Source organism: Bactrocera dorsalis, chromosome 5 (genome assembly GCF_023373825.1).
Source record: "Bactrocera dorsalis isolate Fly_Bdor chromosome 5, ASM2337382v1, whole genome shotgun sequence".
Taxonomy (NCBI): Eukaryota; Metazoa; Arthropoda; class Insecta; order Diptera; family Tephritidae; genus Bactrocera; species Bactrocera dorsalis.
This window is the reverse complement of record NC_064307.1, coordinates 54,426,517-54,714,874: the sequence shown is the minus strand read 5'-3', so window position 1 is coordinate 54,714,874 and position 288,358 is coordinate 54,426,517. Positions and strand designations below refer to the sequence as shown.

The 288,358-nt window shown below is 36.5% G+C and overlaps 2 protein-coding genes across 18 annotated transcripts; both read left to right on the top strand.

Annotated features, from left to right (window-relative positions):
• The first annotated feature begins 63,998 nt into the window (after positions 1 to 63,998).
• On the top strand, positions 63,999 to 94,497 carry LOC105229662 (paired box protein Pax-6). Of its 5 annotated transcripts, none has more exons than XM_011210090.4 (6): positions 64,005 to 64,966; positions 76,758 to 76,976; positions 88,503 to 88,643; positions 91,554 to 91,904; positions 91,971 to 92,155; positions 93,455 to 94,497. In XM_011210090.4, exons 1-6 carry the CDS (start codon positions 64,648 to 64,650, stop codon positions 93,920 to 93,922), a joined length of 1,683 nt encoding a protein of 560 aa, XP_011208392.3. In that variant the 5' UTR covers positions 64,005 to 64,647; the 3' UTR covers positions 93,923 to 94,497. The 5 variants fall into 5 exon arrangements, with proteins under 5 accessions (XP_049313532.1, XP_049313534.1, XP_049313533.1 ...); XM_011210082.4 differs by having other exon boundaries at positions 64,009 to 64,966; positions 93,438 to 94,497; XM_049457575.1 differs by having other exon boundaries at positions 63,999 to 64,966; positions 91,554 to 92,155; positions 93,438 to 94,497.
• A 36,343-nt stretch (positions 94,498 to 130,840) lies between these two features.
• LOC105233242 (IQ motif and SEC7 domain-containing protein 1) lies at positions 130,841 to 270,695 on the top strand. 13 transcript variants are annotated; one of them, XM_049457982.1, is made up of 8 exons: positions 176,400 to 176,427; positions 203,589 to 203,649; positions 259,731 to 260,026; positions 261,051 to 261,306; positions 265,496 to 266,055; positions 266,194 to 267,458; positions 267,520 to 268,345; positions 268,423 to 270,695. In XM_049457982.1, exons 1-8 carry the CDS (start codon positions 176,415 to 176,417, stop codon positions 268,911 to 268,913), a joined length of 3,768 nt encoding a protein of 1,255 aa, XP_049313939.1. In that variant the 5' UTR covers positions 176,400 to 176,414; the 3' UTR covers positions 268,914 to 270,695. The 13 variants fall into 13 exon arrangements, with proteins under 13 accessions (XP_049313930.1, XP_049313941.1, XP_049313939.1 ...); XM_049457978.1 differs by lacking the exons at positions 176,400 to 176,427; positions 203,589 to 203,649 and adding exons at positions 214,250 to 214,385; positions 246,920 to 247,494; XM_049457974.1 differs by lacking the exons at positions 176,400 to 176,427; positions 203,589 to 203,649 and adding exons at positions 214,250 to 214,399; positions 246,920 to 247,494.
• The last annotated feature ends 17,663 nt before the right edge of the window (positions 270,696 to 288,358 follow it).

Sequence of the window (288,358 nt, the reverse complement as noted above, 5' to 3'; positions counted from 1 at the left end):
ACCAGTTATCCACCATGCGCCACCATTATCAGACAAGGCGACTTTTATCGTGCGACTTTTTCAATCTGCTATTGGAGAAAATAACTCGAGCTGCCGTACTTAATCGAGCAGGTACAATCTTCTTTAAGAGTGTACAGCTGCTGACGTACGCCGATGATAGGATATCATTGGCCTCAACAACCGCGACATTAGTTCTACTTTCCCCAGACTGGATAAGGAAGCAAAGAAAATGGGTCTGATGGTGAACAAGGACAAGAAGAAATATCTCCTGTCATTAAACAAACAGTCGTCGCACTCTCTACTTGGCTCTCACGTCACTGTTGACAGTCATAACTTCGAAGTTGTACATAATTTCGTCTGTCTTGGAACCAGCACACAGAATAACTCTTGCCAAGAAGTGCTACTTCGGACTGAGTAGGCAATTGAAAAGTAAAGTCCTCTCGACGAACAAAAACCAAACTCTATAAGTCATTCATTATTCCCGTCAGTCTATATGGTGCAGAGACATGGACGATGATAACATCTGATGAGTTGGCGTTACGAGTTTTCGAGAGAAAGGTTCTGCGAAAGATTTATGGTCCTTTGCGCGTTGGCTACGGGGAGTATCGCATTCGTTGGAACGATGAGCTGTATGAGATATACGACGACGTTGACATAGTTCAGCGAAATAAAAGACAGTGGCTACGCGCTGTTGTTAACTCGGCAATAGTCGCGTAAGCGTATCTACACCAATAAAGCAAAAAATGAATAAAATATTTTCTGTTGCTACAACAACAACGAATAAGAATCCTTGTATGTCGAACAGTAATAAAATTTGAAAGCTTTTTGTATCGGTCCAAGGCTTGGGTCGCCCAGGTTATCGTGATACTTCCTCAGACTTTTATATTATATGGATTGAACATGATGTTACCCCAACCAGTTCGATACTATTTAACACACTTTCCTGCAGGGTCACACCAATTGTGCAAGTGACCGAAGACACAGTGGAGTCAACAAACTGCTTACAGGTAGGAGGACGCAAAGATTACCTGCGCGAAGTGGCGAAATGAGACTGAAAGGCACTGACCATTTGTTTTGTGGCTTGAAACACTTGTACGCCGAACTAAGGCGAATCGCTGAACAATAGAAGGCGCAAAAGAAGATAGAAATGTTGCGCCACTAAAAAAAATAATGTAAGGAATCAAAAATCTTTCACCAAAAATAAAAACCAAAATGCTGTGTGACAACGCGCAAGAACAATCAAATAAATAACATTGACAAATCGCAAGCGTTTTATCAAAATCGCATTAAAAAGACGAGAATCGATAAAACGTGAAATGCCGCTGAAGGTGCAACAATGCCACTAAGTTGATGTGTGTGTGACTGATGCCCATTGCGATGACACTGATTATGCTGGCTGCAAGTGATAAGTAGTATTGGTGGTAGTAGGAGCGCGTTGGACCCATGAGCACGTTTCACTTGTATGTAAGCGATGCTGTGTGGAGATAAAAGCGATTAAGCGGCCGAGAGCTTGTATTTGCTCTGCTACCTACAAACGCGCAGTGGCGACGCGCAATTTTGAACAACACTTTCTTTTCCATACCTCCCAACAATATCCGCGCGTCTATACATATCTCAACTAAAAATATCCAGCAAGCGCATTTGTGTGCATGTGTGTTAGAAAAGGCTATTAGACATACATACATACATAATCCACACGAGCGATCTCCTAACACACATACATTGAAATTTTTTTGTTATTTTTGGTTTTAAGCATCTTCCTTTTCACTACTCCTCAATGCTTTATTTTCATACACGTCTATACGCAGCCAGTTTGACGCGATGCTGCGTTATGCATTATGCAAACATTGGTTGACTTACCTGCCGCGCTGCTGAGCATATTAGGCGCGCGAGATAAATTGCGGTAATTTTTTACCACATCGCAGATATGCATTACGTGCTCCATTACTGAGCTATTAAACATATGAGAAGCATCGTTCCACATACACCCAGGTATGTATAAATAGGTGTATCTTTTTAAATCCTTCAGCATCACTTTTGGCCGTCAGTTTGTCTAGCAATGAATTTACCTGAAAATTTTGAAGATGAAACTAATTAGAAACATCAACTTAAATAAAGGTAACCAATAAATAATCATGCTCCTTAAATAATGTTACAGGTGCTAGGGAACTGTGTATTTTCTATAAACATCTGAATTTTTAAAAAATAAATAAATGTACATATGTTATAAATATATGTATGTATTTTTTTAAATTTGCTGAGAAATTTTGTTGTATCAGCAAATGCTTATATATTTCTTAATAGCATTATTTATAATTTTGTACTATAATAAATTATAACGCAATGTATATAAAATAATCTCTTCGTCAAGAGGTGATCTAGAGACTGATGCCCAGAGCATAGTGAAATTTCTTTAGCCTGCTAAATGGCAGGGATGATGACGATGGAGCAGACGTTTCGTTGCCCGACCATGAAGAAGTTCGAATAACAAAGTGGCGGGGGCCAATGGATTTTCGGCTACTCAAATACGGCAGCGAAACACTGATATGAAGCATGTATCAGCTCCTTTGTAGAATATTGTCGGACGAAAGCATGCTCGACGATTGGAATTTAAGTGGGCTCTGTCCAATTAACAAAAAGGGAGAACCACAATCTGCGCTAACTACGTGGGATAAGAATCCTTAACATCGCATATAAGGTTATGTCGAGCGTATTGTGTGAAATATTAAACTCCAACGTCAACAAACTGATTAGACCTTACCTGTGTGGCTTTAAGTTTGGAAAATCAACAACCGACTAGATATTTATCATGCGCCTAATCTTGGAAAAGACCTGTGAAAAGAGGATCGACACGCAATGTTTCTTAATGTTTCTTTTCGAGAATTGGGAAAATTGTTGACATAACTCGTATCCCTCGATGGCAAAAGCTGTGATTTTTTCTATTTTACCCCAACATAGACGACTCTGATGCGTATAATTCTGCAGGGTGTACGTAACAGCATTCGCTGACCGTACACAGACATTTTTACAGTATTATTTGCTGTACCTAATCTTACCTTTCCCTTCAAACTGGTTAATCGTCATTTGCAGTGAAAATGTGGTTACTCTGCTTACCTATAAAGGGGTAAATGCAACGTATAAGCAAAAACGAGTATTTTACAACACTAATATTATAGTAGCACAAAAGCCGGAAGCGATCACAGTGCTTACAAAGCAAAACAGGCTCACGAAATGCATTTTAATAAGCCACAGTTATGCGCACAGTTTCTAATATACGCATACTCAGAACGCGGTCCAACATTGTTGTCGAAGTATTGTGTAGAGCGCGTACATGTGCTTTCCATTCATACATTCGGTGGAAGCAGCTTCAATATGCATTGATTGCTGCGGCGTTAAATAATGTTTGTTGTTGTTATAACTGCAATGCTCCAGTAATTCGCTATAAAATTTATTTCATACACATGACGCGCATAAATTCACCACTTGGTAGAGCAACGCAACCAACAACCGCACTGCGAATGGAGTGCGCCTGGGCAGAGGCGTTGCAAGCGTAACCGCGGAAAATGCGCACCAAATGGTGATGCGTTTATGGAATGTGCGCATACTCGCCGAGACTGCCATGCTGTGGCGTTGATGGTAATGGCGTTGGCAATGGCTATCGATATGGTAGTAGATGCAACAGCCAACGGCAAACCTGGACTCGGAGAAGATAGATAGTTATTGTAGGCCATCCGCGCCGCCCATGTGCAATTTGTGAACAAAATTAACCGATAAATTAATTCGCACTCGCATTCGCACTTACACAGCAAGCATCTGGAGCGCAACAAGACCGGCTATGAGTGTGTACATACATTTGCTTGAAGTGACAGTCAGCGCGTACAGTTGGCAACAACTTGGCGAACGAGCGCTTGCATCGCATCTCCTAATAGAGACATCAACCTTCATACTCGCCGGCAGCGCTGACGGTTTGTCGGCCATCCATCCCTGCGTTTGTCCATCAACGCGTTCTCTGTGAGTGTTTGCAGCTTTTTTTGAGTGTCGCAAATATATGAATGGACACGCGTCCTTTCGAGAATTACACGCGCAAACGTGGTTGTACCGCGAACGTTGCGCGTCGTCCAATGTAAACGTGTCCGCCCGTTCAATCGCCCATTTTTGGGCATATACGTATATACATTGATACATACTCAAATGTGCCTCTTGCGCTTCCGCGCTGGTGTATGCGCTTCCCTAGTCAGTTTCCGTTTGGGCTTTTTGTCGCTATCCGGTACAGCGCCGCTTAGGCTCCTGCCGCCTGTGGTTGCCGTACTCGAAATCTTTCATTTGTTCGGTTATTGGCTTCATTCTCGTTCAATATCGCCGCAGCAGTCGCTAAAAGCCTGTGCGCGCTATATTTGTGTTTGCTTTTGCTCTTACTACTTTTTATTTTTCTGGTAGTCCGCTCTGCTTCCAGCCTGTCCTCGTCGACGTTCGAGTTAAATTAAGTCATAAATTCTGTATTTATCTGCTGGTTGTAGTTTGTTGACCGTCATCACTTCTCTCATACTTGCTGCCTTTTTTGCAAGTGCGCGCCGCCTTCTTCCTTTGTGTTTGCGTGTATGACAACTTTGTGTGCCTCGCACAGCCTCACTGCTGTCACGCACACTAATAGCACTGCGCATGCGTAAACTTAATGTCGTCAGCTTGAGAATGTAATGAGCTTCAATCGATTTTCTCGCTTAAGTGTAAAAATAATTTACACTACAAATATTGATAGTAATCTTATATGTTTCGTTACCATTGTCCCATAGCAAACGAGGTCTGCGTTATGCGAGAACGGAAATGTGTGAAGAAATAAATATGGCAATGTTGCAAACGAGTTAATTAAGTGGCGAATTGAATGGCATGGTGGGTATAAAAAGGAAAGTTAATCTTCCGCCAGTAAGAAATCAAGGTAACGTTACCACGGATGTTCCAGAAATTAAAGATATTCTGTGGGAAAATTAGAGCTGAAGTTTCATACACATGTGAACTAAAAGCCGAATTAAAGGTCTGGTCTTGAGATCTTTGTTTGTTGTTGTTACAACCTACCCGCCAACCAGTGTCTTGTAATTTTTAAAGATACCAGATACCTTTAGAAAGCTGAAAATAATTATACCTATGTAGTGTATGGGGTTGGGGGTAGTATCGACCCGATTTTATCTATTTTTGCCAACTATTAATATACAACATACCAATAAACTGTTACCTGAGATTCATTAAGGTACCTCACATGCCATCATGTGGAGTAAAGTCATCCGGATATTATATGTTTCTTATAAGAGTGGTTATGATCATTAAAATGCGTTATCTCCTTTTCATTGAGATAACTCACATGTTGGCCGATATATGCTGTAAGAAGTCACACGGAAGTTCGAAAATCGCGAAATTTTAGCTATTTGGAAGCTAAGGGAAGTATTGACACGATTCAACCCATTTTTGACACACCGACATACCAAGTTAAACAGTTCAACTATTGGTACTGGGATCCAAATATTCGGTACCGAGAGGCTTGAACAGTTTATTATTCGTGAAAAGTTTTTTCCTGTTATATTCAGATGGAATTTAAAATTTTGTTATGTGGGAAGTGGAAGCGGTTGTAGTGCGATTTCGCATATTTTCAGTGGCAAATAAGAATGTTTGAAGAATGCTACGTACAGAACTATGTTGAAATCTGCTGAGCAGGTGAGATATGCCATTTTACCTAAAAGAGGGTGGTTCGACGTCCAATTTTTACACTGGCTCGTATAAAGCCTTCTAATATCATCTTGGGCGTAAAATTTAATGTCTCTGACGTTTTTAGTTATTGATTTATTGCTCGTTTAGTAGTTTTTAACAGTACCGTTATATGGGAATATTTTCACACTGTCGGAAGTAGTCCTAATGAATTTGGCTTTGCAGCTTCGGCGGTCTAGAAGATAAGTACATTAAAGCTATTAGAGAGCGCGCCACGGACAGACAGACAGTCACCCGGATTTTAACCTCTCGCCATCCTAATTATTTATATATATGTATACGAGTATAACCTTATGTCTATCTCGATTAGCTTTATGTGATAAATACAACCGTTAGGTGAACAAAATGTTATACTCTGTGGCAACATGTTGCAAGCGTATAAAAATATCAGTCGTGAAGAACACCTCATTTCGGGCAGAGGAATTGACTTACAGTAAGTTTTAGCTCTGCCTCAATATTTCGGAGACCAAACGAACAGAAAATGATCAAGACAACATTAAACGTTGTACTCAATCTAAAATGCTTGACAGAAAGTATATATTTTTAATAATTCCGTATTAATATTTTACATCTGCATAGACAATAAACTAAGTACTCACCTCTCTTTCTTCATTAACAGTTTCTGATCCTCTCATATCCGAACAAGCCTGCAGTAACTGTATGGCTTATGTTTAGCTTAAAGGCTGAGGCTTTCTCAGTATTTTAATTAGATCTTTTGGACAATTCTACTGAACTGAAGCTAGCTGTAGAACCTAATTGGATATTCTAAGGAGCCATGCTTCTATTTGCTGAAGAATAGTTTCTGCATACTCTCAAATAGAATAAGATCTATTGACCACACCGATTTTTGTTGGCTCAGACTTAGGCAGTTGCTTTCACTGGAAAGTACAGATTTCTCTAAAGAGATTAAAGGCCAAGCAATCGAAGGACCCCGCTTAACATGAGCGCAATACGATTAGATCCATCCAACTCAAAGTAGTTTATAAAACCATAAGAAAAATTTATAAAAACGTAAGACAGTATGGACTACGTAACCGGAATGAACCCGAAATTTTATCCGACTAAGGAATAGCAACTCGGCAGAATTCCTTAGTTTCTTGGGGAATATTTTTGGTTTCGCTAAAATACTTCATTAATTATAACTGCCTCAGAATTCCTACGACGGACATCAAAATCATTCAAACCACACACATTTTCATGCCAATAAGGCTTAAAATGCTGGCGATTTCAATTTATTTCCGCTTTCTCAAACATATTAACATATATTAATTCTCCCGACTTACTAGTTTCTTGCCACTAACTGGAATCGCGGCAAGAGCCAGTCGGAGCTACGATTAAGTGCGTGTATGTCTGTGTAGTGGTGAGCGTACGTGTGATTAAAAATCGCTTGCGTTACGTTGGCCATTATCGCTTTGACCGTTAATAGCGCCAAATTGGAAATTTCAAAATCGCACACATGTCATGTATGGGCAGATCGCTGTTCATGTAGGAAGACATTAATAATGCGGCACGCCTCTCTGATCGCTGGCCGCCTATGCGTGCTAATTATGCGTAGCAATAGCTTTCATCTCCCGCTCGGCGGCTAGTCGGTTGTTGTTGGACTTCGTTAGCAACCGCGTTCCTAGTTTCACATTTTTTTAGAGGGATTGTTTGTGTTTGCTAATGTTGTTTTTTGTTTTTTACTATTGATGTTGTTGTTATTTTCTATTGATGTGTTGTTGTTATTGTTATTATGTTTTTTGCCGCTGATGATTTTCTGTAGTTGGATCACTTGTTGTTGTTATTAGTTTTTTCTTCTTTTCAGTGACAACTCACATGCAAGTATGTGGCGCTTTTGAAGCAGTTGGTCGAGGAAATCTCAAGCTGCCATTTGATGTTCGTATTTATGTGTGTGTGTTTATTTATGCTTATATGTGTGCGCTGGTGCGCACCAACTGCCAGATCAATCAAACGGGTGAGCGCACTCACGAGATACGCATATAGACACACAAGTGATATGCATATGAAATTCGTGCGTGTGTGTGAGAAATACATACATATGTAGGTGTGTGTGCGATTGTTTTTGTTTGTCGCTTTTGTTTTGTGGCTAATTTCATTTAGTTTCGGCTTTTTGTCCCAAAAATTAAATCGAACCACAGCCGCAATTATATTATATTTTTACTCATTTAATAATTAATAATTTGTTCGGGTCACGAAATGACACACAAGCATAAGGATGTGTGTGTGCAGGGTCTAACGTTGAATATGTTATACATACTATACATATGTTTGTATATACGTAGAAATGTGAGATGTGTTTTTAATGTTTTTTGTTCCGTTTTGTACAACAGTTTTCACTTGACGAAAAAGAAAATTTCATAAAAAAAGTTAATACTACACTTGAAGCCAACGAAAAAGACACTCTCCAAGCCTGAGTGAAGCTGATAATTGCTGTCACAAATTTGACTTACCGCAGAACAGAGAAATGCTGATGTACAGCTGAGAAGTTGTGGCTTTCGTGCAGCCAACAACTGTGTAAGCGGTGACAGTTCTAAAACATTTTTTCTGCGTTCCCTCTTTCTACAATTACAATGTTAAAGGTTTTTTATTTTTTGTTATAAGAATTGTTTTCCTTGTATTTTATACTCTCGCAACATGTTGCTACAGAGTATAAAAGTTTTGTACATCTAGCGGTTGTTTGTAACGCCTAAAACTAGTGAAGATGGAGATTAAGTGTTATATACATATGTACATACTTGTATAGTATATTATATCAAAAGGATTACGATGACGAAATTATTTGTGTAAATATTTTTAAAAAGTGGACGGTGTCGATCTTCCTAAAAGTTGAAAGCTATATATGTAAACTATACTCGCTTAAAAAATTTTCTTTTCATTTTAATATACAGTATAAAAATGGGCGTAATCGAAAGTCAACCACGCCTCCTTCGTATATAACCTAATTCTACGGTAAAGTCTTTACGGCAAATATCAGTAAATATGTATGTAAGATATCTTCAAAATTAATTAAATATATAATCTTGGAGATAATACTCATATAGTTTGGTGGCGAAAATTGTTCTTGAATTCCACAATTTATACATATACTATACATATACACCTATGCGGCTATACGGTAGATTAGTTCCAAAAAAAACCATGTAAAAAAGACATTGATCGTATGCAAAAATTGGTGCTTGGTACCTTATCTTTGAAGCCTATTACATAAACATAAGCATTTTCCTGGCTTTAATTCTTGCAAGTTGCAAGAGTATAAAATGTTCGGTTATACCCGAACTTATCCCTTCCTATCTTCTTTGTTTTTTATTTTTTATACAATATTTCTTTAAAATTTTGGAAGAGTCGCTCACCCGCGCACTGACGCAGAAATGTGAACAATTAGCAGTTACTTTTCACATACCGCTGAGACAAAAGTGCTGATAGAAAGCAGAAAAGGTAAAACGGTAACAAAAAAAGAAAGCAGCGTTAGCAGCTATTCCACTTGGGGTTGCTCGTCCACACAAAACGCAAATATCTTCCTCCAGCACAGCGTATAAAGCAAATGGCAAATTTGATTAGACACATGTTGCATGATGCAACTGTCGGTCGACTCACTGCCGAGTTGCCATGCTGGCTAGCCAACTCACTGGCAGGTTGAAAACGCGCCGATTGACAGCAGGCACACATACACACATAAAAAATGTGTGTTCGTTTCTATTTTGCGGCCACAGCCGTTTGAGGCGGAACTCAAGGGGATTGTCAGTTGTGCGGTTAAATGCAGGCTTTTGATTTGATGCCCTGCCAGCTGTAAGTCGCTACTGTGATTTCGTTAGCAGACACCAACATAAACATATACTCGAGTGTGACAGTCGCTTATACTTGGCACGAAACAAACTACCACGATGCATAACTTCGGAGAGACGGCAGCGTAATCTATTTATTAGATGTGCAATTATGTGCAGAAGAATGAGAGTCATTTGACAGGAAGTTTCTTAAATTTAACTTACACTTCTGAATTTGCTACTGATATATAGGTGAGACATACGATACATATGTATATGTAATGATCCTTAGATTATTACATGAACATTGCACCGCGGCCTTGGGTCTATTATGGTCTTTATACTATATACTTAGTATAATAATAATATCTGACAAAATATGTTGGACTAGTTAAATGATTTCAGAGAAAGCAAGGAAAAATAGACACTAGAATACCCATCACAAATAAAAGAAGCAACAGAACCAAAAAGGCATCAATTTATGGATTGAAAAAGGAATTAGCCTGATGGGCTTAACTTGAGTTATACATACATATATGGACCATTTAGGAGGGATCCACTAAGCCCTCAACTTAAAAATGTTATCTTACCTGAATCCATAGGAAAGTAATAAAAGGTGAACCAGTAATTAAGAATCCAACTAATAGCAATTACAACTATGTTGCCAGCTATTCATGATTTTTAAAAATATCTAAAATCACACCTATAGATAGGAATAACATCATATTCGTTCAAATTCAAAAAAGTAAAATTCCCTTTCTAAAGCCCAAAAGTCCATGAAGCCACCAACTGACTCCAACTTGCCTATACGAGACTTGGGTGGAAATTGGGTTCGAAGTGATGAGGAAAAGGCTAATTGTTTTGCAAATCACATAGAAAAGGTATTTCAACCTATTTTGTAAAAGAACAGCTTTAAGCTGTCAATCTTACCCAACACAGCCAAAGAGTCGCTCGAGTCTTTTAAGACTTCACCTTCTGAAATTATTGGAATCATAAAAGAACTTAATCCAAAAAAGTCGCCGGGACATAATAATATTACGCCAAAAAAGGTAATTGAGTTACCAATTATTGTTATAGAGGTGCTCTCTTTGCTCTTCACTGCAATTCTTAGTTTCGAATACTATCCAATTTCATTGAAAAATTCGCAGATTATCTTGACAGATAAAGAGAAAGACTTAACACAGCCGTCAGTCCAATACAGACCAATCAGTCTTCTACTCTGACTTTTTAAAATATTTGAAAAAGTATTACTATCAAAGGTATCTCCTTTCCTCCACGTAAATAATACAAGACCAACGCATCAATTCGCAAATTTAAATTGGTTTTTAAATAAAAACTCTGAACTTAGCCTAGACAATAAAGTGCTTTTGATAATGCGACCATAAAGCTGATTTGGATGTATGGCATTCAACTGTGGCGTACGACCTGGGCAACTAACATTGATATAATACAAAGATTCCAATCGAAAATGCTTAGGACAATCACGTGTTCACCATGGTATATGCGCAATGAAAATATCCATAAAGACCTTGGTATTCTTATGGTAAAGAAAGAAGTAGAAGATAGTAGAATTAAATGTACTTGTAAATCTAAACTCTAAGATCACCCAAACCCTTTGGCTAATGCTTTGGTACATTCCTGCGATCAAACACGCCTTAAAAGAAGATATATGCCTGCATGCTAAAAAGCAACTCAATAACTTTATTGCGTCTGTCTAGTTTAAAAAAAAAATTTAAAATTTTATGACTTTTTGTTCGGCTTTACACAAAAGCAGATCCAATAAATAAAATAATATAAAAAATGTAGCCATGGAAACACTATTATCTGCGAAGTATTCTGTCTTGCATCCAACGGAAACTTAAGATTTTTCAATATTCAGATATATCACATATTTTAATAAAGTCTGCTCTTCAGTACTCAGTAATATAAATAGTTTTATGAGTATGACACTCACCTGTAAAGCAAAGTGGAAGTTTACTGACTATAAGTATAAAAAAATTTAACCTCGCTTACATCTCATGCTCTACCTTCTTTGCGCTTTCTTCTTAAGCTTAATCTGCTCCATGTCAATCTATCACAGTTTTTAGACAGAAAAAGTAGTCATGGTCATCTGGTACCGCTCGCCAATTTAAGTTTCGCCAAAGTTCTTTATATCGAACGAAAGTGTTCAACCAAAGTTAGTGTTAATCATGTTGTGTCATAATCCTATTTTTAGATAATTAATACTGCTGACCGACGTTCATTTACCGTATACAGTGAGTTGGTTGCGTTACTCTTCTAATCCTTTGAATATACCATTATTCGTCAATGCCGAGATCAATGGTTATAGCATACTACTATTAGCCTACTCAGCAGGAATTAAAGGAAGGTAAGCGAATAAGTTTAGCATATGTACATCTATACGAGTTTTGATATGTCATACCCCAATTACAAAGGTCTGCAACAAAAATCCTGGTTGGCTGTTTTCAACTAATTTTCATGTAGTTAATTGTTTAAAAAAATAAATACATTATTCAAAAACTGCAGAACCCCAGGTTATTTTGCAAAACGCAAAATTTTAAAATAAGGATGTGATGAACAACTTCATAATTTCCTATTTTGTGGCGTAAAGAACCTTAGTGATGATTGTTACTTTTATTCGTATAATGTGAAAGGATATAATTCAAAATTCATAATTCATATACTTTTACACCTAAAGCTGCAGTCTGCTACATATTCGTCTCATTACTCGAAATTGTTTTCCCAAAGCGCGCTAAACTATTTGGTGAGTGACTTGAATCTTCCCTATAACGTAACTGAGTTGCTTGGATAAAGAATCAAAAGCACGAACTTACTTTTGCCGGGAGTTTCTTCCTCCTAACATTAATATCTTAAAAAGCAGTTTATTTCATATTTTGTCCAAGAGCACAAATTGGTTTATTGTGACAATAGTGAACGTTTGATGGATACATTTAACAGGTTATAAACAGTTAGAATTTTCAGAGAGTACAAGTATTATAGTTCTGTTCACCTAACGGTTGTACGTAGCACATAAACCTAAGCGAGATAGATATAGGAGATATACATACATATATATAGATATATACATAAATTATCAGGGTGACGAGAAAAGTTGAAATCCGGTTGACTGTCTGTCTGTCCGTCCGTCGGTCCGTGCAAGCTGTAACTTGAGTAAAAATTGAGATATCTCGATGAAACTTGGTATGTAGATTCTTTAGGCCATTAATCGAAAACATATAAAGTGCCATAACTGAGCACTAAATTAAGACATATGTAAGACTGCACTTTGGTACAGAGAAACGCAGTATCAAGTGTCACCTGTGGACCACTTTTTTTGGAAAAATGGGCATAGCCCCGCCCTATTAGAAGTTTAATGTACATATCTGCTAAACCACTTAAGCTACAACACCCAAATTTGCTGAGTACAAATCTTATACGAACTTCTACCGACAGTGCCACGAAATCGGAGGATAACCCCGCTAACTCCTCATATAACCGTAATGTTAACAACTACTAAAAGCGCGATAAATCGATAACTAAACATGTCAGCGACATACAATTTTACCGCCTAGATGGTATAAGAAAGCTTATGGGAGCCGCTGTTTAAATTGGTGTGCCACTGCCAACTTTTTGATGAAATCCCATATCTCGGGACTCGACCAAGCGATTTCGACAAAATTTAGTACGTGGCCTTCTTCTTAAACTTGTCACTTGATGCGTTCAGTTTCCAGTAGACAAATCAAGAAGCAATTAATATAAAGGGATAAAACTTTTCACGAATAAGTGTGCGGCACCTTATGATAAAAAATGTTTTATATCCAATAAAAACTGTTCAAGCCTCTCGGTATGAATCGGAGCAATACTTCCCTTAGTCCCCATTTACTTAATATAAAAAAATTTCGAACTTCCGAGTATTTTGTGCGGCATATATCCGCCAATACGTGAGTTATCTCAATGAAAATAAAACATCGTGTTTTACTCATAACAGTGTATCCTTGTGTCTAAAATAGATAAATTTGAGCCAAAACTCGTCCTAGCCCCTATATAACTCATACCAGGATTTTCGAACATCCAGCTGACTTTACTCTATATGATTCGTTTTACACCTTAGAGTATTTCCCTTCGATTCGAGCAAGTTGCGAGAGTATAAAATGTCCGTTCGCACCCAAACTTATCACTTGCTTACTTTATGTTTCAAGCTTTAGGTTTCCGAATGTGTCTAAAGCTACATTTTCGTCATTCGACCTCGATTATTTTTCAGAAAATTAAGGAGATGTGAGTGAAAAGAAAGGTGAGCAATATCACTAAGATATTAAAGAGAGTGAAGGGAGAAGGTTAAAGAAGATAAAATGAAAATTTTAAATTATTCTTAATTATAAATAAACAAATTTCTTGTAGTATTTTGCCTTTTATTTTAAGATGATAACTGGATACCTCCATTGTCAGAAACCGTCACGTTAGGTTATTAAGATGGCAAATATTATAAAATAGAGCGTAACTATCAATAATGAAAAGATGAATGCTGGGGACTTACGAATACTTAGAATTTCTACCAATTAGATCAGCTTTCTGAAAACTTGTCACGGTCTTCGGAGTATAGCCTTAAATTTCTTCATCGAATTATTTCCAGTTTTGAAACAGGTCGAAATAGTCGGAGAACCACATCTGATAGAAATGTTCGCTTAGATAGGATTTTGAGGATGTTGTTATAATTCTGATTTATTTGTTATTTCCAAAAATCTACATTATTTTTAATTCAGACTCTCCTGTTGCCGTAAAGGAACCCTGAACCATACCACTTTTTGTTGGAATCACATTTATCGAAAGTTTTGCCATTTTCGTCAAATTTGCTGGTTAGCTACCAGTAGCCAAGTTCTCGTATTGCAACATAAAGGAACTGAATTTAACAAGCTTCTCATTTTTAATTCCAATCTGTATTAAACACCGAACCCGAAAAGTTGTTTCGATTAACTAATTTTTTATTGAAAAAAAAAATCATTTGAAAAGAGATCTGCAACGTAAATTTGTTCTAAACAACCACCAACTCCAGATCTGTTTTTGATCATTCATCAAGCCAGCATATGAAGTAATCGAAAGCAATAATTAAGTTTCACGCTCATTGAAATTAGTGTGGAATCTTACACTTCGGGTACCAATATCTCAAAGCTCTTTTTAGCGCATGCGAACACTACGACAACATTGTAAGCGCATGCGCAAGTTAATTTGCATAAATATGTGTGAATATGGGCACAGTTATTCAATTTGTTTTTGTACGCTTAAAAGGTGCCTTTAGGTGCCCATTTTTTGAGCACGTTATCAGCGTTTGCCGCGAGGTAGACGGTTGCACGTATTGATACCACTGAACACCAAACAAGTGAATACATTTAAATAAAAATGTTGCCCCAGCAAGAGCGCCGCACATATACAGAAGTTAACAAGCCGAAAGGCACAAAGTCATCATCATCGTCGACGAACTCGGTGGAGCGACAAAGTTACGCGCAACGAAAGTAACTCAAGTGGACTAAGCGTGAACCAGTGAGCGCGCGGCTGAAATAGTGGAATTACAGTGTGTCCCGTTGTTGGTGTAGCCACTTTAGCCGCAGCAATGGTCAGATAATTTTGATTTATGTGGGGAAATCATAAAAGAGGCTCGAGATTTCATTCCAAGATTTACGACAGATCAACCGGAGATTTATTACTTTCTGATACGATACGCAAATGGAACTACAAAAGGAGCAGGAAAACCGTGCCGCATATGCAGTCCACTTGTAGTGTAGCCCGCAGAAGTGAAAAGGTTGCAGCGGTAAGTAAACAGAGCCATACTATGTGTGAACTAGTCGGAGGCAAGAAATTGGAGGTTAGTCGGTAAGTGAGTAAGCAGGCAGCAGGTAAATTAAAGAAATAAAAGCAGTTATGCGTGTGCGTTGAGGACAAAAGCCGACTCGACGCGGTTTTATCAGACGAAAATCACGCGCACATGTCGCCGCTGTCTAACTAAAGATGGGTGCGAAATTTGTCACAAAAATTCAACACCAAATCAAATGCGAGAAAATTGCGCGGAATATGGCACAAAAAGGATAATTAGTTCAAAATGATCTTAAGCGCTTTTATAACTGGTTGTCACTTTAACAACATAAATGATTTTACCTTGAACTCATTAGCGCGGGTAATTTCTTTGTTTAGCAGTTTGGATTCTACTTGGATCATCACCTGAACTTCTTTCAAATTTGTCTATTGTGTACGCAAAGTATGCAGAACCGTAATCGACTCCGATGCAATCTTGGAACTCGTCGGGAAGAGAGAAGGCTCTTAACTTGTTCAGAGTATGTTAAGTTTAAGCCTCAAAAAATTCAAACAGTCCATCCCACCCACTGAGAGATGGCCATTCGAAAAGTTGTTTTGCAGCAGGAAGTAATTTAAAGAATATGTTCAATAGATTTAATTTTTATCATGTTTTCCTTTACATTTGTATACCCTGAACACCCAAAAGGAAACTACGCAGACTCAATAAAGTAAACATTATATGTACTAGTATGCATAAATGACCAGCGTTATGAGCCAATTATTGATTGATGGATTAATAAACGAGGAATGCTCCTCGACCTTAAGTCTATTGTCCCCTACCTTAAATCACAAAGACTTACCTAACCCCAGCATATTGATAAAGTCCAGTATTCTGCTGGGTGCCAGCGAAGCGATGTGATCCCTATTTGGAAACATGGATCCAAGGGCCATAAAGCTGCGTCTGAGGACTGCTGTGCAGTCAATTAGCAGGTGTTCTAATATTTCAGGCTCCCTGTCGCAGAACCGGCCATTTACGCAAGAAGCTAAGCGCATGTTGTATAAAAGCTTCTTCAGCTTGCAGAGGCCTGTGTAAAATGCGACCAGTAGTCTGAGTTTATCTCTAGGGAGGTTTATTGCATATTTAAACCTGCTGAGGCTGAGAATTCTTCGTTAAGACAACCCTTTTAGTAACGCAGATCATGATCTATGTTCTTTTTCATACTTTTTGGTAAGAATGAAGCTAGACTAATTGGCATGAAGGATTTTCCTTTCTACTTTATGTATAAAGATCACTTTCACGGTCCTCCATGTTTCAGGAATGTACGCCAGTACAAGGCTATCCCTCATCAGCCGAACAAGATGTGGCGGTAGAACTTGCTCTCCCTGTTGTAAGACTGCTGAAAAGACTCCGTTCACTCCCGGAGACTTGAATTTATCAAACGAAGCCATAGCCCCCTTGACCGAGTTGGACTTAATCTCCTTGTTATATGAGGTTAGGTTGCTTTCATATTCTTTCCAGACCCCCGTATGTTTCGCCTTATTAAACAGCCTCCGTACCTTTTTCCTAAAATCTGAAAGTCTGTTGCGCCTGTTAGTGGTCGTCATTAGGGAACAGTTGCAGTGGTATGCGTCTATGATGGACTGGTCTAGCGCAGGCAGCCTGCTCTCCAGTCCTGGACCACATTTCTACTTAGCGTATGCCGGTAGGTATCCCATTTTACGTTCCCTGGATTGCGTCTGGGAGGGAATTGCTTGACTACTATTTTTAGCGCTCATCTTTTGATACTATGATCCGGCTAGGAGGGCTCCGTTGACACTCTCCATTGTGAGACCATTACATTCACAGGCTCGTTACTCAAGGTGTTATCAAGCACCTCTCTCCAACTTATTGTGACGAAGGTGGGTTTACAACTCACATTTTCTATGAGCGATGAGCCTTTCATGTCGGATCACTCCTGGATACACTACATCATTCACAAAAAATTCAGTATTCCTCTCAAATATCGAAACCCTAGAAAAACAGCATGGGAAAAATTTACTAAAATAGCAACCAAATGCCTTGGAAAAGGCGGCAATAAGAGTATCAGTAATCCTCTAAAACTCGATTCAGAAGTTAGAAAAAGTTTTAACAAAAACTTTCAATAAATTCACTGTGCTAACAGTTCTGAAAACGAGAAAGCCTCCTCCTTGGTGGAACAGTCAAGAAAGCTAAAAGTGACGCATGGCGATCTTTCTGCACATCGATAGAAAGTTGCAGAGAATCCGCTAGGCTGAGAAAAATGTTATCCAAAGAACACATGAATACTGCCTATATAATGGTGGAAGAAAATCCTCTGCGGGAGAATCTCTTATTAAAACGCATTTCTCTGGGAGTCAGCTAACAGTGACAACGGTGGTCAACCAGAACCACTGGCAAACGCAGCTGACTACCTACGCCTGTCAGAAGACAAAAAGAAAATTAAATACGCCTTGTAGCGCTGAACGAAATACTACTCCAACTAATCGGTGGAAGGGTGAAAGCAGTAGCATATGCAGACGATGTAGTGTGGTTGCTATCAGGCATGTTCATTTCACAGTCAACAAGATTATGAAAAGAGCACTACGCAGGTTAAACCTATGGGCTAAGAACAATGGATTATGTGTTAACCCTAATAAAACAAAAATGATGCTATTCACAAGCTGAACCAAAATCCTCCAGTTTCAACTTGCCGTACTAAACGGTACAACACTCTCTCTATCCCCCTCAGCTAAATACTTGGGGGTGGATATTGCCACCAAACTGTCCTGGAAAATAAATATAGAAAACAGAATAAATAAAGCATATATAGCCTACTACACTTGCAGGAGAATCGTCAGCAAGAGTTGGGACATGGGTGTATACGGCTGTTATAAGACCTAAGCTTGCATCTGGAGCTCTGGTATGGTGGCCAAAAAAACAATATAACATTAGGAAATTAAATGGAATACAAAGAGCAGCATGTGTAGGTGTTACTGGTGCAATCAAGTTATGTCCGACTGACACGCTTAATGTGGTCCTGCATCTTTATTTAGCAGCATATTCAGAAATAAGAATAAAATAACTAAGAAGTTAGAACTAACAGAACTATAGACATACAAGTAGTGATATCCTAAACCAACTCAACGTTAATAAATTAGTCTACATTCTCCCAATGCTGGATTTCAATAGATACTTCCAGGTGAGGATACCCTCTAGACGGGAAAGAGAAAAGGCATAATAGGGGAGAAAGATACCATCTCAGTCCATACCGACGGGTCCAACATGGACTGCGGAGTAGGCACGGGAGTATTTTCCGATGATCTGGACATTTCTCCGCTAGAATAGAGAAGGCCTGCGAAGCTCTTTGGAAAGCTACGAGAGGATACATTAAGTAGTAATATACACAGATAGCCAGGTGGCGCTCCTGGCCTTATCCTCGCCCACGACAAATTGGCAAAGGCAGGAGTTTTCATTAAGGAATCCGAGGCAGAGTTACTACCAAGTCGGCTAGGATCGATCAAAAGAGACATCAATATACAATTTCAACAAGTTACAAGGAAAAACATAACAAAATGCAATATAACTAAACTTATGACTAACATATGACAAGAAAATAACTAAAGATTTTTTAAAAAGGTCCCAGGAAAGTATTTACAGAGTAACTGCTAACATAATAGCGCACTGGCCATTTGGAAAACATGTATCCAAAATGGGTATGCCCTACAACAACATCTGCCAAGGCTGCGAAATAGTAGGGAACAAGGAAACAATTTTCCACTTTCTCTGTGAATGCTCAGCCCTATCACAGATCCGACACAGAACACTTGGAAACCATCAAGAACCAAACCATGAATGGATGTCTACAAAAAGCATATCGGACATTACTCGCTTCATCAAAACCTCAAAATGGCACAGCCAATTGAACCCGAAAGACTACAGGGCTACACTCCTACCTACCTATCTCCGACTACTACAGAATATAGCTGCCATATAAACCGATCGATTACAAAATTTTTCATAGGTTATTGCATGAAGCTAAGGTCCAATCTCCGAAGAAATTATTCACATCGAGCCACTATGACATAAGTATAAGTAGTATCTCACTCAATGGTTTACACTATTTTTACCAAGTATTTGGGTTCTTTTGACAAAAATTCCACTTTCACTTTTAGTTTTTCTTTATTTTATCATTTGGCTTTTGTAAAAAGAAATTCACTATTTTTGCTCCATATTTAATGTTTTATTAGCCAAATTAAAATGATTCGATTTAAGTCAAACATATCTCATTTTGTTCGAAAACTTGTTTTAACTTTGAAGATTGTTAAAAAATCCCATTATCATAGAAACCCTTGTTTCTATTGACAAAACAACGTATTCCCTGTGCTCTTGGCCATAGCTGGCGGCTTCGGCTGCTTCTTTCAAACATTGTTTACAGTTACTCACCGTCAACCCTGGTATCGTCTCCGTTTGCGTCGAAATGTCGTAAGTTACCCATTTACTTCATGTTAACAATATTTCTTAACGTAAGGCGATAAATATTTCATCCTTGATGTCAGTGCTATATTTTTGGAAGCTTAAAAGGCATATTCTAAAAGCTTTGTGTAGGTAACTGCCTAGACCCGGGTCTTTATCTAATGGCAACTTGGCAACACTTGAGTTCTCTCTCCTAAACGAAGTCTCAACAATTTCGAATTCCTGGTGCGCTACAACCTTAAGTGCAGGCATGTGATTTCAGTTCGGCCATTTTCCACAATTTTCTACAAACATTTTCCTAATGAAATTGTATTTGTACATACATTATACATGCATGTATGTGTATTCATTAGTATCATTTTCTATTTTTCAAATTCACTTATAAATCCATCAAAATGCTAACTGCCGGTAGCCAGTCACGATAAAGATCGCCTCAATTGTTCGCCGTTTCGTACAGCAGCGATTTCTCAAAAGCCGCAATTATATGAGCGTGTGCATATGTGCATGCGTACATAAGTACATGCTTTGCAAACAAACGCCACCTCTTAACGCCTTGCAACTCCCTTTTCTCACAACCAACTTGGATGCTCCGACATACTCTGATTTGCGGAAACTATCATGATTTGCATTCGCTGGCGTTGCACCAAGGCAATTATAACGGACCGCAATGTAATTTAGCGAAAATTTGCATACATTCATAATGACAGCGTGCGGGTGGCAGCGGTGACGGTACTGGTGGCGCTAGTAGATCATGGTAGAGCGTCTGGTTTGCGTTAATAATGGCGCAACCAAGGTGCAGTAATACCAACAGCAACAACTATTGCTACTGCAACAGTAACAACAATTGCCAACGAAACAACAATGGGAACCATTTAAAACGGACTCCACATACATATGTTATAAATAATGGAAACCTTAGGGTGTATGCAGAGTGGACGCTCAAAGCCACGAAAGCGAGAAGTCAGCCTCAAATGTGTGCGTACATTTTTATGCGAAACTATTTTAAAACCAGTTTTTCGGCGCCGAATCGTGTTATGCATAGCTCATTATAATGTTGGTCTCAAAATTTGTTCACAAGGAATTACCTTGAATGTGATACAACAATATATAGAATACCTGTCGTTTCAAAGGACAACTTCTGACGGAAATTCCCTAGTCCATGCTTCTTCTTCTTTACTGGCGTAGACACCGCTTACGCGATTATAGCCGAGTCAACAACAGCGCGCCAGTCGTTTCTTCTCTTTGCTACGTGGCGCCAATTGGATATTCCAAACGAAGCCAGGTCCTTCCAACGGAGTGGGGGTCTTCCTCTTCCTCTTCTTCTCTCGACGGGTACCGCGTCGAATACTTTCAGAGCTCGAGTGTTTTCATCCATCCGTACAACATGACCTAGCCAGCGTAACCGCTGTCTTTTAATTCGCTGAACTATGTCAATGTCGTCGTATATCTCGTACAGCTCATCGTTCCATCGAATGCGATTTTCGCCGTGGCCAACGCGCAAAGGACCATAAATCTTTCGCAGAACTTTTCTCTCGAAAACTCGCAACGTCGACTCATCCGTTGTTGACATCGTCCAAGCCTCTGCACCATATAGCAGGACGGGAATTATGAGCGACTTATAGAGTTTTGCTTTTGTTCGTCGAGAGAGGACTTTACTTTTCAATTGCCTACTCAGTCTGAAGTAGCACCGGTTGGCAAGAGTAATCCTGCGTTGGATTTCCAGGCTGACATTGTTGGTGGTGTTAATGCTAGTTCCTAAATAGGCGAAATTATCTACAACTTCAAAGTTATGACTGCCAACAGTGACGTGAGAGCCAAGTCGCGAGTGCGACGACTGTTTGTGTGATGACAGGAGATATTTCGTCTTGCCCTCGTTCATTGCCAGACCCATTTGCGTTGCATCCTTATTCATTCTGGAGAAAGCAGAACTAACGGCGCGGGTGTTGATATTGATATCATCGGCATACGCCAGCAGCTGTACACTCTTATAAAAGATTGTACCTGCTCGATTAAGTTCTGCAGCTCGATTATTTTTCTCATCCGAGGCTGTGTTTGCTTTTTCATTGGGGGTGGTTTTTTTACTTGGCGGGTCCCAAACCCAGCGCACAACCCTAAGTAGGGGATATTTCGCCTTTTCACTTTAGCTCGCCTTCAAACGGATGTTCTTAGGCTACCCAGAGGATACTTGGTCAAAGACCGGAAGTCGTGAGCTGCTTGAGCCATGGAAAAGAATCATTTCTGGCCACTCCCAAGTGAATGGCGATCAGAGAACTTTCCTCACTTGCGTGAACTTCTACACATGACTCCATCCTCCCTTCCCTAATTCATTAGAATTTAGTAAATACCCGCAATTCATATATTCACAGCTAAATTTATGTCGACGCTTTCCTCATCTATCGGGAAGTAAATGAAATGAGATTCGAACTAAATCCTTTGATGTTAAAAGAAGCTGTTACGAAACAAAAAATAAAACAGAACAGATCAGTATAACTTCCACTCTGCAGTAGCTACAATCGATCAGCGCTGATCAAAATCGGCTTTCTGCTCGGCTTGGCTTTCCACTCTGCAGGCACCCTTACACAAGTGCGCGTCTATTAATATATAACTATAGATGAATATAAACATAGATGAATATAAGCATACAATTCCACAATTGCTTTACACTCACACTCACTTTTACGCATAATTACACACATACAAATGCAAATGAAGCATTTTCGCCACTTATAGCCCATAGCTATTATTAATATTATTATTATTGTTGTCGTTTTTGTGTGTAGTTGCAGTTCAACAGCAATACAAAGAATTCAAGTTATACTATACACATTAACTTGGAGACACAGTGGTTGCAATCTCTGTTCGTGTTACCGAATAATCTTAATATTATTAATAATAAGGCGGACAAAGTAGGTTTAAGCTGACACAGGCGGCCAATGAGCATTCTGATGTCTGTATTACATCAAAGGACACCGCAATATTGTCGTTAAAAGTACGCACCAATAATACTAAGGATCTAGGTTTGATATTTTCTGTCAATTACACAAAAAAGATTGCATTCACCTAAAAGCAATCAGCTCTCGGCAACCAATGGCGAGTTGTTGATCTATTTTAAATTAAACCTCACATCATAAATGCAGAGAGAACTCAGCTGAGCTGTATAGTAATTTAAACAGTAAAAGCTTTCGGAATCAGCTAATAAGATTTCTTATATAATTTACAATATCTAAAGTTTATATACATAAATATACATACACCATGTATATTTGCCTTTTGGTTCACGAAATTAAGGGATGTTAGTATTCAGGATCCACGATCCATCGATTCATAATGGCGTGCTCAGCCTGGTTAACTCATAAGATGGTCATTAAAGTGTCGAAGAGACTTATTAAAAATTATTAATCTAAATGAAATTTAGTGTCAAAACTTTGCTCGCGACAATATAATCTTTCGTACTCCACTAAAATTCTGTAGGACCTTATCTTGTCGCCTTTTAGTTAAAAACGCTACTTATGAAAAACATCGGCCGACGAAAAATTTTCTAGCTATATACGATAGTAAAGTATTGTAGCAACATAACTTGGGTGCGGGTCGGATATCAGCTTGACTTTCGTACCACGCCTTTATTATAAGTTCTGGAGATTTGCTATAAAATGATTAACATTTTGAAGTATTCTTTTTTACAAAATAAACTGAAATTTGTTATACATTTGTAATTAACTTTGATATTTTTAGGGTTTTTACGTAATTATATATCTTAAAATTACTAAAAAGAGGCTTACAGAAGGTTTTAAGTTCGGAATCTTTCTTTGCTGAAACAATTTGAACTTTTTAGCAGTACTTTACTTGGTAAAGAAGAGGATTAGAGACTTGAAAATTCGTTCGTGAGTTTGGAATACATTTTTTTAAACCATGTTTTTCCAAAAGTTAAAATTTATAAAAAAAGGAAACCAATTCTTTGAATCCATAAAGCAAATTAAAGCTACAATTTTTCTTGTTACTTTTTATGTCCAGAAATATGTTCGAATGAAGGTGAAGAACGTCTTACAGCTTTTGGGGTAAGGTAGTACTTCAAAAAATATTTCGTAGAACTATTTTAAAAAATAAAAGAAACCATAGTTTAAAAACAGTTTTCAAACATGAAGCATTATTTTCCCCTGTTCTGAACCTATAATACCCTCCAAATATACTACCTACTATTACAACTTGTTGCTACAAAGCTAATATTTCAGTTGTTTGTATGACTTAAAACACATCAACATAGATATACTCGTATAGCTACATCACCCAAATTTGTACAGGACACATTTTTTTCAACCCTTCTGCTGAATATTCCCCTAGATGTCAGAGACATTAAATTTTACATCCATGATGTCACAAGGAGGCTTTATAGGAGCCGGTATCAAAACTAGACCATGGGCGTGGTACCACCCTCTTTTAGGCGAAATCACATTTCTCAGGACCTGCTTAACCGATTTCAACCGAAAAGAGGGAAATCGAATTACAACCACGCCTTCTTCCCATATAGGACAATTTTAACTTCCATTTCACTTTCCAAAATGCAACAATAGATATATTCGGATAAAATTTACGCAAATAGTTTCATCTCAAGTGTTAAAATCTCCAAAATCGGACCATAACTGTTCCAACCACCACTTCCCGAATATGTGGACTACAGTGCGTATGGCTGACTTCTTGCCGAAAATATCGAGTTATCGGTGAGATACATACGATATATCATTGTGATACGGAAAATATGTTTCTTTGATAATTGTATACCCTTGTGACAAAAAGGTATTTCCATAGCTTTGATTCTGACAATATAAAATGTTCGGTTACACCCGAACTTAACCCTTTTTTACTCGCTTATAGCACAAGAAGGTTTAAAAAGATGTTTATTCTGATATCGATCGTCCGGTTTGTATGGCAGCTATATGCTACTTCTATATGGTACATAGTTATCCGATCTGAACAACCTTGTAGCGATGACATTGATAATTATTTAAGAAAGATTTTTGCTCCTTTGCGCATTGGCCACAGTGAATATCGCATTCAATGGAACGATGAGCTGTACGTGATATACGACGACATTGACATAGTTCAGCGAATTAAAAGACAGCGGCTTGTCCGAATGAACGAAAACACTCCAGCTCTGAAAGTATTCGACACGGTACCCGCCGGGGGAAGAAGAGGAAGACCTCCACTCCGTTGAAAGGACCAAGTTGAGAAGGACCTGGCTTCGCTTGGAATACCCAATTGGCGCCACGTAGCGAAAAGAAGAAACGACTAGCGCACTGTTGTTAACTTGGCTATAATCACGTAAGCGGTGTCTACGCCCGTAAAGAAGAAGAAGACTTGAGTTTGATCGGTCAGTTGTATGGCAGCTATAAGCTATATTGTTTGGATCTGAATAATTTCTTCAGAAATTGTAGAGATGTGATAAGAATCTATGACAAATCTCTTGAAGATACCTCGTCAAACGAAAATTTTTTTCTTACATGTACATATATTCCGATCGTTCAGTTTGTATTGGTGAAATTCGCTGTAGCTGTACAATATCGGCGGTTCCGATATATGCATGCACACTTTTTTAGTAGAATAAAACTATGTAAAATTTCAAACCGATACACAGTCGACGAAATGACCAATGTGGTACGGAATCATTAATCACTTCAGAACGAATAGAATAATATCAGTTCTTTTTTTTCTTTTAATTGTTTAAAAATATGTTAACTTCGAAAAAAGTAAGTATATTAAAAAAATATATTTTTTTTATGAAACTTTTTCGTTTTTAATAATAAATTACACTCACGACATTAAATAAAAGAAACTTTATCGGAGCCAGAAGTATTGGAAGGACAGTTGTATCATTTTCAGCTGAAAGTAACAATTTCATATCTTCGTCTAATTTAATATTTGTTTTTGCTAATTTTAATGTTGTGGACTTCAATAATAATTAAGCGGGTCTGAAGAAACCAACAATCAGTACAAAAGATCTTCCATTGTAGTCAATCTAGAAATGTGATGCTGCGCGTGCCTCGAGCACCGTCTCTGATATTAATAATCCCCAATTGCAAGTAGAGGATTTTCTATTATATTTGCTCCATGAATCAAAATATTTTAAACCTTCGAAGGAATACAGATGGACAGACGGTCAGACGGACACGGCTAAATAGACTCAGCTCATCTCGCTGATCATATGCACATATGTATATGTATATTTAAGACGGTCTCCAACGTTTCTTTTTCGGTGTTATAAACATCGTGGCAAACTTAATATTCATTCTAATTTCACACAACCCACTGTAATTAACACAGACCGTTACTGTTGCGGTAGCTACATGCTAATTGCAAAAACACAAACTAACAATATATCAAGTATGCAGTTTGTCAGTCAAGCAGTCAACCTACCAACTACCAACTAACTCAAATACCGAACACCGAAACATTCACAAAAAAATCACAAAAGAAAATTTTTTTAACTACTCGCAAAGACTTCACATTAATATAAAGTACAACAAAGTCGCCAACACACACACTTACACACGCTTACACATGTGTAATTACCCGGCCATATAATAGGATAGCAAAAACTATAAATGAGAGCAGCAATGTTAATCGCATATCGCGTTCCTCATGGTTTGCTCAAAAAGATTCGGGTGACTAAAGAAGTCTACACGGACATTTTTATGCAAATGACGCGGCACTTAGCGCCATTTTTGATACTTTTGGTGGAGCCACAAACACACTTACCATACAATGTACGCCTGTCGCACTCCTCTGTTGCCGTCCAATGGCAACACTATTAAAAGGTAAGCAATTTCGTTGCGGACCATGAGCTGCGCAACGCTGCACTGCGCGCTGACTAGTCGGCGCACCGACACTTTGACGGCGCGGCGCTACTCCGCTCAACTGTCAGTTGACCTGCATGAGCTCATGAAACCAACTTGGAAATTTTACTACCATCTACATACACACACAAAAAATCACATTAAATGGAGTCGGGGAAAATCAGGGAAAAACATAAAACGCAAGAGGCTATTTCACCGCTGTCGCAGGCGTCGCGTTGCCGTTACGATGTCATTTTGCGCCGCGTCGGCATCGCCATCATCAACGCCCTGCAACATTTCCTGCGCGTTCATTGGAGTTTACAGTCTTCGGCTATAGGTTTGGCGAAAAGCCAACTCCCACCTGCTGCTACCCACACGACGCGCACAAACAGACATACGCACACTCATAAAAGAAACATTCTCCCCGCTCCCCCCGCTGCTGCGCCCGCCTTGTTTCACTCCTTGACTTGCTCCGGTTTGTAATGAGTAATTTCAACGGCTGCTTTTTGTTGTTGCACTGGCTGTTAGTTCATGCTTGCGCTGCCACTTGCCACTTGCCGTTTGGTGCATTTAATTAACCTTATAACGGTTCGCTAAGTTTTCACGGGTTGGCAATTCTTTAGCATTCGCTATTATCAGGGTTAACGATTGCAGTTGTACGAGAGAAGAGCCTTCGTAAATTATATGTCGCGGTCAGCGCACAATATCATGCATAGCGGTAAATAGTTGAAATCTTCAAATTTACGTTGCAGAAATTGCTGGCTTTTTAGGAAAGCACAAAGTGCGCACTTTTTATTAATGTAACCGTTGTGAATCAAAGTTAACTCCAATTCCAAAATCCCACATAAAGCTCGGGAGTCGCTTTTAGTTTATTGGCATCTCTCGAATTTAAAATTTTATAATAACAATATTTCTTTTGAAGATACCAAAACTCATATCAACGAGCGTTACCCTTGACGTCTGTTCACCAAAAAAGGTTCGGACGAACTTGATGGGAATCTTGGTATTCTAACTTTTCATCATAGATTTGGACGACATAGCAGGAGTCTTATTATTACTTTCGGTCCTCAAGAGACATTTTGATTTTGAGGTGAAAAGGAAGAAAAAGTCGAAATAACTACTACTTTTTCTAGACACTTTTATTAATTCGTTATTTTAGCCCAATCGCTCTGGGTGATATCCGGTGAACTGTGTACTTCTGTACCAGTTGTAAGTATTGGTCTGGAAAGCGGAAAATGCATTTGTAATACTCTGAAACAAATTTCAGAACTTCATGTTGGCTTTCTTTGGATTATTTTTGTAGTAGTTCTCCACTCTTTAGAATCCAGAATCAAAAACCAAAAAGTATAATAGTGACCAACAAAAAGAATTACACTTAATTACTTATATATTTCCTTGATCGATCCACAAATACCTCTTTAGATGTTATTGTTCTGTGTCACAACGAGTACTTACAAACTCATATAAACATGCATCTACTCGTATATATATGTATATATGTATTTGCACCTTGCAACTTTGCCTTTACGCTGTCTAACTGCATTTAAGCCGCTGCAACGCTACAATTTGCTTTCCACCGCTTGCGTGTTGGAGTCACACAAAACGAAGAAGAGTTGAGGTAGCACAAAAAACTATTTAACGATTGCATGTTGCTAATAATTTAAAAATCAGAATTCGTTCAGATTGACGTAAAATGCATTTCTAAACAATTTCATGTTTCCGTAGATTTCGAAATTCGAACGAAGGAGTGGACGGACATGCGAAGAAGACCGCAGGAGCTGACACAATACAGCAGCTACATCCCTACAGACACACATATATGTAATCACTGCCATGCACAATGGTGAATGTGTGAAGGGATATATATATATATTTTTTTTATACATGTATATATTTCCTACAGTTTTTTTTTATATAAATGTGTGTGTCGGTGCTCACGTATAAGGCCAATTGGTGCGCAATTACACAGAATACCTATGGGCACGCAACTTTTCGACGGTTTTGCGGTAGCTGGATAGCTGTCTAGTTGCAACTTGTAACAACAACACCTCATAACAACAGCAACAGAAGAACTAAGACAGCTGAGGAAGCGCACAGGCGGCAAGTATTGCAATTGCTGCGAGCGACAGATTTGCAAGCATCAAATGGAATGGAAAGACAACAACATCAAAAACAAGTGAGGAAGGGCTAAGTTCAGGTGCAACCGAACATTTTATACTCTTGCAACTTGCAACAAAGAATCAAAGCCAGATGCAAAATGCCACCCAGAGAATCGGAATGCAACCAATTATACCATATACATATGTGTGGTATATGATTTTCGTTTTTCAATATTAAATATATATTTAATATATATATGTATAAATATATATATTTAAAGTTCGTATATATGTATATATACACAACACATACACCGATACTGATATTTGACCTAAGGTTTATTAGAAAAACGAAAATTAATATACCATATACATACATACTACTGTGATCAAATTGAAAGGTGAATTTTGTCCATTTCATTTCCTTCAAAATAATCCCCTCCCGCAACGAATTGTACAGTCATTACCATTTGGAAAAATCCTCAAAGCCCTCTTCGATTCAGTTTTTATATCCTCAATTGAGTCAAAACGGTGTCCTCGGAGTGATCATGTGAATTTGCTGAAAGGAATAGTTACAAGAAGGTAAATCAGATAAATGCTGTGGTTGTGGCACGATATTAGTTGAAAATGGGGCGAAATGATCACGAATAACCAATGCAGTATGAGATGGTGCATTCGCGCACTTCTTTCTTCAATAAATTCAGACATAGTAAAAATCGAAGAATTCACCCTTAGAGCCTCACAAAGCGACGCGTATCTCAAATACTAATGAATATTTTGACGTGAAATTCAGCATAGTGTCACTAACAGTACTACCAACTTACCGAAAAAATTTACTGATTCGAAAAGCACGCGAAGCTACAAATATACGACACCTATAGTCTTGAAGAGGTTTTGTTGAATTTTAAAAATTTTAAGTCATTAGGTGGCATACTCTAAAGGCATTATTTGTGCAAAGAATTATTCTGTTATATTGATTGCTTCTTGATTCGAACAAAAGGAATTTACAATTACAATACGATATTTGCACTGCATCATATAAATGTTAAAATAATGCCATGAACAGCATTCTATGTCCTTTGTCCAATTTTGACCACGGCTCTATAAAGTTGTCTAAATCTCGATGGTGAAATTAATTGTCCCTGGAGTTTTGGAGGATGGTAGAACTTCACGTAAGTGAGGAAAGTTCTCTGATCGCCATTCACTTGGGAGCGGCCAGAAACGGTTCTTTTACCAAGTATCCTTTTGGTAGCCTAAGAACATCCGTTTGAAGGTGAGCTAAATTGAGAAGACGAAACATCCCTCCGCAGGGTTGTGCGCTGGGACCCGCCACCCAAAAAACGCACCCAATGAAAAGAAAAAAGAATCCTCGGATGTGTCACCCCCATTTTGATTACGACCATGGAAAACGATTTAAGGACTATGATTTGAGGGCATGCACCTGGAATGCCCGGTCCCTTAATTGGGAAGGTGCTGGTTGATGTCCCCGTTAGAGTGAAAGCTGACATCACCGCTGTCCAAGAAATGAGATGGACGGGGCAAGGACTGAAACGAATAGGTCATTGTGGCATTTTCTACAGTGGTCATATAAAGGAGCGCAAATTTGGAGTGGGATTCATGGTGGGAGAGAGACTCCGTCGCCGAGTCTGTCATTCACCCCGGTGGATGAACGTCTAGCAACAATCCTCTTGAAAGCGAAGTTCTTCAACATATCGCTGATCTGCGCCCACGCCTCGACGGAAGAGAAGGACGATGTGTCCAAAGATGCCTTCTATGAGCTCTTGGAGCGCACCTATCAGATCTGCCCCCGCCACGATATCAAAATCGTGCTTGGCGACTATAACGCCAGGGTGGGCAAAGAAGGTATCTTTCGCACTACGGTCGGTAAATTCAGCCTCCACGATGAAACATTCCAAAATGGGTTGAGGCATAAAAAAATTCATCAAGCCACCTGACTGTCTCCGGATCGAAAAACCACCAACCAATTCGATCATGTTGTGATAGACGGAAGACACGTTTTCAGTGTTTTAGAAGTGCGTGCGCTCCGAGGTCCTAACATCGACTTGGACCACTATATTATTGCAGCCAAGATTCGCACATGACTCTGTGCAGCAAAAAACGTAAGCCAGCAAAAACAAGGAAAATTTTCGGAAAATGCAAAAGAACAGCTGGTACGACGAGGAGTGCCGTGTTGCAGCGGAGAGAAAACAGGCTGCCTACCACGTAACGTTACGATCGACCTCAACACGATGCCCAGAGCGCCAAATTTTGGAAAAGACCCGTGAAAGGAAAATCGACACCAACCACCTCCTCGCCGATTTCAAAGCTGCTTTCGATAGCACGAAAAAGAGCTGCTTTTTTTACAGCGATGTCTGAATTTGTTATCCCAGCAAAACTAATACGGCAGAGTAAACTGACGTTGAGCAACACCAAAAGCTCCGTCAGGTTATAAGTGTGTACAGCTGCTGGCGTATGCCGGTGATATTGATATCATCGGCCTCAAACAAACAGTCATCGCACTCGCGACTTGGCTCTCACGTCACTGTTGACAGACATAACGTTGATGTCGTAGATAATTTCGTCCATCTTAGAACCAGCGTAAGCATCACCAACAATGTCAGCCTCGAATTGAAAGGCAAAATAATTCTTGCAAACAGATGCTACTTCGGACTGAGTATGCAACTGAGAAGTAAAGACCTCTCTCGACGAATAAAAGCCAAACTCTATAAGAAGCTCATAATACCCGTCCTGCTAAATGGTGCAGAAGCTTGGACGATGACAACATCTGATGAGTCGACGTTACGAGTTTTCGAGTGAAAAGTTCTGCGGAAGATTTATGGTCCTTTACGCGTTGGCCACGGTGAATATCGCATTCGATGGAACGATGAGCTGTTTGAGATTCATACTTATGTGACGACATTGACATAGTTCAGCGAATTAAAAGACAGCGGCTACGCTGGCTAGGTCATGTTGTCCGAATGGACGAAAACACTCCAGCTCTGAAAGTATTCGACGCAGTACCCGCCGGGGGAAGCAGAGAAAGAGGAAGATCTCCACTCCGTTGAAAGGACCAAGTGGAGAAGGACCTGGCTTCGCTTGGAATATCCAAATGGCGAGACGTAGCGAAAAGAATAAAGGACTGGCGCGCTGTTGTTAACTCGGCTATAATCACGTAAGCGGTGTCTACGCCAATAAAAAAGATGAGTTTTAAGTTAATGATTTATCGCGGTTATAGTAGTTTTGAACAGTACCGTTATATGGGAGTGAGCGAGATTATGATCCGATTTCATTCGTTTTCACACTGTCGGCAGTATTTATTTCTGACGAATTTCATTATTTTGACTTGAACGGTTTAAGAAATATGTACATTAAACTTATTATAGGAGGCGGCAACGCCACTTTTTGTACCGAATTACAGCTCTATAGCTTAAGTTAGTGCATAGTTATGGTCCTTTTTACATAGGTGTTAACCATTTATATACATATTTATTACGTTTTACATACAACCGTCAGGTTAACGAAACTATTATACTCTGTAACAACGTGTTACAAGGATATAATTTCTATAACAACCAATATACAAACAATAAAAACACACTACACTGAAAACGTGCAACTCTGCTGTTGGTTTTATGTATAACGCCGCATCTCCACAGGCAATGTACATTGCTAACCATCTGTCAAATACATAGCCACTGATGTTGGCAATGTTTCTATGCGGGTAATTGCTATCATATAGATAGTATGATATAACCAATCTCAAAATGGCGCTTGGTACGTATATATGTTCGAGCTGATATAGCGCATGTTTGAGGTCTTGAACCGTTTAAAAATTTATGAGGATGTCAAAAATGTATGTGGAGAATGAAAAAAAAATACTATTTTTGACAAATATTCTATTTTTTGTTAAAATAAAATTTTATATTTTAAGACAAATAATTTTGCATAATATTTATTTACCAATTATCTTTTATATATCAACCTTGAATTTACATACATATGTTATAATTTTCTATATACATATTTTTGTTAAAATTTTTGTTTTGAATATTACTTTGCTAAATTGCCGTTTACTCAACAAAACATAAAGCATTGAGCACTCGCATGTCACATTTGCTGCGCCTGTTTTGAAATTCTGCCAAAAATTTTCTTTCCATTTGTCACTGCAAAATATAAAATTTTTTTACATCAAGGAAATTTTTTTCGCCCCAACTCAACACAAGAAAAAATATTACAGTTTGGCACACAACCATTAACAAAGTGCAGCATCCATCGGCAATATTGCTGGCAATGCAGTTTTTAGAAATCTTACATTGCTTGTCGAGATGCCCCGTAAAGTCACTTGTTGTCGCATATCCCAGCAATGTGGCAAGTGTGCTGCCGTGCTGCTTTGAGCTAAAATCAATGTTGACGCAAATGCGAATATGCGAAGATATGTCGAATGAGATCGCTTTACTGACAGTAAGCAACAATACTTGACGCTACCGACCGCATCAAATTGGTTTGCCAACAGCGAAAACAATTCCAACAACTACAAAACCAAATAAGTAAGGAAGGGCTAAGTTCGGGTGCAACCGAACATTTTGTACTCTTGCAACTTGCAGGAATCGAAGCAAGGGAAATACCTTAATATGTAAAACGTCAACCTGAGGATCGAAATCCAAGCAATTTTATGCATATATACATACATTTGTAGTATATGGAAGTTGGGGTAGTATCCACCAAATTTTATCTATTTTTCCTAATACATGCTCTCTCATTTTCATTGAGATAACTCACATATTGGCCGTTGTATGCGGTACAAAGTCACCCGGCAGTTCGATTATCATTATATTAAATAACATACATATATGGGGACTAAGGAAAGTATTGACCCGATTCAACCCATTTTTAACATACATACATCCCATTGTCAGAGAAGTACAGGTATCCCTCGAATAGCACGGTTAAAAATTGCGACAACCCTCGAATAACACGGGGTTCGAATTACACGAAGCCGCGAAAATTCCTTTTAAAAATTGAAATTTAAGGATCCTCTACCTCTTCAAGGAAAAACAAATCAATCTTTGGAGAGTGACAGTGGTTGAACATATGTAATTTAAAAATTATTGCGTTTATAAAGTTTTACCTTTTAAATTTCAAATAACACGATTTCGAATAACACGAAACCAATTAACCGTGTTATTCGAGGGATACCTGTACTATCCCTGAATTTCAATTATATATCACAGACATTGACCGATATTTTCTAACAAAAGTCATCTACAGGTGCCGGTGTCTAAATATTCGGTACCCAGCGTCGTGAACAGTTTTGGTTGGATTTCAAAAGTTTTTGGTCATAAAGTGGAATATAAAGGGTGATTTTTTAAGAGCTTGATAACTTTTTTTTAAAAAAAAAACGCATAAAATTTGCAAAATCTCATCGGTTTTTTATTTGAAACGTTAGATTGGTTCATGACATTTACTTTTTGAAGATAATTTCATTTAAATGTTGACCGCGGCTGCGTCTTAGGTGGTCCATTCGGAAAGTCCAATTTTGGGCAACTTTTTCGAGCATTTCGGCCGGAATAGCCCGAATTTCTTCGGAAATGTTGTCTTCCAAAGCTGGAATAGTTGCTGGCTTATTTCTGTAGACTTTAGACTTGACGTAGCCCCACAAAAAATAGTCTAAAGGCGTTAAATCGCATGATCTTGGTGGCCAACTTACGGGTCCATTTCTTGAGATGAATTGTTGTCCGAAGTTTTCCCTCAAAATGGCCATAGAATCGCGAGCTGTGTGGCATGTAGCGCCATCTTGTTGAAACCACATGTCAACCAAGTTCAGTTCTTCCATTTTTGGCAACAAAAAGTTTGTTAGCATCGAACGATAGCGATCGCCATTCACCGTAACGTTGCGTCCAACAGCATCTTTGAAAAAATACGGTCCAATGATTCCACCAGCGTACAAACCACACCAAACAGTGCATTTTTCGGGATGCATGGGCAGTTCTTGAACGGCTTCTGGTTGCTCTTCACCCCAAATGCGGCAATTTTGCTTATTTACGTAGCCATTCAACCAGAAATGAGCCTCATCGCTGTAGACCATAAATCGGACGTAAAGCGCGAAACACATTTCGAACCGAACACTGATTTTGGTAATAAAATTCAATGATTTGCAAGCGTTGCTCGTTAGTAAGTCTATTCATGATGAAATGTCAAAGCATACTGAGCATCTTTCTCTTTGACACCATGTCTGAAATCCCACGTGATCTGTCAAATACTAATGCATGAAAATCCTAACCTCAAAAAAATCACCCGTTACTAAGGACATTATTTCTGCAAAGTTTAATTTCACTATATTAATTACTTTTTGATTTGTGTACTCGAAAGTGAAAGAATCAAGTGGAATTTAAAAATGAGCTATATGGGAAGAAGGCGTGGTTACTGTCCGATTTCGCCCATTTTCACCATAAATCGGGTCTCGAGATAGAGGATTTCATCAAATAGTAGGCGGTGCCGATCGTAAAATTTTTACACCGGCTCTCATAAAGCTTTCTCATACCATCTCGGCGGTAAATTTTTACGTTTCTGATATATTTAGTTATTGTTTTATTGCGCTTTTAGTAGTTTTGAACAGTACGGTTTCATCTAATTTCATCATTTTCACATGGTAGGAACTCCTGGAACGTTGAGAGAATTTGGTTGTTGTACCTTTAGTGGCTTAGGAGATATATATCAAACTTATTAGAAGGCAGGCCAGGCCACTTTTTCAAAAAATGTTTCCCTCAGGGCACCTTGCTAATGCCATCCTCTGGTCCGAATAACAGCTTTATATCTTAATTTAGTGCATTGTAATGGCATTTTATATGTTTTCGGTTAGTGGCGATTTGTGGGCGTGGCAGTAGTCTGATAACGCACATCTACGAACTCGATTCTTTTTTTTGTATTGTATGGAATCTATGTACCAAGTTTCATCACTATATCTCAACTTTTACTCAATATAACCCTATATCTATCCCGATTAGTTTTAGATGATACGTACAACCGTTAGCTGAACAAAACTATAATACTCTGTAGCAACTGGTTGCAAGAGTATAAAAAGAACAACAAAAAGTTAACTCAGATCAACTATTTGCGCACAGACGCAGCCCATTTGTCCTACACTTTCCTTGTTTGTGCAGCAAGTTAAAAGAGAGAAGCAAAAAAGAAAAGTAATAAAAAAGTTAAAAAAAATGCAACATTTCAACAAACACGCAATGCCAAATTGTTTTCGAAACGAACTCACTTAATTTCCCTCAATGCGACTATGGCGACTTCACGAGCTTCACACTGTTACAGCGAACACTCAACACTGATCGCCACATGTTTGTTGGTGTGTGGTACTTGTGTTGTAATTATGACTGCAGGTTGCCAGGAGTGTCAGCTACCGACATACACAGACAATCAAACATTTCTTCCCCGGTATCGTTGCACACCATCCCTCTTAATTTGGCCACTTTCGCAACGATTGCAACTGCATTTGTGGCCAATTTCAATATTAATATTGCCGCTGATTTTCCACGAACTTGGCATTTTTTATTTAATCAACGCACTTTTTTACTTCGATTGTTGTACTTATTGTTTTTGTTAAGTTAACTTGCTGATATGCTGTCGTGTTATCGATTAAAATGAGTCCACAGATATTTATACACAAGTTAAATTGGCATTCCATTGGACGTTTTATCAGCTGAATCGGTTCGCTAAAGTACACCGATTGCTATGTAAATACTTTAGGGTGATCCTTAAAAAATCAAATGTACGATTTTTGTCAGACTCATCTCTTTCTATTGATAATTATATGTCTTATTACACAATATCTAAAATGCATGCTGATTGGAGACGATTAAAGTGTCGCATGAATTCGTAAATAGTTTAAAACTTATAAATGTCTTTCTACTAAGTTACAGTTTCACATTCGATATAATAAAGTCGTTTAAATATAACAACCTATTACTGCTGTAATAAAATGTTTGGCTGTACTATAGCAGTCGTCGAACTGAATGCCAGTTTAGCATCCTTAAAAAAAATGCATGGCTAAAACAGCCAATACATATTTGTAAATACATACTTGATATACATTACCACAGGAGACCATACGGATTAATTCGTTACCGTTGAAATGAAATTAATATTCCGAAAAGAAGGGTAACTTAATACTGATTTTAGTCGCATTCATATAAAATATTTTAATTAATATTTTTTTTATTAACAAATTTTCTGGTCGCACTCTATAACCAAACAAAGATGTAGCGTATTTTCTTAGCTGCTACGATTATCTCCCGCTAAGTACATGGCGGCTGACTGCTTGTGACTTCACGTATTTAGCACTTCACAACTTTGGCTTCTGAATGTCAACACTCACAGACATATACATATATAGTATGTATGTGTATTCCTCCACAAAGTTGCTGCTTAGTCCTAGCAGACCTTCGCACTGCGAAATAAAGTGCAGTGAGAACGCAAAATGCCTTAAATTAATCGGGTCACAGCGGGAGAATCACAGTTTGTGCTCCCGTCACTCAATATCGCACCGTAGAAACAGTAGCTCATAAAATGCGAAAGAGAAATAAAAGAAACAAAAATTCTCCGTGCAGAAAAAATACTTATTTGCTGAACCCAGATTTTCATTGGGTTCCATACATTTTTGTTGTTTATGTTATTATTATTGTTATTGCTGATGTTCCGAAATCGGCAAACTTTGTTTCTCATTGATTTTTTGCTACGTTTTGTTTCATGTGCGTGTTGCATAGCTTGTGAAGTTTCGTTGCAAATTGATTTTCGAGCACTTCTGATTTTTGGTGCGTTGAAAATTGTTTGTTTTCTGTAGTATATTTTAGTTTTTTAAGAAATAAGCATGATTTTTATAAAATTTTACTCTCCACTTTTCTGGATGGTACCAATTGATGTACACCCAGTTATTAAAAAATTTACAAGAAAATTAAATAGGGTATCTTAGGCAGAATAAAGACATTGATAGCACGTATTTATCTCACTAAAAATTATTTTAAGATTCAATTTGAAATATGTAGTATGACGTCACGAACCAATACAATTTTTTGTCAAACGCTCTGAGAACAAAGTGATGAAACGGTTTTAATTTCTCTCTATTTTTATCACTTTTGTTAATGTGAGTGCAGGAACTGTCATACCCAGTCCATAACTATACGTAGCTTATTTCATTGCCGATGTCCAGTTAAGGGAGGGATAAAGATTTCAAGGTAAAAAAATACTTATTTTGCGAATATTATTTTTTTCATTGAAGTGGTAAGTGGAAAGACAATTAATAAAATTTATAAAGTATTAGAAACATTCTTGCAGGGGTGGGGCACCCACCATTTTACCTCTTGGCCCGGTTATTCTCTCGGCGGCCCTGATTATACTTGTACTTCATTTAATTTCAAGCATCTTCCGATGACATTCTTTCTCTCATTTCGCGTAACCGGATTTTATTGAGAACGAAAAAGATTTACGATTTATCTCAAATCAGCAGGATTTTACTACTGTCCAAATGCTCAAGATTGACCAGAGCTATCCAAACTGATGACTAATCCATCCAGCCAGTGGTAAAACTCAAAAGGACAGGAGAGTTCTGGTGTAACTATGCGGTATCTCGTTGAAATTGATCGAAAGTGATGCTGGAAGCTGCTCTCAGAAATGCGTAAAACAGCTCACTTCCTACCCATAACTTCTTCACAGGTATCAGCGCTGAGATTATACCACTGGATAGAGCTCGACGATGCGGTAACCCAACTCATCTTTCAGCCTCCGGAAAACCTTTAGAGCTACAATTAAGTGCAAAGCTGTATTTATGCAGTCTTAAGAGTATACATATGCTTACGAGTATATGCCATCGCATAAAAAATTCAAAATGGCGTTGTGGTTAGCATTTCCGTAGGGTTGTTTGAACTCTATAGGCCTATAAATTATTTTAAAGCTATCCGCATCAAGTCCATAAGCTCGCAGCGTTTAATTAGATAATTGACTTTTTAGAATACTCTTTCTTACGAACTGCTACATATGTAAGTACTATTAGCTGAACTGGGGACGCGTACTCATATTGCTAAGCCTTCAATATATATGAGGCATATGTAAAAATGTCAAGCGATAAGAATCTACGGTCGATCTTAATTCATGCGCGACCGAAATTATGCCTTACAAGCTAAGTAGTTCGCTATAATTTCATAAGCTTGCGAATGGAATGAATTAAAAGCAGTGAGCTAGGTTTTTAATAGCTCAGCGCCATATTTGCAACAGTAATTAATGTTATACCGATTAACTATTCCACTGTTTTGTGCAATAAAATTGATTTAAACAACAGCGGCTTAGAAACAATTTCACTCGAAAAATATGCAGCACGCGTACAATTGCCATAAAATGGCGTCCAACAAAGGCAAACGCCGACGGCAAAGCCAAATCACAGCACAATTACAAGCCATATACGCAAAACTGTGGGGAATAGGCCACAAGGCGTGCACGCCAGGACAACCAATACGCTGGAGAGCACAAATGTGTTGTATGATTGAACACAAATTCTAAGAGTGACCTTATTAAGAGAAGCATAGTTGGGTGCACATGCGGACGGTGGAGACGGGCCAGCAACAGCCTGCTACTGGAGACCAGCGGCTAACAGGCAAGCAGCTCACATGATAGTCGCATGGCTAAACGCTTGAATGCAACAAGCGAGGAATAGTAAATTCTGCTGACCGTCTTACTGTCACGGCGAGTGTGGCACGAACGTACTTGCTATACACTTTCACACGAACATACATGTAGTATAATTGCGTACAACGCCACAAGATGTTTGATCTTTGCCAAGCGAACGCACTGGCTAATGCAACTACGAGACTGCAAACAGCTACCGCATTAGCTACCGGCATTACAATTTACTTCGTCATACGATGAGGCATAAGCACGGCAGCTACTGCTGTGCGCTGCCAACAGAGCAAAGATAAAGTTTCAGGTGCGCGTATGGAGTCGCGTGTTTGAGCCAAACATGGCGCTCGCCGCCTTAGCGTATAGCCATATTTACACACATGCACACACAGTGTGTCTTCCAAGTCCCATGACACCGCACAAGCGTTGGGTCGAACGGGCGCGCACACCATGTTGCTTGATTGTTCAGTTGCAAGGCTTGTTCGTTTTTTTTTTGCCTGACTTAAGGTAGCGCAGTGCGATTTAGTGGTGTGTGCACGAGGCATGCGAAGCATCAGGCGGCAGAGCTTGCAACACGTACACACGCGCGCGTATCTTAAATACACTTAATATTCACCAACAAGTCAACAAGAACAAACACTAAAGAGCAGGAACAACAACGAGTGTGCTAAAAAATCCCAGCAATGGCGGCGGGCGCAATGGGCTTTACTTAACTGTAGACGTATACACTTCCCTTCCGCTTGCCGCAATTTTGCTTTACAGCTTTGCGCTCAAATTCAGCAGGCGTTGTGTTGTTGTTTTTCTCGTTTTTTTTTGTTCTTGTTTACATGTTGTGCTTGTAACAGTAGCAATTGCCTGTTGCATTTGACTTTGTTGTTGTTATTTTACTCATTATTGCCTAACTTGTAGCAAATCACACACATATGCATGCATGCAAACGTTGTTGGACTTGTCAACGCGTTGCTTGGCAAGCAATGGCGGCGTCCAGCCCAACAACTTTTAATTGCTCTGCTTTGCTCGCTCACTCGCTCGCTGGCAATGGTATTGTGTCGTCAACCGATTACTCAGCTACCGAACCGCTCATCACTATATATGACGCGTTGTTTGAGCTGGTGTTGTTTTTTTGTTTGCGATTGCTGTTGCTCCGACTACATCAGATTTGCGCAGACAAGTATTGTTTTATTTTGCTTACCTCTTGGCTCTCTTTGGCTCTAACAGATTGACAGCTGGATTTGCTGAAGTCATTACAAACAAATCTATACATTTTCCATATTCCATACGTACAAACATACAATATAAATAGTGTAATGACATATTGTAGTGTGAATTATTGGTGTCCTCTTTATTTTGCGATTTTAAACTGTGAAAATTAACTATTTTTATGAAGAGAATGTTACTTTAAATATCGAATTTGAATCTAGGGTATTTACGGCTCTTTCGGGAAACATCTAAGCTGTTACCTTTAGAATTGTAATTGTTTGAACTACAAATGTCGAAAGATCATCTACCTTATTTATATAAAATATTATTAATTTCGTATAGTTTTTAGATGTATGGTTCTACAGGGTTTTAAACGGCTTCCAGACTTCCAATAAACCAGAAATTCAGAAGCCGTTGAAGATTTTACTACGGCTCAGGTTTCAACCCAAAATCATTTCAGTTTCATTTTCATTTTTATGAAACGAATTGTCAATAGAACACAAATAGTGCTGCATAACTTTTTTCTATAACGATTCGATTTCATTAAAAACTTGCCGTTATATATACTTTTTTCTAATATATAGTGGTATACCTTTCCTAATTTAAACTTCTTTTGAAATAATTTTTTAACTACTTGAAGCTATTTTAGGGCTTTAAACTCGTACTAGAGTTTCCATACATTTTGAGAGAGTTTTTAGCTTTGGAACCCCGGATGTCGACTTGCATTTTGTGTATCCCTAAAACTACTCTTTCAGACGTTTAATTTGAGCATTAAAAAAATTTTATTAACATGTAAATTTAATTTATAAATAGTTTATATGGTCGATTTTTTCTAGAAAAAATTTAATATTTTTCGAGTAAAAAATAAAAAATAAATATTCGCCTAGAAGATATTCTCGATTTAATACATAAATTCAATCGTTTGGGCTTCAGATGTAGTGGTGTTACATCGTACTACAAAATTTCGATCATAGAGATAGAACTTAAACAGTTCGTGAGTGTTTTGCGGGAGTAGCGTTTTTATTTTGTACATAAGACCATCTAACCATACTCAATCAAAAGCCTGTGCGACATCAAGAAATATTGCAGAGCAATATTCCCGCTTTTCAAAAGCTGTTCGAATTTCAGATGTGGTCCTATGTACTTGCTCGAGCGTTCCATGCTTTTCCCTGAACCCAAATTGGTGAGATGGTATTATGTTGTGGGTTTGAAGATGTGGCTTAATTCGGAGCATAAGAAGTCTTTCAAATAATTTCGACATGCAGGGTAACAAGCTGATGGGTCTATAGGAGGATGGCTGCGTTTTGTCCTTTCCAGGTTTAGGTATCATCACTATAGTTGACTTTTTCCATTGTTGAGGAAAGTGAGCTTGTTTTGTGCTTGCATTGAAAAACATACAGATGCAGATTATAGCACAATTTGGTAGCTCAATAATCACTTTTGGAGTTATTAAGTCGTGACCAGGAGCTTTTCTTGCTTTCAATTTCTCCATAATTATTTTTGATATCTCTTCAGATACAAATTTCACTGGCTCAGATTCTATCAAATAGGGTACGGTTGGAAGTGTAAAGTCATTAGTGGCTGGGTTTGGCTGGAAGACATTTTTTAGATGAGCAGCGAAGGTTGCTGACTTTTCTGCATCACTCCGAGCCCATTTGCCATTATTGTCACGTATTGGCATTTCACACTCTATTGGCGCACTTAAAGTTTGATGTGCTTTCCACAACGGGTGCTTTGTACTAGTTGGTGACACCTTTTGAATATAATGGTACTGCACACTCTGTTCCTCGCTTCTGAGGGCTCTCGTCAGTGCATGTGTGGCCGCTTTCAACAGTTGTTTTGAGGCTGGTGATCTATGAGCCTGCCACTCCCTTCGTAGGCGTCGTTTTTGTGATACTAGTATTTCAATTTCCCTATTAGTTAAGCTGTGCTTTTTGTTTTCCATATAACCTTTTTGAGGAGTTGAAATTTTGGCGGCTGTTATAATGGTTGATTCGAATGCTGCGATGGTGTTTTCAATATCCACCGGTGTATCTAAATTTGGTTCAAGTTCTATGTGCGTGCTGATGTATTTTTTGTATTTTAACCAGTTTGTAGCTTTTGACGTGAGCATATGGGGTAATGTGACTGATGCCGCAAAGTGAAGAGAACTGGTGAGTGGTCCGATGAGAGATCTGCTCTTGTTTCCGCAGTAATAAGGCTGTGAGGAATTTTCCTAGTTACTGCGAAGTCAATTAAATCTGGCAGCTTTTTCGGGTCTGCGGGTCAATATGTAGGCTTTCCAGGAAACAAATAGTCCAGTCTGTTTCTTTTACATATAAGGGCGTTATATAATTGCTTGCCTTTAGGATTACATAACCGGGAACCCCAGTGAGGGTGTTTCGCATTATAATCACCCGCAGCAAGAAAGCACTCTCCCAGCGAACTGAAGAAATCTTTGAATTGCTTTTCTGTAATCGTGAAACGTGGGGGACAATAAACGGCGGACAGAGTAATGTCGCCTTGCTTTGTCTGCACGCATATTGATGTTGCTTGCAGATAACTCTCAGCAGTTCCAATTAAACAATGGTGTTTAATGCGACTCCTGATTATGATACCAGTTCCACCATGCGCCTTTCTATCTGGATGATTCGTACAATAGAAGATATATCCCGGTATATTAAAGTTGTATTTGTTGGTTAGGTGAGTTTCTGCAAGGAGCATTATATCAATTTTCTTGTCGTTGAGAAATTTTGACAGCTCTAGTTTATGGCGAAGTATACCATTTGCATTCCATAAAACAATTTTAAGCGAGCTCATTATTTTGAAGTTTGGTTAGCAAGCAGTTGCAGCAGTGTGTTTTGATTTCGCATGAGTTCTTGCATTGTGTTCTACATGAATGTTATGAAATTCATCATGCTATGTTGCATTGACGCTATCATTGCTTCGATATTCGATTGACTACCGGATTGAACGTTGGGCTGCTGTCCTTGCGGCTCAATAAGACTCGCAGTTACTGTGGTTGTGGGTTTTCCTAGGCCAGATTTTATGACGTTTGCAAACGATACCCCTTTGACGGTTTTTGATGGAGCCATCAGCGGATTAATATTGGAGGATACAACGTTAGGTACATTATTATTGCGTTCGGAAACCACACGTTGGTTGATCCGATTTTTTAGCTCCTTATAGGCTGGACATCCTCTGTAGTTTGCTGTGTGGTTTCCACCGCAGTTTCCACACTTTTTGGCATTTGGGTCTTTTTTGTTTGACGTGCAAGTGGCAGAATCATGCAACTCTCCACAAGCTACACACACTGCGCGAAGTGTGCAGTAGGGCCTGGTGTGACCATACTCTTGGCAATTGGTGCATTGTACAGGGCCGTTTCTTTTATGCGGTTCCTCCACAGTTATCCTACGATGTAGCAAATATTGAAGTTTGTAAATGGGGTGCACACAATTTTTTTTAAGTTGTTTGTTTTCTGGTTCTAGCCAACTTTGAACATAGGCTGTGGGATTTTGTGTTTATTAAAAATATTTGCAACATTTTTGGGGTTAAAACCGTGATCTTTAAGTGCTTCGTGGATTTCCATGGGTTCAACACTTGGCTCAATACCTTTGATAACAACTTGCAGACCCCTCGCCCTTTTAAGTGTAAAATTTAATCTTTTTCTCATTTAAATATTTAGACAATGTACGAAAGTTCTGTTCGGAGTATATTTGCACTTTGCTTTCTCGAATGTTTCCCTTCGACAGCGGAACTATGTGAAAGTTATTATTGCCGATAAGTTGAGTAAATATTTTCACTAGAGCACCAGAGTTTTCCTCTCTTACGTATATTGGCGGTGGTTTAGGGTTAGTGACTTTTGTAAGACTCTCAGGAGTTTTGTTGCTCTCACTGTCAACGTTGTCACTTAAAAGCGCAAATCGATAAGTGCTTAATGGCTCAGATGCATTTCCTCGGTTTATTTTTATCTAAGCGTTTGCTGGGTTTTGCGGTCTAAGCTTACGCTTTATGGTAATGTACCGATCCATTCCGGTCTGTATAGCCACTTTTTTAGGTGTTTGGGTTATCTTATCTTGCGCTTTGCTTTTGTTGCCAGAGTCAGAGCATGCACCGACCTCAACTTGTACTTGTACAACATCAGCCATCACGAGCTCTGCCGTTGGAATCGTTGACATTAAACAAGGTCGGACTTTTAAATTTGGAGGAGGTTGAAGAGTGGACGATGAGTTTGACCTAACGCTTTCACTGTCACTCTGAGACCTGATCGAAAAGTACGCATTGTTGCGCTGGATGGAGAGTCGGCGTGCATCTTGTTCGCGTTGTCTCTGGGCGCGGATATCGCTTTGGCTCATAATTTTATCATTTACTATTTATTTATTTTTTTTTTGTTTTTTTTTTTTGTTTTTAAGAAACACTTACGTGCAGTGTTTCTTTACGTTTAGCGTTCACGTTAAGCTATCTGAACTGCCTTATCAACTGCTTCACCGACTGTGAGTGTAGATAATGAAATGATCCTGACCACTTACAACCCGGCGTAGACAGATGATTTGTCGTGTGAAAGAAACAGCTGATAACCACTTCAGATATGCGAAGGAGAATTTTTCCGCGAAAATTAATTGAGTTTTTTTTTATTAAATTTGTTTTATTTTATAATTCTATGTTTTTATAATCAAATATTTATGGATTTTAAACACCAATTTGTGGTAAATTGTTGTACGCGAGGTGTCAACGATGCTGAGGATCTCCAGCTAATCTGCCTGCGAGCATCCACAGCCTGGAATTCACGTAAGTTAACACCAATTAAGGAGCACACTTGAAACTGCTGACCATACACTTTGACCGATATATCACGAAAAAAAGTATGTATTTCTAACTAAATTTCGTGTGCGGAATCATTGCGAATGTTGGAAAAGGCTTGCGTTGATTCAGTTTTATCAAAAGCACACGCCTACAAGTGGTACAATATTAAAAACATGAAAGAGTACTATAAACAGGTCTCTTTGGACATGCTTGATCGTGCGAATTCCAATCCCACGGCCAATGAGTCATAGGTTTGTGAGTTTGACATGGAAATAAGTCAAGAATCATCGGAATGGAGGAAAAAAATTAGCCGAAACCAAAAAGCCACGCCAAAGCCGCTCAAAAATTGAAATGATGCTTATTGTTTTATTCGATATTTGTGGTTTGTTGCATCATAGATTTGTTCTGAAGGGACAAACGGTCGATAAGCAATTCTATTGAGGCGTTTTCGTGAGAACATCAGTCGGAAACAGCTGGAATCGTGGAAGAAAGAAAAAGAAGAGTTACCAAATTAAAAGTCAAGTCACGAAATTTGGCTACGTTTTCAGTCGATCGAAGAGATAAAACAAACATCGCTGAAGAGCTGTAGAGAGAAAATCGTTGGTATAAGTGTATTACATCTAGTGGGGATTACTTTGATGGCGACATAATAAATATTTTTATTTGTTTGTCTCAATGTGTATTAAAGATCACATCAAGATTATGTGAATGATGACCTGAGTCGTTTGCATCTTTGCAATCCAGTTCCTCTTTTCTAGTGCTCTGAAAGAATTATGCAACTATTTTTGGAGTTGTACGCATGAAAGAAATGCATAACTATTAACGATTTATTTATACAATTTTGGAAATACAATATGTGGGAATCATTTCTTATATTTTATCTTTCAAATTATATAAAGAAATAGTCTTGGCTGCAAAAATTTATATCAAACTAGGGCCTCAATTAGATCCGGCAAAGTTTTCTCAGCTTTGAAGTGAGACTTTCCTCGAGAACCTATCGGTTTTATTCCAGATTTCGCTATGAAATCTAGTAATATAATAACACCTTAGCTGCGATACAGTTAAATTCAGAGCTGCAATCGATAATAAAACGATTTTTTAATCCGAACATTTAGCTTTTGAGCATATCAAGAGTAGGTTTTTGTCTCTATAATATTCGTGCTGTTAGAAGAGATCTTATATAGTACATTATCAGCTTGCAAGTGGAAATACCAAAAACAAAGAATACTTTTATAACTTTTCTTGTATTATTATATATTTGTTAAAATTTCGCTTAGACTTTTTTCTATGTGTTTGGATAAATTATTTATAGATTAAGCTTTTAAATGAAATTTTCTGGTATATTAATATTCGTAGTTTTTCTGCTATGCATCAAAAATCGGTTCAATCGTGTCAGAGTTTTCAATAACTCAAACCACTTTTTTAATTTTCTTTATAAAAAAGTTGTTTCGGAATTTTCAAACAGTCCATTGTGTAATACAAATACATAGTATTCTCTAACAAACCACAATTTTACTAAAATCTGTATTCCAGCAAAAGAAAACAAAGAAAAATATAGTAAACATTTGTCTACTATAATAAATTGATTTGTTAATTAAGTGATTGACTTAAAAACTCTCATAAATATTCCATCAAGAAGCCGAAGATTAATGACAAGCATCGAGCGCTTTTAATGAGCGATAATCACTTGGAATTCTTGTTTAACTTCGCGATCCTCTCTCACAAAATAAAAAAACCACAAGTGTCGATGTGTTGAATTCCTAATGAGATGTCTCATAATTGGTGACAGTTATCAAAAACGCACCGACTAACTAATTGATGGGGCTTCTTGAAAAACTGAATACCCTTATTCATTTTAAATTTTTTTTTTTTTTCAAATAAATCTAATTTGTAAGAATATGTTAATTTGTCGAAAATAAAATGCGATTTAGCTGAGCTTTTGGCTACTTAAAAACTGGAATTGTGTTGTTTGGAATGAAATTAAATTATTAATCTAGTTTGCGAATAGTTCATCAACTTTATAATGTTATTTATTATTCGTAAACTAGTTGGATCCAAAAAGGAGTTCAGGTTATTTTAATCTCTTTTACAAATTTTTTATCATATATGTACTTTCTAATTTAATGCCAAAAATTAAATTTATAAGTCACTTATAAATCACTGCTGAGCAGGCTTTTAATAAAGTTTTTGATGTTAGAAATACACTCTCCGGTTTCACATCACCTTCCAAATTACCACTAGTGCTAAAAGAAATTTGAAGAAAAATAGACTAGTAGTACTCACTGCAACGACATTGTTAGCGCAATATATTTCCGTGAGACCTTTAGTGTATAATATTTTTAGAACATTTCATAGTGTAGGCCGATTATTAGGTAAAAGATAAATTTATCGGTTGCCATCAGAAAAATATTTAAATGCTTTCTTATTTTATCTGTTAAGAAGATATGTATTTATAAGGGAAATGTTACCACTTAATTTAAAAATGGATATCAATAAAACTGTAAAATTAATAATCTCGTCCGAGGTTAAGTTGATGGGACTGATTTTCGTATTACCGATTATCGTTGAAAACTTTATTCAGGAAATGTTGTTTGAGATCAATGAATGTATATATGACTATGGTCTTCGTTGAAATTAATTGCCTGATAATCAGCAATCCGTAGACGAACCTAAATCTTTCATGAACACCGAAACCATTCAAGCCAAGTATAACTTATAAAAGGCTAAATTTCAAATATTGGAGTCCTCAGCATAAGCCAACAGTACTTAATTGAGAAGCTATTATGCGTAAATTACTTTAATTGTTGCGTATAATAACGTAATTTTGCTTTACTGAAATTTCCTAATCAGTCATTTTTTTTCATAAGATGCCATTTAAACGAATACTATATAGCGATTTTAGCATTTTTAGCAGATGAAAGGTAGAAAACTGCTCCTTTGATGATGTCTTTTTATCAAGACAATGTTCCATTTCAGCAGTCAATGATGGTGAAACGATGATGCTTCAGTATTTGCCGAGTTATTGCGATCTATTCTGCACGATGATTAACTCAAGAGAATTCTCTTTAGAAGTGAATATGATGAAAACATAAAATTGTTTTTATTTAAGAAAAAGCATAAGCACTTTTTAGTTTGCCTGGTCTATGGGAGAATTTAAGGAACTTATTTCAATAACCAATACATTTTTATTTCTTTTTTACAACATGAAAACGTTACTCTTTGTAGGAAAATATGTATAATATTATGTACCGCTGGAGAAAGCGATTCCCTTATTTCCAAACTTTACAACCGAACAACCGAAATATTAATTATTCCAACGAAACAATTGGAATGCGCAAACTAATGAGGGCGTAAGCATGTGCTCGCCGATTTCCTCTCACCACATGTTGAAAAATACTAAACTTTTTGTATTACCACGCATATACTTACTTGTATGTACGCGGATGTTGTCACATTTTTACAAACACATACATGTTGTAAGAAACATTTTGGTAAAAAATATGGAAAATATACACGCGAAATTTTAATTCGTGGGTGAAATGTGCTGCAAAGGAAAACAAAGGAAACTTTTTGTCTGCTATTGTTGGTATTTCCATTTAAAACATTGTTTATATGTTATTATTATAACTTTTTTGTTATATCGTAAGTAATTCGTTACGAGCCACTGACCCAAGTAGCCATTGTTAATGCCAGCCGAAAGAAAAAAAGGAAAAAACGTTTTTAATACCTAACAGTGAACACCAAGCCACATCCACATACATATGCATGCATGTGCTCACACTAGATGGGCAGCTCGGTGTAGATACGGGTGAGCAGCGTTAGAACCACCACTGACTCGCCAACCGGCCGGAACGCCACTGCAACTAACGCCATCACTAAACGCAAAAGCCGCAAGAGCCAAAGAACAACCACTAAAAGCGGACATTAGCCTAGGGAGCGAATGATGTCTGTGGCCGGATAAATGGTAAATAAATAAATAGTCGTTGCAACAGTCAGGCGAATTAATGAAACGCTCGGAGGCATTCGGGCTTGAGGCGCGTTCATTGAGTCGTGGGTGCTCATGGCATTCATTGTTTTGCAGGGTAGAAAGCCAAAGCTTCTGATTATATAGGGTGTGCATAAGTACATATGGGCTATTGATTACACATAGATTACTTCTATTTATAATATGGGTGGTATATAGTACATAAATAAAGTGTATAATTAAAACAAAAAATATTTTCTTAAGACTAATTTTTATCTATAATTGAGGTATAAATATGTATGTTCTACTATGAGGTTGCCAAAAATAGTGTTTGAAACCTTAAGGACTTGCAGCTTTGGCTTATTTTCAAATTTTATGAGTTTTTTTATATTTACCCACATGACACGGATATACTCAGTGCACACCTGGCGAGAAATTAAAAAAAATCATATTTCGACAGCTTTAAAAGACGTGTTTCACAAAACTACATATGTATTTCAAATTTGTTTGCGCGATTTTTCGGAGACAAATAATCCGATTCCTTCTCTACATAGTTCTTTCTCCATAAAAGAACCTACAAGTTGTTTGAATGATCAAATTTTTATACGCCGTCGTTTCGTCAATTTTTTTCGACCTTAGGTCATTGTACCGACAACATCTTTTAGCAAAAAGGGCCGGATCAGTCGTTTTTAAACTTGGAAACAAGTTTATGAATCACGGATCACGCTTCACCATGACATGTAGTCGAACTACTAATTACCTAATCTAGGGATTTCAAGCTTCCATTGGGTTTTACATCGTGTAAGTCTATTTGCATGAAATTGGTCTAGACCTTGAGCGAAACCTCATATCCTGATAAGAGTGATCTTATGGTTGATGATTTTCTCATATATACAAAACTATATTCAATTTAGTATCTTTAGTTAAATTCATTTCTTATTTATCATTTCAGTTCATTCAGTTGATTTTAATACAAAGATCTCGAACGCGAAGTAAATTTATAATATAACAAATATGATAGTAATCCTTTCAGGATGACGAAATGAATTAAAATCCGGGTGACTAAGCACGTAATGAAGATAAGTAACCGTAAATCGGTGCAGGGTATCGCACAGTAAAATTTAGGTGCCACGGGAGCATTATGGACATTTTTGACAAAATCAACCATTTTATAAATAATTGCTTGGTTGATCTGCCATTTTTAGGTTAAAAAATAAAATATCAATCCTATTTCAAAGGCCAATAAGGATCCCACTTGGGCAATTGAGAGCACCGGTACATTGTGTAAGCGCTTTAAGCCTGTCATATTATTTTGCGCCTATTATCGCTTTTAAATTTTTCAGGTTCACCAAAGATATTTTAATATCGGTTTTGCAAAAACTGAACAATGGGGGAAAAATGCCTGCATGTTTACACTTCACCTTGCACCGGTTGCGACAATATAAACATATCTAAGATCTGGTAGGTCAGTGAGTCTCCTGCATTCTATTCTAGGTTAGAAGCATCTCGCAGTCGAAGTTCAGCACTAGAACGTTAGAAGACAATTGATACCCTACCCCACAGAAACTTCTTCAACCCATTCACTGATAAGCTCATTGCGCCTCTTCTCCAATGTCTTCATTTGTTACTTATTCAAAAAAGTTAGCAGTAAATAACTCATGAATTGATTAAACAAGTTTATTTAATCCAATTTTACATATATTTTAAACGATTTACTATTTTGAAGTTTTAATTTTTTTTTATTTTATGATACCAACTTATTTTTATACATCTCATCGGTGCTCGCTCCTCTATTATAATTTACCAAAGTTTATTTTAAACAATCATAAACTATAAACCTTTTTAATACGGTACCATTTTATTTACAATAGCAAGAGCATCGTAACTCACCCCGGTATTTCTCTAAACATAATTTGGAGTGTCGATTAAAATTCGTAAAATTAACTTTCGACATAAAAATATATACATATGTATGTGCTTGCAATTGGTGTGTTAATAAAGACCACTAAATAAGACTTATGAACTGTCTAAAAGCCAAATCAGATGGGCGTTCCAAACAAAATAGCAAAGAGAATCCGAATAACAAAATCAAAAAAAAGGCAGATTTTAAGCAGAATAAAACGATTTTCAATGATAATGATTAAAACATACACATATACATACATCACACAGCTTAAGAGAGTATGTTTTTCGAATAAAATTTGAATTAGCTTAGATTTGAAAAATTATTGAGAATTCTCACCCACTTTACCACAGTTTTAATAACGAACTGTCCGTATACTAGCTATATTTTCATTATTTTACTTAACTTTGAAAGAAGAGTCTTGTAAATTCGGCATAAGTCTCAAATTTGCAATTTTTCCAAAAGTTTTCACTAGTGAAAATGAACGATCTTGCTTTTTTTCAAAATTTTACTGCATAACATAGCAACTTCGAAGTTTAGGACTTTTGTTTGGTTTTCCATGCAAGTTTATTAGGAAATATTTTTTTTGTGGAATATCTTTTATTAACAAGTAAACCTTTCGTGGTAATTTTAAACAGAATACTAATGATAAATTTAGCAATTTGTATGGCATATGGCTTTCAGCCTCTTGCACAAAACGATTGCTTTAATCTTAAAAAAATATTTAGGAATCAATTACAATTTCATAAATTTGAGCAACACTTTTATAAAATATTAAAGAATTATTGTCTCGTATAACATGAAATTTAAAAAAGCAATTACTAACTCTCTCTGACAAGAAATACGTTTTAACATAAACATTTTTATGGAGCTTGGTCAGGTGATGCTAGCAAATTTGGAAAGTCCTTTGGAGACTGCTCTCGATTATCATGTGAAAGAAAGATACTATGACATTACGTCAAAAAAAGTTCTTACTTGAAGAGAAGACACTGATAGCTATTTAATATTAGTATTATTTACAAATGTCGAAATGTTTTGCAAGGAGTCTAAACCTATGTATGTCAAATCACAAAAAATATTAACATAAAAATTCGTCAGCCATTCTGCTAAAGTTTTAAAACCGTGAAATTCGGTATTTGTGTATTAACTACGTGATGACTCTCATAATTAAAAGAAAAGCTTCTCCAATACACTCATATATACCAAACCTGAAACCAATAGAAAATTTATGAATTGATATAAAGTTCAAAATAGCAAGCAAAAAATTCAAACATTTTGATAATTTATGGGCTGGAATTGAGGAGCCTTGGTATTCAATCCCAAAGGAACGATATCAGGAACTGGTGGACAGCATGCAGAAGAGATGTGAGCGGATGCTTAAAAATGATGGATATAGTATAAAATACTAACGAAATGAACAATCTTTTGCAATTTTTTAATAATTTTTATACATTTTTTTACCTTTTTTTTAACCACTTTTCAGATTGTGCTATTTATGTGTCCAAGCTGTCATATAGGATATTGATGTTTTCGTCTTTTTTTGGCGATAATAAAATATTTATTGTTTCAGTGTTATAGTTATATTAAAGTGAATAATTTTTAAAATAAAACGCATTCCTCTTTAAATCCGTAAGTGATAAACCTAAGGAATAAATAAATGTTTTCTTATTTGATGACCAAGTGTGCTATTTATGTGTCCATGGCTGTATATGTAAATTTGTATATATTGGTGTGTATACATACATATATTATATTAAATAAAATGCTTGTAATTTTTGATCAATTAAAAATAATTGTGGTTACTTGTTCCTTCACATGAAAATTAAGAGACTTTTGAATTGAAAACCCATTTAACGCATACATACATATATACCACAAATATATAAAATATACATACATTTTCTCACTACTAAACACCAAATATTACACTAAACATCGGAAATTACCAAGTCACTCCATTTTCATAGTGAGTATATAATACTGATATATGTACATATGTAAATATGCTTGCATGTGTTAAAAAGCCTCAACCATGCATAACCTTAATATGGAGGCGCTATCTATTCAACACGCGTAGCAAAGGAAGTCAAGGAGGTGGAAGCTCACCGAACAATGGTTCTTCACACAAGCAGCCTACCTTCTGCGCGTTTCACTCTAGTTTCGAGCGCCTTCAATTGAAATATACATATACACACATATGTATGTGTATATAAAGATGAGTATGTGTCTGTATTTTAATTTCTTTTCCTTTATTCTTTTTTCAATAGCGGCAGCGAACATGTTGAAATAACATTTTCCTGTTAAAGTACTTGCAGGTAATAATAACAACAACAAAATTATAACAATAACAATAAGTACAATAAGGATAGTGCGCAGCAGCTAACGCGAAGCCAACGGTTAACTTCACAACTGAAACCATCATTTTTTATTGTGTTTGCTGTTATTTTTGCTGCTATTGTTTTAGTCGATAATTAATAGCTACATGAAAAAGAAAATAAACGAAAACTTCAATTTAAATAATTAAATAAACGGCAGTTGGAGAGGGAGAACGATGAGAAGAGAAAGGAAAAGAAGCCTCAACAACAGCTACGCTGACGATTGACTTCAGAAGACGCGCTCAAAGAGTTGTTTGTATGTCACGCAGCCGTGTAAAATATTGGAAGTGTGTATTAACCAACATAAAAGCAAAAACAAAAACTTTTCTTAATATATATACGTTCATCAAAATTGTGAAGTAAAATTTACAGCGCCGCATTGCGCCAAACCAACACGCAAGAATGCTTGTGCGCTTGCTGCTTCCGGCTGCCTGCCTCTCTACATACCGTTTTTTACTTTTTTTCCTTTTTATTACAACGATTATTTATTGTGGCGATAATAGGCCGGGTTGCGCCGTTACCGCTGTCATTGTCAATCATCCATCATAAGCGCACACACACACCAACGCGCGCTTACATATATATAATATAGACAACCGCATACACAAAAAACACCACCAAATAAATTTAGTTTGGCAAAGAAATTTAATTAATCAGTAATAAGCTTAATCATTGGTCGAGCTGCTATGGCAATTGGCAAGTGACGATTAGGCGCTCGCGTACGCGGTTTGGCAGCTCGCGTTTATAGCGCGCTTGCACGCAGCCAGCAACACTGCTGGAAGTTGTACGCTGGAAGCTCGTCTACATCCGCCACAGCAGACAACACAACTTTGCCGAGGAAGGCTTTAATGCACTGATGGATTGGTGAATATACGCCGCTGCTGGAATGAGTGAGCTGGCGTTATTAGTTCGAAATAGGCGTGAGCGGCGCACATAGTCGTATGCGATCTAGCCACGCCCACAATTAGTTATCATCAGATACCTTGCTCCGCAAACCGGTTTATATGCGCTCGAACAGGTAAGCAATATGCAAGAGTGAGTAATTGAGTGAGCGCTTGTGTTATGCTCATGTGTTTGAGTGAATTTTTACAAATGTAGTTGAGTTATTTTTCGTTTTTTGAGAATTTTCGAAACTCATAATTGGACTGCATTTCTGAGTGATTTTCATATTATTTTCAAAGCGCCTTTTTATCTCTTTTTTATATGGTACGCTCAACTTTTTTGAGTTTTTTCAGTAAGCGTATTGTTGTTTTTTTATTAGTTGCTCTTCTTCCTTTATTACATTACGCTCGTCGACATTTTGTTTTGCTACGGAAAAAGATAATTATGCTGCGTTTTTAAGCGACTAAAGCAATTAGCTGGGCGCTATGCGCCACACTATTCGACAGCCCCTTTATTGTAAATAATTAGAAGTATTGTTGTAGCTGTAATATATTGGTTTTAAAAAATTGTTACTTTGACAATATGCCAACAATAATTTTTAAACGCGAAGAAGACTTCAGAGCTTTTTGTGCTAAATGAGATGAATTGGTTCCAAAATATGTCAAGGTTGGAGAAATATTACATTATAAAGAATTATATTTTTCTTAAAAACATAACAAAACAAGTAAGGAAGCACTAAGTTCGAGTGCAGCCGAACATATTATACTCTTACAACTTACAAGAATCAAAGCCAGGGAAATACTTTCAGGTGTAAAACCAATCAAACAGAGTGAAGTCAGCTGAATGTTCGAAAATCCTGACATTAGTTATATAGCACAAGATACACTGTTATGAATAAACACGTTCTCTTATTTTCATTGGAATAACTTACATATAGGCCCATATATATGGGGTACAAAGTCATCCGGAAGTTTGAAAACCTTTATATTAAGTATATTGGGGCTAATGAATGAATGAAAGTTGAGGAATGCACTGCGACCTTTGGTCTATTGTGCCCTCTCCTGACTCACTCAGCCCCAGCGCATGAATAAAATCCAACAGCTTGCCGGGTGCTAGTGAGGCAATGTGATCCCTATCCGGAAATATCGATCCAAGGGCCTTCGCCCTGCGTCTCCAGACTGCTGTGCAGTCGATCAGCAGGTGCTCCGGGGTTTCAGGCTCCCTATCGCAGAACCGGCAACTTGCACCAGAGGATAGGCCCATGCTATGCATGTGCCTATTCAGTTTGCAGTGGCCAGTGTACCATGCGACCAGTAACCTGAGTTTGTTCCTTGGGAGGTTTATTACCGTTTTAAACCTTTTCAGGTTGTAACCCCCCATTAGCAGGTTGGCATGTCTCATACCGTGAGTTCTTCTTCCTTACGGAGCAGCTCTCTCTTCGTATGGGGACCCACCCCCATGAAGGGTTCGGGTCCTAACATCTTGGTGGAGGCTGCGGAGCGGGCGAGCTCGTCGTTGGGTATGGAGAGCTTAGTGCGTGGGCCCCAATCCCTGCGCCGATTCCCTCTGACATTTTCGAGCCATCGGTGTACCACCTTAGCGTGCTATTCCTTAGCATCAGTTCGAGGTTGGAATCATCCCATTCGTCTTTACTGCCAAGGGTGACCTTAAATCTTTTCCTTAAGTTAACCTTTTTTGTAGTGTTGTCCATCGGGAGGAGGGCCAATGGTAAGCGGCCACTTATCTTCTCCATCCTCCGGGACGAGACTACCTTGCCAATTCCACACCCCTCCGCAGTTATTTGCAGAAGTGCGTGCTCGGCTACCTGACCGATAACCAAATGAAGCGGTGTCAGTTCAACCAAAGCCTCCAGTGCCGCCGTTGGACAGGTTCGCATTTCACCCGTCATGAAGACACAGGCTAGAAGCTGTAGCTTCAATAGTTTTGTCTTAACCGAGGTTTGAGACGCTACTGAGGCCCATGCCACCGCCCCATATGTGATAATCGGTCGCACGATCATGGTGTACAACCACCCAACGATCCTTGGCTTATAGCCCCCGGACTTTCCCGCCAGTCGATTGCACACCATTAAAGCTTTTTTCGCTTTGACCATGCTCAGGTTTACATGCTGTTTCCATCGCAGAGTGGAGTCCAGCATCAAACCCAGGAATTTGACACTGTTGATCATCTCTATCTCACTTCCCCCAAGTGAGAGATTCCTAAGACCGGGTTGGGGCTAAGGGAAGTATATGTCCGATTCAACACATTTTCGACATACATACACATTATAAGAGATAATATTAAGAGATATAATTATCCCTTAATTTCAGTCATATATTTCACATAATGACCAATATTTTCGAGCAAAAGTCAAATATAGGTCCTGGGGTCCAAATATTCGGTACCTATTGGCTTGAAGAGTTATTTTGGCAGGGCATTATCCCGTTTTATTGATCGTGCTAATTTTCAAAAGGCTTTCACAAGGTGTTGAAATCAGTTAGTCGGGATCCAAGATATGCACTTTCACCAAAAAGTGGGCGGTGCTACGCCCATTGTCCAATTTTAATACCAGCTCTCACAAAGCTTCGTCATTGTGATGTCCCTTGCTACTGGCATCATCTGTACCAAATTACAGTTTTATATCCAAATTTAGTGATTAGTTATGGCCTTTTATACGTTTCCGGTTAATGGCGAGTTGTGGGCGTGGCAGTGGTCCGATTACGCCCATCTACGAACTCGAATTTTTTTTGTTCCTAAGAACCCACATTTCAAGATCGTGATATCTCAATTGTCACTCATGTTACAGCTAGCATGGACGAACAGACAGACAGTCAATCGGATTTCAACTTTTCTCGTCATCCTGATCATTTATATATACATACATATGTATATAACTTTCTCTCGAAAACTCGCAACGTCGACTCATCAGTTGTTGTCAGCGTCCAAGCCTCTGCACCATATATAGCAGGACGGGAGTAATGAGTGACTTATAGAGGTTGTACACCTTCGAAGTTATGACTGTCAACAATGACGTGGGAGTCTAGTCGCGAATGCGACGACTGTTTGATTGATGAAAGGAGATATTTTGTCTTATCCAGTTTGGAGAAATCAGAACTAACGGCGCGGGTGTTGAGGCCAATGATATAAACATCACCGGCATACGCCAGCAGCTGTACACTATTATAGAAGATGGTACCTGCTCGATTAAGTTCTGCAGATGAAATTATGTTCTCCAAGAGCAGATTGAAGAAGTTGCACGAAAGAGAGTCGGAGCTTTTGGCATTGCTCAACGTCTGTTTATACAGCCGTATTAGTATTGCGGGGATACCAAATTCAAACATCGCGGCATAAATGCTGGCAAAAGCAGCTTTGAAATCGACGAAATGTGGCGTGTGTCGATTCTCTTCTTACGGATGTTTTTAAAGCTTTGGCGCTGGTCGGTTGTTGATTTTCCAGGTCTAAAGCAACCTGAATAAGGTCCAATCAGTTTAATTTTTCACACAATACGCTCAATAGAACCTTATATGCGATATTTAGGAGACTTATCTCAGAAGGTGAAGCATGCTCCTTATCAGTTCTTCGCCTCCGTGTTTAAATAGCTCGGCCGGCAATACATCGGCCCCCGCCACTTTGTTGTTCTTCAAACGGGCAATTGCTATTAGAACTTCTTCATGGTCCGGCAATGGGACATCTGCTCCATCGTCATCGATTGGGGAATCGGGTTCACCTTCTCCAGGCGTTATGCTTACACTGCCATTCAGCATGCTGGAGAAGCGTTCCCTAAATAATTTTAGTATGCTCTGAGCATCGGTGTATAAAGAACAAGTAAGGAAGGGCTAAGTTCGGGTGACACCGAACATTTTATACTCTCGCACAATAAAGTGATAATCGAGATTTCATTATCCGTCATTTACATATTTTTTTATTTTGCTGTAAAATTATTTAGAATTAAATTCTGAGAGATTTACCGATATTTTCGGTGAAAAATTAGGTTAGGTTAGGTTAGGCACTGAGTTTTTCGTGTTCGATATAAGGGACCTTGAAAAGTTATAGTCCGATCTAGACAATTTTTCCACAAGGGATACCTCAGCTCAAATACCGTATTTGTGTAAAGTTTTATTCCGCTATCATCATTGGTTCATTGGTTGGTAAATTATACAGAGAAGGCATCAGATGGAATTCAAAATAGCGTTATATGGGAAGAAGGCGTGGTTGTGAACCGATTTCACCCATATTTCGTACATGTCATCAGGGTGTTAAGAAAATATTATATACCGAATTTCATTGAAATCGGTCGAGCGGTTCCTGAGATATGCTTTTTGGTCCATAAGTGGGCGACGCCACGCCCATTTTCAATTTTTAAAAAAAGTCTGGGTGCAGCTTCCTTCTGCCATTTTTTTCGTAAAATTTTGTGTTTCTGACGTTTTTTGTTAGTCGGTTAACGCACTTTTAGTGATTTTCAACATAACCTTTGTATGGGAGGTGGGCGTGGTTATTATCCGATTTCTTCCATTTTTAAACTGTATATGGAAATGCCTAAAGGAAACGACCCTATAGAGTTTGGTTGACATAGCTGTAGTAGTTTCCGAGATATGTACAAAAACTTAGTAGGGGGCGGGGCCACGCCCACTTTTCCAAAAAAACTACGTCCAAATATGCCCCTCCCTAATGCGATCCTATGTGCCAAATTTCACTTTAATATCTTTATCTATGGCTTAGTTATGACACTTTATAGGTTTTCGGTTTCCGCCATTTTGTGGGCGTGGCAGTGGGCCGATTTTGTCCATCTTCGAACTTAACCTTCTTATGGAGCCAAGGAATACGTGTACCAAGTTTCATCATGATATCTCAATTTTTACTCAAGTTACAGCTTGCACGGACGGACGGACGGACGGACGGACAGACAGACATCCGGATTTCAACTCTACTCGTCACCCTGATCACTTTGGTAGATATAACCCTATATCTGACTCTTTTAGTTTTAGGACTTACAAACAACCGTTATGTGAACAAAACTATAATACTCTCTTTAGCAACTTTGTTGCGAGAGTATAAAAATACAATAACTAAACATTTCCGATTTCATATAATTTAATTACGCTATTTTTCTTTCTTTAAATTCTAAAATCAAAGTCCAAAATATGTTTGAATTATGTACACTCGCAACTACTAGATACATACATACCTACACAGGGATCATCAATATGTTAATGATCATATTGTGCCCACACAGGTCCAGCTATCTTAAAATTTATGCCAAACTAGGCTTTTGCAGCTACTAAACTGACATTAAGCTTTGTTTTTGCTTGAGTACTGCTTAACTTAAACTCACTTCACACTGCCAGTTAATATTGTAACTATTTCTTTCATTAATATTGTAACTAATTTTAGTAGGTATAAATATATAGTATTGTATATATATATTTATATACATATATGTATATGTATGTATATATATAATACAGTGAAATTCTCCATTACAATTACCGAAGAAATTTCATCAATGTTTACAAACAAAAACAATTCCTATAACTGAACGTAAATTCGTTCCTATGACCGGACACGGACATTATTTAGATAATATTTCGTTCAAATTGTCTCTGATAAATGACCTACACTACCTCATCAAAAGTAAAAAAACAAAAAAAAAGATGTGTACAATTTTTGGTTCCAGTTTTTTTAAATTCTTATTAATTTCTGGAGTTGTAAGAAATTTTTTTTAAGGAAAATATCCAAAATGATCACTGCAAACGAATTGACTTGCGCTGGCGCCACTTAGTACGCGATGGCTCAGCGGACACTATTGGGATAATTGTCATTTATTCACTCTTAGCTGACATTCTCTAGCATTTATTAGTTTAATAGAAATTTACTTTTGAGCTAAATCTTTTGACTCTAACAGTAAATTTTAAACACATGTTTTTACAACGCTCTATATGTTGAACACTTCCATAGCCGGACAAAAACACTATTTCGTTAGTTGTCGACGGTGGTCCTACATTTTATGTTCTTTCAGCTTTTTCTAAATGTTTTTTTATTTTTCTCTATCGTAAGCTTTGTAGGTTACTCTTCATTGCTTAAATACTTTCCCGCAATAATTGATTTTGGATAAATGTGCTTGTTCACATTAGCAATTTTCATCAATAATCCAGCGAAGCAATAGTCGGTGAATTAAGAGGATGTACGGATACATAGAAACAACAACAACTGCAAATGCATTGTCGTTCCTATGTCAGTTAGACAATGAGTGAATCTATTGCCCAAATGTTTAACTAACTTCCATTTTCAGCTGCTATGGATTGAATCACTTATTTAACTTATTAATAGAGGGATGAATTTATTCGGTCGTGTGACTGAAATAAAATCGATTTGATACAAATTTCAAAAAATTATTATAATTACCGCAGAAGACCTTGATAGGTTCATAACATATAACATAACATATCAAGTTAAACCACAACTTCTTTGAATTATCGCAGGCCAAGCATGTTCCAGGAATTAAAAGTGAGAAACTGAGACAGAATCGAGTCACACGCTGTAAGAGATTGGTTATCTAGCCCAAAACATCTCAGAAGAAAGAGCTCTCAGAAACGTTAGGATTATCAGAAGTAATCACATATTTTTAAAATTATTCCAAATTCTTTACCTGATATTATTAAAACCAAGTTGTAATAGTAAGTAATAGTCGCTGCAAAAGTAAGACAGCGTTAGTGTTTACTTATGTATGTTTAGAACTTTTAAATCTCTGAGGTGTGTATCTCTATGAACTCCATGAAGTAGCATAAAATGAGAACTATTTTTCTAATTGGATTTTAAAATGGATTACAAAGCCGTAACGGCTAGAACAATAAAATTAGACATCAAATTATACCCGATATAAAATGAAAAAATAAATCTTAGAATATTGCAGTACATATGTATGTATATCTATTTTAATACATATGTAATTCCCCGTTTACAAGGTCCGCTCCAATCGTAGGGTCAACTTAATTGGAGCGGACTCCGATTTAAATCTAGTCAAATACTGTCAACTCAATAGCATTCACAAATCGCGATCGTATTTTTTCAGCATTTCTTTACACCAATCCACACGAGCCTTTTTTTGAGCGATTGTCAAATTGGCCGGGATTCAACGAGAACAAACCTTTTTTACGGCCAGGTGTTCATGCAATATCGAATGTTTGCTGGTGGGAGAAATGCATAGGCATGCCTCTATCTAAAGATATGTTACATGACGGTCTTGCATTATCAGTACACGTACGGCATCGATGTTTTCTGGCACAACGGCTGTTTTTGGACGACCTTCACGGAATTCCTCTTTGAGCGAGCGTCGGCCACGATTGAATTCGTTGTAACAGTTTTTTAGAGTGCTATGGGATGGTGCTTCATAGCCATACAAAGATTTTAGTTCAACGATGCACTCTTGTCGTGGATTATCCACGTCGAAAGTTGTGAAAAATGATCGCACGAAAATGTTCACGAGTTAATTCCATTTTTTGGCCGAGATGAATTTTTTAATTCCCTGTAAATAAAACAATTCACGATTAAATGACAAAACGTTCTGAGTGATGTTATGCTAAAGAATGTCAAACTTTCCAACGGAAATGTCAGATTGCACCTGGCAACACTTAGTGGTGCCCAGTCCAGGAATATATATAGCAGCCTATGTATCTGCTAAGTCAAAACAACGAATAGAATTCAAATTGCTCTTTTCTGGGAAGAAAACGATATCGCTGTGTAATGTTTACTACTTTGCACAATGCTTGGAAAGCATCACTAAAATTCTTTTTACTAGATTCGCTTCAACTTAAACAAACGGGCTTGAAATACTTGTAGTTCAGTTTCTGAGCTTACCTGTTTGTTTGTGTGTACATTTGGTTCAAATATATACTTTTTACGGTTATCCTTAAGATTATTCTATTATTGGATTGATAATTATCGGTTTATCGTAATTTTTAAAGAATAGTGTTACTTGGTAACAGTTTAAATGGTTAGGACAATTGAGATTAAAAAAATAAGTTCTAGATAAAATATATTTTAGGGTCCTTAGCCCATTATTCAAATTGTTTGCTCTCTAAATAAGTATATTGTTAAAATAATTTTTTTATTTTTTTTAGCGCCTCACTGACCTCACCTCGAAGGAAAAGTCAAAATTTTCATCTTTAACAAAATGGCGGCATCGCAAAATGAATCGTTTTTGTGGAAAAATTTAATCTTTATACTTTTTTAAAAATAGAAGTTAATATAAAAAATCGTATTCATTTAATTATTATCTGTCAAATATATCTACGAAGGTTGTGTCAAAATTTCAATGCGACCAGTCCAGCCATTTTGGAGAAATTTTCTTCACCGGTTCTGAAATTAACATTTGATAACCTATTACACTAAGTTGAAAAGTCTTACAAACGTGCTCATATCTCCCAAGCTATTTGCTTTATAAATTTAAAAATTTTGGATAATATTTTCAAGTACATATATGTATATTCGATACATAAGTAAAAAATTCGATTTTTATAAATTTACAAGTAGATGTAACCCTTTAAATCATGCAGAGACTTCTTCTGAAATAATTTTGTGCAAGACTCAGCTCTGACAATAGCAATGGTCTGATTACGTACATATATCGTATATAATGTCAATTTATACCTACGACAAATCTCTTTTATTTTTTTATTTCGGGCCATTTGAGCAATTAAATTTTTAGTCAATAATTTCGAGTGTCGAACGGCGGGCCTATAGGACTGACTGATCTATATATATTAGATATATAAATTCTGTATATGTACTATTGCGATCAAATTAAAAGGTGAATTCTGTCCATTTAAATTCCTTCAAAGTAATGCCATCCCCCTGCAATACACTTATGCCAACGAATTTTCCAGTCATCAGAGCGGTTGGAAAAATCTTCCGTCGTGATGGCCATCACGCCTTCTTCGATTCAGCTTTTATATTCTCAATTGAGTCAAAACCAATCAGGTGTGAATCAGATGGCACGATATTGTTGAAAATATTGTGTAATTATCCAATGCAGTATGAGATGGCGCATTATCGCACTTTTTTATTCAATAAATTCTGACATAGTAAAAATCGAAGAATTCACTTTTAGAGCCTCACAAAACGACGAGTATCTCAAATACTAATGAATATTTTTACGTAAAATTTAGCATAGATGTCACTAACAGTACTACCAACTTACAGAAAAAAATTAACGATTCGAAAACACCCGCGAAGTATAAATTAAATTTTATAATTTTTAAATTTTTACTGTAACTACTTTCCCTTATTTAAGCCACTGAAACAGCCACACAAAGTCGCAGTAGGGTGTGCGTAAAAGAGGTCCAAGTAACTATGTTAATACGAGTATGTGCTCGCATATATTTACCCAATGGATTACAACAAGTCACCTTGTTCGGTGGTATTAAGCCCCAAACACAACAAAAACACAACAGTACGGTAAACACAAAACACACATATATACAGAAAAGTAGCAAGCACATGATTTTCCTAATTTACATTTTAAACATTTACAAGTGGCTGCCACCACCAAGAACATACACACCAACACAAGCGCTGACTTTCTTTCAACTGCTGTGCCGCTAATTAGGTTCCACTCAAGCAAACTTCGCTTGCATACATTTGCACTCCACTCAGCGCATTGAGTGAGTTGTGGCGCTTGGTTGAGCGACGGTCAGCGGCGTCGGAGGAAGCTGTCCCTGCGTGATTAGTATTCGTTACGGACGCGCCGCGAGTTAACACCTTGGCGTAACAACTCGGATAGCTGCCGAGCCAAAGTAAAATCGAGTGTAAATAAGAAAAATTAACGAAGAACGAGAAAACTGCCGACGGCGCCAACAAAACGCAAGTAAACGCGGATAATAGAGTGCAATTTTGTTCGGGTTTGTCGCTAAAGCGCGTAAAAGTGCCCAGGAAGCGGAAGTGATAAAAGTAAAGATTCGATAGCGATATTTTGCTAGCGTGTGTGAGCGTTGGAAGTTGAAAGCGCGACGAGCACACTGTTAGCGCTTTTGAAATCAAAAACTTAAAGACCGCTTTTGAAACCCCGCAAAAGAAGGATAATTATCGTCGCCGCTTGCGCTCGTAATCGCCTGTATGAGCACGTGGGTGTGAAAGTGTGTGTGTTGGCTTCCGCGCGTTCGCCTGATGACATCCACAAATGTGTTCGTCCAATGCTGCATCCAGTGCGCATGAAAATAATTTGTTGAATAGTGTTAGAGTGGGCATGGAATCGCCGCCGTCACATCTTTTGCATCAACAACAACAACAAAATTTACAACCCCAACAACATACGTTATCTGTGATGCCAGTGATGGCGGGCGGGGCATTGCCACCGACAGCCGGTGGCGTTACAACGCTTCCGCTCCCCATGCAAGCACATGTTCCTATACCCGGTTTAACGGCACACGGCATTGGTCAGCCGCCGTCGGTAGCGCTGCCACCACATGTGGCGCCCACAGTGCCGTTGTCACCAACAGGTGAGTACTCAAACCAATGTTGCAGTTATTTTAGACTTTAATTATTTTGTATAATTTGGAAGCTTCACATTTATATGTATATATATCCCCTAGAGCCTAGTAGTAACATAGGACCTGGATTTGGAATTAGTACTGGTTTTTATCCTCTTTGAAAAGAAACATACCGTGTCATTCTTCGACTATAAGGTGTCTGTAATTTCTATGATAAATGTACGGACATCTTCTAGCTTTTGCGCCTCTTGACATTGAGTCTCTGGTCCCATGTTATTTTTGGATTGGAAAGGTCTTATTCTATTCCTGAATTTATCCTTATCCACGGTTGTTTAGTGGAGCACCAATTTTACTTAAATGTTCTTTTGCTTGCTCATATAGTGAGTTTTACACTATTTGTCTTATTCATTTTTTAAGTTTTTCTATGACTTTAATTACGTCACATTTCAGTATGAAGCATTGAGACCAATAGGTATAACAGTTGTCAGCATTATTTCGTTTTAATTTTTGTTTATACATAGTATTTCAATTCGAGTATTCCCTATACGAAGATATACATACATACATATGCATATGTATTGTATTATTATATGGGTGTGAGGCCGCCCTGATTTAGGAGAAATCACATACCTCCTACTTGACCGATTCCAACAAATCCGGTAGGTCCCTCGGCGGGTACTGTGTCGAATACCCTTGGGGCTGCAGTGTTATTATCCATTTGGACGACAGCTGTCTCTTAATTCGCTGAACTATGTCAATGTCGTCGTACATCCCCTACAGTTCATCTTTCCATCGACTGCGGATGATGAGTGACTTGTAAAACTTGGTCTTTGTTCGTCGAGAGAGAACTTTACTTCTCAATTGCCTATTCAGTGCGAAGTAGCACCTGTTTGCAAGAATTATTCTGCCTTGCATTTCGAGGCTGACTATGTTGTTTTGATTAACGCAAATTATCTACGTTTTCCAAGTTATAACTCTCAACAGTGACATGGGAGCTTAGTCGCGGATGCGACGACTATTTGTTTGATGACTACCAGACACATTTGTTTCGTTTCTTTATCCAACCTGAAGAAAGCAGAACTAGCGGCGCGGATGTTGAAGCCAATGAAATGTAAAAGATTGTACCTTCTCCATTCAGCTCTGCGGCTCGAATGATAATGTCTAATCACTTTGTTGTAGATGGGCTTTAAGATTTCACACAGTGCGTTCCATAGAACCTTATATGCGATGTTGATTAGGCTAATCCCTCGGTAGTTGGCTCAGGTTATGGAGTCTCCCTTTTTGTGGATTGGGTAAAGCACATTTAAATTCTAATTGTCAGGCTTGTTTTCGTCCGACCATATTCTACAAAGAAACTGAAGCCCTCGGTCCCTGCCGCTTTGTTGTTCTTCAGGCGAGTAATTGGTGTTCGAACTTCTTCATGGTCGAGCAATGGAACGTACGTTTCATCGTCATCGACTGGGGTATCGGGTTCATCTTCTATGCTTTCACTGGCATTCTGAATTGTTCGCTCCGAAATTTCAGTATACTCTGAGCATCAGTCACTCGATCACCTCTGGGACTATGCTAAGGTCTTGAAACTTTCTGCTAGTCGCTGCATCTTTTCGTAGAATTTTTGAGCATTACCCTTGTCGACTAGCTTGTCAAACTCTTGCGTACTCACGCATTTCGGGCTATCTTTTTTTGTCTTCCAATGCGTCTCGCTTCCCTCTTCAACTCTCATTATTTAGTGTATTTATCTCATGGTCGATTGTAACGTTGCGATGTAAGCAGTGGCTTTTCTCTCCAATGCGATGCGGCACTTCTCATCGTACCAACTGTTCTTTTGCCTTTTACGAAAACCAATGGCTTCGTTTGCACCTGCACGTAAAGAGCTTGAAATGCTGTCGTTGTTCGCTTCTACCAAGTTGCTAATGAATGATTTGAGAAAGCAAGAGTGAAAGTCGAGTAGAAAATCGTTCGGCTGTCTCTTGTGATTGCAGTTTCTCGACGTCGGACCTTCCTAGTGTTTGATGTCGTGCGGTTTTTGCTGCAAAAAGCGGATGCGTATCTTCGTTGCAACAAGATAGTGGACCGAGTCTTTGCTAGGGTCTCGGAGCGTACACACAAAAATAATGAAACTTTATTACGTTAAATAGTATTCCTTGTTGACAATTTGGCCAGTTGGAAAGAATTCGGAGACCACCACACCTCGAAAATTGAAGAAAACTGTCAAACTTAACCTTGATTTTTACCTGTTTGCTCTTTGCCACAATATTCGGCCGATTAATCGTCTGTTTCTGGGTCGTAGAATAGATCCAAGACAAATCGTTAGTAATAATACGCTTCATATCATCCTGGTAGTCGGAAAGCCTTATTTCACAGACGTTAACGTGACTCTATTTTTCGAAAAAATGTAGTGATTTTGGACCAATAGTGCTTTCATTTTTCCTAGACCCAAATGATCATTCAAAATGAAATCTTTCACTGATCCTTCCGACATTCCAACGATGCCAGTAAGATCACTGACTGTTAATCATCGATTCTGAAGCAAAGATTCCTTTATTTTATTCACGTGTTGATCATCAGTCGATGTTGATGGCTGTCCTGGACGTGGTTCGTCGTCAACGCGTTCTCGTCCCTCTTTGAACAACTTGTACCAATCAAAAACATTTGCTTGCGACAAACAATTATCACCGAAGCCCCTTTCCAACATTTTGAACGTTTCGGCACTAATTTGATTCTACACACAAAATTTAATGGAACTTCTTTGTTGAACAATTTTACTCATCGTAAAAGTCGCCAAAGGCACCATATGTACTTCAGAAGGACAAGCGTATACTAAACACTAATTATTATTTTGCTGTGACATTTGGCAGAGATGTCACTGATAGTCATACCAACCTTGAAAAATGTATTATGACGAATGGGGTCTTACTATTTTTTCCTCACAGTAGTATAACACATATATGTATATGTGTATTCTTTCCTGATAATATTATGTCTGTGTGTTAAAAATTAATTAAAACCGGTCAATGTTTCAATTAGCTTCCTGGTGACTTTATTCCGCATATATCGGCCAATATGTAAGTTATCTTACTGAAACTGAGAGAGCGTGGTTTTCTAATAACGGTGCTTCTTTTGATGATTCTTCAATTCTTGGCGAGCCAGCCTATCGTATTGTTCCAATTTCTTTTAATGGTCAAACGCTTATCCCACTACTTAACTGTGAAATCCCACAGAAATTAGCAATGATCGGCATCTTGCCATATGTTAACTTCGATTTTAACCATTATTGTTCTGAGCGAGTGTCAATTATCATGATTTCATTCTAATATGCATTTTATTACAAAATATTTTTGTTATGCAATAAAGTCGCCCAAAAACGTAGCAAAGGTAAAAACAAAGCCCAACAAGTCAACTCTGTTGACCACATTGACAATAACGACGGATCACCAAGAAGCACGAGAACGCAAAGCAACAGCAAAAACGGTTTGAGTGTCCACAGTTCTTTTCACTTTCCTAGAATATGGCAAATGGTAACTCTAAACCCGTGTGTGTAACAACTACAAGCAATGTTTGCGCGTACTTGTTCGCATTAAAACGCACACAAACTCACAATCGCATGTATATATGTATGTATGCTTATGTGTTTGGTGTAGTCTACATTGCATTCGCCCTTTAAGCTTAAGTTTTATAATTTATTTATTTATTGTGCAACTTCCAACACCTTTCAAAGTCAGTAAACTGAATCTGCCATCATGCTGTGACATTTTACCGGCTTACCTCAGCGCGTGCCCCCCTTGCAGCCCTCGGCGCTGACATGTGAGCGATCCCAGTAGGTTGGTCAGACGAGCGCGGCGGGCGCGGCAACCAACGAGTGAGCCGACTAAGAGACCGATAGGCTAGCAAGCTCCACTGACTGCTGCTGTTGTTGTTGCTGTGCTTGTTGTTGTAGCTGAATTGGCGACGAGGTGCGCTTGAGCGGCAGCATTGCCAAGAGCGTTGCAAAGTGGGTCGCGCGGCAGCTTAGTAGGAAGAATGCTGCGAATAAAAGTGGTGTGTGGTGTGCAGAACTGTTGCAGTGCAGTTGCTGTTGGTGTTGGTGTTGCCATTATTTGACTGTGGCGGCGGTGGGAAGACGACCGAACGCCGATGTGGAATTAATTTTATTTGACAGCACGTACTTGTGCAAAACAAATTGCCACTGATGTGCGAATGGCACAAACACACACTGTGTCATCTTTAAGTTTCCATATCGATGCGCTTTATAATTTGGCAACATTCCACCATGTTTTTTGTTGTTGATTTTTACTTTTATTTTCCAGAACTAAATTCTTTTCGAAGAACCTCTTGTTAGGTTATGCTCTAATTTGTCGGTAAACGGAATCCTTCAGAATTGAAATGTTATGAAAGAATTTCATCTACTTGCTCTAAGCAAGGATTATTTTGCCACAAATCTAGAAGTTTTAACTGGACACCATTCAATGATACGTATTAACCCAGTGGGGTTAAGAGTATTGACGATAAAAGTTATATGGTCGATGGCGAAAGGAAACATATACGAGTATACAGTTTCTTCTCCACTGTCGGACTTCGCACGACTAAAGTTCAAATATCTGGGTGGTCATACATTCGGTGAACTAGGCAAATTGACCAGAATTGATAATAGCTGCCTCAATAAATTTGTGATAGGTTCAAAAGTCTCTGCTGATACATTTGGGGCAAACTTAAGTGTTCTTGTAATCACAAAAAAAAGCTTTATTGAATATACCCCGTAATACCAGTTGAGACATGGCTTATTATATATCTCAGATAACTAAAAAATCTCAGAGCAAACAGTCAACAGCTACATTTCCATAGAGCCATAGGGAATGTTTTGCTAAAAAATTTTGTTAGTTGTGTTTCTGTGGAACAAAATAGAATAACATATTTCCTTCCATCTTCAAAACATTTTCCTTGGACATGTTGAAAGTTCAAATCTTCCTGGTGAAAGCGCAATACAGGCGACCGAAAATTACTCGAAAAGATCAATTATAGAAAATATAGATGCAATAATGGAAGTCGTCTAATCTGACCAACATGTAAGCACTGTTTCCATTGACGAGGATCTCCAGAACTTCCCGATAGTGGTTCGTCAGATGCTTCGGGAGCTCTTTTCGGAAATTATAGTCCCGTCTTGGCTCCAAGAGATGACTAATTGTTCCTATCTATGGCGGCTGATGGTGCTTGTGAAAATGCAAATAGTACAATACTTCAACTGAATTGGTTCAAACTAATAATGCTAAAATAAACCTTTCACTCAAAAATAAAAAATTATAATGTACTAGAGGACCCGCCTATGTTTTACTGTGGCTGATACATAGGTAGTACTACTAATACCATCTATATGATTTCTATTAGTTAGATTATAAGTATTAGTTAAGGAATAATCGCATTTTTGATGAAGTAACAAAGATGAATCAAAAAGCATTTCGTGCGTTAAGAAAGAATTGGTTTTTGGGGTAAAAATACTATTGAATTTGGGCTGTGCATCAGTGAAATCAATCGAGTCCAATCGATTGTCAGCCTGGTGGACTGCATATTAAGAAACGGTTCTCAAGCGTGGAAAGACAAAAAAATCGGCTGGCAAGGTTATGGCATCAGTCTTTTGGGATGCCCGTGGTATATTATTCATCGAATGATAAATGAGCCAGTTTTAATTCATTGCATTGTGTATTTGATTGCAGTTCTATTCTACCATTCCCAATATTTAGCAATTTTATTTTTCAGGAAGGATCAGTTTGAAATTGTACGCATATATGTATTAATCGTTCCCGTTTCAATATTGTATTGCTCTGTGCAATGCTTCGAAAAGATTTCTGTATATCTCAAATTTTTTATCAACTCTTCAGTTATGCCGCTATTTTTTTATGCCAGACCTTTTGCAATTTTAAATTGCCTGTCAAGATACCCCCTCCAATAGTTAAACTCCAATATAAAAACTTGATCCACAGATGTCGCCTTTTACTTTGACATCGTTTTGTTTAATGCACGTTTGCGCCAATATAAGGTTTGAATATTGGATACTGCGATGGTAGCGCCATCTATCGGTCAAACATTCCAAAATTAACAATTGATTAAAAATGAAAAAATAATTTAAGAAACATTTTCCAGTGGACCAAATTGTAAATCTAAACCATTCTCGAATCTCCTTGAACATACGCACAAAATTTCATCAAAATCGGTCCATCCGTTTAGGAGCAGTTCAAATGCAAACACACGGTCAGAAGATTTATATATAAAGGGTGATTTTTTAAGAGCTTGATAACTTTTTAAAAAAAAAAACGCATAAAATTTGCAAAATCTCATCGGTTCTTTATTTGAAACGTTAGATTGGTTCATGACATTTACTTTTTGAAGATAATTTCATTTAAATGTTGACCGCGGCTGCGTCTTAGGTGGTCCATTCGGAAAGTCCAATTTTGGGCAACTTTTTCGAGCATTTCGGCCGGAATAGCCCGAATTTCTTCGGAAATGTTGTCTTCCAAAGCTGGAATAGTTGCTGGCTTATTTCTGTAGACTTTAGACTTGACGTAGCCCCACAAAAAATAGTCTAAAGGCGTTAAATCGCATGATCTTGGTGGCCAACTTACGGGTCCATTTCTTGAGATGAATTGTTGTCCGAAGTTTTCCCTCAAAATGGCCATAGAATCGCGAGCTGTGTGGCATGTAGCGCCATCTTGTTGAAACCACATGTCAACCAAGTTCAGTTCTTCCATTTTTGGCAACAAAAAGTTTGTTAGCATCGAACGATAGCGATCGCCATTCACCGTAACGTTGCGTCCAACAGCATCTTTGAAAAAATACGGTCCAATGATTCCACCAGCGTACAAACCACACCAAACAGTGCATTTTTCGGGATGCATGGGTAGTTCTTGAACGGCTTCTGGTTGCTCTTCACCCCAAATGCGGCAATTTTGCTTATTTACGTAGCCATTCAACCAGAAATGAGCCTCATCGCTGAACAAAATTTGTCATTTTTTGTCAAATTTTTCGAACCGAACACTGATTTTGGTAATAAAATTCAATGATTTGCAAGCGTTGCTCGTTAGTAAGTCTATTCATGATGAAATGTCAAAGCATACTGAGCATCTTTCTCTTTGACACCATGTCTGAAATCCCACGTGATCTGTCAAATACTAATGCATGAAAATCCTAACCTCAAAAAAATCACCCGTTATAAAGATTTATTTGTACTAGACCTTATATAATATTAGGTCCGGCCACGCCTTGCTGCGGTATACATTTTATACTATTATTCATACAATACACTATTCAATGCAGTGAAAATTTTATTTACGAATAAAGGAGAAAATGCTTTTATTGATATAAGAATCTAAGGGATTGTACTTGAGGTTTAATTTTGAATATGTTCATACATCACTGAAAAAAATAACGAATTAATAGAGTTGTCCGCTTGATAGGTTGTAGTTATCAACATCAACAATGTGCATGGTTAATAGGGTGTCCATTTAATAGAGCTTTCACTGTATTCTTTATTTATGAATTGTTTTAACTATCCTATATTCTAAGTTGGTTCGAACTGGACCCAGTGTTCTTAATTTTACTAAAATCAGTTCAGAAGTTTAGGAGTCCTTCGCAGATAAACAACGTGACACGTACTTTTTATATATAAAGATTAGAATAAGAAATATTTAAATAGTGAGACCATTGACCTTCAAAATACAAAACAGTATTTGTTGGAAGTAATAAAATTGATCTAATCTTCAGGTGTTAGAAAGTTCTTATTAAATCTAATCTCTATCGAAGTCAAATTGCAAAGTTAGTTTGTTAGATCCAGGAAAAATTTATAATTTTTTCAAAACCTTCATTACATGAAATAGCAGCGCAAACTCTCGACACCGATGACGACCACTGTAACAGTAGCAAAGACAAACCATCAAAGATAAACCATCAAGCTTGCCATAGAGATGGTCACATTAGCACCAGCGCCATACACAGAGCGAACGGTCGGAGAAGAAGATGGAGAACATAAATTGGAAAACTATGAAGTAGTAGAGCAATGTGGCATAAACACCAGAAGCGCAAAAACTCAAAACGCATGAACGAGATCACCGCTAAACGATCGTGGCGTTGCTGATGTTGCACACGCTCGTTGCATTTGTAACTGCAAACGTTGGACGGTGACGACGTGCGTCTGCGTTGAGGTTTCATACGGGAAGTCACTCACATACATGAACTGCAATGATAATACACACGGTTTTCGAAGCGCTGAGTGTGCGCGAAGCTGACGAGCCAAAAAAATTACCGGTAGCAATAAATCAAACTATCAATTGAATTCCGGTGTGATCATCGCTTGTACGCAGCGCAGCAAACGACTTTGCAATGCGAATGCGACGTCTGGAAGTTGGCGGCTTCTGGATGCGTGTAACCTTGTCAGTGGCGAAACGATTACAATAACCGTAGCTGATCGCGAGTGGCTGCCGTTGTTTCCCCATCATTGCCACTACCGCTGAGACAACTTTTTCCTTGGTGTGGCAATCGCAACAGCTGGGTTGTTGTTGCCGCTTAAGCCGATTTAACGATTCAGTGATGAGCATTCCACGAATCGAGTGAAGAGGGGTAAGAGTGCACGCGTGCGGTAAACTTCGGTTTTCATTTTCTTTTCACAAGCAGGCGTGCGCGCTTGCGCATGAACGCGCGGATAAATCATCCACCAACCGCTTGAACTTGGCATTCATGCCATAAGCGTGTAGATGCGGTGCTCCATGTGCGTACTGCGACCACGCAATGTGAAACCGGCAGTACTCCGTTCTACTCTACGGTTAGTCGCTTAGTCAGTTGGCCGACTGGTGGGTCAGTTAGAATCAGCCCATGGTAACTAAGATGCTCGTGCGCGGCATAAATCAAGGAATACATCTGAACAACAATTGACCAAACATGTGGAGGGAACAAATTGGCTGGGCAAACAAGAAAAACTGAAAGAAATAAGTAAAAGAACACGCGTTTTAAGCACGTATTAATGGCGCGCGAACGCCTACTTAACGCTTACTTACATATTTACAACGACAGCAGCTCGCGCCTGCAACATTTGTGGCAAGTGTGAAATATGCTTTGCATTGCCACACATTAGAGCTAAAAGCAGTATGCGTTTCGCAACGGTAGCGGCAACGGCAGCAACAATGCTGTCCAATTGACCAGTGAGCAGCTGATTAATATTAGAGTGTTGAGTTTTCGTTTAGACAATAAATCAAACGACCTGCGGCCATAAATAAATCGCTAATATCATTCAAGGTGCCGCTTAATCAAATCTTTACACATACATATATTTATTACTAAATGGAAATTCTTTAACGAAAGAGAGTAATATACTACGCAATAGCTTTAAGTGAGATGTCGATTTTAATGTAGTAGGTAATTTCAGAAATTAGTAATATATGGCAAACTCTTTTGGAATACCAAATTTTCCAAGATCCACCTAGTGTTAGTCAAGCATAGGATTAACTCGATAACCTTAATCATAAATTGAATATTCACACTATTGCAATTTACAAAGCTTCTAAGCCTTGAAAGATTCTAAATATTTTAAGAATCAATAAGACATCTAAAGAAGACCCAAAAGTCTAATACAGTTTAATTAAGTGAATTGATAACGAAGCAACTGATTCGCAATATTATTTAAAAAAGCAAAACTTTGTCATAATTATACTTGCAGTTGCTGAATGAATGGAAACGGAATCATGATATTTAAAAATTATTTATTCTTCCAAATTTAAAACAAAGATGTGGTGCTTTAAAAAATATATATATTCACTACAATTTTAAATTTTTCCTTGAAATATACGATTGGTTTCCATATTTTCTTATACCCTATATATATATCTATAACCCTTATATACAATATATGTACATATGTATGTATATATAATAAAAAGTATTAAAAAAAATGTCCTGAGCTATAAAGACTCTATAGAAGTTTCCCCTCACTCACCGCAATATAAAACTATGGAACTCTTTTATAGACGAAAGGCTACAGCAACAAAGAACTGAATTCAAGTGAAGCCTGGTCAAATTCACAATTGCTCGAAAGTTAAAACGGATTTGGTATATTATTCGACCAAAGACTGCCAATTCGGCTGCGTTCTCTAAAATATACAAAGATTGTTCTCTTTCCGTTACAATAACAGCAACACTTTTAAGGACGTCAATGTCTCTTTAGTATCAAAGTCTTCAAAGTAGATATTGAGAGCTCTTTTGAAGACTCTTTTATTACTAAGCCGATACCCTACTACAAGCCGATACCGAACTTCAAGTATTAACTTACTACCACAACACTGGTTTTAGAAATCACAAAACCAGGCTTAAAAAATCTGTCTTTTAATGCTTATGCAATCCGAAATCAAAACATTTCTTATACAAAAAGGTACATAAAATCTCAAGCATTGCACATTTATCTGCCTTAACCGAATTGAAGTGAACTGCACGACTACGACGCTTCAAGCCAAGGAATTTGCAACGTACGCATTTCGCAGGTCATTCATGCGACAAATGCGGCAATCCAGCAATGCAACGGCGAGCCAATAACCAGCAGCCAGCAGCCAACAGTCAAACAACTAAACAACCAAACGTCAGCCGTCAGACTTGTTGTTGCTACTTGGAATTAGCAAAAAAGTGTTAAAATGTGAGCAGTTCTTGCGATCAGATAAAATGTCAAATTGTACATAAAAGCTTCTACATCCCAGGAATTACTAAATTACTCGCATCTGAGCAACGAACGAACTGTTGCCAATATGGATTGCCCTACGTCGGGCGATTTAGATGGACGCGCGTTGGTTCGTTGGCGGTTTTTTATTTAGCAAGTTGCGCGCCACGGCGCGTTGCTGTGTATGTGTGCCGACCCCGGCCAACTGCCATACAATGACAATGAATTGATCGACGAAGTCCGTCGGTATTTGGAACTTGTCAAGAATTCCTCAAATTCCGAGCAAGTGATGAAATTAGCACCGAAAACATGACTACGCGACCTGTGGTGGTGGACCACACAATGCGCGCAACTCGTTGATAACACCGCTGTTGGTTAGTGGCTGCAGATCGCGCGCTGCCATATAATGAGTAGAATGGCAAGTGTTATGGATGCGTCGCGTTATCGCCCGCCACTTGGGGGACTCGTGCGCACATTGGGAGATGATTATGACGACGTTCAAGATGCCATGCTGTTGTGGCGCGGCATTCGAAAGCGCGATGACGACTTCTTGATAGCCAGCACTCTATTATGCCCATATATGACATGTTAGTGGCTCGTCAAGCCATGATCACGTATCGATTATTTTGTGCGATGCGTCCGATTTTTAGTTTTATACCATTTTTAGTTTTTTCCTAGCCGCATATGCTGTCTCAAGTATTTTGCGGACTCTTACTACTATCTCCGTCTGCGCTCTGATGGTATGTGTTAGTGTTACGGGCGGTTTTTCTTTTACCCTTTCTGCTTGTGTTCCTTACGAGTGTTGCAACTTTAACTTCAAAGACAATTGTGTTGACAGTGCAATGGAACAAATTTGTAGTGATTTGGTGTTGGCGCGCAATGTGCGGAATTTCTGTGATGCCTCGTTTAAATTCCGCGTAAAAGCAAATTAAACTTTTGAAAAAAAGTGAAGTAACAGGAGGGCTTGTGGTGGCCTATGAGGTTTCACACTTTAGCAAATTGCAAGCGCACTGACACATTTTTTGTCAAATCTTCTTCATAATTACAGTTTCACCGTTTATTTCTTTTTTTCAATTATTTGTCTCACCATTTCCTTTCATTCTATCTTCCTTGTAGTGGGACTACCAGCCGCTCCACCTGCCTCTATACCGCCGGGCATTGCGAATGCTCCAAGTTTGGGTAGCATCTTTGGAAATGCGCATTCAGCCCCACATTCAACGCTCAATGCCCTAATGTCACAACATCGCCTCTTGGAACTCTCTCGTTTCGGTTTGCGTGGCTACGATTTGGCCCAACACATGCTGACACAACAAGGCGCTGTCTCCAAGTTGTTGGGTAGGTACAATACAGAAACCTACTATAAAATTCTAGATAAATTCCATGATATCTAACTCCTTAAACAACATCTTTCAAGATATTTGTAAACAAATAACACAGCTAGAGTATAAACGAAATTTATTGCCCTGGATATCTTAGCAAAATTGGATATTTTCGAGTTTCCAGGTTAGGAATTTATTAATGAAAGCATTGGATGTGCTTTTGCTTTTAAGATTATTGCATATCTAATGTTTTGTTCAACTAACGCCTCATTAGCAATACCATTTATTTTTCCATCATTGATTAGGGTTTCGATCACCTTTTCCATGCATGCAAACACGCAACTTTTACTTTCAGGCTCCTTATTGTAAATAAACGAAAAAATCTGCGGAATGTTTTAGTAAAAATCAAACATGGAAATATCAGTCTACAAAATGTACTGTTTTACTAAATGAAAATGTCCCTTCCGGTTTAAAAACTTTTTGGCATGTCTTCGGGCACATGTCGCTAAATTCCCAGTAACCGGAACAGTGTACTAGTGAAAGTGAATAAATAAAAAGGGTGAAACGTCAACGCCACAGTTCTTTTTCTTCTTCATTAGCATAGACACCGCTTACGCGATTATAGCCGAGTTAAGAAGAGCGCGCCAGTCGTTTCTTCTTTTCACTACGTGGCGCCAATTGGATATTTCGAGCGAAGCCAGGTCCTTTTCCACCTTCCAAAGGAGTCAAGGTCTTCCTCTTCCTCTTCTTCCTCCGGCGGGTACAGCGTCGAATACTTTCAGAGCTGGAGTGTTTTCGACCATTCGAATGACATGACCTCGCCAGCGTAGCCACTGTCTTTTAATTCGATGAACTATGTCAATGTCGTCGTATATCTCGTACAGCTCATCGTTCCATCGAATACGATATTCGCTGTGGCCAATACGCAAAGGATCATAGATTTTTCGCAGAACCTTTCTCTTGAAAATTCGCAACTTCGACTCATGAGTTCTTGTATTCGTCGAGAGAGGACTTTACTTCTCAATTGCCTACATTGTCCGAAGTAGCACCTGTCGCCAAGAGTTATATCAATATCATCGGCATACGCCAGCAGCTGTAAACTCTTATAAAAGATTGTACCTGCTCGATTAAGTTCTACAGCTCGAAATATTTTCTCCAGCAGCAGATTGAAGAAGTCGCACGATAGAGTGTCGCCTTGTGTGAAAGCTCGTTTGGTATCGAACGGCTCGAAGAGGTCCTTCCCGATCCTGACGGAGCTTTGGGTCTTGCTCAACTACAGTTTACACAGTCGTATTAGTTTTGCGGGGATACCAAATTTAGACATCGCGGCATAAAGGCAGCTCCTTTTCATGCTGTCGAAAGTAGCTTTGAAATCGACGAAGAGGTGGTGTGTGTCGATTCTCCTTTCGCGGGTCCTTTCCAAGATTTGGCGCATGCTGAATGTCTGGTCAGTTGCTGATTTTCCAGGTCTAAAGCCACAGTTTGTTGACGGTGGGCTTTAATCTTTCACACAATACGCTCGATAGACCCTTATACGCGATGATGAGGAGGTTTCCCACGGTAATTGGCGCAGATTTTTATGGATTGTGCAGAACACACTTAAATTCCAATCGTTGGTCATGCTTTCGACCGACCATATTTTACAAAGAAGCTGATTTTCTTATGCTAAAATGTAGGACTACAGATAACCATATTTCGGCCCCCGGCGAAATCGATCAGCCTCAACCCATTCGGGGATGTTTCCTCGTGGAGGCTGAATTTACCGACTGCTGTGCCAAAAATACCTTCTTTGCCTACCCTGTCGTTAAAGTCGCCAAGCACGATTTTGATATCGTGACAGGGGCAGTTCTCATAGGTGCGCTCCAAGCGCTCATAGAAGGAGTCTTTGTTCACATCGTCCTTCTCTTCCATCGGGGCGTGGGCGCAAATCAACGATATGTTGAAGAACCTCGCTTTGATACGGATTGTGGCTAGACGTTCATCCATCGATGTGAATGACAGTACTCGGCGACGGAGTCTCTCTCCCACCACGAATACCACGCCAAAATTGCGCTCCTTTATATGGCCACTGTAGTAAATGCCACAAGGACCTACTCGTCTCAGTCCATGTCCCGTCCATCGCATTTCTTGGACGGCGGTGATGTCAGCTTTCACTCTAACGAGGACATCAACCAGCTGAACAGCGGCACCTTCCCAATTAAGGGACCGGACATTCCAGGTGCATGCCCTCAAATCGTATCCCTTATTTCGTTTGCCATGGTCGTCATCAAAAAGGGGGTCTCTCATCCGAGGCTGTTTACGCTTTTTCATTGGTACTGTTTTTTACGTGGCGGGTTCCAAACCCAGCGCACAACCCTGTGGAGCGGATGTTTCTTCTTCCAACGGATGTTCTTAGGGTACCCAGAGGATACTTGGTCAAAGACCGGAAGTCGTGAGCTGCTTGAGCCATATGTAAATGAATCGTTTCTGGCCACTCACTCTGAACTTCTACACATGATTCCATCCTCCATATGTAAAAGAATTCCATTCTCCAAGATTATCTCTTTCAAATGTTGGCCGCGGGTACGTCTCAGATGGTCCCCTCATTGAGGCCAATTTTCGATAACCCGTTCGAGCTTTTCGACTGGTAACTGGTTAATGACAAACGTGATATTTTGCTCCAAGACCTGAATCGAAGCGGGACTGTCCGTATAGACTTAAGACTTAACATATCCCCACAGGAAAAGGTCTAACGGTGTGATATCACATAGTCTTGATGGCTAATTGACATTCCCAAAAAGATAAATTATCTGCTCACCGAAGTGTCCTCTCAACAAATGGCAAGTGGCGCCGTCTGTTTGAAGCCAAACGTCACCGAAGTCAAGAGTTGCAATTTCAGGCATGACGGAGTTGGTTATCATGGCGCGATAACGGTCGCAGTTTTTAACTAATATCGCAGAATACTGGGCATACTCCATGCCTACTCTTCCATTCACAGATGTTGGAGTCCTTTTATCCTAAGGTTTCCGGAAAATTATTTTTGATTAACCTAAGCATTTCTCCAAACCTTCGGCTTGACTTTTCTAGAAAGACAAGTTATTTTTCATATCAGGGCCATATCTTCTATTTAATTTCTTTTAGATACTTAGCTCCGAGAAAATCAGTATTGTCTATGGTAAGCCTCAGTTTCATCAAGACATGTTTTTATTTATTTATTATTACTTTTACGACATAAGCCTAGGTTACAATTTAAAATCCAATTAATTTTACAATATTCATAAAGACGTGTTTTAAAAACAGAAAAATCAACACAATTTTGTATTTCATTCGGTAATTCGTTGAAATCTTTAAAGCCTTTATAAAATAGATTTTGCTTATCTTTTTCAGTCCTAAATAATGGTAACTTTAAATTATTTTTGTTTCTTGTTATAATGTCTTGCGTTTCGTTTATGCACCCTACCTAATTTATTAGATATTTCGATGCATTACCACATCTTATGTTAAATATTATTATATTATGATGGTGTGATAACATATTATTTATTTTATACTTAACATATTGAATTTTGAAAGCATTTCATTCATTTAAAATGAATTTAATGCATCTATGTATTTTGTAATTTCTAAAGTTTTTCTATTTTTGAGTTTGGCACTTTGAACAAACTCGATGGACAATAAATAAAGTGCGATTCAATCAGTGTTTTGCAGACTATTTTCTTGAACCCTCTATGTAAGTAGATACATATTTACAGGATCTTTTCACAAACCCAATTAGTTTTGCTATCTTTTGTACAGTAAACTCCATATGCTTATCGAATTTAAGTTTGCTTTCAATTATAATGCCGAGATATTTTTTGAATTTTACAGGTTCTATTATTTCATTGTCAACTTTTAGGTCAATAGTATCACACTTGTTTGTATTTGTATTTAATTTTGCAGTATTTTACTGTATCAATAATATCATGTATGTACATATATATATAAGAAATAATATTTGTACCAAAACAGATCATTGTGGCAATAGTAAAGGAGGAAGCACTTCTCTTGACTTGAAAGAATCTATCACTGTATTTTTACCTCTCCCAATTCAGTAATTTAGCAGCTTTCTTTACTTTCTTTATATTTATGTAAGTGACAGGATCTCAGTTTTTTATACTCGAGCAACCTGTTACTATAGAGTATTATAGTTTTGTTCACTTAACGGTTGTACATATCACCTAAAACTAATCGAGATAGATATGGGGTTATGTCCGTCCGTTCGTGCAAGCTTTAACTTGAGGAAAAACTTGAGTCACAAGTAAGGAAGGGCTAAGTTCGGATGTCACCGAACATTTTATACTCTCGCATGATAAAGCGATAATCGGGATTTCATTACCCGTCATTTACATATTTTTTTATTTTGCTGTAAAATTAATTAGAATTAAATTCTGAGAGATTTACCGATGTTTTCGGTGAAATATTAGGTTAGGTTAGATTAGGCACTGAGTTCTTCGTGTTCGATATCAGGGACCTTGAAAAGTTATAGTCCGATCACGACAATTTTTCCACAAGGAATCCCTCAGCTCAAATACCGCATTTGTGTAAAGATTTATTCCGCTATCATCATTGGTTCCTAATGTATATATTATACACAGAAGACATCAGATGGAATTCAAAATAGCGTTATATTGGAAGAAGGCGTGGTTGTGAACCGATTCCATATTTCGTACATGTCATCAGGGTGTTAAAAAAATATTATATACCGAATTTCATTGAAATCGGTAGATTAGTTCCTGATATATGATTTTTGGTCCATAAGTGGGCGACGCCACGCCCATTTTCAATTTTTAAAGAAAGCCTGGGTGCAGCTTCCTTCTGCCATTTCTTCCGTAAAATTTAGTGTTTCTGACGTTTTTTGTTAGTCGATTAACGCACTTTTAGTGATTTTTAACATAACCTTTGTATGGGAGGTGGGCGTGGTTATTATCCGATTTCTTCCATTTTTGAACTGTATATGGAAATGCCTGAAGGAAACGACTCTATAGAGTTTGGTTGACATAGCTATAGTAGTTTCCGAGATATATACAAAAAACTTAGTAGGGGGCGGGGCCACGCCCACTTTTCCAAAAAAATTACGTCTAAATATGCCCCTCCCTAATGCGATCCTTTGTGCCAAATTTCACTTTAATATCTTTATTTATGGCTTAGTTATGACACTTTATAGGTTTTCGGTTTCCGCCATTTTGTGGGCGTGGCAGTGGGCCGATTTTGCCCATCTTCGAACTTAACCTTCTTATGGAGCCAAGAAATGCGTGTACCAAGTTTCATCATGATATCTCAATTTTTACTCAAGTTACAGCTTGCACGGACGGACGGACAGACAGACATCCGGATTTCAACTCTACTCGTCACCCTGATCACTTTGGTATATATAACCCTATATCTGACTCTTTTAGTTTTAGGATTTACAAACAACCGTTCTGTGAACAATACTATAATACTCTCCTTAGCAACTTTGTTGCGAGAGTATAAAAATTGATATATTTTAATTAAACTTAATACGGGGGTTTCTTAGTACAAATAAAATTACGAGTTCGTAGATGGGCGTAATCGGGCCACTGCCATGTCTACAAATCTACAAATCGCCATTAATCGAAAACCACTTTAAAGCCATAACTAAGGACTAAATTAAAATATAAAACCTTAATTTGGTACAAGGGATCGTTGTAGCAAGAGGCATCCATGGGCAAAAAAGTTGAAAAAGTGGACGTGACCTCGCCCTCTAATAAGTTTAATGCACACTCAACTCCTAAACCAATACAGCTAAATAACTAAATTTGATAAGCTCAAATATTATAAGAAGACCATTTTTTCAATATTTATTTATTTATTTTGTTTTTTAAGGCTAACAAGAAGTTATAAAATCTTAAATCTATTTAAAAACTAGACAAGCTTAAGCAAGTGATGGAGCTGATTTTACTGTTAGACCCATTTACTATCCTACATAAGTTGTGTCATACATTGGGTAAGGTTGAAAATCATAGTTTCAACGCTTCCATTTGATTCGAGGCAGTTACATTTGTGCGGTGCTGCCTCTCACCACATTGCATAGAGCCCTTGAGTTGCAATATTTTTAATATTACCTGGCTTTGAAACTTGGACGGGCCTTTAATATTTTCGCTAGGAGGAATATTTATCATTCGACTACGACGTGCTTGAATTCCGACAAACAATTTCGTTTTTAAGTCTTTATATAAGTTAGCCTTAGTTAAGGCAACAACTAACATAAGAGGAATTGGTCAGCTAACATAACATAAATTGCTTTGAATGCTACGCACGATCATGCTGGGCTCTTCATGCTGGAATGCTTACGTTCATTTGCATATCAATTCTCTTATCATTATTATCACCAATAAGAGCGCACAGCAACAGCATAACTTTTTGATGGGTGACATTCGAAAGATGATGCGTAAAATACTGAAGTGTTACGGTACCTTTAGAAGTTGTAATTGCAATGATAAAGCTGCTCACAGCAAGATCACCTGAAAAGTAAGATCGCATAGAAACAACGACATTTTACCTTTGGTAAAGGGAGCCACAAGTAAGTTGTTGCTGCACAGCGAAGTATATGCTTGGACAATAGCTTAGTTAAGGGAGATTTAATGTAAACGTGAAACTATTAACAATACAAATATAGTTTCTAAATAAAATAATCACGTTTTTAACTTATACATTTTGATGTAAATCACCACACAACACACAGACACTGTGTAGGGTGCAATATATTTTCGTGTGCCCATACTCTTGGCAGTTTATGCATGGTACTGATATTCTGCGATGGAGCAGATATTTTAGATTGTAAATCGGATGTGTTTTGTTTTTCTTTGGTTGATTAGAATTTTACATCAATTCTATTTTACATATTGGTTGTGGGACCTTCATTCTGTTAAAAATATTTACTACTGATTTAACACTAAACTCACCTTCTTCCACTGCTTTTTTAACATCGTTAGAGTGTACCGAAGACTCTATATATTTTATGACAACTACTAGGTCTTTGAACTCTTCAGTAGTAATTCTTGTTATTATTTGACAAGTATTTTACAACATCCATGAAACATTTTTCAGTGTATTTTTGAATTTTTGTTTCATCTATGATACCTTTTTTCAAGGATTTCGAACTTCCAGGTAACTTTATACTGGATATATCGGCCAATATGTGAGCCATCACAATGAAAATAAGAGAGCGTGTTTTACTCCTAACAGTGTATCTTTGTGTCTAAAATAGATAAATTTGAACGAAAACTTTCCTTTTAGGATTTCCGAACATCCGACTGACTCTCTATGATTGGTGATTGTATGTGAAATCTGTGGCATGACAGAAGTTAATGGATAAAATCGGGTCGATACTACCCCAACTCCCATATACTACGTAGTATAATGATTTTGGTTTTTCTAACAAATCTTACACAGAATTTGTCGGTCTGTGTATGAGTTATATACGAGGTGTGTTCAAAAAGTATGGCGAATTTTGTGTTTTTTTCAAAAATTATTTATTTATTCATGGATATCTATTTTGTCCGATTCAAAGTAATCCCCATGAGATATTATACACTTGTGCCAACGGTTTTTCCATTCTTCGAAGCACTTCAAAAAATCATTTTTTTTATCTTCTTCAGCTCCTCCTTCGATGCCGTCTTTATCTCGTCAAGAGAAGTGTAACGTCGTCCTTTCATGGGCCTCTTCAGTTTAGGGAACAAGAAAAAGTCACAGGGGGCCAGATCTGGGGAATACGGTGGCTGCGACATCATTAGTGTGTTGTTTTTGGCCAAAAAGTCGCGCACAAGCAACGATGTGTGAGCAGGGGCGTTATCGTGGTGCAAAAGCCAATTTTTGTTCTTCCACAAATCCGGGCGTTTCTGGCGGATTGCTTCGCGCAAATTGCGCATAACTTGCAGGTAATATTCCTTATTGACCGTTCTTCCCTGTGGCAAGAACTCATGATGCACCACACCCCTGCAATCGAAGAAAACTGTCAGTTACGATTCGCGATACTTTTTGAACACACCTCGTATAGTATATATGTATGTACGCATATAAAATTGCTGACATTCTGATCCTCTGGTTCACGTTTTACATGTGAAGGTATCTCCCCCGCGTTGATTCTTGCATGTTGCAAGAGTATAAAATGTTCGGTTGCACACGAACTTAGGCCTTCCTTACTTCTTAAGAATTTACCACCAAGAGTAAATTAGTTTTGGAGTAGTGCTGTCGAATTTACAGTCTTTGTTCGAATAAAAAACCATGCTCATTCCGCTTATTTAGGTCCGACTGTAATGGGAACGACTCTCGGCACACGCCCGATACCTACCAGATCTGCTTAAAAGATACTGCCAGAGAAAAAAAGTCGTGAAGAGACGGAAATAGTTGTTCAGACACTACTTTCCAATTTGGAAAGGTTTTATAGAATGAGATTATGTCCACACTTTTTTGTGGTATAAAATGCTTTACCCCTACAAACAGTTATAAATTCACTAACTCTAATTGAATAAAAACACTTCAAAACCGAAGATAATACCTATGCAATTTGGTGTTCTCAAAGTGCTTGCAAATTATGCACAATCAGCCAGTGAATATTTTCAGCATAAAGCATTTCCAATTCCATTTTCTCAGCGTGAATTCGCAATGGCATATATTTCACATAATTTTAATCGTTTAATCTGATTTCTAATTGTTGACTTTAATTACCACTTGCTACCTATCTACCACACAATAACAACAACAAACAATCGGCACAAAACTCGTAAGGGTAATTCGCTTGAGCGGCGATTGGACGAGTGAACGCGCGGAAGCTCGGCTTGATGAATGAATGTGAATGTGAGCGTATGTGACGCGACTGAATGAGAATGCCCGTAGTCATTCACGTAATTATTTTTTCACCAGATGTTTTGCTGATTAAAGTCATAAGCAGATATGCGGCATTTATCTGTGTGAGTGTATGTATGTATGTATGCATGCTTGCATGTAGGCGCTACAGTACGCTTATTGTCTCGATAATAGCACAAATACTTATATTTAGTGCGAAACAGAACTTCCGGCGGCGGCGATTTGTCTGTTGCTGCCAAGTTTCTTCCACTGTTGTTTTTGTAAGCATTAGCATATTGCAATTACGCGGCGGCATCAATTACGACTGTTGCAATGACAATGTTTGCACTTTTAACAAACATTTTGTAGTTATCGTTGTTGTTATTGTTGGTGTAGTTGTTATTGCTTTTTGTTCTCGAAACTAATTTGAAGTACAAATAATCGGCTGTCAACAGCTTCCGATGAGTTATCATTTACTTTGCGGAAGATAGGGCGCGGGTGCCGAAGAGCGTGGAGATGAACGGTTGGTCGGATGAGCGGAGGGTCGCATAAGCAGGTAAACAAAGCTCGCAAGTATCATGCATGCGAATATGCATGCAAATATACGAGCGCGGTCCGATTTGTCTTATCGTAGAAAATAGAAAATTTCAATTTCGGAAAAATTGGATTTATTTCTCTAAGTAAGAACACTGAGGTCTTAGTCTTTCATAGCGGTATTTTAACCATTTTGCACAACTTTCTGAAAATGATTGATTTTTTCTGGTTTGGAGGCAAAAAGAATTTGCACAGGGCCAAATCTGAAGAATACGGTGGATGGGGCAGCAGTTCGTAGCCTAATTAAATCAATTTATTTGTGGTGATGGTGGCGGTGGTCATGTTGAAGGCACACTTTTTTAACCAAATTGGACCTCTGCGACCGTTTTACCTTTCTCCAATTATTCGCTGCTGATCACACCTTAGAAACCCCGGTCAGTTTGTCTAATTGCGGAACGCCCTTGCTCGAGCAAATATGTACCTATACTCGTACTTGTATGTACTATGTATACATATACTTAAAGGGGGTACACATGAGCTCACTGGAACGCTGTGTCGGTCGTTTTGTAGAGCTTATGATCCGATGAATAGCTTTAGATAGCTTTTATGACTTTATACTATTTCAATTGTTGTTGTTGCGTTTTTTTAACATTTACACAGTTTGCTTTTTCCTACGCGTAGTGGCGTTCACCTGTGTGTGCCTGTGGCGCTTTGTCTCATTGTTGCTTTGGCGGCATCGGTGGTGGCGAGTCACCTTTTGTAAACAAATTGTTAATATCTATTCAAATGTGTCATTGAGTTGTTGCAATGTGCAACCAAATTGGTTACCAACGCGTTGTTTGTGCAAATTACCGGGCAAGCCGAACGCGCACGTACATATGTATGTAAAAGCAGTATGTAAAACCCCAACCAATCTATATTGGTTCATAGGTAATTGGATTCCCACTTATAACATTGCATATATGCGATTAAACAACAAAAACATTTAAAATATATGCACAAATTAGCATTCACGTATTTATTGTTCTGGTGGGCCGCAGGCGATTAGCATTACAAAAACCATAAAAAAATCACCAAAATGTTCGAAAGGTCGAACATCAAGGTCAAAGCGGTGCCAATAAATACAAGTGGTGAAGGTCTCATATATAAAGGTAAATAAAAATTGTCACAGCTCAAAAATCCACAGATATATTATAAACCGACCCGCTTATTTTTATTGTTTTGGTTGCATAGATAAAAAAAAATTGTTTAGCATCAAACAATATCGCCAAAAAATTTTGAGGAATGCTACCGAGTTCTTGTGCGAATATAAATCCGGTTCCGGTTATGTAGGACTAACTATCAAACTATCAAGAAAGCAGTGCATATTTCCTCGTTATTACTTATACCTATATTTTAGGTGTCATAAAACGTATATTTTTTTGGTAGTCATTCTTTATTTCACATTGCCACTCCTATATAGGTGTGCGCTGACTAACGTAAAACTCCCTGTTTGCCTCTTTAGGAAAACCTGTTGCATAACTGAAAATTTGAAGAGAACGCCTGGCGAAATAGGAATTGCATGGGCTTCAAGGAGCATCCTACAATAGTTAACTAAGAATAAATAAAATAAAATTTTTGATCAAGCGTCCTCTCTTTACTTCCTTCGTAACTTACTTTGGTCATTATACAATGCTTGATTGAACTCTTGTAACTAAAATTCTGCTAGTAGAGTCAGCTAAGGACTTAGAGAGATAGCTGAATCTTAAACTGATTTCTTCCACTGCCTTAAAATGGTAAAGAATACTTCTGGTGGTAAAAGTTCTCTAACAAACCTATATATAGTTCCTGATTTACGTCACTCCTAAGCTCTTACCCAAAAAAAGCAATGAAATCCGTTTTTACGACTCGAAAGCCTTTGTATCATTTCTAAGTTCAATCTGTGTGTATGCTTATGAAAATTCGTTTTGTAGTTCATGCCAACAAAACTTCGATACATATCTGTCTGCGTAACTAAAATAAATATTATTCGAAAATTTTACGAATGAGCGCTTTAAACTAAATGAACCGAATTCGAATGATTTTATCAACAGCACGCGTAATGTTGTTGTAAAAGCCAAATTCACTGTCTTAACCCTTCCAGCCATCGATCAGTTATCGTGCGTGATTATTCATGTTCATATCTGTTTAATTTCTATAATTGCAGGTACATTGAGGCCACCTGGTTTAATCGGCGGATCAAAGCCAAAAGTTGCTACGCCCGCTGTAGTCTCGAAAATCGAGCAATACAAACGCGATAATCCGACAATATTTGCGTGGGAAATACGCGAACGGCTGATATCGGAAGGTGAGTTAAAAAACAACACAAGCGCACACATGTACGAACCGCAACAACAGACTTAAAAGACACAAATCTTGTCCGTGGGTGCTCACTGGAAGCCAGTGACTGAATGACTGCCTACCCGCCTAGCCACCGTGCTGCCTATCTCGCGCGCTTGCACAATTGACCATGCTAACGGCATGACTGACGCGACTTGGCTTTAGCTCAGCTTACGTAGTGGTCGCTTGATGTTTTGCCTCATTAAGTGACGCCGTCAACCCCCCAGAAGAAGAGTTGCGACCAAAATGATTGGCCAAACAAATTACCAATGAATTGCGATTGCTGAAGCACCGCACACACACGAACACTCCCGTGCGCTGTAATGCATACCTTTTGATAAAGAGTTACGCACTGGTCGGCTTCTTGTGCCCCATGGTGGGACGGTGGTCGGTCATACCTCCTGATGTATTTATGGTCTGCTCAATAACTGCGACCAAATAAATGCCTTCCTTCCAATTTCCCTCGACTTAACTGACTTCGGCTCACACACAAAATGTAATGTATTGTTGCACTCGCCAGATTTATCGATAGTCTAATTTATTAGCATCCGGACGCCATAGCGCCGTAATCAGACGCGTATGCGTATACAACCCCTTATAGCATCTTCTAAATGTTGCTCGCGGAAGCGAAGAAGACACGCGTTCGCATGCGGAAAGATTGATATGTAAATGCGGCTGAACGGCACTCAGCGTGTTCATCACTGCGCTGCAGGATTTTTGCATTTGCTTCTTTCTGCGCAGCTGTCACAGCAGAGTCGCTTAGTCAACGTGCCACAACAACAGTAGACACACCGTGAAAGCTTCGCTGCGGCCTCACTCCATATATTTATGTCCGCTGCGCTCACTTAGCTTTCCATACTATGTAGGTAGTTCATTTGCGAATGCGTATAGGCTTCGGTCTTCGTACTTGACATTTAGTCAGTCACCGCATTCAAATTGGTTTTGATATCGATCGTTCACATCAAATTGCTGTCTCGTCGTGAACTCTACGCGCCGATCACACTAAACAGCTTAGTAGTTGCTTCGCACAACCTGCACATATCCCTTTTCCTTTTGAGCGCTGCTTTTCTTCTTCTTCTTTTCATTGTTTGTAATTAAGAAGGCAATTGGAGGCTGTAGATATGGCAGAACACATGCAAAACGCCAATTTCAATTAAACTTAACAACAACAGTTACCACGATTCTGGCTTCCTGTAAATAAATTTATTTTATTCTTCAACTGTTACTGTTTCAATGCTCCAAACCTTCTTCTTCAAGATTACTCCGTTTTTTATGTCTTTTGTCCATACTAGATGAAAGTCCGCGATGCCCGCTGATGAGTTATAAACAAATATAAAGCTGAAACCCACTCTTCAAGGTCTAACTGAAATAAAACTTATTTATCTAAAATCATACTTATATGAAGGGTGTTTGACTAAATTGTATGATGTATATATGATCCGAGGCTGTGTTTGCTTTTTCATTGGGGGTGTTTTTTACGTGGCGGGTCCCAAACCCAGCGCACAACCCTATTCAGGGGATGTTTCGCCTTCTCACTTTAGCTCGCATTCAAACGGATGTTCTTAGGCCACCAAGAGGATACTTGGTCAAAGACCGAAAGTCGCTGCTTGAGCCATATGTATAAGAATCGTTTCTGGCCACTCCCAAGTGAATGGCAATCAGAGAACTTTCCTCACATGCGTGTACTTCTACACATGATTCCATCCGCCTGGAAATCCAACGCAGGATTACTCCAGCCAACAGGTGCTACTTAGGACTGAGTAGGCAATTGAGAAGTAAAGTCCTCTCTCAACGAACAGAAACCAAACTCTATAAGTCGCTCATAATTCCCGTCCTGCTATATGGTGCAGAGGCTTGGACGATGACATCAACTGATGAGTCGACATTGAGAGTTTTCGAGAGAAAAGTTCTGCGAAAGATTTATGCTCATTTGCGCATTGCCCACGGCGAATGTCGCATTCGATGGAACGATGAGCTGTACGAGATGTACGACGACATTGACATAGTTCAACGAATTGAAAGACAGCGGATACGTTGGCTAGATCATGTTGTCCGAATGGAGGAAAACACTCCACTCTGAAAGTATTCGAAGAAGTACCCGCCGCGGAAAGCAGAGGAAGAGGAAGACCTCTACTCCGGTGGAAGGACCAAGTGAAGAAGGACCTGGCCTCGCTTGGAATATCCAATTGGCGCCACGTAGCGAAAAGAAGAAACGACTGGCGCACTGTTGTTAACTCGCTATAATCGCGTAAGCGGTGTCTACGCCAGTAAAGAAGAAGAAGATATATGATAATAGAGAAATAAATTTTAAACAAAGTTCTGTCTTCAACTCTCATATCAAACTCGAGCTTAACATCTTGGTTTCATAAATGAAAAAATTCAAAGAGTAGATGTGGTGACTATAAGTCACCAGGTAAAGTGGTTATACTAAGACTATCATTGAAATTCCGATGAAATTCACCGAAATTTTTACCAGACACCGAATTCTGTTTGAATTTATATTTTCAGGACGCTTTGACAAAGATTTTTCTTCTATTAGCGAGAGATGTAGTTGTTCGTTCTGAGTTTACGTACAAAATCTTTTTTTGATACCTTAAAAAATGAGGACACATTTTTATAAGACCAATTTTAGACCAATAGCCTCTTAGCAAAGTTGTTGATTCGTTAAACATTTCCGGCATACACGATTTTGTAGAAAAAAATCGACCTGTTCTAATATAACATACAAATGTACCGAACAGAGGTACTATGCAGTTTATCATGGATTTCTTTAAAATTAAATAAAATGCTAGAGGGGAACTTCTATTATAGATTTAGAGTCTGGTTATTGTCATTCCTAAATCGATCAAATAATACTTCCAAATCTAAACATTTTCAGGTGTTTGCACGAATGCTACGGCGCCCTCCGTATCCTCCATCAATCGTATATTACGTAATCGCGCGGCAGAACGTGCTGCTGCTGAATTCGCACGCGCTACCAGTTATGTTTATATGCATCCCACACATCCCGGCTTTCCGACATGGCCGTCAACCTTACCACCACCACCGCCTCATCTATGGGCGCCTGGTGCAGCAGCAGCTGGCGCTGGTGGTGTTGGTGGCGGTTTCCCAAACAGTTTGCCCCAAGGTAGTCTTACACCGGCAAATTCCAATATTTCCATACCACCAATATCACCCGGGTCGGGTAGTCACGAGACATTGGGATCACCGGATGCCAGTCGTTTGATTGGTAGGATTCTAGTTGATTTCACGCTAGTTTCTTTAATTATTGATAAAACGAATATGATATTTACAGATATTGAAGGCGAGGACTCTGACACAGATGACAGCGATCAGCCTAAATTCCGTCGAAATCGAACTACATTCAATTCCGAGCAGTTGGATGAGCTGGAGAAGGAGTTCGAAAAGTCACATTACCCTTGTGTGAGCACGAGAGAGAAATTAGCAGCGCGCACTGCACTGAGTGAAGCGAGAGTTCAGGTAGGTGCAATTGTGTTATATAATAAGTTTAAAAATCAAAAAAGGTAATCTAGTAGACAGTCAAATATTGAACAAAAAATAAAATTATTCAAGTAAATCTGCCTGTGACTAATGTCAGCGTACCATAGAAGGAGTTTATGCAATAAAGTATTAGATTTAATACTTAATACAGGAAACATAACATCATAAATTTTACGTTTGCTCACAGTTAAGTTAATAAAAGTTTTTGAACTCTAAAACTATCTCCTTAGAGCCTTTGAAATTGTAGCGGCAGAAACCATACCTCAAATAATTGGAAAGAAAGTAACCGCAATAAAAATCTGGGCTTGTTCCGGTTACTTAGATCTGCGTGGAAAGATTCAGTCGTCTTGTATTTCGACTTGTACCCAGGTTGTATTCAATTTACTGCTATTTTGTAGGAACTATGGGCATATCAGCTGGTATTTCCAGAATTAGTGATGCCACATGCTTGGAACATAGTCCCACAGTTGTTACACGGAAAAACCTCCACACTCTGAAATCGACAAGACGTTTGGACAGTGTTCCATAATTGTAGCTATAAGTTTTAGTACACTTCTGCTTGACCTAGTCAGGCCGACTTTGTTTCATTTTTCCTAACGTTTCAGGCAGATTCTATAGGATTCCATTTATTTTTGTTATTTTAGTCATTCACTTTAGTTAGTCATCGCATTTAATATTGTCTTTTTCTGTCTCGCACCCCGATATACTTTAATTAATTCCTTCAACCTGAGTTCCGAAGCGATTTTCAGTTAATACAACTAATATCATTGGGTAACCAATTTATGGTCATACAAATTCCTTTAGTCTTCATGGACTTTGAGTTATTTATTCAGTAGCGAAGCTGGAATAACGTAAAAGCTTAGCATCTGAAGAATGTTAATATCAGATCCAAGACTTAAATCTTTAAAACTAATGGTGGTTTTATAGACTCCCTTACATGGGCGTTATGAGAGTTAGATCCTCACACGTAAGACTAGTAATCAAAGCTATTTAAGTTTACTCTAAGTAATTGTCATCTTTAATTATTCAGAATCTTACCTCCAAGTATTAGACCAGTTTTCCGTAAAGACCTCCACTATTTCGGGTTATATATACACACACATATTTATCTAAGTATACTCGTATGTGCATGCCATAATACTTTCAACAAAGCTTCCTCTAACTCCTCTTCCTACGCAAACACCTGTCGAAACGTGTTTAATTACTCCTACAACCATTTTACCAACTAACAAATTGTATTTTTCGTATTGATCAACATTAGGTTTGGTTTTCCAACAGACGAGCGAAATGGCGCCGACACCAGCGGGTCAGCCAGCTGAAACAGCAGGGTTCCAACTCACCTCAGACACACTGCGCGATGCAACGCAACCATTCACCAGTCAACCCACAACGACCTCACCATATATTGGATGTGGAGAATTACAACAACAGCAGCAAAGCGAATGCAACAAACACTTACTACGGACTGCAAACGGGTACAACAGGCCATACGTTGGACTATACACACAAGCTTGTGAACGCTTTTATCCCTACAGCAAAGCAAGACGGACAACAGTTCCACACGAACATGAATACAGTGAATCTGCAGCAACACCAACAACAAAACCACGAAGCGCTCCATCACAGCAGCGACTCAACGAAATCAAAAGCGTTACCTTCGCAGCCACACGGCACTCCACCACCACCACCACCTGCGTTGGTCTTTCCATCGCACACAGCATCAGTTCCATTATTAATGGGCGGTGAGCATAGTGCTTTCCGCTCAATGGTGGTGAATCCCGTATTGTCCGAGGCAATGCTCGCGTTAAACTTCACCCGCCAAGTTGTCTCCGCCGCACAACAGTCGAAACTGCTGGCGAGCGGGGGCGAAAACGGCGAAGATGACTCACCACTTTCTCACTCTATCACACCCTCACCGACGAACACGACACACTCAAAGGTATCAGAGGAGGAGATAAATGTGGTGCAAGATGTGGAAAGTAGTGGGCAGTGCAATGAGGATATGACAAATTATGAAAAATAAGCAGATCTGAGCCTGAGAGCTAAGCCCAATACAACGCAGGATTCCCAAGTCTGATTAAAGCAATTCTAACGGAGTAAAGTTGTGTGTAATATGTGTATTTAGAGCGAAATGATTAGTCTTAAAGCTATATTATAAGAGAGAGTTATACATTTGTATATATGTATATAGCAAACTGAATTCCAAGCGCTCTCTTTATGTATTTTATAATAAATTTATTCTCTCAAATCAAATTTAAGTAACTTAGTGCAATTAATTGTAAATTAAAATGAAAGTAATTAAACTCTGGAATATAACTAAAAATTAAATTAAAATTAAAATCATTTAATCTCTTTTTATCAAGTGAACAAAAATGTCATATATAATGGTAAATACGATAAAGTAAGTATGTTATTCAAAAAATTATAATAATACGAGGTTTTATTTTAATATCGGCCAAAGCACACTATGGTTGGCTCTGACTGATATAAGAATATTGCAAAATATAGGAGAGCCATTTTAGCTGCAAAAACTGGAGAAAACTGTACTATGTTTAGCGACCTAACCTGATACAGGCTACCCGAGGTTATGCAATTCCACACAGCACTCTATTTCTCTCTATATATCTCTTTTCATACTTCTCTCGAGAACGATAGCGCTCTCTTTACGATCTTCTACCTATCCCTTTTTCCTCTTTATTGAAATTATGCTCTTTCAATGGTATCGCGGAGTATATAGTACAAGCGTTGAAGATATTCTGATTCCTTCTTCCTACTATTGCTTTAATCTCATGTAACTTTCACAGACAAAATTATCAGTTCGGCACCAATTTAGTGACTGATTGTATTCCTGCCTATTACTATGGTTCTTTCGAACTCCTTTCTAAATTCAACATACATATGTACTATGTATATAGAAATATGAGTTAATCTTCTGAGAATTCCGTACCGGATTGCCTCCTTTCACTCTATAGGGCAACTCGTATTCACTTAAATTACTATTTATGGCACCTACGAAGACAAATATTAATTTCTTACGTAATTTCAACTTAATTAACTTTATAGGACTGCAACAGATATATACATAAGTACATATAAGGAAATAATATAAAAAGTAAGTAATTAATATTTGTCTTTGTGAGTTTCATAAATAGTCCCTTAAGGGGTTTGGTGGGTCTGAAAATTTCAAAAAAATTGATTTTTTGTCTTATTAAATAGTGTGTTTAAAATATTCTTTCAAAATTTTAAAATACATATATCCGAATGAAATTCTAAGTGATACACCCTTGGAAAATTCCACCTATGAGGCCACGTCTTTGTAGCGCACCACAATTTAAATGCGTTTTTCTCAAAATTTCGAAGTCGGTGGACACGATTTCTCGAAAAGTTATGGACCGATTTAATTCGAATTGTGTACATCTTTCAAATAATCTAACATTATTTAGTTATTGGACGAAGAATTTTGTTTTTGTCATTACAACTTATTTTTTTAAGCCAATAAATAACGAAAATGTGCCGAAGAAATTAGACTTTTTGTTCAAAGTCTGGGAAAAAAATTAAAATTTTAATTCCATCGTCCATCCGTGCAAGCTGTTGCTTGAGTTAAAATTGAGATATCTTGATGAAACTTGGTATGCGCGACCCTTAGTAAAAACTGTAAGAGTGAATAGATGGGCCTAATCGGACCGAATCGCCATTGACCTAAATTAAGATACATACTATATATGTAAAACTCTAATTTGGCACAGAGGATCGCAGGGGCACCTGTAGGCAAATAAAAAAATTGAAAAAGTGAGGCTGGCCCTGCCCTCTAATAAACTTAACTATCACTTAAATCATTTAAGCTCCAAAAATCAAACAGTGCGAAAATGGATGAAATTGGATTAAAACATACTAACAGTGCAATAAATTAATAATGGTATGAAAGGGTTTTAATGGAGCGTGGCAGTGCCAACTTTTGTGAAAACACATATCTCGAGACCCCTCGATTTGAAATTTGGTATATGGCATTCCTCTCACATGTTCATGCTACAGTATGAAAATGGGCGAAATCGGACTGCAGCCACTCCTACTTCCCATACAATACTATTTTAAATTCCGTATCCCTCTTTCTTTTCGAGTGTACACATCAAGAAGCAATCAATATAACGGGATAAAACTTTGTTCGAATAATGCCTTTATGGCCAAAAATTTTCCAAACCCAACAAAAACTGTTCAAACCGCTATATACCCAATATTTGAACCCCAGTGCTATATTTGACTATTTATCGAAAATATTGGTAAATGTGGCAGATTTGTGATTGAAAATTAAAGAGAGTCCTCTCCTGATAGTATTATATCCGTGCGCTATAAATCGGTTGAGTCAGGTTAATACTTCCCTTAGCCCCATAAACCTAATAAAAATATTTTCGAACTTCCGGGTGACTTTATACAGCATATATCGGCCAATATGTGAGTTATTTAAATAAAATGTAAAGGGCGTGGTTTCCTTAAAACGGTGAATATTTCTGCCTAGAATAAAAAAAATCGGGTGAAAACTCGCCCTAGATTCATATCTGAAGGTTCTTCCCTGACTTTAATGCTTGCAAGTTGCAAGAGTAAAAAATCTTCGATTATTTCCGAACTTAGCGCTTCCTTACTTGTTTGGTATATGCATGTCAAACAAGCCAAGAAGACTGTCTGAAGTTGTATGCCGGTGGTTATGCCTTGGTTCTAGTCAATGTCGAGACTAGAGGTATCGAATTTCGGATGAGAGACAGGTACTATCCACGAATACAAAAACTGCCTCGGAGGTAGAGACTAAAAGTATGATCAAAAACGGGTTGATGGAGGTTATGCGCTAAAATTCATTTCATTAATGTAGTGATTTTATTTAAAGTATCGTAGGCCCGAGTGTCGTAGAAAATAGAGAAAGAGGAGAGAGCGGTGAGACGACGAAGAACAAAAACGACATGAGTATCGGATTCCATTAGATAGATTTAACGAGATTCCAATCATTAAGCAAAAGTTAATACTATTGTAAAGAATATTCGACGGTAGTATTCAGAATTTTTGTATACTTTTCCCACAGCAGAGGCTTTAATGATTTTGGATTATACACGTACAGCAAACCTTTTTATCAGCGAGTCCTTCCCGAAGTGTCAAATCAGGAAAACTTGATATGAATAATCTATACATTCACTAACTTCATGTACTGTTCTTCAACTATCGTGTTTGTCTCTCGCTAATACTTTCACGTTCTAAGAAGCATAAAATAAACCTACATGACTCTTGATTTTCATAATTATGGAAAAAATTTGTTTACATGTTAAAGATTAGTTTCAACAATCTTTAAAAACATAAACACAAGAATAGAATCAGAAACAAGACAAGCAAGAATACATTGGGTTTAGGCACAGAAAATGGATATTCTGTGAGAGGTAAGCTTTTCGACATCAACAAAAGGCTAGTTCAGCAGTTAATTGAAAATACATAATAAAAATCAAATTATAACAGCTACCATAGTGCTGGTCATGGTGGGATCATTAATTTCTGTTATGTAGCATCAACGAATTTCGAAAAGTTGACTAAAGAATTTTCATATTTCTTGATTTTTGACGTTCTTCTATCAATAAAAGGTGAATAATAGACAAGTTTATGTTAGTGTTACACTTTGCTGCAGGATAATAATTATTTAGTTACACGTGTTATTCTAGAAATATAGAATTTACGAGGGTGATCTGATAACACAACGGCTGTGCGAAATAAAGAATTGTTGACGCGAGCATAAAGTTTTATTTCAGTGTGGTTTTGACTCGTTTTGTTTCGTAAACTTATTAGGTTTTTTTTTAATATTCACTTTCTCAAAATTCAGCCAATACCTTCTCATTTTCAAGACAGCCTTTTGGTTACGTTTAAACTCGCTAAATTTTGTTTTTTTTTCTTCCTTAGGTTTGACAACGTATCACAGCACAGCAATAATCTCGGCGTAAAATATTTTTTCTTCAACATATATATTAGCAATTAGTTATTGTCATCTATATCCCTTAAATGTTTCGAAGAACTCAGTTTTTGCACTTGCTTTCCTTCTCTAAGAATATCAGAACTACCGGAAATTCGACTTTCATCAATCCCGATCGCGAAATTTCGATATATTAGGACATATTAAATCCTAAACGATCTTTAAGTAAGCTTATGTGATTTTACTAAAAGTACGCAAGTCTTAAATCGAGCCCCTCGGCACAACTCAGCGCTTCTGTTTCAAATTTCTGAAATTGACGGACTTATCAGACAACTCATCCATAAGTACACATACGCACATACAACTCACGTGTAAACTTCTGTACTTCTTCGAAAAAATCCATTGATTTGCTCGTTGTTCGGCAGCGATAAAGCGAACTTCTTTTAATTGCAGTCTTTCTTCTGTCAGTCTTCTAACTCTTTTGTAACAACTACTGCACTTTAAGAAGCGTTAGCTAACAATAACAACAACATAAGAGCAGCGCTAAAAGAAAAGTTTAAAGTCCATCAGTCAATCTTTTGCTGCCAAGCCAGACTTAATGTCCGCCTGCCTACTTAAATGACGCTCAAAAATCATAATTTGAATTTTTGAATGAAAACTATCGACACACACTCGCTGAGAGTATTTACTTACTCACCACATTACAGCATTATGACATGTAATTGGACAAGCCATGCACTTGGTTGAAGTTCGCAGCGCGAATGGATTATTCAAGTAGACAAATTGACAAGCGTTAAATTAAAACTTTCAATGAGGGGCCTATCAAGACGAATTTAATTATAGTGCCTTAACAAAAAACCCAAATCAAGTATTAAAAAGTTAAAAAAACAACAACAAATCTTAAACATGCAAAAATGACGTTTTGAACCTAACACACGCGCGAAGAAAGAATCCCGATAATCGAAAAAGTCACAAATGGACATAAATCGATAGCCGAACGTGGAGTGTTTACCGTTGAACAGCTGCTTTTTTATAAATAACAAGCGCTAGACTACTACTATTTTTTTATACTGTTGCAACATGTTGCTACAGAGTTAAAGTTTAGTTCACCTAAAACTATTCGAGATATAGAGAATTATATATATACAAATGATCAGGATGACGAGAGGAGTTGAAATCCGCATGTCTGTCTTTCCTTCCATCCGTCCGTCTGTCTGTGCAAGCTCTAACTTGAGCAAAATGGCGATATCGTAAGAAACTTGGTGCAAACGGAGGACGAGTTCGAAGATGACCGTTATGGGATTACTGTCACGCCCACAAAAGATATAGATTCTCCTAGATCAAATATTATAAGAACTCCTACCAATACTGTAAAAATGGATGGAATTGAAAGATAACCCCGTCCACCTCTCATATCAAACGTTAAAAACTACTGAAAGTGCCATAAATCAATAACTAAATACGCCTGAAACATTAAATTTAACACCCAAAATGGTATGAGAATCGCCCACTTTTAAGACAACCTGTTTCACCGATTTTGGCCAACTTCGGTTCATAAAACGATTCTCATAATAATTCTTACTTGTGTGGTAACTTAATGAAATCCACGGAACATGTTATTAGTATGTGACGAGTTCAATACAGTGGAAATTTCATTGACGAATAAAGGCAAAAACGTTTTTGTTGGTATAAGAATCCAAGGGATTGTACTTGAGATTTAATTTTGAATATGTTCATTCAAATAAATTTCATCGGAAAAAATAACGAATTTAAGGCTGCTTTCTCAATGACTGGTTACCATTCTTTCTGTCCAGTTAATAGAGTTGCCCGCTTAATATATTGTAATAAATGTTCTGTTGCACCCGAACTTAGCTCTTCCTTACTTGTTTTCATTTAGCCTTGTCATTACACATCGTTTATCATACCATATATACATAAATACAATATGTATGCGTGTGAAGCTTTTGAAAAATTGGTAGCTATAGCTTGTCAACGTAGTACAAATTCAAGTATGTAATTTTGGTGGAGTAATTGTCACCACTTGACAAAACTAATCATTGCTGTCGAATTAATTTCCGAAATACATACAGACAGTAAGTAATTATAATGTAATTATAGTACGGAAATATTAAACGAAGTAAACTTTCTTCTGAAATTAAGTAGTTTTCTTTATTAAAACAGTTTCCTGCTTAACGGTATTAATAACAAAGGCTTTCGATTCGTTAGTTTCCTCATCAACCATAGCTATGGTTGGGCTCTGCTCGCTTGTTAAAAATCAATATCAGAAGCTAATAACAATGCTAACTTATTAAAAATAATATTAGAAAGTTTGTGGATCATCAATGGGATATGGCATCTTGCCATTCTATATCCATTTGTAGCGCGAGCCTATTCCTACATATTAGTTACTTGTTCGATTAATCACTCTGCTATGTTTGTAATCCGCAGAAGGAAACCTCGGAGACCCTATAAAATATAAATATAACTAAATGACCAGTAAGACGAGTTTAGTCGATTTTGCCATGTCCGTCTCTGGGTTTGTCTGTATGTACGGCAACTAAGTAACTAACTAGTTTTTGAGATATCAATCTGAAATTTTGCACACATTATTTTCCCCCTAAGAAGCTGCTCATTACTCAAAATCGATATCGGACCACTATAATATATACTTACAAACTGAATAAGCGGAATGAAGTTCATGTATGTATGTTTAACTTCTTCATTTCACGAGATATATTCACGAAATTTAACATGAGTTATTGTTCAACAATAATGCAATATCCGAAGAAATTGTTCAGATCAGATTCCTATAGCACACAGCAGCATAGCACCCAATATTTTAGTTATCTCACTGAATATTGCAGAACACATCTTTGTATCTAAAATAAATAAAATTGGGTGAAAAGTCACGCGGTTATAGCAGAGTTAACAACAACGCACCTGTCGTTTCCTTTTTTGCTACGCAGCGCCAATTGGATATTCCAAGCGGAGCAATGTCCTTCTCCATCTGGTCCTTCCAACGGAATGGAGGTCTTCCTCTTCTTCTGCTTCCCCGTTTTTGTTCGTCGAGATTGGCCACTAAGTCGAAAGTAGCACCTGTTGGCAAGAGATATTCTGCGTTGGATTTCGAGCCTGACGTTGTTGTTGGTGTTCATGTGTTTTCAAGATAGACCAAATTATCTACGATTTCAAAGTTATGACAGACAAAGTAACGTGGGAGCCTAGTCGCGAATGCAACAACTGTTTGTTGGATGACAGGAGATATTTCGTCTTACCCTCGTCCACCACTAGACCTATTTGCTTCGCTGCCTTATCCATTCTGGAGAAAGCAGAACTAACGGCGCGGATGTCGAGGCCAATTATCGGCGTCCACCAGCAGCTGTACATTTTTATAGAAGGTGCTACCTTCTTTATTTAGTTCTGCAGCTCGAAATATTTTCTCCTGCAGTAGATTAAAAAAGTCGAATAATAATGAGTCACCTTGTCTGAAACCTTGTTTGGCATCGTTTGTTGGCGATGGGCTTTAGTCTTTCACACAATATGCTCGATAGAACCTTATACGCGATGTTAAGGAGGCTTACCCCACGGTAGTTGGCGCAGATTGTGGGGTCTCCCGTTTTGTGGATTGGGCAGAGCACGCTTAAATTCCAATCGTTGGGCATGCTTTCGTCCGAACATATTTTACAAAGAAGCTGATGCATGCTCCTTATCAATTCTTTGCCGCCGTGTTTGAATAGCTCGGCCGGCAATCCATCGGCCCCGCTGCTTTGTTGTTCTTCAGACGGGTAATTGCTATTCGAACTTCTTCATGGTCGGGCAATGGAACGTTTGCTCCATCGTCATCGATTGAGGAATCAGGTTCGCCTTCTCTTCACGTTGCACTTTCACTGGAGAGACCCCCCTTTTGATGACGACCATGACAAACGAATTAAGGATTATGGTTTGAGAGCATGGATCTGGAATGGCCGGTCCCTTAATTGAGAAGGTGCCGCTGCCCAGTTGGTCGATGTCCTCGTTAGAGTGAAAGCTGACATCACCGCCGTCCAAGAAATGCGATCGACGGTACAAGGACTGAGACGAGTAGGTCCTTGTGGCGTTTACTACAGTGGCCATATAAAGGAGCGCACATTCGGACGGAAGAGAAGGATGATGTAACCAAAGCCGCCTTCTATGAGCGCTGGGAGTGCACCTATGAGAGTTGGCCCCGCCACGATGTCAAAATCATGCTTCAGTTTCCACGAGGTAAAATTCAAAAATGGACCGCTAGCTCATTGCAGCCAAGATTCGCACCTTCTTCTGTGGAGCAAAAAAGCTCACGTCAACAAACACTAGGAAATATTTTCTAATCGACTTGCTCTCCCGCTTTCCGAGAGAACTCGTCAACAACTCGGAGCGAGGAGGGAACAGAGGGCCGGCATTTCAAGCTCCTTACGTACAGCTGTAACCGAAACCATTGGTTTTCGGTTTTAGAAAAATCATGATGTTATAAATTCCGAGAGAGTAAAATGGGAATACCAAAAACGACATAGTAATCAACCAACGCAATGCTATAACGGTCAAATGTTTGGCCACGGATCCAGTCGCTGTGCAGTAAATGCGTATTGTTCATTATGTGCGGGAAACCACAAAACTGCGGACTATAAAGACTAGTCAGCTATTAAATGTGGAAATTGTAACGAGCCCCAAAAGTCTAACTTCTACGAATGCCCGAGCAGATTAAGTTATATTAATTTAAGATCTCAAAAACAGCAGAATCATTCTAGACTTAAGACAAACAATATAATTAATGCTCTTAGTATAAATGACAGGAACTTGTAGCCAAACAATCCCACCGGCAAACCCTACTTGGGTAACTTCGCAACAACTAAATTCACCAAACATCAATGAAGAACTCTTCAGTATTGAAGAGATTAAGTCACTCACTTTCGATTTAATTAGAAATCTAAGAAATTGTAAATCAAAATCTGATCAGTTTGAAGTTATAACCTCACTACCTGGCAAGTTTCTTAAATAGTGTTGAACCACTTATTAATTGTCACTTGGAATGCCAGAGGTGTTCGAAGTAAAATAGATGAGATTTCATCACCAATAGAAACATGATATTTGTTTACGTGGCTTAATGAAAAAATTTCTATAAAAACAATTCATATTATATATACACAAATGATTGAACATAATTATTAAAAAATCTATTCGCCATATCCTTTTGCCTCTCCTTAACACCAAAGCTATAGAATGCATTGGCATTAATGTACTTTGCCCCACAGGGAATTCTGTTTCAATCCACTGCTGCTATTATATTTTCCTGGAGGCCAATCAAGCCTCGAACTTAAACGTAACTTTGAAAATGACTTAAAGATTTTAATTGTCGCCATAACTCTTGGGCCTGCTACCGTGCAAATACTTGGGGTTACATTCTGCATGATCATTCGTCATTAATAGGTATCAGTGAGTTATACTCAACAGTACATTCAAACGTGCCTGCTAATAGTCGCAGCAGAACTTCTAATTTAGATCTGTTTTTAACAAACCACCCCCAAGTGTTTTCTAACACCAAGGCAATAAACGATTTAGGATCTGATCACCTACCTGTGAAAACTCTTTTTCACACAAATTTTAGCTCAGTAAAAATATTTAGATACGTATTTAATAAAGGTTAATCTGCACCTAAATTGCATTGATCAAGCTGCTGTCAGAAATACAGGCGACATTGATAGGTTAATAAACAACTTCAACGAGGCAATTTTTTGTGCCAAAGCAAGTAGTATTCCAAAAAAGGGTGTCTACTGTCACTCAAATCCACATCCCCAAAATATCATTGCACTTATAAAACATAGAAATCGACACCGGCGGAATTGGTTGAGATACAGAAATACGGCCGATCTCGTCCTAGTTAGATGGCTTAGTCATTTTATTGTGAATAAGATTTTTGCTCTCAGAAATGAAAATTGGAACAATCTTTTAGCAACGTTAGAAGATAATTCTTCCCCATTTTGGAAACTATCTAAAGTGATCAAGAAGAAACGTTCTAGCATACCAACATTAAGACAAAATGCTTACTGTTTTTCCACACCAGCACAAAAGGCGGATATTTTAGCCGATGCATTTGAAATGAATCAATGTCACTCTAACAACCTTAGCGATCAGGCAACCATATCAGAAGTCAACAACTTTGTGTGCGATTTAGACTCTCAAATAATAACCTCCGAACAGACATTTTCAACAAATATCTCTGAGATCTCCTCAATTATCACAAATATCTTTACAAGATGTTTGAAGATCTAATTCGCCAGGATTAGATAATATACAAAATCTATGCCTGAAGGCCCTGCCTCGAAGTGGATTAAAGTATTTCACAAGAATTATAAACGAATGTCTTCAATTATGCTATTTTTCGTCTCGGTGGAAGCTTTCAAAGGTTATACCAATATTAAAGCCCAACAAACCTGTAGGATGCCCAACGTCACATCGCCCAATAAGTTTGTTGTCATCAGTATGTAAAATTTTTGAAAAAGTTGTAAAAGAAAGGCTGTCGACCTTCATGGAAGACAATGAAGTGCTCCCGCCAGTGCAATTTGTTTCCAGACGTGAACATAACACCTTACATCCATTGCTTATTCTAAGAATAATAAACACAAATTTTACAAAGTCCAAATCCACTGGTATGATATCAAAGCTCCATTCGACTCTGTTTGGCACAACGGGCTCTTGTACAAAATGATGGTCTTCAAATTTCCCTTAGTTTATATTAAAATTATACAAAGTTTTTTGACCAACCAATCATTTACAAACCACCTTACAATATTAAAAATAAATTTCAACCTACCGTGGCATTTTGCTACCTCAGAGTTACATGACAGAGCTAATGTTGAATTAGTCGCAAACAGATTGTCCCGACTAAAAAGAAGGTTTAACGATCGCTATGAGCACTCCACGTACACTCATCTTAGTGAATTAATTAATTAACTGATGTAAAATATATTCTTAGTTATAAAGTAAAAATAAGTAAATAGTAATAGTAACATATCATAGCTCATTCTCAAATAATTTTGAAGTAGAAAAGGCAAAACCGCCTGTTCTCTTAACTTACATACATTAGCCACTGTAAATACGTATAATATATTACAAGAAGAAGTGAAATAAATTTGAATTTGAAAATTATTTCAATAAATTTACAATAATTTGCGTATACTTTTACCCGTTTCAAATAACATTCCACCAGTTCTACATGTCACGATCATTTTCAGTTCCCGAGTAAGTATGTATCGTATGAAGATTTTGAAACTTATTGTTTCCATAAACAATTCCCTCAAAAAAGAAGGCGGCGCCACACACTTTGAAGATACGTTACATACCCGCTGTGTCCAAATCATTTGTTTAGCCTGATTTGGATGATCCTCGCCGATCATCAGTTGATCAATCACAGTTAGGTCAGTGGCTCTAATAGCTGGTCTAATGTCCGAACACATACAATAGCTATAAAATAAGAACAAGAGCGTAAAAAATAAAAAAAATCGCTTCATAAAATGTTAAACTTCATGAATTTTCCCATTGTCGATCGCGCTAAAGATCACTAACAACAGTAAAGAGTGTGATAAATTTCTGTTTTAATTAACTTTCAACATGATTTGGCAAAAATTATGTTAAAATACTAATACGACGCCCGAGAATACTAGAAAAAAAAACAACAAAAAGGTTTACAGACAATCTCTTAACGTATATGATCGGGTTGTGAATGGTTGTCGGAAATCAGTTTTGCATGATTTAGCCGAATTTCCGAAATAATGTTTGCTCATCATTGACTACCAGTCGACTACCATTTCGGCAATTTCTCTTTGCGTTCGGTGGCCTTTGGTAGCGTTAGCACCATGTGGCGAATCGCACGCAGGCATTCGACGTTGGTCGGTGCGGAAATTAGTTCAAATCAGATCGATCATGTTCATTACAAATTCAATTTTTCACTTATTATCTTTTATTTTATATGGCGGCGTATTTTATGTTTTCATGTTTGTAGTAATAACATTCGGGTTACATAGTAACAGGATAGATATTGAGAGAATAAATGTGGAAGAAAAGGAAGAACGCTAGCATTTTGAATCTCTTAATTATACAACATTCCTCGACGGTTTTTGTATAAAACAAATTTTTTATTTTAATTTTAATTCTTGAGTTTGATTAATATCGTCGAAACTTCGACTTTTTAACGTTTTCAGTTTTGAGAGCACATAAACCAAGAGGTTTCAAGATTTTTTCGAAAAATCTGATCAGTTCTCTTGACAGATGTTCCATAACTGAAAATGGAATTTATGGTATTTGTGCTAAGGGAAGTTAAATGCGATTATGCAGATATTTCCGTCCAATTTGTAGAACTGTTATTAGAATTACTGACGCCCCTGTTTGAGACATCAACTAGTGCTACAGGAGATTTATAAACGAGATTAATCTTATATATCAACATTGTACACCTACTATGTATCACAGGAAACCTTGTCGCATCTATTGCGATCTGATTTAAAATTTTCAGAGACTTACGAAGAAAAGTACCTCTAAGAATCGTCGTAACCGACTATCTTTCATTGTGCGGATAAAACTCAGAACGAAATCTTTGTCTCGTGCGAATAATGGATTATCTTAAATAAGATAATTATATCCCCAAAGGCTCTTAATAGGCCAAATGTTTAAAGAACGGATCTTACACGCCCTAATCTTCGATAGCTAGATTGTAAAACCAACTTAGTTATTTTCGATGTCGAACCAAGAGCTAACATAAGGCTTGGAAGACCTTGTACCTGCTAGACACACACAATATGAATCGCATAAGTGCATTACTTCCCCAAGTGGCCGCTGACCGGCCGCTTGCTACACGCATTTGTACAAAATAATTATTCACACCTCTCAAGTATGCGAAGAAGATTCTAAATTAAATTCATTTGCGTCATTAAAATGTTAAATGAATTGCCGCCGACCATTCTCTTACACTGCTCATTTCTTCTTGTTTTTCTGCCTATATTTTGTAATACATACACACGTAGCTGTTGTTGTTATTGGTTTTCCGATTGTAGCCTTTCATGTTGAACGCGAGTTTTCGGTCGTCGGCTTTGCCGCAGACCACTTGATGACACACGCACCGCGGCCAATTTCGTGCACAAGCATGGGCGTGTGTGTAGTGGTATCCTGATTTTTTCTTAGCTCGCATGTGACAATCCTGTTAATGTGCTGAAATTCACATAAGTTGCACGTGTTGTTGTTGTTGGCAATACAATTTCATTACCGCTTTGCTTCGGCTGACACCACAAAGCACATGCGATTTGACTTTATGCCATTATATGCGGCTATTCGTCGTTGATGCTGTTATTATTGCTATTGTTGTTGTTGACTTAATTTCATTTTGTTTGCAGGCAAGTTGGCTAAGTCAAGTCAAAGCCTTGCGAAACTAACTGATCGATGCGATCGATTCGACTGCATCATGCAACCGCGCACAGCAGCAACAACAACAACAGCAACAGCAACACATTCTCCGAAACATCTTTACTGCACTGAAGAATACGTGTATCTAAGAACTTTTTTCAATGTCCGAAGCCGCTTACAAGTGGGACCAAGTAAGTACGAAATAAAAATAGCACAAATGGCGATTTATCTCTCAACATACTAGACTTCTTTTTATTTCCGTTCTCTTAATCCAGTGCTGATCCCACTTACCTAATCCGTTTGAAAAATACGTTCCAAACTTGGAAACAAAAAGAAGTCCCGAGACCCAAATCTGGAAAATAGGGTGTTTGCGACAGCAGTTTGTAGCCCAATTAGGTCAATTAGACGTTTTTACTTCCGATTAGGCGCCGATAGAATAAGATCGCCGGATTAGGTCTATTAGATATATGGTATGTAGTATATTAGCTATGAACTTTTGTCACTTTACGAGTTCGATTTTGCGAAATTTTAGGTTTTGTACTTATCGGACCACCCTAGTATTAGTCGGTTTGTTTGTGTGTCGTGCAGCGCTGCCACTCCGTCTACGGCTGACCCTTCAATGTAAACTGTTCGTGTGTTTGTAAGGCAAATCGTGCCAAATCGTGTAACATCTCGGCCGGCATGAGGATTTGCTGGCCATTCGCTTAATCGGTGTACCAACCATTGTGGCGGAAGCTTTACAGTCTACAGCTGAGCCTCCTGCAGCGGAGCCTACAACAACTGGGACTTCAACTTCCCCTGTGACTTCGATATCGTCTTCGCCCGAGTCTCAGCCTGTGACCGCGACTATGGTCCAGTCGGCGATTGTGACTCTGTGATAATCATTGGCATTGGCGGGCGAGTCACACGCACTACTGCATCCCGAACCAGCTTTTTTATCCAGCAGCAATGGAAAATTAAGAGATGTTTATAAAAATGCACGAAAACCACTTAAACCAAACGCCTTTGACAATTAACTGAAAATAATTCGTTCAATAAAAAATTCCACATTCCACATTTGTTTGTTGTAGCGTCACCGATGGCAGCTAGCTAGCTACCAGCATCGAGGACCTCAATAACGTTGCTAATGTGCATGCATTTGTTTGCTTTCTGCTTTGTAGGTGTAAAACACGACATCTTCGGTGTTATTGTACCGCTTTCTTACTTATTTTCACTTTAAATTTCTGCTCACCGTGTTCGGTTACTTTGTCAGAACGACCTCATTTCACTGGCTTCCTAGCAAATACGTGCTGTATAAGAGCTAGTGCAGCACTTAAGTAATTGTAAAGCCAGCACTTGGTTCAAAAACTCCGTTGTAAGGATGATTGAATACTTATAACAAACTTTTGAAAGACTGTAAAAAAGAAATATTATTGGAATAACAATTAAATTTTCAGTACTTTGAACGTTCAAGGAACCCTACTTGATACTAAACAGTCAGATCATTTAGGAGGATCATCAACTTTGTATTGCCCCGTTGTCACTGTAATTATCAGCGAAAACTATGTGGAAGTATGTATTTGTAACTTCTTAAGTCGATCCCCAAACCCTTAGCTAAAACAAATGAAGTGCTAATCGAAAGACAGACTATTTATCTTGGCCATAGTCCACGAGTTGTGACTAATGCCAAAACCGGAATTCGAATTCGCTCGTAAATGAATAGGAATGAATTGAACTCGACTACGTTGGTAACCATACACCATATTGTAATATCTGCATACATTTTACGAGATTAGTCGGTTTATTATTTATTGCTTCTGTACTTTCATCAGACCATACGACCATTGGACATACTCAGTAGAAGGTCTATGTTATGAAGATGACAAGAATCAAGTAGAGAAGGGCTAAGATCGCATGTGTTCGAACATTTTGTACTCTTGCAATTTGCAACGATCAGAGCAAGGAAAAAGCCTACAGGAGTGACAAAAATTAATATTATACAAGTAACTTAGCTCGTCCAAGTTCGATGATTTTATACTCTTATAACTTGTAAGAGTCAGAGCCGAAGATATTCCTTCAGGTTGTGGCAAAACTTTATATTAAGGGGTTATATACACTTATTTTCTAAAAAAAAAATCGATTTATTTTAGATTTGTTTGCAAAGACGGATTTTTTTTTAAATAATTGAACATTCTTGAGAAACCTTGCACACCGCTTAATTTGGAATAATGGCGAACGATTACTCTGGGGCACATGGGAGAAGTGCGCTGTTGACAGCTGTAACTTTGGATTTAGTGCTCAGATCTCTATGAAATTTTGAAAAAATAATCTTATAATATATGTATAACCTTTGGAGTCATGTGTAGAAGTTCACGTAAGTGAGGAAAGTTCTCTGATCGCCATTCACTTGGGAGTGGCCAGAAACGATTCTTTTACATATGACTCAAGCAGCTCACGACTTCCGGTCTTTGATCAAGTATCCTCTGGGTAGCCTAAGAACATCCGTTTGAAGACGAGCTAAAGTGAGAAGGCGAAATATCCCCTACAAAGGGTTGTGCGCTGGGTTTGGGGCCCGCCACGTAAAAAAACACCCCCAATGAAAATTAACAACCAGCCTCGGATGAGAGACTCCCCTTTTGATGACGACCATGGAAATCGAAATAAGGACTACGCATTGAGGATATGCACCTATAAGGTCCGGTCCCTTAATGGGGAAGGTGCCGCTGTTCAGCTGGTTGATGTCCTCGTGAAAATAAAGGCTGACATCACCTCCATCCAAGAAATGCGATGGACGGACAAGGACTGAGACGAGTAGGTCCTTGTGACATTTACTACAGTGGCCATATAAAGGAGCGCAAGTTTGGTGTTGGATTCGTGGAGGGAGAGAGACTCCGTCGCCGAGTACTATCATTCACTCCAATGAATTAACGTCTAGCCACATTCCGTATCAATGCGAGGATCTTCAACATATCGCCGATTTGCGCCCACGCCCCGACGGAAGAGAAGGACGATTTGACCAAAGATGCCTTTTATGAGCGCTTGGAGCGCACTTATGAGAGCTGCCCCCGCCACGATCTCAAAATCGTGCTTGGCGACTTTAACGTCAGAGTGGGCAAAGAAGGTATCTTTGGCACTACGGGTCGGTAAATACGAAAAAATGCGGAGACTAACAGAAGATTTTAAGACCGGAGCATACTCTTTTAGAACCTCCAAAGGTGATCTAGTCACCGATGTCCAGAGCATACTTAAATTATGGAGGGAACACTTCTCCCGCCCGCTGAATGGTAGTGAACGCACAACACCAGGAGAAGGCGAACCCGATTCCCCAATCGATAACGATGCCCGACCATGAAGAAGTTCCGCCTGAAGAACAACAAAGCGGCTATTCAAACGCGGCGGCGAAGAACTGATGAGGAGCATGTCTTCCTTTGTAAATTATTGTCGGAGGAAAGCATGCCCAACGATTGGAATTTAAGTGAGCTATGCTCAATCCATAAAAAGGGAGACCCCACAATCTGCGCCAACTACCGTGGGATAAGCCTCCTCAACGTCGCGTATAAGATTCTATCGAGCGCATTGTGTGAAATATTAAAGCCCACCGTCAACAAACTGATTGGACCTTATCAACAACTGAGCAGATATTCACCATGCGCCAAATCTTGGAATAGACCCGTGAAAATAAAATCGACACACGCCATCTCTTCGTCGATTTCAAAGCCGCTTTCGACAACACGAAAAGGAGCCTTTATGCCGCGATGTCTGAATTTGTTATCCCCGCAAAACTAATACGGCTGTGTAAACTGACGTTGAGCAGCACCAAAAGCTCCGTCAGGATCGGGAAGGACCTCTCCGAGCCGTTCGATACCAAACGAGGTTTGAGACAAGGCGACTTCCTATCGTGCGACTTCTTTAATCTGCTCATGGAGAAAATAATTCGAGCTGCGGAACTTAATCGAGCAGGTACAATATTTTATAAGAGTGTACAGCTGCTGGCGTATGCCGATGATATTGATATCTTTCTACTTTCTCCATGACTGTCGTCGGACTCGCGACTTGGCTCTTACGTCACTGTTGACAGTCATAACTTTGAAGTCGTAGATAATTTCGTCTATCTGGGAACCAGCGTAAACTCTTGCCAACAGGTGCTACTTCGGACGGAGTAGACGATGGAATCGACTCAGCTCCACATACTGATCATTTATATATATAATTTATAGAGTCTCCGACGCTTCCTTCTGGGTGTTACAAACTTCGTGACAAACTGAACAGGGTATATGTTCAGGGTATAAAAAGTCACCAGGATATGACAATATTACCCCAAAAATGCTGATTTAGTTACCAAATATTGCTGTAGAAGTGCTCTCTTTGCTCTTCAATGCAATTTCATGGAAAAAGTCGCAGATTATCTTGATTGATAAGGCTGGGAAAGACTTCTTTCTTGTCTTTCTAAAATATTTGAAAAAGTGTTACTATCAAAGATGTCTCCTTTCCTCCACGAAAATAATATAATACCAACGCACCAATTCCGGTTTCGTGAAAAACATAGCACGATAGAGCAAGTAAATAAAATTACTAACGAGATAAGAAAAGCATTTGAGCACAGAGAGTCTAGACGTGCCTAAGGCAATTGATAAGGTGTGGCATGAAAGCCTTTTATATAAGACTAAAAATATTTTACCTTTAGAATTGTATAAAACATTGCAGTCTTATTTAAAAAATAGACAATTTATGGTAAAAGTGGGAGATTTCATATTTGATGAGCGACATATAAGGCCTGGTGTACCCCAGGGCACTGTTTTAGGACCAACTCTATACATAATATACGAGTATACAGCAGATCTTCGAACAGCTAATAATATTATATATTGACTTCAACTTTTGTAGATGACACAGCTTTAGTGAGCCTTAACAAATGCCACATTATAGCATCAAAAATATTAGCAGAGCACTTATGTTCTGTCCAAAAATGGCTAGCCAACTGGCGTAAAAATGTGAATGAACAAAAGTGTAAGCGTGTTACATTCTCGCTTAGACGAAAAATATGCCCGGCAATCAAAAGGAACAATATTTTAGGAGAAAACATATAGCAAGTAAAATAACTTGCATAAAGATAAGAGCTGCAAACTTAAATTGGCTTTTAAATAAAAACTCCAAACTTAGCCTAGACAACAAAGTACTTTTATACAATGCGGTCCTAAAACCGCATAAAAACCAAAGGTTCCAATCAAAATTGCTTAAAACAATCACGTGTTTACCATGGTACATGCGTAATGGAAATATCTAACTATAAAGATCTTGGTATCCTCATGGTAAAAAAAAAGTAGAGGACAGTAGAATTAAATACACATACGAGTATATCTAAACTCCGAGATCACCCAAACCCTTTGGCTAATGCTTTGTTACTCGTACATTCCTTCGATCAAACATGCCTTAAGAGAAGAGATATGCCTGCGTACTAAAGAGCAACGTATCACCAACGCAGCTCAGTTTCTTGCTTGAGTTTGTCTAGTTATACCCTAAACAGGATATATTAATTTTGCCACGAAGTTTGTAACACCCAGAAGGAAGCGTCGGAGACCCTATAAAGTATATTATAAATGATCAGTATGTTGAGCAGAGTCGATTAAGCCATGTCCATCCGTCTGTCTGCTTGCCCGAACTAGTCCCTCAGTTTTCCTGTATACGAACTATCCCTCAGTTTTTATACTCTCGCAACAAAGTTGCTAAAGAGAGTATTATATTTAGTTTTGTTCACATAACGGTTGTTTGTAAGTCCTAAAACTAAAAGAGTCAGATATAGGGTTATATATACCAAAGTGATCAGGGTGACGAGTAGAGTTGAAATCCGGATGTCTGTCTGTCCGTCCGTCCGTCCGTCCGTGCAAGCTGTAACTTGAGTAAAAATTGAGCTATCATGATGAAACTTGGTACATGTATTTCTTGGCTCCATAAGAAGGTTAAGTTCGAAGATGGGCAAAATCGGCCCACTGCCACGCCCACAAAATGGCGGAAACCGAAAACCTATAAAGTGTCATAACTAAGCCATAAATAAAGATATTAAAGTGAAATTTGGCACAAAGGATCGCATTAGGGAGGGGCATATTTGGTCGTAATTTTTTTGGAAAAGTGGGCGTGGCCCCGCCCCCTACTAAGTTTTTTGTACATATCTCGGAAGCTACTATAGCTATGTCAACGAAACTCTACAGAATCGTTTTCTTCAGGAATTTCTACATACAGTTCAAAAATGGAAGAAATCGGATAATAACCACGCCCACCTCCCATACAAAGGTTATGTTGAAAATCACTAAAAGTGCGTTAACCGACTAACAAAAAACGTCAGAAACACAAAATTTTACGGAAGAAATGGCAGAAGGAAGCTGCACCCAGCCTATTTTTAAAAATTGAAAATGGGCGTGGCGTCGCCCACTTATGGACCAAAAACCATATCTCAGGAACTACTCGACCGATTTCAATGAAATTCAGTATATAATATTTCCTTAACACCCTGATGACATATACTAAATATGGGCGAAATCGGTTCTCAACCACGCCTTCTTCCAATATAACGCTATTTTGAATTCCATCTGATGCCTTCTCTGTATAATATATACATTAGAAACCAATGATCATAGCGGAATAAAACTTTACTCAAATACGGTATGTGAGCTGAGGTATCCCTTGTGGAAAAACTTATACTTTTCAAGGTCCCTGATATCAAACACGAAGAACTCAGTGCCCAACCTAACCTAACCTAATTTTTCACCGAAAATATCGGTAAATCGCTCAGAGACAACAATGTAATCGGATTACTATAGCATATAGCTTTCATACAAACTTAACACATAGTTACTAAAAGAAGTGCATCTGTGAAGGATATATTAAATTCGGTGCAGCCGAAGTTAACGTTTTTTCTTGTTTTTAAATATATTTAATATATATTAAAATTTTATTACTTATTGTTAGGCTTTTAAAACAAAAACAGATTCGATAAATAAAGAAATATTACAAAAAAGTCAAGTTTTCGCTGGATTTTATCCATTTTAGGGACAAGGATACACTGTTATGAGTAAAATAATCTCTTCCATTTTCATTGAAATAATTCACTTATTAGTCGATGTATTCGGTAAAAAGACACCCGAAAGTTCGAAAATCTTTGCATATCAACCCGAATGAACAAATTTTCCCAACTGCAATAACAATCGATTTGACAGTTAGTATGCTATAAATTTTTGCCTGTCGAGTTGACCCATTATGGTGCCGGATGACCTATCAGCTTGAACGGCGACCATGTGACATTTTTCAAATAACTTTGATATATCTTTCAAATGGTATGTCCAAATTGAATAATTTAAAAAGTTATATAATGGTATTGAAGCATATTTAAATAGGGAGTTATTAGTTTTAATAAGGATTAATTCCAAAGTATAAATAAAAAAGCTTTTATAGCGGTGGCATTTATATACGAGTATATTTTTTAAAAGGATAAAAACACTTATTGTAACAAAACTATAATAGTTAGACATATATAGATGTCGCGACATTTTTTATAAATAATTATATGGTATGAAATATGTAATGCATTATTTTGTTCTATTAGCAATAATTTTTGCAGCCCACGCATTTTTTCACACCTTGGATTACATTATTGGCGTTTTAGTATGGATCCCTGAGTTATTTGAAATTTAATATAGCCCATTTTCACCACAGACAGTGTAGCTTCCCAACAGTAAATGAATATTTCAAATCGGTCAAATAGTTAGGGGAGTTTAGGGCAAGTTTTCACTCGATTTTATCACCTGGTCTTTTCAAAGGAGTGGAGGTCTTCCTCTTTCTATGCTTATCCCGAAGGGTACTACGTATCCGTTGTCTTCGCTGAATTATGTAAAAATTTCGCACAGTTCATCATTCCATCGATTGCGGCATTCGCCGTTGCCCCAGGCGCTGAGGTCCTCATATTCGGAACGGGGGTCCGATTTTGACAATTCTTTGACCTGAGAGAGCATATATTAAAAGCACTATTATCCCGATGAAGAAAGTGTAAGAATCATATGGAGTTTAAAATTTTTCTGTACGAGAAGTAGGAGTGGTTCTAGTCCGATTTCACCAATTTTCGCTCTGGAACAAATGAATGTCCGTATAGTTAGTTACTTAACGGATCAACCACGTCTGTCATATGTTCGCTCTTCGCTATGAGATTTTATTAGAATTAATTGATGGGGAAATTTGCAATAGTTTGTCCGTAAACTTAATTCTTCTTTACTGGCGTAGACACCGCTTACACGGTTATAGTTAGCATCCATCGGCCCCCTATGCTTTGTTGTTCTTCAGGCGGGTAATTGCTATTCGAACTTCTTCATGGTCGGACAAAGGAACGTCTGCTCGGCCTCTATCTTTTTTTGTCTGCAAATGCGGTATTTATCCCATCCCGAACGTGTTGTGGTTAGAAGCGTCCTTTAAGAAAAAATTCGATAGTTTTAAGTGTACCATAGAAAAAAACTTCATCGATATCCGGAAGGATGTCGCAAAACTAATTAACCAGAAGAAACGCATGGACGATAAATATACCGAACTAAAAAATAGACTAACATCAGTTGAAAATAGTTTCAAGACGCTCACTAGTGTCTCAGCCCCAACAGAAGAAATAATTTCGGGGGGATCAAATGTTGTTGTGTTGATTGTTAAAGAATCCAAGAAAGCAAATGGTAAAGACCGTCATGTAGACTGTTGTGCCTCCAGATTTATCTGCTAATATACACAGTTTTAAACTTTGTCGACTGGGTCATCCTTCCGCTGGCCGCACATGCCCGCTACTGATTGAAAATCCTTCTCTATCTTTTGCTCGAGCAATTTTAAAGTATAAGCCACCGGAGCCGGCCGATGGATATCATAAGTGATATTTAAATCGGAACTTATTCCAGCTCAGCCTGGCTCCTGGTAGAGAATGGTGACGTTTCCTAAACAATTATATATACATATTAACGGTTTACCGATATAAGTTTCCAAAAATTTTCAAAAAAAATGTGGAACCCAGGCCATGTAAATTCTTTACTAGAATGTGAGAGTAATATGCACCAAGCTCAACTGTTCTCTTTTCTCTCGATGAAGATATCAATCAAACCTACATTAAAATCAAGTGTAATAACTTCTATATTATCGTGGAATGCGTTTAATTTCCCCCTAGATCATCACTTGATACTAGTGGGACACCTAACAGACACTCCTCGACACACACCACCATGGACTTGTACCATACTACCCTTGATACCACTATTGAGCTCCAACCTAGCGTAAGCCAAGTTGCCAGTTTTCTACTTCAATAACGCTCAATAAGGTAGCCTAAATGCCTATTATCTTAACGTCGATTGGTCTAATCTGTACTCATAACCTTCCCTAGACAGCAAAATCAGAATATTTTATGGTACAGGAAGGTCTCTTAACAGATGTAGTAATTCGTACACAGTAATTTTCCTTACTCGTTTAAGAACGAATTAAAACATAAAACATTACTCGAAAAGGAAGCTCACTCCGCCAATAAGAAAAACGACCCAAACTGAATTATGACGAGAATTTAAAAATCTCCATATTCTATGTTACAAGAATTATATAGACAAAGTCAATCATGAAGTGATATTCCGCGCAACATGTCCTGAGAAAATCGCACCGCAGACTTGGGAATCGAGATTAACAATATGTTTGCATCCTTCTTCAGAGGGTATACTATCAAGAATCTCGTCAGTGCTCCGCATTAATAGAAAATGAGCTTGGGCGGTTGCTACCATTAATAAGTTAGAGATTAGCATTAACGACGTTAATACGAGGAAGGGCGCTGGTCCAGATGGCTAGCCAAATATCTTTCTCAAAAATTGTGCCATCAGCTTCAGTAAACACATTACACACAAATTCAGTTTCTCACTCCAAAATGGTACATTCCCAAATGCTTGAAAATCTTTCTATGTCTGCGTTATTGACAAGAATGGCCCAAGGTCTGATGTCTCCAACTATAGATCAATTTGTATACAATCCACTCTTGCTAAACTCTTTGAAAATATAGTTTTTACTCAACTCACCATATTAACCATAAGAGTATTATCACCTGTAAACAGCACGGTTACGTCCACAGCATTCAAGTTGTTCATTTATGTAAATTACGTACTAGAAGCTCTAAATAACGGTCAGGCTGTTTATACACGGACTTCAGCAAAGCATTTAGTATCCTTCTAAATATACAAGGCAATTTCAAGCTAAAGTTGATGAACATTCAAATAGCAAGAATGATGTGACCTCAAGACTACCCCAAGAAACACACCTATGCCCGACTGTTTTTGATAGTTTTATAAATGGTATTCGTGATAGTTTTCAGTCTGAATATCTGCTTTATGCATTTGATTTGAAGATCTTCAGTGCGATAACTAGGGAACAAGACACACATATTTTATCGAGCTGGTGCCACAAAAAGAAACTAGATTTGAACTTCAAAAAGTGTGTAGCCGTATCATACTCATGATCACACTCTCGAATTCCAGCTAGCTATTATTTAAACAATAACGCAATAAGCGAAATCGTGCACGTAGAGTACTAGGGTATCATCATATGCAACAAACAGACTTTCAACAAGCATATTGATAAGATCATTCTCCAGGTTTTCAAAGTTTTACGTTTTGTAATCAGAACTAGCATTTCACGAAACCCAGTTCATTACTACGCCTTTTTATATCGCTGATTTTTCCAGTTTTGAAATACGGCACCGTCATTTGATCTCTTTCACCGACGCCGAAATAAAAAGTATCGAAAAAATACAAATAAAACTCTGTAAGAGCTTAGGCTATCTTTATGACCTTTCTGGAGGACATTGGTCAATAAATGATATCTACGACCATTTCAATGTCAACAACCTGCAAGCACGACGTCAGGTAGCTTACTTAATATCTTTCTTTAAAATAGTAAATGGTAAGATTGCTTTATGATTGACATCAAGAGTTGTTTCGAATTCGCGCTTGAGGGTCTATTAAGACGCAATCATCTCCTAAAAACTACAAAAACCCCCAAGAACATGTATTCAACGAACCTAACAAACGCATCGCTAAGCTTGTCAACTCTCTTCACAACAAAGTGGCGCGCTCTGTGCATTTATTCCAGAAATCTACTTCTTTGCTATTTCCGCCTAACTTTGTGACAGTTACTCACTTTATACTGGCTTACGACGACAGTTGTACTTTTTCTGTATTAGAGCAGCATCGCAAGTTGTGCTAAGAGTATCAATTAACAATTTGACTGTTTATTTACGTCATTTAAGTTGCATATTTCTGCGTCCAACACAAACGTAAATACGTATTTAGTCATGGTTTTCTTTTCACCCTCTGGTTTGTACATACTTTTTTCACACGCATGCTTCTTCTTTAGCGTTGTATTTATTGCCAACATCCATAATTATGAGTTGGTTTTTGCTATGTGTATATACATATGTATGTCGTAGAATGGTAAATTAGCCCACTGTTTATGTTTGGCATAGAATGGTAAATTAGCCCACTGTATATGTGTGGCATAGAAGGGTTGGTTGGACCGTTGTGCATGCATGTACAGTTTTGAATGGCGACACGATGTCGCTAACGGTTCTCAGAACGCACAGCAGTTCAGGGAAAGAAACATATTCTGCTGCTGAGTAAGATCTGTTCGTAGGGGCAGAAGAGTAGTTTGAGTTAGCTCAGAATGTGCGTGACGAGTTTAGTTTTTGTGGTGCCTCAGAGACGAACAGAACTTACTGCGTGAAAATGGAAAATCAATCATCTCCGACATCAGAAGTGGGATCTGCTTTGCCTACTGATCCACATTTGTTAGCGTTGGAACTGCAAAATCGCAACCTGATGGAAATAATTAAAAACATGCAGAATCCAAAGGCGCCGCAATCCGATGGTAAGGCGTCACACATTACCCTACCAAAATTTAACCCTGACGTTGCTGGAGCGGAGCCCTCATCTTGGTGTAGCACTGTGGACCTCATATTTGCTGACAACGTTCTCCAAGGTAGCAATCTGGTGATAGCACTAAGTAAGGCATTAGAAGGCACCGCATCACAGTGGCTTTCACAAATATGCTTTGCCGGAATCACTTGGGCGCAGTTCAGGGAACTGTTTCTTCAGCGTTTTGTTGGAATTGAAACCTCTGCTGGCATGGTTCTCAATGTATTAAATGGTCGACCGAAACCAGAAGAAGGATTTGCTGAATACGGCAGCCGGATTGTCACGATGCTTATGTCTAAATGGAAAGCCAAGGAGTTGGAAGAAATAGCTGTGTCTGTAACTTTGGCTCACATGGCGCAAGTTGACAGCAAGTTGGCGCGCTGGATTTTTACCACCAATGTAAAAACTCGCAATGAACTACAACAACAGCTGCAGGCACACTCCTTCAGGAAGCGCAACATAGAAGACGATGCAGCTGGCTCGGATCGTAAAAAGTTCAAATCTCCATCCCTGGTGAAATGCCATTACTGTGGAAAGATTGGGCATAGATATGCCGAGTGTCGGGCACGTTTGCAGAAGGGCCAGAGTAAAGGCAAAACCTACAACAGCACAAATACGACGGGTGTGAAGGATCGATCTGGTGTCAAATGCTTCAAATGTGACGAAATTGGGCACTTTGCAACGGCATGTCCAAAAGGCCGATCAGGTGGAAATGAAAGAATCTCTGAAAAGCGTGTGGATATCTGCGCAGTAGCTCCACCCTCTGGAACAATAAAGGCATCCGGTGAGTCTATTCCATTTTGTTTTGATTCTGGTGCAGAATGCTCGCTAGTTAAGGAAAGTGTAGTCCATAAGTTTAAAGGCAAAAGAGTTAATAATGTTGTAAAACTCAATGGCATAAGTAACGATGCAATTTATAGTACTCAACAAGTTTTATGTAATATAAATATTGAACAGTATTGCTTTGAGATTTTGTTACACGTAATTTTAGACAAGTAAAGGGTGATTTTTTAAGAGCTTGATAACTTTTTAAAAAAAAAAACGCATAAAATTTGCAAAATCTCATCGGTTCTTTATTTGAAACGTTAGATTGGTTCATGACATTTACTTTTTAAAGATAATTTCATTTAAATGTTGACCGCGGCTGCGTCTTAGGTGGTCCATTCGGAAAGTCCAATTTTGGGCAACTTTTTCGAGCATTTCGGCCGGAATAGCCCGAATTTCTTCGGAAATGTTGTCTTCCAAAGCTGGAATAGTTGCTGGCTTATTTCTGTAGACTTTAGACTTGACGTAGCCCCACAAAAAATAGTCTAAAGGCGTTAAATCGCATGATCTTGGTGGCCAACTTACGGGTCCATTTCTTGAGATGAATTGTTGTCCGAAGTTTTCCCTCAAAATGGCCATAGAATCGCGAGCTGTGTGGCATGTAGCGCCATCTTGTTGAAACCACATGTCAACCAAGTTCAGTTCTTCCATTTTTGGCAACAAAAAGTTTGTTAGCATCGAACGATAGCGATCGCCATTCACCGTAACGTTGCGTCCAACAGCATCTTTGAAAAAATACGGTCCAATGATTCCACCAGCGTACAAACCACACCAAACAGTGCATTTTTCGGGATGCATGGGCAGTTCTTGAACGGCTTCTGGTTGCTCTTCACCCCAAATGCGGCAATTTTGCTTATTTACGTAGCCATTCAACCAGAAATGAGCCTCATCGCTGAACAAAATTTGTCGATAAAAAATTTTCGAACCGAACACTGATTTTGGTAATAAAATTCAATGATTTGCAAGCGTTGCTCGTTAGTAAGTCTATTCATGATGAAATGTCAAAGCATACTGAGCATCTTTCTCTTTGACACCATGTCTGAAATCCCACGTGATCTGTCAAATACTAATGCATGAAAATTCTAACCTCAAAAAAATCACCCGTTATCTGAAATACGAAGTGTTAGTTGGTCGAGAGATTCTTAGCCAGGGCTTTGGCGTAATGATAGACGCTGATAAATTTCAGATTTATAAAACGAAAATGATAGATATGGTGACTTTAACTGATTATGAGGATATTATAAGTTCTGATACAGATTTAGTTGATTCCGATAAAATTGTCTTAACAAATATCTTAAAATGCTACTCTGACTGGTTTATTAGCGGAATACCAAAAACTCGAGTATCGACAGGGCTGTTGGAAATTAAGTTAATAGATCCACAAAAAACAGTGCAACGACGTCCCTATAGGCTAGGCGAGGAAGAAAAAAACCTGGTGCGTTGTAAAATCGATGAGTTGTTAAAAGCAAATATTATCCGTCCAAGTTGCTCACCTTTCGCCAGTCCAATGATGTTAGTAAAGAAGAAAAATGGCACTGATCGTCTTTGTGTTGACTATAGGATGTTAAATGATAATACCATTGCTGATAAGTATCCTTTGCCTCTTATCGCAGACCAGATTGCCCGACTTCGCGGTGCAAAATATTTCTCGTGCTTAGATATGGCTAGTGGTTTCTACCAAATTCCAATACACGAAAATTCAATTGAACGAACCGCGTTTGTGACACCAGAGGGTCAGTACGAGTTTTTGACCATGCCTTTTGGCTTGAAAAATGCACCTTCTGTTTTCCAGAGGGCCATAGTAAGAGCATTGGGATCACTGGCACATTCATGCGCTGTCGTTTATATTGATGACGTGTTGGTTATAGCCGAAACTAAAGAAGAAGCTTTAGAACGGTTGCGTATCGTATTAGAAACATTGAGTAAGGCGGGATTTTCATTTAATATAACTAAGTGCTCATTTCTTAAAACTCGCATAGAGTACCTAGGTTTTGAGATAAGTAACGGAGAAATTAGGCCAAACGCACGTAAAATAAAAGCATTGTTAGATTTACCACCTCCACAATCTGTGTCGCAATTACGACAATTTATAGGATTGGCTTCGTATTTTAGACAGTTCGTTCCAAAATTCTCGGAAACGCTTAAGCCTTTGTATCAACTCACGTCAAAGAAAAATGTTGATTTTTCTTGGCAACAGCAACATGAGCAAATAAGGACCAAAATTATAACAGTATTGACGCAGGCACCTGTGTTGACTATATTCGACCCGAAACATGCAATCGAATTGCACACCGATGCAAGTTCGATTGGCTATGGTGCTATATTGTTGCATAAAATTAATGGCAAACTCCATGTGGTGGAATATTATAGTAAATGCACATCCCCTGCTGAGTCAAAATATCATTCGTACGAATTAGAAACGCTAGCAGTAGTCAATGGTATCAGACACTTCCGCCATTACTTGCAGGGACGTAAATTTGTCGTATATACGGATTGTAATTCCTTAAAGGCTAGTCGCACAAAGCTAGACTTAACGCCGAGGGTACATAGGTGGTGGGCATTTTTACAATCGTTTGACTTTGACATAGAATATAGGAAGGGTGATCGTATGGCGCATGTAGATTGTTTATCTCGGAATCCAGTGTCCGATAAAAATATTGATCAGAATAAAATTCTGGAAAAACGCATTGCTTTGACCGAGGTAACTGACAACTGGTTGATTTCTGAACAACAACGTGATCCTGAGATAGTAGACATATTAGCTAAGTTCAAAAATAACGAATTGCCAGAACATTTATTAAAAACCTATGAATTAAGGAAAGGAGTTTTATATAGGAAGATACAACGAAATGGTAAGACTAAATGTTTGCCTGTAATCCCTAGGGCATTTAGATGGGCAGTTATTAATCACGTTCATGAATCTATTATGCACCTAGGTTGGGAGAAAACATTGGATAAAGTCTATGGATTTTATTGGTTTGAAAATATGGCAAAGTACGTCCGTAGATTTGTTGAAAATTGCATTACTTGCAAATTAGCTAAGCCACCAGTTGGAAAAATTCAATCTGAATTACATTCGATTCCTAAGGTAGACATCCCGTGGCACACAGTGCATATAGACATAACAGGAAAGATGAGTGGAAAGAATGACCTAAAGGAATACGTAATTGTCTTGGTAGATGCGTTCACGAAATTTGTTTATTTTCATCATACCTTAAACATAGACACTGAAAGTTCTATCAAAGCCGTTAAAGCCGTGGTGTGGTTGTTTGGTGTGCCTAGCCGAATTATAGCGGATCAGGGCCGTAATTTTGCAAGCTCAGGATTTCGTGAATTTTGTTCTTCCCAAAAAATTGAGCTACACTTAATTGCTACAGGTGCGAGTAGGGCGAATGGTCAGGTAGAGCGTATAATGAGCACACTTAAGAGTATGTTGACAGCAGTCGAAACCAGTCAGAGGTCGTGGCAAGATGCTTTAGCTGAAGTACAATTGGCAATTAATTGCACCGCCAATCGAGTCACAAAATTCAGTCCTTTAGAATTACTAATTGGTAGAGAATCTAGACCTCTTTGTTTGTTACCAATAGGTGAAGAAGAGGATAATGTAATTGATAGAGAGTCTATAAGAAAACAAGCCAAAGAAAATATGGAGGCTAATGCTCGTTATGACAAACTTAGATATGATAAGAATAAAGCAAAGATAATAAAATATAATGTAGGAGACCATGTGTTACTAAAAAACGAAGAGCGTCACCAAACTAAGCTTGATCCGAAATTTAAAGGTCCGTTCGAAATAATCGAACAACTAGATGGCGATAGGTATGTCTTAAAGTCTTTAATAAGCAAAAGAACTTATAAGTATGCACATGAGTTTTTGAGGGCATTGCCCAATAGAGAATTAAGTAAAGAAATTGATGAAGATTTTGATGACTCCAGAGGAGATGCATCTGACTCTCAAATGAGAAATAGAGATAAAGAAGGCACAGCAGTTGCCTCAGAATCCCAAGAGGGGATATAGAGACCGCACCATAACAGATGGAATTGTTATGGCGGGGGTCAATGATGATCGCACCATAACAGAAGGATTTGTTGTGGCGGGGATCGGTAAGAATAACTACACATCAAAATTGGAATTATAGAAAAGAAGAATTGTTAAGTTTGATTTGAAAGAAAATGTTATGAAAAAGTTTATGTGATGGTATTGTGAAAACAATTTGATTGTTTTGTATAAAAATGTAAACTTTATATAAATAAAAGTTAATGAAGTAAATGGTTAATGGAATTTGACTGAGAAAATCTTGTCCTAGATTTAACACACGAGGACGTGTGATTTGTCAGGAAGGCCGTGTCGTAGAATGGTAAATTAGCCCACTGTTTATGTTTGGCATAGAATGGTAAATTAGCCCACTGTATATGTGTGGCATAGAAGGGTTGGTTGGACCGTTGTGCATGCATGTACAGTTTTGAATGGCGACACGATGTCGCTAACGGTTCTCAGAACGCACAGCAGTTCAGGGAAAGAAACATATTCTGCTGCTGAGTAAGATCTGTTCGTAGGGGCAGAAGAGTAGTTTGAGTTAGCTCAGAATGTGCGTGACGAGTTAGTTTGTGTGGTGCCTCAGAGACGAACAGAACTTACTGCGTGAAAATGGAAAATCAATCATCTCCGACATGTACATATACTACTACTGTACTAAGGAACCTTTCTGTGTATCCTGCAACAGTGCAAGAATTGCTAAAACAAACGGTGTATGAAAAAAAATAGAGGTCCTTATAACCTCATAGATTATAAAGACCTCTATTCTTGCGCTATTACAGGATATACAGAAAGGTTCCTTATCGCTGCAAGCGATGATATATATTCGCAGGTAGTTGGGCATTGCTTCTTATTAGATTTTGCAAATTCGAACATTTTTCTAAGTATTTCACAGGACATTCGGTAGGAATAGAATGCACATTTTTTAAATACTCAACAAACAGTTCTTCCTCTTTCTTTGTGATTATTTGTTAGGTCGTATATTTGGACTGGAAAATTGTTTCATTGTCACTGCTGCCCTCATTTCAAGACTCAGAAATAGCTTGGACTATATCGTCTTTTTTTGTGACGTCATTGAAGTAACAAATTTCAAGCACTTTCTTTAAGCGCACTTTAATGTCTGCCTTATTGGCAAGTACTTTGCATATTTCTTCCTTATATTCTCTTTTCTTTACTCTTATTAGCTCTAACAGAATTTCTATGTTGGCTGTCTTTCTGATTCGTGACACATTCTTGGCCAAATACTGTAAAGTGTCACTGTAAGACAGGGAATCCGGTTTTGCGATTAACCGAGCATCCGCTTTCTCAAGGTCCTGTGGCTAGTTGACTCCTTTTTTTGTTGTCCCTAGCTCTGCCATGGATTCCCTACCAGACTGCACTGTTTCCACAGGAGGCATACTTCCTTGTTGTAACAGGGCGGGTGCGATCTTGCAAGTGCAGACCTTCCTATAAAACGTTCCTTTTTTGCATCCACGTTTAAAGTGATCTATTGGTGCGCTTCCTATAATGTGTGCTATCACCGTATCATTGTAATCGCTGGATATCATCACCCAGACTTCGTGGGGCAGATATAGCATTTTACGATTTCACCCATTCTCGCAAGGTCGTCAGAAGATTTGAAAAGATTGTCCTGTACAATATAGCTTGAATAGTTTAGGAGACATTAAACCTGCCACTTTTTCAATATTTTAAAACCCTAGTTAATGCGATTCGTTGTAACAAAATAGAGTTTTATATCTTTATTTGCGGTTTAAAATTAAATTCATCTACAATACCAGAGGAATTTCTTTATTATTTTCACTCATTTTTTGAAAGGAGAAGCCCATAATTCGTCCACAATGAAAGTATCATAGAACTAATATCACTTTGAGTACTCACTTCCTAAATTTAGGCTGCTCTCTATTGCATACTTTATCAAAATTTACCAGCCCAATTAGACAGCAGCGGAGACGCTTCATTTCCTACTCGTTTATCAAAAGAGCGTGTGATCGCTTCACTACATACCGTTGCTCAAAAATTATAGATAAACCAAATCGAAGACATTAATAAATGCATAGCCAGTGATTTGCCATAAAAACTGCTGAGCTTCGGGGCAGTGTTTCATAATTGATGTGCAGTTCCATCTTAAAAGTATCAATTAAATGCTCAATGATTGGGAAGATGCAGACTTAGCACTTAATGTAGAGTTTATGCTCCTAAAAATATAATTATGTAGGGCGTTGCATAAAAATATTGCAAAAGGGGTAAGAATATGCTTTTTGACTACAATTGGCGAACATAAGGTTACACAGTAAGCCTCTAAATATGCGAAGGAGCTAATGTCTCATTTCATCTAGCTCACTTACAGATAATTGGTATATCCAGCGCTCTCTCATTTTATATACTGCAAAATCACAGATTTCAAGCTATTACGTCTGGGTACTAGTAACTTTAATTTAGAGTTTTTTTGTCAACTAACCTCAATGCACCCTCCGCGCTACTTCGAGACTCAAACGAAAACTCAATAGTTTACTAATCCACACAAGTAGCCTTATCAGCAGCCGCTTAAGCCCATTCATGCCCAGGGGAAGTGATCAACACTACACACCTCTGCATTCGCAGCAGACACACAGCATACAAGACCTCCAAGCACCACGAGTCAACATTGAGCGAGTTGCGGCCACTGACCACCAGCGACTAACAGCTAGCGGCTGGCAGCTGAGTTGTATTGGGAGGAGTTCGACACCACCTACCGAATTCGGAATCCGCATGCGAAACTCAACTTGTCGATTTGTTAGTGGTGTTAGTCACCACCCCAATATTCAAGTGCTTATTTTCATATACATAGCTGTTGCTGGTTGTGTGTTTCACTGCTTGGGTTTGGTGGCAGTAACGATGAGCTCTCAACGCTTTTCTCCAACTACTGCAAACTCAAATGTTTATTGTTCTTATTGTTATTATGAAAGCACATTGAATTGCGCCGACCACATCGGTGGTCTTATCAGAAGCTACGATTTCGTATGAACCTGTCCAAAATGGCATTGGAAGCCATTTATTATGAGCATTTGTACTCCCAAACAAACACTTGTGAGCTGTGGCTTTTTTTTTTGGGTTAAACTGGCTTGCTGGTCTATTTGTTCCACGTGTGTGTGGTTTGGGATGCCAGTGGCGATTTTGCACTTCCTCCTCTTTTATCGTTTTCAAATAAATGAATTATTAAGTGGATGTACATAATTATGGTTTACTTTGCTCTCTGACTAGTGCAATGCTCATTTTGTTAAATGCTCACACAATCGAATGTGGCACTGAAAATTGATGTAAATTGCACCGCCCACTTAGACAACGTACTACGAGTATATAGTATGCTTTGGTTTGATGAGAAGAGAGTGAAAAGGAACTCGGGTTACCAGTATTTCTATTATTCGTTGAACTATTGTCACTAACGTAGGAACACTTTATGATGTCTAGACCAAGCTTCAGCGCTGGTCAAGAGTCACCACTTCCACGGCTACGAGATCAATCTAATTCTAAGTTAACTGCAAGATGTTCATTGAACAACTATGTATACTTGCTTTAAGCAGTAACAAATGGTCGTGCAAGTGGACTGACTACAAATCTTCAAGAACGCAAATTTTCGACACTTTCCCCTCGACTTTCCAGTTTTCGGCAAGCCAATGGTTTCGTCTTTCAAATATGATTATTCCCATACAATTTTATCTGCAGGCTTCACAGTAGCCTATTCTGTTAAGGTGTATTTCAAACCTTGCTACAGATTTCTAGTAATTTCACTTAAAACTTGAGGTTGCTTCAACAACATCGGTCTATCCATTAGGTGATTCACAGAAGTTTACGCCAAAAGGTCTAATGGGTCGTCATTTTACTGCCACAAAATATCCTCCAGATAACTATTCTCCATTTAAAATTAAAAGCTCACCTTTGAGTATCATTTGTATGACATTCAGATAAAAAAAATAAAACAAAGCCGTAATCACTCTCTCTCAGCTCTCATCTTATTGTTACCTTTAGGGCATTCTTCTCGATAATGTTTCTTTGTACCAGGATGTTTAATAAATTTTGTCGTTCGATAAGAGATGGCGTTGCTACTAGCTCAATTTTTTTTTTTTTTTTTTTTTTGTCAAAATACAGGATATGGTTTTGGAAGATCGTCGATTGTCTGAGAGAGATTTAGTACCGGCTCTACACATCTCATAAAATTTTGGGTTTTAGAAAGCTATGTGCACAATGGATGCCGCATTCGCTATTAATGGAACAAAAACACATTCGAATGCCACTTTCTCAGCGCAACTTTGGAGCGTTTTAAAAAGGATAAAATGGATGTTGTGCATCGATTCATCACTATGGATGAGACTTGGATCTATCACTATGATCCTGTATCAAAACAAGAGGCTAAAGAGTGGTGTGAACATGGCTGCTCGGCTTCGAAACGAGTTCGTGTCCGGAAATCAGCCAAGAAGGTTATGAAATCAGTTTTTTTTTGGGAGGAATTTTGTTTGTGAATTACTTGGAAACTGGTAAAATAATTAATTCTGAGCATTATTGCTACCTTTTGGACCAGTTGTTCAGGGAGATTAGGGGCCATCCATAAATTACGTCACACGAATTTAAGGACTTTTTAACCCCTCCCCCCGTCCTTGTCACATTTTGAACTCCCCCCCTGTCGTGACGTCACACATTTTCCAATTTTATGGATTTATCAAAAAATAAAAAAAAACAGGTTATTCTATTTATTCTTATATTTAATAAATAATCTTTAATAAAAGCAACATTTAGTTAAATATTAAAGTACAGAGGCAACGAATGACTAGTCAAGAAAAAATTGATACTTAATTACGCTAATTAAAAATACAAAACTTAATCATCTTGTGTCCATGGACTTTTGACCCACTCCTTTATATCATTTTTTACTGGTAAATCAGGCACTTCATTTCCGTTCTGAATTTGGATGTCAGGAACATCTTTCGTATCAACATCGTCTTCTTCCATCCATAAAGCATCGTCATCATTTATTAAACAGAGAGATTCTCTGGTTCTCTGGTCTTGGGCACGTCTAGCCGCAATTCTTTGAGGACAAATTTTCGCGATAGATAACAGCTCTTGTTTTTTATGTGATTGATTGCTATACGATCCTTTAAATAAGTATGACTCGACACTAGGGCAATAACTATCATGTGGAACTTGTTTCAGATGGGATGACGCTTGGAGATTTAATAATATCTGTAGTAATAATGGAGCAAACTTACCGTCGTTGTCTTTTGAAATGTGATGTCACAAAGCTGCCCCTTGTCACACAATGTCACTTCGGCATGATACCCTCCCCCCCTTCAAGGTGTGACGTAATTTATGGATGGCCCCTTATACTGAATAATAAAATGTATTTTGAATCATAAAATTGTGTTTTTCTTATCAAACGACAAAACTTATTGAATTATTGCTCAGAACCAGTTTAATCAGAACCCATCTTATAACAAGACTTTAATCATGAGCTTACGCAAATTAAAAGGAAAATATTTAAAACGAAACGGCTTTTATGACAAAATACGACATTACATTGTTTTCTGCATGTGAATGCTTTATGTCAAAAACAGCTGTTTCATAAATCTTTCACTGTTAAATGTAATCTATTGGTCGGAACATAATGTTAACCGCTCCTTAAATAAAATCACACAATTAAACATATTCAAAGCACACAGTTCCGGCTTCAATTGCAATAAAGTAAACACACCACGTGGTAAGACTGCACAGTTTTCGATCCGTGCGACCTCTGTGGGCCGCTAGTTGTTCTTAAAGATAGAAGTTGGCAGTGCAGTGCAAGATAAACACTAGTGTCGATAATGCTATCCCCAATCAATGTAAACAAAAACTCTTGACTAATAAATCACCGTGGAATGTGGCAATATTTATTATGAAATTAATAATAGGGGGTTAAATTTTTCGAGGTCGTTCTGCAAGTAACAGTTGAAAATGGAATGAATCTGCATTTTATATTTTCTATTAATATTAGCTATTGCCGCGACTCGATTTGAATCTCTTAAATAAATATCAAATATTTTTGACCCAAACAAATTACTAAATACAATGACAATTATCAATTTTATATTATAAGCCTATAAATTATCTTGCATTACGAAAGACTTAAGTTATGTATTAAAGATATATTTTAGAAATTTATCGTTATCGAAAAATATATTTATATTTCCAATGTATTATGGCATTAAAACAGCTGCATAATCTTTTACTAATATATAGAGATTTACTTTAAAAATCTTAAAATGTTCTTAATTGTTTATTTATATACATTTATAAATATATGTATTGTATATCACTTTTCTTTTCAAATAAACCTGCAACTTACGTCTTCCAACCAACAGGCAAACTTTTCGATAACTCTAACGCTTAAACTTTATTACATTATATTTTGGAAAATCAACCCTGTAAAGTGGCCAGTGTTTCAGCCGCACGCAGTTTGCTTCCCTGCAAAGCAGTTGGAAACTTGAATTGCTCCATTGTTGTTTTTTTGTTGGTTTAGTTTTCTTGTTGCTTCTTCGGTATTAATGTGTTTGGTGGAGTTTTGAATAAATTTGTGAAATTTATAAAGCGAATTAGAGCTGATATTAATTTAATAAAACGCAGCGCAATTTATCGCGACCAATGCAGGGCCTTGTCCTAACAATTAAATTTTATGATAGTGTTAATTTCAAGAATCATGCGTAATACGAAATATTGAATGGTTTGTTTATTTGCGCCCACGCTGAGTGCATTTAACAAAGAGTATTTGTGCTACAGTGCATATGAAATATTTAAAAATAGCAAGTAGTAAGAAATATAATCAAATATTACTATAATTCACAAGTTGAAATTGATGAGTAGAGCGAGCATAAAAGAGAAATATTGAAGTGTTTTCTGGCTGAATGTGCTTGTTCATTGAAATATAAGTGCAAATATATACCAACATACATATCGAATTTGAAGTAACGGGGGGGGGAAATACAAAGTGCATCTGTGTTCAGAGACTTGTGTGCGTGTGCGCACGAACGAGTCGAGAATGTGCGATAATGATGAATCCTTTTCGTCACCGCAACAAGACAATCTGCATATTAGAATGAACGAGAGTGGCGAGTGTGGGGATGCTGTGCTACTTGCATATAATCAAAACAATTTGGCTCAGGACACAATTTCTCTATGCAGCTCTGAGGCATCTTTCGATCAGCAGCTGCATCAGACCACACAATCGCTTGCCATAGCAAGTTCAATGATGGCCGGTTTTGGCATTGACGCCAACAGCAGCGCCAATGCTGGTGGCCTAATAGGTGCCAGCGCGCTCGGTAGCGGCACGAATAGTATCGTACGTTATAATGATTTAAATATTTTCGGTTCTAGTGAGTCTGTGGGTGTTTTGACAACGCCTACGGCCACAATACAACCATCGTTGGCACCGCAAATTGCTGCCGCAGTGAATACGGTCAAGATCAATGTAGAGGAGTTACTGCGCGAAAACCGGGCACTACGCGAAAAGCTTAAGGAAGTCACAGCTGATCGTGATCATTTGTTATGCGAAGTGTCGAATTTACGATTGGAACTGGATATGTCTGAGTTGAAACAGCTGCCGGAACAAAGGTAAGTGCATTCGTTATTATTTTTTTTTATCGTTTTTCTGTATAAACAGAGTGCTGGAGGGTGCGAATGGGTGTGCCAATATATGTCACTCAAGCAGGATATGTATTACGGTGGCACTGCCTTGAGGCATTGAGCCTGGGTGGTTGTTGTGGTGGTGTTGCCGGTTTTGCTATTGCCACCAATTTCAGCAACATTGAGTGACTAATAATACGGAAGTTTGTTTGCGTGTTTGTTAGCCCTTAAAAGTCACCCCTACTAGGCTCGTTCCAATTGCATCGGTTGACGTACTGCTTGAAGGTTCAATTGTTTTCGTATAGGTCTCAAGTGCGTCTGGTTTCATAGTCGTTGTTTTGTTTTTTGAACACAAGAAACAAACGTGTAAAAACTAGTTAAGCACACCGAGCGGCGTAACGGAAAAGACAATTCAAGCACTTTTTTTCGTTCAACAAGAGCTTGAAATAATATTTCCATGCGTGTTGACATATCTGTGGGTGTGATTTTTGGTTAGGCCGGTCAAGTATGTTCATATTAACAACAAAAAAATATTGAAACTGTATTGTGATCTTTAGAAACAAGTTTTTGGTATTAATTAGAGTATTTAATACTGATAAATACTCGTTTACTATTTTTTTTCAAAGCAAATCTGATGTGTTAAAAAGTTTCACAGAAATGATCTGAATTCATTCAAGATTTTTGCACAATAAAATTTTGGCATGTATTAAATGCGCTTATACTTAGTACTCATGTTTTACAAAGGATTTAAATAAAGAAAAACATTTATTTAGTCTTTAGTATTAATGATGTACATATATTTATTATACCAAATTATATTAATAAAGTAATATAAATTACTACTTACTGTTCTGTCAACTATTTTATTAATCCCATTACGTATGTAGGTAGTATACTTTCCAATAAGAATTTGACATATGGCTAGTTTTTCCATATAAATACTCAATTCTCTGAGAAGCAAATCATAAATTTTTAGAAATAAATAGAGGTGGGGATTGTATTAAGTTGTCAAATATCTCCCTCCCGCCTTTTTGTTTTTTGAATTTCGCGGCTAAGTATAAAGCGTTACAGAGCTCGTATCTGGCAATACTATACATCTTTGAAAGGTCTTGACATAACCTCCAAAACGAAATTCGCGCTATATAAAAGTTTTCCATCGTTAAGGGCAAATCCGCTAGAGAAACGTTCAAACCATTTTAAACCATCTGCAGAAGGCTGGATACACAAAAGAGGTTAATGTTGGGTGCAAGCGAAAACGGTCGTGGTCGGAGGCCGGTGATTCATTCCAAACAGTGGCCAAGTCGAGAATTAGCCAACAGTAAGGGAGTAGTGTTCCACCAGGACAATGCCAGACCACAACCTTCGTTGATGACTCGTCAGAAGCTACGGGAGCTCTGATGGGAGGTTTTATCGCACCCACCATATGTTCCTGTCCATGGAGAACGCCCTTGTTGGTGTAAAGTTGAACTCAAAAGAGGCTTGTGAAAAGTGGCTGTTCCAGTTCTTCGCAAATAAGGAGGGGGGCTTCTACGAGGGGAGTATTCTGAAGTTGCCGCCAAGATGGAATCAGATTAACGAAAGAAAGGGCGCTAATTTTAAATAAATCACTGTAACACTTTTTATAAAGCATTGAATAAAGGGCAAAACGGCGGAAGGGAGATATGTATTTGGCAACCTAATATATGTATATCTTATTACATTTGACCCACCAAAATAAAAGTTTACAGTTTAGTTCAATATTGATTCAATCTTTATCTATTAACAAAAAGAAATTATAATAAAATATGTATATCCATCAAAAAACAATGGAGGTTAGAAATGGGTAACAGGCTAGTTTAATCTGATAGGCCAATAAGCCACGCATAGACCAATTTGGTCCTTTGCGATATCAGATGAAGTTCACTTACTAAGTCTAAGATGAATACTTATCGTTTAGAATGTCTGCGTTTGACTCGAATTTTAACAGACTCTGCGGCCTCACTCTCGATACCTCACTATTTCCTACAAATTTGTCATGTAAATTTTTTCTATAGCTCTTGTCATTTACGAGATACAAATATACAAAAAAATGCGAAATTCTTGAAAAAATCGGGTTTAGAGCCCCGTACTACCTCGCCGATCTGAGTTACGACTTTGTTGCCCTGGGCACTTTTGTAGCCTGAACAATTCTGAGAAATATGCGACTAAAGTCAAAGCGATGCCATAAAATACCTCTGATCTGTAGTAATTTAAAGTTAAAAGCTCACGATTTTAGTGTATTTTCTATGGAAAATTTTTACAGGCCTTGGTCCAGTTCTTAATGTTAATATTAAGAGCTGAAATTTTCAGGGAATTTTTTTTGGGGTATTTCCAAGGAAATTTCTTGAAGGGACTGAAAAAATTTAATATGTAGTTTAATAAAAAAAAACACCCTAATGTACATATATTAATAACTTCTGGTGTTTTGCCTATTTCTAAAATGAAAAAACACATTTTTTTTTATCAAATTAACAAACAAATAGCCAAAGCGATATTGCAAAGCTAATCGCGCATGTACGCACTCACCAAAAAAAAAAAAAATCAAAAACCAACTAGAAAAATCGCCGCAGTGAATGGCAAATAAGTTCGTTACATACTGTTCATACTGTTGTTTTTGTTAGCACTAGTGAAACAACCGTCGAGAGCACCGCACCACCGCCCTTGAAAACAAACAAATGCTTGGTTGCCACCACATTCAAGTATGACTCAAGCATGAAGATAAGATAACTTCTAGTAGTTTTTTGTTGTTGGTTTTTTTCACTATTATTTTTGTCTACTCCTTTTCATGCTGTAATTTGGTGTTATCAGACTCATACTCGTACCGTTTGTTTTTGCCTAGAAAGCACTTTGATTGTTTGTAAGTAAATATGAGTGTGATTCTTTTTTTTATTTTCCATTTTGAAGCGCTGTAAGTTTCATAAGTCTATATTCTTTTATATAATCATATGAACATACGGATATTAGAACGGGTTATTTTACAGGGACAGTTCATTCTGAATAGCGATTTTTTATGAGAATTATAAATATTTGTTCGTAAATTTTTGAGGTTAATTTTGAAATTGTATTGAATTGCATACTAGCACAAGAAAATTTACCGGAAGATATGTAGTATATGAAATTTACCGGAGGAAATTTTCTTGACTATTTCTTAACCTTTTTTTTATAATTATGAAGTTTTCACATTTGTTGAGAGCTTGATCCTAAGCTTTATTTGTTTATTCCTGCAGAAAGCCGTAACAGAGCCCTTTTTGCAAAATCATCGGAGAAATAAAATTCAATTCTTGAAATGCAAATTCAATTTTTGTTTGTAAAATAAATTTCAAAATTGAAAAATTTATTTCAGCAGTAATGATTGTTTGATGAAAATTTAAAATCTAACAAAACAAAAGTACGTACAATCTCGATAATTCGGACAACGCGGTAATCCACACTGAATTGCTTTTCATTGTTGACTCTATATTCCGGACCTTCTCTACATATTTCTATCTCATAAACAGGAGATTTTTATGATACAGGTTCGATCATCTTTCTTACATAAGAGGTATATAATTCCAGTTAATTGTAAAAATTAATTTCTTCTCGAACGAGTCAGAAGTGGAGTAAGTAGTTCAACAAAATGATTATTTGCGATGTTGAAAGTATCGTATTTAAATCTCCCGCTTATAATGTATGAAAGACAGGTACATTTTTTTTCCTAGGTTGGTACAACTGTTGTTGTTGTTTTAAAGGTTTCTCAATCCCCGTTAGAATGGTAAGGGTTATCTGTGTTGTCGTCGACGTCATCTAAGGAGAGGCCCAGGAAACGTGCTGTTTCCACGGGGTCGGATCAAAGGGAAAAGTGAAGAGAACATATATTGGATATGTCGGGATCTATTCTGGATAAGTAGAAGTTTAACCTACTACAATATCCAGAACGAAGTTGCGCTATGGTCACTCGGGTTTCTCGCGGAAACTCGTGCTCTTCGTCTGCGATGGGTGGTGGTTTGACTCCAAGAACGCCATTCACGGGAAGGGTGTTAATGGCTCCACTGTAAATGGCGGTCAGTACCTGTCGGAAGTCAGTTGCATCCGAAGTCCGGTCGGCGTACTGTACGATGTCATCGACGTAGTCAAGGAAAGACCTCGTGATGATCCTAGGAGGCGATTCCGGTCCAAGCAGGTGGATGCAAAAGTGATTTCTACGAAAACATCCTAGCAGCAACTGCTTGGGAGCATAAGCGTCTCACTATGTAGGTGTCCGATGGGAGACATCAAGAGGCGTCGTGGTCCGGATTGCAGTATTCTGACAGGTCTGGAGTTTCCCAATCTGCATACCACTGCATCCAGGGGACCATATTGGTTCTGCGTAATTGAGGACCGGTCGGCCGGTTGCCTTGTATGTTGCCAATAACGTTTTTTTTGTCTTTTCTTCATGTGCTGCCAGCTAGCGACTTGAGAATTTTGTTGCGGCGATAATCGCGGTCGTGTGGGAAGTGAAAGAGCATAGACTATCAAAAGTTACATCTAAAATCTTAGGGTTATTGACAGTCGGAATTTTTACGCCATCGACTGCAATATTAAGTCTATACACTTTGTCCACTTCGTAAAAATGGTCGCTGTGGATTTGGTGGGGAAAAGTGTGAGGTTCTGTTCAGTGATGAAACGAGAAAGGTCGGAGAGGTAGTTATTTACTTTCGAACACATGCCATCTGTTCCACTGCCTGACGTCAATATCGTACAATCATCTGCGCACGAGGTTATGGAAACACCCTCTGGCCAAGGCCTCAAGTCCCCTTAGTTGGCGGGTTTCCCAGGTTTCAGTAGTGGGACCACTCTTCTGACTTTCAACACATCTAGTATTTGAGGAGTGGTCAGCGACAAGTTGAAATCCTTGGTGAGATAGCCTACTCCCTTCGAACCTAACTGCTTTAGCATAAGTATGTTGATTCCATCAGGGACAAAGGATTTAGAAGATTTTGATTTGTTGATGACATTTTGAACCTCCTCATCGGTGAAAGTAAGTGGCGCGCAGTCGTTTGGCATTTTGCGCAGCCGTCGGTTAACACATCGCTTGGTTTTGTCTACCAAAGGGTGTAGTGAAAACTGCTGGCTAAAATAGCTCGCGCACTTCTTCGGGTCCGAAGAGGCATGACCATTGAATTGAACTTCAACTCGGTCGTCATGTCTCTCCGGGTTAGACAAAGCCTTGACAGTAGCCCAAAACTTACTCACACCGGTGGAGAGGATTCAGGTGCTCTATCCATTTCGTCCGCTTATGATGATGTACCATTCGCCGAATCTCCAAATTAATATACCTTATTCCGAGATCCCCGGGATCGGCATGGCGTAAGGTGTCGCGATCGTTAGCTAAAACGGCTGCTTCGGCTGGGAAATTGAGGCAGATTTCCGCAATTCTTCCCGCCGGGATGAAGCGAGCAGTAGCTGCTGTGATCATCTTGCGGAATCGACGTTCGCCAACGCATACGTCTGTAGAAATGGGTAGAGCGTTGAATGTGCTCTCAGTAAATTCTGTGAAACCGACCCAGTTAGCTTTATTAAAGTTAACGATGGTGCGGTTGTCCACAGAAACAAAATCAGAAGGTTTCTCGATCGAGATAATTATGGGCAGATAGCCTGATGCGATAGTTAGCATAGGTCCCCAGGTTATGCTATTAATCAAACCATCACCAATCACATTACAGGTGCCCATAACTCTGGTGGGAGCTTCGTCATTCATTGTGCAGAATGTCGAATCGTCAATCTGTTTCTCCAGCTCAATTCCCCTACGATCATTTGACAGCCAGGAATGCCAAAGATCGTGGTCCGCGCTAAAATCGCCTAGTACCAGACGGTTTTCACCACGAAGTTGCGCGCCTTTATTCGGGTGATATCCTGTAGGGCAACATGTAACTGGGGAGATGTATATTTTAAATATTTCGAGCTCGACATCACCTGACCGGATAGCTATACCCTGACATTCTAGGGTAGTACCCCTGCGGTCGATGTCTTCATCAATTAGACGATACTGCATGGTGTTGTGCAATAGGAAGGCTAGGCCACCACCATTATCTCGCTCGCGATCCTTACGTATTACTTTGAAACCGGCACAACTCAGAAGATCTGAGCGGCTGTTTAGTTTGATTTCTGGGATCGCAGCTATCGATACGCGTTCCCGATTCATAAGTGCAACTATCTCCTCGATCTTACTCTGGAGACAAGTCAGAGTGGGAGCTATGTTGCCTGTTTGAGCTCCTGGGGACCGTGGAGGTCCTCTGTTGGCCACTCGTGGTAAGTGGCGGCGCGGCGCGCGAACTATGTGTAGATTGAACAGCCGTAGAGGCTTGTATCGCAGTATTGTGTAGGCAACATGGACCCACGTAACTTGTGGTCCACTTCCTATGAATCTTTAGGCCTGAGCAGGTCTTAAGATGGCCCCATCCATTGCATATATTACACCTGACCGAGATGGAGTTTGGATGGAGCGCAAACGCAGCAGAAAAATTCCTCCGGGCGGGGTTGGACTCAATGCACGAGCACGAGTCAGGAGGATACGGAGCAACCCTGCTGCAAGGCATTGCTCCAATGACGACAAACACAGATTAACACTTACCGATTCAAACGGGGTTAGATCGCCGAAAAAACAGCCCTTGGTCGGATGAAATCCCAGTCAATTCCGGTGCGTAGAACCGGGTGTCGTGGGAATTGGTTGGTACAACTGTCCTTAATTATGATGCCAAAAATTAGCGCGATCTTTCAATAAGAGTGTTTACAGCAGCTGTTTATGTTGTATTTAACATGGCTGCCACTTGCTTTTAAAATTTTGAAAGTATCATCTTTATCCACGTTCTTCATTTCTCGCATCAAAATCATATCTCTGAACCGTTGCAACCATTTTTGAATTTTGGTTTTCTGGAGCACTTTTCTTCAAATGGAAACAAAAAATTAATGCTTTCCGCAAATCATCACTTTTCAGTACAAAATGTACATTTTAAACACAATGAAAAATATGAACAAATGTTCCCTACCAACACATGTCATATTCCAGCTTATGGACCAGGATGGTCCGGATTAATTATCGTAAAAGTTTTTTACCTCATCTTTTGTCCAGTTCAGATAATAACTTAAGGGAATCATTAAAAAAAAATTCCTTTTTTTTTGCATCAAAGTAGGTGTCCTTAAAAAATGTTTTAGCAAAATTTTTTTTTTACGAGAAAGGGACGCAAATGACGATATCATTCTTGCTTTGTTGCATTCCAATAACTTAACGGATATAACTGATCTATTAGTCCCAATATCCCCGGATGTTTATTTTGATAATGTTACATACAAAGAAAAAAAACAATAAGATAAAACTCCAACAAGAAAAGACCTGTATATATTATTAGAAAAAAATAAAAATGTTAATAAAATGTAAAAAATAAATTTCTGAAGTGGAAATTTCGGTAATCCGGACATTTCGATATTTCGGACGGATTTGGTTTTCAATTGTTCGGATTATCAATATCAAATCTGGGTTAACACCACCGCCACGAAGATGATTATCGCGTTATCGTATTCGTGTACTTGCTATTATTTAGTTATTTGATTTGGCTAATAATCTTTGATATTTGTTTAAGAAATTTATGGGGGCTCAGGGAAGTATTTACCCAATTCAAGTCATTTTTGATACACAGAATTACTATTGTCAGGATTGTATATCCCATATATGTATGCATATTCTGTCAAAAGTAAATTATAGATACCGGGGTTCATATATTCGGTACCTAGGGTCTTGAACAGTTTTGGTTAGATTTTGGCAATTTTGGTGGCACACTTTAATGCAAAATTTTATTCCATTATATTAATTACATCTTGATCTGTGTACTGGATAGTAAAAGAATCAGATGAAATTTCAAATTTTGGCATATGGGAAGTAGGCGCGGTTATAATCCGATTTCGCCCATTTTCACACTGTGACATAGGAATGTGAGAAGAATGCTGTTTACTAAAGTTAGTCGAAATCGTTCGGTGGAGTCCTTAGATATGGGATTTCACCAAAAAGTCGGCAGTGCCACGCCCATCCTCCTTTTCACACCGGTTCTTATGAAGCCCTCTCATAAGAATTCGAAGGTAAAATTTAATCTATCTGGCGTATTTAGTTATTGATTATCGTACTTTAAGTAGCTTTTAATACTACCGTTAAATAAGGAGTGAGCGGGTTATCTTCCGATATTATCCATTTTCACACTGTTGGTAGGAGTTCTTATAATATTTGAGCTTAAAAAATTTGGTTGTTGTAGTTTTAGTACTAAGAAGCTCGCGTAACAAGCTTCATCAAGATATCTCAATTTTCACTCAAGTTACAGCTTGCACAGGCGAACTGACAGACAGTCAATCACCCGGATTTCCGTACAACCGTTAGGAGAACAAAACTATAATACTCTTTAGCAACTGGTTGCAAGAGTATAAAAAATCTAAATCATTAGTTGTACGGGAGATATGTGATATAGTTTCTGACTTTCTTTATTCTCTCTGTCAATGTTAGGTATGTATGTATTAAAACACAGTTCTGCAAAACTACGAGTTCTTAGCTTTTTAACTAGAAAATAAAATAACTGAATAATTTGTTGTATGGGAGATATATGATTTAGTTATCCGATCTGCCCGAGAAAGTCATCCTACAAATGATCAATAGAATGTCAAAAACAAATCAAAAAATCTCTGGCTCGAAACCGATTTTAGTTAGAACTATGTACATATATTCTCTCATGCTGTTCAGAATTAACCGTAGAACATTTTCTGCATACACGATTTTATAAAAAAAAACGACCCGCCTTACTAGAGTACATACATGTGTGTTTGGCGAGTCAGTAAACCACGTCGTTGGCGATAACGAGACAACTGTTTCGGTAGTTTATTTCGGACACGATTTTAATCAGTCGAAAAGCGGCATGAAGTCCACTACAATCTTCTGCTTGGTTTTCAAATAGCTGTTAGATTTACCACCGATAACGGTGCCTGTGAATGCGCTCTGTGTTCTTGTTGAATTTTTCCAATCCATTGTGCGCACAAAATTAGCGTGCAAAGCGGTGTTGTTGGCGTTTGCATGTAGTGGTTGCAGCAAACCCACACACAGCTTCACTAAAGACTGCGTTTAACCCATTTTCGGCCGCACCTAGATCCACCGCATTGATTTCATTTCAACTTTTTATTTTGATTATAATAAAAAAACACTCGATGCTTAACATTTTTTGAGATTGTTACATTGAGGATTCAGAAAGTTGCAAAATCGCATAAAATTATTGATTTCACGCAGATCTCGTTCATTTTCGACTTGGTGATTTTTCAAATTTGCTGGTCGATAAATCGACCAATGGCTGTAAATGGGTTAAAGCGCACATAGTTCATACCCTTTGACCTTAGGGTTTTAATTTTATAGCTTACACAGTGTAACTGGCAGTTAATAAATAACACTGTCGCGTAAGCGCACACTTTCAATTCAATGCGCTATTTTTCTCGAAAGTGAAAACCCAGTTAACTAAAAATGTTCATACTTACATGATTGGATATTCGTAACAGAAAATTTTACAAAAATAATATTTTTTGGTGGTTGCAACTATTTACACAAACTTTTACAGTTGGTACATATATTGGGTAGGTGAAAAAGCCTTTTCGTATTTTGTAAATAGATGTCGTTTCAATCGTATATCTCCAGTGCTATCAATCGTTCACAGCATATAATTTCGGAGAAGTTGAAAAAAAAGTTACAGCTGTTCAAAAATTAGTGAAAGAAAAGAAGGAACGACTGCCGCGCTGTTATAAACTCGGTTATAACCGCCTAAGCGGTGTCTACGCCATCAAAAAGAAGAAGAAATTGAAAATATGATTTAACATATAGTATAAGTCTGAAGTTGAAAACATAGTTGAGAAATATAAGGAAATTAAGAAAATTAAGTTCAATGCCAATTTTTAAATACCTGCATACATACCTACATACATACATACATACATACATACATATGTATTAATAATTTAATAATTCTAAAGTTGAGGATATTATTGAGAAAAGTATAGATTTCAGCTTGACGAAATGATTGAAAAATTCGAGACATTTTTAGAGATTGAAGCTGTAAAGTAATTTACAATTACATTCAAATGTAGTATCTCGCATTCACAGTGCGTTCAAGGTTGGTCGAAGAGTGTCTTGCGTCACTGTCTCTGGCGGCAAGAGCTTTTATTATAAGACTGGTGTGGGTGCCGGGCCACAGCGGAATCGTAGGTAACTGCAAGGCTGATGAGCTGGCAAGGAAAGGCACCCTAGAATCGCTATCGGTAGAATGGTAACGGGTAGGTGCTCCTGCATCCTCCTGTTCTCTACTACTGGATGGCTGAACCTCGCGGCTGCTCGGTCAGCGATGGTCCAGCATTGGTACCTGTGCGGTCGCAACGGCCTTTTGGCCCAAGATAGATCGCAGAAGATCTAGTGATCTCTTTGCCCTCAGTAAGGTTAGCCTCTCATTAATGATGCGGCTCCTGACGGGCCACTGCCCTATTGGCATACATGCTGTAAGACTGGGAATCTTACCGTACGCCGCATGCAGAAGCTGCTTGGAAGAAGATGCAGTAGAAACTAGCCAGCACTTCCTTCTTGACTGCCCTGCTTTTGGGAGGTCAAGACTTAGACACTTGGCGGCACATAGCTTCAAATTTGTATTGGTTACTAAACGGTTTGCCGATATCTAAGTCCGAACACGGGAGTTCGTTTTTCAATGGCTTCACAAAGGACTACTTCTATTAGTCCATGTGCGATCTCTTGATCATCCATCTAACCTAGCCTAGTATCTCAACTTGAGAATATTACTGAAAACCACAAGTCTGTTTAGTTATAAATCAAAAAAAGATTTGCTAAGAAAGATAACAATATCAACGTCAGAATGTTGTTAAGAAATGTAAAACTTTTTTGAACCTAACAGTTTTTGGTCGTTTAAAAATTCTACCTAAAATTAAGACCTTTCTTTTTAGTAACAGCCTCAAATGTTTACTGGGTTACAGGTTCCAACAACAATAGCGATCACCTCATTATCACATTTCAAATTCTATTTTACATTTTTCCTTTTTTGTTTTTTACTTTTACTTCATTAGTACTGCAGCGAAAACAGATTTGCCCTGTGGCTGGTTTGACGTTTGGCTTGTGTTAAAATATTTACGAGTAATTTTACTTATTCTTCTACCTTCATGCTATCTTCTACACATTGCATTATCTCATTCTTTTATTTTTATACTCTTGCAACCAGTTGCTACAGAGTATTATAGTAAGTACAACCGTATCACCTAAAACTAAGCAAGATAGATATAGGGTTACATACATATGTATGTATGTATGTATATATAAATGATCAGGATTATGCTAAATGTTGATATTGATTGTCTGTCCGTCTGTCCGTGCAAGCTATAACTTGAGTAAAAATTGAGATATCTCGATGAAACTTAGTATGTGGGTTCCTTAGTACAAATAAAAAATAACTAATATCAGAATCCACCTGACTTTACTTTATATGATTTATTTTACACCTTAAATTATTTCCATGGCTTTGATTCTTGCAAGTTGCAAGGGTATAAAATGTTCGGTTACACCCGAACTTAGCCCTTCCTTACTTGTTTTTTTTTTTTGGTGTTGTTTGGAAAGTAGGAAACATGATTTTATGCGAATTAGACACCAAAAGCGTAACTCGCAATTCTGCAGCTAAACCGAGCGCAGCACGCACAAGCCGAGAATATAGTAAAGACATGCAACAACAACAATCACAATAATACCACTTCCATTTGCGAGAATTATTAACCCGCATGACACCGCCACGCACCCAAAGAACACCATAAACTGCAACGCGCTGCGCTGACACTCTACAAATACAGACACGTAAATATGGTGGTGTGTGTTTGTAGGGGCCCCACCGCGCGCTCCACATATTTCTTGAAACAAAACAAAACATAAACAGAAAATAGTTGCTCGCTTGCACCTGAAATTCACTCGCTATGCGTAACTATACACTTTCAAGAGTGCACGTGTGTATGTGTGTTTGTGTTCATATGTGTATATTTGGCTCGCTTTGAGTTGAGCAGCAGCACCGTGATGAAAATTATGGTGTGCCACAGTAACGCGGTCGACTGCAGCAGCGTAGCTGACTCGTTTGCCAAAGCTCGTCAGCAGTGAACTTCTAATGTGCACTAAATTTAGCAACTTTGGTGGGGTGAAATGAAAAAATGTTATAATTAATAGTATGTACATATGTACAAGTTCCCTTACTGTTTTTTTGTTATTATATGTACATATGTATGTATATCTCTGCAGCACGCAGTCTTTCGTTTAAAATTTGGTTTTGTTATAAAATGTCGTTGTATGTTTTTGTTGTTGTAAGTGATTGTGATTTCTTTGTGGTTGTACTCACTATAACTTAATTTTTCTCATTCTATAATTTCTTCTGCGTGAACCAACCAGCCAGCCTCTCTGGCTGGTCGTCCATAAGTTTCTCGTGTGTTTTATTTTTCGTTGTATTCTCGCGCCTTTGTGTACGTTTATGTTTGTACTTTAATTTTCCAACGAAACTATATAAACGATTGAAAGAATTTTATTTATTTTTATTGCGGTGGTTCTTTAGATACAAGTACATTGTGCGCATAGTTGTGCACAAAGTAATAGCAGTGGCAGTGATAGCCGTAAAACCTAATTTTATTCGCCAAAATGAGTGTCTAAAAAATTATTAATTTGCAAAATATTAGCAGGTTGGTCATTGTTAAGCACTTAACCCTTTGCTTTCGAGGGGGACTTCAACTCACCAAAGGGTGTGCTTCCGCAACTCGAGAGGTGACTATCGTTCACCACATAGTTTGCGGTAACTCGATATGCGGGACTTACGGTTTTCGTTTACTTTCTTCGACGCGGGTTCTTACGCTCTTTCTATATACCCCTATGAAGAGAAAATGGAGATAGATATAAGAGTTTCTGAGTTGGATTTCATGATGCTTAAAGAGGAAATTACGGCTGTAAACCAAATACGCTACGAAACGCGAAATAGGTCCCGAGGGCAAAGGGTTAATATTTCTTTTCTCTCGCAAAATAAGTATGCGTTTTTTTCTAAGGTTCTAGCAAAACTTCATTTTCCTCACAAATTCATCACAGTGAAGTAGTTTCAGTTGTTCACTACCTATTGATGAGTTTAAGATTCTTTTTCAAACATACAAAATTCAAATAATCACCCGGGCGATTCCAACTTTTTGGAATTTTTTCTGTTATATGAATTTACAAAAACATTTAACACCAGGTTGATGTTCTCAGGGACCAGTAATTGCAATGATAAATTGTTCTTAATCCTCACATTACAACCTCTAGATGCAATAGTTTCAATGGCTACAATTTAGAAAAACTCTTCAAAATACTTGGAAAACTATGGTTCTTGCCCAAAATGCCTATTTATGTAAAGACAAAGCATCCACAATCCAAAGTTATTGATAAAAAAAAGCACCTCTTCAATTGTGGGTTGGAAAAGTACAGGGTAGGCCATTTAAAGTTGACCCATTTGTTTCTAAAAAAAAAGAACAAAAGAAAACAATGTTTTTTGTTCATTTCAAAAATAATTTATTTTGGTCCAAGGGGATTTGTTTCAGCTAATATTTAAAAATTAGATCGCGTAAATGGGCACCTTTAGCTTTGACAGCTAAATGCACTCTTTTTTCGACATTTTCCATGACTTTGGCCAATGTTTCGGATGATATGGCGGCTGTTTCACGTCGAATGTTGGCTTTCAGTTGAGCTAAGGTCTTTGGCTTATTAGCGTATACCTTGGATTTCAAATAACCCCACAAATAAAAGTCTGGTGGCGTCAAATCTGGTGATCTCGGTGGCCAGTCAACATCACCATTTTTCGTTTTCAGCCATTTCGATGGCCCATTTGCCAAAATTAAGGCGTCGCGGATAATCAGCTGGGTTTAGTTTTTGTGCCATTTGAATTTTATATGAAAACATCTTCAAATCTTTATGAATTATGCGTCGGAGAGTGGTGCGAGAGATGTCTAATTCCTGAGAGCGGCGATAACTCGATGTCGATGGAGTCTCCTCAATACTGGCTCGTACAGCTTCGATATTTTCATCAGAACGTCTTGTGCGTTGTCTGGATGCATGACTGGCATTACTGAGATTACCGGTGTTCACAAATTTTGCGTATAAAGACTTAATTGTGTTCTTAACTGGAGCACTTTTCACTTTATTTTTTTTGCGAAACGCACGTTGAGTTAACACAATTGAAAAGTTATTTTGAATATAAAGCTGAACAATTTCAGCGCGTTCTTTTGGAGTGTACTGTTCCATGGTATAAATTGTCTTCGAATGACGCTTCTAACGCGGTATGACATTAGCCGATTTGTCAGCGCTGTTAAAAGTTACAGCGTTGCCAGATGGGTCAACTTTAAATGGCCTACCCTGTACCATTGTCTTCCTTAATATTCTCGTTATTAATTTCTTTATTCACAAAAACACGAAGACTGATTTAATTAAGCTAATAAGAAAATGTTGCTAAAACCAAGACTGTGAGGATCGTTTAAAATCTGTGAGGAATTCTTAGTCCATCATTCTACAAAGTCTTTTAGTTTCTTATAAAAGATTTCTTCTCTTACAAATATAACAGTTCGCTGTCTTGTCGACAAATTGTACTCCTCAAACAATTTTTCTCAAATTTTATGATAGCAATGACTTCCAATTTTAAATGGTATAGTAATTCTTCGTCACCCTCAGTTATGTATGTATGTATATCCTGAATAGCGGATTTCGCGTTTAATCGGATTAGTTTGTAATCGGAACTGGCTTTGTTTTAACCAAAATTAACTTCAGTTCTGACTATCGTCGAAACTTTATTATAATGGATTAAAATTCTGACGAATTTTCAGTTCTATAGAGATATTATATGTTATCTCAACGTTGCCCGAACGAAACAGGAAGTTAGCAGATCTCATTCGAAGTTGGTACTCATAGCTCCATCTAGTTATTAGATTTGTATGTATGTAATTAAAAAATTAGCAAAAGAAAGGGTAGAAATATAGCGCGGTTTACCGGTGTCTTATTTACATAGCTCTTTATTAATCTTCTAACGGTGATATCAGCTGTTAACTCACTCATTTTACTTACAACATTTATCGTTGTCTCAGTACCAATTTATGATTTAGCCCATTCTTATCACTATTTCTAATAGCAAATTATATAATTTTAATCGTCATCACTCTACTTTCATTGTCGAATAAAGATATAAGTTGATTTTATGTATTATTTATGAAACTAATTAATTTTTACACACACTACTGTAGATAACATGTGTTTGCAGGTGAATTCTGTGTGTGGTATTTTTTGCCATAATGCACAAATGCTAAAAGACTATAAATATATTTTTCACTTAGCCATGTACTCAATAATCATCTATTTATGACGATACATAGTATGTGAGTACTTACTGAATATTTATGTACATGCATGTGTATTTATGTAGGTAAGTGGATGGCTATGAAAAATGGAACTTGATAAACTTGTCAATGTTTCTTCAGTGTTAAGAATTTTCCACGCACTGTATATTTTCGAAAGAACATTAACTGCTTCAGCCCTTGGAACAGGGTTCAATCTGATACGAAATATTTTATTCAAAATTTATTTATTACCATAAATATCAAAACCCAACATTTTAGCACATTTTTTAGTATATCTTATATGCAATAGGTCGCTTTTTTATAATAAAAGTAAGCTTCAAAACTAGCCACCTTATAAAATATTAATCCAAAAAACTTCAATTAAAACTTTCTAACATTTCAACCAATTAGAATGTGGAGCTTTCCTATCGTCGCGACAGTTGGGTCTATGTAACCGGAATCGACAACCCAAAGGCTATCAACTCGGTATCATATTTCAGACTATTTGTCTATATGTAATCTATTTTATATTACCAGACATATGATACTGGATACAATATCGTTGAAGCTTGTCTTAACCTTAATCCAATTGAATGGAAAATATATTTGTTATAAATAAGTTCGCAAGCAGTTGAATTACGTGGAAATATAAATTATTTATTATGTAATGTCAAAGTAGTTAATAAATCTTTGTCCAACAACTGAACTGAAAATCTTAAAATAAACCACTTATAAAGTTGGCACAACTTACTCAATATATAAAATATGGGTCTATCTACCGATATTAATTAAGTAGGGTGTCTGGTGTTTACCTAAAGCCCAAAAGATGTCTCTGGGCAACTCTTAGGACGTTTCGAATGAATTTTTTCTTGTAATCAACAACCTAAACTTAATTTTTTTACTCTATTATCTTTATACATACGTGTCACGTTGTTTGTCCGCGATGAACGCCTAAAGTACTGCACCGATTTTAAATTTGATTGCACACCGTATGCAATTTGATACAACTTGAGAGATAAGTTAGCTTAAATCTCAATTTATAATCGCAATATTATATTATGGCAAATTATTTGTATATTATCTGTCTATTATTTGACAGTCAGAATTATTTGCTAGCTCCAAAAGATTCTAACAGATGGCGCTATGTTAAAGATAAAAACAATTGAATAGCAAATAACTAATTATTTTAATATTCAAATACAAAGTAAATTTAGGTTACACCTTAGTTTCAGCAATACGTAATTATTATGCTATTAAATTTGTGTTTTTAACATGGCGCCATCTATTTAATACTTACTCAATCCATCCAACAGTTACGGTCATCTGTTAGAATATTTTGGAGCTAACAGATAATTGTTACTGTCATAGACCTCAACAACGCGCGAAGTAGAGAGGCACGACGCAAGCGTATTGAAAGAGCATTAAACTGCCGGATAATTTATGCACTGTTCTTGAGGAAAAAAATTAATTGATTCAGAGTATTTTTCCGAATATAGAGAGTAATTAATTACTAGAATCATAACTGGCTCAGCCAAAAATGTTGATGTTGACGAAATTAACTTCCAAATACAACAGTTGTTACCAGGCGATCTGATGTATTTTAAATCAACCGTAATGAAAATGAAAGTGTAAGTTTTCCAATTGAATTTTGAAATTCACTAGATATACCCGGAATATAATAATCTTCGATTAAAGAATGGTTCACCTATTTTGCTACAGCGTAATTTGAATCCACCTTGATAATGCAATGGTGCGAGTTTGGCTATCAAAAAAATCACCGGAAATATTGAAGGGTTCATCTGGAAAGTTTAAAGGTGAAGTGGTCCTGTTGCTATGTATTCCACTGATACCATCGGATTCTACGATACCCTTCAGGAGCTATAATTTCCAGTTCGTTTAGCTTTTGCAATGACGATGAAGAAATCTCAAGGCCAAACAATGTCCATTTGTGGTTTAGGTTTAAAATATTGAATATTATTCTTGAAGTTTTAAAACTATTTGTTAGAAATTTAAATAAAAAAAAATATTTTCAAATTAATTCTTTTGTATTAATTCTTACCAAATTCAATAATATGAAATTTTTTTTCAATCGTATTAAAAGTCCTTGCCTTTCAAATTTCAATCCAGTGGGTTCTTATACCAGCTTTAACGTTCCCGGCTTCGTTCGTACATAATAATTTCATTGTATTAAGGGTTTACAACAATGTAATATAACAAAAAATGTAGCCACAGCAGCGCTTGACAGGGTCTGGTAATATAAATATTTACTAAAATTTATTTTTCGCTGTTTCTCTTTTTAATTCATCTCAAATTTTATACTATATAACATTTCGTTTTATGTCATTAAATAATTCGTGTTACTATTGTAAAAACTGTATTTTTCAACTTGAATTTTTTTTTATAAAATTTATATAATGTATAATGTTTACTGCTCTACTATTTCAATAAGATGATGCCACTTATTAAAATAAAAGCAAGTAAGGAGGGGCTAAGTTCCGGTGCAATCGAACATTTTATACTCTTGCAACTCGCGAGAACCAAAGACAGGGAAATAATGTAAGGTGTAAAACCAAACCAGTATTCTTTTTTGGCACCTTTATCAATTAATTTTTATCTTGTGGCGATTACTTTAATTCAATTCGCACCATTTATATTATTATTAATACATTTTCAATTAGTGCTTGAAAAAACAGCAGCAGCTCCATTTCATTTATTTGTAATCGTTTGTTATATATATGTATGTACATATATAATTTCTGCATTCGCGCTTGTTCGTGCCGAAAATTTATATTTTTGGCAGCCATAATTCCGAAAAACCACTCAACACTGTTTACCTTGGTCAAAACTCAAAAATAGTGTGCATAAATATATAGTATATTCATCAAAAAACCGAAAGCGTGTTTTAACAACAAAACGATATGAAACGATTTGTTTGTTTATTTTTCTGCTTAAAAACACTTTTTTCCTACCAACAATTTGGCCGAAAAAAGAATGTTCACAAAGCGTGCAAAATAAAGGCACAACAATGCTTGAAATAACGCAAAATTTTTTAAGCTTGCCCGGCGATTAATCAGCCATCAGACCGAGCAAGAAAAAAGCCAAAATTACGAAAATAAATAAATAAACTTTTACGTTTTGGACGTAAAGAGAAAATATTTCAAGGTAAACGTTTTTGCCTGTAAAAATATATATTTATATGCAGTTATGCAGAAATATACTCAATGCATACATATGTTTGGAAATATTTATTTGTTCTATTATACCATATTATCATATATATTATGCATGCAGCATAACTGTAATCTATTATTATGCTCAATGCATGGGAATCGGAAAATCGTAAATTAACATAAATTAATTTTAAATGTTGCACGCATTGAAATTTTTTTCAACATTTTTATTTTCTTCATTTTTATTTTTTTATTTCTCACTTAAATGCAAGCGCCCAAAATGTGGTACTTCCGGCCAAAGCTCAAGCATATACGTTTACTTACCAACACATTCACTGTCAAACATGTGTGTTCCCCCTCGAGCGTGTGCAGCGCAAAGCTCAGCAATGCATTGCCGCAACTCGCCCTAATGATTGCCAAGTTGTGTGTGCGCGCGCTTAAGTCATGCACTTATATGCAGATGTTTTAATCAGCACGTACTTATTTTTGTTTTGTACCGACGAAGTATTGGAAAACCGAAAGCAATCGTAAAAAAGTGATTTCCACGCCGATTTGCTTTTAATGTTTGCTCCGCGGCTAGTTAAGGTTAACTTTTATTGTAAATCATAATATAATACATACATATATATTGCTTATATAAAAATTGTTTATGTGTTGTTGGTGCTAAGTGCTTATAGTATTGGGGTGGGTCTAAACTCTGAAGGAATGATTCTTTTTTGTGAAAAAAAATTTCGATTGAAATTATTTTGTTTTCAAAAGTTTTACAAAATATTTTTCCTTTCACTATTGAAATTAATGAAAATAAAATTTATACCTGCATTCCTGATTTCAATATTGACAAAATTGGCAGGAATTCCATCAATTTCAACCACCACAAATCATTTATTAGCAGCTTAATAGAATTAACCGCAAAGTAAAGTTTCTTTTTCGCTACGACACTCTGCTTCCAAAGTCACGGTTATTGCCTTGATTGCTGTTTATAGATATAAACTCTGGAATTGGATTCTGAGACATTAGAATTTAGATCCGGGACTTTCACAATAGCAAAGTTTTCTGCTTGAAGTATTCTGTAGTGGTTCGGCAGCTTAAAATGCTGCCTTAGGCCTAATACTGGACTGAAGTGTATCCCTGAAGTCTCCTTTTCGCGCCGCTCGTTTAATTGTTTAATTTGTTGTGCTCAACTACCACATCCTTACGTCAACCCTATCCTTCTATGTATAATCTGAATTTTCTTTCGCAATTGAAAATTGAGATCACGTAGTCGGTGGCTGCCAAGACACCATTACCCACCGCGCTATGCCCAAAGGTTCTATAAGTAAATACCCCTGCTGTCAGTAGCTGGCCCACTGTTTTTGCGCACTATTCAGTGAAGAGGTCTATAGGTGACATTTTTAGTATTTTTTTGGGTGTTACAAACTTCGGGGCGAACTTAATGTACCCCATTCAAGATAAAAAAAATCGATTTTCCAAAAAAAGGTACCACCCTAGTATGAATACTTTCTTGTTTCTACCCAACAAAATTTGCACAATGCACAAATAAGTACAAATTAAAACAAGTAAGAAAGGGCTAAGTTCAGGTGCAACCGAACATTTCTTTGCTATTTTGCATTTATCGCCCTTTAAGTTCTGAACAATACCGTTATATGGGGGTCCGTTTTCTTCCATTTTCACACTGGCGAATTTGTTTATTTAATCTTGAATGTTTTGAGAGATATGTACATTAAATCCATAGGAGGCAGGGACATGCCCGCTTTTTCAAAATTTTTAGCTTGCAGGTTGGTCCTTGCTACTGCGGTCCCCTGTGTCAACTTTCATTTCTACATCATAATTAAGTGCTTAGTTATGGCACTTTATAAATTTTTGTTGAATAGCGTGTGGGCGTGGCAGTGGTCCGAATACCCCCACCTACGATATCTCAATTTTTACTCAATTTATCTGTCTTGCAGAGACAGACAGACGGACAGACAGTCAGTTGGATTTTAACTATCTTATCATCCAGATCATTTATATACACAGTGTCGGACAAAACTCATTGGACTAACTCGAGTCTCACACACATTCCGTCATAACTTTTTACATAGATGCATTAGAAGAATAATTTTTTTTGCAAAAGAAAGATCACATATTCTATATTAAGAAACAATGCAATTTTATTTTTCAACTTTTATGTAAGATTTATGGATTATAACAGAAGGGAAAAAAGTAAAAAATTCGTGCGACATAACTCATTGGACTACCACTTTGGATATCAAAATAACCACTTCCAATGAATTAATTTACCATTATCTGGCGAGAAAAGAATTTTGCAGGTATTTATAATTATTAATCGTAGATCACATTAAATCGAATTGTTTATTTTAATGGGAATAGGTGTGTAGGGAAATTTATAAACTTTTCCCTAATAATGCTACTAAAAAATTATTTTAGACAAAAATTGTAGGCAAAATATGTTAAACTGAATTTAAATTATTAATTAAAAGCGAATTCACAAAATATGTGAGGCAAAGGAGCTTTGCAAAAATGATTCTCTAGGAAAATCAGCTGTTTCTGATATTTTACGCAAGAACAAAGCTGAAGAAATCGTTAAAAAAACTTAATATTGGAGGACGCAATAGAGTCAATTCAGTAAAAGATGACTTGCGAATAATGCGGGAGTTAAAAAAAATCCAAAGATATCAGCAAAAAAAGTTGTAGATAGCTTACAACTATGAGTGAGTATACGTACAGTACAACGACGCGCCGTTGATGCTGGTCATTTTAGGTTCTGTGCTGCGAAAAAACCATATATTTCAAAAAAAAAAAAAAAATAGGTTAGCATGTTTGGAATTTGCGAAACTGCATATTAATTGGTCTGTAGAACAATGGAAGTCGATATTGTTTTAGATGAGTCCAAATTTAATTTGCAGAACTCAGATGAATGACAGGTGTACGAAGGCCAACAGGAAAGCGTTTAGACCGTCGATATTTGCAGGGTGCAGTAAAGCATGGTGGGTGTAACATAATGGTGTGGGGATGCTTTTCTGGTCAGGGAGTAGGACCTATTTACAGAATAGAAGGGAACATGGATGGGTTCCAATACTGCAAACCCAAATGTTACCTCATGTTATCAAAAAAATGCGGCCTGATTGGCAGTTTCAACATGACAATGACCCCAGATACACCCTCAAAGTTGGGAAACATTGGTTTTTGGAATAATAAGTTTATATTTTGAGATGGTCCGACCAGTCTCTGGACATGAACCCGATTGAAGACTTATGGGAAATTGTCAACAGGCAAATTAACAGGGGACTGATCCACGGTTATAAAAACAAGCTATTATTGCCTTAAAACAAGCCTGGAATGGAATAAATGACACACATATTAGTAATTTAATTTCATCTATGCCTAAAAGATATGTTGCAATCAAAAATATTAATGGCTACTCATTAAAATATTAATTTAAAACTAATTTATTTTCATATTTAGCTAAAGTACAATGAGTTATGTCGCACGATTTTTTTACTTTTTCCCCTTCTGTTATAATTTATAAATTTTACATAAAAGTTGAAAAATAAAATTGCATTATTCCTTAATATGGAATATGTGATCTTTCTTTTGCAAATAAATTATTCTTCTAATGCATCTATGTAAAAAGTTATGACGGAATATATGTGAGACTCGAGTTAGTCCAATGAGTTTTGTCCGACACTGTACATAACCCTATATTTTAGTTGAACAAAACTATTATACCTTGTAGCAATATGGTACGTAGGAAGAGTAAAATAAATATTTATACCTACATATATATATTAATATATGCACACAGTAATTCCTTTTGTAGACCGAAACTGCCTTTGACACATTTAAATGCTAACATTATTTATTAATAATTATCGAGCAAAACTTAATTGCTGCCCATTTATTTAGGTTTTGTTTATTAAAGTGTTTGGGCAAAAAATTACTTACATATGTGCATATCCACATATACATAAATACATTCATATCTGTGCTTATATAAAATATAAATTTCAGCATATGAAATTGAATTTTGTCCTTGACGAGCGACTGGCCATAAAGAAGCGCTGTTTAAATTGTAGAAGCGAAATCCATTGCTCTTCTTCTTTATCGCTAATGGGTATTTTGTGTGTGTTTGGTGTTTTTGTTTTTACTTATTTGCCTCATTAAGTACTGCTGAATTCAATATCTACTATTTGTTGTAGATTTTGTGTTTGCTTTTGTTCTATGCGCATCTTTAGCAATTGCTGTTCGCTTTCATGCTAATTTACGTAATATACTTTTTAATAAAGTTGTGCCGTCAAGCGGGCTTTCAACAGAGTTGATTGTGTTGCACACAAGCCGTTTATAATCACACAAACTATCTTTAACAGTTAATGGTTTCAACTCCGTTCAAATAGCTGAATTTTTTACCCATATTTGTTTTACTCAAAACTCATTGCTGTCACTTTGGAGATGATGAGGTAAAAGATATGTGACGAGTTTCTCAACTATCTCGCCCTTTCGAGATTAAAATGGAAATACCTTGACTCTCACACGTTCAGTTTTCTGGGTAAACAAGCCAAATCAACTTTGAGTTTTAAGTTTTAAACTCTCTGCAAACTTGACATACTATCTATAGCTATAAGAAAGTATAGCAACAAAATAATTATCCGACAATTCATCTAGAAAGCGTCCTAATATTTTTGAGATTAATATGGATTTCTTGTCACTTGAAATTGAGAGCGTAAATTACCTACTCAACTTTAACAGATTTGGGCTTCCCTGCTCTGCTCTGACGTACTCGCTAAAACTGTCAATAAATTTATACCAAAAAGTTTAGACCTCACTGTGAGTGAGATTATTTGAGTAGTAATGACGATCGAGAAAGAAAATAATACAAGGTCTGTCGCAAAAGTAACAGAACTTTTTAAATGTAACTATTTCTGGTGGTGCCACCTATTGGTGGGTATATGAAATAAAAAGTTTGATCTCTTGTTCACATTTCGTAAAAATTTGAAGACAATTGGATAACTACAATCGATGTTATCGATCAAAAAGTGACAGCAGCTTTTGGTCATCGGTCGTAAAATGCATTTTGAACAAAGAGCACATATTAAATTTTGTTTCAAACTTGGGAAAACGTTTACTGAAACATTTCAAATGATGAAAAAAGTTTATGGTGATCAGTGCCTATCCCGTAATAATGTGCATGAGTGGTTTAAGCGATTCCAAAAAGGTCGTGAGGACGAGAGCCATCACCGAAAAAAAGTCGTCTTCAGAAGTCAAAAATAAAGGCAATGCTGATTTGTTTTTACAATTCCGAGGGTATTGTACACCGAAAGTTCGTCCCACCTGGCCAAACGATTAATGCTGTATTTTACCTTGGTGTTATGAAGCGTCATCAAAAGGGGGGTCTCTCATCCGAGGCTGTTGTTTACTTTTCATTGGGAGTGTTTTTTTTACGTGGCGGGTCCCAAACCCAGCGCACAACCCTATACAGGGGATGTTTCGCCTTCTCACTTTAGCTCGCCTTCAAACGGATGTTCTTAGGCTACCCAGATGATATTTGGTCAAAGACCGGAAGTCGTGAGCTGCTTGAGTCAGATGCAAAAGAATCGTTTCTGGCCACTCCCAAGTGAATGGCGATCAGAGAACTTTCCTCACTTGCGTGAACTTCTACACATGACTCCATCCTCCTGCTGCTGGAGAAAATTATTCGAGCTACAGAACTGAATCGAGCAGGTACAACCTTTTATAAGAGTGTACAGCTGCTGGCGTATGCCGATGATATTGACATCATCGGTCTCAACAACCACGCCGTTAGTTCTGCTTTATCCAGACTGGATAAGGAAGCGAATGAAATGGGTCTGGTATAGAACGAGGACAAGATGAAATATCTCCTGTCATCAAACAAACAGTAATCACACTCGCGTCTTGGCTCCCACATCACTGTTGACAGTCATGACTTCGAAATCGTAGATAATTTCGTCTACTTAGGAACCAGCGTTAACACCACAAACAATGTCAGCCTGGAAATCCAACGCAGGATTACTCTTGCCAACAGGTGCTACTTCGGACTGAGTAGGCAATTGAAAAGTAAAGTCCTCTCTCGACGAACAAAAGCCAAACTCTATAAGACGCTCATAATTCCCGTCCTGCTATATGGTGCAGAGGCTTGAACGATGACAACAACCGATGAGTCGACGTTGCGAGTTTTCGAGAGAAAAGTTTTGCGAAAGATTTATGGTCCTTTGCGCGTTGGCCACGGCGAATATCGCATTCGATGGAACGATGAGCTGTACGAGATATACGACGACATTGACATAGTTCAGCGAATTAAAAGACAGCGGCTACGCTGGCTAGGTCATGTTGTCCGGATGGATGAAAACACTCCAGCTCTGAAAGTATTCGACGCAGTACCCGCCGCGGGAAGCAGAGGAAGAGGAAGACCTCCACTCCGTTGGAAGGACCAAGTGGAGAAGGACCTGGCCTCGCTTGGAATATCCAATTGGCGCCACGTAGCGAAGAGAAGAAACGACTGGCGCGCTGTTGTTGACTCGGCTATAATCGCGTAAGCGGTGTCTACGCCAGTAAAGAAGAAGAAGAAATTATGAAGCGTCTTTTGTCACGCATTCGTCGTGCTCGATCACAATACCGTCAAGCAGGGTCCTGGCGCCTGTTGCACGATAATGCGCCGTATCATCGGTCGACACTTGTCACTGATTTTTTGACAAAAAACTCCATATTAACCATTAATCACTCACCCTACTCACCTGATCTGGCACCCTGTGATTTTTACCTATTTGGAAAACTTCATTTGCCCATGAAAGAACACTGGTTTCAGGACATTTCAGCTATCCAAAAGGCGACGACCGATATTCTCAAGAGCATTCCGAAAAATTACCTTAAACACTCATTTCAAATGCTGATTAACCGGGCTAAACGCTGTATCGAAGCACAAGGAAACTACTTTGAATAAAAAATATAACTTTTGAAAAATATCAATTTTTTGTTGTTTTTTTTAACAGTCCTGTTTCTTTTGCGACAGACCTTGTATATCGATTTTCCTGGTTAAAATTCTCTGCAATACAAAAACCAAAAAATGTTGATTGTTAACAAAATGACAGTTTCTAAAAAAGAAATCGTCTTTTATGAATAAAATATTGGCTTAGAAAATCCAAATTATCAAAATCTTATTCAATCATTACCTTATTACATGAAGATTGGATAAATATTTTGAGTCGATCGGTCTAGCCATTTCCGACTACGCCCGTATGCCAGAAAGTATAGGGGTATTCTCTTGCTCTTGCAAGATTGCAGATTGCAAAAATACTACACCGAAATATACAAGGGCACGAGAGCACCCATTGCAGAATCTAGTGATATATGAGCGACTGATTCAGTCAATTTATTGTAAATGACTATTGTGCATGGCTATTGTGAATTGGCACACCTTCTGCTTACATTTTTAACAAAAAAACTGTAACAAATCTTTATAATTTAAATAGATATTATAAAATCTAATTAAAATTTACCTTCCTCAACAATTTAACGTCAAAATATGTCTTTATGTAAAATGGCAACTACAACAGGGTTGCAATTTTATTTTTGCGTGACATTGCACGCTAATATACACGGGTTTTGGTCTGACATATTTCACAGCCCTTGCAAATATTTTTCTGCGTGTGTTTGTTGTTGTGCCGTTGTAAATTTGCAATGCTTGCACCGTGCACCGGGTTTTGCAAGAGCAAGAGAATACCCCTTAAATTTTCAAATGTATATGACCCCCTAAATAGGATAATAAGCCTTTAAGTCAAAGATTTTTACTTACATTTATGCACCATAATATAACTCTAGAAACATCTCTCTTCAGTTCTCACAATTATTTCATCGTTCTTGCTAAAAACTCAGCTCTTCCACTTAAGGGGTTAGGGGTAGTCAGAGGAACGAAAAAATTTGAGTTTTCAGTATTTTTTTTTGCGATTAAGTCGTGTTATATTAAAAAAGTAGTAATATGGCATTATTATAGGATGTGTTGACTTGAAGTCACAAAAATTAAAAAAAAAAATTTATTTCCAAAGTTATACTCGTAGTTGTTTGTGTTGACCCTGTTCCAAAAAAGGTACATGGGGTGACAAGCATAAGTTCTTGGAGATTCATCTAAAATCAATCGGACAAAAAAAAGTAGTTTTTTAAATAGATAATCCTGGGCCTGATCTAAGGATTTTATTTTTTTTTTTCAAAATTAACAAAATGGCGGCCTCAGTAAATTTTTTTCTAAATTTTTGAGAAAAATCAACAGTTAATTGGTCTTAAAAAATCGAAATTTTCGAAAAAATAAAAATCCTTCGATCAGGCCCGAGTTTATTATGTATTGTAAAAGTATTGTAAATTTCATTAAAATCTACTCAACGGTTTTCGAGTTACAGTTGTCACCAGTTCAAAAAACACAGTTTTGAGAAAAACGCGTTTAAAGTTTCACACTAGCGCTTTAAAGTGCCCGAGCTCTCTTTGTTATTTGTCGAATAACTCAAACACTAATTATCGGACCAACGTGAAATTTTCAAGGAATATTTTTAAGATATTTCACTTAACGAAAATGCAAAAAAAATATTTTTTTGAAAATTCTAACTACCCCTAACCCCTTAAGGAACGAACACTAAACGTCTCTTCATCGATGATGTGTGACATATGCATCCAACGCATACTCAGCAAAACAGTTGAATGCATTAAATATCCATTTTAAAGCACTTATTGCTTGCTTTGTCTTGAACGAATGAAAGCCGTGGGCACTACCTTGACCCAGAGAGCGTATGGAGGTGTTCAGGTCATCTAGTCACTAAAAGTAAAGAAAATAATTAAATTGAAAGTCAATGAATGCGCTCGAGTTTTGTGTGTTGGATGCAAATATCAAATTAATGATGCACTTATCGCCTTTTCAAAATAAAACGCATTTGGGGCACTGAACCGCTCGCCTGCGCCCACAACTGAAGCGCGCATTGCTGGGTATCAATAAACCGAACAGTATCTCTGCATACTTATGCATAAGTATAATACGCCCACCATAATAAAATAAAATATGAAACTGGGATTTTATTACTGCTGTCTTTAGTTTTAAAATATTTTACATAACTTTTTTATAGTTTTTTATACAAATTTGTCTCCTGTTTTGATTTAATGGTTTATTTGTTTTTAATGTAGAACTTGGTTTTGTTGTTGCTTTCTGCAATTTACTATATATTTTTTATAATTAACTTGAATAATTTTGTTTTGATTTATTTTTGTTTTATAGAACTTGGTTTTGTTTTTCATTTTCTACATTTTAAATTTATTTTATTTTTCATATTCGACGTGTACATACATATAACTCTTGCAACATGTTGCTACAGAGTATAACAATTTTCTCACCTGACGGTATAGGGGTATACTTATATATAAATTATCAATAAGAAGAAACGATTTGAAATCCGAATGTCTGTCTGGCCGTCCGTCCGCCTATGCAAGCTAGAGAAACATCGTACATGGCTGCAATAGCCATGGCAGCGCTCACTTTTATGTGAAATCACATATCTAGGGACCATCCGGACCGATTTGAATCAAACATTTTTGTTACACCCTATATCACAGACACCACGCCTACTATAACACTTTATTTTATTTTAAATTCCATTAAATTCTTTCAATTTCCAGTGTCAAATCAAGAAGCAATTAATATAACGGGATACAATTTTGCACGAATAATGCCTAAGAAGTATGCCACCTTATGGCTAAAAGTTGTCCAAAAAACTATTTAAGCCCCTAATTACCGAATATTTTAACCCCAGTACCTATCGGGTCGACACTACCCCAACTCCCATATACTACATATATTGCGACAAAAAAGCACCCTGAAATTTTAGTTAAACTGCCCGGGTAAATGATATTTCAAAACAATGTATTTGGCTAAGCTAGTAGGACTGTCCTTAATTACTATGGCAAATAAGTAGGAGCACGATTAGGGCACCAGTTTTTATACAGCAGCTGCTTAAGTCGGTACACCTCAGTGGTGGGTTGCGATTTTTACAATGGATAAAAATTTAAGAAAGAAAATTTTCAAAGAATTTATCTCAAATTTTGTATTTCTAACCAACTTTTTTGTGCAGAATCGTTGCAAATCTTGGAAATTCAAAAATACAAGCCTCCGAGTGATAAAAAGCCTTCAAAGACGGTCGAAAGATCGTTGAAGGCATGTCTTATTCTGGACGACCTTCAGCGTCTTCAACAAATGGAAATATTTAAAGAGTGGAGTATATATGCTTGAAAAATGTCAGGCAATTGTTAGAGAGATGGCAAGATAGCTCGACTTTTCTCTCGAGTCTGTTCGAATGATTTTGGTGGATATTTTGGGTATGAAACGCGTTCTTGCTCGATTCGTCCCGGTTAAACTGATTTTTTCTTAAGCTACCATTGTGACTGAATTTAAAGCCAAAAATGCTAATGAATACCATCGACCAATTACCGTATTTACCAGATTTGGCCCAGTAAAACAAAGGAGCAAACCCAAAGAGTGCTTATAAAAAGTGTTTCGAGGACTGGAAAAATTGCTTGGATTCCGATCCGCTGATTGACATTTTAAACCTGAAGGTACATATGTATTTGCCTGACTTTGATTCTTGATAGTTGCAAGAGTATAAAATGTTCGGATCCACCCGAACTTAGCCCTTTCTTACTTGTTTAATTTTATTTTTTATTTTTTTTTTATTCTTATATATGTACACAATAACATGGTATTTTCAATTACAGTACACAGCACAGTAGTGGGAAAACTTATCAAAAGGAAAATTTAAGCTGAAAACTTATAAACGCATTAATTAATACGCTTATTAAAAAAAACTTTTGTTATGCGTAGAAAAATTGAAAAATTTAAGCACTTTTTGTTTATGATTGCTGCTGAGCTGCTTACGTTGTTATTATTGTTATTGGGTTTTCTGAAATTTTGTTAATTAAATATTTCCACGTTTGTTTTTGTTTGCCGTACATTAAGCTGTCGTGCTATTTTGTGTTCAAAACTGTTTAAAAGAAAAACTAAACGAAACACTTACACGCATACACATTCATTACGCGCTAAAGTACCAACTGCAAGAGAAAAAAACTAACAACAAGCTGTTAAAAGTGTAACAACGCATGTACACCAAATGCATAAAGTCGTTAAGTATGTATGTTTGCATATACAGCTGCGAGCAATGAAATAATAGTAGGTGCTAACACTCTAAATCTTTTTTAATTGTTAACAATTTTAAGTGGTTTTGTCTCTGGTTCTATTGCATTAAGTAAACAGGATTTAAATGTTGAAGTCAACTAATCGGATACAAATTTTTCCATCTGATAATAAGAAAAAATTAGAAAACCGTTTTGCGGAGGACCTACCCGTTACAATTAATACCTACTTGAAGAGACTCTCTTAGAGGTGTCTATCATCCAATTTTTTAATTTACCAAGCGAAAATAACATTAAATTTTTTGATCCACCCCATTATTGGCATTTGCGTGCAGATTCATTATGCCTTCAATTCGGTGGATCGGACCAACGCTTCTTTAGGAGAAACGTCACCATATCATTATAGTTACTTGACGCACTATGTTTTAAAGGTTTCTAGGAAGGTGTCACACATATTCTTGAAATCGTTTCCTACCATAAAGAATAATTTTCGAGTCTTCACTCGAAAGTTTGTTTCTACATTTGTCGGTTGGCCAAGTCAGAAGTCGTGCTACGAACTTTTTTCAAAACTAAGAAGCCTTAGTGGGTTGCAGCATAAAAATTATAATCTCTTAGCTTTCTTCTCACTATATAAACCCGCGCGGCAAATTTAATGTGTTCTGGATCTTAGACGAGTTTTGGCATGCCTGACAATATTTAGCTCGACCGCGCCTGAAAGTATTCGTCTCGGACCTCTATTTTCTGGTTCTTCTTTTCTACGTTATTGCATTGATACTGAACACTCAACCAATTTTTGCACTTTCTTTTTGAAGATTTGGCTGCTCTGTATAAGGGTGTGATCACCGCACTGTAAAACTTACTATTAAAAATTATTACTTATACGTAAAATCAAATTATTACCAAATTTTTGTAGTGAATAATCACTTAAAATTTTCAAATCAGTGCAATTGGGCTGTTACATAAGTACATATTACATAATTATATTTTAAAAGTAATTGATATCAATATCTTGTCTAAATTGTTTTAATAAATGCCCACTACTATTTCATTGCTTACAGTTGTACATATGTATATAGGTACATACGCATGTACATATGTATGTACATATGTGGGTATGTACGTATATATGCCCGCCTTGAGGCCTATGAAGACGTGAAAGCCAGCACCGAGCGATTTAACTTACGTTGCCTTGGTAAATTTGTAGATTTATAGACACGAACACTGAGTGCCGGGCATCCATCGCTGCAGCACACACACCGCGCGCCGCCACCGTCGCTCCCCATAGAGCGTGGCAATGCAACAACCGAGATGAAAACAATTTTCATGCGAGTACTAAAAATAAAGTCAGCCGAAGCGTAAGTGATGTCTTTCGGCTGTAGTGGTATTGCTTTCTACTACGAAGCGTTGGAGTCTGAAAAGACCCACTCGTTCGTGATGGGTAGGCTTTATTGCCTGCTGCCTGTAAACAAACACACATATGGTAATATTTTATACCATCGTTGAGCTCATCGCCAGCGACTTCCTCTCGCTTCTCCCAGCTTTGTTTCTAGCCATCCTCCTACGTCTTTGTCATTGTCGTCATTTTCATCGTCATCAATGCCCCGTTAGCTAAGAGTGTGTTCCAACCACTTCACGCTACGTATTCGTACACACTCGACCGGGTATGACGAGATGCAGGCGAAAAATGTGTTTTAGGCGAGTTACAGTGGTTCTTAAGTGAAAACTCGAAAAATGTTGATAACGATACAACAAATGTGTGTTAATAAATAAAAGAAAATGGCGGCTAAAGATCAAAATAAAGTCGGAGTGGTAGCCATGCTCTTGGACATGAACGCGAGCTTTCGCAAGGGTTAAGGGAAAGTAAGGTTTAAGTAGCTACACATCCAGGTGCGGATGTAGAAAAAGATAAGGAACATGAAAATGAGATTCAGTTAAAACTGGGAAATTTCAATACGGCCACCAACTTCAGCAAATATCAATAAGACTTACTTAAGTTCAAAACGCACCAGAGTTCCGAAAACGTGTACAAATACAAGAAAGCCTAATTAATTGTAATCCGTCTGAAATCACTCAGTAGTATGTAAAATTTGTGCGTATCTTTCCGGAAGAAACTATCTAATTGGGAATTGTTCTGCTTTTATATAAAATAAGACATGTTTTATATGAAATGACTTTACTCATGCTTTTGTTGGAGATCACTGCATAAAATTGGCTACCGGTCTGTTGAAAATAATTTCGACTTTTCCTTTACCGGGTTTCAGGTTGCGCTTAAACACTTCGCAGCAATGCACGTTGAAAGCTGTTAACCTATTTTAACGGTCCCCATTTAATAAGAAGTGTAGCTGTACAGGTTATCCAAAAAACAGCTAAATACATGGTTTTTCACCGTAGCCGTCCACAGGTCCGATAGTAGCGCCAAGAGACTATGTAGTTTTTATCCTAGTTTCAAACAGAATAAGAGGTGTTTTTTCGAGACTTAGTCCTTGGACTTGGTTGTCAAAAAAATTATGAACTAATCTCTTGGAACACGGGCAAAGGCAATTTTGCTGCGGATTACGTGGGCTATAAAATTTACCTCAACAAAGGCTTAGGAGGTCAGCTGAAAATGTAATTCTCCTACGCTGCCCCAGCTCAAAGAGTTGCGTAACGTAATGGACTCTAGGGGATCACCTCAGGTCTTGGAATACAAATTCCCGAATGCTCAGCCAACTGTTTCAACAAGCCTTCAACTCATGTATAGGGCCTCCTTTAAGTATGTATTCATTAGACAAAATAATCCTGAGCAAATGACGTTGGTATAAAGCAAGCAGTTTTTAGATTTTTTGTGCACATATTTCTCAGTTCGTCGCACTGTGCCGCGATAATTAGTTTTGGAGGTGGCATTACAGTGTCACTGTGGGTGATGTTGGCTTATTCAACAAAAATGGAATGGAATTGTCGCTACTGCTGTAGCACTATTGTATTATTTTTTCTTGTTGTTATTTTTTATGGTTGATGATATTTTTATTGTTGCTGTTGCAACTCGGTGGTGGCTGCTTGCATTTTCCATCATATTGCCGCTTTCAGCTGTTGTTTTTCCGCATGGCAGCACGATGCGCCAACTGCTCCATTTCGAGAGTTGTACCGTGTTGCTGTCGTTGCAATACCTTTACTAGAATGCTTGCACACACTCGAGTCGTAATCGCAAATACTCGTGCACTTGTCAGGCCAGCCCTGCAGTGCGATGTATTTTGACTTATATATGTATGTATGTACATACATATGTACATAATGCTATGAGTTGTTGATTATTGCAAAGCTTGCACAGGCGGCTTGGAGGCGCTCCGTTGTTGTATGTGTATATGCATGTACATATGTATGAATGTATCTATACATACATATACATACGTGAGTGTGTACGTAATTGCATGCGTATACATATGCCGCATGAGTTCTCTTACTCTTCCTTTGTTTGTTGCATATATTTTTATTGCTTTTGTTGTTGTATTGCATTTTTCTTTTCCTTTGCTTACTTATTTCTTTCGGTGTTTTGTTTTGTGTTTGTTTCTCTCCTTTGTTTTCTTGTGTGTTTTCGTCTTAAAGTGTCTTCAGCATTAAGTGCACTTTGGCGCTATTTGTAAAAATCTCTCGTTTGCTCCATTTCTACAATTCGTACAACGCCATCGCTATTACCAGCATCATTATCGCCAGCGTTAACAACAAACAGCATCCATCGTTGACGATAGCATCAGCTGGATACGTCATATTAATCATCATCAGAACCGAAAACATGCAGAAAACATCACATCTACAACAAAAACTAGTACAACAACAAACCATTATTTACAATGCTTTTTGTTGAGCAGCGATTTGCTTGCCGCCTCCAGCGATTTCTGCTTTTATTTCCCTGCTGTTGTTGTTGCTGCCAACAGCCGCCTGTTGGTCGTCCATTGCCTTTGTCATTGTTGTCCGTCGTATGCACATCTGTATTCCCATTTCTAACTAACTGCTGCCGCTGCTATTATCATCACATCGTGATTATCATCAAAACGTTCCATAGACCCACAGTTCTACAGCGCTTTGTCCGCTTGCGACCGCATCTTTGTTTGTGGCAGTTCAATGACATTTTTCTCTCGTGTATTATATTCAAAATAAATTGAAAAAACTTTAAAAATATATATGTAAATAATCATAATAATAATAAAAAGTAATCTCAAAAATAAGTGTTGAAATGAAAACTGTTACAAAAGCCTTCATCATAAAGCATTCACCAGCTATGACCAAAGTATGTAAATGTATACATCTGCATACAGACCTAATACATTCAAGCTTACATGCATATATGCACATACATATAACATAAATATACTATGTATATTTGTGATTATTTGGCCATATGTTCATCCCGCTCGTATTTCATGCTCTCATTTTCTGTGCATTGTCATGCAAAAGTTGTTGAATTCGCCTTCTATACAAGGGAGGTTCGCAAAGTTAATGACTTAATCTATTGCTTCTAATAAAATATTAAAATATTTTTTAGTAATGAAGCCTATGTAAACCTCAATCTAACGAATATTGCTCCGAAACTTAACCGATATGGATATTTTGAAAGTGGACCTACAGATTTGTATTAAAAAAATTTTGATCGAAAAAGAATGGAACCTGACAAGAAATCGACGAGACTGAAATTATTTTTCGAAGCAAAACAGCAATTATACTGTGCTTTTTGAAGCAAAGGCTTCCAGCGACATATTAATTTTCTTATATCTCGAGAGAATGGACCCTGAAAAGAATTCGCCGAGACTGAAACAGGAGTGGTGTCACAATTATGGTCGAACAACTTCTTGATCGAAATCGTGCGGATATTATTTTGTATACGAGGGCTGCTATATATATTTCTGGCCTAGGCAACACTAAGTGTTGCCAGGTGCAATCTGACATTTGCATTGGAAAGTTTGACATTTTTTAGCATAACATCACTCAGAACTTTTTGTCATTTAATCGTGAATTGTTTTATTTACAGGGAATTAAAAAATTCATCTCGGCCAAAAAATGGAATTAACTCGTGAACATTTTCGTGCGATCATTTTTCACAATTTTCGACGTGGATTATCACGACAAGAGTGCATCGATGAACTAAAATCTTTGTATGGTTATGAAGCATCATCCTATAGCGCTGTGAAAAACTGTTACAACGAATTCAATCGTGGCCGACGCTCGCTAAAAGACGAATTCCGTGAAGGTCGTCCAAAAACAGCCGTTGTGACAGAAAACATCGATGCCGTACGTGAACTGATAATGCAAGACCGTCATGTAACATACCTTCAGATAGGGGCATACCTATACATTTCTCCCACCAGCATACATTCGATATTGCATGAACACCTGAAAGGTTTATTCTCGTTGGATCCCGCACAATTTGGCAATCGCTCAAAAAAAGGCTCGTGTGGATTTGTGTAAAGAAATGCTGAAAAAATACGATCGTGGTGCTTCAAAAGACGTTTATAAGATCGTCACAGGTGACGAATCATGGATGTATGCGTATGAGCCCGAAACAAAACAGCAATCGACCGTGTGGGTCTTCCAAGACGAGCCAAATCCAACGAAAGTTTTTCGTGGAAGAAGCACTTCGAAGCAAATGGTCGCCTGTTTCTTCGGCAAAACTGGTCATGTGGCGGCTGTTCCGCTTGAGCAACGTAGGACGGTCAATTCTGAGTGGTACACCACCATTTGTTTGCCTGAAGTCTTCGGTGAAATTCGAAAAATGAACAAGAGAAGACGAATCATTGTGCACCATGACAATGCGAGCTCTCACACATCGGCTTAAACCAGCGCCTTTTTGACCGGCTAAAACGTCGAATTGATGGGTCATCCGCCGTACAGCCCTGACTTGGCACCCAAAGACTTCTTTTTATTCCCACACATCAAGAAAATAATGCGTGGTCAACGATTTTCGTCGCCAGAAGATGCTGTTGAAGCATTCAAAAACCATGTTTTGGAGGTGTCACAATCGGAGTGGAAAAAGTACTTCGAAAATTGGTTTGAGCGCATGCAAAAGTGTATAAATCTTGATGTGGAATATTTTGAAAAACAATAAAACCATTTTCGTTGATAAATATACACGGGAGGCAAGTTAGATAAAAGCAATTGTTGGCTTTAAATTCGACTCGAACTTCTCCAGTAGATGACACGAAATTAAATTTATTGACGAAATTTTCAGTTTTTTAAAACAACCTAGATCAAGTTTTTTTGTTTCTGGATGAAATACCTTCTTCTGTTTTCTTTAAGCATTTTCGGACATATCCAACCGAATTCGTACTCACAATTTGCGCCTGGTTACTAATGATTGTTGCATTGAAAGTCACACATAAATTGTTTAACCATGCCAACGTGCCTGCCTTTCTTCTCGCTTGTCTATTCACTGTCCAAAATTGTAATATGCGCAATGGTTAATTGAATTGTTTGTATGTTAACTCGTTGTTTTGACATTCTATTGAGCAGACAATTGTGTTTGACAATTGAACTATGAGAACTTGACATGTTAGATGCAGACATGTGCACCAAGTATGTTTATTTTATGAGCTGCGAAAGTGTTGGGTGACCTGTGATTTTAAATTCATGCGAGAAATCGCCCTCGTGGACTATCTGTAGTAATATTATATTTGGTGGTAATTCTGAAATTAATATTAAGATGCCACCGTAAATTATTGTAGAGATAATTCTGCAAAGTATAACTGTTAACATAAGGCCTTCCAGTGTATTGTAGTCGATAATCTGCTTGCTTCTGATCGGTTATCGCGCTCGTTGGTGTATGAGCTCTTGCCCTTCAAGAATTTTCGCATTTTTATTTTTATGACTGCTACATATATAAAATTTTACATATGTACATATTTTTATATTAAGAGTATTAAACAATTATATATCTTTCTATATTTCAGGTACGTAGATGAAATTTACAGCTACAGGTAAACATAAACCATTCTTCAGCTTCTTAAAGTCCTATCAGTTTCACAGCTCCCCAAGTTACAAATTGATAGAATTGAAACTATTGCCACGACAATGACAAATATATGCTTTAAATGCGGAAACATTGAAGAGTATCAAATAACTTTATCACAGATAGTCTGACAGTGGGCGTGACCTCTCCACTGAGGAAAATTACACCCACCTCCCATATATTCATATGTGGCAACTTTGCTTCAAAACTTTTATATAGTATATATTGTTCTTTATGTAAAATATCTTCATAAAATTTACTTAATGTGATTTGGCTTACGTGCTTATAGCCGAGTTAACTACAGCGCGCCAGTCGGATATTCCAAGCGAAGCCAGGTCCTTCTCCACCTGGTCCTTCCAACGGAGTGGAGGTCTTCCTCCTCCTCTGCTTCCCCCGGCGGGTACTGCGTCGAATACTTTCTGAGCTGGAGTGTTTTCGTTCATTCGGACAACATGACCTAGCCAGCGTAGCCGCTGTCTTTTAATTCGCTGAACTATGTCAATGTCGTCATATATCTCGTACAGCTCATCGTTCCATCGAATGCGATATTTGCCGTGGCCAATGCGTAAAGGACCATAAATATTTCGCAGAACCTTTCGCTCGAAAACTCGCAACGACGACTCATCGGTTGTTGTCATCGTCCAAGCCCCTGCACCATATAGCAGGACGGAAATTATGACCCGACAGCCGGTTCTACGCACCGGAATTGACTCGGATTTTATCCGACCAAGGGCTGTTTTTTCGGCGATCCAAACGGGGTTTGGATCGGTGAGTACTAATTTGTGTTTGTCGTCATTGAAGCAACGCCTTGCAGCAGGGTTGCTCCGTATCCTCCTGACTCGTGCTGGCGTTGAGACCAACCCGGGCCCGGAGGAATTTTTCTGCTGCGTCTGCGCAAAAAGGCTCCATCCAAACTCCACCTCGGTCAGGTGTAACACATGCAATGGATGGAGCCATCTTAAGACCTGTTCAGACCCACAGGGAGTGGACCACGCGTTACGTGGCCCCATGTTGCCTGCGCAATACTGCGATACAAGCCTCTACGACTGTGCAATCTACACATAGTTCGTGCGCCGCGCCGCCACTCAATCAGAGTGGCCAACTGAGGACCTCTACGGTCAGGAGCTTAATCAGGTAACATAGCTCCCACTCTGACTTGTAAACCAACTGCGCACCACTTACTTTCACCGATGAGGAGGTTCAGGGTGTCATCAACAAGGCAAAATCTTCCAGATCCATTGGCCCTGATGGAATCAACATGCTAATGTTAAAGCATCTAGGCTCGACGGGAGTAAAATATCTCACCAAGGTCCTCAACCTGTCGCTCACCACTCTTCAAATACCCGATGTGTGGAAAGTCGGAAGAGTGATCCCACTACTGAAACCTAGGAAACCCGCCAACAAAGGGGAATCTTATCGTCCGATAACTCTCCTCTCCCCAGTAGTGAAGACACTTGAGGCCTTGTTACTCCCGCTCTTCACTCACCACCTGAGCCTAGCCAGCCACCAGCATGGATTCCGCAAAGTGCACAGCACCACCACAGCATTTAGCGCCATAAACGCCCAGATAGTTCTTGGCCTCAACCAGAAGCCACCCTGAGAAAGAACGATCCTCGTAGCGTTGGACCTGTCAAAAGCTTTTGACACGGTCAATCACACAACGCTACTGCAGGACATCGAAAAAACCACTCTCCCTCCAGGGCTAAAGAGGTGGACCATGAACTATCTGAACGGTCGTCAGTCATCCGTACTATTTCGAGGTGAAACATCTAAACTAAGAAGAATTAAACAGGGGGTTCCGCAGGGTGGTGTTCTCTCCCCGTTACTGTTTAATTTCTGTATCTAGAAACTTCCCCAACCACCAGAGGGAGTTTCCATAACCTCGTACGCAGATCACTGCACGATATTGACGTCGGGCAATGGAATCGATGGCATGTGTTCGAAAGTAAACGGCTACCTCTCCGACCTTTCTCGTTTCCTCACTGCACGAAACCTCCAACTTTCATCCACCAAATCCACAGCGACGATATTCACAAACTGGACGAAGGAGTATAGACTTGAACTTAATATTGCAGTCGATAGCGTCAAAATTCCGACTGTCAATAACCCTAAGATTTTAGGCGTAACCCTCGATAGTCTATGCTCCTTCTCTCCCCATACGACCGCGATTATCGCTAAGGTACAGAGCCGCAACAAAATCCTCAAGTCGCTAGCCGGCTGCACATGGGGAAAAGAGAAAGAAACGTTGCTGGCAACATACAAGGCAATCGGCCGGCCGGTCCTCAACTATGCAGCACCAATATGGTCGCCTGGATGCAGTGGTACGCAGATGAGGAAACTTCAGACCTGTCAGAATACAGCACTCCGGACCACGACGGGATGCCTCTTGATGTCTCCTATTGAACACCTCCACAGTGAGGCGCGCATGCTACCTGTAAAGGAGCATAATCAACTCCTCTACAGGCAGTTCCTGCTGGGTTGTTTCCGTAGGAATCAGCCTTGCAGCCACCTGCTTGGAGCGGAACCGCCTCCCAGGAGCATCAAGAAGACATTCCTCGACTATGTCGACGACATCGAACAGTACGCCGACCAGACTTCGGACGCAACAAACTTTCGACAGGCACTGACCGCCATTCACAGTGGAGCCATCAACACCTTCACCGACTCCCTTCCCGTGAATGGCGTTCTTGGAGTCAAACCATCACCCAGCTACAGTGCCGCGAGAAGCGCGAGTGACCCTAGCGCAACTTCGTTCTGGATACTGTAGCAGGTTAAACTCCTACTTATCCAGAATCGACCCCGACATACCTTATGTATGTCCTGCATGCAACGAGTCTCCGCATGACACTGGCCACCTCTTTGCATGCCCCACAAACCCTACCCATCTAACACCTTCCTCCCTTTGGTCCGCCCCCTCGAAACAGCACGTTCCTTGGGCCTATCGTTAGATGACCTCGACGACAACACAAACAACCCTTACCATCCTAACGGGGATTAGCTAACCGTTAACAACAACAACAACGGGAATTATGAGCGACTTATAGAGTTTGGCTTTTGTTCGTCGAGAGAGGACTTTGCTTCTCAAATTGCCTACTCAGTCAGAAGTAGCACCTGTTGGCAAGAGTAATCCTGAGTTGGATTTCCAGGCTGACATTGTTGGTGGTGTTAATACTGGTTCCTAAATAGACGAAATTATATACAACTTCAAAGTTATGACCTTCAACAGTATCGTGAGAGCCAAGTCGCGAGTGCGACGACCGTTTGTTTGATGACAGGAGATATTTCGTCTTGCCCTCGTTCACTGCCAGACCCATTTGCCAAGGAAGCAAGTCCAGTCTGGAGAAAGCATAACCAACGGCGCGGGTGTTGAGGCCGATGATATCAATATCATCGGCATACGCCAGGAGCTTTACACTCTTATAAAAGATTATACCTGCTCGATTAAGTAGTTCTGCAACTCGAACTATTTTCACCAGCAGCAGATTAAAGAAGTCGCACTATAGGGAGTCGCATTGTCAGAAACCTCGTTTGTTATCGAACGGCTCGGAGAGGTCCTTCCCGATCCTGACGGCGTTTTTGGTGATGCTCAACGTCAGTTTACACAGCCGAATTAGTTTTACCGGGATTCCAAATTCAGACACCGCGGCATAAAGGCAGCTCCTTTTTCGTACTGTGGAAAGCAGCTTTGAAATCGACGAAAAGGTGGTGGTGTGTGGCGGAGAATCGACACGGGTTTCAAGTGTCTTTTCCAAAATTTGGCGCATGGCGAACATCTGGTCAGTTGTTGTTTTTCTAGGTTTAAGGCCTCACTGATAAGGTCCAATCAGTTTGTTGACGGTGAGCTTTAATCTTTCACTTAATACGCTCTATAGAACCTTCTACGCGATGTTGAGGAGGCTTATACCACGGCAGTTGACGCAGATTGTGGAGTTTCCTTTTTTGTGGAATGGGCAGAGCACACTTAATTCCAATCGTTGGGCATGCTTTCGTCCGACCATATTTTACAAAGAAACTTATGCATGCTCCTTATCAGTTCTTCGCCGTCTTGTTTGAATAGCTCGGCCGGCAATCCATCGGCCCCAGCTGCTTTGTTGTTCTTCAAACGGGTAATTGCTATTCGAACTTCTTCATGGCTGGGAAATGGAACGTCTGGCGTTGTATTTTCACTGCCATTCAGCAAGCTGGAGAAGTGTTCCCTCCATAATTTTAGTATGCTCTTGGCATCGGTCACTAGATTACCTTTGGAGGTTCTACAAGAGTATGCTCCGGTCTTGAAATCTAGTTATCTATAGGACTAGTACCATATTTCGGGCCCCGGCGAAGTCGTTCAGCCTCAACCCATTTGGGCATGTTTCATCGTGGAGGCTGTATTTACCGATCGTATCGCTAAAGATACCTTCTTTGCCCACCCTGGCGTTAAAGTCGCCAAGAACGATTTTGAAATCGTGGCGGGAGCAGCTCTCATAGGTGCGCTCCAAGCGCTCTTAGAAGGCATATTTGGTCACATCGTCCTTCTCTGCCGTCGGGGCGTGGGCGCAAGATGCGGATTGTGGCTAGACGTTCATCCACCGGGGTGAATGACAGTACTCGGCGACGGAGTCTCTCCCCCACCACGAATCTTACACCAAATTTGCGTTCCTTTATATGGCCACTGTAGTAAATCCCACAAGGACCTACTCGTCTCAGTCCTTGTCCCGTCTATCCATTTCTTGGACGGCAGTGATGTCAGCCTTCAGGACATCAACCATCTGGGCAGCGGCACCTTCCCTATTAAGGGACTGAACATTCCAGGTGCATGCCCTAAAATCGTAGTCCTTAATTCGTTTGCCTTGGTCGTCTTGGTGTTCTTTTTCATTGGGTGCGTTTAAGAACCCGTTTTTCATTGGTCATAATTTTAAGAACCCGTTATTTAATCAATATATTTAGTTCCAGTTAATATTATAGAAAATATATTTGTATACATCTGGTATATACTTGTAAGACAGTATATTAGACGTACCAATGATATCAAAATGTTGCGTATCTACATACCCTCAAAATGATTTGTTCCTGTTATTGGCTTTACTTAGCGTGTTTTAGTACAAGATATCTTACGAAATTTAGTAATAATCGATATCTCGAGATATTTTTCCCTCCTAAGTTCGATTCAACTTTCAAAAGTATTTAACATTCATCTCTACCCGAACCCTGGCTTTAATTAAATGGTTTTAATAATTATTTTAGACATATTCAAGGACTGTACAGGTCAGAAACTGAAATAACTTGGGAGTGTATCGTATACTTCCCTTCCTTCCCTGTTTAATTTAATTCTTATTTCCTCTTTTCTTTAATTTGGCTTATTTTTTAACCTAGTACAAAACAAAAATCCTGTTATTAAATCATCGTAGCGGTAAACGCCCATTCGTAGCGTACACCACACAATTGCAATATTTACAAGTGTTTTCATTTCGTCACTTCCTGTATCTCAGTTCCGCCCTTTTAACTAAGTTTCCTTCCCACCTTCATTCATCTTGATTTTCCCACCTACAAGGGAAAACAAAACAAGAAAAGGCGAAATTCTGTTTTGCGTTGGCAATGCCGTTGTAAGTAGCAGATTCATCAGCATTTTTTGCATCCACATAATTCAAATTTTCGAAATTTTGTTTTTTACAATTGCTGTGACATTGAACTCGCGCAAATTTAATTTTATTAAATATTACTGCATTTTAAATTAAATAATGAAATTCAACCCTTCCAATTCGGAGAGCGATGTGTGAGCGACAAGTGATGAGAGCGAGAAGGAAAGAGAAAAAGAGCATTAATTTTTATAATGCCTCTGCGCTCAGCAAATGTGGCTCTTCTTTCTCCACTGTTTGGAATGTAATGAAAATATGCTATAACTAACACCTTTATTAATACCTTGTGCACACTTTTATATTACAGATTTCGAAATTTAACTCCAACAACCTTTGTAATCAAATATAATTCCATAATTACCAATAATGCACGCATTCTACTGCATATGCTCGCCCTCATTTGCTTGTAAATGTTGCTGCTGCTGATGACTTTCGAACTGACACGGTGGTGGTGGTGCTCATAACTATAAATGCGCTCACCTCATATCAACCCTGCGTTGTGTGTTGCAAAACAACCCTTAGCGCCGGTTGTCTATTCGTTTGTGTTTTTGTGTGAGCGAGTGACGAGCATTTGCTTTACTCTGGTCGTTGTCGCATATCCGCTGTTGGAAAATTTTGAAGAGGGCCCCAAGCGAACAATAACAACAACGCTTAGATTGTTATTACTGCACTGAAGGCACTGTGTGGCACCGTCAAACGAACCCTTATGTGTTTTATGTATTTTGCCGCATACTTTGCTCACCGCTCGGCATTTTTCAGTTAGTCTATAATTTTCGGTAGAACATGTCGACCACCACGACCAAACGGCATGAAGTATTTTTGATATTTTACACGTTTGAGAGATAATTTTTGTAAAAACCATCTTATTTCTTGCACTTAAGTGCGAAACAGGGCAAAAGTTTGTGCTAAAATTAGTATCGCGGCTATATTTTCTGTTGCGGTGGCAGTGCTTTTTGTTTTTTTCAAATAAGCTCGTGGCTTAGCAGGAAAGTGTCGAATAAAACAACTTTTCCAGACTTGCTGTCTGCGTTTTGAACAGACAACCAGCCAGTCATCGCTGTGTATGTATACGGTGAAAGAACTAGCGAAATACATACAAAAATATACACACACGACTATATACATACATACATATGTATATAATAATTTAAACAGCGCAGCGGTGGGCCGCAATGATGCAAGCGTGAGTGTGTGTGTATTGCGAGAAAAAATTTCAAAATAGCAAATTTGCAGAAAAACGAAACATTTATGCGTAAATCCGTTAAATACTAACTAACAACCCCGCCCAACCAAACAACCACTTCTACATACCAACAACAACGTTGTAAACTGATTTCTACAAGCTGTGCGAAAAGTGCAAACACTGACTAAAAACAAGAACAAAAATATAAATATAAAAAGAGCTAAAACTAAAAAAAGAAAATAAAAAACAAGAACAAAAGTGATACAAACTATAAAAACATCAACCAAAATATTTGCATAAAAAAATAACAACATGAAAAGCTAAAATTGGAAAACAAAAACAACCAAAAGCCGTCCGTTGTACATCATCAAACATTACGAAACCCAGTCCAAATCCGCAAAAGTTTCAAAACTGCGCCTTACATACATACAAACAAGCATATTTGCAACCCTAGATATACACACATACTTACATACATATGTGTAGTGAAGTGTTGGTGTGCAGACCCGATTTCAATCGTTTCAATAACATTAACATAACTGTAATATACTCACTACATAATACAGGCCATATTCTACAACAATATTGGGCGCAACATTGACTGATTGATATTCGCATATACATGTACATATATATATACCTTATATTCATATTTAATCAATAATATAAGTATATACAAAGTATATTATAATTTATACAATTTAATCTCAAATGAAAATCGTCGCTTTTACATACAAACATTAGTATATACATATGCCTATAATTTTTTATAATCATATACTACTTTCGCGTAAAACATAACACACGAAAAAATCGGAAAATTCGCAAATCCTTATAAACTCCTTCGTACAACTAAAAATCGTTCATCAATCACTTACATAGCTCGTAGTAGCACTGTAACTATTATAGCCGGCAACAATATGCTTACCTCGAATGACATTTACTGGTAAGTGTTGTAATCCTTTTCAAACAACAAGTTGATAGATTTTGCCGTTTTTTAAGAAAAGTATAGCCTATTTTGCTGTTTTGAGTCATATACTGTGGTAGGCACTGAAATGAGGTTAGGGTTACTAAACTGACGTTTTAATGTGTTTGTGAACACTTTGTGTTGCTGTATCTAAGTATGTATGAAAGTTTAATCGAAAAACTCTTCGTGAGTTCAGAAAATATAAAAGCTTGTTTCCAGTGGAAAAGAAAATTTGTCCTTACTCTCAAGCTCATAACAGACCGAGTATGTTACGTTAGGTTAAGCCATCAGGGCAGACTTCTCAACAAAGCGCGGATAACACTTTATTTCTATTTTTAAAAGAGTCACTCGGCACTAACAGCTCAATTTTTACTTATGTATTAACCGCTGAAAATTTAATCATATAATATCATTATAGTTTTTAACACTAACACTATCTGTAGCAAAAGAAGTCACCACATTTTCTGTAGCTTAAATTGTCATTCATACATAATAATCAAGCGCCTACACGCGACGTTGGCGCCGTACTCGTCACCTCCACATTGAGCACATATTTATTTAATATAACGTGATGTTGGTGCCCTACGCCTTACTTCCACATTGAGGACATATTTATTTTTACAACGACCATTCGGAGAACTTTTTGTATTTAATATACATTTTTGATATGCTTACATTCCGCCTCTTCATTTTGCCTATTTTCAAGCTAGTAATAAAAACAATAATAATAAAAAAAAAACACAGTGTTTCTGTCATCTTTTCTCCACCAGAGGCCCTATTATCCAATCTAATACAAAAATCGATAAAATATAGCCTTCACTATGTTGGTGTGCCGAGCAGAGTTAAGCTCAGCTGAGGGTAGACCGCCGCGTTCTGTCGCTTTACCACTCTATCGGTCGGTCGGTGGGTCATTCTTTTGGCTGCTTGACAACCACGTTTTGTTGAGCGCCCGCCTTCTCACAGACATCCTGTTGCCAACAACAACGCAACAACAAAACCAAACGACATGAACTCTTATATGTATATGAATGTCGGAAACAGATTTCTGCGTTTAAGCTGCGTGTCAGTTGCTTTGCCGCTAAAGTGTCTTTATATGTTGCAAATGGTTTCATATATTTCCAAATGAAATGAATATGTATGTATGTATGTTTTGGCACGCTTGTGCCGTTTTAGAACTGTCTCCGTGCCTTTCTATTAACTTCCGGTGTGTGTGTATAGCTCGATTGAGCCGTGATTGGATGGCCTATAATTAAATTACGTTGTTAGTTTGTTTATAAAGAATGGATTTTGTGTATATTAACTTAAATATAGGATTCTTAAATTCTTGGAAATCCGGATGTTGGTAATTTTGATAAGCTGACATAACTATGCGAGGCTATAGGGAAAACGGTATTTTAACAGGGTTGTTATTTAGCACTCTTATTATCGGTCAAAAAATTAAAAAAAGAGGTAGCTTGAAATCAAAAAACTTCGAATCTTTTCACAAACACACATTTTGCTAATTAATATTTGGTATCCCACAAAGTATTAATCGTCCGGAAATTTGATTGTGTCCTTAAAAAAATTTTAATGTACTTTTTTATTAGATCTTTAATAGATCAATTATGTTTTTGTACTTGCTTGTTGGTCCAACCTTTAAAAAAATTTCTATATTCTACTAGTATGTAAGAATAATGGAGCTAAGTATTTTTAAAACACTTCGAAAATGATGAACGCGTCTAATTTATTCTTCTTCAAAGCGTGAAAACAAATCAATTTCAGGCATGGAAAGAGGGTTGCTTTATTAAAGATTAAACCGAATAAACAAATGAACAAAAAAATATATTATTGCATTTACTGAACTATTTTATATTCAGTAAAATTTTCATAACAAGATCGACTTCAAAAACTTCCAGGCTTATTGGCTGAAAAGAGACATGTTTTTTTGAAATCTCAAGAGGTATCCAATGGATCTACAGCTTAAACTCTTTAAGTAAAAAATTGTTTAGACTTAAAAATCATCTTCTCGTAGTACGAAACCCTGTTAGGTGGCTCCTCTGAAAAAAAGGAGGAATTTAAGATAAGAAAATTCGTTATGCATCGACTTCGCACTACTTATAAAGTCAATAAAGTTGTTTTGTTACTAGGTTTCTTATGATCCCTAAACCATTAATCTAAATGACTTTTCCAAATTACGCATTCTTTTTCTAACTTGTTGCCTTTACGAAACAACAAGGAGATGAGGCCGGACTCTACTTCTGTTACTCTCAACGTGTACCATATCACTAACCTAAGTCGTTGACGTTAAGGAGTTGCACGATACAACAACGTGTTTTCGTTATTGGATAATATTTCAAAGCAATAAAAGCTTGGCCGCAGTTCGAAAATTTCATACAATAAATAAATCGTGCGTTAATTTTGGAACACCCTTAATATACATAAACTCTCCTTTTTATTTAGAACATCATTAGCATTCGAACATACCATGAAAAAGCATGTGCGAACGAGTTAAATAAGTCGCCTTGAACTATTGGCTCATACTCGTATCGTAGTCGAACATTCTGAGAATAATAAAGTTTTCCATTATTCACTCGTCCTTTACTTTATTTATTTTTTCTCTTCAATTTCACAAACACATACGTTCTTTTTATTTATTTTGTTTTTTTTTTTTTTTCTTTCTCTACTTTTTAGCTTTTTTGTTTCTGTTTTGCTGGCAAGTGTAAGTTTATTTTGTGAAAATGCCAAGGTTCATGTACATTGGCTCTTTCAGTCAACATCAGCAACCTTCACTTCAATTGAATTTTCCCTTTTCACCTTTCACTCGTTCGAAAATTTATTTGACATTGTCCGCAATTGAGTCAAATTCTTTGTTCCAGTTCGTGCACAATCGATTCAGGAAATTGGCTGTGGCTCACATTTGCATTACTAATGGAAAGAAAGGAAATAACCAGAGCGAGTGAGAAAATAAGAGGTTTAATTACACCTCTATATGAGCTTACCCCTTTGCTCAAAATTATTTAGCATTGTTATACGAATATACTATAGCCTATGTAAATCTCATATGCTTAATATAAGGATTTTGAAGTATCTACTTGACTTTATATTGGTCCACCTGGGAGGTTTCTTAATAAAATTCAGAGATCACACTACTGGAAACAAAAAATAGTAAGACTTCCCTCGAAATATTTCTTTTCTAGTTTGGTATGAGTGTCAGTGACATCTGTGGTAAATGTCAAATCAAAATAATCATTCGTGTTTAGTATACTTGGCTTTCTGAAGTACATAAAGTGCATTCGTCGATTTTTACGCGGGTGAAATTATTCAATACGCCAATAAAAAATAAGAAATTATTCAACATAGAAGTTCCATTACATTTTGTGTGCGGAATCAAATTTCTAGTGCCGAAACGTTCAGAATGGTGGAAGAGGCCTTCGGTGATAATTGTTTGTCACGAGCAAGTGTTTTTGATTGGTACAAATTTTTTAAAGAAGGTTGAGAATGCGTTGACGACGAACCACGTCTAGGAAGGCCATCAACAGTAACTGATGATCAACCTGTCGATAAAATAAGGGAATTTGTGCTTGAAAATCGACGATTAACACTCAAACATTATTGAAAAATATGTATTATTATTTGCGATGAGTCTTGGATTTATGCTTACGACTCGGAAACAGATGTTCAGTCGGCCAAATATCGTGGTAAAGGTAAGACGAAGTCAAACTGCCAAGAAAGAATACCACCAGGTTCTTCAATAAGTTTTGTCGTTCGATAAGAGAAGGTGTTGCTACTAGCCCAAATTTTTTTTGTTTTGTTGGTACACTCTTCATAGGAACGTACGTTTCATTTCAATCTATCAATGTCGCTGTGTCACAGTACTTTTTACAATGGAAAACATTTAATATCGTGCAGTAATAAAATGCTTATTTTTGGAAGGTGTAATACCAAAAGAACGAATGTTAAAAGTGTATAATGATTGTTCACCTACAATTAGAAGAAAGATGGGCTGCTGAATTTAAACGTGGTCCTACAACATCAACACCAGAAATCATAGCCAAAATACCGGATATGGTTTTGGAAGATCGTCGATTGACTGAGAGATAGTAGCGGCTCTATCTAGTGCTTTATACATAGCCGCGAAATTCAAAAGACAAAAAGGCGGAAGGGAGATATTTTCTATGGTAGAAGTAGTACTATTATCTATGGGTCACCCATAGTAAAGCGTGGACGTTTCCTCTAGTATATACTATATGTATATAGTATATAGTATTGTTTATACTTTCCACATTCACATTCCATACAGCTAACCTCAACAATCGTTGACTAATTGCAACTGTTAAAACACATGTTGAGATGCAGAGATAAATAACTTTGACGGAAACAACAGAGTCATGTTTGTGCAGATGTGCATATGTACTATAGATTGCCGTCTATTAATTTTTGAGTGATAATGCACTTAAGAAAGCAAATAGTAAATCAGTTAATTTTTAAGTATTTTTCTTATTTGAAAGCATTTCATATTAGAATAAATTAGCCATTTAAATTAGCGATTTTTCGGAATCGATCTCCAGTAGTCGAAGGCAATTAAGAATCGGTTCTTGACATTCGAAAAATCGATTATTTTACGAGAAAACTCGATTCTCTAGTGAAATCGGGATCGAGTTTACCATCCCTACTGGCAGCCATCGGGGCACATATGAAACCTCCGCACAATAACCACCACAAAAAAAATTATTTTTTTTCTATGTAATTTATATGGAAAACAGAAAATTTGAAATAGGCGCCTCTTAATATTAATATTAGGAGCTCATCTTTTGAGTGACTTTTTTTTTTACACATTTTCGAAAGTTTTGAGCCTGTTTTTCAGTTGAAAAAAAAAAGGTTGGTTCAAAATGGCACACCCTAATAAGTATGTGTTGTGAGCGTACATGCCCTATATTATAAGAGTTTAACTTAGTATTAATAATAAACAAAATCTAAACACAGCTAAAAATAATTCACTTAAACTAAAAATACTCTCGTTTTTCCGCGTCAAAAAAGTAAACAGTGTCAACAACCGCTGTTTGTTTTTAATATTTATTTCGGGGAAGCGCCAAATATCCTTTGGAAACCGTTACTATTCAAAAGAGTGAGTGTGGTAAAACATACATATTTGTTTATATCATTATTGTTTTTTTGAGGTCGCTAAAATATTAAAATTTATAATGGGTAAGCGAACAATCACTGAAACGGTTAAAAATTCATATTATTTTCCTTAAAAAAGGTAAATCTTTGCACGAAATCGGAGAAATAGTTGGAAGACAACATTGTACAATAGAAAAATATTATTGATAAACATGGTTAATATCAGGCTATTGAAAATTTGCCACGCCCGAACCGACCGAAGCATCTTACTGACACTAAAGTGTGATCAATAGTACCGGGAAGTAACAACAAATCCAGTTTCAAGCGCTGTTCAAATATCAAATGATGTAGCGGAGGCATTGGGGAAGTCCGTAAGTGCCAGTACAATCAGGAGAACATTGCAAAAAAGCGCTTTGCATGGACTGCGCAAAAAACCTTACATATCAAAGGCGAATCATCAGAAGAACTTGGAATTTGCAAAAAAAGCATACAAATCAGTCTGAAAACTTCTGGGAAAACATTTTTTATACGAACGAAAGAGAATTCGAAATATTTAAATCGAAAAAAACCTCCCAAAATTTGGCGATCCAAAAATAAAGCCTTTAATGATACGCCACCAGTATGTATTGGAAATCGCGAAAGCGGACTTTCATATGCAAAATTTTTTATAAAAGGTATTACAAGGATAAAATAAATTATATATCTAAATTTGCATTAATATTTGTGAATATAAAACCTACATGCATCTTTTTCTGTACTACTCCACGAACTCCGTCATTGAGCCATCTTTGTCACTCGCCATGTTCTCCATGTTTGTAGCGATTATGAGCTATGTATTTATTTTAGTTTTTACTTCATTTCCAACGAAAAGTCCAATAAGAGTTTATTTGAGTAGGCTCTCAGTATAAAATACTTGAAAAATGCGTCTAAAATATTATATACAAATTAATACAATATCGTACATAAATGTTTATACTCTTGTAACATGTTGTTATAGAGTGTAATAGTTTTCTTCATCTAAAGGTTGTTGGTATCACCTAAAACTTTGGGATGGATACAGTTAATACATACTTACGTACAGTGTGCGACAAAACTAAAGCACGGATTCTACCTTATCGGTATTTAACTCAATAAAATCATAGAGTAGGCATTGAATGATGTTTTATTGAGTTGTATTATTAGTTCATGTATTCTTCTTTTAAAATTAGTAAAAATTAAACAAATTAACTTATTCAAAAAATATCTAAAATTCTATATATGAAAATCTCCAAAAATCTGGTGCGACAAAACTAAAGCACATAACTAAGAATTCACATTAATTGTTTGTCTAACGGTTTGTAATGATCAGAAAATATTGTATATGTGTAGTTATTAGCTAAATAGAAAAATATTAGTGCATATTCAGTTGCAGTTCGTTATTCAATACGTTTGGTTGTATGTTAAAGTGAAAGATATATCAATGGCTCGAAATTACTATTCTGTTAATTTTAGAGAAAAAATTGTTAGTTATTTTAAGAAAAGAGAATCGGCTATGACTATAGCAAAACAGTTTGGAATAAATCATCCTATTGTTTCCCGAACATTAAGCCGATTTCGCAAATCAGGCTCTTCAGTTACAGTGCATAGAGGTAGAAGGCCGCGGAAAACAACCGATCGAGAGGATAAGGCAGTCATTCGGGCAATAAAAAATTAGGCTTTATATCGGCAATATCTATTGTAAGATAATTACGGTTAAATATATTACAGAGCTCCATACAACGTCGAGCTGTCCATGGGGGGTTTTCATGCTACCTGTAGCAAGTTAGTGCAAAAAAGCCGTATTATTTATTTAAAGAACAGACTGGCGCGATTGGAATTTGTGAGGATGCACATAAATTGAACGATTACCAAATGGTAAACTGTACTTTTTTCTGGCGAACTGAAGTTTAATATCAAAGATTGAGATGGGCTGAAGCTGGTAGGCAGACCGAAGGGACAACGCCTAAATCAGCGCTATAAAACAAGCGCGGTGAAACATGGTGGAGACAATGTACTAGTGTGGGGTTGTTTTCCAGAGAATGGAATTGGGCCAATTCATTATATAAACAGTACAATGGACAAATGCAAGCATAAAAATATTTTTCAAAATATTATACTGCCGCATGCTGCAAAAGAAATGCCTTTCAAATGGAGTGATCAACAAGACAACGAACAGAAACATACTGCTATTTGTGTAAAACAGTGGTTTGTTGATAACATGATTGAGGTTTCGAAGTGACCCGCATAATCACCAGATCTCAATCCCATAGAGAACCAATGGGAAATTGTGGATCGAAAAATTTGACTTAAGAATTGTAAAAATAAGGACGCTTTATTCAGACAAGTAAAGGAAGCATGGAAAAGCATTTCATGTGTCACATCAAATAAATTAATTACGTCCATTCCTAGCCGATGTGCAGCTATATTAAAAAATAAGGGATACACAACCAAAAAATAAAAAGATAAAATTTTTTCAACCATAAAATCATTTCGTGCTTTAGTTTTGTCGCACCAGATTTTTGGAATTTTTCATATATGGAATTTTATATTTTTTGTTAATAAGTTAATATGTTTAATTTTTACAAATTTTAAAAGAACACAAGTCAATAAAACATCATTCAATGCCTACTTTATGATTTTATTCAGTTAAATACCGGTAAGGTAGAATTCGTGCATTATAGAAAGGATGATGAGACGATTTGAATTCCGGATGACTGTCTGTCCTTCGATCCGTAAACGATTAAGGAGGGGCATGTGAGGTTTTAAAAATTGTGAAAAGGTGGGCATGGCCGAGCCCTCTAATAGGTTTTATGTATGTATCTCCCAAATCATAAGAGCCGATGTAAAAATTTAACCTTTAAGGAAAATCTCATATCTCCGGATCTATTCGATTAATTCCAAACAAATGCATAACATTATTATGGCGTGTATGAAAGCGACCAAAATCGCCTTTGAGATATGCCATCTATAGTATAAAAATTGTCAATGCTCCCAGATACCGATTATATTGACCCCAGTGCCTGTTGCTAATTTCTTTCCGAAAATATCGGTTAATATGTGAGATATATTATTGCAATTCTGATATAGCCTTTTTCTGATAATATGCCTGTATGTCAAAAACGGATTGAATGGGGGTTAGCCGCCATACGCTTAATAAAAATATTTTCGAACTTCCTGTTTAATTTATACCGCTTTTATCGATCAAGGTGTGAGTTATTTTAATGAAAATAAGAGAGCGTATTTTTAATAACAATGTATCTTTGTACCTAAAATGAATAAAATCTTGTCAACACTTGCCCTAACCCCCATTTAACTAATATCAGTGTTTCAAACATCCGACTGACTTTATCCATATGTATGTACACATGTACATTATGGATAGTATATACTATAGATATATTAATGATAGTATGTGAGGTACCTTAATCAAACGCATTGCATTCTGTTAATATTATGTCGTATTGCCAAAAATACATAAAATACATAAAAATGGCCATATCTCCCATAATCTTATATAAGATTTTCAAACATCCGTTTGGTCCTATACCATTCACAACAGTCAATATGTATGGTTTCTTATCAAAAATAACTGAATATATGTATGCAAAAAAATTGTAAATCTAGTCTACGAATTACCCCTGCTCCCATATACTACTATGAAGATCAATTTTGTCCATTTATCTCCTACATATGTACATATGTTTGTACTGAAAACTAAAATTTAAAAAGTCACAACTTTGAATGGTTATATAACTGGAAATATCAATAATATCTGAATTCATGACACCTGCTACTTTTTTTTTGATCGGTTTCAATTCTGATTCCGACAACTATTAAATCCCACAACACCCCTTATTGTTTTCTTTTTACGTGAATACATTTGTGAAAGCGCCTATGTGTATGCAATATTTTTTTTATTATTAATGTCCCTGACTGTACTGACTGTTAATCATTTCATTTCCGCTCTTGAATTTACATTTTTATGTTAACATCACTGTTACTTTTTTCCATTGTGCGCTATTATTTTGATATTTCTAACACTGAAAAGAAAATGGCAGAGACCCTATGAAGAATACACATATACCGTCAACTTCAGTATTTGAGTCGATTTATGCTGCTTTGTACATCTGTCTATCCGTTCCTTTGTCTGTGTATATGCGAACTAGTCCTTTAGTTTTTGAGATACTAATATGAAATTTTGCACCCGTCCTTATGGCACGAAAAAGCTTTTCGAACGACGGATATTTGATCATTAGCATTTCCAAGTTAGAAAACAATTCATGCTTTTTACATTTCTTTTTTTTTTTTATATATTTCTTTAAAACAAATTCTTCCGCCCAATTGCGCTCAATTATTTGATCGGAAAGATTTTTTGAGTATAATGATTTTTTACAATCAAACAAGAGGGCAACTTCCATAACCAGTACAATATGCAACTGATTTGTGCGATTTGACGAGTAACTTTTATGTAAACACCTGAAAGTATGCAATACATTGTTTTAACTTATCAGTTGATGGTACTGTTAATTATCATTTCAAAGTGCTGTTAACCAATTTATTAACTCTATTAAAGTCGTAACATTATGTGGTGTGTTAACAGAAAAGTATTTATTATGTTCAGTATTTCCAATTATTTGGTTTTGTATCCGAATTCAATAATTTTGATGTTTAATTTATCTTTTATATTTTTGTTTTTTGGGGATTTTAGAATTTAAAAAATATATATTTGGTCTTTGTTGATATTTATTATTTTTAAAAGCCTATTGTGTTTTAAAAAGCTTTAAAAATTCGGGATTAAAACCGAAAAAGATTATTCCATACTTTTGCTAATTAAAATTTGAAGAAATATGGCATTGCTAATAAATCTTGAAACCATTCATTTTTGAAAATCATGCAGCATATGTGTTATTCTTTATAAATCAAACTTTTCATAAGGGAGGCGTTGGGGTTTCAAGGTAAAAAAATACTTATTTTGCGAAATTACTTCTTAAATATTATATTATTCGTACCTTTTATTCATTACTGAGCATACCTTTGACAATATAGGGTTATTTTTCTTCGTCACACGTAGACACGTTTTTTCAAAACTACTTTTTCAAAGTCCCTTTTCACTGTCATTTCAAAAATACTTGACCGATTCATTTCAAACATTGTACCATTTTTGACATATAAAATATATACATTAGGGTGTGTCATTCTGAGACAACCTTTTTTTCAACTGAAAAACAGGCTCAAAACTCTCGAAAATGTGTAAAAAAAAGTCACTTAAAAGATGAGCTCTTAATATTAATATTAAGAGGTGCCTATTTCAAATTTTCTGTTTTCCATATAAATTAAATGGAAAAAAATCATTTTTTTTTGGTGGTTATTGTGCGGAGGTTTTATATGCGCCCCGATAGCTGCCAGTAGGGATGGTAAACTCGATTCCGATTTTACTCGAAAATCGAGTTTTCTCGTGAAATAATCGATTTTTCGGAATCGATCTGCAGTAGTCGAAGTCGATTAAGAATCGGTTCTCATCATCTTTTGAGTGACTTTTTTTTACACATTTTCGAAAGTTTTGAGTCTGTTTTTCAGCTGAAAAAAAAGGTTGCCTCAAAATGGCACAAACTAATATACATATATACATATACATATATACTATATAATAGTATAAATTAGTAACTATTTTTTTTACATTGAGGGTGTTTTCCAACCACAGAATAACGGAATTTTTTAGTAGAAAATAATTTTTGATTTGATTATAATTTGACTAATTTTTCTTGGTTTATTATTTTCGGCTGGAAGCCGAGTTATGGTGAACACTGCAAATATTTTTTTTCCAAGACGTTCTGGGGGAAGCTCTGTTACCGACTTATGCTTTAATATTTCTGAATGAAAAAATTGCCCTATATTGCTCAATAATTTACAAAAGTGCCGAATAAAATCCATATTTAAGAAATAAATTTGTAAAAAAAAGTATTTTTTTTTACTATGAAACCCTTAACCCTTCCTTATAATATATATGGCACCAGCTCCGAAATTTATTCTTCCCTTGTTTTGACAAATTTTTTATAAAAATTATTGGCGAGAAAAAATCTTCATTTAATTACTTAATTCTTGTTTAATTACTAAAACAATCTATTTTTAAGAAGCTCATGTTAAAATTTGAGACTAATCGACTCAGCCGTTTTCGAATAATGTTGGTCACCGACTTTGAAAACAGCATTTTGAGAAAAACGCCTTTAAAGTTTGGCTTTGTACTTCCAAGCACTCTGAAACGCCTTTTCGAATTTGCGTGTAACATTAAGAAAATAAAATTAAAAACAATCGATTTTTTAAAAATTCTAACTGATGATTTAGAATTCATAATATAATATTTATTAGCTATAATGGGTGAATATTTGTTGTTTCTAGCGAATTCATTTTTATGATGTTTTTTTTTACTTTATTTTTAGAGTTGTTTTACAGCAAGTTGTGTTTCGGAATCGAAATTATATTTAATTTTTTTTTTTACTTTCCAACAACTTATTCTCCGATATTTGTTTGGATTTTGAGTTTTTAGCCTTACTCCTACGAGTATTACTATCTGCGACCGCTTTCTATAATAATGGCAGCCTTATTTGTTATATTTTATTAATTTCAAAGAATTCAAAGACGAACAACCCTAACACACTACTTAGCATGAAAGCTTCTGCCCATACATAACCAAAGCTCATCGATTTGTTGTCTCTGCATTTATATCATTCACAAATGTACATATGTACATATATCATATTCATTATTGTTGTCGCTCTCTATTATATTCGTTTGCGTGGTCTTTGTGAATCGCCACTTTATTTAGCTAAGACTACCTTTTACGAATTTCTTGTTTTATTAATATATTTAGTAACAACAAAAAAAACAGCAAAGACAACAGAAAAGCTTTTATTGCACAAAACCCGTTTAGCGCACTGGAATAACCTCACAGGGGGCGACTCGCTCACCTGAATGGCGCAGCCTGCCTGACTGATTCGGCTGATACGTAATGAAAATTGCAAAATATACGCAAAGGTGGCAGAAAAAAAGTGTGAACGCGTAATGGAAAAAAATACCGCCGTCAGCTGATAGTCGACAGACAAATCAGACAAATTGCGCTTGTTGTTTCTTATTTTTACTTCGCTAGATACATTTTTAAATTTTTTTTTTTTGATTTTTGCATTTATGCTTTCAACACATTGTCGAGTGGCTGGTGTTTGACCTCCGCGTGCGCTGTGTTTTTCCTGCCTCTTTTGATTTGTTATTGTTTTTGTTTTCCAAACAAAATTACTTTTGATGCTCCTCTCTTGCAAAATTATACAACAACAAAATCTACTGTGTTAATAATTTTGCAGTGTTGTTTTTTTTTTATTATTCTTATTATTTTTGTTGTTGATGTTTTTTCTTACAATTGATTTTGCTGCTGCCGGTTCGGAAATACAAAACAACATCACGGAGTTGTTGTTGCTGTCGATCATTATAATTGCTTTTTTTTAATGACATGTGTTGGTGCTGCTTGGGTGTTAGGAAAAATGAGACAAAACAACATTTGCTGAATAGCTAAATCCCAATCGCCAGTGTGGTTTTGTTTTGTTGTTGTCGTCGTTGTTATTGTTGTGCCAATTTCGAGTGTATGGCATTTTGCGGCGCCATCGCCAGCGCCTCCAACGCCAGAAATAACACATGTATATTTTTTATTGACCCATTTTATCTGGACCAAGCTTAAAACAGCAACAACATCAGTAATCTTTAAGTGGAACATATGAAGTTTGCAACATTTGCACTTAATGATTTCAATTGAAAACACGAAAAAAACTTGCCACTAATAAAAACTAATACAGCAATAAAAGCAACAACACAACTGCCTACATCAATAATAATAACAGCAACAAGAGCATAGCGCAAATGCAAGCTTAGCAATTAATTAATAAATTGCTTGCAATATTACGAACAATATTTGTTCTTTCTGTTGTTCCTTGATATTACCTTTTTTTGTTATTTTTGTAGTTGTTTCATGGTTTTTATCCATTATTATACCATTCCTATTGACTTACAGTCATGGACTGAGAAATAGCACATTTTAAAAATAAGATATTCAAATAAGTTTTCAGTTTTATCAAGTGTATGGTTTGACTTCCACAACTTTTCACGGTAAGTGTGTGCCCTTATCATGCTTGCATTGTTATTCCTTTTACTCGCACAGTAATGAAATTTGATTGGACAATGAATTATTTATACAAATATTCATTATTAATTACCAATCGTGCAAATAAGACACTGTTTTATCTACTAGTATTAAAAAAAAATAACATATTTTCAAAATTGGTGGAAATATGCATTGTACTCTGGAAAAATGTAAAGTAATATTTGATCCTTACCAGAATGACAAAAATCCAACTCAGATCGATGAAATTATGAGTTGTTCGAGGAAAATGGTTTACAAAGCCTATTTTGTTAAGTGATCCAAATTTACTCAAAAATAAAAAAAAAATCCGCAAAGCTCTTGAGCATAAAGAAACGGAACTTGTTGATAGAGTTATCATCAGAAAAAGCAAGGCTGATCCTTTAAATCATGTCGAGATATTATGCGGAAATAAACAACGAATTTGGGCTTAACATATCCAGTAGACTAGTGCGAAGACGTCTAAATGATAGTCAATTGCTTGGACGAATTGGTCCGCACGGCGGATTCCACAAAAGAGGTGCCACCAGATATTAGTGAAGAGCTTGCCCCGACGATGCCAAGTAATTTTGAAAAATTGTGGTAACACACCAAAATGCTAACGTTTTAAATTCTTAAACGTTATAATACTTATTAGATTTCTAATAAATTTATTTCATTTCCACAGAAACTAAAACACGCAATGAGAAACTCATTTTTTTAACTATTGAATAAAGCTTTTTTAATTTTTTATAAATAACTCACTTATTTTTCACTTTATGCGATGCTAATAAAAAAAATATTGGTTTTCTGTTTATATGGAAAATATATGTACATCTTTTTATGACATTCTCAAAGTTTGCCATTTCTCTGTCCATAACTGTATGTATAAGTATATTGTACTTGCGTTGCCAGCGCACCGCGGAAAGTTGTGTGAGCGTTCCACGGCAACAACAACAGCCGGTCAGCTGTGCACCCATCCGGATTTTATACTATATCTTTTTTAATTTTCTTCTTTATTACGTTCGACTCGACCAACCACTTCTACTTCTTGCTCGTTTGCAATCACCTTTTACTTCTTTTTCTTTATTTCTTTCACAAACGAGAATTTCTCGCCACTGCCAAGCGGGTTTGCATTTGCATGCATTATGTGCTACTAAGCATTCACATATATAAATACATATGTACATATAAATACGTTCGCCAGCGCCGCTTGTCTGTAGTATCTGCTTTTGATTTTTGCAGCAAACCTACAAACCCATTGGCCTATTGGCTGCCTGTCCGTCCGTCCGGCTCTAATTAACATTGCATACATAACTATTTGCTGTTGGAAAAAATCGCAATCGCATTCCGCTGTACCGGTTTGACAGCACATATACACTCGCGGGCGCAAAACGCATTTGTAAGCCTACTGGAATCGTTCTGCGAATCCGAACTAGTTAATATAGCTGACGAATGTACGTGGGTGGCTAATTAATTGGTGCTCACATGTGAAACTCATGTTCAATGCAACTCTGTGTAATTTTGTGTGAGAGGATGTGAAGTACTTATTAGTTCAATGGTTCAGTGATCGATATTGATCTAATTTCATTCATGCTTCAGTTAGTGACCGACGTTCCGCCTTTTCGTACTTACCCCTTTTATCAAACGAAATTTGTCAAAAATTAGACTCGTAACAAAAATATAGAAATCTCTTTGTGTTGCCATTGCTACATTTGTATACATGGTTTTGCATAAATCTAGCTGTCAGTTATAATTTTTTATAATTCTGCAATTCACAAGTCTCATAAAGTTGTAAGTTATAACGATTCGAAAACATAGCATTGAGAATTGTAAATGTGTAAACTCATTTTTGTATGAAATCCAAAACCAATTTTTTTTAAACAAGTGTAAAAATTTATAATTTTACGATTTTACGATGCTTTACGACAGGTTGTGAGTACCCCAAATGTAAAAGAAAAATAGACTAACATCCAATAATTAAAATAGTCTACCTATTTATAAATAACAGTATTCGACTGTGATTCTGAGTTAGTATAATAATATTTCAAATGTAAATATTCAAGTTTATTTTTTAATTACTACTATCGAGACTGGCAACCCTGTATTGTAAGAGAGCAATCAGCTGATTCGGACTACAGTTTTGCATTGGTCGCTAACTAAAGCATTAGGCATTTTATGTACAATCGTGTATGAGGGTAAAAGCTGATGGGAAGAATTCTATACAATACTGTCTATCTTTTATATACGATATGATCATTAGAATGCGACCTCTTTTCAACTTATCATATGTTAGATCGCAAATCAGTTTGATTTTTCAACAATAATTACTAAAATAGGAAAATTTTAAAATTTTCCAACTCGATGCGGCTCAGCTGGTCTTGTAACTATTATAGTCTTGTTAACAAAAACATTCGTCGAATACTCTATAAAAATATTCCCATAATTGACAACCGTTGGTTTAATATTTAATACAGTTACTCCGGTTAAGTAGCACCTCGTTTAAGTGCCGAATTCTCTTATCTGTCTGTGTCTTACTTCATCTCACGACTTTTTTTAAATATATAGAAATTATTCTTTTAAGTTCCACACAATTTTGTGCTTCATTTTTATTTAATTAATACTTCTATATCGATAATCTTTTCGTGCCTATTCTATATAATCTATATAACTATATAATATTAATATATGGTACACACTATCCCTCATTTTCTCTGTCACAAAAAGTTTGATTGAACAAAACAACTTACATAATTTATTACAATATCTAGTATATAATACTTATTTCCGAGAAGCAACAACCATAAAGTATAGAAACTTATATTAAACGTAAAAATCATGTACTTCAAAACACATACTTACATACAGCCGTGTAACCACGCTAAATCTTACCTTCAAATGTAATGTTTCTGATAAAGAGTTTATAAGCCACTTCACTTACCAGAAAACATTTTGCTGAAAGTCACATCAAATGCAGAAAAAAATTGTCGCATTCGTTGAAACTATTTAATTCTAAAAATATTCCCGAACAGTGTTTTAATCGTGTGCCTCTTTTTTAAAAGCTATTTGTTTAAAATAAATATTCAGAAATCCTGGTGGACAACTCGAACTTATTGTTTTTAAACTCAGTTCTAAAAAAACTCGTGCATAGATCTTTTTGAAACTAATCGAAATAGATACAGGAGAAGGAGATGAAGTAAATTCTGTATATATCTGTCTGTCTGGAAATTTTTGAATAAAATTGAGATAGCTTGGTGAAATGTTTTACAAATCTTTGTGGAAATCTAGAAAAAAATGGTTTTGCAGATGGTAGAAATCGCATCTTTGCCACACTCACAAAACTGTAAAGAGCTAAGTATAAATTAAAAATTAAGCGAAGGATCACATTATATAGCTCTATCGTTATTTGAAAAAAAAAAAAACAGAGAAATAATAAATAAATATCAACCAATTTAACACAACTGCTATCAGATTCTTTCTCTTTTTAATATATACATAAATAAAGCTCCATTGAACACAGCGAAATAAAAGTGAATACAAATATTGCCTCCATCTAAAAATTGTCTCAAGTGCCCAGATACCCAATGAGAGAACCTGAGTACAATATCGGCAAATTTGTAAGATAGCTTATAAAACATGCCCTTGATAATAATGTGACGTAAGCGTTAATAAAATCTGGTCAATATTTCCTCTTTCCTATATAACTAATAATAAGGTATCTTAAGTGCAAAAATGGATAAATTCAGATCTACACTCCTCCTAACCCCCATATACCTTATAATGAATTTCGAACTTATGGTTGATTTTATATGTAAGGTACTTCCGCCAAATTAAGGCTTCACAAGAACCCATTCCTACATATGTATGTTTTTCCTTATTCTAGTAAACTCTATAGCCAATATATCGATGAAATTGTGAGAAAATTGCGTGTCAAGGCTTAATGACCTTCTTTGAATAAAAACAAATAGAAATTTTAATTCTTAATTTTTCTAAATTTGTTTCATCAAAATCGGACAAGTGGTTCGCGAAAAAACATCAAGATAAGGAAAAAAGGTACTCACTCAAAAGACAAAAAAAAAACGTTACCAGTGAAACTTTAGTTGATCCCTAAAAAGGTATTACTACCACCTTTGCATATTAAATTGAGTTTGATGAAGAGATAAGAGAACTAATGAAAGATAAAACATTTTAGGAAATGATCATAAAACTGAAATGCGACCCTGGAGTGCCTTTGAAATCGTTGACAAAGCTGACAATTACAAAGATCTTTGGATTGAACCACTTACTGCCTATAAAAAAAACACTCCTTAAATTTTATTGAGATAATTCACATATTGGTCGGCATATGCGATATAAATTCAATAAATAAAAAATGTTAGGTATATGAGGGCTAAAGGAAAAATTTTCCCGGTTCAACCCATATACTGACAAACTATTTTCAAGAAATAATTATCTCCAAATTTTAATTATATATCTCACACGTTGACCGAAATTTTGGGTAAAAAGTCAACTGGGGACAATTTGTCGTCATAAGACTAAAATTTGGACATACTACAAAGGCACTTTTTGTGGCTCTTTTAAAGCCCTCTTATGCCATCTCAGGTACCATCTTAATTTTTACTAAAGTTTTCGCTTGTATAGACGTACAGCCACTCGGATTCCAACTCGTCTCATGATCCTGATCATTTACATACATAAGTATATACATACATAACCCTATCTAAGCCGATTATTTTTACAATGTGATACAAACAACCGTTAGGTGAACAAAACTATTATACTCTGCAGCAACATGTTGCAAGAGTATAAAAATAACAGGAACTACAAGTTGTACACGAACTTTTTTAAAGCTTTTTATGAAATTTTGTACCTTCATCAGAGATACATAATTTGAACGAAATACAGTTAAACTTCTGTAATTCGATCACCATAATCTACAAACTCTGAGTTAGAGCGACTTCAAATTATCGACGTTGTTATTAAAACATAAAATGTTTCTTGAAGGTGGTAAATATAAATAGATTTATACACAGTTTTATTTATTTGCTTCGCATACAGTTTTTTACTTATGTATGTACTTAACATGTATCCTGTAATTTTCGGCTGAACATACAACACTGCTGGTCTTAGGTTAGACGCACCAACGTTTTTTTTTTAATAAATTGTTATATTGTCCAAAATGCTTTTTTTGTCGAAGTTCGAATCTTGTCCAAAAAATATTTGCTCATAGTTCGTTGATTTGCGAAAAAATAACTGTACATTCGAAGATTCCAGAAATGTCTATGGCAATCACGTGCGCTTGCGATTGGTCATTGAAATAGACGCACTTTATATTTCTTTGTCTTGCGTAAACAAGTGCACTTTTTGTTATTAAGAAAGTACTAAAAATAAGCAAATAAATTGTTTTCGAGCTATATTTAAAGTAATAATGGGAAAAGCTACTATTCTGAGCTTATTGGAACGTGAAAAAGTAGACTTTTTTCACTCCCAAGGGCTATCCAATCGAAACATCGCCAAACAGATAAAAACGCAGCTCCAGAACCGTTGATAGATATTTAAAGGATCCAGAAGAATATGGAAAAAACTTTAAAGGAAAACAGAAAGCGCTGTCTGAACAATCAGTACGCAAAATTGTTAGAATTGCTTCAAATTCGACTAAGTCTGCAGCTAAGATTAAGGAACTAGCCGGAGTAAAAGCAAGCCTTTCAACTGTTCAGCGTACAATTAGAAATGCAAAACACCTAAAGTGTTTAAAAATCAAGAAAAAACCACCTCTGAATGAACTACGCAAAGAAAAACGTCTTCGATTCGCGAAAGAATACATGACATGGACTGTTCAATCTGGCACGCGACTTAATGATTGGCGTTCAGTGGTCTTTACTGATGAAGAACGTTTTAATTTAGATGGCTCTGATGGCTTTCAATACTATTATCACGATTTGCGGAAAGATGAGTTATATTTAACTCGCCACCATAGCCGAGAAGGTGGAGTCATGGTGTGGGGTGCCATCACGTTTTATGGAACGATTGACTTGGTTTTTATCGATCAGAAGATGAACGGCGCTCGCTTCAAAACATTATTGGAGTCCGTATTTCTACAATTAAGAGATCTCTTTGGACCAATTCCTTGGATTTTTCAACAAGACAATGCTCCCATTCATAACGCCCGGGTAGTAAAGTCGTTTATTTCGAGTCAAAACGTTAATGTCATGACCTGGCCACCATATTCTCCAGATCTGAACATAATTGAAAATGTTTGGGGCTGGCTAACACGGAAGGTATACGAAGGAGGAAAGCAATACGGAGATAAGGAAACATTAACTGCAGCTATTAGAGATGCTTGGAGGGAAATTTCCTTGAGCTACATAGATTCTCTGTATCATTCTATGAATGACCGGATATATGAAGTTATTACCAACAAAGGAGGAAGTACTCATTACTGAAATTATTATTTCTTTATTTCTAATAAACCAAATAGTTATAGGAACTAAAAATTTAAGTTAAAAAAAAATTTATTTTCTTATAAAAAATTTAAAAGCGTATGTGCGTCTATTCTAATGACCAAGAAAAAGGCACCTTTTTTTGAGTAACTTTAAGAAAATGTTTGAAAAACACAATTTTGTTAAGCGTGAATAAATATTTGAATACTATATTTATATTATCATTAATTTATCCATGTTTTTGCATTTCAACTTTTTTTCAATCATCATTAAAATAATAAATATTTAAACAATTGTAATGCAATTGAACGTGCGTCTAACCTATTGACCAGCAGTGTATATATTTATTGCTTGATTGTTTCAGTATAAAAAGATTATAATCTGTTTAATGCTTTGAAGTGAACCTGAGTGGTATTAATATTCACATTTAAATAGGAATTGCAAAGAAATGCATTTCATCATTTTTGAATAATTTTTTCTTCAGAGTCGTTATCGTGTTCCATGGTGCTTGAAGTTATATGCTTTAGGTGATAAATCCTGCTGAACAAATTTCATTGTATTGTGCCAACTTAAAAATTCGATTAATAGAAGGAATTTTCTTGTATGGAATCTTTGTATTTGTGAAGGGTGTTATGGTTTCGGTGCAACTGAAATTAACGTTTTCCTTGTTTTTAATTTTTTAAGTAGCACATTCATCATCGCGCTTGTACTTACGACTTTTCGCACAATTATGGTATTTTTTCTTCGTTTTCGCGTGGAGATGAAAGCGAAAGTGAAGGTCGCATAGCTGAAGAACCGCTGACACTAAGTATTTTAGGTGGAATTGTGTGCATTTGAATATACAGTATACTCTCGAAAAGTAAATCGATTGGTATTTTGGGTAATTTACTTTTTCGAATAATTTACTTTTCCAAATATATACATAAATTATCTGTTTTTATAATATTAAATGCATTTTTAAACTTAAAAAATTCATTCATTTATTTGCTTCAATAAAACATATGGATTTACATGAAAAACATATGTATTTATTATAAAGAGAAAAAATTTTGAATATTCTTTTGTTTTTTTTTTTCTTTTGCAATATATTTTCTGGTAATTTACATATGTACATATCTCAAAGTTTATTTACTAAACAGACGCGAAAAACAAGAGAGTAAGTGTTTTTGCAACATCGTAAAAAACGCTGCATGCTTCGTTTCGAATTTTTTATCACACTCTCTGAAAAGTAAATTAAAAAATTTACTTTTTCGAGGTGCATGTGTAATCTTAAAGGTGATTTACTTTTCCGCGATTATTTACTTTCTGAGAATTTACTTTTCGAGAGTATACTGTATTTATATACACACATATGTACTATATATATGTGTGTGTGATGGAGTTTTTCAGTGGCTTTGCGCTCATTCACATCACTATTGATTATTGGTTGTTAACAATTCATGGTTGTATTTTCCGCTGAAATTTATGTTATAACGCACTTAACAGTTGTCTGACGACAACAACAATATCGCTTTAGCAAAACAAAGTTCACTAACATCAAACAACAATCATTTACTGGACGACCTGTTGTCTGCAGCCCATTCATGGGTGGCATTCGAAAGAGCCAAAAATACAACTTCACACCACAATAACAGCTACAACAACAACTAATTATCTCCAAATATTACAAAACGTTGCATGCTTGTTACTTTTTAATAACCGTTTGAAAAAGAAAGTGAGTTTGCTTTGACGCAATAACAATATATACAACGCTGCTGTGCGTTTGTGTGTGTGTTCATGCTGAGAGCTGCGGAGTTGGAAGTTATGTATGCTTTATAGCGAAACCTCTCCAATATAAAAATTCGTACCCATTCAAAAATCGCTGACTTTTTGGCTAAAAGACTCGCTTACAATTTCTTGCCAACCCCCCACACGACAAACACTAAGCACCATTGGAAGCAAACAACAGCTACAAAAACAAAACAACAACCAACTGCTGTTGTAGATGAGATTTAGATAAACAAAGTTTTTGATTATGCGTTAGGGTGAAGTGCCACCGTTACCAACACTACTGCTGCTAACACAATCACCGACGACGAAGCAAAGAGTACATCTATTGCTCTTCAAAGTGGCTATTGTTGCTTCGTCTTACATTATGTGTTGGCATTTACCGCCAGCTCTATGGCATAATTATTGTCTCATCACTTTCTGTCTCTTCTCCTCCTCCTCCTTCATATCTCGCCTCTCCTCCTTCTCCTGCTTTTTCTCCTAAATGAAAAGTGTTGAGTGTGCTTATACCTCTTAAGGCATACTGCAAATGGCAACAACAATAATTCGAACATCAAAAAGTCGGCATTGCCATTATAAGGAAAAAGTTAACAAATAGCATAAAGAAAAAAGTTAGCAAATAATAAAATCAACGCAATGTTCATAGTTGTGGCTGCCGATGGTACTCTGGCGGTGTTTGTATCATGTCATGATTTATCTAGCCATTGAAATTGATAATTAACAAAGTGCCCGACAGACAGTTAACCGTCAAATTACCTAATTGTGTTGTTAACTGAATTGAACAGGTTTATATTTAGTAAGTCTCAGTTATTCCCCATGATTTTCATACTAATTTTCCTACCTACACCAAACCAACTTGGTTCTATGGATCTAGTATCTTATCGAAACTGCCTAGGAGCTAATTCAATAAATTTGTACACATATCTTGAACTATACTGCAATATCTTTTTGCACTAATTAGTAAGTGAGAAGTTCCCAGGTTAGTCAGAATTTATATTAGACAAGTACTGTCAGTTTGGAAACATTTCCCAAAGCTATTTAATGCATTTCAGTCAGTCGTATGACGCAGTAGTAATGAGACACGGTCAACTCCGAGAGAGAGATGCTCGGAGTAACTCGTTCTTAAACTTTTGCAATGGATGGTTTCAATTTAATGAAGTATTTTCCTGATTTGGAAAGGATTGCGTCGACTTTAAGCGTAAGAAAAAAATGATCTTCACTTCCTTCCTCTGAGATTCTGCTTTACTATTGCCCACACATTTTCTATCGGATTCGCATCAGGCGACTGTGAAGGCCAATCTAACACCTCAACACCATTTCGCTGTTTCCACTCTGCACACATTCGACTGCGATGTTTGGGGTCATTGTCTTCTTGCAAAATCGAAGAGTGTCCTCTTCTCCCGAACATCTTTGCAGCTGATGGTAATAAAGCTGTTTGATAAATTTTGTTCATCAAAACCGCATTCAAGTTGCTGGTAAACACGAAAAGGCGTCCAAATCCTTTTTCTGAGAAACATCCCGAAACATGGACCTTCACTGGGTGTTTAACAGTTCGTTGGAGCAATCGATTGTTAGCGGTACACCAAGATCGATTTATGTTACTATTTGCCCAAAATGAAGATTCATCCGTGAATATTACATTATTCCAATTCCGTTCTGAATTGGCGCGGGCCCAGGCGAGTCTTTTTTCAACGTGTGATGATGAGAACAACGGTTTTTTAAGAGAGCTGCGGTATTTGACGTCGTTAGCGCCTAAACGTTTTCGAATCGTCTCTACCGATATTTTAACAACACATTTCTCTACAAATTCTTTAGCTTTACGCAACTGCTTTGGTGAGGTCATTTTTTAAGGCCCCGCCCAGGCAAATCGTCGACATTTTTTACTTCTAAATACCGATTCGTCCACTTCGTTACGAATGACTTCGACTTCTTCATATATTTTGCTGCAGCTAAACGTGACATTTTAGGCCCACTAGGGTGTAGACAAAGAAATACAGTTTCAAATCGCTCTTCGTACGCGGAACTCGTTTTTTAAAACAACGTGCACTTTGTAATAGTTTCACGAAACTGACAGTTTTTGCAATGCGTACTACAAAAATGATGTCGCTACCAAGGTGCATTAAAATTATTTTGATAACGGCACTCTATGTGCAAATTTTGCCGATCACGATTCTACTAGACAGACTGTAAATCAAAATTATTGTTCGGTTTTTGAATATTCTAAACTCACTGTGCAGTTACACTCGCTTCTTAAATTATTCACTTCAGTTAGTTTGATTGTGATTGTGCGCACGCTCGATTTATTGTAATTCATAGTTCACGGTTGTGTGTCCAGCAGCTCCTCCAGCCAAACAATAGGCCATCTCCGGTGAGATATAATGCCACTACGGCGCTTATACACAATATCCAAATACTTACTAACTAACTACAATTTATACCGCTTCTAGGAGCGTAAAGTAAGCACACATTTGAGCTCATCAATTTTAGTCAGTGTATATTGCATGAGGTGTGCGTGAGTGCGAGTTGATTTGACGAAATGTTTTTGATCACTAAACGAATCGAATTGCCCCAAGTGTGGGAATATACATATGTATGGGTATGTGTAGTTACGACTGAAAGTTGGTGGCATAGATTTTTTTGTATTTACAAATTAAAGCAATGTAAATGTACTTTTTTATAGATGTGTGTGCAATTTTTTATGTATTTTTTTATTTTTCTGTAGCCTATAGGGAACGCCGCTGACAGTCTAAGCGGCAAGTGCAGCAACGGCATTGCGTAAAAATAACCAATTCAAAATTTTATGCAAATGGAAAACAATCTCATACCTTTTAACAGATGCTTTCTGCATTTATGGAAACAAAAAATGTATGAGTGTATATGTATATACACACATGGTCAAAATAATAAGTACATACACCGTTGTAGCATTCAATGACTAATAAATTATCTTTTATTCATGTTTAAAGAGAAATAATATCATATTTAATTTCATATATGGCTTAAATAACAAAAATAAAGATATTTGTAATAATTGTTGAAATAGGACCGTAATTTTCTAGCAAATAAAAAAAAGACTAAAAAAATAGCTGAACAAAATAATGAGTGCATCAGGCAACTGTGAATGAAAAAATGTATTAGTTTGAGTTTTCTGTCTCCTATTTGATTTTTGCTTACTTTTTTCATCCGTATCTAGTATATCCGCCATTATTTTCAATTCCTATAGATATTCGTTTTGGCATACTGAAGATAAGTTTGCGGCACGTATCAATTGGAATCTCATATCAGGTTTTTTCAACAAAATTCCCTAACTGATCCTTATTTTGGAACGATTGCTTCCCAATCCGTTGCTTTAGTTCCCCCCCAAAGATATCCTGCTGAAATTTCTATATTAGTGGAATACTTTCTTCAGCATATGGTAGCATTGTTATTCCAAGATATCTTTATATTGGAACCTATTCATAGTGCCTGAAATACGATGTAATACCATTACACCATACCACGAAAAGCAGCCCCAGACAGCCACCATGTTTAACGGTCTTTTTTGTAGACTGTGAATGCAATTCTTTGCTTTTCGGACGATGAACATTCCCTCAGGCATCATTTCCGAACAAATTAATTTTTGTTTCGTCGCCCCACAAGATATTGCGCCCACTTGGGCCGGACCAATTTGCATGATTTTTCGCGAATTATAATCTATAAATTTTTCTTCTAATTTTTTTTGCAATAATGGTATTCTTCTGGCTCTTTTGCCAAGTAAAGGCTACCGTCGGTCCATTCGGGAATTTATTATGCTACCAATATCGGCTGATATTATTCCTGAAGATATAAATGGGTCCTTCAGGGGATTGGGGATGAGGGATTCAGCATTTTCTATAAAAGGTACTGCCATATCGAATTTAATAAAATCAACCCGCAGTTGCATTCGTATACTTCACCAAACATTCAAAATTCAATCAAGACTGCAGCCTAAAGCAATGTACTTATTATTTTGACCATATGTGTATGTATGCGTGTATGTGCATCTGGTAAAGCTGTAGCCGCTTGTTTTCCACTGCGAGAAAACTTAGTTTTTTATTTTTAACTTCTTATTTCTAGTTTTTGTTTTTCTTCTGCCATAAGCTTTTGCTTTTGATTTTCCTATTTTTCATTTATTTTCCTTAGTTTGTTTGCTCTGTAATTTGTGCACACTCACTTGTGTACCTAAACAGTACATGCAATGGCTGTACTTCCCTCTCTCCCCACACTTGCATAAAATCGCTTATCTAACTTTCACCCAACCTTAAATGAAGTATACGCTTACAAATGTATACTCTTGGATACCCCTCCTCCGAACCCTATCTCCCGCCTTAACTGACCATAAAGCAAATGTTGACTCTCATAAATCATATCGTAAAACCAAATGCAAGCCAGCAAATAAATAATAAATACACACAATATTTGAATGTGTATACGAGTACTCGTATTTGTCTTAACTAATTTTTATCTCGTCCGTAAATTTTCTAACACTGCAATTGTAGCGCTATAAAAACTAAGTTACATGGTTGTAGAAATTTTCTACGAAAAATATTGCAATTCAGTTAATTTGAAGTGGGAAATGGGTTTGCTCATTCAGAAGAATACGAGTGAAAATAATATACAGTACCATACTCTTGAAAATAATAATTAGTCGAAAACACTGTTATAAGTAATTTCGAACGAGTTTCTGCTATAATTTTTGGAGTGAGTGTTAAAGCTCTCTTGCATTTGGGGGTTTTCAAAAGTGCTAAGGCTCGTTTGAGAAGTTTTTCGTAGCAGAAGCAAAACTATAATACATATGTACCCGTTAATAACTAATTCATTGGATTGGAAAATATTTGTAAAAAAAAGCATTAAAAGCTTTATGGTTTGTACTCGTATATTGAACCTGCTGTCTTTCTTTTTGTTGTTGTTGTACTATCGGTATAAGACACATTTAAAATACGAGCAATTCTGGACTGGTTTTAAACCCTCTTTTTCTAGGTTTTTAGAATCGGTCTTATAGAATTCATTACATTCCAAGCTTTGTAGGCACTGTAATCGATTACACCAATAAAAAGCGCGAAAAACGTCAAGTAAAGCAAAATTATTCTATACTTTTTCTCAATGAGTGCCGGGAAAGTATGGCTCGTAAGAGTTCGCGCAAATAGTATGACATATGTATGTATACAATAAACTATTTATTTCGTAATCGACGTTATAGTCGTCGAGGGCAATTGATTATTGCGATTCTCCAACTTTCTTACCACTTTTGTTTAAAAATAGCCCTTAGTCGGTCGGTCTTTATAGCGACTATTCGCTTGACTGTTGAGAACTAAAAATGTCGAGAAAAAAACCGTGCACTGCATTGTTTTCATTGATTGGTGACATGAGCTCAAATTCTCATGAATAAGGACCTCTACATATAAATAGAAGTAGTAAAATATGATCATCTACTGGCCCAAGCATCTGTATCTGCATTACTTTCTTCGCCAGCCTTAGTTAACCTCACAATTGATGTAAAGAATGTTAGTAGCTAGGTTTATGATATATAAATAATATGTTCTAACATTAAGTACACAATTTCTCATATTTATTTAAATCAATTATAATTTATTAATGTACATTTTTAAATAATAATATTATATTTTTTCTCATTTCAGGTATGTATATTTTTGGTGCCCCATATAGTATTATGTACAAGATATCTATCTATGTTACTATGTAAGTATTTTTGCTAATATTAAAAGTAATTATACGATTTCGTTTTTAAATATGTTTGTATCAACAAAGAAACTTTTTTTGAAATTGTATATAACTTCTAAATTTTTTTTTGCCAAGACTTCCCGTTTGAATGAACTCCCAAACTCCAACTTTCTTTTTAGAGGTAAGCCCAGTCGAGTATGGGCTAAATGTGAACATTAGCTTTCACATTCCTACAGTACAAAGACACACAGTAATGTTTCTGTAAATTAAATGGTCGTATCTCCATCTGCCCCAGTTTTTGTGTATACCTTTACAAAAATGTTGTCTAAATTTATTGAAAAGAATTTTTAAATCTTATTAGAAAATTACCTTTAAAATTTTTGTATGTTGATTAAGACGTATTCTTGTACCTTGTACAAGGTACAGTTGTCCACAAAATAATAGGAGTGCAAATATGAAAAATGTGTTTGGCTTCATAACTTTTTTAAATCACATCTAGATGACGCGGTACAGTAACGGAACAGATAACAGGATACTAGCATTAAATTACGAAACACATTTTTATTGTGATGATCGGTATTCTACTTCTGCTTTGTGAATTCTCGGGGACACGACACTTGTTATTGCTTTCCACAAAATATTATAGAAGTGTTAGATATTTCGTTTTCAAAATAGTCCTTAACATAAAAAGTATTTACAAAATTAGAAAAGTAAGTGTAGTTCCATAATCTAGCAGAATTTTTAATTAGTTATTATTTTATTTAATCATTGGACTTTTCTCCAGTGGATAGAGGAAAGCATTGTACAGAGGAAAAGCGGGAAACGATAAAAAATTAAGAAAAGTAGTAAAACCTATAAAGAGTTCAAATAATTCATAAAATACTCTCCTCAAATGGTAGTAAATGCCTTAAATTATAGAAATAAAACTGAAATTCGTGGACGAAAGGCAAAACATCCACTGCACAAGATCGCAATATAGTACGCTACTGCAGACAGATATCAAGAAGAAAGTAGCTAAAGAGAAACCAATCAATCCGAGAGATTTATGGCAAGTAGTGAAAGATTACACTATTATAGTCGAGTTAGCAACAGCGCGCCAGTCGTTTCTTCTTTTCGCTACGCTGCGTCAACTGAATATTCCAAGCGAAGCCAGGTCCTTTTCCACCTGGTCTTGCCAACGGGGTGGAGGTCTTCCTCTGCTTCCCCCGGCGGGTAGTGCGTCGAATACTTTCAGAGCTGGAGTGTTTTCGTCCATTTGGACAACATGACCTAGCCAGCGTAGCCGCTGTCTTTTAATTCGCTGAACTATGTCAATGTCGTTGTACATCTCATACAGCCATCGTTCCATCGAATGCTATATTCACCGTGGCCAACGCGCAAAGGACCATAAATCTTTCGCAGAACCTTTCTCTCGAAAACTCGCAACGACGACTCATCAGTTGTTGTCATCGTCCAATCCCCTGCATCATATAGCAGGACGGGAATTATGAGTGGCTTATAGAGTTAGATTTTTGTTCGTCGAGAGAGGAGTTTGCTTCTCAATTGCCTACTCAGTCCGAAATAGCACCTGTTGGCAAGAGTTATCCTGCGTTGGATTTCCAGGCTGACATTGTTGGTGGTGTTTATACTGGTTCCAAAATAGACGAAATTATCTACGACTACAAAGCTATGACTGTCAACAGTAACGATATCAATATCATCGCCATACGCCAGCTGGTGTACACTCTTACAAAAGATTGGATCTGCTCGATTAAGTTCGGCAGCTCGAATTATTTTCTTCAGCAGCAGATTAAAGACGACGCACGAAAGTCGAACGTCTCGGAGAGGTCCTTCCCGATCCTGACGGCGTTTTTGGTGTCGCTCAACGTCAGTTTATACAGCCGTATTAGTTTTGCGGGGATACCAAATTCAGATATCGCGGCATAAAGACAGCTCCTTTTCATGCTGTCCAAAGCGGTTTTGAAATCGACGAAGAGGTAGTGTGTGTCGATTCTCCTTTCACGGGTTTTTTCCAAGATTTGGCGCATGGTGAATATCTGGTCGGTTGTTGAAAACCACACTGATAACTTCCAATCAGTTTGCTGACGGTGTGCTTCAATCTTTCACACAATGCTCCAGTCTTGAAACCTTCTGAAGGATTTTCGAGCATTACCCCTGTCGGCCAGCTTATCAAGTTATTTATACTCTCGCGTTTCGGCCTCTTTCTTTTTCTGTCTGCAAATCTAATGTTTCTAATGTTTTTTCTCGTTTTCTTTTTTTTAATTTTACCAACCAAAGCACGTTTTCGTTTATCTTTTGTTTTTGCGAACAATACCCATTTTGTATTTGTTTAATACTTCTGAAGTCCACATACATATACATATAAATTTTTATCTAAATTGATTAAATATTTCTTTTCACCGGTTGCCATTTTCACATTCTTCTGTGGCTTAGTCTGTGCGCTTTCGATTAATTTGCGTCAGATGGCTAAGTTTTTGTCGAGCTTTCATATCACCGAATATGACTTGCAAATAAATTATAATTAGAAAATTTCTGCACAAATACTATACTTCTTTTCTCTGACTCTATTATCTGCTCAAAGGTATTTAAAGCTTTTGTTTACATATGCTTTGGCTTATAACTGTATATTGTCTTTTATTATATGCAAATATTAATGAATAATGGCTGGCAAGATGAATATGTGGCTACGAATTTAGTGTATTTTTGGAGCTTACATACAAAATTTTCTACAGAAATAGATTAAGAGACATAAATATTTTATTTTGAGTGAAACGTCGAAAACTTGGGGAAATTGTTAATAAATGGTTTTTCTTTTTGAGTCGCAAAATGTACAGTATTTAGTGTTTGAATAGAATTTCGGCCTTGAGGCACCGTGATTGCGTCTTAGGCCACTCCGTCGATCCAATTTGTCGCTTTTTTAGCAAATCTCACCAATAAGTTTGGGGTCGAGCTGGTCGATCAAAGCTGGTTTATCAACTTAGACCATTGACTTAACATACTCTTAGAAAGTTTAATCTAATGTACGGTGCCTTCGAGCCATGTAATACTTGTAATTACAGCAGTACAGCAAATGTGTTGCATATTTGCTGATACTCTACTGATCTGCAGACAAAAATTCAGTACATTCACGCAGAACGTTATACTTTGACAAATTTGCAACACTGTCGTGATTTCCATCTTGAACGCACCCGTAGTCAACTTACATGACCTAGGGCACCGATTGACAATCATTTTTAATTTAATTCTGTCTCCAATAGTTCGTACCCATAAAGTGATGTGTTCTTATCCTACATAACTCAATGATAAAATTGTAAACGTAAGTTTTTCACACAAAACTTGAGTTTCGGAAACAAATTTGCACCATTTTTAAACATTATAATTATGTAAGTCTTTGCATGGTAGTTTCTCAAAGTATACTTAATAGTTAGGTTAAACATATGCATGCATGTAGCTTTGACAGCTATATATTGAGATATTTTGATGAAACTTGGTTCCCGTGTTCTATGGCATCCTGGATATTGATACTGCCATTAACCGAAAAATTACAAAAGCTCAAACTGAGAAGCAAACTGAAATTAAGCAAGGCATCAAAGTATAAAGATGCATGTTCTGTATAAAACTATTCATAAAGTGAAAGTAAATGTTGTATATATCAGAATTGTATGTTATATCGTCACCTAAAATGCAAAATAACGTAACAACGGAAATTTGCGGGGGAATGAATGAAACACGATATAAAATGGAACATAGGTTGAAATAAATATTAAAAAAAAATATTAATTAAAAATATATTTAAAAGAAAAAAATAATTCTTTCAATGGTAGCATATTTCACATCCATAAATAGTGGAAATCGGACTATACATTTTCAAGCTCCCTCATACCGAATATGTGGACTTTAGTGCCTATGGCTGACTGTTTCCCGCAAATATATGTAATAATATTAATGACATTTAAATATCATATTTCCTGATGATGAGATACACGTGTGTCTAAAATGTTTAAAATTGGGTCCAAACTTCCCATATACATATGTCAATCTGTTTGACTTTACACCATTGTATGTATATCGTACAACCTGTGAGATGTCTTAATTAAAAAGCTTATTTTCCTGGTAATATTTTGCCATGGTATCAAATTTCAAAAAATATATAATCTGGTCAATGGTGGTAGTAGTACCCAAATATGATTAAAATCCATTTATAATTTCATCGGATAACGAATGTTATGATATCTTCAAATTTCAAGAATATGAAATGTTCGGTTACCCCTACACTAGCCCTTCCCTATTTGTTATTTGTATTTTTTTATTTTTGCGACAAAAATGGCTCAAATAATTTTTATTTTATGATAAACGAAAACTCCGAACGTGCTATTCTTGCTTAATAATCAAAAAACAGCAAAATATGTTTATTGAGTTGTCTGTCGCTCCCATCCGCCACCCACTTGTTTGAGCTGAGAGAGATTCAAGCACATGTGCAAATATTTTTCGGAACACTCAAAAAATTGTCTCAAATGGATTCTAACGAAATAATAAACGTTCTGTGAGAAAATAATAAGCCATGTTTCCATGGCAAATTATAATAACGTAAAGTATGACTACGAAAAGAAATTAAATAAAGCGAATGCTTGTAGAGCGTGTACAACAACACTAACATATACATATATACAAAAAGTTTTATTGGTGTTCCTACAACAACAATATACTGATATCAAAATATATATGTACATATGTACATATGTTATATATTTGTATAATTTTTCTTTATGCGCTCCAATTTCGTGACAGCGTGTATTTTTCATTTACTGCAAACATACTATTTACGACCATATTTTTTAACTTCTTTACTTTTTTTTACTCTTCCTAAGCAAGTTGTTAGGGTGACGTCACTGAATTCATGTTAGCGTTGCTTTTATTGCAACTACTACTATTCTCTAGTTCTTCTTACTCAAGCTTTTTAGTTGTTGTTGTTTTCTACAAAATTAGAAAAAATAGGTGTACGCTTACATATTATTTAAAACTGTAATGTTACATTGTAAATACTTAAATAGATATATACATACATACATATATATACAAAATATATACTAATTATGATTCACACATTTGTGCTTTTATAGTACACTTCCTCCATTTATGTGTGTGCCCAAGTGTCCAAGTAAAACTGACAGCTCACTTATGTAGCTAGATAATAGCTTAATAAAAAAATTTACTTCCGAGCTCCAAAGAAGGCATAGTTTTAGTATTTACCACAAATAATGTCTATAGATATAAACTGTATTGGTCATATACCCTAAAGCTTTAAATTTAATATTTAAGTACAGTCAAGAAGAAGATACTTCCTCAAGAGCAAAAACTTCAATAAGGTCAATAACTTTGTTAAAAAATGAACACGTTTTAGTCAGGGATCAGAAGAATTAATTTCAATACCTCAAATTTTCTAATTCATTGAATTTTTAACCAGTTGGAACCACCTGCATAATAAACTCGAAGATTCGAAAACTTTCAACTCTTGATACAGGTCTGAAAACCTCTTCAGTTAACGGAAATTATTTGATATAATGTGATTTCAACATCCCGATCCTCTTAAGTAACTACCGTATTTTCAGAAAAAGATAATGAGTACTTTGAATCCGATATGTATGTACATAGAAACCACGTATATAGTCCACCACGGATAAAGTTCTCTTTTGCGTTTTTGGTAATAAGGGAAAGTACCATAGAAAGATATAACAAATTATTTCAACTTATTTTCCAAGATCTTAATTAACTAAGTATACAGCCTTCAAAACAGTTCGGAACGAGATCAGAGCACTTATTTCTTCATGTTAGCATTGTTTATATATCAATATCGCCACATCTGAAATAATTCACTTCTTAACTACTGATAAACCATTCATTGGTGAACTAAATTTTTTATCTGAATGGGTGTTATAAAGTATTTTTATTGCCAACTTTCAACTGATTTGATCCTAGTTCCGAAAATTTGAAGACTGCTAAGGCTTTTTTACCTTACAACTTGCAATCGAGTTTTTCGAATTCAATAAATCCCATCAGTTCCTCTGACTTCTATGTCTATCTTTCGTATCTTATAGATATCGGTTAACGATCGTATTTTTAACTCAGAGCAAACGGAAGCTTTTTGTCTTGAAGTCAAATAAGTACAGATTTGGTCTAATCGGGGTCGACAAATTAAGGCTAAAAATAAAACTAGACGAGAGTAGTAGAATTTTAGAATTGTTAAGAAGAAAACGAGCTAGAATTATCTAGGAATTACCACATTGGTGGATCAAAACATTAAAGCTTTTAATCTCATAAATTCAGATAAACAGATAAAATTTCGGGTCCTTACTAAAAAAAGCTTAAGCATATTCTTGATGGATCAAAGACTTTACCTTTGTCATACTCAATATTTTTTCATTCCTACCTCATCACGCATAAATAAAATTCTAAATTTAAGACCATTGGAAAACTTTTCGTATCTTTTTAAAGTAATATACCTAAATACTTAGTCAACATTCACTTTTTACAATTATGAACAAAAATAATATTATTGCTTTTAGTTGAAATTTCTATTGTTACCCGTCCGCTTATTGTCTGTCCGTCACTCATCCATTCGTTAAACTTACACGCCATGCCACGCTTCCCGCTACTTCCTCAACTTAATCCACAGCGTCCACATATCCACGTACTTCCATACATATCAACAATCGGTATACCCGCATACGTCCCACTATATTTTCACGTTATGACCCGTGACTTCTCCCATTTACACACATTTACTCGTATTTTACAATGCGAACAATCGTTCCGTTCGTTCGTGCGGTGTGACTCATTTGAGCGTAACGTAACCGAAGTCGAGCTCGAAACGCGCTCGACGCTGACGCTTACGCTGCATATATAGGGTTAGGCACATACTAGCTGTTTATTCCCATATGACTACTTGGAGAGCAAGACCAATACAACTATACTTTTAGACAAATAAAACTCTCACCCGCTTTTGTTTGGTTCCGCTGGCTGCGCTAAGTGCCTCACTTTATGGAGAGGTGGGCTGCGCTGAGCTGAGCTGGACTAACTAAGAAATCGCCGCCTGGTGCGCTATTGAGCTGACTTGCTTTGTCGCCGTGAGTAAAGTTAGTTTTTCATTAAACGAGCGTATATTGTGGTATTTTCTGTATGCCGGGAGTCATACATGATATGAGCTTATTGCAAATACGAGTATATACATGTACATATACTTGTTAATACAATAAAACTTCAGCTGCTGTGGCTAGCTGGCAAACAATAAAAATCATCAAACAATCAGCAGTTGAGTATATATGTACATAGTATATTTCTTTTGTTTTCTTTGTGCAAGTTTTAAGCGAACCTCCCGAAAACACATCAATATTGCTACTAGCATATCGTACATATGGACATACATCATATACCTACCTACATATGTAGGTTGTCTGATGGTTTTACTTGATACTTTTTCGTACTCATATAAGCTTTTGGTATTTTGCAGTATTTGTTTTCGCAATTGTTTTAACAAGTTCAGGCAGCTGTTCCCAACTTTTCTCAAGTGAAAAGACAGGCATCATCAGTGTTTTTGATGAAAAATGATTTTTTTTAATTCACATACATAAAGAATAAACTGAGAGGTCAACTTTTTCGTGCCCTGAAGAGGTGGTGGCGGCGCTCATAACGCATACCTCAATCACAGTGGCAAAAGTACTTTGGCAATTGGCTAAAACGCCTATCAAACGGGATCAATCCTAAAATTTCAAAAAATACCTTTAAAATGTTCCTAAATCTTTAAACATTTGTTTTTTAATTGTTTAAGCAAATCCCGAAAAATCGGTGCAATCTTGAAATCTCGGCATTGAATGGAAACAGTGAAACCAACGTTTTCAACAAAGGCAGTCGGATAATACTAATTTAATATTTATATATGTATGTACATACATATGTACAGTGGCGGACAAAAGTCTACATACACCCCCTGTTTTCTTCGATGTGAGAGTACAAAAACTTTTTAGAAAAATGTGTTGATACAGTTTTATTCTAATCTTCTTTCTAATAACAACAAACTTAAAAAATCCATTAATTAATATAAAACTACAAATTTATGGAATAAAAACTCAAATATTGTGTTGACAAAAGTCTACATACAGTACAAAAATATCTTAGTTCAGTGCGAAAAACTGTAAAAAATGCTAGTTATTAAGACGTTTTAGTATTTAGTTGGGTCCCCATTGGTATCTATAACTGCTTGAAGACGCCGTGGCATTGATTCTGCTAAATTTGTCAACGCCGCAAATGTAATGCTGTTCCAAGGTCCCAATATGCGCTCTTAGAGTAGAGCAGAGCTGGAAATTTGGTTCTTTCTAATTCTACGCTCCAAAATCTCCCAGACATGTTCAATAATATTCATATTTGGACTTTGAGGTGGTGTATTTAATTGACTTGGAGTATAATAAAGCAACCAATCCTTGACAATTTGCGCCGTATGCATCGGATCGTTATCTTGTTGAAATATCCAACCGGAACCGAGCCCTAAATTAACCACCAAAGGCTTCAAATTATGTTCCAACAGAGACTTATACTTATAACCGTCCATTTCACCTTCAATAAAGTCCGAATTTCTAACTCCAGAGGCCGCAACAACTCCCCAAACCATTACGCTGCCGCCACCGAGCTTCACAATTGATACTACTTTCTTCGATTCAAGCGTGGCGTTAGTTTTCCATCAAATTCTAGCACTTTCATCACTACCAAAAAGAGTGAATTTAGAATCATCTGTAAATGAAACTTTTTTCCAAAAATCCATTTCCTTTTCTTTGTGTTTTTTGGCGAACTTTAAACGAATTTTCCGATTTTTTCAGAAATAAAAGGTTTCTTCCGTGGTGTTCTACTGTGGAATCCGTTATCAATTAGAGTTTTTTTTTATTGTTCTTGGTTGGATACTCATTTGTGACGTACTCGCTATGCGTTCGGCTATATTTGGAGCATTTACTTTTGGATTTTGGTCTACTTCGTTGAGAATCAGGCTGACGTATCTACGAGATTGTTTTTTTGGGGGTCCACTGCGCGGTTTATTTTCGTTGGAACCATTATTTTTAAAGTTTTTTAGAATTGTCTGTACTGTTGCTCGACTCAAGTTTACAATTTTAGAAATTTCACCATATGATTTTTTTTCTTTTCTTTCATTTATCACCAAATTTCTTACATCAATTGATATTTCATTTCACGGAGCCATTATAGCTATTAAAGTGTTTAAACCACAACTAAATTCAATAAATATCAAACAATAAACATATTGAAATAAAAGAAAAAAGCTAACGTTACCTTACTGTTAATATAACAATGTACAAAGTATGAGATTTGAACTGTATGTAGACTTTTGTCAAAGCAATTTTTGAGTTTTTCTTCCATAAATTTGTTGTTTTATGTTAAATAATGGATTTTTTTAGTTAATTGCTATTATAATAAATATTAGAATAAAACTGTATAAATACATTTTTCTAAAAACTTTTTGTACTCTCACATCGAAGAAAACAGGGGGTGTATGTAGACTTTTGTCCGCCACTGTATATCTATTTTCTAGTAAATTTGTCGCTTTGAGCTTCACACCCATATTTACAATTTCCTGACTCGTATCATACAATTAACACCGAAAACGTTCTAAATTTTCAACGAAAAAGAAAATAATTAATTACCTTGCCGGTGGTAGCCCACCAAAATCTAATAAATAAACAACTAAATGAAGCAATTTCTTAAGTAACTTAACAACAAAAAATAGAAAGATAAACAAGGCAATCTGTAAAAATTCAGAGCCAGTCAGCCAACAGCTGATAGAGAGCGGCACCGCACTGCGCTCGCATACAAGATGAAAATAAACAGAGCCGCCAAGGCGCCGCGATATGGCGGGGCGTGTCATGCTTATACGATTATTAAAATCGGTATATAAATATGTAACTATATATAATATTTATATTTTCGAAATTATTTATGTATTTACAAATGTGGGGTTTGGGACGCCAAGTCGCGCTTGAATTATAAGCGCCAGCGCTATTGTAATAATGTACACTGCCAAAGCGGGGATGATCTACAACAACAGTACAGTGGCTCATCCAAACATTACTTATGCTTGCGTTGTTTACAACGTCTCACCACTGAGCGCGCTGTCCTTCTGTGTCGCTGTGTTGGCAGTGGCGGTTTCGCTTGCCGTGCGTTTGTTGTGCTGAGCTATTATAATTTTCGTTATTTTTGTTGCCCGCTGTTTGCTAGTTGTTGATTGATTGTTGTTTGTTGAATGCGTCGCTGGTTGACTACCAAGCAAGCTAGCGAACTGACTTGTCTGCTTACTTTGCTGACGCGAGTTCGTTTGTTTGACTGCTGGTGATTCGTTGGCGCTCGCTGCGCTTTGCATTGCCACACTCTACACTCCATACACACTCCGCTATAGTATGCTTACAAATAAGAATTGAATTTATACGCTCGGAGCGTGTTGTTCATAATAAGCACATTGACTGTGGCATTTAAGAGCGGACGTATTAGTGTGTAAGTGCGAGCTTGCGCGCGCGGCCTGTTTGGTATGTTGTATGCTGCGCTCGGGCGTACTTTTGGTGGGTAGTCGCAAAGTCACAGCAAGTGGGTTAACTTAGTCTATTCATGTATCGTGTGCGGCGCGCTTACTCATTTGAATGGCGCAACAAAATTCGATGTATGCGCGTATGTGTATACCATCACTCGCTCGTCACATCGCAGTGGTCAGTGTTTGTTGGTTAGTTTCAATATTTCGCTCGAAGTTATCTTTATGAGCGCTTCACGGGGTGTTTTGAAAATCTAAAACGTAGCACCAAAAAATTTTAATATTTTTATAGTTTTGCTAGTAAACGCGGCAGCAATATGGTTTCCAAGTAATAAAAATTTATATTTTTAATAAAAAAGTGTTAAAAAAGTGAATAACTGTTTGAAGTTCGAAATTCATTTTTTCTCATCGCATACGAAGCAATATTCGCCATTTGCTTAACCTGAACCCGCGCGCGTGTGTGTGTGCATGTGAATTTGAGTTTGCAACACAACAATACAATTGTGTGAAATAAAGCTTTTAATTGAGCCACTCTAGCAGCGAGCAAGGCCGGGGTGAAGGATGTGTCGTCGAAGTCAAGCACAGAGTAACAATTGCTTAAAATATATTCAAACACATATATACATATGTACATACATACATATGTATGCTCATATACATATGTACGTGAGTGCATATGCATCTAAATTGTGCAATTTACAAGTGAATTGTAGGAAAACGTTCAAAAAGTTTTAACGCGCTGTGTCTCAAAGTGCAAACTAAAGTTTATGGCGAGCACTTATAAGTAAACATTTATATACATAGCTATATATAGCTCTTATATAAATGCAAATATATAATAGTTAATGTATCATTTGGAATACATATGACTTTGGTACGCCCAACGCTATTGTGTGCCGTTCTGTTGCCTGCGCGTCAATAGTGCTTTTACGGCGCGCCTGATTGTATCATCACGATTACAACAACAAGTAAAAACAGCAGCATTAATGACCGCGCGCATGACAGCTGTGTGACCAAAAGCAAATATAATAATTTTGCAACCGAAATTGGCACTTAAATTAATTAATACATAAAAATGTGTTTGTCGTGTGCAATTTCGGAAATCAAGTACACATACGCCAAAAAATATGAATATAATGCTTATATAATATAATGTAGCTGCAGTTATTCCTGCCCTATATGTATACGTTAATATACGTACATATGGATACGATAGTTCCAATCTCTTATTTGCATATCATTGTAGCAAAACGCATTCATATGTTTTATGCATTTATGAACCAATTAATGCAAGTGTATAATTGTGTGTGCTTGTACTTGTGCTTATGCGTGTTTTTCACATTCCAGGGCCAGTGAAGTAGGAAGCGACTGCCATTTGTTTTTATGCACATATGAATGTATGTATATATGTGCATATATATATATATGTATATGAATGTGTGTTTATATACCCTGCCAACCACGAGCGGTTAAAAACCAGTGAAACAGTAGGTGAAAGAGTGGTTAGATTATCATAGGTCGCGTGAAGGTTCTAACCATACGTACATACGTATACATGTGATCATACATGTCTGTTGCACTCATTCAACAGTGTCATATAAAAAAGTATATCTGTCCTGCTCTAATATCCCCAATCGACGGCTGATGCAGGGTTGCATTTTCTCTTTCCTATTTTAAAATATTTTTAAAGTTCTTAACATTTTAAATTTAAATTTTTTTATTTTTCTTTATTAATAAACATTTTTTACAGAATTACAAGTTACAAAAAATAATAAATATGTAAAAGTTATAATAATATCTGAAAGAAAAGATTAATATTTTGTCAAAAAACAACAATATATATTAAATACAAATAGAATTGACTCTGAAAGAAAGATTATTTATATAAAAATCATATCTGAAAGAAAAGATATTCACCATGCGCCAAATCTTGGAAAAGACCCGCGAAAAAAGAATCGACACACACCACCTCTTCGTCGACATCAAAGCTGCTTTCGACAGCACGAAAGGGAGCTGCCTTTATGTCGCGATGTCTGAATTTGGTATCCCCGCAAAACTAATACGACTGTGTCTCCGTCAGGATCGAGAAAGACCTCTCCGAACCGTTCGATACCAAACGAGGTTTCAGACAAGGCAACTCCTTATCGTGCGATTTCTTCAATCTACTGCTGAAGAAAATAATTCGAGCTGCAAAGCTTAATAAAGCAGGTACAATCTTTTATAAGAGTGTATAACTTCTGGCGTATGCCGATGATATTGATATCGTCGGACTCAACACCCGCGCCGTTAATTCTGCTTTCTCCAGACTGGACAAGGAAGCAAAGCAAATGGGTCTGGCGGTGAACAAGGGCAAGGCGAAATATCTCCTGTCATAAAAAAAAAAAAAACAGTCGTCGGACTCCCGTTTTGGCTCTCACGTCACTGTTGACAGTCATAACTTTGAAGTTGTAGATAATTTCGTCTATTTAGGAACCAGTATAAACACCATCAACAATGTCAGACTGGAAATCTAACGCAGGATATCTCTTGCCAACAGGTCTACTTCGGATTGAGAGTAAAGTCCTCTCTCGACGAACAAAAACCAAACTCTATAAGTCACTCATTATTCTTACTACGAGGTCTAACCGGAGATTTAATTCTGGTACCACGGGGAGCAGGAGCCCTTGGTGGCAACTCCAACCTGCTCATGCGGACTGGCCCCTCGGGGAGTATCGTAGTGGTTGTGGTTGAGACCCAAATCGAGAGAAGAACTGACTTTGTCAGTTGAATGTGGAGTTGCATTGCAACCGGGTGCCGGACCCAAAGCACGGCAGAGGTTTTAGATGGGCCTCGAACCCGACCAAGGTGGTTAGGTTGTCCATTCCACACTGCCAGCACTAAGCATTTTCAGGGCGCTGATCAACGCATTGATTTGATCCGTTGTACTTTTGAGTACCGTAGAGTAAGGCTGTCGTCAGCAGTTACCTACGTTAAACACACCGGACGTTGTGAGACGATAATGCAAGAAGAAAACCACGGTTGGTCGGGTCCTGAGATATGGAATTTCACCAAAAAATGGGCAGTACCATTTATGGAGAGTGAGTGGGACTATTTTCCGATTTCATACAATGTCGGTAGAAGTTCTTGTAAGATTTATGTATACTCAGCATATTTGATTATTGTAGATTAAGTAGTTTAGGAGATTGTACGTACATTAAACTTGTTAGGGGCGGTCCACGCCTACTTTTTCAAAAAAAATGTATCACAAAGAAATAAATGAAAATAACTTGATATGATATAGTGTCCATCATTGAGAGATTGTGAGAAAAGTTCATAATAAAGTTTAATAAAATATTTTATATGATAATACTTGTGTATGACTGAAAAAAATGGTAAATATATAAAGAAAATTAAAAACTACAAAAAAAAAACATTATTTAAATTATACAAAACCGAAAGCGAGTGGAAATATTAAAAAAAAATCTGTATCGCAGAAAATTAATATAAAAAATAAAAATAATAAACGAACAGATAAATGAAAAAAAATAAATAATAAACTTAATGGAAAAACCATACTCAAAAGTATTAAATTAATATAATCAAACAATAAAACAAACTGATTTTAAATAAGAGTATTACAAATGACTCCATTATAAAAAAACTGAAGGCAAGCTGAAAGAAAACATGAATAGGAAGAAATTAATAAAACGTAATAAATACCAGTAAAATTCAATAAAAAATCATGGAAGAAATATTATACAAAAACAATAAAGATAAGTACGAAAAAAACGTAGAGGAAATTAAAAATTAAAAGAATAACGTAAAAAGTTTTCGAATATGAATCAGTAGGTAAAAATAATATATTTTATCAAATGTTAAAGTTAGCATGCCTAATGATAAAAATAAAATAAAAGATTTGTCTAAAAATTTTAAAATAATCTAAAATATAATAATAATTAATACATAATCAATATTAAATATACCATTTATAATTAAAAAAAAATTATTAATAATAAAATTTACGTTTACTTTAAATTGATTTGAAGTAAACATTCTTTGATTACTGAAAAATATTGGCGGTGAACTGTGAAACCTCTATAAGTGGAGAAAATACTAGGCAAAATTTACACTACGTTCATAAATATTTTTTTGCAAAAGAAATTTTTCATGTAACCATTTTTTCAAGATCTCATATTTATTACTTTATATGATTGTCTGAAAACATTTTCTGATACATGTACATACATGCATACTTTTTTATTTAATATTCATTTATATTTAAAATCTGACAGATTATTAAAATAATAATCAGTCAGTGTCTCGACAAAAATAATGATGTTGAAATACAATGGCAAGAATTTTACATTAATGAAAGTGAAATCAATTGAATCGAAAGGAGAAGTCTAGTGGGTTATACATATGTATGTATGTATATTTTCACTCTTCTACGTTGTTAACTATTTACCAGTAGTAAATAGCAAGTACGTTATCACGAATCTCTAAACGTAAGAGATAACTATATAAGTACTTTTCCTAGTATGTATGTATATGCGTTGAACTTATTTTTGGAAAGCTTGAATGAATTTTGATTCAGGTGAGGGAGGTTCTTAACCTAAGGAGCCAGTATATACGCCTCTTGTCATTTGTAACTCCCAAATGGTATATGGTATTTAGCATCGTTTTCTTAAAAACAAGTGGCGTTTATTTTTCCGAATTCATCTCTATTGACCGATTTGAAATGTTAAAGTTGTATGTATGTATATTCATAAAAAATAATTCTTCTCAAGCACTCAACGATATCTTATTAATCATTTTAATTATATTTTATTCCTTAAATCATTGCTGTAACGATGTAGCCATATCCAATACGCCATGTTGTTTTTTCTTCTTCCATTTTTTGGGGTATAAACGCAATTACACATCAGCTGTTTACTGTGCTGTCATAAGCATTTAAATATTAACGCTGATTATCACAGTTATGTACATACATATATTATATACATATGTATATGTGAGTTATATATACAAATAATTGTATATATGTATGTATATACATACATATATACGAATGTGTGTGTTTGCGTGCGCATTCGCAAACCTCTTTCGCCATTGAATTTTGTGTGCTGAACACATAGAGCGCGACAGACTGCAAGCGACCTCTCACTTATAAAAACACATACGTTGTTATGGGCACAGTTATTTAGACAGCTACACAACTCAGAGAGAGGATGCCACTAATATGTAAAATTTTAAATTATTCAAAACTCTAACAAACCTGACGTTATTTTAGAAAGAGAAGCATAAAATAGCTCTGTTATATAATTTGTAATAACAATTGATAATTTAAAACAAAAATATTTACCTATTTACTTATTTTTTGCGTAAAAAATTTCACTTTGAACAAAATATTAAAATTTTATTGAAGTGAAAGGTATTAGTATGGCAACACCGAAATTGTGTACATACAAAATGGACAACTGTGTTGTTTTGCGTACATTCCGGCCATTGTTATGTCGCTGCCTTACAAATGTTCATGTAGTAGGATTCACGACGCCATTTACAATTCACTGTCGTGCTGCCATGTCTATGTATGTGTTCAGAGCATCAACCTTAATGTTTTTAATATATGTACTTACGTACATACGTGCATGTGTGTACTAGTAATGAGCGATATTTCACTACCGGTGATTTTTTCACTGTGATTGAAAAATCGCAACTGCGATCACTTTTTATAAATAGCAGTTCGCTTCTATAAACTGCGATTGCGATCGCAGTTCGAAACTGTGATCGCAGTTCGAACCTGTGAATTGTGATCGCAGTTCGAATCTGTGATCGCAGTTCGAAACTGTGATCGCAGTTCGAAACTGTGATCGCAGTTCGAACCTGTGATTTACGATAGCAGTTCGAGCCTGTGAATTACGATCACAATAGCAAATAGCAGAAAATTAACAGCTTTCTTCAGGGTATTGTATATATCGTATATGCTATTTTTCGTCATAGCGGTTTGAAGTTTTGAGTGTAACGTTCTTATAATTTTTAATAATGGCAGGAAATGTATCAAGGAAAAGAAGTGAAGTGTGATGTTTGAAATGGTAGATGAAATATAATCAAAATGGAATATTTTAATTTGTTTTAATAAAATTTTTAGTTTTACTTATTGTTAAAACCAAATTTGAAAGCTTGTTGTGATGAAAACAAGAATTGTAACTAATTAATTTCAGAAAAAATGATGGAATAAAAAAATTACGGGTTTTTAATATTTTCCTAAAGATTAGGAAACTCGCGTTAATTATTTGGTCTTGAAAATATTAAAAGCGGGTATTCTAAACAAACAAATTATCAACCACACTAATTGTAATTCCTTCTAAGAAATGTGTGAAACCATCATACCAACATTCAAATGAACTATGCAAAACGCTCTAAGTGTCAGGTAGCCGAACCGCTCCAACATTTGCGAAAATGTTGTGAAAAGAAAGGCGGAAAAACTTGACTCGAGTTACAGGATCCAAAAGAGAATTTGCCGCCAATAACGACAAAATGTTTCCGTCGTTCCCACGACAGTCGGGTCTACGTAAGTGGAACAGACCCGGACTTTTATTCGGCCAAACAGTGTCAAATTGGCAGAATCTGCCGCTACAACAACAACAACAAGGTTTGAACGTCGACTTAGTTGCGATCGCAATAGCAATATAAAATCACAGTGATTTAAAAATAGCAATCACTGAAATCACAGATATCGAAAAATCACAATATCGCTCATCTCTAAGTGTGTACGAATGAAAAAACGACTGTATATTAATATATAGTATGTTCGAACTTCTGATGAAAAGTTAAAAATTCAAAGGGTTAATTCAATTGAACATTTTTTTTTATTTATAATACCAAAAATACATACTTATAAATAAATACATATTTACATACTACTGTGATCAAATCGAAGGGATTTTTAATTTATACTTCGTGTGTTTTTCGAATCGGTAATTTTTTTTTCTGTAAGTTGGTAGTACTGTTATGCTAAATTTCACGTCAAAGTATTCGTTAGTATTTGAGATAAGCGTCGTTTTGTGAGGCTTTTAAAGTGAATTTTTCGACTTTTACTACGCCTGATTTATTGAAAAAAGAAGTGCAATAATGCACCATCTCATACTGCATTGGTTGTTCGTGATCATTTAGGCACATTTCCAACTAATATCGTGCCGCAACCACCGCATTCGCCTGATTTACTTACCTTCGTGAAAATCTGACTATTCGGAAAATTCAAATGACCACTCCGAGGACACCGTTTTGACTCAATTAAGAATATACATACTTATGTAAAAGCTGAATCAAAGAAGCCTCCGATCTGATCACGACGAAGGATTTTTCCAAGCGCTATGATGACAAGAAAATTCGTTGGCATAAGTGTATTGCAGCGGGAGGGGATTACTTTGAAGGAGATGAAATGTACAAAATTCACCTTTCGATTTGATCACAATTAATGTGCACGCGATGGCGGCCAGTAGGGATGGTAAACTCGATTCCGATACTACTCGAGAATCGAGTTTTCTCGTTAAATAATCGATTTTTAAAAATCGATCTTCAGTAGTCGAAGTGGATTAAGAATCGGTTCTTGACATTCGAAAAATCGATTATTTTACGAGAAAACTCGATTCTCGAGTAGTATCGGAATCGAGTTTACCATCCCTACTGGCCGCCATCGCGTGCACATTAAAACCTCCGCACAATAACCACCACAAAAAAAAATGATTTTTTTTCCATGTAATTTATATGGGAAATCGAAAATGTCGATGAGGCACCTCTTAATATTAATATAAAGAGCTCAGATTTTACCAGGACTTGTTTTTAGTCATGTTGAATGAGATTTTCATGGTAACTACGAAAAATAAAATATAAACTAATTTTTGGCCCACCTTAATGTACATATGTACCCACCTACATACATATGTATATATATTTTATACAAAAAATTACATACATATATGTACATATGTACGCGGATGTACATACTTCACCCGTCTGTAACTAACTGTGTAACTAGTTATCTGCAATTGCTTTAAAGAACGTGCAATACCGACAAATGCAACGGCAATAACAACAACATCAGTCATAATAACAATTGTAATGGCGTAGCAACAAAAACAATAGTATACTGCTATAAAGTAAAAGCTAATACTAACGGATAAAAGCTACAAAACAAACAAAAACGAGAGAAAAAAGAAGAGGAAGCAAAAAAGTGGTGAGAAACGATAACCATGGCAAGCAAAAAATTTAATGACGATGAAAATTTTCAATTTCCTCTTCCTATCCAATTCCTCTAATATACATTGGCTAGCGTACAGTAAATGGAAAGCAACAATAATACTAATAATAACAAACACAACAACATATTTATGTATGTACATACATATATATTTATAATACGTACCAGTATATTTATAATACGTATCAGTCATAATAACAATTGTAATGGCGTAGCAACAAAAACAATAGTATACTGCTATAAAGTAAAAGCTAATACTAACGGATAAAAGCTACAAAACAAACAAAAACGAGAGAAAAAAGAAGAGGAAGCAAAAAAGTGGTGAGAAACGATAACCATGGCAAGCAAAAAATTTAATGACGATGAAAATTTTCAATTTCCTCTTCCTATCCAATTCCTCTAATATACATTGGCTAGCGTACAGTAAATGGAAAGCAACAATAATACTAATAATAACAAACACAACAACATATGTATGCACATACATATATATTTATAATACGTGCATACATACATATGTATACACACGTCACATAAATACATATAAAAAGCCTCTCTAATGACATTACGCCAACAGCAAGTCTGACTGGCTGCATATACATACATACATCTACATATACATATGTATGTATGTATGTATTTGTCTGTACCTCAGTATACATATGTATGTATATGTATGTATAAATGAAGAGTCAAATGCAGTTGACGCCGCGATGCGCCAATCAGTCAAGCACTCAGTCAATGTTGTTGGCCATGCATTTTGGTTCCGTTCCACAGTTGTCAGTCGTCGGTTTGTTTAGGCCACAAGCGTTGAGACATCCACTTCCCATATTTCCACACAATTGCTACACACACTTACTTGCACACATACATATTTACGTTTATATAAAAGCTGTTGTACATAGCAATATTTATAAAACCACCACATTCGCTGGCTTCAGCGGTGATAAATACCGTTTGATTTGTATATACTTAGGTACTAACTAAGACTTTGGATTTGGTATGATTTATGCCTCTGCGTTGAATACGAATATTAATGAAATGCTTTTTATTTGATACGTAGCAAATAACTTAACCTAAAAGTAGTAGCCGGCATTACCAGAAAAGTTATAAATGTTGTTTTGTTATACTACTCGCAGAAAAAAAAATCCAATTTCAGTTAATCCAGATGAGTTAAGAGGACTTGACCTTTTGTAATAAACCGTGTTTGTTACCAGTTACGTAGCTCCAACTATCTTGAAAACAGAGTAATAAATATACATATAGTATAATATTTTATATGAAAAAACAAATTTTTAATTTCGTTTTCACGTAATTCGTTTTCTTGACCCTAGAGTGATCAAAAATGGCGTAATACTAACGATTTTATTATTTGAAGAAAAAGGAACTAAAGTGCTCTCTGTCAGGCTTTCCGTTTGCTGTCCTTTTTCAAGATGACCCGTCGAGCGATTCTAAGACCTCGTGCTATCTAAAACGAAATAAAATACGGCGTTTTAGTCTACATAAGAATTGCTAATACAATAGAGTATGTTTGTTTTCTCTGTAACATAAATGTTTCCTAAAATGTCATAATTGTAAAAAAATATATTAAATTAAATAATATTAAATTTTTACCGAAAAACTTAACAATAAATGGCAGAAAACCGTACGTAGTTCACTTGATAATATTACTAAGGAACTATTGTTAAAATTTCTAGTGTATCCATGCCGTACTTAGAAATACCAGTGGTGCCCGTTTCGATAAAAACGCTTTTACAATTTTCAATTTAGACACCACAGCGGATCGAAAAAAAATGTTTTCGTTTATTTTCTACTTTAGGCTAATAAAAGTATTTTTGAAAATCCTAAAGCATTGAACTTACACTACTACAATACCTTATAAATTTATTTTTTCACTATGGCTGCTAAAACAAGGTGAGCAACTCATTCATACCTTTTTCCTCGGCCTCTTGCGCCATATACTCTGCTTACATTTGTATATATGTATATATTATGTATGTATTTTTATATAAATATACGGGTACGTATTAATGTATATGTATATATGTACATACATATGTATACATAAAAGTAATTATGTACAACACAGCCGGCCTATTATGTGCCGTTCCGCATTTACGGCTATTGGACATGAATACGAAATTAAATATGAATTTACACTGCAGTTGTTGTATTATACTTTTTTCCTTTCCTCATTTTAATTATTTTTTCTTGGTTATTGCTACGATTACAATCACAAATAGTGCGCAGTTAGAGAAGAAATTGAAATGAAATAAAAACTGTAACAAAGCAATGTGAGAAATAAAGTTGGAAAAAGTAAAAGAGCTGCATTCAGCTGATTTTGTATCAAATAATATGCCGGTGTACGGTATGTGCATCTATTTCACTATTTTCCATACTTTCCTATGCATTTGAATGGCAAAAGGCAAGGCGAATGCGCAGTGCATTAATTGTTTGCAAAACAATACAAACACACACACAAGCTAGCTAGGTATATATGGGTTAGAAGTTAGTTTGTATGTGCATGTTTTCTTTTACATTCGCGAAAGTGCAAATTGTGCATAATGAGCTGTTGGGAACACGCAATTACTATATCTTACACATACAACAATCACAAAAGTGGTCAGCCCAAGGCATGCATATGTATGTGCGTGTGTATGTGAACGTGTGTGTGGTCATATTACAATAAAGGGGCGCCTGTTTGCGGATGCTTATTTTTCGTTCCGCTAAACACCTGTGTATTGTCTGTCCGCCACACTCATGTGCTGAACACATAGAAAACCAGGCAAGCAGAGTACATCACTTAATTTTTTGCTCTCGCTACAACTATGTATAGTTGTCTACCTAACAAAACTCGGAGCAGAGCAGAGCACATAGTTTTACATTGTTATGCTATGGCTCCTGGCAAAGTGAGATAGCAGGAACAGCGAAAAACGCTACTCCCTTCCTCAGTTGCAAATTTAGAAATATTTTTATATTAGCGAGAGCTACAACTGAAAGCCTGCGGTCGTGTAGTCGAGCAGCTGTCTAAATAATTGTGTCCATAAAAACGTATGTATGTATATTAATATTTGAGAGATGTCGCTTGAAATCTGTCGCTCTTTATGGGTTCAGCACATCAAGCGTACATTGCGCTAGTCAACAGCCCCGCTTCCAGTGTGGCGTCAATGCGCCGACATAGCGCCAAAAGCCACGGACAACAGCCGAGGCTCAGCTATTCTCAATTTGTTTTCTTTTTTTCTAAGCCCCGGCTGCCAGCTGTTGCACCACAATTTTTCACAGCTCACAAAAGAACTTAAATTTGCGCTTTGCGCAAGAGTGTTTTACTCTTTAGCTTCACAAGTCTATTTGTATGCCGAACACATATACAAATGGCATTATTTGGCAAGAGCGTTCACCACCGATTTGTTTGTAACTAGTTCTGTGTCGACGTCAACGTCAACTGCTGCTGGATGTATGTTGGCTTTGGTTGGATTGTTGGTAAATGGTAGTATCAAGGTTAACTTGCAAATTGAGTTGATAATGTCGTTGTTACAGTCGTTGTTGTTATTGTTTCATTTGATATTACCCATAGCGTTGTTGTTGGTGTGTAAAAAATGGGCAAACCTACATTGCGTTCTATGCACACTTGTTTCGGCATTCATACAGTCTGTCAAAAAAAAGTCACACACCAAGTATCAAAACTGATTCACTTAGAAGTAGGAAAAATCGGATGTTTATTGTTAGTTTCTTTTTATAACGCTGTTATTAGCTTCACCTGCATGTATGTATGTAACTTTCTCCACTCCACCTGTAACGTGACACATATATTTTCTTTGGCACTCAAGAGAGGTCGATGTTGAAGATGCGTAACATCACAAACCGGCCAAAAAAACTCCATTAAACGAAAACCTGTAAAGTGTCATAACTAAGCACTAAATTAAGATACCGAATTATAATTTGGTACAGGGGATCGCGAAAACTCACTTAATAAATACGCCACAAGAACTAAAGGGTCACAAAGAAAATGTGTAAAAATTTAAACTTGGTGAACCACCGCCCATTTTTAGATGAAATCCTATATCTCAAGAACTACGCGACAAATTTCAAAAAATTGATATGTTTCTCACAATAATACAAGTATTATATTACTGTCAGTTTATATTAAGAATCATATTTCACTTTTTGTTTAAAGTTTTCAGCCCTATACATATGTGACTACAAACAACTATTTTTATTGTGAATATTTTGAATTTATGTAGCACTGAGAACAATCTCAAATATAACCTCAAAATATTCGGAGACAACTTCCAAGTTATTTTAGCTCTCTGTTGTGGCCAGTTCCTTGTTTTTCTACTTAGATACTAATTGTCATATTATACTTATGTACGTATATAGTAGGTGATATTAAGTAACCTGAAAGCTAACCCTAGAATATTGGAGAGAACTCCTTCCTTCTTTTAGCAATCTCTTTCGGCAAAGAATTGTTGTTTCCAAAGCTTAAAATATCTCCCCGTAAGATATATTTAAATTGAAGTAGCATAACCTCAAACATAACTCTAAAATATCCGAAAACTCGATGATTATAATTTTTTAGTACTACAAAAAAAGATTTCAACACTTAAATAAAAAACTTTTTAGAGCTTAAATAAAAATTTTAGTAACATCGCACATAGCCCAAAAACATTCAAGAGTACTTAACATTTCAATTGTATTAAAACGTCTTGCTCCTTGAATATATTAAAATTTAATTTAGTCGGTGTATAACCTCAAACTTAATCGCAAAATATTTTGAAAGAACTAGATGCAATTAGCGTCTAGCTCATTATTCCCACTAAAAATACCATGCAGTAAATTATTGGGTAATATCTTTCTCAAAACTAACACCCTTAGTTCCACTGAAAGTTTAGTTAAATAGATCTGTTCTCTTTTTTTCATGCAATATTTCATAGTCGTCCGTCATTCACGCAGCACATTAAATTAATACAATAAATTAAGTTAAATTAATACACAGAAAAACTTTAATTAAACTAAAATTTCTTCATTTTTCGTCCACAAACATTTCACGTCGACTTCAAGTAAATAAATACATTTATTGAAGTATTTGCAAGTTTAAAACATGTTTTAGCAATATTTTTTGCAGGTAAACCTTTACCGAAAAAAATTATAATAATGAAGAAACAATGGACATAGCAAACATGTTGCCTGAAAGTGATCAAACGACCAAGCGACCGAACTTAAACTTAGTATCTCAAGCCACTAAACTAGTGGACCAACAACAGAACCCGCTAGCGGCCAGGCAATGCCTCCGAATTTTGTCGTTTGAGATTTTCTCATGACATTAAATGTATTGCAATTCGTATAAGCAATGTTTTCTGCATGTATGTATGTATGAATGTGTTTAGCTGTTTTTGTTAAATGATTTCTCAAACACCTTTTAGACGAAACGATTACAAACCAAAATTGGCAAAGAAAAATAATAAACTACAACCACTTGTTGAACATTAGCAATGAATTTGGTGAACTTAATTACAACAAGGTAATTTATAGGTATGTAAGTATATGTATGCATATACATACTTATATTTGCCATTTGTTCTCCGATGGAGTTTCTTATGAACTTTGAATTTTGTAATCTCCGATAATGACTCTTATAATTATAATTGTGAACTTTATTTTGTATACGTGCACATTCATATAATTCTTATTCCTCTTAAAAATATTGAAAAAGCACTCCATTTAGCGGCTGTGGGAAACAAAGGCCTCAGCACTCTTGGTAAATAATTAATTAAATTGTCTAATAAAGACAATGAGAGTTGTTCATTCTAATTTAGTACAAATTGGTTATAAGGCCTAATCTTCCACATCTGATTATTCAGAGATGGTGCAAACCGCAAAGGAAGCGTTGGTTCCAGAATCTTTTGCGGTATATTCGCCTTCAGATATAATTCAAAACTTCCAAATCATTGTAGCCTTTTTCAAGTAGAGATTATTGCCAAAAATTTATCGCTTTAATAATAACACGCTTACATTGAATTTAAGTGTGAGTTATTTAATATTGGTACTAGGACAGATATATTGTTCAATAACTCACTAAATGTGCGTCTCAAAACTTTTTTAGAACTGTAAGTTAACCTATATTTCATGGGGGGTTTAAGGGGCCCAGCGGAATCTCTGGAAACTGCAAGATTGTTGAACTTACAATCAAGGACGTTCTCATCGAAGTGTAAGACAGCGAAAGTTCCTTATTCATCTGACGTTCAATACTAGCAAACTGAGCAACACATTTATAAGCTCAGCGTACTTTTAGGGATTAATTGCAAGAGGTATAAGAAGCTTCTTGCGGCCAACAACACTCGCCATTCTGTAGTAATAGGAGTTCAGATCGCCCACTTACGGAAAATCACTCATACAGTAGACCTTGTGTTGCTCAGACAAGAGGTTGTCAGGAATATATTACTACTTAAGGGTTTCTTAGAATATACCTGATAAAAGTATACCGAGATCACGTATAATATTTTCTACAAAATAATTACATTTGTGGCATCCAACTTAAACAAATTTAAGGAGTTAAAAATCATTTCTATAGATATCGTTCTGGAAAAAATAAATCTGATTTGTGAAAAAAATTATCGGGGTCAAAAGTAAAAAAGAATAATTTTTCAAAGATGTGCTATAAGCTTACGTTAGAGAAAACGGTGGTTTTTAGGAAAATGGTATTCATACATTATTTAGGGCCAATTTTGTAATACAACTAATCGCTATTTTGAAAATTACGAAACTTAAAGTATTTCTATTTTGACCGGATTATTTCATAACATATGATTTCTTATATAAAAAGTTTTTTGCTTGTAGCTTGACTATTTGTACTGATGATTTCCGCCAACAACATCCTGAGCGAATTCAAAATTGCGTTCATTTATTTCATAATTCACAAAATAATGATTTAAAAAATCCGTAACACCAAGTGAACCCTGTACTAAATTCATTATTGAAACATTTAAGGTAAATTAAGCGAGTGACTAATACAACTGTAAACAAAGAAACGTTTAAAAAAATCATTAGTAGTCGCATGACAATGAAGCCATTACTTCCCTGCAAACCATCAGCGGGTAAAAAACCAGATAATCAGTGGGTAACATGGTGGTAAACGAGGGGATAAACATATAGAGTGTGTCTTAGGCCGACCGAATATTTAACCCACTCACGTACGTATACATGTGATCATACAACAAAAAATAACCCGAAAATGTGCGTTGGTGTTAGTGCAAAGAGAAAAAATGTGTAGTTGTATTGAAATATTTGTCACAAGCGGGTAGCCGTGGTTGGCTGGGTAAAATTTTCCTTTCGTTTTAAATATAATTGCTTACATACACATACACATACATATGTATGTGTGTATGTGTGTCCGTTTAGTATGAGAAAAGTGTAAGAACACCGTAAAAACAGAGAGCATTAAAAACAGGGTGCCAAATCAATTACAGTTACTAATCTGGAAATACTTTCATTACATTCAATTCTCAAAGTAAAAATAACTTTTTTTTCTTTTTTTTTACATTATTATCTTTAAATTTAAATTCAACTTAGTCCACATACAGATATATATGTACATAGTATACTCAACTTAGACATATAATTTGTATGTGTACTAAGTTGGACAAAATATTTGCAACTGGAGCGAAGGCCTCGATGTTTTTCTCTTACAAATCCATTTTTGCTTCTAATTGCTTTTTACTTCATCGTTCATATTTTGAAATTTAAAGCATTGAAACTACATATTTTGAAAAGCTTTTTTTGCCGGTTAAATTTGAAAACAATTTAAAATGCATTGCAATCCGCCGCGACAAAACAATTGCAACTCTGTTTGGTTATGTACGCATCTGTAAAAAACACTAAAACTTCCCTTCTTTTTCTAATTGAATTGAGTTTGTGCCTCTAAATAAATCAATTAAGCGCTGCGCGCACGGATCTTATTTAAAAGAAATTTTTATGAAAATTCACAAGTTTCAAATCTTACCAATAATTTAGACCTATATTAGGAACAAAACTGTCGTAATAGTACGTCGTGGAGGCCAACCCAAAAAATCTGCCATCGCAATAGTAAGAGAGGTAAAAACAGTTTGCATTTAAAAGTGCCCCGCAATTGGTAAATGAGCTTGAGTTATCAAAATGTTCTAGAACGGTTGCTCGTCGCCTGAATGACGCTGATTTACGCAGTTACCTCACGGGTCGTTAAATCGCTTATTAGCACACCTAACCAACTCAGACGATTTCAGATCACCAAACATCGTATAAAGTGGCTTAATTCGCATGAAATAGTAAGTGGAAAACTGTTTTGTTCGGCGCCCACGAAACAAGCCTCCTAAAAATTCGTATTGCCTAAAAAGAGTCAAATATACAGGATATGAAATGGTCTGAGGATCTTTTTCTGCTTCTGTTTTGTGGCCTCTTCATCGAATAAATGGAACCGTGTATGGGTACGTCTTCAGAGAAATAATATGGGAAATGCCACTTAAGTGGGTCTTCCAACAGGACTACTATCCGAAGAATACGGCAAATGTCCTAAAATCATGGTTCCAGAGGAATAAAGTGGATGTAATGGAGTGGCCTTCATAATTCCCATTTCCCAAACCTTAATCCCATAGAAAATTTATGGGAATTTGTAAAAAAGTGAATGATCGCAGTAATGTGGCAAATGTTCATCAGTTTTTCCAAAGAGTCCTAAGAGCATGGAGAAATATTCCCAAACGATAGTGAATATTCTTATAGCTTCAATATCGTGGCGATGCAAAGCAGTTACTTAAAGTAATGGGTTTACCACAAAATACTAAGTTTTTCTTTTATCTAATTAAAAATAATGTACGGTTTTATTTTAGTTACAATTAATTGTTTTCTCTTACTGAATTTAGATGTTATTTCGTTTTTATAGGCTAGCAACATGGTGCTACAGAGTGAAAAAATTTATCATTTTGAGTTTTCTGTTTCCTATTTGATTTTTATGTACTTTTTCATCAGTATCTAGCATATCCGCCATTATTTTCAAATCCTTTGAGATTCGTTTTGGCATACTGGAGATAAGTTTGTTGCACGTATCAACTGGAATCTCATATCAGGTTTTTTCAACAAAATACCCTAACTCATCCTTATTTTGGAACGATTGCTAACCAATCCGTAACTTAAGCTCCCCTCAACGGTTTTCAATTGGATTTAAGTCGGGAGATTGATATGGCCATTTAAGAGGACTCAGACTATTGTTCTGAAACCAATCTTTTATCAACCTCGGAATTTGCTTGGGATCATTATCCTGTTGAAATTTTTATATTAGTGGCATGCTTTCCACAGCATATGGCAGCATCGTGTTTTCCAAGATATCTTTATATTAGAACCTATTCATGTTGCTTGAAATACGATACCATACCATGCCACGAAAAGCAGCCCCAAACCATTATGTTACCGCCACCGTGTTTAACCGTCTTTTTGGTAGACTGTGAATGCAATTCTTTGCCTTTCGGACGATGAACATTCCGCCAGGCATTATTTCCGAACAAATTAATTTTTGTTTCGTCGCTCCACAAGATATTGCGCCCATTTGGACCGGACCAATTTGCAATAGTTTTCGCGAATTATAATCTATAAATTTTTCTTTAAAGTTTTTTTGCAATAATGGTATTCTTCTGGCTCTTCTGCCAAGTAAATTAACTTGATGTAGCCTTAATCGGTCCATTCGGGAAGATATTGTGCTACCAATATCGGCTGATAGTATCCTTGAAGATATAAATGGGTTCTTTTTACCAAGATTGACGACACGGTTGTCCGTTGTTGTTGATGTCTCTTTCCAACGACCGCGAGTTTCAACATTATTTTTATTTCTTAAGGCATTCTGCACGAAATACAATGAACGGCCTAATGTTTTAGCGATATTCCTAAGACTTTGGCCCTCTTTTCTGAGGTTTACGACGATTTCCATTTCCTATACACTGCAATGCCTTTCTTTACCCATCTTACAATTTTTTAGTTTTTAATTTGTTTTAAACATGGAGCTATACAACGAGAGAGCGAAACCATTACAATAAATCGTCCGAATATCTGAAAATCTTACAATAATTAACAATGGACTTATTATTTTGACCACTAAGAAACGCGAGCATCAACAATCAATTGCCACGCCCACTACAAAGGGGGATTCAGCATTTTCTTTTTACTATGAAATGTACTACCATATCGAATTTAATAAAATCAACCCTCAGTTGCATTCGTATACTTCACCAAACATTCAAAATTCAATCATGACTGCAGCCTAAAGCAATGTACTTATTATTTTGACCATATGTGTATGTGTCTATAAATAAATAAGTAAGTTTTTTGTCTATTTATAAATAGCATTTATTTTAAACCCACTTTCTGCTGAAACTAAATTCCTAGTTAAAGAATAGCAAAAGAAATCAATCATAAAAAGACGTACAGCCTCTTTGTGTCATAAACACACTCACATACATACATAAACATACATACAATGTAGAAAGTTTATGGCACTCTCACTGTTCTGAACTCACACGCAGATCTAGACACCCAAGCGACCTTTCTTTTTTTCTTTCAATCTGCTACATCGTATTACGCACGGCGGCCAATCGAATGCATATGCATGTACATTAAGGTGGCCGTTATATTCCACGTTTATTGCTTTTTGCCAACGCCACCTGAAGTTTCAGATTTTGCTCTAAAAATAATTATCGAATGCAATAAAGCTCTTTTTTAATTTAAAACGTAACTAAGTTGTTTTACCTATCCCATGCACTTTACATGGGATTCTCGCAAATTTTGCATTAAGTTTTTTTTTATCTCCAAAGCAAATAAACGTGCAACCTTGAAAAGAGCATTATTTTTCCGGAAAGTTATTTCTTTAAAAGTTGTACGCAATTGTACTTTTGCGTCAAATGAGCATTCGTAGTAAAAGCGCCTTGTAAATTTTGTGTTTCTCATACGACAGGTACAGTACGAATGATCAGTTACTGAATTATTTGTAAAATTTTCTACTAGAATGTCATTTTACAAGAATATAGGCTTACATGTTAAATCCAAAATATTAAAAACATTCCATGATATACTAAACGTAGGAAAAACATGATTTAGACACGTTTTAAATTGAATATAAATTGCTTGTTGTATAAAAATTAAATTGAGAAATAACGGACACCCTATTGTGCATTTTTATACGTTTACGCTCTAAGCTGAAAATTAAACATATTTATATGTATGTCTCAATTTTTATAAAATAACTGATTCATTAATCACTTGCTACGGCAACTGAGCCGCGTCGCAACAACAAATTGAAGCTCATCAAACTTAGCCTCAGCCGTGAAATGTAGGACCATAAGCGATTTGTTGCAAATACTCATCAAGTTTAACTAAAAGTCCTGCTAAAATGTATCTCTCAATTGTTTTGCCAAAAGTTATTGATATTGCTATAATAATAGCAAAAACAACAACAGATACTTTTGTTCCAATGAAGAGCTGTGCAAGTGACTAGTCAGCTGAGTGATCCGACAGTGCCGTGATTACGGTCTAAGTTGCTGTTGTTGATAGTGTTGCTGGTTTGTTTGCTTGTAACTTAGTATGTTGCAGCTTGGCACTTTGGCTAATGTGTGACACCAATATTCACTTTTATACCTCTATAAATGCTCATACATATGCACATATACGTATATGGATATGTCTGTAGATATACATATGTATATATTTTATACATACGTTTAGTTTTTCGCTTCAACCGCACTGTCACGTTGACCCAGAAAACGCTTGGCGCGTACTGTGCAAACTTGTTGCTGTTTTGCATAATTAAAATTTTCAGTCATGCATATGTGTATAGAAATACATATCTAAATATGTATGTATATGCATATGTATGTATGCATGCAATGACCACAAAATTTAAATATCCAATATGGATTTCAATGAAGCAATGCGATGTGTGGCGACATACAAAAACAACAATAACAAGAGCAACCACAAAGCCAGCTAACTCGCGACCGACTTGCCAACTGTCTTTTGCGCCAATTAACGTCTTAAATTGCACTCGTATGTTTGTTTATGGTTTATAGCTTTTTTCTTTCACTTTTAACTCTTCTGCTTCTAATTTTTATAAATTTTTTTAATCTTTGTCCATGCATTCAAGTCGACTTATGGCTTTGGTGTCGCTCAGCAAATGTAAGCTCTTTAGAAATTTCTATTCATTTTCACTGATGACAGCGCCAGCAACGACAACGTGTGCCAAGTGTTATATGGTTCCACTAATTATACATACACACCCTTATACAAAAATATGCGTATGTGTGAGGTCAAGTGAAAAGTGGCTATTTAGCTACTTATTTATTTATTTACTTATTTGTGCGTACTCTTTCTTAATAATTTTTCTACACTTTTCTTCCTCTTTGCTCCCGATTACATCGCAGCAGAATTAGATGAAACTGATTTGAAATTTATATTTGGAGTTTTCACTTACACTTTTTGATTTTACAGCGGTAGGAAATTATAATTTTTCACTTTTTTTAGTTCTGTCTGCAGGAAATTTGTGTGTGTTTTTTATATTTTTTTATTCTTTAATATATTTGTGTATTTATTTATTTTTCATGACAAACTCGCCAGAATAAAACAATAGATTTGGAACGATTTGAACTGTTGATTTGTGATTTTTGATACTTGAAGTATTTCACATTTAACGAAGTGTATTCTAAATAGTAGAGGGAGCCTTGAATCGCTTGGAATCATATAATGAAGTGTTTTCGAAATAGTAGAGGGTATCTCGATACACCCGAAGTCTTCTAAAGAGGTGTATTTTACTTTGAAACTCCCATTATGTTATAGAGAACTAAATATACTCTGAAAAAGACTAAGTTCGTTTGGAGAAATTGTTCAAAAATGCTCAAAGACACCTAATAATCTGGAAACTCATACAACTTTTTGATATAGGGAATTCATGAAAAACTGAAACGGTAAATTTAAAATACAGTTGTATTAAAATATTTTCGTATTTGATATACTTACAATCACTTTCCGAAAAGGAAGAAGTCCCACGATGCATATCAGGTGAATACGGGGAGTGGTTAATGGTTAAAATGTGCACACACCTTTCGTAAGCTCAAATGTTCGGTCAAAATGCTATAATTCGATGTTTTGGAGATGTTCAATTCCACTTCCATGATTTCAATGATAATTTCGCCTGAATTTTGATGAATTCCCTCACAGTTTCGATGGAATGTCCGGTGATCACGGATTTTGATTGGCCCATATGTTGATCGTCATTTCTGTTCTCACGACCACTTTGAAAACGTTGAAACCACTCGTGCACTCTGCATGAGATAGATACTTGCTTCATAAATTGAAACGTTTCGGTAAAAGTGTTACCAATTTCAAAACAAAATTTAATGTTGGCTCTTTGTACGAAGCTCATTTTCGCACCGATAATACAAACATACATACTAACACTTAAAACGTAATAACTTCTCTTCCAATCAATTAAATGCCCTGAAATTCTCACTGCACAATCGATAAGGATAGCAGATTCTAACGCACCAGTCGACATATACATACATAGATGGCGCCACCAGGGGGCGCTAGATGCAAAAAATTTACCTACAATTAACAGTGGCACCTCCCAGCAACAACAAGAAAAATGCGAAACAAAAACTCTTAAATTTCTTGAAATTTTAAACTTTTGCTAGGCCAACAAACATGAGAAATTTCACACTACAACAACATCCAAACACTTTAAGAGTCAATTATATAATTAAATTCATTGAAGCGTTTTCCACTCTTTATTAAATAATTGAATTATTTATGATATTCTATGCCAAGTTGCTTTGAAATAATGGCTGCAACAACAAACATCCCGCTGGGAGCACACCGTTACGAATAACGGTAATAAATGGGTCTTAAATGTTAAAAGTTGCTTCAGAAAAGGGGGTAGCGCCAAGCTATGCTTACCCACGCACATACATAAGTATATTTATATATGTGGGAGTGTTTGTTTATATGAGTATGTGTGTGTTTACTTCACACTACAGTGCGTTTAAACGCTTTTTAGCTCCTCACCACATATGTATGTACTTATGTATGTATGTTTGTGCCGTTTTTTTGTGGCGTAGATATTTCCAATCGCTAAAGAAATAATGAAAGAAAGCATACATATGTATATTCTACGTTTCCCGCAAAAAAATACAAATTAATATGTATGTATATAATGAAAACAATAAAACTTTCCAACCTCTCGCAACATATGAAGCATGTCGGACGCTGGATTGTAAAGCCTTACTGCTTACTAGCTTTTAAAAAACAAACAAACTTTCGAAAACTAATTCCACTTCAAATCGGTGACTGGCAGGCGATTCAGACTGATGAACTCGCGCCTACACAATTTCATGCCATATAAACAATTATGAGTACACAAACAAGCACGGGTATTGAGACATATGTATGTATATGTACATATGCACACCTACCATACATACGTAGGTGCATATATAAAATTATTTATGCAAATACATACAGTATGTCTCATAAATCTTTTCATATGACAACATTTGATGAAGTAAAATGTTCAAAGTGAATTTTTTAAGTAACGCACATATTTATTAAAGAATTTTTTTATAACATAATAATTTTCATTATATTTTTTATTATTTCCGAATCAAAAGCAATTATATTTTTAAAGTATATTAGAAGAAATAAATCAAAAACCAAAAAATGTCTTATTCTGTACTGTCTCAAAATTCTTTTCACATTTCACCACAATTAAAGTTTCAATCAATACACGCGAGCTATTTTATGTTAATATTTGGTGTGACCACCTGCAGCGTCTACTACATATTGTAGCCTCCGTGGCATCGTTGAAATTAGCTTTTTTATGTCATATTCCTGTGGGATCTTCTCCCACTCCTCTTTGATGCACTGTATTAGGGTGCTTTTGTTTGTAGGGCACCGTTTTGCCACTTTTTTTTTCAAATATGCCCATAAGTTTTCAATAGGATTGATGTCTGGGCTTTGCGCAGGAGTATCTAGCACTTTTGAGCAATTATATAGCAACCAAGTCCTGCATATATAAGACTTGTGCTTCGGATCATTGTCTTGGTATAACTTGTAATTCAATTTATTGGGATTGTTTGGATCCACGAACCCAAATTTTTGTACACTTCTTTTTAAATTGCTACGTAAAATGTCTAAATATATTTCTTTTGTCATATTATCCTCAATAATTCTGATTTCACCAACACCTTTGCTACAAATACAACCCCACACCATAACACTCAGCTTTCCAAATTTTACTGTGGGAATAATGTTCTTGTTTTGTAGAGCTGTAAGCGGCTTCCTCCAAACTCTTTGAGGTCCATCGTGGTAGTATAGCATTATTTTCGTCTCATCATAAAACACCACATCGTCCCAGTATTCCATTGGATGTGAAATGTGAGTTAGAGCAAAAGAAAGTCGTTTTTCAACGTTAATTTGTGATAGCAATGGTTTTTTTCTTGCACTTCTTGAACTATATTTGTGTTTTAAGAGAACTCTTCGCACGGTTTCATGGCCTACTTGCACAATATTGCGTTCCTTCAAATCTGCGGCTAACATTCTAAGGCTGCACTGTGGTTTATTGTCAATTTTTTTGATTATTAACCTTTCCATCCTTGGTGTAAGCTTTTTTGGCCTGCCACTGGGTTGTTTTAATTCTAACCGATTTTCTTTTTCTGCGCGATATATAATGTTGTACACTGTCCTAACATTTAAAGAAAACATTTCAGCCAATTCTTTAGCTGATTTACCTTTATGAAAATTATAATAAACTAACTGTATTATATTTTCACTTGTACGATTACCCGGCATTATTGCTAAAATGTTTTCTAACGAATGGTGTGTCGCCAACTACGCGAATTACATGTAACTAAATGTTGCATCAACTCTAAGAGCAGCGGCCATCAAACAATGTCCAAAAACATAGTGTACCGTTAAGTGTCCGGTATTTTTTTTGCGCTTCTCTGAATTGTGAAAACAATTTTGAGACAACGCAAAACATGACGCATTATTGTTTACGTTGTTGGTTTTGTATATGTTACATTCAAATAACTGTTTGTTTTCACATAAACAAGAAATATGTGCCAAGAATGTGCTCAGCTGCAAAAAAAATAATTTAAACCAATAAACAATAATGTTATTTACTTATAAAAAAACAAAATACTTAAATATTGCATTGTGAAAAGAATTATGAGACATACTGTACATATGTTTGTATGTGCAATTTAAAATGTCAAAAAGCATGTAATAGCTTACGATGGTAAGCTTATAAAAACGAAAAATACTTAATTTGTAATCCTTAACTGGAATTCCTACACAAAAAGTTGCCAACTTGAAATGAACTTGCACACATACACACATATAGTATATATACTTATATATGTAAGTACAGGGTAGGCCATTTAAAGTTGACCCATTTGTTTCTAAAAACAAAGAACAAAAGAAAACAATGTTTTTTGTTCATTTCAAAAATAATTTATTTTGGTCCAAGGGGATTTGTTTCAGCTAATATTTAAAAATTAGATCGCGTAAATGGGCACCTTTAGCTTTGACAGCTAAATGCACTCTTTTTTCGACATTTTTCATGACTTTGGCCAATGTTTCGGATGATATGGCGGCTGTTTCACGTCGAATGTTGGCTTTCAGTTGAGCTAAGGTCTTTGGCTTATTAGCGTATACCTTGGATTTCAAATAACCCCACAAATAAAAGTCTGGTGGCGTCAAATCTGGTGATCTCGGTGGCCAGTCAACATCACCATTTTTCGATATCAATCGCCCGGGGAAAAATGGTCGCAATAAATTGATTGTTGGTCGAGCTGTATGGCATGTAGCCCCGTCCTGTTGAAACCAGAAGTTATCCATGTCATTTTCGCGAATAATGGGTATCACAAAATCCGTTATCATGGCTCGATAACGCTCACCATTGACTGTTGTCGTGGCTCCATCATCGTCTTCGAAAAAATACGGTCATATTCGCGCAAACACCGCACCAAACTGTTACTTTTTGGTCGTAAAGAGGCTGTTCTTCAATTAATTGAGGATTTTCGGTGGCATAAAATCGGCAATTTTGCTTGTTTACGCCTCCATTCAACGAGAAATGTGCCTCGTCTGACATGATGAGTTTTCGCCAAAAGTCAAGTTCGTTTTCAGCCATTTCGATGGCCCATTTGCCAAAATTAAGGCGTCGCGGATAATCAGCTGGGTTTAGTTTTTGTGCCATTTGAATTTTATATGGAAACATCTTCAAATCTTTATGAATTATGCGTCGGAGAGTGGTGCGAGAGATGTCTAATTCCTGAGAGCGGCGATAACTCGATGTCGATGTAGTCTCCTCAATACTGGCTCGTACAGCTTCGATATTTTCATCAGAACGTCTTGTGCGTTGTCTGGATGCATGACTGGCATTACTGAGATTACCGGTGTTCACAAATTTTGCATATAAAGACTTAATTGTGTTCTTAACTGGAGCACTTTTCACTTTATTTTTTTTGCGAAACGCACGTTGAGTTAACACAATTGAAAAGTTATTTTGAATATAAAGCTGAACAATTTCAGCGCGTTCTTTTGGAGTGTACTGTTCCATGGTATAAATTGTCTTCGAATGACGCTTCTAACGCGGTATGACATTAGCCGATTTGTCAGCGCTGTTAAAAGTTACAGTGTTGCCAGATGGGTCAACTTTAAATGGCCTACCCTGTATATGTACATGTATGTTTGAGAGTACGCGAAAACAAGTTTTTGTTTGCTAATTTAATTTCATATTCATTAACTTAACTGTGCTTATGATAACCAATGGATTGTTGGCGACTTCAGTGCACAAAGCACGCAGAGAATTCATAAGTTCGGGGTTTTCGAAAACTAAAAATATTCTTCTTGGTCGCCCACTGCAGTTCAGTGCTTAAACCAAGTAAAATGAAAGCCATAAGCAATAAAAAACCATTAAAAATAAAACTTTTAATTGCTTTATTAATTAATTTTCAAGAATAACAATAAAATAAAACATATGCCAATAAAAATTTTATTACAATAGAAATATTAATTCTTCACAAAAACAATTTGCAAAAACGTTATTAAGAACTAATAAAAACGATGGTCTTCTGGCAATTTAGATGGTAGAAAATAATTATTTCGATATTTTCCGTAAAAAAACTAAAAATACGTCAGCATTTTCATATTCGAAATATAGATAGTTGTTTACGGATTTTGAATTAACCAAATATGGGGGTCTAATAGATTTGGGTACAAATAACAATATTTTCAAAAAATAATCGCTTGGTAAACATGTAGAGACATTCAAATTCGAATTATATTTATTTATTTAAAAAATTTTAATTACGAAAAAATACTTAAGATAACTCTTGGGATGTAAATATCTATAGTAAAATGTTTTTTATTTTAATTTATTAATTTTTGTTTTTTTTATATTCACAATATACAAGTATGTACATAGATTTTTTGTAATTTGGTTTGTCGATATAGCGAAAATAAAAACCCAATCAGTAAATAATAAATAGAAATAAATAAAATTTTGTATATTTGAAATAAAGAACTACATACGTACAGTTTGGGAAAAATCTGTTTTTAGTGGTCTAGGAGTTAAAGTTTCCCAAAATGAAAGTGAAAAGTAAGCAATTAAAAAATTTAATATTTGCTAAGTAACGGCTTAGACAATTTTAACGACCACGTTAGAAGCCCTTTCCTGGGTTCGCATCTTTTTATATAAATTATTTTCTTCCAAAAATGGAGAAAATTATCGTTTTGCATTCCAAATCGATAAGCATTGGTATTCACTCAAAGGTCAAAATTACGATTTTTTTCACATTTTGAACCTGTCTTGATTCTAATCAATTAAAAAAAAAATAAATACTATAATTTTAGAAAATTTGCGATTTTTTACTTAACTTAAGCAAACGGTGGTCATCACCTTTCCGTCTCTAATTCGGTGTTGGTTCGCCGTTGAAGTTCACTGTTTCGACTGTTCGTTGAGCTCTAGAGCGTATCAGTGGATCCATGTGTCGACGACCACATTCAAACTCCATAATAAAATGTTTGACGACCGTCATCGAAAGAGACATATAGTACTTATACAAAAGCCTTGGATTGAGTTTCTCTATTTTTCTAAATTTCTTGGAGGGCACCGGGCAAAATAAAACTAGCAGTTCGGCAGATTGTTATTAACAAAATAATTTTTAAATAGGAAGTATTAAGAAAAATTTTCTCTTTAGTCTACATACATCCATTTGCTAATGCCACAAAATATTAATATTAGTTGGCTAATATAACTAATAAAATTGATTTTGCACTTTCGTAGCTTGCCGCTACTGTATGCAACTTCAAAGCAAAGTGTTACTGCTAATTTTTTTATGAATTATTGATTTCACATTTACATACATACATATGTATAATATATAAAATGCATATTATTCACAACAATGAACTTATTTGCTTTGTTGCATTAAAATATGAAAAATCTCAAACGCATGAGTAGTGCTAAGTACGCAAACGCTTATGTAAACACAGCCAGTCATGTGCTTTGACATTAACGGCGACCACCACATACATGCGTACATATACATACATGTATAGAATTGTGTAAATATATTTATGAGCGTGTTTGTGTGTGTATGTTTGTTTTCATGTGTTAAAACAGCTAACTACGAGTATAATTACTTGTACAAGTTTGTTTTTGTTGCCTACGCTAAAATAATGAAAGTAACCACTTTTAAACCATTTAACTTACACGAAATTTACATACTTACATATGTATGTTCATGTGTACAGACTGAGTTGTAGCTATTCTTTTTTTCATTAGCTGTTTTAAGCATTTCAAGTTTTACAGCAGTGATTTTGTAATTAACACCCCATGGACTTAAATTACGTATAGAGATATACAGAGATATACGAGTATGTATGTATATTTATAAGTATACATATGTGTGTACGCTTCAGCTCTATTTTCAGCTTATTGCTTGGTTGGTAGCGCAATGATGCATGTCCCGTTTACCGCCTCTCTCTCGTCCTCTATCTCTATTTTTATAACCTAGTATTTCCGAGTGTCGCGCTGGTAAAAGTTGCAAAGCTGTGATTCATTCGCTTACCTTCTAAGATCTGGATATTTTCGAAATTGCTGTATGCAATTTTCATAGATTTTTTAATACATACCATCTACAAAAATTCTATAAAGCCTTAAAAATAAAATTAAAAAAATTAAAATAAAATTTCCTACAAATTTTCCATAGCTCCTGTCATTTACGAGATATATACAAAAAAATGCTAAATTCTTGGAAAAATCAGACAACCTCGCCGGTGTGAGTTACGACTTTGTTGCACTAGGCACTTTTGTAGAGTGAACAATTCTGAGAAATATGTCTAAAGTCAAAGCGATGCCATAAAATACCTCTGATCTGTAGGAATTTAAAGATAAAAACTCATGATTGTAGTGTATTTTCTATGGAAAATTTTTACAGGCCTTGATCCAGTTCTTAATGTTAATATTAAGGGCTAAAATTTTCAGAAAATTTTTTTAGGGTGTTTCCAAGGAAATTTCGTGACGAGACTGAAAAAAATTAATTGTTCAAAAAACATAAACACCCTAATATACATATATGAATATGGAGTCGTGTGACTAATGCTACTTGTTGTTGAAACAAATTTACTGCGTTGAACGTTGCTGAAAAGGCCATTAAAGCAGTGCAAACGTATCTAAACCGTTTGGGAAGAGTTTTGAATAAAATATAAAAAAGTCAACGTTTGTAGTATGTACCATATAATTGGCACTGACAACTTTGCTAGCGATTTAGTGATAATAGTCCCGCTATATTGTAAATAAAAGATGGTTACCTTATATTGTCGAAAAATAAGCGAAGCCTTTTAATTCCTAATCCTTGAACGACCACTGTCAGAATCAACTGGTATCGAGTCCACAACGTACATACATAGTGGTTCTAAAATTATGAAGCTATTGATGAGAAGATTGATATATGTACAGTGGCGGACAAAAGTCTACATACACCCCCTGTTTTCTTCGATGTGAGAGTACAAAAACTTTTTAGAAAAATGTGTTGATACAGTTTTATTCTAATCTTCTTTCTAATAACAACAAACTTAAAAAATCCGTTAATTAATATAAAACTACAAATTTATGGAATAAAAACTCAAATATTGTGTTGACAAAAGTCTACATACAGTACAAAAATATCTTAGTTCAGTGCGAAAAACTTTGCAAAATGCTAGTTGAGTCCCCATTGGCATCTATAACTGCTTGAAGACGCCGTGGCATTGATTCTGCTAAATTTGTCAACGCTGCAGATGTAATGCTGTTCCAAGGTTCCAATATGCGCTCTTAGAGTATAGCAGAGCTAGAAACTTGGTGCTTTCTAATTCTACGCTCCAAAATCTCCTAGACATGTTCAATAATATTCATATTTGGACTTTGAGGTGGTGTATTGAATTGCCTTGGAATATAATAAAGCAACCAGTCCTTAACAATTTGCGCCGCATGCATCGGATCGTTATCTTGTTGAAATATCCAACTGGAACCGAGCCCTAAATTATTCACCAAAGGCTTCAAAATATGTTCCAACAGAGACTTATACTTATAACCGTCCATTTCACCTTCAATAAAGTCCATCTTTCCAACTCCAGAGGCCGCATCACCCAAATCATTACGCTGCCGCCACCGAGCTTCACAATTGATACTACGTTCTTCGGTTCAAGCGTGGCGTTAGTTTTCCTTCAAATTTTAGCCCTTTCTTCACTACCAAAAAGGGTGAATTTAGAATCATCTGTAAATGAAACTTTTTTCCAAAAATCCATTTCCTTTTCTTTGTGTTTTTTGGCGAACTTTAAACGAAGTTTCCGATTTTTTCAGAAATAAAAGGTTTCTTCCGTGGTGTTCTACTGTGGAATCCGTTATCGTTTAGAGTTTTTTTTATTGTTCTTGGTTGGATACTCATTTGTGACGTACTTACTATGCGTTCGGCTATATTTGGAGCATTTACTTTTGGATTTTGGTCTACTTCGTTGAGAATCAGGCTGACGTCTCTACGAGATTGTTTTTTTGGGCGTCCACTGCGCGGTTTATTTTCGTTGGAACCATTATTTTTAAAGTTTTTTAGAATTGTCTGTACTGTTGCTCGACTCAAGTTTAAAATTTTAGAAATTTCACCATATGATTTTTTTCTTTTCTTTCTTTTATCACCAAATTTCTTACATCAATTGATATTTCATTTCGCGGAACCATTATAGCTATTGAAATGTTTAAACTACAACTAAATTTAATAAATATCAAACAATAAACATATTGAAATAAAAGAAAAAGGCTAACTGTTAATAATACAATGTACAAAGTATGAGATTTGAACTGTATGTAGACTTTTGTCAAAGCAATTTTTGAGTTTTTCTTCCATAAATTTGTTGTTTTATGTTAAATAATGAATTTTTTTAGTTAATTGTTATAATAAATATTAGAATAAAACTGTATAAATACATTTTTCTAAAAACTTTTTGTACTCTCATATCAATGGAAATAGGGGGTGTATGTAGACTTTTGTCCGCCACTGTATATATTGTATATTTTTTATTGTTGCAGCGGCTAAAATCATTCCCTAATAATTTGAAGGAATGACCGCCAAATTGTTCTTGTCCAAACAAAGATTCAAATATGTTCCGGTCACGTGGAACCAACTATCGTTTGAAAGGTCATCCCATTATAGCATTTCGCAGGTTCGCAGACGGTGTATATTTAGATTGCATAATTCTTAAAACCATATCTCTTCGCAGTATCAACAATTACCCTTCGTCTTTATACAATAAGTCTTAAGTAAATTGTCATAGTATTCCCACCGAAATCAAGTGTCATTTGGTTTGATTTCTTCCTTTATCCTCGTTCATCATTATTTACTCTTATAAAGGATTACACTTACCATAAGTAGGGTTGCAAATAATGCATTAAAAAATAATTAAATTTACATTTGATTTCCTTTTTTTGTTTTGTAACCTCGAGTCCAAAATATTGGGATTAAGTTTTTATTTTTTAACTTATAATTTGGGATTTTTGAAATAAAAAATTTTTCATATTGTTCATGACTTTTAGGATTCAAATTTGTTCCACAATATTAGAAAGTATAATTTTTACAAATACAAGGAACTTCCTGATATTGTACTTATTGCCGAATTCTTCAAATACAAATTTCCCAATTTCGATAATTTACAGTTTATATCACGTTGATGGGTTCATATTTGCTTTCATCGAATCCAAAACCCTACCGAATATGATGCAAATAGTTTACTAAGGGATCGTCTCAGCCGAAATTTTCGAGAAATCGTTTTTTTTGTTGCATTTCAAATTTTGAAATCGAAATTCAAATTCATTCAGAGTGGGGAACAATCCTTAAACGCATTTTTCTCAAAATGGTGTTTTTCAAAACGGTTTCTCCCCTTAAAGGAAGAGTTTTGAAGATATCTAGTTCCAATTTGGTGAGAAAATTTTTTAACGGTATTCTCTATGGAAACATTTATTTTTTTTTAATCTTCCAAGTTTATCTACTTTTTGTTCAAACCGCGCCATTTTGACAAATTTCAAAAAAGAAAATAACAACTTTCCTACACATTAATCATCTTTTTAAAATTTTTGTTTTAAACCAAAATTGCAGCCGCAATCGTGGACAACATCGTACAGGAAAATTATCTGTCATTCCAACAATTTATTTAACTATCATTTGTATTCGTTATGAATTGTATTTATTTGTAAAAAAAAAGGGGACTGTTTAGTTAATTCCAACATAAAACAAACAAAATCCCAAAATCCCGTTTGTTTCAATAACTCGAGAAATTATTTAAAAACCAATGACAAAGAAGATTGTCTTGAAATTCAATTAAATTCCTGCTTAAAGAACATTGTGGAGAGTTTCTGAAAATATTGTTTCAGCAAAAATATGCTTAAAATTGTTTATTTTTTATGAGATTGTTTTAAAATAGTTTCATAGGATATATATTTATCTCCACATATACATACATATATAGTATACATGTTAGAGGATTTCTTTTATTCATTTTAATTGTTTTATTGTTCGTATTTTGTTTTAAGTATTCCCTACACAGAGAAATTTTATACGAGTATGTATTTATGATGATAATATAATCGAAAAAGTGAAAACCAAAAGTTTTAGTTATTGTTTCGTTTTTTTTTTTTTAAGAAAATTAGTAAACACAAAAAAATTATCACCTCTCATGTGACTACACAACCGTTACAATATCAACAATATGTTAACAATTTTCAAATAATGCTGTGAAAATACAACAATCACGACCACAACCGCCTTATTTGCCAATTTAATATTCACAACAAAGCAACAACAACAATAAAAATTTTCTCTTACTTTCATAATTTGAACATCTAATCTTTTTTAAAAATGTGTCGGGTTTTGCGCAAATAGACCATGGAATCTAATAAAATGTGCGAAAAGTTAACAATTGCAAAAACAGTAAATATTTCACGAACAAATACGAATTGAAAACGAGCAAAAAGAAAGACGAAAAAAGTGGAAAAATAAACATAAGTTAAGAAACAAAAACAACAACAAAACCAAAGATAAACGAAGTGTATGTAAAACAAAAGAAAATTAAATATAAAGTCAAAACTAAACGAACAGTGTAAATAAATTATTACAAAAATAAAACAAAAGCAATAACAACACAACATAGTACGCCAAAAAAATTACACCCGAACTAAAAACATTTAATTAAACGACCAAAGCAAATTTCACTTCCTAACCAGCTGCGGTGTTGTGACTATGTCCGAAATCGAGTTGTATGAAAGTAAAGACAATTCCGAATCCTTCCTACAATATGGTAATGAGAAACCGCCGCCGATTGTTGTTGTTGTCGGCGACGGTCGCAGCCGAGTGCGACGTGTGGTGCGCACCGCAACACGTCACGTGACTGTTGTCAGTTATTCGACGCGACACAAAGAGACGCGCACCCATACATCGCATCACGTTACGACAGTGAGGTAAGCAAGTAAAAAGAAGCAAAAGCAAAAAATAAAAAATACACTATTATTGTATGCGTGTTTACAATTAGGTGAAAAAAAAACTAAAAAGCAAATTATAAACATAAAACCCAAAATTTGTGTAGTCATTGTCACTCCTTTTTCGGGCTCCTTTTTCGGCTTGTAAACACGCAGAACGTTTTCCTCCTTTCAAAAATATACAGCTGCCTTAATTTGTTGTTTTCTTTTGTGCATTTTTGAGCGTCTTCATTTATATTCTCTCATTAACAAACTACAAAATGCTTCCCTGCTGCAAGACACATATTTACAGTTGATGTGCTGAACACCATGACCGCGACAGACTGCAGCAACAGGACAGTGAACTGAAAATGACGTTGTGAATCCTTACATGAACATTTGTGAGAAGGCAGCAACATAACTATGGCCCGCATGTACACAAGACAACACAGCTCTTCATTTTGCACGTACACAATTTCGTTGTGGCCATACTAATACCTTTCACTTCAATGAAATTTTAATATTTTGTTCAAAGTGAAATTTTTCATACAAAAAATAAGTAAATAGGTAAATTTATTTGTTTTAAATTATCAATTGTTATTACAAATGATATAATAGAGCCATAATAGAGCTATGTTATGCCTTTATTTGTAAAATAACGTCAGGTTTGTTAGAGTTTTAAATAATTTTACATTTTACATATTAGTGGCATCGTACCTCATCTCTCTACTGTGGTTGGCAAATATAAGAATATATAGAAGTTAGCGAGAGCGACAACTGTCGGCTTGCAGTTGTGTAGTCGTGCAGCTGTCAAAATAACTGTGTCCATAAGAACGTGAGTTTTTTAATATTTGGCAGATGTCGTTTGCAGCCTGTCGCGGTCATTGTGTTCAGCACATGAAATGTTGACACATAGGTGATTTTGTTTGGCAGCACTGTGCTAGCGTAATCCTTTGACACATTTTGGTGGTGCGACAAAATTGGTGCCTACTTTTAGGATCAGTGGGATTTGGCAGTGTTGAATGCATACAAACATATATGTAGATCTACAATTGTTTGTAATCCTCCTCTATTCAAATAACGGTTGTTGCAACGAAATTTTATTTTGTTTTAAAACTGGTGCCACAATAATAAAAAAATACTATGTTTAAGATTAACATAAAATGGTCGAAACATTACTAAGAATGTAAAATGTTAAAATGTCTGCATAAAATTATTAGCATTATTTTGCTCGAAGAAAATTTTATTTTATATGAGTCATAGGACTACCTAATTTATTAAATTAAAATAATCATAATTTGGTGAAATTTTCGTTATTTTTATTAGAGTGACAACTTTAATACCAATTAATAGCTATTTGTGTCTATCCTCTTTTCTTAAGTGGTAGATTAATACAGAGAAATCGAGTTTCCTATAGGGAACATTCGGCATGAAATTGATACATATACATATGTACTTAGTAAACTCCAGCTTCGAAACATGGGGTCTCTTCGTTCATAGATGTAATTAGACAATCGAAAAATATTTAAAACTCTTCTATCTCTGATTTTAGCATAAATTCTAGAACATCTTTCAAATGCTTTCATTTTCCTCTTTGGTTACTTTAAAGCGTTTTTTCTGAAAATTTTACAGTAATCAAATGCATATTCGATATTCCGCTTTTTATAAATTTTTTGCGTTAGTATTGAACCATTACGTGCACACAATGTTAAAAATGGTAATGATTTTTTTCAACTTTGAACCAATCAATATTACATTTTATTTCATTGACATTTTGCGTTTTTAATATCCGTTGTTAAATATAATTATATTTACATACTTATATAACAAAGAAAGTAATTTCGCTATTAAACGTAATTACAATAATACATACAAAATATTATATGTTTACAATATAGTATAGTACAAAATAGTTCATCACGTTATCCATGACAGTCATCAAAGTCAAAAGTTCAAAGTAAAATACTGCCGACATACAATACATACTCCTTATGTATATATAAATGTGGTATGTATGTACATACTATGTATATTTATTGAGTAAATATAGAGTTCTTGTATAAGTAAAGGTTTTCTAATAGCAATTTCCGATATAATTTTGAGGTATTTGGATTCACACGCCAATTAATTTGTATGTGTTTGTAAGTCCTTTTCTATTTGTATGCATACGAGTAAGTTAAATGTATGACGATAGCTCGCGTCTTGCGGTGCACTTCAAAGTTCAGCAACTAGTGGCAACTGCAACTTGTTGCATATTAATAGGACCGCTCGTCATACATGCATTCATACACACGTTCTTATGCATGTTAGTACTCAAATGTGCCTAGCTGTGTGTGGCAAAAGAATTTTCCTTTCTCTAATTATATTTGTTTGCCTCTAATGCGGATACGGAGAACACAAACAAATTCACAAATATCAATATGTATGTATATTAGAGTAGAGTGAATTTTATTTATTTATTATTTTTATTTGTTCGTAATTTCTTCTTAGCAGACCTACAAAAAATTTTTATTTTAATATACATATGTATGTATATGTATATGTTTCTAAATTGCTACTACAAAAATGTAAATATATGCCAGAAAGAGCAAATTATTATTTAGAAATTTATTGTTAACAGTGATGCCGACTTAAAAGGACATAGGTACATATATGTATATAAAGATGTCGCTTCAGTCTTCAGAAGAAAATTTTATTTTCGTAAACCTTGACAAATTTTTTGTTCCTCCATACCATTTTTATACTCTTGCAACCAATTGCTACAAAGTATTATAATTTTTTCACCTAACGGTTGTACGTGCACCTAAAACTAATCTAGATAGATAAAGGGTTATATATAAAGGTGTATAAATGATCAGGGAGATGAGAAAAGTTGAAAACTGGATTTCTGTCTGTCTGCCTGTCCGTCCGTGCAAGCTGTAACTTGAGTAAAAATTGAGATATCTTGGTGAAACTTTACTATATAGTACAAAGAAGTCGTGTTCGTAGATGAGCGTAATCGGACCATTGCCACGCCCACAAATCGCCATTAACCGAAAACCTATAAAGTACCATACCTATGCACTAAATTAAGATATAAAACTGTAATTTGGCACAGGGGATCCCAGTAACCAGGAGCACCTGTGGGCGTGGTGTGAAAATAGATGAAATCGCATTAAAACCTCGAAATTTTAATATTTTGTTCAATGTGAAATTTTTTATGCAAAAAATAAGTAAATAGGAAAATATTTTTGTTTTAAATTATCAATTGTTATTATAACGGGTGATTTTTTTGAGGTTAGGATTTTCATGCATTAGTATTTGACAGATCACGTGGGATTTCAGACATGGTGTCAAAGAGAAAGATGCTCAGTATGCTTTGACATTTCATCATGAATAGACTTACTAACGAGCAACGCTTGCAAATCATTGAATTTTATTACCAAAATCAGTGTTCGGTTCGAAATGTGTTTCGCGCTTTAATTTTGTTCAGCGATGAGACTCATTTCTGGTTGAATGGCTACGTAAATAAGCAAAATTGCCGCATTTGGGGTGAAGAGCAACCAGAAGCCGTTCAAGAACTGCCCATGCATCCCGAAAAATGCACTGTTTGGTGTGGTTTGTACGCTGGTGGAATCATTGGACCGTATTTTTTCAAAGATGCTGTTGGACGCAACGTTACGGTGAATGGCGATCGCTATCGTTCGATGCTAACAAACTTTTTGTTGCCAAAAATGGAAGAACTGAACTTGGTTGACATGTGGTTTCAACAAGATGGCGCTACATGCCACACAGCTCGCGATTCTATGGCCATTTTGAGGGAAAACTTCGGACAACAATTCATCTCAAGAAATGGACCCGTAAGTTGGCCACCAAGATCATGCGATTTAACGCCTTTAGACTATTTTTTGTGGGGCTACGTCAAGTCTAAAGTCTACAGAAATAAGCCAGCAACTATTCCAGCTTTGGAAGACAACATTTCCGAAGAAATTCGGGCTATTCCGGCCGAAATGCTCGAAAAAGTTGCCCAAAATTGGACTTTCCGAATGGACCACCTAAGACGCAGCCGCGGTCAACATTTAAATGAAATTATCTTCAAAAAGTAAATGTCATGAACCAATCTAACGTTTCAAATAAAGAACCGATGAGATTTTGCAAATTTTATTCGTTTTTTTTTTAAAAAAAGTTATCAAGCTCTTAAAAAATCACCCTATATATGATATAATACAGCTATTTTATGCTTTTATTTGTAAAATGACGTCAGGTTTGTTAGAGTTTGAATAATTTTACATTTACATATTAGGGACATCACATCACTCCCCCCTCATCTATCTACTGTCAACTCTACTGTCGTTGGCAAATATAAAGATATATTGAAGTTAGCGAGAGCGACAACTGTCGGCCTGCAAAATAACTGTGTCCATAAGATTTGATAGATGTCGTTTGCAGTCTATCGTGGTCATTGTGTTCAGCATATAAATGTTCTATGGATATGTAAATATAAAGCAATAAATATATTTATGACTATATACTATGTACTACATATACATTCATGTGGCTTGTGAACGTAATTGACATAAGTGCAAGTTCACGAGTCTCTACAAGCAGTTGCCACGTGATGAGCTACAGATTCTAACATGAAGTAGTTTATATATGTATATGGGTATATGAATGCATATATAGTTGTGATCAAAAAAATAGCACCGCAGTACTATACTGAGAGAATTTTAAAATATATGTTTTTTCTGATCTGGCAGCAATCACTGTGGCATATTGTTAGATGTGATGTGCTCGTTTTCTTAGTACGAACAGTTCGTTATAAACTCAAACAGTAGTTTTAGTTTGAATTAATTTTGGATTGTGTGTCTAATTTTGAGCAATCAAAATAATAGCATCGTAGGCATAATTCTGCTGGAACGTACAAAATTACAGAATTTGATTAAATAATTGCGATGGAAGTGAAAAATTATATTACGTTTATTAATTTTTATTTAAGTGTAACGTTTTAATATTGACTAGAACACAAATGGGCCGAGAAAACACTGTTCGCCTGAAAAGAGGATTGTAATAAACAAAGTTGATTTCAAAAGGTGCAACACATTCTAAAATCATGAAATGATGGTTTTTCCCAGAAAATGTTTCGAAACGCTTTATATTATGAACCGAAAATGGAAACGCGTGGCCGAAAACGAGGAATGGTCACCAACAATTATAGCACGCTTAAAGGGGCCATACGCGACATACATGTGCGTTCGATCTGTATGAAATCGTTTCGCCATACGCGACATACAAATCCATTTTGCGTTCGTTTTTCACACAGTGAACATGTGCGACAGGCAAGAGGAATATTTCTTGGAAGTTATTTATAATGTAGCACTTTTATCTATTTCTTTATATATCGTTAATAAGTTATTCCACCTATTATTTTTCTCAATTTTATTTTTATATATATCACTTTTCATTTGTCCAATTGCCTCTTCATTTTTTATAAGATCAATATATTCTGATACAAAATTTTTAGAAGCTTTAAACAATCGATTTTCTTTTTTACGATTATTCTTAATTGGCGGGCAGGATAGAAAAAAACTTAACGTTGTATGGAATTGGGGCAAAGTTTATTATCTTTGGCATAAAATTATCTTCCATTTAAACTAAAAAAAACTAAGAAAAGTCAAGTTTGAACATATATTTAAACAACATAAAGTAAACAACTTTTTTTTAATTTAAAAAAAATTTTAAAATTTTACACTTTTTTGGAATTTTTAACTAGAAGATAAATTATTAAAAAAATATGAATCTCTTTACATTTTTTGTTTCCGATCGAAATTGCGACCTGCATCCGGCCGCCGTCCGAAAAGTGCACTTGCGAGATGCATCGGGCAATTGCTTCCCAAAGGCAGAATATCAAAGATTTCGTATCCAAAAAATTGTGAAAGATGTTCAAATATATAACTATAAAGCCTTGAAATTTCACTTAAATCAATTATTTTTTCCCCTCCCAAAAAATCCTCAAAAAAATCGATTTTTTGAAGCCTCTAAAGCAGGCTACCCCTTTAACACTTGCCATTGTTCGTCCGCGATCTTCACTCTTGGCGACACGAGAGAAATCAGATTTTGTGTGCACACATGTGTATCGTGTATGGCCACTTTTAACCAGTCTATACAAAGCAAAGCCAATTACGTCAGCAACGGAACTGAAAAAATTAACTGAATTTAGATGTTAGTGTAGTGACAGTTCGCAGTCACCTACGACAAACTATGTATGTTATTACTTCCGCAACTACAAAACATATAGTAAAGCGCATGGAGTTTGCAAAAATTGCACATAGAATGGATAGCTTGGAGATGGCGAAACATTATTTGGAATAACGAGGGCAAGGTCGCTTTTTTGGTGACCGAGGACCTCGATGTTATGCCTTGTAATGTAATCATAAGTGATACATTAATATCTGTATGTAGATATATGAATATAGTATGAACTTATGTTTATATTTATTCAAATATATGTAGGTAGATATGTACATATGTATATGTTTTGGTCATCCTTGTAAAGGCTTATTATGAATTTGTATGTATGTATGCATTTATACAGAAATTAATTTACTTTTACACCTACATAGATACATATGTACACATGTACAGAGGCATACATGTTATATTAATATTGTATATAATTTTTTAACGTCCTTGTTAGCTTCGCCTGTCCATTCGCTGCTGTGTGTCTCTTCTTTTTACACACACACATATGTATGTATATGAATTAGTGTTTATTTATATAATTGTAGGTGCAGGAGCAGATGTTTTGCTTTCATGCGATACTATTCACAAAATTATACATCAGCTACAACAACAATAACAACGCATATCCTTTCCTCGCCATGCTGTTACGTTGGTTTATAAAAATAAAAACAAAAACATTCCAACACATGTGCGCTTGCATATCTGTCCTGCTTGTTATATTGTATAAGCATTTGAGCCGCAGGATCAGCTAATAGTTTTTGCAATTGGTTTCTGTCTTCATCTCTGCTTTGTTTTTTCATTTCGTTATTTTTCCCGCTACCTGCTATTTGTGTATTGTCTTTCTTTTCGCACACACCTACGTATACATATGTATGTGTATGAAACGCCAGGTGCAGTTGCTTTCTGCTTTTATACGGCTTTGCTTGTTCGAAAATGATGCACCTTTTGTTACAATATTTTCGCCTTCCTTTTTTCTTGTTGCTGCAATTTTGTTTTATTGCTGGCAGTGATCATGCTACCTTTGTTGCTACTGCTGTGCAGGCTTTATAGTCTTTTATTGCTGCAATGTGCACATTTACGTTGTTGTTGTTGTAGACATGTTTACCGCTTAAATGTGTATCCTAATTCAATGCTGGTGGATTTCTGTTTTGGTTCTTTGTCAAGGTGTTCTGGTAAACGAAAAATAACCTGCGCTTCACCTGGTTAAGATTGAGCTCGAAAATTCTGTCAGCTGTTTAATTTTTAGGTATATCAATATTTACTATTCAAATTTTAAGTTAAAAAATAAAAATATCTAAATATGTACATACATATACATATGTGTTATAAAATTGTAATATTAGAATAATAAATTTAATATTTAATTAAAATTTAAAAATAAAAGTTAAATATTAAATAAAAATTTATATATACATATATGTATAATATACAAATAATAATTATAAACTTTAATTATTATACTATATCAAAAATATAAAATAAATATTAAAAACAGAAATATATGAAAATTAGAAAGTAAAAAAATATAAAGCAAAAAACTTCCCTGGGACTCTTCGAAAAATTAAAAAAAAAACTACAAGACCCGAACTTTTTGAGTGAATCTTTCCTTTATACTCAATCTTCATACTTTAGGTAAACATTCACCCCAATTACTGCAGCGATTTTCAATTTGTAACCTAAATTTTTTCTTGCTTCGTGTTTAGTCGATCCATAAGTTGACCATGGAGGTAACGATGTGACTATACCAAAAAGGTCAAATTTCCACTCCTCTCTAACATTCCCCGTCACTTCTAGATACTATATTATATAATGAGCAATAGTTTTACCTGACTCATTATTATTTGAAGATTAAAACCTAAAACTGTGCTATCTGTCCACACAATTAAATTTGGATGCAGCAATAAGTTGAGTTTTTTTTTAGATCTACATCTTAGATTTTTTGAGCGAGATTATTCAACTTCAAAAGTAGTCGTTTTCATCACGTATGTATAGTATACATATGTATAGTACTGCAACTAGGGTTTGACGTCAACACTCAAACAATCTGCCAATTCCGAAGAACAATAAAATCTGACACAAATTTGTCAGTTCATCAGTCTTCTAGGATCAATGTTTTTGTAAAAATGGGGCTAAAGATTTTACAAAAAAATTAAAATTTTCTGTAATTCTATAGATATTAGTGAGAGTGCATGCAGGATTTGATTACCGTTGGTTTTTATGATGTTTTCAGAACATGAATTTTGGGCGGAGGCAGTACGCACTTCTAATTACTGCAACCACGTTATTATGCCGTTTTAAATTAAGCATAAAAGTTTAATATTTAAAATAATTTTTTTTGTTTTACTTTTAATCTTACTTTACTTACCTCACATAACGATAAGTTCTATTAAAAGCATAAATTAATATATTTTCTAATAAAAAATGTGTAAATAACTTTGTAAACATTATTTTTTCCAAAAGTTGAAATGAACCTCAAACATAATAACTTATTTCCTGTTGCACTGAACTCAGCCGCATTATTTATACAGAATCTTTCATAAACCTACACATACCTCTACGGCACTCTATTATTTTCCTTGCTCTAAACCTTTGCTATTCTCCTACTTCATTTTAATACAAAAATGTATAAGTACAAAAAAATCCCTCTCTACTTGCTTTAATTTCCTTACGCTGCCAGTTTGTAAGTTTTTCTTTCCAAAAGGCTGTTCATAACTATATATCGACTGTGAAGATTTAAGCATTTGTATCATCCATATGTTTTTCTCTCATTTCATTATACAAATTCGATTCGAATGTGCGCTGGCTCTTAAGCCACTTATGAGGGTTGTTTAAGGTGACCAGCTAAGGGAAAAATTTTAATCACTAACTGAGATTAATATATACATATATTTTTTATTATTATAAAATTTTTAAATTTATCATTGAAAATCGGAGTAGTATTTTTCAAAATATCCGCCATTAAGATTTATACACTTTTTTCAGGCATTTTAACCAATTGTCGAAGCACTTATTTTGAGTCATCTTCAAAACATGCATTTAGAACGCATCAACCGCCGTTTATTTTTTACGCACGGGAATAAAAAGAAGTAATTCGGTGCCAAATCAGGGCCATACGGTAGATAACTAATCAAATTGATGTTTTGAGTTCTCAAGAATACAGTTGTTTCAGACTAAGTGCGAGAGCGGTTGGTTTTCCTAATATTTTTTTGAAAGACAACTGGGAAATATTGTATGGTTACGACATGACCATTTTTTTCAAAAAACAAACAATCATTTGCTTGAAAGTGCTTCGTGCGCGAATAATTTATGTTGGATTCGGCTCATTTTGAAACAACTATACAGTCGATTGCTGTTTACTTACGAGCTCATACGCGTAAATCCACGATTCATCGATGATGAGATGAAAATTTTATGTTACCATATACAATAGCTCACATATGTCAAAACTTTTTTAGTATGTATAACATGAAATATGTCAAACTGTTCGATAAAGTTGTAAGTGCTGTCAAAATCCCGAAAAATAAAAAGAAGCCTACGTATTATATTCCTATCTTTTTATTACTAATTATCTTCATTTTAACTGGTCACCTTAAACTTAAGTCAGTCGGAAACATATATGCATCTGCGCACAAATTTATGCTGCGCACGATCACTTTCAACGTCACTGTGTTGCGCATGCGTGGCAGAAGGAAGAGGCACTACCGCCACCACTTTTAGTTTATACGTATCCTTGACAGCGTAAACACCTAGAAACGGAGTAGAAATGTTGTAATAAGATTTCATAAATAGTTTAACGTAGAAACGTTTACTTCAATGCTGTGATTTACATATTCTATTTAGCAAGTATACTTTTGCTACTACAAGAGCGACAGAATGATCATTTGCATTTCGGGTTTTATAATTGGTGAAAGGTAACAAGAAATAGTAAAAGAAAAAGCAAACTAATCAATAAAAGTGTAATTGTTTAAATTAATTTTTAATGCGTCATAAAAAGCCAAACTTGCCGCAGTCTTCGTTTTATTTCCCCTGCATCTGGTTTGGCTTTAAAAACAGTTGTTGTGCTTTTGAGTTTACCCAATAACAAAATAAATAAAGATAACCAGAAATCAGGTGCAAAATATTGCATTACTTTATTGTATTGGCTGGTCTGTCGTCCCAATTCGTACAAAAGCCGATAACAGTGTGCCAACAAACAGACATAAATAAAGTAAAGGGTGACCTGATTTTTTCGTCAATACACAAAAACAACGAAATACCTAACAATGTCTTGAAAAATTGCAACAAAAATCTATAAATGTGCAATAATTTTATTTTACCATTGGCAAGCAGCTGCGTTCGAAAGTAATAAAAGTGCAAAGTAATGGTAATAACAAATAAATGCTAATAAAAATATATAGAAAGACAGTGCTGTGCAACAAATGCAGGTGGCAAATGTTGTTTAAGAAATATGTATCGAAAACTGCAACTATTTTTTGGTGTGATTTAATTTTAGTATCTGTGCATTTGTTGAAGTGGTTTTACAAAAATATAGTAATTTCTAAACCAAATTAAATAGTCCAATAATTGTTCTAACAAGTCAATGTAAATATTATGGATGAAAATTAAAGAAATTACTGACAGTTTAAAAACAATGCAAATTTGATTATATTCATTCTAGTAAAAAAAATTCAAGATTTGTAAGATATTTTATTAAAAAAAAAAACAAAAGAAAAAATATATTAATTTTTTTGGTGTTCACCGTCTGCTGCCAATCTGCCAAGTAGACAGTGGCCTGTTAGTACTCTTACTCCAGTTCTTTCTTCGTTCCTTTTGAATTTGAATAGACGGCATGATCGGTCCATATTCCATTACATTACTTACTTGGTTGTTGAGAAACCTGGAGATAGACTCCATTAGACTAGATATATGTTTTTCGATTACATATCTACAAACAGCCAGGGCGTATAAATTCTCTCTTTTTGGAGTCTAATTGTAGAGTGATACCTGCTCTGGCTAGATCATATGCTTCAATTATCAGTAATATCACTAAATGTAACTAGTACTATTATTACTCAAGGACCATGTCTAAAATATGTCATTATCTCTTTCGAAGCAGCGTGTATAAAACGATATGAAATATACATAATCTAAGGTCTATCTGTAATCTAATAAAATTGCAATAAAAAGGTTGATATAAGTAACTTTAAAAGTTTCTGAAGTCTACCACTCATTGTATCTTCCGAAACAAAAAACGTTAATAAATTATTGATCAAAAACTATTGATAAAAAACAAATCTAAGTCTTTTGGTTAAGTCACAGTCTAGATTTTATTTATAAAATCTCAAGAAAATTATCATTTGAAATCCGTTGCTGTCAAGTTGTCTTATGAATCAAGGATACAGTCTTGAAAGATTTAGATTGTACTAGTATATTTGAATTTTCCTTAGTAGTAAGCCATTTGGCACAGACTTTCAGGAGATCCACCTATATTTCAATTAAAAACTAAGGCAAAAAGTAATAAACAAAAACAAGATAATTTTGTGAAGTAATTAACTTTGAATATTATCTTTGACAAAATCTATAGCTATTCTTGAGACAAGGTGAAGAGTACAGCCTTAGATTTCCGATTAAAAGTTCTAATTAGAAACCCGCAACATACATATGTACATATTTATTTCGTAGACCTTTCGCTATATGCAATGACTAAATTTACTTTTTCACCTAGTTTGCCAAAAAAAAAATACTTATACTTTTTGTCCCTTTTATTTAAATTTTTGCTTATTTAATTTAAATGAAAATGATTGTTTATACACATTTTGTTGTTGCATCATACATACATGTATGTAGATATGTATTTTAGAACATTTCAACTTTTACTAATTGCTTGAAATGGATGTCTAGTATAGCTTTCTATTTATGTTGTTACTGAAGAAAAATATCCAATGTAATAAATTACAGTCGTAATTTAATTTATTTATTTAGTTTTTCAATTTTATTTCTAGTAAGCAACTAATTAGAATTGAATTCTTTATATTTTCTAGTTTCCCACAAAAATCCATCGAGCGTAGCGGTTCCACCCAATATGACATTGCCGCACCATCGGGCTCCACAACGTCCGGTTCCACATTGTCAACGGATTGTGGCGGCTATGTTTATCTGCAGCAACACTATATACCCTCGAGCTCTTCCAGCGCTGCGATAAATTATCCCTTAATGCAACAATCGCACATGATTTACCAGCAACATCATCCACAGCAGCAACAACAACAATATGCAAACTCGTGCCATCAACAGCAAATTGCACATCAGTCAGCAGCCGCTGCAGCAACGGGAACTGGTGAGTTGGACGCATAGTCATTTTATATACCATATACTATGTACATAAGTATTACTTCTTACATATACATACATATGTACATTAGAGTGTGCCATTCTGAGGCAACCTTTTTTTTCAACTGAAAAACAGGCTCAAAACTTTCGAAAATGTGTAAAAAAAAGTCACTCAAAAGATGAGCTCTTAATATTAATATTAAGAGGTGCCTCTTTCAAATTTTCTGTTTTCCATATAAATTACATGGAAAAAAAAATCATTTTTTTTGTGGTGGTTATTGTGCGGAGGTTTTATATGTGCCCCGATAGCTGCCAGTAGGGATGGTAAACTCGATCCCGATTCTACTCGAGAATCGAGTTTTCTCGTAAAATAATAAATAAATTCAACTTTGTTTTCATTTCAAAACACATAATTTCACGCAGGACAACGGCTGTGCGGGGTCAGCTAGTAGTAGTATATATACATATATCCTATGTAAACTGAACCGCATTCATCATAAAAGTAAACTTTAAGTATATGCTATAATTTGTATGTGCGAGCGTTAAAGTCGGCTTTACTAAGCACACTAGCTTTCACACTTACATACATAAACATATACTATATGTATTAGGGTGCTTAAAAAAAATTTTTGAATTTTTTTCAACACTTCCCCCCTCAAATGTTAGTGATTGACAAAAAAAATTCTCCCTGTGTAGCTTGACTTTAAGGGGTCGCTTTTTTTTAGTTTTCACTAAAATTAATTCACCAATTAATTTTCGTTTCTCAAAAATAACCATCACATATCCAGAAAGTTTACTTTTCAAACTTTAAAAATTCCCGCGCCTGGCTTGAGGGAGGATTTTTTTGTCAATCACTAACATTTGAGGGGGGAAGTGTTGAAAAAAAATTAAAAAATTGCATTTTTTTATACATTTATATCGGATATATCACTGAGTGTTATAACTTAGTTATCTTCTTCATTTTTCCTTCCTCTAAATTTTTATGTATTTCTTGGTAACATCCTTTTCATTATTTACACCCCTCCACACAGGTGGCATGCATCATGGCCAGCATGTGAGCTTACATCACCAGCATCATCATCACCACCTACTGCATGGCCATCATCATCATCACGGTGGTGCCGTTGTGATTGCCGGCAGCGGTGTTGGCACCGGCGGTGCGGTTGGTGTGGCTGGCAGCGGCGGTCCAGGCAGCACTTCACCATCAGCCATACAGCAAAATATGCATAAGAAGAATTCCATACGGAATGGGAGCGATGTGCTGAAGCGTGCACGTGCACAGACAGCGTAAGTCTTGATAAAAATCCATTTATAATTAATCTAATCATAGTGATATAGGCAACTGACAGTTGTTTAATATTTAATTTTTGTTATGAGTTTATTGATAAAAAGAACTGTTAATAGGTAATTGAAGTCTAATATATGCATAGAACATTAGGATTTTCCTGTTGAGGCTAAGGAACTTAAATACATGTGTATTGAAAAAAACAATGCGAATTTTGTTTTAGAAAAAACAAATAGTCCTCATTCGATATTATGCACTTACGCTAGAGCTTCTCCCAATCGTCTAAACATTTTTCAAACTCGAGTTTTAGGATAGCCTTCAGCTCTTTCAATGACTTTTAGCCCTCCGCCCTCTAAGGTTCTTTTTATTTTTGGAAATGGAAAAGAGACACAATTAGACATTGCTAGCGAATATGGGGGTTGAAGCATTGTTACAGTATTATATACTTTTGGCCAAGAATTCACGAACTAGCAACGAAATCTAAGTAAGCAATGTATACAGTTAAACCAAATAACTAATATAATCAAAGGTGTCGCCTAGACGTTTCCCCGTAAAAACTTAACTTTGACAGCTCTAAATAATAAAAAATTCATTAATTAATTATTAATTTCTTATTTAACCCTGCTTTCATAACGTACGTCTGAGAGGCGCACGACCTCTTTACATTTTGCTCTCCCTCCTACAATTTTTTTCACAACGCATGCATATTTTAATTTAACAAATAAATTATCAAAGTATAAAGTTTCGTGGTATCCAATGAAAGCCCAAAAGAAACGATACATCTACCAGACGTATCATTATGACTGAAAGGGTTAAAAATAACGTTATGAAGGCAGGGTTAAGGACCACCCTAAAGTCTTATTGACGTCATTCAACATTCAGGTGTGCTGTATTTTTGCACAAAAAAGCTTATAAATAACAATAAATAATTACAATTAACCAATTCAGGAATGCATTTCACACCTTTGTATTTGTCCAAAACAGTCTGGATAACATTTTAGGAACATGTGTGCAATTAAAAAAAAAGAAAGAACATATTTGAAAGATCAACGTTATTTAGTGTAATTTTCTATATGTTGATCTTTACGTGTGCGATGATATTATTAGGTACAGCTATTAGCAAACTTAATGCACTACAGCAACTTCAAAAAAAAAAGGGATATATGTTGTAAGTAATGTAAATAACTAAGTATAATGTTATCTGATATTAAAAAGGCATTCATAACATTTTCTAGGATCTATATAACATGTAGTAGTAGTATATTGTGAAAATAATCCTGAGGTTGGCTCTGAAATGTCGTCAAATATCTTAATATATAAAAATCACGTGTCACGATGTTTGTTTTCGATGGACTCCTAAACTACTGAACCGATTTTAATGAAATTTTCAACACTGTGTGCAGTTTGGTCCAACTTGAAAGATAGGATAGTTTATAACTCTCCTTATAGTCGCATTATTTATTTATTGCAAATTATTTGTTTATTATTAGCAAAGAGCTATCCACCTGTTGGTGGCGCTAACAGCGGTATTGAGTGCGCTATGTTACAGTAGATGGCGCTACAAACATTAAAAACATTAAATGAAAATACGTTTTTTGAAGTTTATATTAGTTGTGGTAAAGTTATACGAGTCTATGTCTTCCAAAAAAAAATAAAAATTGGGCGGGGCGAAGTTCGCCGGGTCAGCTAGTACATATATGTATCTTTCGCAAAAATTTAAAAGATATCGCGACAAAATATTACTATTTTCGTTCCTTTTGATATTAGAGAGTATCTTAGGTTAGACTTCGCCCACTCTTACTTATTTAAGTCGTTTTCTTGTTTTGCTGCAATTAAAAAATATTTGAAAAATTTGGAAGCATGAATTTCAGGTAATTTTTAAAGTGTCGTAAAAAAGGCAATTAATATTTTAACTATCCCTTTTTTACTAGTTATTTGTTTAAAGTTTCGCGTTCCGGCCGAACCAGTTTGGATGCCGGGTCAGAAAAATGCCTATATCTCCGAAAATAATTTGAATTTTGAAAAATCCTCTTGTACACATATTCTTGAATAGTTAAACTTTGAAAATATAAAAAAAAATCGATTTTTTTAAATTTCTAGACTAGCTTCATAATATCGATTTTTTTGTTTTGCTTGAATCTCTTATAAAAATAATCTAAGAATTAGATAGGAATTCGAAATATTTTCGAAGCTAGAAGGGAAATAGTGATCGAGCATCTAGCAGTTATATAATATGAGCGATTGGGCAGAAAGTGAAAACTTTGACGCGCGATTTCTCTGTTGTTCATTTTTACGATTTTGCTTAATTGGCAGGCAGGATAGAAAAACAACTAAATGTCGTATGGAATTGGGGCAAAGTGTACTATCTTTGGCATTAAATTATCTTCCATTTAAACTAAAAAAAAACTAAGAAAAGTCAAGTTTGAACATATTTTTAAACAACATGAAGTTAAATTTTTTTTGGTTAAAAAACACTTTTTTTCTCAATTTTTAAAATTTTTTATAATTTGACACTTTTTTTGGAATTTTTTTAGTTTAACTAGAAGATAAATTATTATAAAATATGAATCTTTTTGAATTTTTTGTTTTCGATAGAAATTGCGACCTGCATCCTGCCCGCCGTTCGACAAATGCACATACGAGATGCGTCGTGCAATTGCTTCCCAAAGGCAGAATATCAAAAATTTCGTATCCAAAAAATTTGTAAATGATCTTTAAATATATTGTATAACTATAAGCCCTTTCGCTTCAATCACTTATTTCTTCCCAAAAAAACCTCAAAAAATTGATTTTTTGAAGCCTCTAAAGCAGGCTCCCCACTTAAATTATAAGACTTTGCCAAATTTATTTAATTTGACAGTTTGTTTGATAGTTGTCTCTCTAGAAAATTGTATATTTCGTTGTAACTTAAAATTTATTGTAAATAAATACTTTTACTTTAACAGCTGTTTTGACAGCTATCCCCAAACAAATTTATGCCTCTAAAAGACACCTTTCATTTGTGTATGGTATATGTCTAAATAGAGCTTCTGTTTTGAGCTTATCAGTCGCCGTTGTTCTTGCTGCTTTTTTTCGTCGTATCGTACTTTACTATAAGGGATTTCGCTGAATGCCTTATTATCTTATTATGGCTTATGAAAACAATTGCCACTAACACTTCACAGACACTTTAATAGCTCCGAATCTTTATCGCGTTAGCCAATCGCTTTATTATACGATAACAATTGTTTATTTCTAAGCGTTTAATTGGAGTTAGCTGTGTCAATTGATTAATTTTGTTTTCTCTTTTTTTATTTCAATTATTTCTAGATTTACTTTTTACAAAATTTTTCAACTATTTTTGCGCACACATTGTGATTTTCGCAAATATGTTTAGAATTTAAATATCATCATAAAGTGATCATAAATGTTACAAATTGTTTGTGTAAGAATGACAAGCATGAGCAGATAAGATAAAATGTTCAACAAAAGTATCTTATCGCGCATAACCGCAAAGTGAACAAGCAAAAGAATATTAAAATTCACACAGATGCGCGAAAATACGAATACAATAATTAATAAATGTTGGCCTTTTTAGTGTGTTGGTCGGCGGCGGCTTGTACGTCAGCGCTCGTATGACGCGCGCGCTTTGAAGTTATATTTGTAAAAAATATAATTTTAAACTTCTGCCTTCAGTAGTCGAAAGATTCTAGAGCCCTACCGGCCTTTCAGCTCCAACGTTGGTGCTAGTTCCAGCAAAAGTGTGGCGTAGCCAAAAGGAAGCGCCTGCGCCTAACAATTATAGAAACAGTCAGCAAACTAATCAGCGTGCAATACATATGTATACTTTAACTATATATGTATGTACATATATAAACATATATACCTATGTGCTACGTGTTATTTTCCGATTTACGCCGTTTTGCTTTTGGCAATTTTCGATTTTTTGAACATTTTTGCTTTTCAAATATATATACGCGCCAATAATTGCTTACTTGTACTTATGTGTGTAGGTAGGAGTATTAATAATGCATATGGGCTTGTAAGCCATTTTTCTTCGATTTTTGTTGTTTTTGTTGATTTGTATTACACAATTTTCACGTTATGCAATGGCACTTTAAGCATTTCGCTGCCAAGTCTCACTTATACGCATACAAATAAACATACATACAGCCGTTATAATAAATTCTTCTTCTTCTTTGTCCACCGCAGATACGAGCTCTCACAAGATTTGTTGGAGAAACAAATTGAACTATTGGAGCGTAAGTACGGCGGCGTGCGCGCACGTAATGCAGCCGTAACGATACAGCGCGCCTTCCGCCACTATATGATGGTGAAAAAGTTTGCCTCAATTACCGCTATGGCCAAAGCTGAGAAACGTCTTAGCCGCCGCGTGCTTATTGTATCTGGTGGCGCCAGTGGTACTGGTGCCGTAGTTGGAGGCATCGAAGACGCGCCTGCTTCCAATTCGTCATTGTCCTCAGCATATGGCAGCGCAACTGAATCTCAGCTAGATTTGATGCAGCAACAGCAATTACAATCACCGGGCACTACGTCGCCGTATGCCTATCAACAGTCACAAACACAACAACAGCAGCAGCAACAGGCGCGTGTTACCATTTTGGCAGGACCACCGGGCAGTGTGGTGGGCACTACATCGGTGCCAATTGTGTCGTCGAATGCCATTTCAGCGCGCACACCGCCTACGCGCTCGCTTTCGATGCGAGAGCGTCGGCAGCAAGATGGCAGCCCGATACCACGCAGCCAGTCAGGTGAGTCGTGATTCAGGCTTTTTGGGTTTTAAGTGTTAGTTTATTACGTATTATGTTTCAAATTTTTTGTTTCTTTTTATTTTAAATAAAATCTTCTACCTCCTTTTTTCTAACATTTCTCTTTTGCCCTTTTTTCAGGCGCATCATCGGTTCCCATTGGTGGCGGTGGTGGCTCCTCCGCATCTTCAACATCTTCTGGCGGCACACTTGGTTCAACCACACACCCACACGTCAACCTCTTACATGCCACCGAGCCACATTTCTACGGCAGTCAACATCTAGCCACACATTATTATCAGGTCCCACCACACGAGGCCAGTTACGCCAGCTCGGCGAACAATTCGCACTTGGACAGCTCGTTGAATACGTCGTGGGCGAGTGTAGCAAGTGGAACATCGCCACACACACCCTACTATTCAGCGGCACAAATTTACATGCGACCCAAAGGCGCGCCCGGCAGCACATCGGCCGAACGCAAGAAAGTGCCACCCGAAGTCCCGAAGCGCACCTCCTCTATAGCAGCACAACAGCACGCACAGCATCTGGCAGCACAGCAACAACATCAACACATGCTAATGATGCGTCAGACACCACCACCACCTTCACTGTTACGCTCGAACGGGCTCTGCAAAAGCGCCGAGAATGGCAGTCTCACATCCGTGCAGAGCTCGGGTAGCGACTCAAGCGTCACATCGGCCGATCGAATCGCCGTCAACAGTGACATTGGTTCGGATCGTTCGAATTCTCCACAAACGTGGAAGCGTAACACAGCCCTTTCGAGTTCACAACAATTCGTACATAACAACGATGTGGGCACGGTGGCATTTAGTCTAGCGCAGGCTGGTATGGTGACCGACGGACGTGGTGGTGGCAGTGTTGTTGGCGCGGCCAATACGTCCGATGATCATGCCATATCTTCACACACAACTGCAGCGCAGTATGAGCAGCACGAACAGCAACAGGACCATCACTTGAATACGACGGCGCCCCTGCAGAATTACAAGGTTTCAGAAACAATACGCAAGCGTCAGTACCGCGTTGGTTTGAATCTGTTCAATAAGAAACCAGAGAAGGGCATCACTTATTTGATACGGCGTGGCTTCCTCGAAAATACGCCACAAGGTGTGGCGCGCTTCCTTATCTCGCGTAAGGGTTTGTCGCGACAGATGATCGGCGAGTATTTGGGCAATTTGCAGAACCAATTTAATATGGCGGTATTGAACTGCTTCGCATTGGAGCTGGATCTTTCCGGTATGCAGGTGGATGTGGCGTTGCGCAAGTTCCAGGCGTATTTCCGCATGCCAGGCGAAGCGCAAAAGATAGAGCGGCTAATGGAGGTGTTCTCACAGCGCTTTTGTCATTGTAACCAGGATATTGTAGGGCGTTTAAGATCTTCAGATACGGTAGGTGAAGAACACTTTACGATTGGATGATTATTAATGTTCCAACCTTCTCTATTAACAGATATTCGTACTGGCTTTTGCTATCATCATGCTGAATACTGACTTACATACACCCAATCTTAAGCCGGAGCGTCGCATGCGCGTTGAGGACTTCATTAAGAATTTGCGCGGCATTGACGATTGTCATGATATCGAGAAGGATATGCTCGCTGGCATTTACGAGCGCGTCAAAGCTAATGAATTTAAACCCGGCAGTGACCATGTGACACAAGTGATGAAGGTGCAGGCCACAATTGTGGGTAAGAAACCCAATTTGGCATTACCGCATAGGCGGCTCGTTTGCTATTGTCGTCTCTATGAAATACCAGACGTCAATAAGAAAGAACGTCCTGGTGTACATCAACGCGAAGTTTTCCTCTTCAACGATTTGCTAGTGATCACCAAGATATTCAGCAAAAAGAAATCCTCCGTAACGTATACGTTCCGTAATAGTTTCCCGCTTTGCGGCATGGTGGTAACATTACTCGACGTGGCCAATTATCCATTTTGCATTCAACTGTCACAAAAAGTCGATGGCAAAATACTAATCACATTCAATGCGCGCAACGAGCACGATCGCTGCAAATTTGCCGAGGATCTAAAGGAGTCCATCAGCGAGATGGATGAAATGGAGGCATTGCGCATCGAAGCCGAATTGGAGCGCCAGAAGTCGGCACGCAATCGTACAGCCGGGAGTTCTGAAAACCGTGATAGTGGCGTAGCCGATGTAGAGGTGGGCGCATATCAGGCAACGCCCGCCGGCGAACTCGCACCGAATGCAAACGATCCAACGCAGCAACTGAAACGCAGCGCGCTCAGCAACAGTTTACTCGACATGCATGAGCAATGTAGGTATCAATGCATTTAATTATAATTTTATTTTTTCATATAACCACAACTAATGTTATTTTGTTACCATTTACAGTTGGCAACGAGAAGCCACAACGGCGCGGCAGCGTAGGTTCATTGGACAGCGGTATGTCCATTTCCTTTCAATCGACCACGACAAGCAGCGCATCGCGTGAGAATGCCGCCGTCATTGCAGCAGCCGCCAATGCCGCCGCGGCTAAAATGCGCTTCAATCTACCCGCCGGCGCAGCAGTCGCCATGGGAGGCAATGTAGGTGCCACGGTCATTTATCCAAATGCAGGCGGCTATTCACATGCGACAGCAGGATTTGTCAGTCAACCACATGCTATACTTATACAACAACAAATGGTGGCACAACAGCAGCAGCAACAGCAACATATACAGCAGTTACAGCAGCAACCGCAGCAATCAGCGCTGCTGCAACAGCAACAACAACAGCAAGCGCATGCATCAATGCAGGGCTCAATTACAGGGCGCGTGCCGGGTAGCGGACGCGAACGCAAATTATCGCGTTCCGATGAAAGCGGTCGTTCCACCGAAGTGTGAACATTGAAAGAGTAACGCCGCTTGCAGGATTAAATGAAATAGCTGTATGTACTTTAAGGAAGGGAGTGATTTTTTTTGTAAATTTGTAGGAGTTTGTAAATTATTACCAAAATAGTTCAATTTTTTAATTAAGCTTGTGGAGAGTGAAAGCAAGCTTCGGTTATGTGGCATATTGGAGGAAATTATGGCTCAACAAATGTTTTATTTTTTAAAATTAAATTTAGTTCACAATATAAGATTCATTGTTCAGTTGGAGGTTATGTCCGCGAATCAAGCTGGTAAGCAAAGCACAGTTGATTTAGATTGTTAGCTGCTACTAACAATTTACTTGGGTTTCTTCATTGTTAAAACTGCTTAAATATGATTCGAAAAAGCAGTATATTACAGTAGTGACAACAACAACGTCTTAAATACTATTTTAGTGTGGTTTAAAACCAATCTTTGTTCTGTTTTAATAGATTTTATGCGCTGTAATGATTTTATTTGTAATAAAAAAAATTTATATATAAATTTAATTGAAATTCAAATAATTATAATAAATAATAATAACTATTTTTAATTTTTTTTTTTTGGTGAAATTAAAAGTTTTATGTTTCGATTCAATCAAATTTAATAAATTAGTATTGAGATCGTGAAAAGTATTGATATCGGAAAAGTATTTTTTGATTTAAAATTAATAATATCGATTCGAAATGAGTAACCTTATTGTTAATATCGAAAAAGTATTTTTGCTTTCGAATTAATTTGTTTTTTTGTTTGAATTTGAATTTTTGGATAAGAGTAAGGGTTAAATCAATGGCAATATAACTTATATGAAATAAGCGTAAAGAAAAATTATCTCTTTGTTGAATACAATTTGATTGAAGTTGCAAATTTTTTTCTTTTCAAAACGAATTGAAATTTAAAACTTATAAGTTTAAATTTTTGTTATCATTTCGGTTTGAGTTGTTACAAGTTATTATTTAATTTTTTGGCTTTTGTTCTTTCTTTTTTGATTTGTTTTTTATTTTTTTATTAGAAACTAATTTTCAATCTTATAATTTCACAAAAATTTCAAAGATTTCAATAAACAAAGATGTTATAAAAATGTACACCAATTATTTCTGAATCTTTTGATTTCTCTTAAAATCATTTCAATATGAAATAAATTGCCGCTTCAACCTATTATTTTTTTTATAAAATATTAACTAATTAAAACAAAAAAACAAATGTATTCAAATACTTTTTTATTTCTACTATTAAACACGGCATACATTTTGCTCTTCCTACATATACAGCTAATGATTTTTGTGCAAATATTCGATTGTTTGCAAAGTATTTACACATAGTTTTTACTGTGGCTCCAGGGGGTTTAAAAATTAAATACTGTTATTTGCCAAAAACACAAAAAAAGAAAATTCGTAGTCATAGATATGTATATCACAGAATGTGAAAAACCAGTTTAATTTGTATATATCAAACAAAGCAGGCGTGGATCTACAACACTTACTGTTAACACTGACTTTATTTGTTGTTCACTTGTTTTTTGTATATTCTTATGCTCGTTGGTATATTATTTTATGTACATATGTGTATGCATATCTATTTTTTGATTAATTTAACACAAATGCGTATATATGTATTATTTATTTGTACATTAACATTACAAAGCAGAACAAAAAAGCAAAATTGCAACAGCAAAATATAAAAAATATATAATGACAACAATATTAATTAATACTAGCCTTAGCATCGTACAGATCCAAATATTACCAAGAAATAAACCATAAAAAACTCAACTTATTCATAAATTGTTTTTTTTTATCTTAGTTTTTGTTTTCGAGCAAGCAATAAATACTTTAAAAATGAATTAAATAATTAAATTTAACATAAAACTCTTACTGCATTAGCTATATGCATGCATACATAAATATACATTATTAAAAAATATTAATAATTATAGGAGTATAAATATGTATATAAATATAATAATTCTAACAATCAAGCAAAACGATTAATAAATAACTATATATTAATTGTAATGATGGAAAGCTAGTGATTGCATTTTATTAAAGCACTCACTCTAAGTCTTTCTCATATACATACACAGGCATATAAGTAAACTTCAATTAATGTTCCTTTTTCCGGTATGAATTCATATATTTATAAAATAATAATAAATACATAATAAACGTTTTACGACTTTTTTTGTACATAGTTATATAAATTCATACATACAAACAAAGTCATACGCACGAGACTGCTAGGCACGCAGCTGCAGGTGCAGGTATAAGCTCATAAGCGCTTTGATAGTTTATTTGAATTACGCGGAACAAAAACAAATATAAAATTAAAAAAAAAAAAACAAATAATGTTGTAACTCATCGCGTTCTATTGTATGCTCTGATTTCTACCACTTATCGCCCGTATTTGTGTACATATGAACAAATAATTATTCAACATTATTAGTAAACAATACTTGAGTGAAAAGCACACAAGAAAGCAAAATTAAAAAAATACGATAAAATATTTCAAATAAATTCTAGCATGACTAAAAACTTGAATTAAAAAATTAAAAGTAATATAAAGAATTACTAGCATGACTAAACATTTAAGGCCAAATATAACGCGTTTTTCGTCAATATATGAATTATGTGTCTTTATGTATGTATGTACATATATGCTTATTCGAGTAATATACATATTTATGTATGTGTAAGTGATGTAAGCGTATTCCATTTTTTCGAAAATCAATAATATTTAATGTTAATTCCGGCATTAGTTATAAAAAATAGATAATAATTTAGCGAGAAAAAATATAAAAAATAATACCTTTAAACAAAAAAAGACTTAGGATTTTAATACTAAATTAATGATCTTAAATAAAATACAATAATGTTACGAACTTTCGTCGAAACTGTATTGAGAGGTGTATATTATTGTTGTAGCGTGAGAAGCGTTCACAAATATTTTTTTTGTTAAGGTGTCCTGGATATGTAGTGCAGGTTCCCCTCCGCATGGTTGGGGTAACGCTAAATGCCCTGCGACCTTTGGACTCCTAAAGACTTTTGATCTTTTGCTTGACACGGATCTTGCTTAGGACTATAAGAGAGATTAGTTTTGAACTTGGGATGGGCTTCTTCTATACGCTGACCAGGGTTGAAAGAGGGGAAATCCTCCCGCTAAATTCGTCAGCTCAGTAGATATTGGCGTGCGCGATCGCGGTAGGGAAGATGAAACCATCTCCGTGAAGAATGTAAGATTGTAAGGTAGCAGCTGATATTTCCGCTTTTTTTGTGGAAGTGATCAGGGGAAGTCCTGAGCCATCACCTGGTGCGAGGGTACCTGGTGACCTTGTGCTTCTGTCGGCTTCCAGCCACATACTTTAATCCTACTCTACCCACCCAAAACCGGAAAGCATTTAAGCTGGAGAAGACCGAGGAACCATCCCAGCAAACACTAATACACCAAAGCCAGGAGTCCCCCGCAATTTTCAGTGTCACAAAGGGGGCCATAAGCTATGGCTTCGAGAGGGTGGTCCTCAGGATACTCCCGTCGGAAGCCATGGTGGATGTCCCGCTGCCGCCGAACACGGAAGGTGGATAGTCAATTGATATTTACTTCCGTCTTCAGTCTGGAGCTTGTATGATTAGGATCGGGTCGGGAATGATGATGATGCGGAACTCGCACTGCTGTAGAAGAGTTTGGGAGCTGAAAAACAAACAAATGATTCTCCAGTGCGAAAAACGTCTTCCGCCAGAAGCGAATTTAATGTTTTTCTTTTACCCAATTTCAGCATCGAGGATGTCGCCACTGCTATATTGTAGAAGAGCATCCGGTGTGTTGTGAAACCATGTCAGATTTGCAACCTATTCTATAGAATCGACGATAAACTGAATAATGCAGCGAAATTTGTAATTAGCAGAATGGTCGAGTGGGAAAGTTTTTTTAAGATGTACTACATAAGGGTTGCCGAATTGTCCAGCAGACACATTTCTAATTAAAGTGTTACTTAGTAAATAGCTATAAGTATGAAGTTGTATATTCGAACGAGTAATAAGAGTTAAGTTGTTTGAGTAAGTAATAATGGTAACTGGAACTTTTATTTAACAATCCAATCATAAACTCAAGAGTGAGTTACAAAGACAATTATGACTAATTCTTCTTTATTGACGTAGACACCGCTTACGCAATTATAGCCGATTTAACAACGAAGCCATGTCCTTCTCCACCTGGTCCTTCCAACGGAGTGGAGGTCTTTCTCTGCTTCCCCCGCGGGTACTGCGTCAATTATGACTACAGCTTGTGGCAAAGTAAACCCTCATCCACGATTCAGTCCCCTGTTTTTAAGCTGCAATTCGAAAAGATGGCATTAAGCAAATGTCAAATTCATCCAATCGTTAAACTAAATCGAAATACAATACAACTAAACCGAATACCAAAATGGCAGCGGGCTGACTCTCGCAAGCTAAGGCCTTACCATTACCCTAACTTAAGCAGTGTAGCGATTAGTAGAAACATAAGCACCATTAGAGAGGCTTTTAGCGTTCTTCAAGAGACAGGTTTGCTAATACAATTTGATAAAAGACAAAACAATTATGAAAGAAATAATTATAGAAATTTCAAATAGAAATTCTTTGGCTCACAATTTTGGCAATTTCAATTATAAACAGTTTATGAAAAATTCCAATAATTTTCAATTTGGACAAAATCAGCAGAGAGAATTTCGTAACAATTCTAACCAAAATGACAATTATCAATTTTTCCCTAAATAAAGAGTTAGTCACCCCAACCCCAAACGAATTCAATGAAAAAAGTTATACTCGTATACATACATTGGAAACTAACCAACATAAAAAATAATAACTTTGATGCTATAATAAGACAGAATATTTTAAAACCTATTAAAGCAATAATTAATTTAGAAAAGGAGTATGCAGAAATAGACGGCAACAAAATTAAATTTATAAACTCATGCCCTTACAATTACGAAGATATTAATATACTTACAGAATGCAAAGAGAATTTGCTAGATATTTTATTAAATAGTGACATGAATGAAGAAGAAAAGCAAAAATTAGAATACATTCTAAAAGCAAATAGCGATTTATTTTTCCAAGAAAGTAAAAACCTTTCTCATACTCATGAAATTCAGCATGAAATTGTTGCAAAAACAAGTAGACCAACTTATAATAAAATTTATAGATATCCCCAAATTCATGAAGAAGAAATTAGTAGACAGATGAACGAGATATTGCGCCAAGGTATAATTAAAGAAAGTAATTCCCCGTACAACTCGCCTCTTGGATTGTACCGAAAAAGCAAGACAATTCAATGAAGAAAAAATGGAGAATAGTTATTGACTACAGGAAGCTAAACGAAGTCACTATAGATGACAAATTTCCAATACCCCATTTAGAAACAATACTCAGCAAACTTGGAAGAGCTCAGTATTTTACAACATTAGATCTTGCAAAAGGCTTTCATCAAGTATTAATAAAAGAAGAAGATAGACCAAAAACAGCTTTCTCTACACCCTCTACGCCCCAAGGACACTTTGAATTTATAAGAATGCCTCGGACTAAAGAATGCACCAGCAACTTTCCAACGTTTAATGAATTCGGTTCTTAGGGAATATATCAACAAGATATGTGTAGTTTATTTAGACGACATCTTAATTTTTAGTTCAAGTATTGAAGAACATACCCAAAATATCAACAAAATATTTTCAGTATTAAGAAAACATAATTTAAAGATTCAGGTAGATAAATGCAAATTTTTCGCGAAAACAACTGAATTTCTAGGTCACACTTTAACAACAGAAGGGATACAACCAAATTTAAGCAAAATCGAAAACATACAAAAACTAAAGTTGCCTACTACATCAAAGCAAATTAAATCATTCCTAGGTATAACAGGTTATTATAGAAAATTTGTAAGAGATTACGCTAAAGTAGCACATGGTTTAACAAAATAATTAAAAAAGGATATTAAAATAAACACTCGCGGTCCTCAGTACATATCATCCTTTGAAAAATCTATTAGTAAGCCCAAATTTGGCATTTCAACTGATGCAAGTGACTTTGCAATTGGCGCACTATTAACCCAGGACAGTCATCCTATAAGCTATGCTAGTCGAACACTTAACAAACACGAAAGAAGTTATTCCACTACAGAAAAAGAACTACTCTATTGTCTGGGCAGTGACATATTATAGACCATACATTTACGGCAGAGCATTTGATCTCTTAACCGACCACCAACCACCTAAGTGGCTCCAAATAAAAAACAAGGGAAAAGACATTAACCCAAGATTGCAAAGATGGTTAATTAAACTAGGTGAATACAATATTAATATAAATTACGTGAAAGGAAATGAAAAAAATTATCATTTTCCAATTTTACATACTATTGTAAATCGCTTCAATACACAAATCATTTTAACAAAAAAGAAAATTATGGAATCTGAAGAACTAGGCAACACGAAGCAAATTTTTATTAGCGCAGAAGATATAAAAAATAATAATTTCATAGATCTTTTTCGTAGGCACATAAATAGTGGAAAAGTAGGTATTTTTTCTTATTTAACCGATAACACAGTACAACAGCTAATCTGGGGGATGAGAAATTCCAAGTTAGGGTGATGGTACTAGGTCACTACCCTCAAAGGGTTTGAATATTATCAGTATTATTTGCTTTTAAAACATGAGAAAAAGTAGATTTTTTTGATGTAATTTTAGGATTTTTTTGTTGATGATGTTCATTGATTTTCTTTCCGAAGTCTACAGGACCCTCTACCTTTTGGGCTAGACCATCACCTTTTTTGTGGCCGATTGTGTTAGCTCGTATTTTTTGTAATTCTTTGGCAACAAGGCATCCTCGATAGTTGGCTGGATGTGCTTCGAGACAGTTACAGCATTAGGCTGCTGCTTCTCTGGTTTCGAACATTCAGATGTCTTATGCTTACCGGCACACTTAACGCATTTTGGTTATTTACCACAATAGTTTTGTGTATGTCCAAATGACTGGCAATGTTTGCATTGTGGTATCATCTTAGGCAATTTTACCGGTTCAATAGAAATAATTGAATTTAAAATAGTTTTGGTTTCGTAAATATTTTTTATGTTCTCCATGGGATCGAATGTTACATGTCGAGGGGAGTTTTAGTCTTCCATTGAAGACGATTGGCAGCACGCAGTGCATTTAATTCTTGCTCTTTTAAGTCATCAATAATCGATTTTGGATAATAAGAATTGTGCAAATTTTTTAAAATGACTCTAATTGGCCGCGTTTGCTTGTTCTCAAAGCTATACCAAGATATATTTCTACTCGAAAGTGCTTTTGAAATGCATATGTAGTCCTTTATGGAGAAAGTATTTACTTTGTATATTCCATTATTTAAGAGTTTAATGGTAAAATTGTTTTTTGCCTCTGATTTTGCAATTGTATATAGTTGATGATAATTACTGCCGTTGGCATCTCCAGACACCATAATTGGTGGAGGCCGCGAACTATTTTTGGGGTAATCGGTTTTGATTTGGCTTTAACTTCTTTTTCCGCAAGATCAGGAGAATACTTCCTCTTTCCGTTTTTTAGCTGACCTTTTTTTAAGAATCCATTCCGTTTCTCTAGCTAGTTCTTCTTCATCCGTTGAGAATTCAACCTTGTTTTCCAAATTCGGAATTTTCTTTACATCGGTTGACTTGAGGTTAAATTTTCGGCTTTTAAAGAATTTACTTCCAGTGAGAGTTTTTTACAAATTTGTTCCATTTCCTCTAGCTTTTTTGTTAGTTCTTCGATTGTAACATCCTTTTTGGCAGTTTTATTTAATTTACCCCCTCCTGGAGGCGGTGTCTTAATAATTGGCATTGCTTTTAAAATTTGCTTATAGTTATATTCATACAAACAATTAAAAATATAAATACAAAATAATCAATCTGTAATTGATCACTTTGTGTGAAACACACATAACGTTTTCACTGAATAACTTTCAATATTTGCTTTTGTAATAGTCGGAATAAATAAAGCAAATGACAAATTTGAACGATTCAAATAATTGAAAAACAAAACAAAAAATGGAAAAAAAAATGTATAAGTATGGCATCGCATCCTGGAAGTACTCGGTCATGTGCCTTGGGCTGCTAATGTAATATGATGCCAAAAAGAACGCCGACCGATATCGTAACAAATTTCAATCTGTAATTGATCACTTTGTGTGCAACACACATAACATTTTCATTGAATAATTTTCAAAAATTTTTGAAACAAACGACAAATTTCAACGATTCAAATAATTGAAAAACAAAACAAAAAAATTAAAAAAAAAAAAAAATTGTATGGAAAAAATTAACTTTTTGGACTTGTCTAATTTTCCGACTTTTCCTCTCGAAAGGCATACAGGTTTTTTTATTTCTAAACGTTCCTTGATCCCCACAGAACATTCTCAGAAAATTTTATTAAGATTGTTACAGCGGTTCTCTTAGCGTTACTAATAGACAAATATTCATTCGTTTGTATGGAAAAAAGAAAAGGGCTGTTTTTAGGGGGGGCCATTTTTGAACCTCAACGAACATTTAGAAAAAAGAATTGGCCAAATTGGTCCAGGCGTTGTTGAGTTATGCGCTTACCAACACATTTTGCGATTCATTTTTATTATATAAGACTAGTTGACCCCGCAGCCGTTGTCCTGCGTGAAATTATGTGTTTTAAAATGAAGAAAGTTGAATTTATCTTTTTATTATTATTTTTTTTTTTTTCAATGTAAGACAGCTTGATAAACAATTTTTTTTTGTTTTCTGTTCATGAGCACGCCACGTATATCTGGCCGTGTGAAAAACATAGTATTTCCAAATGTATGCCACCCACTATGCGACTATCCTGTTGATCGTCATCTCAAATTCAATTTTCACTGGAAACGGAATACGTTTGAACTGAAATGGCAAATCGTTAGAACTCAAAAAAATCCGTAGAATCAAGCATTTTGCCCCTTATATTTGATAGATGCGTCACAATCAGATTGTGAAACATCATAACTACAGATCCAACTTTGAGACGCAAATGATTCAGTGGCACATCAAGCCTCTCTAAAGAATTTAGAAATTCCAATCGATCGATTTGTATGACCGCAAATCTCCCGGAATTTGACTTTGAATCTTCCACTTTAAATCAACAACATACATAGGTATTAGTGGCAGCTAACATTGCGCATGCACTTAAGGAATCGTACTTACGATAATTTCGCCAATGTTCGTATAAACATTCGTGATGAGTCCATCTTTCGTGAATTGATAAACGGCATATGGAATTGATATCAAACCACTGGAAGCTCAACCGGTATTGATCCATTTCCAATTTTTAGCGAGGACGATGTAAAATGTTTTCGCAAATGTCATTTTTGTGCGTATTATGGGATATATGGGAGACGCGGATGTGAAGGCTGATATATCGAAACGATTATCGCGAAAAGTGTGCGAACTTCATTTGCATTCCAGTAATTATCATTTTCCAGCAATTGTATGTAATTGCTGGCTTGCTTCTCAAAAAGTTGCACAAGCCGTATCATTCACAGTACGCAATGACTCAAATGAATTTGAACCGCGTACATTAATCAATAGCAACCGAAGGTAGGAGCAATCGTCGTTTTTCGGGTGGATTGTGTAAATTCTTCCTAATGCATTAGTTGAAAATACACCTGTATGCCAATCTACTGGTTGGCCTTGTTTTTACGTAAATATTTCTTCGACGATGCATTCTATGTATAATATCAAGGCATTTCCGAATAGAGCAATTTTCTCGCAAACGGATCAGTGACGAAAGTTGAGGAAAAAACTCATAAATGTTAATTTTGTTGCTGGCGGTGTTTCCACTGGCTATACTGTATTCTCTGGGTTGAAATACACTCTTTGATCATTCTCCAAATTAACTGCGAGACGCACAACAATCGGAAAACGTTCGTGAATTGCAAAAGTAGATATCCTACAAAGCGCTTTATTGCAGTTCACGTATCGACGTGTTACAAATAGTAACTTGTTACTCGGCAGTCGATAATGTGAAAGTGGCCCCGAGGCTATTGTTCCAGTTGCTTATATAGGCTATGCTTATCGCTGCTCATACTATTGAGATGCTGGTTGTTTACTCGTAAGGAACTATTTGAGTTGTTATTGTTTGTTGTACTGATAGTGCGCTTCTATTGTTCTAAGATAAAGTTGTTTTGATGATTTTTATTTAATGTTTACTGAAACATAAGGTTGTGGTTAAAGGTTAAAGTATTAACTAGCGCGTTTATTTGAAGTGAATATTGAAATTTGGTAATTTTAGTGTCAGAATTGGAAAAAAATTATAGGTATGCCAAAGGTTTAAAAAATGGGGAAAAACCATTGATCACGTCGCGACGGTGACGATTGGCATAAAGTAAAAAATTGTGGAATCCGATCAAAAAAAAGTAGTAGCTGTCATGAATTCAGATATTATTGGTTTGATATTCGAAACAGAATTTGTATCGGTTTTGGGTGTCACGGAAACCAATTTTATCGGTTTTGCTATCAGAAACAAAGCAAGAAGATAGTCGCTCACAGATTTGAAATGTATGTTTAGAAATCAAGTTATTTTATTATTACGAATTACTTTATCTTAATTTCTATAAGGGAAAACATAAGATAAAACACGAAATGTCTTAAGCGCAAAAACACGTATCACCTTATACAGTAGCCAGACTCGCTGCAATTTATACGCTGAGCACCATTATCATTATGCATTATACAATACGCAAAAAAAATTGTTCGTTAGTTTATTTTACGTTATGTTGTTTTTATCCAATGAAATAACAAAATTTCCGAATAGGAATCCATCGCCTTAATAGCAACTAGTAGAATATTGGAACGTATCAACATGTTGAGGCTATGCGGATCATTGGGACTTAGGAGAGCGCCAATAGACCTTAGGACGCGGTGCAATCCTCATTCATTTATGTATATTATTTATCTATGATATCTATCTATATATATAAAAGAAAGTCGTGTTAGTTACATCACTTATAACTCAAGAACGGCAGAACAGATTTGGCTGAAAATTGGTAGGGAGGTAGCTTAGAGCCAGGAGACGGACATAGGATACTTTTTATCTCTTTATGTCAAAATTTAATACAACTCATAAATACAAAAATTATATTTCAAATCATAAGCATTTGTTCAAAATTCATGTTTGTAGGAATCATTTCAATATTTCATTTCTTCAAAAAAAAAAACAATAAAAACAACCTTACATCTTCGTCTATATAAATATGTATGTATGTAAAAATGAATCGCCAAAATGTAAGTATGTACGCTCATAACTTTAATACGACTGAACGAAATTTGATAATTCTTTTTTTAAAATATTCGTTTAGGTTCAGGGATTATTCGAATAATTGCCGGAAAACCCCTAAAAACAGTCCTTTTCTTTTTCTCATACAAACGAATGAATGTTTGTTCGTTAGTAACGCTAAGAGAACGGCTGAACCAATATTGATGAAATTTTAAGAGGTTGTTTGTTGTGGATTAAGGAAGGTTTAGAAATAAAAACATCTTATACTTTTCATGAAAAGTCGGCAAATTGGATAATTCCAAAAAGTAACTTTTTTCCATAAACATTTTTTTTCAATTTCTGTTTTGTTTTTCAATATTTTGATTTGGAAATTATTTGAATAGTTCAGTCTCGATCGGTTGCTTTTTTATTCCGGCTATTCAAAAGAAAAATTATTTGTTCAATTCACAACCTGTCGTAAAGCATCGTAAAATTATAAATATTTACACTTTTTTTTTATAATTTTATGATTTACGATGCTTTACGACAGGTTGTGAATTGAACAATTGAAAATTATTCAGTGAAAACTTTACGTATGTTTCACACAAAGAGGTCAATTGCAGATTGAAATTTGTTACGAAGCCACCAAGAGATCGCCCTAATATCGGTCGGTGTTCTTTTTGACATCAAAGTATTGCAGCCCAAGACAAGGCAGGAAGTACTCCCAGGATGCGGTGACATATGTGCGGAATTATGGATCGCGGTCAATCAGTAAGCGATCGTCACGATGGCACAGCACGACTTTTCAAACAACAGTTACGATGTTTGATTGACTTTAGCTAGATGTACTCTATTGAGTGGCAAAAGAGAGGTTTGCCGCACGCACATATTCTTCTTTGGATGATGGTTACACCAGATCAAATTGATGAAATCATTTCTCTGGAAATTCCTGATGTAGAGAAAGATCCAGTATTATATGAAGTGGTGGAAAGCAATATGGTTCATGGACCCTTTTCGGTTTATATGTCTAACAATAAATGCACGAAACACTATCCGCTTGCTTTTCTTTCGGAATCGCAAACTGGAAATGATGGATATCCACTCCATCGTCGTAGCTCATCAGACGACCATACAACTTAGAGTAGTGAAGATCGTACTATATTCTCCACTGTTGTCTAATTCACATTCAAAACTCATATCAATGTTTAGTATTGCAGTTTGGTGTAATCTATAAAATACGTTTGTAAGTACGTCACCAAGGGAAGCAACATGGCGCTTAATGGTCTTAAACGATACGGTCCATACGTGAACTGCAATAAAGCGCTTTGTAGGATATTTACTTTTGCAATTCATGAACGGTTTCCGATTGTTGTGTGTCTCGCAGTTAATATGGAGATTGGCCAAAGAGTTTATTTCAGCCCAGATAATACATTACAGCCGGTGGTAACACCGCCAACAACAAAACTAACATTGACGAGTTTTTTTCTCAACTTTCGTCAGTGATCCGCTTACGAGAACATTGCTCTATTTGAAAATACCTTGCATTCATGGCAAGACCGAACAGTAGATGGACATTCAGGTGTGTTCTCAACTAATGCATTAGGATGAATTTGCACAACCCACCCAAAAAACGATGATTGCTTCTACCTTCGGTTGCTACTGATTAATGTACGCGGCGTATTGCGTACTGTGAATGGTATGGTGTGTGCAATTACAATTGCTGGAACACGATAATCAGTGGAAACAAACGTTGGACGATGCGATAGCTACTTCGAATGCAAATGAAGATCGCACACTTTTCGCGATAATCATTTCACCATATCAGCCTTTAAATCCGCGTCAATTATGAGATACGAACAAAAATGACATTGTCGAAGACATTTTACATCGTATTCGCTAAAAATTGGAAATGGGTCAATTCCGGTTGATGCTTCCGGTGGTTTGATATCAATTCTATTTGCGGTTTATCAATTCACGAAAGATGAACTCATCACCAATCTTCGGACATTGGCCAAATTATCGTAACTATGATTCCTTAAATGCACGCGCAATATTAACTGCCAAAAAATACAGATGTTCTTGACTTAAACTGGAAGATTCAAAGTCAAATTCCGGAAGACTTGCGCTCATACAAATCGACCGATCGTCTTTCCATTGAAGACGTCGCCGTGAATTATCCAGTGGAGATTATAAATTCTTTGGAGAGGCTTGGTATGCCATCGCATCATTTACGTCTCAAAGTTTGATCTGTCGTTATTATGTTTTGCAATCTGCAAGCGCCGAAACTATGTAATGGAACCCGACTGATTGTGACGCAGCTATCGAATACAAAGGGCTGAATGCTTGATTCAACGAATTTCTTTGAGTTCCAACGATTTGCCATTTCAGTTTCCAGCGAAAATTGCATTTGAGATGACACTCAACAGGACACAAGGATAGTCGCATAGTGTGTGCAATAAGTTTGGAAATTCTATGTTTTTCACACGGCCAGATATACGTGGCGTGCACACGAGTTGGAAAGCCATCTTTTCTGTACACCGGAACAGAAACCAAAAAATTTTGTTTATGAAGCTGCGTTACATTGAAAAAAAAAATAAATGAAATGATAAATTCAACTTTCTTTTCATTTCAAAACACATAATTTCACGCAGGACAACGGCTGCGGGGCCAGCTAGTGTTAAATAAAAATTAAAAAGTATTGTAACCCCCAAAGCACCATTGTTTTTTATGAATTTAAGTATACTAAGACAATAATCGACCATATTTCCGTTATAGTTTTTAAGTTTTAGGGAATTGTTGAAATCACCATCAAAATTTTAATTTAAAATTAAGAAAGTTTGGTAACGCCTAATAGGGCCTTTGTATCTTACGTAATTATTTGTTGTTTTGTTTTTTATGAATTTAAGTAAAATAACAATAATCAGGTGTTGTGGAATCCAGACAGAATTGCTTAGCTGTTAGAATTGCAAGCCAATTCTGATTTTCAATGGCGTCATAGAATCTGTTTGGGTTTCAGTCTTTTCGAACATTCGCAAAACCAATATTCGAATCAGTTTACTAATGTGACAAACCTTGCAAATGAATATACATATTTGGAAGCAATCCTAGTAAAAAAGCAATCAGTTCCGAATTAAATGAAGATTTTAAGAGATAACATTTATTGAATGAATAAAGACGCATTTGCGTGTTAAATTGCGTTTATTACGTTTTGTAAATCTAATAATTAAGACTTTCTTTCCATATACCTTGAGCGACAAGAGCTTTGGAATCATGGGCTTTTGTCATGCGACTGCAGACAGCTATGCACTCAATTTGCAGGTTATATAAATGCTTCTTGAGCTGACAAGTGCCTGAGGTTGTCACTAGGGAGGTTTATTACATATTTAAACCTGCTGAGGTTGCAACCACCTATTAGCAACTTGTCATGGCACATGACTTGGAGTTGTTGCCAATAGCTCTCCCTGCCTACTCCACCATCCTTGTGGAGCAGCCCTTTATGGTATAAGGACTCACCGCAATGAAGGGTTCAAGTCGTACCACGTTAGGGGATGCTGTGAAGCGTGCATCAGCCAGTTCTTTTCCGGCTATACTTTTGTGATCGGGTACCCCGATAAGGTTACTGGTTACTTTCCGATAGACTGTTCAGCCGTTCTATACACTCCTGCATTAGTAGTGATTTGATCTCGTCGTTCATTACGATAGTTGTGTTGAAGGTTTATCTCTACGCACCGACTTATAGCAAAGACTCCTGCTTGAAATATGCTTGGAAAACTAGGAGGAAACTAGGTAGGAGTAAATCTCTCTCTTAGTTGTAAAAGAGCTGGAAATATACCGTCCGAAGCCATAGCCCACATGATTGAGTCCGCATGTAACAGTTGTTTTGCGACTACCCAATATATGCGAAATGGCTTGTGTTCGAATACAGGTAGACAATGGTCTTCCCGAATTGTTTACGGGAAATACGCCCGGTGAAGTGCAGTAGCTCTTTCTTCCGCGCTGGTCGTATATGTCCCGTCGTATCTTTTGATAGCTAAAGTTGTGTCAGTCTAGCCTCTGAGCACGCCTTCTGCAGCCTAGTTGCTTCTGATGTGGAGGAGACGTTTCCTAAAATCTAAGAGATTGCTTGACCACCAAGGACAATTTCTCTGATGGCAACCTCCATTGTGAGATCATTTCGTTCATTGGCTCGTTGCTCAATGTGATGTCCAGCACCTCATTTCTCCTTATTGTAACGAAAGACCTGTAACACCTCGTGTGTTGCACTCAGTACTGTCCCATTCCGAGTGATAGATATTTGAATCACATCCCAGGTGCAACCAGAACGAACTCTGCTCCATCGTTGTCCTTGGCTTGCACAGCAACTAGGTCCAGTGTCAAGAACTCTGAAATATAAAGGAATCAATATTTTTCCTGACCACTAAACACATTCTATGTCTCTCGCTAGAGAGATCCCAGATTAAATTATTGGCGTCCGTCATGTCCCCTCTTACCACTCCTTTGTAGGCCCATGATTCTGGATCAGTAGGTTGCCCGGATTTTGCGATGTGAACCTGTTCGCCTTGACAGCCGAGGCTGCCGCCGCATATTGCAGGCTCACCTGGGAAACTTCTACGTTGACAGCCGCTAAAGGATCGGTTCCATGAGGAGTTGGTCCTCATCCTCGCCGTCTTCCGCGCTGCCATCCATCGGGCAGCCTTTAGCCCCTCCAGAAGCTCCTGAATGGAGGATAACACCCCTTCTTATACTTATGTTTTCATTCCAGGGACTTCCAGAGTCTTAGCACTCACAGCTTGCTTTGACGTGCTTGTGCCGGGGTGAGTCTGTTGCTCCGCTCTCAGTGGTCATCTTAGGCTTATATGACCTCATGACCGCCGAGCTAAACCTATAGTTCAGATGGAAGCTTTCTCTCTAGAAGAATTTCTACAACTCATTGTCTATACAAAGGCTTGCTGCTGACTATATGCTAAGGCCCTCGTTCTGGTTCTTTATGAGCCAGAGAGCAAGCTCGTATGACTTCCTGCGCATTTGTTTTTGCACAGAGGACGGTGCCTTCCTAGCCAACCAGCTTGTCCTTGCATTCTTTTTGGAAACTCGCTGGGAATTGATCAGTCTTTATGCCATTATTTTAAAGCCCAAATGGAGGTGACAGCTCTTGGCAGCTTCTGACCACCTGCAAGAACGGTAGCAGGCAGCATCGCTCATGCGGGTTGGGAGATACCGAGTATGCCTTGCGACTTAGGCCCCTGCACCATCTTCTTCTTAATTGTCGTAGACACCGCTTACGCGATTATAGCCGAGTTAACAACAGCGCGCCTGTCGTTTCTTCTTGTCGCTACGCTGCGTCAATTGATAGCCAGGTCCTTCTTCACCTGGTCCTTCCAACGGAGTGGAGGTCTTCCTCTTCTTCTGCTTCCCCCGACGGGTACAGCGTCGAATACTTTCAGAGCTGGACTGTTTTCGTTCATTCGGACAACATGACCTAGCCAGCGTCGCCGCGAGTGCGACGTTTGTTTGATGACAAGAGATATTTCGAGTTGCCCTCGTTCACTGCCAGAGCCATTTGTTTTGCTTCCTTGTCCAGTCTGGAGAAAGCAGAACTAACGGTGCGGGTGTTGAGGCCGATGATATTAATATCCGTAATGCCGTATTAGTTTTGCGGGGATACCAAATTCAGACATCGCGGCATAAAGGCAGCTCCTTTTCGTGCTGTCGAAAGCAGCTTTGAAATCAACGAAGAGGTGGTGTGAGTCGATTCTCTTTTCACGGGTCTTTTCCAAGATTTGGCGCATAGTGAATATCTGGTCGGTTGTTGATTTGCCAGGTCTAAAGCCACACTGATAAGGTCCAATCAGTTTGTTGACGGTGGGCTTTAATGTTTCACACAATACACTCGATAGAACCTTATATGCGATGTTGAGGAGGCTAATCCCACGGTAGTTGGCGCAGATAGTGGGGTCTCCTTGTTTATGGATTGGGCATAGCACACTTAAATTCTATGCGTTCGTCCGACCATATTTTACAAAGAAGCTGATGCATGCTCCTTATCATGCCCCTGCACCATGCATTTATAAAAAAGAATAGCAGAGAAACTTTAGTTGCCCCTAATCCAAAATTATTTTTGTCGGTGAAATTTCGTTCCGCACTGATTTTGCCAGTATATTTTTTCGGTTTATTTCTGGCATCTCAACTTTTTTGATATCAGCTGTTCAAAATTCTATAATCTTAATAATCAGAAAAGAGAATCAGGTTTAGCCAATTAAAACTGAAATGGTTTTATTTACCAAGATGTATAAGATTTTGGACGTGTCTGTCCTCTCATTCGGAGCCTCACGATTTCAACCTGTTGTTAAGGTTATCCTTGATAGAAGGCTTTCCTGGAGAAATATTGAGAAGAGAGTAAGGAAAACACCGGTTCCTTTATATTGCTATAGAGGAGATAAAGTGAAGAGGTGGGAACTGTCACAAAAGGTGGTGTTTTTTCCTACGGAACCGTAATCAAGCCAATAATGTTCTGTAGTGTATTCGTCTGGTGGAGGACACTCGAAAAAGTTACTCTTGATAAGAAACTAGAAAAGGGCTGAATCGTTGGCAACTGCAAACCTTATAAACCAGCCAGAGTGGGCATCCTTGCCCGCTCACATCGAAACGGGACCGATTTGGATTTCCATTGGAGTTTTGCGTACTAGCACTGGTCCAATGGACCAAGCGTGAGCTTAGCAGGCGAGGGTTAACGACCTGCTACTGAGCGACTAAAGTGGAACACATTAGTTTGGCTGAATTAATTGCTCTTAGGAAAGTTCATCTTAACACAATAGTAGAAATTCTTACTGAACATCGTCCAATAGGTATTCATGTGGTAAGGCTAAAAATCTTGTTGGACACGAGGCGAAACATTCCATCCCCAATGAAAAGAAGAAAACAACTTCTGATGAGAGACCCCCCTTTAATGACGATCCGCATCAAAGCGGAATTTCCACGCCCAGACGGAAGAGAAGGACGATGTGACCAAAAATGTCTTCAATTAACACTTGGAGCTTACATGCGAGAAGGTATCTTTGGCACAAGGGTCGGTGAAGCCAGGCTCCATGATGAAACATACATAAATAGGGAAATGGCCGGAAATATGATTATCTCTAGTACTAGATTCTAGTCTAATATCGACTCGGACTCCAATCTTGTTCAAGGCAAGATACGCACCCGTCTCTGTGTATCAAAAACGCACATCAACAAACACAAGAAAGTTTCGGCGACGAGGAACTACAATCACAACAGACAGCAGAACGATTTTCTACTCGACTTGCACTTCTGCTCTCTAAGAGCACCCGCCAGCTACTTGGTATAAGGGATCGTCATTTCCAGCTTCTTACAAAACCATTGGTTTTCGGAAAAGGCAAAAGAATGCCGTGTCGAAGCCGAGAGAAAACAGACTGCCTACCTCGCAACATTATTATCAACCACAACACGCACGGGTTGGCATAGATACCGAGAGGTAAAGAGGGAAGCGAGACGCATTTGAAGACAAAAAAAAGGAGAGGCCGAAATGCGTGAGTACGAAGAACTTGATAAGCTGGCCGATAGGGTTAATGCTCGAAAATTCTACGAAAAAATGCGCCGGCTAACAGAAGGTTTCAAGACCGGAGCATACACTTGTATAACCCCCAAAGGTGATCTAGTCACCGATGCCCAGAGCATACTTAAATTATGGGGGAAACACTTCTCCAGCCTGTTGAATGGCAGTGAACGCACAGCGCCAGGAGAAGGCGAACCCGATTCCCCAATCGATGACCATGGAGCAGACGTCCCATTGCTCGACCATGAAGAAGTTTGAAAAGATATTACCCGTCTGAAGAACAAGAAAGTGGAGAGGCCGATAGATTGCCGGGAATTAAAATACGGCGGCAAAAAAGCTAATAAGAAGCGTGTATCAGCTTCTTTGTATAATATGGTCAAACAAAAGCATGACCGACGGTTGCAATTTAAGTGTGCTCTGCCCAATCCACAAAACGGGAGACCCCACAACCTATCCAACTACCGTGGATAAAGCCTCCTCAACATTGCGTATAAGGTTCTATCGTTTTGTTTGAAAGATTAAAGCCCACCGTCAACAAAATGATTGGACCTTATCAGTGTAGCTTTAGGCCTGGAAAATCAACAACTGCCACACAAAACTACGGCTGACGTTGAGC

Excerpts from the sequence above, each read along its gene's own strand:
- LOC105229662 (XM_049457575.1), top strand. The coding sequence starts at position 64,648 with ATGTGTTCGTCCAATGCTGCATCCAGTGCGCATGAAAATAATTTGTTG. Across the intron at positions 64,967-76,757 it reads AGTGCCGTTGTCACCAACAG|TGGGACTACCAGCCGCTCCA; the intron begins GTGAGTACTCAA and ends TCTTCCTTGTAG. Across the intron at positions 92,156-93,437 it reads TGAGTGAAGCGAGAGTTCAG|GTTTGGTTTTCCAACAGACG; the intron begins GTAGGTGCAATT and ends GATCAACATTAG.
- LOC105233242 (XM_049457973.1), top strand. The coding sequence starts at position 131,362 with ATGTGCGATAATGATGAATCCTTTTCGTCACCGCAACAAGACAATCTG. Across the intron at positions 260,027-261,050 it reads CGCTGCAGCAACGGGAACTG|GTGGCATGCATCATGGCCAG; the intron begins GTGAGTTGGACG and ends CCCTCCACACAG. Across the intron at positions 268,346-268,422 it reads ACTCGACATGCATGAGCAAT|TTGGCAACGAGAAGCCACAA; the intron begins GTAGGTATCAAT and ends TACCATTTACAG.